This window comes from Centropristis striata, chromosome 6, assembly GCF_030273125.1.
Source record: "Centropristis striata isolate RG_2023a ecotype Rhode Island chromosome 6, C.striata_1.0, whole genome shotgun sequence".
Classification (NCBI taxonomy): domain Eukaryota; kingdom Metazoa; phylum Chordata; class Actinopteri; order Perciformes; family Serranidae; genus Centropristis; species Centropristis striata.
The window spans coordinates 14415290-14691327 of record NC_081522.1 but is presented as its reverse complement, the minus strand read 5'-3'; the positions used below and the strand labels follow the sequence as shown (position 1 = coordinate 14691327).

Here is a 276038-nt window from a genome sequence, read left to right as displayed (position 1 = left end):
TTTATATTACGGTATACAATGTATTAGTGTTTTCTTTGTCCTCATGTTCCTTGTTTTCTATACAACATAAGTACACTTTATCCTTTAAATTTTAAATTTGTTGCTGTCATTAAATTTCAGAGATTTTAATTTTTTTATTTATTTATTTGTTCTTTTCATGAAGGTGGACAACAAAATGTGTACAGAGACACACTCTACACCTTCATGATTGGAAAGGAGCAGCAAGAAGAAAACATTTCTTATATTTGTCTGCCCCCTACTTGAACAATAAAAATAAAAAAAGATGGTCTGACATCACATACAATTGATTTTCAGTAGCCTACACCAACAAAACTTTCACAACACTTAAAACAACAAAAACAAACAAGACAAAAAACAAACAAAAACCCATACAAGTACATGTTTACATCTCAAAATCAAAAGACCAAAAAACAACTGATCATAAACAATCAGTTTAGGCTTCCAGTACATATTGACATTTTTTTCTGCATTTGTACATTTTTTTGATCTATTAATATCTGTACAACCTTTTAAATCCTGTAGTTGGGCATTCCATATTTTTACACCGACAACCGAAACACACATTTGTTTTAAAGTAGTCCGAGCAACTTGGTGCTTAAAATCAAATCTTCTTCTATGATCATCATCTTCATCTTCTGAAGTAAACACAAATAGCTTTTGCAGGTTTTCTGGTAAAACTCTGTTTCTGGCTTTGAACATAATTAGCAGTGTCTGGAGTTCTATTATCTCTGTAAGAGATGATTGTTGATGATCGAAAAGGGATTCTATGATGTGGCCACATCATTCAGGTCTGATTGAGGCTAATATATTTATGAAGATGCAAAGAATATGCCATCTAATGCTCGTTTTTTAAATTTGATTTCTTACTATCCCTTCCACATTTTGTTATAACGAGAGAATGCACGCTCACGTTCATCATTCACAGTAAAACTAGAGCAGACTTCTTCAATCCCACAGTCCCTCAGGGTAGAGCAGAAGAACACAGGCTGTCAGCAAAGAGGAAACAACACATCCTGGGGCCCTTGGCATGTGTCGTTAGTCAGAATTGAAATAGATTCATTCTCTCTGCTGACGGTCTGCAAGATCAGATTTTTGGCTACACAGCAGTAATAAATCACATTAATATGGAATGTATTTCATTTGATTAGCTTCCTGCCTTAATGTGCACACACACATGCTGTCATCATGCACATACAGGGAAACACTGGCACATTTTTCAGGGAATGGCTCTGGAAATTATAATAAGCATTCATGTTTACTCATATGCAGCTTGATACGGCACACCTGTTTATCTGACACATTGGCTAAGTAAAAGAACAGGGCAGGTCTGTAAATGTGCACTCTCCTGCTGTTTATAACTTTCCTCTCAAGTACCCGAAAACCTCTGCCTGCCTTTCTGTTCCTCTCTCTGAGCCGTTTTTAGTCAGTCTCTTCTAATGGATATAGCTGGTAGCTATGGTTAATGTACCGTATCATCCTATGTGACACATCCTCCTTTCATCATACCTCTTTACCGTACTGCAAATGTGTGTACATTATACGTTTTAGCATGATACAATCCAAGTCATGGAGCGGATTGTTTTCACAGTCTCTCCATTACCGTCAGCTCTTGTACAGGTCTGAGGAATTGTAGAACATGCTGTCAATTTAACAGTCCAGAATGCAGTGTATGTGTAAAATGTTAGACACTTACCCTTTTCATACACTGATGAGATCCATGCCCTAAAAGCTATTTTGTCCAAACTTATGTAACCCTAATGTTGCCCTTGGCTTTCTTCAAGTTAGTAAAATATCAACAATGTCACATATACTGCACGAACATTTATTATTTCTGCTGTATAAATTTGTTCCAGCATATAAACTACATCTTAGAATAGTTACACAATTTGGAAAACAATTTTTTTTGGTCATGCCATTTAATGGATGGGCCAAATAAACACAGGAGTTTGGCCCAGGAGACCCTTGTTCATGACCCTTCTGAAACAAAATGTCAACGTTGTAATTTTAAGTTAACTTGTACATTAATTTCTGTATATAAATATGTCACATTCTATGGTACCTATGTTACTCATCCAGTAGTTATGTAGGGAAGTAGTGATTTTAACATTCATTCTGATCTTCTTCCTTACCTTAATCAAGTAGTTTTGTTGCCTAAACCTAACCAAGTAGTTCCCTTTCACTACATAAACCATGTTTAATGTTAAAGAGAAAGGTCTGATTTCATATGAGCCATTGTGCATGTGTGTTTTCATAAAATATTATACGAAGCGGTCATGAGAATATGTTGGTCAACATTTAGCCTGGTGTCAAAGTGAATAGCTGTGATATTAGATAGCAGCTATATATGCAGGGATATTTCTTAAACTTGTTTGATTGACTTCTTGATTTCAAAGTTCTGTGAACATGATGCAATGTGTAAATAAGTGAACTTTACAAGTGATGTTATGCAGATTGTGTTACCTTTGAACAAAGCCAGGCAAGAAAGTAAATTCCCAAAATACAGAACTATAAATATTGTAACCTTTTTGTGGCTGCACTAAATGAAAACAACATAGTTTTATACATTTTTTTTACATTCTTTGGAAATCTGGAGAGGTCATGCAATTTGGACCCCCATTTAGATTTTTTGTTGGTGTGACTTTGCAATATACATTTAAATGAGTGATTAACCTGTACAAAAGGATATTTAGGTTTGATACAATTAAGAAGTGAAATTGAGATTGAGTAAAACCATCTGAAACTCCTTACTAGATTATGGATTTGTAACTCCACCTTTGCAGCTGCAGCACAATTTGTTCTGGTGCATTGCACTTTTGTTAAAGCTTAAAGGATATCAAAAACAGCTGCTTGCTCTTTGTCCTGGCTACAGTATAAACCTTGAACCACCTGGCTATCCATATGGTCAGTATCTGTACATCTGTTTTGCTTTCTTAAGATTGAACCATAAAGGTAAAATATTGGCCATGATAACACAATTATAAAGAATATAGTTTGTAGCATCAACTCCCTGTTAAAAGCTGAGAACACAGCCATCGGCTGAAGCTCTTTTATGAGCCATCACTGGTTGTACAGTACAAAGAAAATGATGGTTGATGCTTTCAGGGGTGCCGTTGAAGGAAAAGCGCTTGAATGATTCAGGGGCCCCGAGCTGGACATGCCAAGGATTATAGATCTCTTTTGTGTTAGAACTGTCCTCGGGCTGTTGACAAAATCTCCAAGCTGCACCCCTGCTGACTTTATCCGCAGCAATTTTGTAGACTCTGTCAATGAATGTCAATGTTGTAAACCCATTTTCATGGACTCATTCTCCTCTTTAGACCAGTGATTTTTATTATAACCTTTAAAGGGAAATGGTCTGTTGACGGCCTATCCCAAAGAGCTGACACAGTCCCTCTGGTCCTGGGGAGTGACTGGAAGGAATGAAAGGACAGATGGAGCCAGACAGAACCGAGACCTTTTGATGTGTGGTTAGTGATAGAGCTCAGGTTGATGCGTTTGATGTCTGTGAGCTGGGTTGAACCTGTCAGGTCAAACAGTCAAACTCAGACCCAGCACCTGGAACACTGTAAAATAGATGTTTTTTTTCAAAGGATAGGCAATAAAGTCCACATATTCCAGTCAGTTTTCTGAAAGTTTGTCTGCAGAAGTAGATAAGATGAGGCAATGTTTGCTGTCCAAACACCACCTTTTGTAACATTCTTTATAAATGCAGATCAAGCATTTCAATACCCTCTCTCATCCTGAGATGAAAGAAAAGCTGAAGACACCTAGCTCTTTATAAACACTTACAAAAGAGTCAAAGAAAACAGAAGCAGCAGCACTAAAGTCAACTATATCTCCGTTTGTTTTCTCTCCCTCTGGAAGACAAAAAGAGGGTTCACATCCTTTGTACAATGTTTTTGATGCAGCAGTCTTCTTAACAGTGTTTTCTATCACATAGATTCCAAAGTGTAAACACTGCTCTTTTGTTAATATATTTATATATTAGTTGGATCGAAAAATCCATTTACCTATTATTTTTGATGACCCAGGACTCATAACCGTGCAGAAACCACAGTTGAAGTCATGCTGCTTTGTTGTTTTTACTTCCAGATGTTTACTTCATTTTAAGGTTTTCTGTTTTTGATACAGAAACACATTGATGTTTTTTAAGAGCATGCAAAGTGTGCTCACAAAGGGCAAAGAACTGTGAAAACCTGCTTTTGTGGTACTCATAAAGAGTCTTAGCAAAGCTTCTCCGGCAGTAAAACAGTGGGACTCTCTATATAGAAGACTTACGCACACACACACATACAACTGCTCTACCTATATATGCACACACACACACACAGACATACAGATTCAAAGACTCCCCTGATGATGCCCCAATTAAGCTCTACCACATGGAAGCCATTGAGTGTGAAATTGAAAACAGGGACAGGGACGCCATTATAATGACGGTGCTCTAACTTCATAATGGCAGTTCTTACAGACAGCAAGTCTCAAATCAAGATCTCTGACACTTGTGAAGAGATGAATCAGTGTTTTCTCAGGCTGAGATTTGATGTTGATAGAGGTTATGTAAAGAAATAATCATCATTTAGTGGCAGATGTACAGTAGAAATGTGAAAGTTTAGAATAGTTCTGTAATGCAGCTGCTGCAGAACTCATTTTTGGCAATACAATACGTGATGCTTGAACAAAGGGGCAATTGCCCTGAAAGTTCTCCAAACAGGGCAGCTTAAGTTCAAGTGGTTGATATATTTAACCAAAAGAAGCTGTCGCTAAGCCAGAGCCGCAGTATCATTTAAACACTATATCACAGTTTCCACTAAAAAGGGAGCCTGAAAATAATTGGACGAATAATTAAAGTCAAGAAAAAGACTGAAGTGGCTTTTCTAATGAGCTCTTTAACAAAATCAGTGAAGGGTTACAGGCCCCAGCACTGAGGGCAGAGAGAAACAGAAATAAACAAAGTGAAGGAGTGTGTCTCTAAGAGTTGTATCTAAACAGCCCAATCCAGGCCTAATAAGTGAAGACAATGCAGAAATGCTTTAAACCTGCATTATTTCTAATGGCCAGTTGGAGTTGACTCCCATAGTTGCAAAACAAAGTTTGATTGTATAGAAGTCTATGAGAACATTACTCTACTTTCACTTGATTTATTTCCTCGTTAAACATTCTAAAATCAGTTTAAAGGCTGCTTCAATATAAAGCATGATGTTTATTTTACAAATGATGGTCCCATTAGAGCAAAATAGATGACAAAGCGCAGTACGATTTAGGCTGGGGCTAGTTTGTGATTGCCAGGTCTCTACTGAAGTGCACTGAATTCCTTTCTTTGAATGGTGACTCTTTCACAGTGTGTATTGAGTTCATCAAAGTAAACTGTTACATTTTGGTCACTTAAAATGTCTTGTTCATTGTTTTTGTTGGACCAAAATACACTATAACGTGTTAATTGTTCAGTTTAAAATACAGATGCCCCTTGCAATCCAAGCTAGGTAGCACTAGTGTTAGCTGATAGCATTAGATCGCAAACCATTTTGCACATGCACTGGTTGCAAAAAAGGAAAATGGCAATAGCCAAAATGCTCCTGGCAAAACTGGCTTCAAAACCAGATTCTACAAACCAGTGTTTAACATCACTGTAACTATCTACATAATTTGAACATAGTCAGTGGTCATATTTCATAAAGATCAGTACCTTGTGGAAAAACACACAAAATATCCTGTTTCCCCAGTTTAATTTAATATAAAAACAAAGCCCAGGCATACAAGCTTAATGTCAAATAATAGTACTTTACTAATGATATTATGCTGTACCAAATCTACATAATAATCATATACAGTAGAGTAGATGATACATAATGAATGAAGTCTTTCATCCTTTATGGTTCCTTTCCCTACTGTTCTGTAGTTAATCTAAGGCTCTTGGCTTCTGAGATGTTAGTCTTCTCTGCAGCCTCAAGGCTCCAAAAACAGGGCAGCAGCCAATTTCCATCCACTCTCCAGTTCCCTCTCTCTTGTGTCCAGGTTACGAGCAGGGTTAGAGGGGTGGTTACAGCCACAGGGGTCAGACCATCTCCTGGGCTCCAGTCTTCAAAGAATACCCAGGAGAACCGTAACTTTTTGCCTCTTTTAACCCTCCTTCCCCTCGTTTGTCATTGGGCCACCCTGCTGACAGCAGACCCACTGCACTGCTCACACTGTCAGCCAGGTGATCCTCCACACAAAAGGTGCTGGGCTGTATGTTCACATCTCTGCACCTCGGATCCACCACTTCCCAGGTACTATCTTTTTCCTTTTGACCTGAGTTCACACTGTCATCACAAAGTTATTTAGGCGCAAAAACTGCTACCTCTCCTGTATGCTACCTCTTAAGATTAAACCGAAGGGAGGGACTGAGGGAGTCAGTGTTGTCTGCTGGGATTTATAAAACCTCTGAGGTTGAGGCACTGATATACAGATCTGTCATCTCTTTCTGTCTTCTTCTATTCCATCTGTAGGTCTGTTCCCTGTAGGGGTTGTGACGTCCCTCCTAATGTGTATTTAACGTCTCGTCTGCCCTGTCACCACGTAGTTAGGATGATGTCTGCCCTGCTGTCCCGCAGAACACGCTGTGGTTTTGATGCTGTATGCTCTGCTGGGGCTTGAAAAGCTCTGTATCTGTCTGCCTTTTTATCCCTCCATCCATCCTGTCCCTCCATCCCACCATCCCTCCTCTCCTGGGGTTTATGTCTCCCCGTTCCCCTCCTTTGTCACAGCTTGTCCTGTCATTACTCACACTGGCTATCTGATGACAGGAGAGCACAGAAGACAGAAAAATGTTTATGTGCATGTGTGTGCGTGTGTGTGTGTGTGTACACTCAGCATCTTATTACATCGTAATCAGTAGTGTAGCAGCCAACAGCAGGGAGCAAATCACATTAAGATAATTGGGAAACACTTCATGTTGGACAGCTGGGGTTGTGCTGGATTGATTAAATAAATTTGATGTCACAGAGGAAAAGGAGCCTTCCCATAGCTAGAGACACTGAGTGTGTATATGTGTGCGTGCGTGCATGTGCAGACATGCAGTGATAAAAGACACAAGAGAGAAAGATGCAGAGAAACGAGTCAAAGGTTCATTTGCTTGACAGTGAAAAAACACAAAGTAGAATCAAAGTTGAGATACTGGCGAGAAATTTCACACACCCAAGGGAGCAAAATTGTTAATTGAGGAATAAGCAGTGCAATTGTTTGTCATAAGCACAGGTTTCCACTTACACACTCAATGGCACAAGCCTCATAATTCTCCAGAGTGACCACTAGATGTCACTATTATCTGTCTGTTAAATCTCACTTTGACTGCCCTTGCTGGCTTAACTCACACTGATAACAGATTTGTTTAACAGCTTTACGCAGTTGTTTTCAACACACTCCCCTTAAGTAAACTTTTGTCAAAATGATAAGTTATTTTAATGACAAAGCAGCTGACGATGTCGGCACGTCTGCAAACAACCCTCATAAAGCCATAAGGAATTTATTTTAGGGATAAATGTTTGAAATGCGCCTGTGTTGTTAACGTCTCCTCTAAGGTCACCTCAACTCTACCAGTGTAAGGACATATTGGCTTGAACTGAGATTATGCAAATGAGCAGCAAGTAATCAAAGTTCAAGCTGAATTGTTTAAGAGTTCATTGAACTGGAATAAAAAGATGTGGAGGAAATTACTTCAGTTTGTCATCGCTGTGGCAAATTAGGCAAGGACTGAATAAATGGATTAGCAGAAAATGTGTGTGGTCGGTGGGTGTGTGTTGGAGGAAGAATGTGTGCATGTGTCATCACGCAGTTGTGAGTGTGTGTGTGTGTGTGTGTGTGTGCGTGCATTTGTGTGAGCACACTTTCATCCGTACACAATTACATAAATGTATGTTTTTGTGTACGGATCAGAGACGAGATACCAGAAATACACAACATTGCTTCCATTTTTTTTTAATGGCGTACATCCTACTCCTCCCTGTGTTGTCATGGTGATGTGTCCCTTCCCAACCTTTTTTTAGATAGGTATGCAGGGTTTGTTCCTCCTTTGCAATCTGACACACATACAGCAGAGCTTCCATTAACATATACCGTATCACAGACACATTAATGAAGTAGTTTTGCGGTGATGTGGACCAGAATTCTAAATGTATGCATCCTAAATTCATGGGGAAAGGCTAAACTTATACCCAGGCTTATGATAGACCTAATGTTAAACCTAAACAAGCCCCTAAGGGATTTGAATTATAAAATGACATTTCCCTTTGAGTTTTTTGGAGTAATGTAGGCTTTCCTCCCTCAAATTTACTTTAATTTGCACCGTCCGCTTTTATAAATCCACCTTGCTCCACCCCCTGAGGTGCAACTTAACAGCGCAGAACTCTTATTGCCAGGCATTAGTAATCGATTAGGAGCAGAAACGAGGACCCGGCTGCTGCCAAAACTTAAATACCCAACTGATCTTATTTAGATTTAGTCAAGGAGAGGAGAAGGGAGAAAAGAGGAGGTGTGGATAGACAGGCTTGACTGTCTTATCTGCAGCCTGTGGTCACATCCGCTTTTCACACCTTCTGTTCTATCTTCTGTCCACACTAACACGTAAGAACACACACACACACACACACACACACAGGTACATGAGCACACACATACACTTAAAGACACGGTGGCTAATAGAAACGTCGCTGGATGATTAATTATCACATGTATTGGAGATGATTTATTTAATACATTTACCGAACCAATGAGTTGTCACCCTCCTGTATAACCTGGCATGCATGATTGTGACACGGATTTTGTTCATTATTGGTGCAGACAAAAGAAAAATAATTATGCCAATGTTACTATGTGCAAAATTTAACACACCTGTAGCAACACTATTATCTCCATCTGTAGCCTCTTTCCTATTTTCCAGTTTCCCGTTGTCTGCACCTAAACAATGCCTTTGTTCCACACAAATACACATAGACACATTCAGCAAAAGCCCTTAACACATTATTATCAAGGCAGACAAAACAAACCATTTTCCTGTATGAGTGGTTTCCTATTACATTTGAACAGGAAGCAAATTAGGGTGAGGAGACTGTTGCTGATGAGAAGTGTGTCTGGATGCCAGGTGCAGTAGAGAGCTCGTTTTGCATATCAGAGAAGTGCTATTATGAGTAGAGCCATGCATACTCTGCATTAGTGGATGTAATGACTGAATGAGGGGCGACTAAATGAGGGGTTACAGTGCACACACACACACACACACACACACAGGTAGTGGTGCAGATAGACACGGGTACACACACATACAACTAGCAAAAAACTCAAAAACCCTCAGCCGTCTACTGTATATTCTGAGTGCAGGGTCATCAGTAATGGAGCAGACTATTGGAGCGAAGGCGACAGCGATGCATCCGCATCTCCATAAAACCTGTTCTCTCCTTGCGCTCCCCATACATATTCAGACGGGCCGACTGAAGCCGTGCCACGTCGTTAGCAAATGAAAAGTAGTTTAGCATGAGAATGAGCCCAGGGGTCACAGGAAGAGAGATGCACAGAGACAGAACAAATTCCACTCGGTCTGTAATTGGCCCAAGAGGAGAAAGGCGGCAAGGGAGGACGAAGCAACGAGGAACATTTATTTCATTTATTTCATAAGCATTAGATCTACAGTGCTGCCTGTATCTGGATCCATTTTTGTAAGGAACATCTGTTTGCATAATAGAGGTATTGTTATTAGACTGAGCCATCTGATATTGAAATCACAGTGGCACTGGTTAGTGGGGATCCATATTCAGCTGGGGCGATACATTTGCATCAGTGTGGGTTATGAGCTCTGATTTGACACAATGCCACACGGCAGCAGGAGTTTGCTGTTCAAAACATGTGAGTTGGTTTTGTTTTGGGTTTTTTTGCAAGGATTGAAATCTAGCTGTACTTTGGAAACTTTAGAGAAAACATTCTGACAACGGTAACTTTGAGAGCAGCTGGTATCCTGCTTTTTGCAGAAATTCATTAAAGCTGGTTTGACATATTCTGCTTTACACTGAGTCCTCCGTATCCGTCCCACAGTGCAGTGCATCCACAACATCTCCACATTACAATAAGACATTTGTTGACTATGACCTGCTTCCTGTCAACAAACTTTTGGTGTAATCTAGTCTTCTGCAGTTTACAGACTCTACAAATTACAATTGCTGACGGACTGGGAGCTTCTTAAAGTTTGATTCTGCAACAAAACCCCTGAGATAAGGTTTGCAGAAAGCTCTGTGTCATTCTAAATAATTTGATGCAAATACTAAAGAGACAGAACTTACCGGAGATGGAATCTAATTGTTGGACATATGATGGTCATAAGTAACTATTGTAAATAAAGCAAACTGGTGCTGAAAAGGAACAACACATTGTAATCTCTTATAACTTTTTCCGGAGCTGTGTATATAATATATATATATATATATATACACTATATATATATATATATATATATATATATATATATATATATATATATATATATATATAGGCTGAATCCTATTTTCCCACCCCTTACCCCTACCCCTCTATCTGAGTCTTCCCCTTGCCCCTCAATACAGAGTTGATGGTGGTAGGGGTAAGAACGTTCATATAAGAAATGAGACATCCCTCCATCATCATCTTTTGACACTCATGGACTGTTACGTCAACAGAAGCGGCAATTTTAGTTGTGTCAATGCAATCCAAAATGCCGTCCACACAAGTAAAAGGGAAAAGGAACACAGCTAATGCCAGCTTGACAAGTGGGTCAAGTAGCATAGCAGTATACTAGTTCTACCGATATCAAAGCAGTGCGTCATTATAATCAACCAAGGAAAAGTAATATTAAGCAAATTCACTGCATACTAATTTCACTCACAACTTGTCATGTCACTTACAACTTCTGTCATGTCAAGGGTTATTTGATATTATCTCAACAAACCGCGATAGCAGCTAGCTAGTCACCTACACGAAGGAGCACCGGAATATTAGCATTGGCTATGACTAGCTAGTGATTCAAAACAAACTTTACAATTAAAAACTGCTTGAACATAGTATCAATTCATGATTGCCGTGATCAAAATGATGAAAATACTTACATGTGTGTGTCTCCTTGGCTTGAGCCAATGTTGCTGCTTAAAAGTTTGCCTGCCAGCTTTAAACTTTGGTGATAGGTTACGCGGGGAATGCTGGGCAATTCCCCAAAGCCCTCCCTTTCAAGTGTGGTCCTTCGCAAGCTTCATTTCAAGGGCTACGTAGTCCTACGCCTTGGCCCTAGCCCTTAACCCAAATGAGAATTGAGACCGCCCAACCCCTCACATGAACATGTAAAAACAAGGTGGGGGAGGAAGGGGTAGGGGAAAGGGGTGGTGATGGGATTCAGCCATAATCACATGTAGATCGCTGACCACGCTCAGGACCCGTAACACCTACACTATTTTTCATTGTTGTTGCCAGGTTTCACTATAAATACTAGTGCACCCCCACTAATTTCAGATGTGTCCTGAGTTATTTCGTTCTGGAACAAAGCCTGGTTAGATGAGAAGATCGATAACACTCTTATGTGTGTCCATTAAATATGAATCTACCGGTTAGCTTATGTTAGCATAAAAATAGAAACGGGGCAACAAAAAAAATCTGCCTACTACGACCTATAAAGCTCACTAATTAACACATTGTATCTTGTTTGTTCAAACTTACCCTGAGGTTCTTCCCTTAATGCCACCACTGTTAGCTGTTTTAACCACAGTATTAATTTGTGCCTGATCTTATTGAATATTAAAGAGTGAAGTGTACATTGCTCATTGGGACGGTTCTGTGAAATTTTTGCAAACTGACATTTATGAGCCAGTGCCACTCGAGGCTAAGCTCTCCCCCGTCTTGCTTTTGAAAACTCACCAGAGCAAAATATTGATTTGCTGGCAATATTAGGTTTAGCCCAGATGTTCAGTTTACTGTTGGCTGAATAGTGCAGGGCAGAACAGGACCAGGACTGATCAGTAATCAAGATCAACACCAGTCTGAACCAATTTACACCACCTTAGAGAACCTGGCATGCTTCACTGCTCAAACCCCCACCTTTTTCTCTCTCTCCCCCTCGCTTTCTTTGTCTTTCTCTGTCCTTCTCTCTCCCTCAGTCTTTTTTATATGTAATCTCTCTGGCCCAAGTTGTCCACGGAGCAGAAAGTCATTAAGTGCTGGAGAGGCGACAGCGCAGTGATGGTTCAGCCTGAGAGAGCACAGTCTACCTGAGCAGGCCTGACCACGGCTGCACACGGATTAGCTCATTACAGGTCGTACACTTACTCTTTCTGTGCAAAAGCAGAGAGGGAGTCCAAAGGGCGGCCAGGTGATGTTCTCAATAGGACCTTTTTATTTGCAAATCAGTTTGATTAGTTTCTTTTCTTCGTTTCTTGTACTTCTTTGTTGAGGCATCAATGGAGTGATTACTTTTATAACACAGAAGTAAGCCTCAAAGTGGGCTGCTCTGTGTCCCCAGCACTTATGCCTCATGTACACACATACATACACACAAGCAGTAGTTTTTAATATTTATCGCAATCCAAGAATCAAACCCAGGGGTGAACATACAAAAACATGTCCCGAACCCCATCAAACTTTGCCCCGTCAGGTTTGATTGATTATACAGAAAACACTTTTGCATACTAAAGGCCATACAACCACCGCAGTTGATGTCTGAGATTTCATGCAATGTGTGTGTGTGTGTCTCTCTTTCTCTCTCTGTATACCTCATTAGGCCCACAGCGGAGGATAGTAGCTCGGCCAATTACACCAAATTCTTCGCTTCTTCCCTCTCCTTCCATCCCCTCTCTCCCTCTCTCTGCTTCCATCTTTCCCCGACCTCCCCAAACAAACACGGCCATTTGCATATTGCTTAATGGATTGCAAATCATCCGACCCCCCAAAATGAGCTTAATTGAGGTAATGCATCATATTGTCGGCTGATTTAAGAAGGATAATCATTTTTGATGTCATTTTCAAACATTTTGCCTTTCCTTTCCCATTTGTTTACACTGAGCATAGGGTCTTTGAAGGAGTAGAGTTAATGTAACAATGTAGTTTGCGCTGTATGTCAAAGGGAATGATTTGCTTCAGTCCAGATTTTGTGTATTTCCTATTCAGACATGTGTAATCCTGTTAACCAGGTTTCAGCGTTTTGATATGCAGCAGCATTATTCTGACACCTACATGTATGGACACGGATATGGAAAGACGTGCCTTATAGACACCTATGTAGCTCAAAGTGTGGGACCAGTGGCCCTCAGAGTCTTCAATGCACGTTAAGGCAAGTATAGCTGTAAACCAGTTGGCAAAAACAAGTGGTGCTAATCTGCTCTAGAGGGGAGTGTTGATACTGGGAGACAGAGCAACTGGGAGAAGCACCATGTCACACTACAACCTCCTGTGTGTGTGTGTGTGTGTGTGTGTGTGTGTGTGTGTGTGTGTGTGTGTATTGAGGGTGTGTGATGAGATGGCCAATGGAGACCCTGAGAGAGCAGGTTCCCATGACCCATATAGTCCAATAGGAGGTCTCTTCAACTTGTAAAGACACCACTCTGCCAATGAGAGCACACACATAATCACACAATCATTTACACACACACACACACATACACACACACACACACACAAACAGTGTGACCATACACAGACCAGTTTCAGTCAATCCAATCAGATCTCAAGCTAATTTGGCAAACATCATCCTCTCTATCTCTGCTCCCTTTTCATGAGGCTCCTGAAGATTTCATCTGTCCCCGAGAGAATTCCCAGGCCTACTCATCTGCACTGCTCAAACTTAAGCACTCACACTCAGAAAAAAATATATACACAGGCATTTATCAAGCATCGAACAACAAAGGACAGAAACCCACCAGGAGTGTAGCTTGACTCAAATGCAAACAAGTGTCTGACATAATCATCCACCAAATCTTCAATCCTCAATGAAATGAAGTTCAAAGAAACTTTTTAAGATACGTTACACGTCTGGACAGCAGAGTCTTTGACAGAGAAGCTGTCTCCTCAGAAATCTTCTGAGGTTATCATCTGAAATGATGTGAATATTTATGAGCTGAGAGGAATGAGACACAGTCATATCTAAAATATGAATTTCCTAATCAGAGCTAATAAATATTTGACTTGTGGAGTCTATCGTGCAGATTAATAGATATTCAGGGCTAAATACTTAATGTGAAGCAGGCCATACAGTATAGTTTCACATTAGGACCCAAGTCATCTTTGTCACTTACTGATGACGTCGATGTCTGACCATATCATTTCAGACCCATTTCTGTCAAAAAAAATGTTTTATACGTGTTATACTCTTCATATTAGAATTCACCATGGTTATGATAACTTAGTCACTTGTGAATTTTGTTTTTGAGTATTTTGCAATGCCCTTAAGATTATTGGAACATATTATTTATGTGTATTCTGGCCCAGTATTGTCTGGGATGCAGGGATGTTTCTGTGTATCTGTCCAGTGCATCCATTCCTCACCTTTCTCTCTATATCTCTTTGATGGGCGATGTTACATCCCCTCACCTTCATCTGACCATCGGTCACCTTGTTACTTCACCATGGTGAGAATTTTAACAGTCTCCTTAGCATCCTCTGGTCAGCAGAGGAATGGAGAGAAGAGATAACAGAAAACATGAGATAATGAAGATTTTATCCACCTTTCATTTTAAATTGTGAATCCTTTAGGGTGCTCTAATCAATATTTTGATACTACTCATAAGTGTTATTTGAAAGATGTGACCTAGCAACAAAGTCAGAAAATTATCACCTGACTCTGCAATTCCTCTCAGCTCTACAAAGTTTTTTGTGTATTTTTACTCATTGTTTCGGATCTATTCATCAGTGCAACGTATCCTCATAAAACAGTTCATATGACATTGAAAACAACTTTTGTTAAGTTCAGGCAGCAAAACTACTTGGTTAAGTTTAGAAAAAATATGATTTGGCTTAAGTAAGTGACATAGAATGTGACATAGTGACATACAGAAGCGATTTTTGGTCTCACAGGGGACATAAACAGCACTCTCCTGGGTCTATTGTTGTTGACCATCTACTCCTACCTCCTCCATATGCTGCCTTTGTTGTTCTTTATACTACATACCATACATTCTCCTTTACTTACTATGGCCATGAGAGGTCACCATATTTCCCTCTGAAATTGACGCAGACCAAAACAGAAACAATCAAACAACTAAAAGAAGAGTGAACATTGGGCCTACAGTCCCTAGGTGAAAATAAAAACAATGAATACTAATATTAAGATAAGATATATCCACTTTAGTATAGGCACTGGGTTGGGGGTTCACTAATATAAGCAGTTATCAAGAATGTGGAATGGAGAAATAAAAACAAAATATGATATTTGTTGTTTCTTGGGTTTTGGGAAGAGTAATCAGAAGTAGAACATCTATTTACTCTATTAGAAATTAACAACCAAACCCAGAACCTGCAGAAGGAAAAGGCCATGATGCCAAAATGCAAAATGACAGAGCAGTAGGAATGCATTTCAAATTCTTGTCAAAATCATGAAGGTCTCTTAAACGTTCTTATCTTTCGAATGCTATCAGTTTTTTACATGAGCACATTTGAGGCTGTTCTCTGGCTAAAAGAAGTGCACTCCAGCTACTTCATATTTTTAAAGCCGTATATTTTAACAGCCTTTTATGTGCAGACGGGAATAGAGAATAGGCGAGGGGAATCTAAGAAAATGTAGTCAGGAGTATGAAGGAGGGAAAAGAAAGGTACCCAATCTCTTCGGGTCTAACAATAGAAACCCAGAGTCAGAGCCAGAGTCGATTTGAATTCCCTCACAGGCTGCTTATAAACAGGACCACATGCTGAGAGCGATAAACCAGTGGATTTATTCACCCACCTCTTCTTCCCCACTGTAACCATCCAAGTTAGTATCCACCCCAGTGAAGGAACTCTGTAAAGTAACTCTATTACTTTGTAAAAAAAAAAAAAAAAAATCTGGTTTGTGTGTGTGTATGTTTTCCAGCAACACCAATCACAGTACAAGCTCAAGCTGAGGTAACACAGTATAAAAATAGTGCACACGTATATATACATGGTAGTCACAACAGGGAGCCAAACCTCATGGCAGTCATTTCAAAGAGTGCAGGAGAGAGTGTGTGTAAACCAGGATATTGCAGGTCACACAGGAACACTGGACAACAACGAGCCCCTGCTGTAGCACCTTACTTGGATATGGAGCTACAGATAGTTCATAGAGTGTTTTTAACATTCCTAACGCTTTTTTAGTTGAGATTCAACTGTTTCGCTTTGTCCGTACAGATGTGCGACAGACTATCAATAGAGTGGCTGTGACAGTTCATGAACATACCTACATATCGTCATTTGTTAGTCATAGTTTGACTTTAACTACTGACTCAGAGTTTTCACCAATATTCAGTGCTTAACAAATGAATTAGACCTTCGGTTTATGCCACAGCTGTCCTAAATTAACAGCATGAGTAATGACCAAGATCATATTTTATGTTTCTGAAATGGTTAAATACACCAGTATGTAGAAGCTCTTTAACCAAAATTATATTTTAAATGCTAAAATATAATTATTATTGTTATCCATGAATTTTCAAATTTACTGTTTTACAAAAAAACCCTGTAAAAATAGTAAAGCACATTTCTTGATTAAGATGTCAAATTATAGTTATTTACTTGCATATATTTAGGGATGGGTACCTTTCACATTTGAACCGATACGGTTCGATCCCCGGTACCTGGGAATCGTATCGGTACTCAACGATACCTATTTTCGGTACTTTCACGTTTGTTCATGTGGTAATAAATGTTAATAAGTTTAATAATAAAATCTCAATTTTTCAATTCAACATTTTTATTTCTCAAAATATAAACTTATATCAAAACAACTTATAACTTATTTATATCGAAACAATATAACATCCAGGATGAGCAGTGCTTTATTGTTGAGTGAACATGCATTTTGTAACATGAAGCTTGCAGTGCTATCAAAGGATGCCGGAGCAGAGGTTGGGAGGTGGATGATGCTGTCAACACAGAGGAGCGCTCTCAGGTTGCAAGTGCACGGAGAAGAAAAAAAAAAAAAAAAGTTGCAAGTGCACGTGTGATTTGTTGTGATGACGTCGTAGCTGTGCGGCGGAGCACCGGTCAGACAGTATTGTGGGCATGGCATGGTTGGAATAAACAAAGTTGAGTCGGACTGCTCTGTGCACATATCGAGGATGACGCAGGAGTCCGAGGGATTTAATTTCAGCGAGGCAGTTTGGAGTAAAGTGGCAGGTAATATTCCTGAGTTGAGGAGCAGAGTATTAGCGGAGGACCAGAGATGCAGCAGCTAGCTGCTAGCTGTTAATGACTGGTCTACAGAAGAATGGAGAGAGCAAACGGAGTAAGGAAGGTCCAATCTGGAGGCAGACGAAGGCCAAGCCCGGATAGAGACACTGGAGAGATAGCAGCTGGTGGCTAGCAGGCCTAGAGTTGGGCTGTTCGTCTCTGCACCGGGGTGGAAGAGGGAAGCAGCTAGTGGCTAGTGGCCGCGGTGAGCAGACAGGACCGGACGAGGAGGTAAATAAAAAAAAAAAAAATAGTGCGATCGTCAGCACGCTTGTAAATCAAAGACGTCAAATGAAAACAGGTTGAAATCAATGATCAGTTTAAAGTTAACGCTGTTTAGGTACCGAAACATGGTACCGTTTGATTTTACATGAATCGGTACTCGGTAGTACAGACGGAATTCAGTCGGTACCTATAAAAGTTCCAAATTCGGTACCCATCCCTACATATATTTACATACAAATATTTAACACACAATTACTAAACATTTGATCAATCTGTACACTTCTTTAACATACATTTAGTGAGAATAGAAATGTTTCAAATACTCTAGGAACTATCATAGATTGGAGATGAATGTTCAAGTAAAGTGTTAGTATTCAACACACACATCAAACATTGGATTTAAAATTATAGAAATGTGTTTACAGGATTAAACTTTATTATTATAAAATGTAATCCTGTAAACAAATTTCTATTATCTGGCTAGACCATTTTTGACAAGTAGACATCTTTTTTTAAAGGAATAGTTTGAGAAAAGCAACATCTGGTAAGAAGCTTCTGCCAGTGGATGATAAGCTCAGCACAAAGGCTGGAAACATGGTAATATCTACCAACTTCTTTAAGGCTCACTAATTAAAATGTTATATTTTGTTATATTGTTACATATCACCTACTAATTTGTGTTGCATCGTTTTAAACTTAATGCATTGTCGGATTCAAATTTAAGCAAAATATCTTATGATCTCCACTTCTGTTACAAATAATTGACCCATTAGTCTGTGTTAATATTGCTTACTTTTTAATCACAAGTAGGGTATTAAACCCACACAAGATTGAGAAGTATGGGATAAAACTAGTAAAAGAAAGCCCTTTTTTGCACCTTTAGCTCTGACACAGTGGGGTGAAGTCAGCCCTCAATCATGGATCAAGGTTACGCTGAAAGAGCCCCACTGTGCATAAAAGTGCATGCTGCCGTAGGGAAAGTAAATCAGATTAATATGAGAGTGTCTCCCCCTCACCAGAACCTTTTTCATGAACTCAAACTATAGAAAGTGCATGACTCATGTTTCCGAAACTGAAGCATAAAACAGTGTTGACATTTGTCTACAGCTGGAAACAAGATTGTGTAATATGTTTCTTCCTGTGCTTGAACATATTTGAACATGTTTCAGCAGATGATGAATTAATATTTTCAGTGTGCAGATGAAACACTGAGTTTCTGGGTGTGTGAAGATGGTGACCTTTATTTTCGCTGCATCATCACACTGGAAAAATCAAGACTGTTTGAGGCTTAATATGTACAAAGCCTATACACATGCATGCATCCATGCATTCATAAACACTCAGAAATACTGACACAGAAAGCAGCCTCTCTGAGAAAAAGGTGATATATTGTTCTTATCATTGAGACGCCACACTGTAAATGTGCCTTGCTCTATAACCACAATGTTTTAGCTTGGCATACTGACAGTGTTGTTTATCTGCAGCTGCAGAGTTCTTGTTACTTCTACCTTGACACAGCTCGAGTGTTCGGCAGAAGTTCAGGCAGTGACAATCAGAAAAGTTAAACTCTTCAGTTAAATTCTTGCTAAATTCAAAGTGTGAGGCACAGTAGGAGGGTTACTTAAGTTCAGCTCTGTTTCTCAGCTCCCTCTCTCTCTCTCTCTCTCTCTCGCTCTCTCTCTCTCTCTCTCTGTTTCATCTGGCAACAAAGCCATCCAACAGTATGCAACACTTGGCTTGGTGCTACTGTACTTCGAACACACATCACCTATTCCCCGAACATGTGCACAGGCATAAACACACAAATGCTAAAATACATACAGATGTGCAATAGACACGCGCATGCACACGCACAAGCCCCTTGAAATACACTGACTCCTGTCTAAAAGCTACACCTGTTTTGAAGTATGTCTTCAAGTGAGTCAGGAAACACATTGGTTATCTAATGCCTTCCCAAACTGTGTGGGTGGACAGCTTTAAGAAAAATGTTGTCATGTGTTTGACAGGATGAAATGCTGAGTGGTGGTCAAATGGTCAGGTCACGGTCCCCTGGAAAAAAATATATTTTACAGCAGATCTTAAGCTAGAAAGAGACATTAGAAACGCACTCCAAAGATACAAGAAATACACAAATGGATATGTGCACACATTTCAGTGAAGCCTTGACATTCCTGCAGTGTGCTCACAGAGAGGAGGGGGCTGAGAGATATATATTGTGGACAGCAAAAAGAAATGATTTTTCTGAAAAGACAAAATCAAGGCCAAACACTGGCTTTGATTTATCATGTTATCCACAGAATAGAAAAGCACAGAGATGTTTGTAGGACACTTGTATCATTTGATTTATTAAACGCTCCTGCTCATCAATAGAAGCACAGCATGAAAGGTCTTCTTTAAAGAGCAGCAAATCTTGCTTTCACTAGCACCATCCAAGGAAAATCAAGTGAAAATGAGAATCCATTTGGTTCTCTGTAAATGAAGTTGCATGCTAATTTGCAAGTTTGAAGTGAGATGTTCTATTTCTTTATCATTTGTGGGACAAAACCCTTTACTGAGTTTAACTGTGATGCAGCAAGAAGGAGGCTCTGTCTGTCAGTCTGTCTGACTGCCTGTCTGTCTGTCTGCCTGGCATCTATCTATGCTGAATAAGGTCAATTTTCAGTCAAAATATAACACAGATAGATGTCCATATATGTGTATGTAATGAGATGATGACATACTATAAATATGACACATGATTGCATTTTGTGAGCATTATGAAGGAAAAGCTGGGATTCTGCAGCTGAAATTGCGACCCATTCCTGTTGCTTTACTCAGAAAAAATGAGCAGTGTCGGGGGTTAGAGCTTTTATCTTCCTCTGGAATACACACACACATGTGGGCACACATGCACACTTACACGCACACACACACACACACACACACACACACACACACACACACACACAAAGATCCCTGAAGCACAGCAAGACATGCTATCTAGATTCCACTTTCTGAAGATCAAACTGCTCACGTCTCAAAGACGAGACAGTTCTGCTACCCTGCCCTGTACCCTGCGAGGAGGAGGAAGAAGGTGGGAGTGAAGAAACGAGAGCTGGGGCAGAGGCAGGAAGAGGTGAAGGAGAGGTGGGGAAGAGAGGAAGGGAAAGACAAGGTGCTGCTTTTCTGTGAGCACTCAAAATATGTATTCAAGGCCAAAAAGACTCTAGTCAGCCTAAAAATTCTGCCTATATAGTCAGAGCTGCAATAGCAAATGTATATTACTGTGTGGGTTTAAGCACATGGAGGGCTGAAGAGAAATCGGAGGATGGAAGGAGCTTCACATATTGATAACCTTAGTTTCTGATTCCTGATATTTTAAGATTTATCAGTGTGTCAAGCCCTGCAAGCTGCATCTTTGCCTCTGCACTGACAAATATTGATGCTTGATGTGTATTCTATCCAGCCTGCACTTGAACGTCAGTTTGCCTGTTTCCCCTCAAGCTATAAAGAAATACATGCGCAAACACGCACACACAAACACACACACACACTCACACACTCTCGCATGAAGGGTGGCCTGACAGCACAACGAGAAACTCAGTGTGTTACACTGTGATAGTGAACATTCTCCTGAGGGATTTACTACTGAATGTTACAAAAACAGATAACAGATAACAGCTTCTTGCGACCTATTGATTAGCAATACATGCCTGAATACACATGGAAGCACACACAAGTACACACAGACACAATTTTATTGTGGCAATATACATCACCTTCTTCCACCTGCATTGTTCAACAACAGGGAGTTGAATTTTCACCTTGCGCTGTTGCCAGTTTGACCACATCATCACATTTATGTTTATTTGCATTACTCAGGCAAGACTTGCTATTGTAAACAACACCACCATTTATTTCTGTCATCATCCAACACTGAAATAGCTACTATTGCTGCTTTGTACCTGTTGTGGAAGCCCCAGATATTTTAGAAAACCAAACACTATCATGCCTGGGTTCATAACATTATCTCATGGTGCACACAGTTTGGTGAATTTCACCAGTGTCTTTAGGACTGCCAGTGTGGTGCTAGTACAGGGGTATAAACCCAAAATAAACTGATTTTCTGATTTAATTGCATTAAATGGATCAAAAGTATGCAGAAATAACTGACGCTATGCAAAGTATGTCTGCAAGTCATAGAAAATTAAAATTATTTTAAATTGCCTGTTTTGTGAATGGAATTAGATCAGTCACGGATCTCAGTGCTGATAGGCTTTGGCAACACTGCTTCATGCAAATTTCCCACTTGAGTCAAAGAAGTAAATCTAAAGCAATTATTGCATATTTGGGTCATTCGTGTTGTGGGAGTCTAATCATACATGTTGCCTGGAACTAATGACATCTTTGCATTACCTTATTACACCGTGCAACAAAAAATTAACTCGATGTTTGGTGCAAACACACTATAAGAGTCTACAGCCCAGTGTTGTGCATTAAGTCGCTAAAAGAGCAAATTCATTGAATGTTTACTGCCAATGTGGTGTCGAAGTTTGTTCCCCCGAAATAAACTTTTTTTTCCTCCTGTTAAAATGATGACTGGTGTTACGGTTCAACAAGTGACCGTGTTATCTGGTGACTCAACTGAATGTGCGCTGGCTGCTTGTAGTGACGGTAGCAGTTCAAAACACAAACAGAACATAAATTAAGTGTCCTTGTAAAAGTAGGTATTATCTGCTTAAAGTTCCCGTGGTCACATGGTCAGTCAGTCTTACATTTTTATGTGAATTGTACATACCCGTACCTGCAATGTAAAGTATGACTAAAAAGCCTAAAAAAAAGTCAGAGAAAGACTTAGTAAGAGTTGTGTGCATGCTAGGCAAGGACAGATTGACAAACATTAAGAGACAGATTACAGACAAAGACAGCTCAACAGAAAGACAGAAAAACTCACAGTCAGATTCTTTTATACATTTGTCTCCTCTTTGCCCAGCTAAGCAGCATCCTTGTTGCTTGCCTTTTTTCCCATAAGAAGATTAGCTGTAAGAGGTGACGCAACACTCCCAGATTACAGTGCATATAGTTGTTGTGATGCTCTATTCATCATAGCCTTAGCAGCCTTATTAGATTGGCACTCATCCCTCGAACATTTCACAATAGCACTCTATTCATATATCAGCTCCTGGCCTTTGAATACAGACATGCTAAATCCAAAGATGGGAGAAACCCTCTCTTTTTTACCCTCACAAAAACATCAGAAGACGAGCATCCTCAGACACAAGCAATTAGAGTTGTCAGATTGACCCGTGCAAGACAAGGTGACTGCTGTGTTCTCTTATCATGCTTATTCTGGGTTACAATGCCTGCTCCTTGGATTGCCTGTCACCTGCAAGCTCATGCTCTTCATTTGTGGTACAATTCCTGTCTGATATCATCCATACTTTATGGTACATCATTTGGATTCATAGCCTGTTCCACTTGTTTATGTAAATGCTGATATGAGTATCTGTCACTCCACTCAATATCGTTATGATTAATGTATGCTGCCCCACATACTCAGCTAGCAGATCTCTAAGTCCTCATGGCAGATGCTGCCAGCGGTTTGATAAAAATGCAAAAACGAGCATGATTTTTTGTTTTTGTATTTAGCAGCATGCATGAGGATTTGAGGTGTTTTGCATGGAAGACTAAAAGAGAGAGATTTAGTATTCAGATGAGTCATGAGATGATTACTGCCGCATGCACAAGAAAGGATGTTCCACTTTTAACATGTTATCTTCTTTGATATCATATAACGGCATATGGCGTTTTAAAATGCATTGTCATTAACAAAAGTTTTGTTGAAAAGTGACACAGATGTTTGTCCCAAACAGGACACACAGATGGGTTTTAAATGTATGTGAGACACACACATGCACCGTCACATACTGCACTGCATGAAGACACATCGTTGAGGTATAATTCATGTGTTGTCCTTTGTTAACAGTTACCCTCAGAGAGAACAATTCCTCTCTGCCTTATGCTAGATTCGCTCTCCTTCAGGATCTCCTAGTCAAGGCAGCAAGCTGTCTCACAGACACACACTTACATGCAAATATATATATATATATATATATGCCTGGAGCATGCAATTACCTGTGTGTATGTGAATGACTGGTGGCAGTGTCATCATGGTGGTTGGAGGATATTAGCCCCAGCAGGAGTGGCTGACATCTCACTGCTGCCATAGGGCTGTCTAACAGTGCAGAAAATAAAAGGCTGGGAAAGTCATTAAGACTCATTTACATTGTGTTGCTACTGAGTGCTCTAATTTAGACATGAAACTGACTTCAGATCTGCTACTAGAAACTGTGCGCGAGCATGCAAATCAGATTCATGTCCTAGCCCGGCTTGAACCACAAATAGTCCACTTGACTGCAGAAGGTAGAAGTAAAGGACAAGTAAAAAGTAGTGCATGCACCATATTTAAAATATACAAAATAGACAGTCTATGGTTTACTCACCATTCTCTCTTAAAACTGAATTTTTAAAATGATTATATATATATATATATATATATATATATAATGCTAGTCACTGAAGAATCTCAAATATGTCAATAATACTCCACCTCTCCTTGCAGCAAGAAGCATAACAAATTGTGGGTGCATTGAGACATAGAAACTGAGGAAATTCAGTTCTTGCAAAACAAACTTACACATGTTGAATCTTGAAAGTAGTAAATACTGTAACAGTGTCCGTTTAATGTCATTTGTCCAAACTTTAACCATCTATTCACCGTTTCAGCCCAATATCCATGCCTGGCAGCCAATAAATCATGATATCATCTACAGCATTCGCATGGGCTCACCTGGTGCACCACAGTAACCGGCTTGTTTAACTTGATCAGTTAGGAGGCCACCTTAAGGCTACCATTTGAAATTGTATCCCCAGGGCTCTGTGACACAGTTCATACATATCCCCTCACCCCACACACAGATACAGACACACACACACACACCGGAAATGAAAAAAAAAGTCAAATGGTCGCGATCAAAATGTGTATCTCAGATGGGCGCACACTTTCATGAATAAAATACATTCTGAGCTATATGGAGTTCGACATCTGTAAGATTATGTGAGCAGGAAATGATGTATTACCCACATAACTTTGCTTTGCTCGTGGTGGCAATCTGCTGTGTGTGTGTGTGTGTGTGTGTGTGTGTTTGCAGTACAGGATGCAAATCCATGTGTCTTGAAAGGTTTTGTCTATGCATTGTGACTGAATGTCCATGTGTCTAATTTGTGCTTTTGTGTTTGTGATATCATAGATGTGGCTGTTGATGAGATGCATAAATGAATGCATTGGATGGTCACACACTTGGCTTCACTCAAATTTTAGACCACGACTAGGTGTTGAAGACATCAGGGTAGCATAAAATAGTTCGAAAGAAGCTGTGAGGCCCATTTGTAGTGTATTACCATACTACTATTACCATACTAGAATATGCCTATGCAACTGAAAAATGACATCCAGATGACATTTTCTCTTCCTCCCTAGTGAGATACTCGTTTCATCACAATATGAGGCCAAAGATCCCTCACTTTACTTGGTGGCATTAAAAGTTTTGTGTAGCACAAACCATAAAAAATAAAGGGCTTTTGAGCACCGGGGTGGCAGCCCTGTGGCCAGAACCAATTTGTGCGGACACGGGACATTCAGTATGCACAGGGGGTCCAGGCTTTAAACATAGTTGGAAACATGGTAAAAATGCCAATACCAGTTTATAACAGGAAAACCCAAAGTGCTGAAAAAACATCAGTATTTAGATTGTGCTTAACAATATGTGTTATGATACAAGAACATATTAGAAAATTGCTAATTACAATCGGCAGCCTTAACAGGAGACACCTCACCCACTCAATGTCTGCTTCAGTGTGCATTACATCACAACACAAACATTTTCCATTGCAAACTTAATGAGCAGAAGTAAGGATGTTGTGTAAGTAAAAGCTGATTAATTCCATCAAAATTAAACGGGATGTCTCATGTTATTGCATTCTGCCTGAAAAACAGCTTGTGATGTGTTGAGACCCAATACTTCCCATGACCTCAGAGGGACTGTATCGACTCTGAGCTCCTCTAAGGCTGAGAGGAAAAAAAGTGTCCAGTTGGATCTTACCTAGAGCCTGAGCTTCTCTTGTCACAGAGACAGACAGAGAGACACTGGAGGCAAAGAAAAACACAGCATTACCCTGTGAGGTAACGTCAGTCCACACCAGATCGGTCCTTTGAGACACTCGGAAAGAGAGCAGCAGTTCTTGGAATCAACATTTATTGCATTTTGGGAGCACCTCCGAGGACCTGTCAAGTGATGAGTTCACTTTTCACTACACCACATTGCCTCTCCACAGTGTCTTCGAATAGAACAGCACACATAATTAGACACACATAATTACACATACACACACACGGCGCATATGGTCTCATCTGTAGTCTGGCTATGTTCTTACTGATTAGAAGAGGGGAGGTGAAATTAACAGAGGATGGGAAGAGGAAACAAAAAGAGGTGGACTGAGAGAAGAGCTGAAGTCCATAGAGAAAAATAAACTGTTAAAGCACTTAAGTTTGTTTTTTTTCCACTGTGTTTGAAATGGTACCAAGGGAAAGTTTCATGCCAGAGCAATTGTCTTCCGCTTTTTTGTTTAGTCCAACTTGCTATTTTAATATGCGAAGGAACTGTGTGCATGTGTGTGTACCTGGAAGAGTGTGCACATATGCTTTGTGTATACAGTGCTTATGGGCATGCATAGAAAGCTCAAGACTGAGTTTTCGTGTATGCGTGTGTATGTGAGATATTTTAGTGTGGATTTGTGTATTATCCATAACACTGCAGGGCAATTTGAGTCCCTGAAGGGCACTCTGTGTTGTGAAAGAGCAGAAAAAGCTCTGCCATTGCCAAGCTCTCACCTGGACAGCTCTTCAAAGCTCCCCTCTCAGAGCAGCCATCCTGGAGCGACTGGCATGGGCAGAAATAGCAGCGTGACGGCCGGGAATACATAGCCAGCACCAACCGAGGCATCCACTTAAAAAAAGGCGGGGAGTGGTAATTTAATGGCAAAGCCGTAGACTCACCCAATGTCACTGTCCGCTCAAGACTGAAGATCTCCTCAATTTTGGACACGTTCCCAGACATTTTTAATCCATTTGTCATATCTTTACTTCCTGTTTAAGTATTTTGTATTAAGTATTTTTTGTTGCCATGATGCGAATGGCAACAAGAGCGGGAATGGAAACGAAAAATAAGGGAAGAAAGAGGCAGAGGGGGTCTACTTCTGTTGAGAGGTTTGTAATTAGCAACTGTGATAATTAACCAAATGGGAGATTAATGGACAGGGATGAAATGATTTCTATGCTATTTAAAGCATACATGCACAAGCAGATAACAAAATCTCACGCTAGATAGTACTGATTAAGAGATAAGCTAAAAATACATGCGGAAAAGAATAAAACAGCATCATCTCCGGGTAAACTGAAGCATATAAAGGATGAGGCGTGTAGAAGTTTCACAGTGCAGCGCTGGTTTGGGTGACTCCTGATATCCAGGGATGGATCACCTCATTAATGAAACATCATCTTTTATCAAATCGCAAAATTAAATATTAAAACGTGTGATAATGAACTGTTCTGCCTGCTTAACTGCTCTGAGTGTCAGGAGCGGAGACAGGCAAGACACACTTGTATGAGCACAGCCATACAAACACACACACGAACACACACACAGAGACATGCACACACGTACACACGCCATTAGTTGATTTAAAGGGGTGAGCCTGCCCCCTATTCATCATCAAGCACCTCTGTGACTGGCCCCTGCCAGGTCCTGGTGAGTTTCATCAGCGCTGACAGTGGACATATCTCACTCTATTCTCACTGATGAGCTTGTGCTCTCTCAGCTAGACTCCAGTACGGAGACATCCAGCTCTTATTTTCGCTGCTAGATGACTGTCATTATCCTAATTTTCACTCCTTGAGTGTCAGCATACAGCATAAGTACTCTGCGTGTGTGTGTGTGTGTGTGCCTGATCCAATTTTAAAATGAAATAGAAAAGAAAGTATTTGTTTTCAGTAGCTGACCACTGAATCACATGAAGCAGCAACATTTTGTCAAAATTACTTTCACACCAGTGTGGACGTCATAGTGTAAACAAATTACACAAAACCATATCTGCAGGCACTTTCCTACAGTGACTACTCAGCACTCCTTTTTAATCCATAGTCAGTAAAGTTAAAACTTCATTTGTATTATTCTCATACTTTAAGTGAGCCTTGTCTCTTTTGAACGTCCAATCAGCTTAATGACAGATAACTTTAATGAAACTCACTTCCAATGAGAAATTCCCATCACCAGGGATGCTTGAAGGCTTTTAAGGGCCAAAACAATCAACGTTTTAATGTCATTAGAATCGGCCAATTTGATCCCAAGCACAGATTGGTCTTGTTCTTAAACATGCAGAACATGCCTGTTGTATTGTGTCCTTGCTTTTGCATTGTGAAATTTAAATCGTTCCTGCCATTAAAAACTATTAATGGATCCAAACTTTTGCTATGACTAATTTAAAGTTAAGTTTAAATGTACATTCCTGGGAGCAGTGGAATTCATTACATTTTTCCATGTTCTATTAAATATATATATACACACTCCAAAATGATCTCTTGCGTCTTTCCTTAAAGGAAATTAAAATTACTATAAGGCATAATTTACTAGTTATGAAACCGTCTTAATTCAGTATGGATAAGCAAACAAGACGATATGTGAATATATTTGCTACTTCTATATAGCTATCCTTTGTAACTGTCCAATTCCAAACAGACATTTAACGGCATGCAGGTTCACCAGCAACTCCTTCAGCTCAGACTCCAGCAGGGCTTCCAGCAGCAACCAGCCTACCATGAAAAGCAACAAATTGCTGCCACCTTTGACCTGCAGTACAGGCTCCATTAGGAGACAGAAAGTTCTGTGCCCAGCAGCAGTGGCTCATCCTCCAGAGGAGCAGTGCTTTGCTTTGCTTTGCTGCTCTGTCGGTCCCTGCTAATCCAAATGTGACTGGCCAAGAGCATGGTGGTGGTCGGGTGTGTCTTCTATGCACTCCAGGATGATCTTTACATCAGGATGGGCTGGACGTTCCGCTGTGTGTGCGACAGCCAGCAGATGGAGAGAAGCTGCAGCAGGGCAGCAGGGTCCGTCTGCAGCTGCAGGCCCTTGAGCACACTTCCCCTTCCTGGGAGCCAACATCATGCCTCTGAAGGCTGAGGCTGTATTGCTAGGCACAGTGGAGGGAAGTAGAACACCGTAAAACCAGGACTTGGGCTGAATGGGGCAGACTGTCAGTCCCTGCTGCAGTAAAACGAAAGGTTTTCTAAATGGAGTCTGGCAGCTACAGATCTTTTCAACTCAAGATGGTAGTGCGTATGGAATTACGACTGTTTACATCCACATGGGCTGTCAATATCAGGACAAAATGAAAGTTCCTTGTTGTAGCTTTAATATAATCAACCAAAAAGCCTCATTTAGGAAGAGTGCTTCTTTTGTTGGCTTGTCGTGCTTACAGTCCGTTGCCTAGAGGTTAGGAATCGGGCTTGCAACTGGAGAGTCGCCGGTTCGAATCCCGGTACTGACAGGTCTAGGACTGAAGTGCCCTTGAGCAAGGCACCTAACCCCCCTGCACAGCTCCCCGGGTGCAGTAATGTGCTGCCCACTGCTCCTTGCATGGTGTGTTCACTTGTGTGTAAAAAAGGATGGGTTAAAAGCAGAGGTTAAATTTCCCCATTGTGGGATTAATAAAGTAATCTTCTTGTTCTTGTTCTTCTCTTTCTCATATTCTCAAGGTCCACATTGGCAGTCATGATACATCAGGAAGTAGACTTAGTGTACTGAAATATAACATGTTGATGAGCAGTTGATGAGGATACATAGAGCATATATTGAGTTTGACAGGTCAACAAAAAATTTGACTTTGATATAAGAGACCACTTCCGGTGTCTTTTGACCACATGCACGCTCATGCCCTTACTTAAATTAAGTAGTTATTATATCACAGCTATTTTTTTGTGCCTAATCCTAACCAAACCTTCAAACATAGCTATGCCACAGACAATTTAATTTTAGCAACAGAGTTTTGTAAAGGTTTTACAAGGCAATGACAAATGATATTGTCCTGGCAAAAGGGAACAGTGCAATTCTGGGTTGTGGGGGTTGTGTATTAACCCTCAATCATTTTTGCCGCAACCTTGTAACCGATCCACAATTTCTCACAAAAACACACAGAGAGGCAAAAGAAATGCTGCCAATGTGACTGCAATATTCAGGCCTCAATAATCACAAAAACACACCATGAGTACCTGTTGGGACTGACAAACTGCAGAGTGTTTGCTCAAAGAAATTGGGTTAGAGTCTGTCTAAAATGAGATACAGCATCAACCAACTGACACTGGCTCTAAAAGTGAGATTGATAGAAATATTTAAGAACACTAAGGTGGTAAAATTATTCTTTGACATCTAATTCCAAATGAGGTTGTACGTCAATACTTCTCTGGAAGCAAAATGGCATTTAAATAATTGTGTAGTAGCGCAGTGTGTTTACACTTGACCAGTGAGTTAATTAAATTAAGTCAGTGAGTGAGTGAGTGATCCTGTCAGTGTATTTGTGTGTGTGTGTGTGTGTGTGTGTGTGTGTGTGTGTCATGTGGGCATTTGCTTAGTGTCGCATTGATTGGGCCTTTCCTTACTCTTATCCATGCACTCTTATTGTCAGAATGCTGCTGCAGATCGCCTCATATCATTAATCAATTATTCACCAGTAGCCTGTTAATGTTTAATGAGTGAGGCTGCTGCGGTCAATTACTAATGAATTGTGGTCGTGGTGAGAAAGCTCAGAGGAGAGGCCAAATCAGATACTGTACACAGTCTGTTTGTGTGTGTGCACATGTGTGAATGTAAATATACATGAAGATGAAAACACACCTGGAGTGTTTTTGCATATTCATGTGGTAAGTATAATTTCATCATAGAGTAATTGTATAATGACTATAAATTCACCAAAACCGGGGTTTTTAAGCATACAGATTATCGGACAGATTTTACAGAATGTTATATTTGCAGTCACAAGTTGTTTCTTCTGTTAGCATGTGATACTTGTGCATTGAAAGCTCAAAAAACACTTCTTGTGAGGAGAGACAAAAATTTAACTGATTTTGCAAAGAGAAAGCTTTAGATGGTTAAACTATAAAATGTTGCTCCAGTTTCTTTACAGCATAAAACAACTTTTCATTCAGAATTTTGTGGAATTATACTGTTTTACAGTAGAAACAAACAACTTTCTTTCTTTAACTGATAATTATGAATTAAAGTTGATTCCACAATGTAATGGCTTTAGAATAATGACACCATTTGTGTAAAAAATGGTAAGTCTTAACACAAATGAAAAATAGAAAGATTGGAAAAGCCTCGCTGTCACTATGTAACGGTCTGCCAGCAGATATGATCTCCTATGAAAATAAATGTTTCTTTTATGGTACAAAGGAAGTGCATCATTCTGCATTACCAATAGAGAGTATAGAGCTTTTATTTTCCCTGGTGCCTATAGCCTATAGGCCCATTTACGAAGGTCATAAAATAATAACATGGAGGCTCTGCATGGCAGCAAATAAAGTTTAGGTATAAAGCACCCTGGACAGAAGGTTATGTGAGGTGAGTCACTGAATACTCAATAACAAGACATTATGTGTGTGGGACTGTGTGTGTGTGTGTGTGTGTGGGACTGTGTGTGTGTGTGTGTGTGTGTGTGTGTTGGACTGGCGAGCAGACGAACATGAGACAGGTCAGTGCACGTCCTGTGAAGAGTGTGTGGCCCGCAGTCTGTTGGCCATGCCTCTGTAACCAAGATAATTAGAGACCAACCCCCTGTTAGGAGCCATAAACAGCCCAAAACAACATTACCGACCATATGATATTCACACAGAAATACACACGTTTTCACTCAGCCATCTAAAACACATTTAGGACAAATTTGATATGCGTCATACTTAATTTCCAAATATAGCCATTTCCAGCTCCACACTGGCAGGCCTTTGTGGATCATTAAACCATGACGACATCTCTGCTATTCTCATAGACTGTTTATTCTATGGCTATTCTCAATTAACTGTTTGGATATTCTGAATCAAATCTACAGGACCAAAGAGAGGGACATAAATTATATTTTTTTAATCGGCTAAAAACACCACAACGTAAAGTCACTTTAACCTCATAAAGCTAAAGAGAAAAGTATACTATAAAGTTTTAATAGCCTAATGTAAATACACTGTATCTGTGTATCCTCTCCACATGGTTACCAAAACATTCAGCATAGTGTTTTGGTGAAATTCATTAATTTCTGTTTGATGCAGTTGCAGTGAAACCAAATTGGGCTTTCTTTCCCCCTTATGTCAAGTATATTGTTGTTTACGAAATCTGGTTACAGAAACACAAACACACACACACATATACGCACACTCCTTGCACAATACCCAAATATTTACCCCTTTAATTTGCACGAGTGGAAAGTAACTACACAAATACACAAGCATTGCCTTGTTATGCAACAACTTTATTTCTACTCCACTACATCTCAGAGGCAAATATTTTACTTTTTACTCCATTACATTTATCTAACAGTCACTTTTCATATGTAGGATTATACATTTAAGATAATATATACTTAAAACATACATTGTTGAGGAATATCCACTGTACAGTACATTTACAAGTTACAATTGCAAACTTGTGCAAGATACAACTTTACATTCTGTCTATATATTGATACATCAGAAATTATCAGAAAATATTCCATATATATTACAGTTCTAAGTCAATTTTTGTTGCAAATGTATCTATACTTTGATAGAAAAAATATTTTTAATGCAATGCTTTTACTCGTAATAGAATATTTATGCATGGTATTGTTACTTTTAGTTAAGTTAAGGATCGGAATACTTGCTTCCATACTATTAAATTGTCATAATCCAAATGGAAGAAAAAATCATATGTCAAACAGAAATCCCCTAAAACAGTACTATTGTCAAAATGAAGGAGTACTTTGTCCACTTGGCTACATCACAAGTGACCAAACTGACCAAAGCAAATGGCTGTAACTGGCCCTGTTGTCTGACCAACACTGGGCACACTTCTAAACACACTCACTCCTCTGTGTGAAGCTCCATCCATCACGAGGCCAAGACAGGACAGAAGACCATGGGAAATGAAGCATGGCTAATTCTATTAGCGCGGGGACACAAACAATCTGTGGGGAATCAAAGGAGTAGGAAGCATAATCCCGGAGGACCCACTTCCTGCTGCATGAGCTGGAGCAGTTCACCATGATAAGGCAAAACGTTACATTCCTGCACACTGGTTTCCAAACGCAACCACTCTCAGCCTAATGCTTGTAGATGGCTTCATATAGATAGGTTCAACTCCATATTTACTATCTGTCACATTGGTATCTCTCCTCTCATTCAATCATCATTTCTTTCTTTCTTTCTTTCTTTCTTTCTTTCTTTCTTTCTTTCTTTCTGTCTTTCTTTCATTCTTTCTTTCAGCTTTTCGGTGGTGCTGTGGCTCGGTCTATGGGGAAAGGCCGGGCACAAAGCAGTCTCGCTGAGGGACCCTTATGGGACAAAGCTGGCTTTCTGGGCCTTCTGCATATATGCATGCCACGCAGACAATGAGGCCTTTATTAGAGTAGCCAGCATCTCCGAGCTGGAACGGCAGGGATGAGGGATGAAGCTCGGGAAAGCTGCGACTGACACTGGGCACTAGTGTGTATGTGTGAGTGTACTTCCCACCTCATGCCTGTGCATGCATGTGTGTCACAGAGGTGTGAAGTGGATGCTCTTACCCCTACTTCTTCAGTCAACTAATCAATCTCTGCCCATCCGAAGCTTATCCTCAGAGACAGCTTTCTTATGCCATATGGTGTCACACTGTAGATACATGGAAAACACATGAGCCCGTCACAAACTTCAGCCTCCTGTCGTCATATATCTGCATATAAAACAGGCAAAACAACATGCTGTGGCCTGTAGCTGCAATCAAAAACTGCTTTAAGCAAGCCCTCAGACAGTGTATCTCTATGCACTTGACTAACTTTACAATACTGAAATCAGCCTCCATGTGTGTGTGTGCACATGCACAAGTGTAAGTAGCGTGCATTTGTGTGTGTGTTTGTGTTGTGTAGAGAGAGAGAGGACGCTCTGACTCAATCATGCGTGAAGAGGATTTTCTGTTCAATAGGAGCTGCACACTTGCATACTTGCATTCTAATGACTCCATGTGCATAATGATACAAACAAGTACAGATGCACAGATGTGTGTGTGCGTGCATGCACACACACTCACACAAACACACACACACACACACCACTGAGTGCCTCTGTTTCTGTTCTCATGATGGAAAAATAGGGGGCAACGAGGAGAGAGAGAAGTTGAAGTGAATAGAGAGTATGTGCGTGAAGTTGCCATATATCATGAGTCCCGTGAGTGTGATTTATGATAAAGGCTTCGGATGAAGACTTTTAGTCACAGCTCTTATGGTGTTTAGCTTTAGATGTGCTATATCTCACCACTGAATAATGCACCTAATGCCCGGTTTTTCATGTTTAGTGCTGCTCTCACTGTTTTTTTCCCACTGACATCACAGAGTGTAATATTGTGCTTAAACATTGATAGAGCTTGCATGAAACAAAAAAGGATGCATCTTATTTTCTCTGTATATGTTTTGAGTCAGGTTGCAAGGACGGATAGATTTAGATGATATCTGTACGTCATTCTGCACCTCAAACACACCTGTCATCTGGGATCATCTCTCTCTCTCTCTCTCTCTCTCTCTCCCCCCCCCCCCTCTCTCTCTCTTTCTTGTCATTCCCTCTCTTCTCCCTTTTCACTCAGGAAAGCTGGAGTTGTTGTTCAGAGTGGTAAACATGTGCTAAGGGGGGTGAATGGCTAAGTTTTCTTTTTATCCAATAAAAATGTCTCCTTGCCAGATCGATTGTTGTTGCTAGGAGACTGAAGCATCCTTTGGCAAGGGGCTACAGCTATCCACGCCTGTTGTTTCTCTCTCTCTCTCTCTCTCTCTCTCTCTCTCTCTCTCTCACATGCACGCGCGCTCACACTCACACACACATCCACGGAGCTGGCGCGCAGAGCAGTGGCGCCCATCCTCTCTCTCAGTGCGACTCCTCCGAGGGATCAGGAGTAGACTAAGTCAAACTTCCAGCGGCTCAAGATTTGTGCGCAACCTTTGAAGGATCCAAGTCGTCAAGGTAGGTCAAATGTAACATATTCCTTTCTGGTGGGCAAATGTGTTTCACTCTTAGATTTCGGGTTAGGCGACAGAGTGCAGAGAAAAATTGTCAGTCCGGGACCGTTCGAGCGCGCGTCAGCCAATCCTACGGTGGGGAACAATTTGCTTTGAACTTTGCGCAGGATTTGAACACCCAGTTGTACTGCATAAATGTGGCTCCTGTGCATTTATTTTAATCAGATGCATTTACCGATCGCAGTTTGTGATAAAGAAAAAAGAGCACTGGCTGCTTATCTCTGCAGCAGATACATGAAAAAGATACAGAAGGTGAAACAAAGAGTATCTGCAGTTGCGTATTTTACGCTGCGTGCCGTGGAGAAGTTATTTGGGTTCAGACAGACCGCACCAAGGCATGTCCCGCGGCTTTCCTGGGGAAAAGATGGGCGGGTAGTGCGTCTCTGGAAACAGGCATACAGGTGGATCTGATAACCGTATGTGGTCACTGTTTATCCGTGGAATGACTTTCCGTTCGCTTCTCAGCAACCACTCCACACCTTCCGCCAGAGGAGAGGCGCGTGGACCTGTACTAAAGGTGCAGCAGGACCAAAATGTCTATATTCACATCTGATGTTACGTACACAGACTTACAGACTGATGCACCAGCAGGTGCATGTTTTTCACTGGCGGCTGAGCTTTAAGGTGTGATAGAACTTCTCCCAAAATGGTTTTACCTTACACTCCAACTCTAAATCACACATTTAAATTGGGAAGACCAGCGAAAATCAAGGCCTGTGGGCTGTTTTCCTGCAGAGCAGGTCTCTCCATAACATTCAACGGAGAGCTTAGTGACCTTACATGTTGTACATAGTGTTATTATTTCCTGCAAAATAAATGTATACATTTAGTTGTGCTTATATACTATTTCTTGTCATGGTATATTTCTCCTCAGTGATCACATTGGCATGAATTCTATGAATATTTCAGATGGTGTTAAGACACCATATTTCCCACTAAACACCACCCACAATGAAGTACACAATTGATGTTCTGATCAGCCAATAGATAACTTTGGCTTGGTGTTTGTTATTGTTTTTTTTATAATCAAAAGGTAAAACTTTGCTGAAATGGCACGCAGCCGACAAGGATAACATTATATTCCTCTTTAATCTCAGTCAAATATTTGCATCTAAAACTATTAGTACAGTTATATGTGACAGGATTTAACAAAATCGTGGTGCAATTTTCCTCCGTGATAATTACTTACTGTGTCTATAACTGTATTGGAATTGCAATATCAACATCAGAAGATAGGCTTACTTCAGTAAGAATAATGAGAATTTTAAATTAACTCTTATTCTTTGTATGCTCTATTAGAGAGCAGTGAAAGAACAAACATTTACTCAGAGGAGGGGTGGGCAGTGCCTGTACCACTAGATATCTGAGAGACTTGGTCCCATAGCAGATATAAAAAAAAATCATGATAATAATAATAATAATAATAGTAATAATAATAATAATGCATTTATTGTGTGTTGGTAAGGATTTGAAGCATTTAGTGTATAAAGAATTTGCATGATCTTTAATTTATTTATGTTTTACATGTTTTACAATATAGAAATTTCCGTATATTATGTTGGTTTTCTCTGACTTTTTGCTTTACTGAAATGAATTGTCACGTGTTTTTGTGTATATGCAGTTTTCCTGTGATTGTGCCTTAACCTGTTGCAAAATTAAGTAATTTTATTCATTTATTTATTCACATGTGTACAGTTTGAGCCTTGGTTAGTGTTTGTGTGTGTGTCTGTGTGCATTGGAGGGTCAAACACGGTGTAGGAGGGGGTTGCAAATGTGGGTGGACATTTGGTGGCCTTGTTAAACCTTAAAGACATTGCACAGAAATGCTTAGATGCTTGTTTATGAATGTGAATGTGATTGTGATTGTGATTGTACGTGCATGTGTGTTAGGTGAATGTTCATCTCCGTGCGTGTCAGGGGACAATTGTGAATTCATTGAATAGATTTGGTCTTGAATTTCACCATTTTTGTGCTGGTGAATGTGTGCACATAAGCTTGTGTTTGAGTGTCTTTTGTGCATGTGTGTGTGTGTGATCAGATGGCCTTGTAGCTTCTACACAGCACCACTCACTGGACTGCATGCAGTACAGAACCTCATCATTAGCAGTGTACTAGCTCAGTGCATAGGAAAAAAAGCCCCTGCTACAGCAACAGTGGTGTCCTCTAGTTTTATTGGATGTGTGACTTGGCAGATGAGTTGTGTGTGGATGTAAGTGCGTGATGTGACATAGATTTTGGAAGCACAAGCAGTGCTGATTGTACAAAATCACCGGTTGGTGGTTTTCCTAATAGGCTCCTCTAATTGATTTTATTTTTATGTTTGATCAATGCAGAATCTAGTGACCTGTTTTGCCATAACACAATTAGCTCAATTATATTAAAATCTGAAAAGTACCTGTAAAAGTTTGTTGTTTTATCTTTCATGATGCACATTGAAGGGCAGCTGTGGCTGCAGTTGTCACATTTCCACTTCTCTGCTCCCCATCCATATTCTCAGTCATGCATTTGGACTAAGTATGTTTAACCATTTATTGGTGAAAATGTGAGTATCAGGAACATTCAGTAACTACTGAGCATATTGATAGACTGAGATTGTGTGTATTATGCTGCAAGAGTGCTTTCTATTGACATTTTGTCCCTATTGGAGATAATTTTAACCAATTCAAAGTCTAGCTAACGAGAGCCATCATGGTGCATAAAGGGAAAAAAAAACTTTTACAGCAGGTGATTTATATTTGCACTTCACATCTTGCCACTGTTAGCACTTCAGTTTACACATCTTAATCAAGGATTTGCTACAACTAGTGTATTGAGGTTTTGAGTGATAATACTGTAACCAAGCCTTTCAGAGCATATTGTACCTCTTGTAGAGAAGATCGGTGGCATTGTCACTGAAGGAATCCAGATAAAACAGAGCATTCATGGGTTCAAATAATATGGCCTTTTTAAAGCATATTTTCAGCAAATCAGTTTGTTGGAATCAATTATTTCAATATATCGCACATTAAGCTACAGTTTGAGTTTGTCAGTCCTTACTGTGCTGTCAGTGTAGTCTGAAGTGCATATATGAAAAGTATATTTACATATTTACCCAACTTTTATGTAGTCATTGAATGCATGCTACTTTTGAGTAAACTCATTTCCAAACTTGTAAACTATATGCTTGTATCTATGTAGTAGTTTAATAGTTATATTTTCTCCATCCAAACAATAATTAAAGACAGTTTGGTGACATTGTGAAGTAGTGTGGGACCATGGGAATTATTGTCTTTACCGTTATAGCATAGTCATTTTCCTTCAGTGTTCAGAAAGTTTTTATAAAGAGACAAAATTATCTGCAGAGGTCTAATCCTGTATAAAACAAATGGACTAGTTGATTAAAACCAGTAACAAAATCTGAATAAAGCAGTTAAACATTAAAAGTCAGTGTTTCTCTGATGCGGTATGTCAGACAAAGGACGTCCTGGAGGGGCTGCAAGCTTCTTTTTCTGATAACTTAAGATCCAGCTGACGGATGACTTAAATCCGTCATACAGTTATTAGTCAAAAACTACGAAAATTGTAAAAATGTGGCTTAATTTATGGCAACTTCTGACAATGACTGTGCAACCTGACGCATGTGCAGATGGGGTATGAAGACACCGACAGGCAATCATATGAAACAGACTTAATTCAAATGACAGATTTCTCTTGGTTTGAACATTTTTGGAATCAGTTTATATAATTTAAGTACACAACTCAACAAAAATATATAACGTAGATGGATTTGCTTTCATATGTTTTAATGCGGAAAAGTTACATAATATACCTTTAACCTGTGGGACAAGAAGTCCTGCTGTTTTTGAGGATATTTCAACTGTTACTTTAGTGTGCTTTATGGACTGTGTTGATGTTGTTTCTTTATATTACTTTCATAATATTAATTGCACTGTATTTCATGTGGCACTATACAGTAGCATATTGAAAAGTTTGAATGTTACTTTTAATGACCTTAAAGCCACTATATAGAGAAACTGCATCTTGAAAATATATATGCTTTTATTTGTAGAATATGTAGTTTGTGGTATTTTTAAGATGTTTTCTTCAGCCCAGTCATCACAGTTGTGCTGTGTCAGAAATTTTCTTATTCTATACATAGTGGCTTTAATCTGTACTTTTGAATATTGTCTATTATGCTAGTGAATATATGAAAAGTCATAATCCCTTAGTAAAAATAATAGTTCATAACTAATTTATAATCCATAATAGTTAATCCATTACTATATCTTTCTTATTATCTATCACTTAATAATTAATTATTTGTGAGATAACGGATTAAAATCTCTAAAGCATTGTAAATGTTTTGCAAGAACATTTCATTCAGTTTCATTCATTTGCATGAATGAAACTTTGAACCTCTACAGATGTCTCTGAGAACAGAACATAAGAGCGTCTGCTGTCCATGGTACTGAATTCAGTTTAAAGAAACAGGACTGATTTAACCCTTTGTTAATAATAAATATCACATTAAAGACAATGCTGAATGGTCACAATGAACTCTGTTCTCTTTTTGGTTTCATATGTTTATCAACGCTGAAGACCAGGGCATGGAAACATGGGATCTAATCTTAGTAGAGCAGCCAAGAGGAATCTAATACCCTAAAACAAAGGTAGGCAACTCACAATCAATGTCTGCTTTCAAAGTACCAAAAAAAAAAAAAAAACACCCTTAAAAATTTAATAATAGAGCAGGATCATTCTGGTGGCCTTTTTTCCTAAACTTTATTAAAGCTTCAATCACAAGATCATAATCAAACCTCACTATCACTTCCATGCCCTTAGTTAAGTCACTGTCATTAGGAAAGTTTTTTGGTCCTTCACACAATTTTAATATGTCATAATAAAACTTCCACATGATAAGGACTTTACTGTGTGACCTCTTTCCAAAATTCATTAGAACTAATAACTTCTTAACAAGTAATTAGGTGCCATACAGTGGGACTCTTCATGCATTAGTGAGTACGTCAGGAGTATGTACCTTAATCCCCCAACATAAAAGCCCTTTCCACTGCAGCATCGGCCATATGTTTATACCTGCCAGGTTAACACATTTGAAGGATGGTTTAGATTAAAAAAAGTATGTGTGGGATGGGTTTTTTGGTGAGGACGGTCTGGTCAAAGAGCTCAATTGCCACCATAACTCTTTCACACTGTGTCTTAAAGTTACAGCATAGTTTATTTTTAAGCGCATCTCCTCAATTTAATATTTCTAAAAGTTTCTATTCTGTTCTATACTAAAAAAGGGGTGTATTGTTTGTACTAGTGACCTAAATTGCATGCTTTTTTGAAGGATTAAAGAAACAAGTAGAAATGAAGTTAAGGAGAAAATATTATTTTTTAACGTTGATTAAAAAAAAAAGCTGCATAAAATTAAGACAGAAGAAGATTAAATGGTAACGCTTTATAATAAGGTCCTTTATAACCATTAATTAACAAGTAATAAGGCATTGTTCTCGCTTTATATCCGGTAGTTGCAAAAAGCATAGTTAACTAATAGTTAACTTATAATAGATGAGCAATAAAGTATATTTTAATATCAATAAGCAAACAAAATAAGATTAATAAAGACATGGCAAAGACATAATGGGTGGGTCATGGGTGTTTGTAATGCCATTATTAACATTTATATAAGCTTATAAACACACAATAATGTTAATAAGCATCTTGTAAGGACTTACAAGGGCCTTATTACTTGTTAATTAATGGTTATTAGAAGGACCTTAATATAAAGTGTTACCGAATAAACTAAGACATAAGGAACATCATCATTGCCTGCAAGTATTTTTGCTAATGCTCGATCATATAACAATAAGCTATTGATATATTAAATACAGCTGAAATTGCTGACAGGATCTCTAAATTTTCATTTATAGCAACAGGTATATGTGACCTGTTGTTATTCTGCAAAAAAAGATCTTGATAATGATGGCAACATGTGTTGATACACTGATCAAACCATGATGCTGCTGCAAGTGTTAATAATGCTTTTGTAAATCACAAATCTGAAATAACATCAATATTTTAAATTGAGATCTACCATAATAAAAGTAATACTGTAAACTCGGTCACTCACTCTGGTCCTGAAGGCTTCCTGAAGTTCCTGGCTTTTCAAGTTGTTGGGACTTGTTTTTTTTGTTTTTTTACTTCTCCGCTCCAAATATTTCTTACACTGTTATGCTCTAGTGGGGAAACAGGGAAGAATCTGGAAATCACTGCTGTTTCCCACAGCTCACCTCTCATCAGCAACAACAGTCACAACACACACTGAGCCACACACACACACACACACACACACACACACACACACACACACACACGTGCAGGCAGAGCGTGAGCACTGTCTGTTCACTGACATCCACCCTTCCCTACATGCACAGCCATTCACACACACCAGTAAGCCACCATTCACTTCCCATCTCACACACACACACACACACACACACACACATACACTCAGGGGATGAGGCAGTGAAAGGGCAGTGGGATGTACAGCTGTGATGGTGTGTCTCAGAGAGAGATCAGACTCTTTAATAAATGATGAGTTTGAGGAGGGGAGAAGTTGGTGTGTGTGTGTGTGTGTGTGTGTGATGGGAAGTGAAAGGTGGCTTACTGGTCATGCAGTGGCCAATATACATTGTGTCATTCTGAGGAGTGCAGGTAACGTAACACTCCAAGAACTTTAAATGTCTGTTAACATGATTGTTTGCCAACATGACAGCTGTTTCAACTGACGAGGTGCAACAGTTATCAAATTACTTTAAATGATGGCAAATAGCCACAGAGACTTTATAAAAGAGGTGGACATAAGCCGTGTTTCCTTTAGGGGAAAGAGTGGCCGCTGGGGAAGTCTCAGGCCACGCCCACTCAAATATCCATTCACTCAGCATGTCTACTTTACAAAAAAAGGCCCCAGAGGGATTTAGGAGACTCCAGAGGTGATGTATGGTTTTCGATCATCACGTAATCGCTTAGCGTTAGTTTCGACTGTGATCCGTGATCACATACGCGACGGATTAAACATGGGAGACGCAACTGTGGCCACCGTCACTAACTGTGTACAACGTCCACCGCTGATCATAAGCATTGTGATCGTGAATTAACCGCATCGCTAACTGTGCACAGAGTGTCCGGTGCTTGTTGTAAACAAACAGAGATCGCTCAGTTAACACCTCCTGCAGCAGCAGCACATACACACTGTACTGCTACAGAGCTAACTGTTAGCCTATTAGCACTGTGCTACCGTGCATGTCGTTCCACAACACCGGACTGCACTATGAAAGGGCAGAAAGTCACGCCTTCGCTGGATCACTATGAACGCCCTAAGGCGATGAGCTGGCACAGGCCTTTCCAGCAATATAGCAGGGATTTGCGGGACCAGACTATGAAAGGGGTTTATGTTTATTGTCGCTTGTGACTACTCGCTTCTTTGCCGGCTTTTACAAATGGCGCCTGTTGTTGTGGTGTCGAGTACAACGTCACATCCTGCTTAGCGTTCTATCCAATCAGCAACCAGGCTTTTTTCAGGGGAGAAAAACGGCCCTGCTCTTCGACAGGGCCAAAAAAAGTCCAGTCAAAAGACCGCTCAGGACGGCTCATATTCAAACACCCCTATAGCCTCCGGGTCTGAAAAGTAAATTAAATGCTGAAGTGCCTTAAACCTTCATTCTATCCAAAGACCAGCAGGGGGCAACTCCAGCGGTTGCAAAAACAAGTCTGATTGTATAGAAGTCTAAAATTACTTCTTACTTGGTTTATTACCTCATTAAAGATTTCCTAATGAGTTATTGGTCTAAATCACTAGTTAGGGCCACGGGGCAATCGCACCAATCACTGGTCCCATCGCCCCGAGCACTACTGTTATACTGTGGATTTTTTCTTCTTCCTCTTCCACACGCAATTTTGTCCCGCTACTAGTCCTACAACTTGAAGAGTTGCAGGACAAATTATATATGAAAACGGGATCGGTGTCCTATTACTTTTCTTTACAGAATACAAATTTTTCGCACTCACTTTTATGAGTGTATATGTGATATTACAAAAAACATATGAAGTGTTAGGCTGTTCAATTATAGCTCCCATTTGGTATATTTTTGATCTCCTGCTTCAAGCCCAAGGCACATAACTAACTACTAACTAAAACAGTGAATAGCTCATACACCAATAGTGTGTAGTTTTTCTTAGGTCAGCAATGTCACATGTTAAATTATTTTATCCATTTCAATTTAAATACTAAATGAGTTTTGTATGAATGAATCAATTAATTTGTTTATTTTTGTGGCATAACCGTTGAAATACCCCAACACACAAGGGACCACATGGAATACAAACAAAGCCTTCCCTTTCATGTTTAAAAGAAAAACATCAGTGCTGTATACCAAATTTGCCCTTTATCAAAAATAAATAAATAAAACATGTGAAACATATGAAAAATAGATATTTAATACAAAAATTAGTTTCCACGAATTTCCCAAGGAATCTGACAAAGCAAGGCTTTCTGTCACACAGTGTCTGCCAGACATTTAAATAACCTCTCCCTCAGGTTATGATTACATTACAGGCACAATAACCTTGTCAATCTTTCTCCCCTATTGCATCAGGTGTAGTAACTACCCAGGAAATTCACTCCTAACTCTCTCGTCGAACCCTCTCCATCCAGCCACAGCTTTTCTTTGCTCACTGCTGTGTGGGCATCTGCCACACACCTGGGAACTGCACGTCAGCTCTGAATGTCATGGTGAAATAATCAATAAACTTTAGTGTATACAGTATTCATTCTGGAAAAAACCTTTGTATTTTTAGTTTTATTATTTATTTTTATCTAGCATATTTCTCACATATTTGGATGACACTTTCCATTGCAAACATGATTGAAACATGATACTGTTGCTAATTTCCTGTAAATGTTTGTTTCTGCAAACAATAAACCAATAAATTAAATTGAAGAAGTTTGGTAAACATAAGTTTTGCCAAATAAGACGGTTTTGTCACTTTGACAGATGAAATACTTTAGGTTGAGCTTGTTGTGATGCATAGGGAACAATTAGCCCCCCAATTATGATGAGGAAAAATCCACAGCTGAATGTGGGAGGGTAAATCAAAAGTTAGTTCCTCACTTAAATTCTGATCATTAGTGAGGGAAGCCTGCAGTCAGTGTTTTTTTACATATCCTTACATAACCCTAAATCAACCAACATCATTTCTACTTAAGAGTCTTGTGTTTCTGTCCAAACCAATTATATTTATTCTTCAAACTGTCTGAGGTATACTGTGGTCAATACTCTCCATTACTCGCTGCCTGTCCATTGTAACGCTCTGTACACCACATGTATCGACCACAGTGACGACAGACTGGTGGGGTGTGAACATGAATTAAGTAGGATGCAGCAGCACGCATGTCATGAAGAGGTTGACTGATGCTCCATGATGACTCCCAGGGTCATTACATGACAGTTAAGTTGATAGATGCCATCCACAGAGAGGTAATTCTCCTTCTGACAGGCCCGCCGCCCTCCACAGTGATGGAATCTGATAAATGCCTTCACACATTTCCCAACTCTGGTCTGTTTTTAGGCTGAGCAGCCATTTTTAATCAGGCCATGTCAGATGAGATATGGACCACCAAAACTCAGGGAAAACACACTGTGGAGACAATGAAGACAACTGACTGAAACTCAATGGGAAACCAAAGAACATACATCTGGGGCTGCAATTTTTTATAAATTCTATTACACACAGTAGCCCATAAAGTTGGATAATTTTGTTTTCAGACACAATCCTCTGTTTACTGTGGTTTTATTTTCGTTTGGAAGAGATTGGTTAATAAAGCTTAGAGAAGATATATATAATTTCATGGAAAGAGGTGAAAAATATTTTATTCCAACTTTATGGGGGACCTTGTATATTCATATACTGGGGCTGTTTCTATTACTTTGACTGATATTGAAATTGCAGTATGATTCACAATATTGGAGGGAAAGCATGTCCTCATTTTTATTGAAAAATATATTAAAGTGATCATGGTGTAATTTTATTGTGAGGATCTCTACCAGACAGCAACACAATACTTAATTCAGAATGGTATTTTTAACACATATTTTGCCTTTAGCGTATTGCGCCGTCCTACGGAATGGATATTGCACTCAATTATGATTAATTGAGCAGCTCTTTAACACTGTTTATTAATCTCTCAATTGTTTTGGTCCATGCAGTGACAGGAAGAAAAATGATTGCAGTTAAGTAAGAGTCCTCATGTTCCAAACCATTTTTTGGAGGTCTCTGTGTCGTAAAATGTACTGTGTTAAATAGTCCACAATGCGGAGCACTCCCACTGTAGACTTTGTGTGGCGCTCAAAGGTTAAAAGCTCTTTTAGTGGAGAATCCCTTTGGAGTACCCACTGCACATGAGAGCACAGTTTAGTCTGTGTGCCCCTGAAGCACACCACTTGTTGTATAGGTTAATCCAATTTTCTTTGTAAATGTACCTCTTTATCTGTTACAGCACGTGGACTGCGTGCTACAAAACGTGCCTCTGCAGATCTTTTGTTAAACAAAGATCAATGGCTGTGCAGTTAAATCTTTTCAATTTCAGCTGTCTGTAAGATCCAGGAAATCCATTTCTATGTTTCTAACATAATACGGCCTTTACCCTTTGAACCTAATGCAGGTCACGAAATGGACTGATTAATCAATACAGGAAAGGTTTCTATTCTATCCGACTGTGTGAATGGAACATCAATAGTCATCTGGGATCAAATAATTGATTTTAATTGATAATTGACAATAAATGTGGTTTAACCCAAGTTAGCCATTGTCACAGATATTTTATTTAAAATGTCTACAGACTGAACCTACACAGCTGTTTTGTTGGTGTTTTTTATTATTTATTTTTTCATGCCATGTGGATTGGTGCACTTCAAAAGGATTGAGGGATGAGCATCATCCAGTTGGCTGTATGGCTGTTGTGTTTTGTGATATCTATCTGTCCTATTTATGGATCATCAGTCTTTCCTGCCTAAAACGCACTTCGTAAATAATTAATGGTCACAGCCCATTGCACCCGTTAGACTGTCAGAAGTCTGGGACACCATGCCTACACACACACATGCGTAATTGTTATGTGAGGGTTAAAATAAAGTAGTGCACTTTAAACACATTTTTAAAAGGAGTGCACACATGTTGTCTCTTGTGCCTTCAATTCACATTCCATGAGAAGAAATGAGTCTGTACTTGTTTGGTGTTAGAGATGGAGGTTTAGAAGGAGAGAGAGATGAAAAGAGGACAAAAGACCCTACATTTATTGAATGAAGTGATACACCTGATAGTGTGCATTTATAATATGGGATCTATTGTTTTGTGTGAACAAAGCTTCTGATGCTCCACCTCCCTTTCCCAAAGAAGAAATAAAAAAAATAAAAGAACACATGCACATACAGTCTCCCCATACTGTGAGGTTTGTGTCAGTGGTGCAGCTGTGAGTTCTGTGAGGTGCACTAAAGACAGATAAACAAGCGCACACACACACACACACACAGAAAACACACACACAGAAGGCCAGGTTGTGGGGCTATCTCTCCTCTCAGTGTACTGCGGTCCATCGACCCTGCATGGCTGCTCTCAGCTGGATACGTGTCATCCACAGCAGCCCTGCCTGTTAGGGGGAGAGCAAGGGCTGTGGAGGGTGTAAGGGAGGTGGAAATAAATGGGGAGAGTGGAGTTGATCACCAGCAAGGAGAGGGGAGAGAAGGAGAGGATGCAGGGATGATGCCATGGAGGAAACAGAATGAACCACGAAAAGCAAAAGAGGAGTGTGGCGATGCGTATGCAGCCTACTCACTGACTGTAGATTCGAACAGGGTCAGAGGTGAAATGGGGTTGTCTGTCAGATGTTACTCTTCATCATAGCTCCCAGGGAGAAGGGTCAGCAGTCAGCCTTCTCCTTTATCCGATCGTCCTCCCCCGTCTTGTATTGACTGTCAGGTTGTTTTCTGGCACTTGTTTACTCACCTCATGTGTGTCCCTCATCTCTCTTTAATAGGTGTCTGTGGTGATGTTGCCATGTGCCAGCTGCCATCTGCTGTCATCCTTCTTTACTCAGGTAAGACATCTAATGCTAATGTGGTTATGTATATGTAAAAAGTAAATGTGTTCTTCATTAATTAACTCTTTAAAGGCATAGTTCAACGTACTTGCTTTTATCCTATGACTAATACTCTTTTTCCACCAGAATTAGTGCACATAAGTGTGGGAAATAAACTTCTTCTTTTTTTTTTTCTGGTGTGTCACTTCAGCATCATAAATGCACTGGGAAACAAGCTTAGTTAACAGCAGAAGGCAGTATGGAGGCCAGTGAAAATCTTACAGTTGTTAAGTATTTTCTTCCAGTACTTATGCCCACTAATTTGGAATGATGAGCACTACTTGTACAGAACATGGCATTTCATCGAACTGGAAAAGGGGTCAAAATGTGTCTGTCCACCCAGATGTGATGTTGCAATCACTGCCAATTAGACCCCGAGTCGATAAATGACTACTGCAGAGTTATGTGTCCCAAAAATTAATATGAATTGTAACGTTTCCCTCTAAAGACGAAAGCCAGATGTTTGTGGGTTAGTGGGTGTTTGTGGGTTTTTGTCCAGTAGGAAAGGGGCTTTAGAGAGGATCAATACCGCTAGCACATCTATCCATTTAATGTAAGGCTACAGCCAAAAGCTAGCTAGCTTAGCTTAGCATAAAGACTGGAAACAGGGGGACACAGGCAAAAGGTAATAAAACCCATCTACCAGAATGTAAAGATCAAGCAAACACTGACCTTACTGTGGCAGACCAAGACAAACAGTATCATGACATTAGTTCACTACAGGCACCACATACTACAGATAATGGGCCTCATTCATGAAACGTGAGCAGAACGAATTTGTGTGTAAACCGTTCGCAGACGGAAATTTACGTGCATCTCCGCATTCATCAATATTTTAGTAGCTCCGATCTTTTCGTAGCTACTAACAAAATCTACACATGCTGCTGACCACACGTAGTGCTTGTGTAAATTTAAGAATGCATATAAATGATGCTCGTCACTGTTGGAAATTACAATTTTAATTCATAATGCGTTCTGTTATGTACACAATACGCAGATGCCTTTGAAACATGTGATATAAACATGACAAACGATTAAAAATATAACATATTTAGTTAAATTAGTTGGCAATTTAATTGCTGAGCCTCTTGCCAGTATTTTTAATCTAAGCCTCAGCACAAACAAACTTCCGAAAGTTTGGAAGTCTGCATTTGTCCTCCCACTTCTAAAAGGAGGGGAACCCTCAATTGTAAATAACTATAGGCCTATCTCTAAATTATGTATTCTGGCCAAAATTTTTGAAAAATTGGTCTGTGATCAATTGAAGGATTTCTTGGAACTGAAGAATATACTAAATCCTCTTCAGTCTGGTTTTAGAAAGCAGCATAGCACTGTAACTACTGCCCTGAAAGTTTTAAATGATGTGTTTGAGGCATTGGATTCCAAAAAGTTTTGTGTGGCTTTGTTCATTGACCTGTCTAAGGCATTTGATACTGTGGACCATGATCTCCTATTGCAAATTCTTTTCAAAAATGGTATCTCCAAGCAGGCTGCTTCTTGGTTTGCTGATTATCTGGGAAACAGAACACAATGTGTTCAGATGGCCGGAGTTAGTTCCTCCTTTCTTAAGGTCACAAAAGGTGTACCGCAAGGCTCAGTCTTAGGACCCATCCTTTTTACAATTTATATAAATAATCTGTGTGCCAACATATCAAATGCCTCATATCATCTCTATGCGGATGATACTGTTATTTACTGTTGTTCACATGCCATTGCTCAGGCTTTTGAATTTTTGCAATCTGCCTTTAATACAGTGCAGACTCGTCTGGAAAAATTGAAACTGGTTTTAAATGCTGATAAATCAAAACTAATGATTTTTGCAAAATCATCTACTCCGTTGGAAAATATTCCGTCAATCACAACTGTCCGGGGTGAAACTCTTGAGCTGGTCACCAATTATAAATATCTGGGCTTCACCATTGATGAAGAACTGTCCTTCAAATTGCACGTAAAAAAATTGATCTCAAAATTAAGGGTGAAGCTAGGTTTCTTTTACAGAAACAAATCATGTTTTTCCCTCAGGGCTCGGAAGCTTCTGGTCTCAGCCACCTTCTTGTCTGTACTTGACTATGGAGATGTTGTATACATGTCAGCTTCAGCCACCTGCCTACAATCTTTAACTCCTGTGTACCACTGTGCCCTGAGATTCATCACTGGCTGTAGCCGCCTCACCCACCATTGTGAACTCTACGCTAAAGCTGGCATGCCCTCCCTTACTGTAAGACGTCATACGCACTGGATGACCATGATCTATAAGGCTCTTCTTGGCCTGCTTCCCATTTACCTATGCACTTTCCTTAAGAGATCTGGCAGCCGTTATGACCTCAGATCAAATGATATTGTGCACCTTTCTGTCCCTCGTGTCCGGACCGAAAAAGGTAAAAAAGCATTCAGTTTCTCTGCCCCCTCTGCTTGGAATACCCTTCAATCTGAGCTGAAACTATCAGAACTGATTCCTTTGGGAGCATTTCGCACAACTCTCAAAAAACGTCAATGTAAATCTTTTGCACAGTGCTCATGTTCCTAATTTGCTACTGTATTTATCACTGCTGCACTTTATACTGCTTATTTATGCTACCTATTTATACCGCCTATTCACTTGCACTTTAGTACTTTTAATATGTTGGACTTTTCGCTGCCTGTTTATTGTTATTGTTCGTCTGTCTTGTAACTTTTGACGTGTGCTGCTGCCTTCTTGGCCAGGTCACCCTTGTAAAAGAGGTCTTGATCTCAATGGGTTTTTTATCTGGTTAAATAAAGGTTAAATGAAAAAAATGAAATGCAATTGGCGGGATTAAGATTCAGATTAAACTCATAATTGTGAATTATCTATGTAAATTGACTCAATAGATTACGCGTTATTTTCTACATGTTAAATGATGATAATAAAAATATAGGCTAATAATAAAATCACAAAAAGGATGTAAACCATTACCATATCTGGATCAATTCTAATTAAACCTCCCACAGTATAAAAGGCCCTCAGTCCTAGTTAATGGTAACCATGGCTGAACTTGCACTTCTACATGATTTGGCGCAAGGCGCTATTTGGAGAGAGCGGTACTTCAGGGATCGGGCAGATCTGTTGGCTGAGAATGATGAATGGTTGATTAGTCGTTTCAGACTACCGAGACCAATTCTGTTGCATTTATGCAACATTATGGAGCCTAATCTGACGAGGCCAACAAAACGCAGCCATGCCATCCCTGCACACCTACAAGTGCTATCTGTGCTTGGCTTCCTAGCCACAGGGACGTTCCAGCGGGAGATAGGTGACAGGTCCGGCATTTCGCAACCATCCATGAGCCGCATCCTGCCTGCAGTTCTCAGAGGTATCATTAAATTAATGCCAGAGTATATCCAATTTCCATATGGCGCACAACGGCAGACAGAAGTAATGCAGGGGTTCAGTGCAGTTGCAAACATGCCAGGTGTTATCGGTGCCATAGACTACACACACGTACGCATCAAGGCTCCATCCGGTGATGCATTTGCTTACATTAACCGGAAAAACTTTCATTCCATGAATGTGCAACTGATCTGTGACGCAAAGTGTGTGTTGTTAAACGTTGTGGCACGGTGGCCCGGTGGGACGCATGACGCATTCATCCTGCGTAATTGCGCAGTTGGCACGCGTTTGGAGGATGGAGCTGTGCGAGACGGCTGGCTCATTGGTAAGAATATAGCCTGCATAATCACATGAGTGTGTTATATATGGACTTACCCTTCTATATCCATAGGGGATAGGGGTTACCCACTGACCCCGTGGCTTATGACCCCACTGGCCAGCCCGCAGACACCACAGGAGCTGTCACACCACTACTAACAGATGAAAATAAAAAAAAAATTTTGACTCCACTTCTCCCAAAATAATTTCAATCTCCGCTTCGGAAAAATTCTTTTTTCTTTCTCGTTCTTTTTTTCTTTGTGCCATGACTGACAGGTCGACAGGATGCCTCTACACACCTCCTTATATGGTGGTCATTAGCAATTCATGGGCGGGGTTCATGCTAATTGCTGATTACCGGGAGCGCGCTGCCACCTTACGATGGATTGGCATTCATGATCATACACACGTGTTTACGATCAGATCTGAGTTTCCCGCGGCGTTCATGAATCCGGAGTAGGTTTTTAGTAGCGTAGGCTTTTATGTGCAAATCTACGCACAAATCTACTAACGTTTCATGAATGAGGCCCAATGACTTTAACTAAAAATTGATGGTAGATGGTGTTTGTAAGTCAAACCTCGACCTCTTCTCAACTATTTGAATGCAAAAGGCTGAAGCTTCAAGCTTCAAGTCTGATTTCCATCTTCATGATCTAACATGATCTGTCACATTTTTTTCTGTGGCTGCCTGGAAAGAGACAAAAAAATGCATTCATCAATCTGATGTAAGCTGTTTCATAGACACACAAAAGGCTTCACTGTTCAACAGAACCACTTCATTTTAAAAAAAAAAATCTATAGGAGTTCATATATTCTGTTAATAGCGAACACATATATAACTTTTAGAATCTGCAAATATGTTTAATAGATGCCTAATATATTTCTAAAACATTTCTATTGTGTTGTTCTTTCACATGAGACTACAGAAGTGTAAAAAATAGGCTACGTCCAATTATTCCAAAGGACATACATGAGGGGGTCTTTGGCTGCAAAAAGAATTGAGAGCTTCTGGTTTACTTGCTTTCTAATAAAGTGACTCAAGCATACAAAATACTGTGATCCTTAAATTGCCTGCAATATATTGTGTTGTACTTTGGCCTGCTTGGCCTGGCAATGTTTTGGATAATAAAGAAAGAAGGGGCAAGAAGTGAAACATTTTCTGTTTCACAGTGTGTGCTTTGCCTGCACAGTTGCTCTTGAGACAGGAAGCTGGGTTTGGGCATTTTCCAAGAGGTTATAATGAAGCAAACATTCAATTTCAGCGGACACCATGACAGCGGTGTAAAAAATGCTTGGAGATATTATTTGGCACATTTCTGGGAAATTGACTTCAAGAGCTGCCAATTACATTAAAGGATACTGTCAAAGGAAGGCATCGAGCGAAACTGTTGTTAGAGTCTCAGCTCCATAAATATACAGCTTTATATGCCACAACACACACACTTATCTGTGTGTATGCACTTGTACACAAATGCACAGCAACTGAAAACAAACACAGCCACATCTGCAGCCTTGTTGCAGTGTTGTCCTCAAAACTGAGCTCATTACAAAGTTCCTCTTTGTGTTAGTTTGAAAAGTGGCCTCTAATTATGATGTAAGTTTGTTTGAATAGTTTATTTCCAGGAAAAGATTTTTCACTGGAATACTGGAAATCATTCAAAGGGCCTTTTTCCCCCCAAATGCACAAACACACATACTATGGACACACACACACACACACACACACACACACACACACACACACACACACATCTATTGTACGTGACAGCTTGGAGAATGGATATAAATTTTTCATAGACACCATCAATTTCCTTTCCAAAAAGAACAGGCATTAAGTTGAATTATATATTTATCAAATACATGTCAGGTAGTGTCCTGTGGGAGTTTAACAGGAATTAACTTTTTGAAGTAAACTCATCGGGTACAAAAGTGACTTTTAAAGACCACATCAAAGTACATCTTACAAATTGTACTTGTGTTTCAAATGGGGTAGTAGCACTCTAACCCCTTTTGTAATAATCATTAATCATACATTCATCAAATATCCTGATTCTGTGTGTCTCCTACATGTTCAGATCTCTGCTGGTTGATGGAGAAAGGATAAGACATAGAAATAGTCTGCTTTTAGGTCAGCCCCTCAGAGAAGCAGAGGTGTGTGTTTGTGCATGTGTGAGTGTGTATGTCTGCATGTGCGTGTGTGGGTGGGTGTTTGTCTGGGTTTGTGTGTTTGTCTGTACGTGTGTGTCATATTACAGAGCAGAGTGGTAAAGGTATGGCAGCCGCCTGCAGAAAAATCTGATCTGCCTGCATCTAAGAGAAGCTTTCATCCTCCTACCTGCCCACCAAAGAGGGGAGGCATACACTTTCTCTCTTTAAAGCACACACACACACACACACACACACACACATACACAAACCAGGGTATAGGCCAGAGATGCCAGCAATCAACAGAAATTTCACTACAAGCTTGCTCCTTGGTCTAGATTGATTTTCATAGTCAAAACGTCAACCTCCAGCTTCTGTCTTATCTCTCCTGAGGACTGGGGAGACTGCAAGGGAGACATGAGAGACATAATTTAAAAGAAAGCTATTTCCTACTCAGGGTTTTACTGACTTTGCGTTTGCTAAATAGTTTAAAAGATATAAACACATAGAGAAAGAAACAGAGAGAGAGAGAGAGAGAGAGAGAGAGAGAGAGAGAGAGACTAGAGAAAGGATGAGTATTTATTAGATTTTCCAGCAGAATCCTGGAATCCTTGGACATCTAGTTATGCATTTGCATAAAGCTGTAGAACTTGCTAGAAAAGAAAGGTCAAAATCAATGTAGCAGGGGCTGGGATATGCTGACTTTAATACCCCCATTTCCACCTGGTATTAACGTACAATATATCTAGATGTCTTATCTGAATAAGTAAAATGCAGGGTGTATAATACACGCAGAACACAGTGCAGTCAGAATGCTATCAGATCAGCCAGACCACATCTGAAGGTGTTACGGCTTGCATTGTAACCGGATTTCTTGCACATGTAAATGCAATCTGTATTTTGTCATGTCCTTAGGAAAACAAGACGAAGAATCTGCAGCCATGCTGATGCCTCTGTGAGGCTGTACTAAATTCTAATGTTACCAACATGTTGATGTTTTGCCGGTATAATATTTAATGCATAAAACATGGACATAGTCCCTGTGACATAACTTATAGGTTTCTGAAGATTATGTGTAAAGCTCAAGGATGGTGGTTCTGGCTCCTCCTAACTCCTGGCTAACCCACATATGGGTTAAGAGGTAGTTTGGCTGAGCTGATGCGAGTCAAAAGAAGCATGTTTGCTGAAATACACCACCTGTAGCGATACCCACCTGTCACCCAAAGGGGCTATGCCCTAAATTAAGTATAACTTTAAGCCTTGATATAATTTAAACGTCAGAGTTATATATGAAAATCCCCACACAGTTGTCATAAATGGGGAAATCAGCTATGGAGACCAAAACTATTTTTTGTACCAGTCTGTAAATGTGTTTATTTCTGATTTAAAGTTGTGCATCTATGTCTATGAGAACTGGCTCACTTTTTCGAGCCAGCCTCAAGTGGCCCTATGAGGAACTTCAGTTTTTGGCACTTGTGCGTTATCTTAATTTTTCAGGCACGGAGGTTGCCCCTTAAGTTTAACACATTAGCATGCTAAAACTTGCAAATACATAGTCTGATATGAATTTCATTAGTTTTGTAGGTCCTAAACCAAAGCTTTGGATGAATTAAAAATGTGGCTGGATTATGTCGCTACATGAAGGTTGATCAACAGTATTTCAGTTAATTCCCAGGGGACAATGAATTTCTGTATGCAATTTCATGACTAACTGTAGTTTATCCGACTGATAAATTGACTTTGACATGTAAAATCTGAGGAATACCCCTTTGAAAATTAGACCAAATGCTTCATAGTGTTTCTTAAAATATTTCCAGGCTATCTCAGAGGAAAGTGTACGTGGAGGATATGAACAAGAATGTCAAAACACACAGTTGTAATTGAGTTGTAAGCTATGATAAGTAGCATCAGCTGTTGTTGGCCTCATTGTTGTCAGTTAGCTTCTTTCATGGTGAAATGCATTCAGTCCTCCCACTGTAATTATGTAGAGGAGAAGGGGAGCAATATATCTGATAACACACACAGGCACAGACATTCAACACACACACATATACTAAGGGGTATACACTCATGGACGAGCGGAGAATTGTTGGAACAGAGATCAGATTAGAGAAGCTTTTCTGATCTGTGGCATGAGAAGGCTGGGCTCATGTATCAACCAGCCATCTAAGCTGGCTTATCCTGATACGACCAGGGGCAAACACACACACTTACAAGAAGAAAGTTTACTGGGTGCTGTAAGGGAGGGAGGAGGGGTTGGGGTACAATCTCCAAACAATTCCATATCCCTTTTAGTCATGGCTTGGCTTTGGCTGTGAAGCAGAAACGACTTTGAGCCCTTGTTAACAGTGTCCCCAAACTTCACTAAAGGTTTACTTTGCTGTTTTTATACTTTATAGTAACACTTACAAAAGTGTTTTAGCTCTTGACAGCTTTGTGATTTGTCCTGTGGATTTACTTGTGTTATATCTCCTCTTCCTCTCCTCTCCAAGCAGGACTGATGTCCAGATGGTGTGCCCCTCCATGTGTGGTCCAGTTCAGCTCTCCCTGACTGTTTCATGGGCCACAAACCGACCCAAACATCCACGGCCACTGCTTGACTCAACCCCACCACGCACCACCCTTAACCCCTCACCCCTAACCTTCACCCTCAGCCCCCCACCTCCCTCCGCCTCACTCTCTGTCAAGCATCTCCTCACATTTTGACAATCCTAGCCCTCCTTGAGCCAATCATGGTGGCCTGCTATCCCGCCCTAATCTTGGTCATGATGTGTCGGGGCGTCTTGCTCTCTATCGGAGACCCACCTCTGTCCCGCCGGGAGATCCGCATCGAGGGAGATCTGGTGCTCGGTGGTCTGTTCCCAGTGCATGAGAAAGGCGCCGGGATGGAGGAGTGTGGGCGTGTGAACGAGGACAGAGGGATCCAGAGGCTGGAGGCCATGCTGTTTGCCATTGACAGAATCAATCAGGACAGCACTTTGTTGCCTGGGGTCTCTCTTGGGGTCCACATCCTGGACACCTGCTCTAGAGATACCTATGCACTGGAGCAGGTGGGTTAGCGTGGTCACTGTACATACAGTCGTGATTCCAAAAAAAAAGTTGGGACTTTGTGAAAAACATAAATAAAACAGAATGGGATCATTTGTTAATCCTTTTTAACATATCCTTAATTGAAAACTGTACAAAAATAATATATTTATACTGTTTTTGTAAATATACACTCTGAATTCTGACTTGGATGCAGTCTGTTTTTATTTACATCTTACACATCGTCCCAACTTTTTTGGAATCAGGGTTTTATAAAATGTGCATGTTTCTCAAGATTCATTCGGACAGTATTTGAATACACTTTCCTGTCAAAGAAATACTTTATTCATCTTGAAGGGGCACTTCACCCATAAATAACCATTGTATACCAGTTACTCGAATTGTGTTGAATTATTTAATTATTAAAGAAAACACTGTTTTTCTTGCACACCTCCACAAAGAAAGGAGAATCTAAAGAAGAAGAAAAATCTTTGACTAATTGAAGTAAATGGGGGCCACATATAACAACACCAAAACTATATCAAAACATTTATTTGCAAAATCCAAATCTTATTTATTCGGTCGTAAGCTCACTACTTTATGAGAATTGGTCATTTTAAGGGTCAAGTACCCTTTAAGTTTATGCTGCCTGCCAACCACAACACTGTTCACAGTATGTAGAATGTAATCCTAATTAATCAAAATCACTTAGGCACACCAAGCAGCCGCAAAGTGCAGCTCGCATCACACCTTTCTGTGGCCAGGAGGCAAGTTCATGTGTTTCAGTTAGGAAGAAATTCTCTGTAACATAACTCAACATGTCACAGGAGTCATATGAGCCTGTATACTGGTTGGCTGTGGTCACAATTGAACACTGAAAGATATCTTTCTGCTGCTTTAGTTTGGCTTGCTGTGCTCAGAGGGCTGCCTTATTTTCCCATAGACATTGCATGGCAGCTCACCGCAGCTTACACTTTGCTGCTGTTTGATGTGTTTTCAGTGTTTAATTTTAAATTAAATTGCACAAGATTATGTTTACTTTAAAACTCAAATGTGGCTTTTGCAAACATATTTGCTCAATATATATTATTGTTAATTATGAAATTGCAAGACACCACTTTAAAAGCTAGATAGATGCATTTGTTTTACTCCTGGCAAAAATACAACTTTGCCTACTATCTGCTGCATTACTGTGTGTGTGTGTGTGTGTGTGTGTGTTTGACCAGACCACATCAGACTAACACATCACAGAAATAATAGCTCAGTTATAGCAATTACTCTCCTATTTTTGTCGGAGAGTGTATGAGTTGTATCTGCATTTACCTGTGAATGCTGATACAACTTTTTTAGATGCAGCACAGTTCAGATACAGTTTGTTTAATTAGCTGTCTGTTCTCTTTCGCTGCCGGGCTACTTGAACTTTTGCTAAAAAAAATTTTTTTCAAGTTACTCTGCAAAGTAAGTTGTGGTGTTGGAAGTAAAAAGTGCAATGTTTCCATTTTAAATGGAGAAAAACTATAAGGTCTCATTAAAAGGTAATATACAGGTAAAGTAAATGTACCTCGAAATTCTATTTTATCCACGACGGGTAAAGGATCTTGCCTCAAATGATGAAAGCAAATCTTTGATGAGAAATAGAGATTGAAGCTATTTGCAAAGAGGGAAATGAGCCGGATATAAAAATTAAAAAAGGCACTTTCCCTCAGGGATTGTTATCTTCAAAAAATATATTGTGTCTTATTGCTGAGCTATTTAGGGATGATGCATCCAGTGATCCTATACAATGAGCTTTTTGACTGATTGCATAAACCCTGGATTGTTGACGTTTGGTTTTCCTCAGAGGGTTGCAGTTCATTCATCCATTTCTCCACATACCAGCAATATGTTATTATGTGCCTTGCTCTCTGGGGACTTCATTTGCAATTTGGACCCTGTTCTGAAAGCAGTTAAGAGCCTCTAGTGTAAAGAAATCAGCCTTTATACTCCCTTCAAAAAGATAGAAATATTACATTATAGAAAAGTATCAATCAGTCTTTATGTTGTACATCTCTCATAAAGAATGTAATTTAAAGTGTGTTGCAGGCTGATTACAATAAATAGATAATATAGACCATATGGTGTTCCGTATGTTGCAAAGAATTTGATATAAAACATCCATGTGGGTGTGTTTCCTAGGCTTTGGAGTTTGTAAGAGCCTCCCTCACAAAGGTGGACGACACAGAGTTCATCTGTCCAGACGGATCTTACGCTCTGCAGGACGACAGCCCGCTCGCAATCGCCGGAGTCATAGGTGGATCCTTCAGCAGTGTCTCCATACAGGTAATGCACAGCATACAGGTGCAGAAGTGTTGATACAAACACATTTCACCATCATCATCTAACTTCCTTGGTGGCTCCTTCTCTTGAACTCATGACGAAGTGTGCAGAAGCTGACTTCCAGTGATATGGCAGTGCAAGTCCGTGTGTGTGTGTATGTGTGTGTGTACTTTATTTCTTCGAGTCAAGTTTTCCATTGGTGTGTTCTTGTGTGACTCCCCGGCTCTTGTAGCTCTTGTAGCTCTTGTCACAGAGCTGGGTAATTTGCATAGTTTAGCATAAAACCTCCTTCTCTCTTACTCCTCTGTGACTGCACAAAAGCATCCTCCTATCAGTCCTTAAATCCCTAATCTCTGCAACTGTCTCTCTGTCTTCTCTTTCTCTCTCTCTCTCTCTCTCTCTCTCTCTCTCTCTCTCTCTTTCTCTCTCTCTATTTTATGTATTTCTCCTTTTTTTCTGTCCCTTAAATCTTTGCTCTATATCTTTCCTCTTCCTCATCACTGCCTACTTCTCTTTTTTCTCCTTCTTTATATGCATTCAGAGGCATCCCTTGCGGCTATTTGGGGAGAGCTCAGTGCATGCTGACCTCAGCCCCCTTCTTCTTCTCCTCCTCCTCCTTCCTGGGGCAGCCATTGTTAACACATCTGCTCTGTCTCTTGTCCTTCATCACACATAATTATCCCTTGTTTTCTCGCAGCTCATTCTTGTTGCCCTTTGTTGCCGTTGCTGTTGTTTTTACCTGTCTTTTCTGAGGGCAGCACTGTTTACGAGACCCGAACTGTGCTCTGCTTTCTGATCTCTTGCCAGTGAAGCTAATCCAGCTACTCCTTCATGCCTCTCTATTTGGCTGGTCTGTCTGTTACTTCTAAATTAAGTAATAGGGAATTATTTTATGTTTAACCATGCACAACTAAACTCCAATATTTTGAGGGCATTTACATAGCAGGCATCATTCCTCCCATCCATTCGCACATGTGTGTGTATGTGTCTCTGTGTGTCTGTGTGCGTGTGTGTGACTTGCATTCCAAGCAGAAAACACACAGCAGCCCTCCACTGCACCAATTTTTTCCTCCTTCCCTTTCATTTTTTTTCACCCGTCTCTCATATTCAACCCATTCCTACAGTACATCTCCCTTCCCTCTCTCTCTCGCAGGAAGGGAGCAGTTTTTACTAACAGAGTAAACTCTCCTTGTCCCTACAGACAGGCCTCTTAGCAAGCTGTAGTCATTGTTCAGTGGCAGGTAATGGAGCAATGCGGTTACATCTTGCAGCGTGACCTTCCTTGACATTTAAGTCAACTGCCGTCTTAAAACCATAAAACCTGCCCGGAGTACTATAAGCAGCCATCCATGTGTGTGCGTGTGAGCGTGTGCGTCAGAACAGGTTTTTGTGTATGTGTCGACCTGTTCTTGTGCACATCAGCGTTTGTATACGAGTGTGTTTTCTAATCTTCTACATTATTAGTCTAATGAGATTCTGACATGTTGTCAAAACAGCTCATCAACTGAGCTGTGAATGAAATATAGAAAAGCCCAGAGTGATGCGCTCTAAAAGGATTAAACTGAGGCGAGAACAGAATGGCTGTGTAGTTTCTTTTTATTTGCGCGTCAGTGCATGTTTGAGTGTATATGTTTACATGTCTTTTGTGCACATGAGTATGTGTAGCAATTATAATTCTACTGTTTGTGTTGGCGTCTGTGACTAAAATTGTAATCAAGAGAACATGACCAAACCCCAATCAACAGTAAAAGGGAATATTATATGGACATCAGTAGACCCCAGATGATGTCCATCACTAATGCATGAGTCAGTGATTTATTTAACTTCTATGTGTGTGCGCGTGTGTGTGTGTGCGAGTGTGTGTGCGCGTGTGTATGCGCGTGTGTGTGCGCGCGTATGTGTGTGCGCACATGTGTGTGTGTGTGTGTGTGTGTGTGTGTGCTATTTTGTGTTTCTCCTGGTGCATATATTCCTCCACTTGCTGCATTGTCTTTTATCTGCAAATAATCACTTTATGCATGAAGCAATTCCAATCAAGCTACCTTATAAATATGTTCTAATTTATCCTTTGATTAAAAAATGATTCCAATATATCCTTTTTTCATCCTTTGATTCGTTTTTGATCTTTTTTTTAAATATGCGATTTTAGACTGTAGAGCTTGATGCCACAGGCTTTGTCTCAGCATTAGACAAGGCATGGCAATATGACGTCAAGGACCTACTTTATCCTTTTGAAAATGGTTTTAACAGACATTCAGCTCTCACATTAATTTCCCTAATGTTTACATGGAATGTGCGACATAGAACAAGTAGTGAAAGCACATTTTCCAACACCATGGACAGAGAACAGAGGTCTACTTGTGATTGTGATTTGTTTAAACTTCTTGGAAAATAAAGAACTTTACTGAATTAGAATTAGATTCCTAGTAGTTAACCAAGAGGTGTTCAAAACACAGCAAAACCAAATACACAACATGTTTTTTATTGCTGTTTCAAAGTAATAGTTCCAATCACAAACACACACTAACCCTAACCCAGTATGAATAGGCTTATTATCTTTATTTCAACATTGAGGATTTGTTGAGCACAAATTATTATTTTCAGGCACTACAATTCAAGTAATTTCTTATCATTACTTTTTTACCTGATTCCAAGGTATAGCAAGTGTAATGCACATGTATATCTGCTCTCCGACACAGACCAGTCGGTCAAAGGAAAAATCCAACAAGAGTCTTGACTCCCCTCCTGTTGCTGCGTGTCTTTGAATAGCTGTGAATGAGCCGTTTTATTGCAGTTAATAACATTCTACTTGATATGTTTTGACATTATTCACACGCATGTTTTGTCTGCTGGCTGACAGTCCTTAGCCAGACATCTTGCAAGTTGCCAGCTAACAAGAAGGAAATGTCTTTAACAAAGACACTGACTGATTTCTTTAGTCTTCCTTTGTCCCATTAGACCACATTCGAGACAAGAACTCCTAACAAACTACAACACTAGTTTATTGTGTGGAATATCCAGTATTGATGAGGTATTTTTGTTGTTAACACATACAGTCATGGAAAAATTATTAGACCACCATTGTTTTCTTCAATTCATTGTCCATTTCAATGCTTGGTACAACTAAAGGTACATTTGTTTAAAGCCACTTTCCATGTTTTTTTTTTATAATAACCAAAATCATTATCAAGAAAACCATGGAAAATGGCTAGATATCAGCTCTTGAATTAAACTCTTATGAGCTATTTTTGTTGTTATCATTATATATGTGCAAACAAATGTACCTTTAGTTGTACCAGGCATTAAAACAACAAGAAATGATCTGATCTGTAGATACTAGAAAAAGGGATAATTCTATAGATTTTTGTGTGGCCCCACATGTTTGTCATCTTGTGTAATACACATAGGTTCTGAGATGCTTCGCCACTTGTTCTGCATATCCTCAAGTTTCCAGCTCTGTGTGTACTGACTCTTTCAAGTCCCCCATTAAATTAATTGTGCAATAATTGGCTCTGTTGCTGCCTCCTCTCAAAACATTTGCATTGTAAACACTACAAGTAGCTCCTTGATCGCATTCAGTCTTGAGTTTAATGTAGTTCCACACGGCAGCTTATAGAAAAGACTTTTATATCGCTTTGCAGAAATCAGTCAGGTTAATGTGACAAAATAGAACAAGATTCAGATTTGATTCAAATCTGAGTCAAACTGCATGTCAAATTAGCGTTTGCACAAGTTAATAGAACAAACAAAAGTGAGATCAAAACCAGTCAGTCACTTCAAATCTAACCCAAGCTACATGAAATGACTAATTAGCGTTCTTATGCAGATACTGCTGGTGCTTGTGTATTTTCTGAAACAAAAATATGAGTAACATATTACTTTTTCATTTCATATCTCTAAGTGCTGCAGAATCCTGACTAAAAAAAGAGTTATCAATCACTCAATGTTATGTTCCTATGATTCATTAAAAAGTTGTGACAGTTTAATTTTACAAGAGTAGGTGTTGAATTATTTCAGCTGATTTATTTTTCATTTTACTGTATCTCTCTCCACAGGTTGCCAATCTTCTCAGGCTCTTTCAGATTCCTCAGATAAGCTATGCTTCGACCAGTGCCAAGCTTAGTGATAAGACCCGCTATGATTACTTTGCCCGCACGGTGCCACCTGACTTCTACCAGGCCAAAGCCATGGCTGAGATCCTCCGCTTCTTCAACTGGACCTACGTGTCCACTGTGGCATCGGAGGGTGATTATGGTGAAACTGGTATAGAGGCCTTTGAACAAGAGGCACGCATGAGGAACATCTGTATCGCCACTTCTGAGAAGGTAAGGCATGGAATAGAATATTTATTTAGTTTATTTCTGCATGAATATAAGCAACTATTGCTCGAAGCAAGACACCAAAAACCCAAAACTTTAATCAGCAGTGTCACACTGATGTATGGCCTGAAGCTGCACCACTAACAATGAACAGGGCCTGAAATTTGTAAGCATATAAAAGTTTGTCTTCATGTCTTATCTTGTCTTACACACAAATGGAGTTTATATTACACTGGTGTTATCAGTTGTGGACCAGAAAATGAAAGCTTATCTCCAAGAACTCATTCTGGGTACTTTCACAGTCACATTTTTCATCTCATTTGCTACGGAGAAGCATGATGGTGTGAGACGGAAGTACAGACAGCATTTTTTGCTTGTTTCTTCCTATGTATCATTGTGAGAAATGATCACAAATAGGGACCACAAACCTAGTTGGAAGCATTTAAAGTACATCTGTCATTATATGTCCTCTTTCTGTCCAGGTGGGCCGTACTAACGCTAAGAAGTCCTATGAAGCTGTGATCCGTCAGCTACTTCAGAAGCCCAATGCCCGCGTGGCCGTCCTCTTCCTACGTAGCGACGATGCCAGAGAGCTGTTGGCAGCCGCTGCCAGGCTTAACACCTCCTTCATCTGGGTGGCCAGCGATGGCTGGGGTGCACAGGAAAGCATTGTTAAGGGAAATGAGGTCACTGCTGAAGGAGCCATCACACTTGAGCTGGCGGCCAATCCCGTGCCAGAATTTAACCGCTACTTTCTCAGCCTAAACCCAGTCAAAAACCATCGTAATCCCTGGTACAGGGAATTCTGGGAGCAGCGGTTCCAATGCTCCTTGGGTGGTGGAGGTGGTGGAGGAGCAGCAGGAGCTGGAGGCGTTGGACTGGGAGACACGTCTCTCCCACCGTGTGACTTGGACTTGTCAATGGACAAGAGTAACTTTGAACCAGAGTCCAAGATCATGTTTGTGGTGAACGCCGTGTACGCCATGGCTCATGCGCTCCATTATATGCAACGGAGCCTGTGCTTCAACACCACCAAGCTGTGCGACAGCATGAAGGCACTGGATGGGCGCAGACTCTACAGGGATTACATCCTTAATGTCAGCTTCACAGGTAAGAGAGCTGGAGTGAGTGAAGAGTCCTAGATAAGGTGTTCAAGGTGGATGAAGAGCGAAAAAGAAGTTTGAGAAAAAGTTGGGGAGGAAAGGGGAAAGATAGCAAGAAATAGACAGGAATGTGTGCGCTGTGCCTCGTTAACAGTCATCTCATGAACAACACAGGAATGTTGTCCTTCTCCTGAGCCAAAACAGCTAAACCACAAAACATAAAAAGTACTGAGACAAATCCACTTAATTGCTATGTATTGTCAGAGGCAGCCATGCCATTGACACCTATTACCCATGCGTAATTGATACGACACTACAAAGTTGCTTTGAGAAATGAGAGCTGCAGTTAATCCGTCAGCCATATTCTTCTCTCTTGAACTAATGAGATTGTGTGTGTTATAATAGCTCCTATAGCAAACTGCCTGTCTGTCTGTCAGTCTCTGTAGAGTAGGGAGAGAAGAGACAGAGGATTGGCTTGACTGACAGATGGCGTACAAAGGAAGCAGTATAAATAAACTGCTGTGTCTCGGGGACTGACACAGGTTTAGAGGTGCTTATTCCTCCACCAACCGTGACCAGGAGCAAACATCAAAACAGCCTAACAAACAGCGCTAACACGGCAGCTTTGCCACGAGACGCTGGGGAGAGAGCAAGAGGGATGCATGGAGGACGAAAGAATGGCATCACATATAGAGGGAGGGGGGAAGGAGGCTTACAGATAAGAGTGACAGGCAGACTAAAATGAGAAAACAGAGTTTTGGGGTAAGGTAAAAGGGGGTAAGACAGAAAAAGAGATAAGGAGTGAAGGAGGGAAGGAACAAGGGAGCACTGAGGCAATGCCGGAGTGGGACAGCGTGCGTCAGCAGAAGAAGAGGATTTTCTTTGAAATTCCCCATCTTCATTTCTGCTACAAATCAAAGGAGTTGGAGGAGGGAGACAGAAAGAAGGAAAGAGTGTGAGTGTGAAAGGCGATTGCAGTCGCAGCCTTCAGTTGGCACAGATGCTAACCACTCCCTTATAGGATATATACAGAGAAGGATGGATCAGATATGCAGATTCACACATAAAAAGTTTAAAAATGTGTTGAGTAAGTTGGAGAGGAGATGTGTGAATCCCGCTGTGACTTCCCTACATCTCTATGTCTGATCATCTTTCTCCCTTACATTCCCCTCTCCCGCTCCCCCTCCCTTTCTTTCACTACTGATGTATGTCCACGAGGCGCATGTCTTTACTGCGAAAGGAGAAACAGCATGTACAAGGATCTTGAGTTCTTTACAGCTCAGTGTCAGTGACGACGGTGACAGCATGGCAAATAGCTTTATCGGTTTAAAAAAAATTGCATTCAAAGAATCTGTCTCAATAAGACGATGAGGATGTTGAAGGTGGCGGCACAGTTAAACTCGGCAGCTTTGAGTTGTTGGTTTAGCCCCCAGATTGATGCGCTCACACTGCTGCACATATACATCTTTCCATCTCCAGTATGTAAGGAAAGGAGCTGAGGTGAGTTGAGGTTGAATGTGGGGTATAAATACTGCAGCATCACCATCCGCAGTGCTCTCAGTCTGAACTGTAGCAGACGGAAAACCAACACTGTTCAGCTCTCTCTATCTCTCTGCCATCTCCTTCTCTCACACACACACACACACACACACATGCATGTTCATTAGGCACTCTTTACATCAAAGTTTGATCACACTTGAAATCTAATTCCTCCCAATACACACTGAATTACTATCCCGTCGTTAACTTTCCAATCACATCACAGCGGACTGTCTCTTACTGTGATAAGGCTGTTTTTGTTGTGTCTTACTGACAGCGTATGTGGTGCACTAAGGCAGTATGTTGTGTGGTTGGAGTGTGTTTTCATATGCCGCTCTCTTCATCTAGTCTCATCTCGCTAGTTGCTATGGTAATGAAGCCGACACCATTGCCAATTGTTGGAGTGATCTGGTAGATCATGGGAACTGCTCCCTACCATCTAGTAAATGACACAGGGGCACATTTGTGCATTTTTATGAGGCCTCGCTACATACTTCGAACACACACTGCGTGCACGCAAGAGACACATAGCTTCTTCTTTTTTTTTTTACAAAGAGGCAGCTTGAAATGCTTGTTTTTTTACCAGCATGAAATTGCAGACACCCCCAACCCACACACTTCTCAAAGCCATCATTCAACTCCCACCCACCTCCCTGATCTGCAGCAAACATATCAGTATATACACACATGCACGCAGTCTTCTGTTCAAATAGTGGTGATAGATGTGATATTCCCCCTTCCCTGCGCACTCGTGTGTGTGTGTGTGTGTGTGTGTGTGTGTGTGTGTGTGTGTGTGTGTGTGTGTGTCTGTGTGTGTGTCTGTGTGTGTGATATGTCTGTGTTAGCAGAGGCGGTGTGCCTTCAGGGCCATATTGAGCAGTGAGCTTACTGCAACGTTTAGATGCTAGAGAACAACCTTCACTCCTTCTCTCCCTCATTTTCTCTTCACACTCTTTCCGCTGTCTCTCATCCCATGTCACTCTCCGTCTCTCTCTGTCTTTCTGTCTTTCTTTCTCTCACTCTTCATCACTCTATTTCCCTATATCTCTCTCTGTCTCCACATTTTTCTCACCCAGAAAGTGTCCCACTCTCTCTACATTCAAAAACAGCACATCCCACTCAGACTTCACAAGGTTGCTCTCCTGCCTCCACCGCCTCTCTGCGCCAGTCTGTTCCTCCACTCCTTCACTTTGCTCATCCCTCCATCCATCCTTCACCTTTTCTCTATTGATTCCTCTGTCTAACGGCTTTCCTCCGTCTACCTATATCTCCGATGCCGTCAGACCAGTTTCTTGCTTTTCTCTCTCGCTATCTCCTCTCTTTTTTTCTCGTATTCTTCTCCCTCTTCTCCCTTGTCACTTCCCTCCTTTCTTTGCCCTTATCTTGTCTCTTAGCTCATCCTCCCTCCCAGCACCTCCTGCTTTTGGCCTGCTGTTTCTTTCATTTGTCTCCTCTATCTCACCACCTTTCTTTCAGTCAAGCCTCGGCTCTCTGCTGCTATATCTTCCCTCCTATACATTTCTCCTCCTTGTTCTCGACTTTCTTCTCTCCACTATATCTCTCCTGTGCTCCCCTGAGGCCTGTTGGTCCGTGGCCCAGGCAGCGCCTCCCTCCCTGGTGACCAAATCTGCAGGGAGAACAAATATAGCTAATGTGATCCGTCTGTGTGTGCCTTTGTGACATGTGAGTGCATCCCTTTGTCCATATCTGTATATGCTCAGGGATGTGTGTCTGCATCTCTGTGGGACACAGATGTGTAAGGTCATCAAACCTCTGGAGGAAAAAAAAAAGAGGGACACAAAAGGTTGGTCACACCATTAGCATGCAGAGCCAACGTATCTTTATATTTTACCTGAAACAGGTGCGCCTTTGTGCACAAACCTATACGCAGTGTTTACTCTGTCAAGCTTAAATCAGGATTAAATCATGGGATTCAGGTGAATTGAGACTTGGAAATATAATTCTCTATTCCCTAGCCAACAACTAATCAACAGCCAGCTTTTGAATTTTTAGTCACACACTCACACAAAGAAAAGATTTGCCCTCTCTCTATGAGACTGTATACCTCTCTCTCTCTGTCTCTCTCTCTCTCTCTCTACTTTCGGATTACTTATTCCTACTTATTCCTCCCAAGCCCCTTTGCCTCTTCTCTCTCTCCCTGCCTTTAATACCCACAATCCCCCTTTGGCTTCGCTTTAGCCCGACATGGCCGAGAACATAATTAATTTCACAGCTTCTGAATGAAAAGCCTGTTTTCACCATGCTTCTAATTAAGCTAGAATAATAAGGTGTTTCTCGAGTTAGCAGGAATGCTAAAAAGTGTCTCACAAAAATTAGGGATGTTGTTAGGCTGCATTATAACCGCAGTCTGTCTCACCTAACTTTATTTGCTTTTTTTCTACTGTTATTTGTTTTACGTTCTGTGGCCGCAGCTGTTTGATGAAGTACATTCACGAAACTTAAGAGCGGAATTTGGTCACAGTCGGTCTGCGCAAAGGGCACTTGATTTTGTTGTGTCCAAAAACTTCATGAAAAACTGTATCCAGTGCATTTCAGATAAAGAACAAGGATTTGGGTGAGAAAGTCGCTGAGAAGGCATTGTCCACCTTTGGGTGACACCTAACAGGCACTGAAGTCACTCAAAGCTGCAAGTCGTGCTAAGGGCTGAGCCTGCTATGGGTCTCAGCTGGACTTTACTGGGAAGTGCAGCATGGATGAGGTCACCCAGAATCATCAATCATCACTGTTTAAGGGCTGAAGTCGAGTTATAGTATGTGTTAAGAAAGCCCACAAGCAGCTGTTAGGAAGCAGTCACCACATTCAGTTCTTCAAATGATGAAATTGGTTCAGTTCACGGTTCATCAAAGTTACATCACTCAGAAACACGCTGTGGAAAGGTAGCTAGGGACAAACTTTCCATCTGCTGCTCTACCCACCACTTGTCCATTGTGTATCTGATGAAATTCGGATGCTTTTTAGTCATGCTAGTGGCAGTGGCATGGCTATAAAGATGGCAATGTCAGTCTGTCAGTCCATCAATTTGGGCCAGACTGAAATATCTCGACATCCATACTCATTTTTTAACTGCAGACATTTCCACATAGTAGGAGAGGCACTGGTGCATTCAGTAAGATTAACGAAAGCTGCATTCCACTTAACTCCTGGTACTGTGCTCACTGGAAAAGAGAAACTTGGAACTGAGCCATTGTTAATGTTATCACTTTTACCTGTGCTTTCCTTTCTATGAGAAGTCAAAATGCCTGCTGTGAAAAAGATCCTCTGGATGGACTGTCGTGCCTTTTTTTTTTGCAGACATTCATGGATCCCAGTGAATACATCCCACTTGAATATTGAGATCCTCTGTCTTATTCTGCATATCTTTTTCACTTTCCTTTTCCATCTTAACATCCACCTGATGGATTGGCACCAAATTTTACACATCCATACATAGCAACCAGAAGATGAAGCCTTATGACTTTGATGATCTCCTGTCTTTTTGCTCTTTTGCCAACCATTGGATGAATTTGCAGAAGGTCTTCACATAAACAAAAGCCATGTAGGTCATCCGTGCAAGCAGCTAATTTGTAACCCATATTTACAGATGTTGTTAGTTTGGGTGCCTAACATAACCATTTAGTTCCTAAATGTGTCTTTTTAAGTATGAGCATGTTTTGGGGAAATTTGGAACAGAGATTCATGCTCCCCTCAGGTTGCGTAGTGACAAATTTGCTGATGCCTTGTCATTGACCAGCACAATCATAATTTCTTATTTTCAATTTGCACAATACTTTGGTTTATGTTATTTATTACCCAAAACTATAAACATTCCCATCAGCTTCAGCTGTACGTTGGATTAGTTTAGTGCTAATTAGTGGATGTAAGCATGCTAACAAACTAAGAAAGGTGTACATAGAAAACACCACACCTGTTAAACATCAGCATGTTAGAACTATCATTGTGCAGCCTCACATTGCCGAATGGCTCTATACTTTTCGTCTTTTTTAGTCAGGAGAACCAAAGATCTTTCTGCCACTGGAACTCTCAGCTCACTGGATTTTTTAATTTAGCCCAGGACAGCACTAAGGGGAGAGAGTGGTGTCCATCAGTCAAGGCCTTGGGCTGCCTGTCTCAGCTCTCTGCAGTCGCCAGAGGAGTCTTGGTGGCCTTCGCCAACTTGCACCCTCATACACTTTTCCTGATAAGCTGCTCTGTCACGTCAGCAAGGTCGCTGGTGTTGGTCATGGAGGAATCACCAGCGCTCTGAGTCTATTGCTCTTTGAATGTGATCTGTAGGAGTGAAGTCAAGGACAATACGGCACCCTCAAATGGGTCTGTAGGCTAATGCTGTTATCTCTTTAGTCTGTATTACACGTAATTACCACATACAGCTAATTAGGCTTCAGCACACATCTAAGGTCCTAATAAGGTGCAGTTATGATAATTAGCTCGTGGCAAAGTGTTTCTGTGAGTGTGTATGGGTGTCTAAGACGAGGAGGCCCGGCTTGTCTTATTGCTCAGTGTTATTAGGAGACTTTATTATCTGCCAGCTTGCAATATAATAGATTCATATCTCTTCTTTGTCTGAAGATATTATCACCATCTTATTGAAATCATTTTTATTTAGCTGTCACCTAAACATTTAGCCCCCAAATTCAAAGAAGACTTGACACTTAGAATTTCCTGTGACAGAGAGAGAGGAGAAAGATAGAGGGTTGTGCTGTCTCTGTGATTTATGGATTTCATAAACCCTAACCCCCTCTGCTGCCATCTGACACGCCATTCTTCTCCGAACACACTGAGCTTTCACAACAATAGCACAGCTTTAGCCCTTGTCAGTGTTGCATGCACGCACACACACGCCACTAACAGCAGGGTCAGAGCTTTGGTTCTGTCAGCACAGCCTCCCACAGCGCTCAGAGCAATACCTTAACCATCACACTGTAAAGTAAAACCTAATGGAGCTTCCACTGGCGTGTGCGCACAAATCCTTACACACACAGACCCAATCTGTGTTTTGTATCATTCCACTGATCCCAAGCTGTACGTTTGGCCCGTGATTTCTTCAGTTACCCAATGACACAGAGATATGAGGAAGGCAGTACAGTATCATCAATGCAGCTGTGCACTGAAGACCGAAAGCCTTGTTAAACATTGAGGGGTGATGCTTTATAAACCCAGTGCATGCTGCACCATCCCCAGCCACATCATCATTTGACAGGGGAGGCAGCAGCATATAACACTCAACCCTGTACGGTGTGTCAGCAGCACAGAGTTGATTGCTCTGCTGTAAGGATAGAAGTGGCACTGTAGGAGTGACATACACTTTATCTGTGTCAGAACGCCTAAGTGTCAGCACTGTCAGGTCCAACATTGCCTGCAACACATCAAGAAGTTACTTTTTTCCCAGTCCATTGCTGCTTTTCTCCTTGTTTTTTTTAATGGTTTCAGCATCCTGCCAATTTTACAATCTCTTCTGTTCCCACATCCTCAGGGTAGATGGTAATCCTTTCAAAACAACTTGTATACAAACCAATTTGGCAGTTTCAGCAGTGTACCTCCCTCACATAAGAGACCCAGAGGCTAATTCTATCAATGTGTGGGTTGCTATAGCACTGCCCAGGGATTCAGTCCTCTGCCTTCGTGCATATATGACTTTATGGGCAGTTTGTTAATGATGCATTTGGTAATAAACTTTGTCAGATCGGAATGGAGCAGTGTTTTTGTCCCTATGTGACCTCAGGGAAAGATGGGAGGCCATTGATACACACAGACATCACCAAGCATACCAGGCATTTATAGCCTCTTAGCAAATACTTTAGTAGTTCACTGGTCTTCAGTAATGAAAACACCATTGTAATGCCCTTCACTGCCAGTCCTAAACTCCTGAGGCTTAACTGACCATGGCTTATTGTCTCTGTCCTCACTGTAGCTTTTAAGAGGCATCAATGAATCATCAATGGGATGATTGTTTGTGATTGTTTAGCTTTAATCTCCATTTTCCACACCATTATCTTATCACTTTCTTTCCCCCTTTTTGTCTCCTCTTACCCCCTACAGCCCCTTTCGCTCCTCCAGGCAGTGAGACGGTTGTGAAGTTTGATTCTCAGGGTGACGGCGTGGGCCGATACAACATCTTCAGCTACCAGCGATCTGCTGATCGTTACGGTTACGTGCCAGTAGGTGAATGGGCAGAGAGTCTGAGCCTGAGTAGCGATTTGATCCACTGGCCCAGAGACGTGGCACCCACCTCGCAGTGCAGCGACCCCTGCGAACGCAATGAGATGAAGAAAATGCAGGCAGGTAGGAGACTGAATAACAACAATTATTTTTTTGTCACAATGACATACCATACCAACAGCTGTGCCTTTTGAAAAATCTCAGACTGTCAGACTCTGATGTTCACAATCCCGTTTCCCAGGTGAGTACTGCTGCTGGATCTGTACAGCCTGCGAGCCACATGAATACCTTGCTGATGAGTTCACCTGCTCACCCTGTGCTCCTGGCCAGTGGCCCACTGAGGACCTGACGTCCTGTTACGACCTTCCTGAGGACTATATTATGTGGGAAGATGCCTGGGCCATTGGTCCAATTACCATCGCCTGTGTAGGGTGAGTGATAAAGGGCTGTCAACATGATGTCAGTCTCTGACTGGTCCTTAGAGGTGTAAGGGTGTATATATGTCTGTTTGTATGGATATTGCAGGGGGGGAGGGATTTGACTGTTCACTAAACCCCTCGCCTGAACAGAGAAAATGTCAATTTACTTGTGCTTTTCCATGCCTTTAATGGCCTATACTGATAAGATTTGTGATATATTTTGTATTATACAGTATATAGTTCAGCTCCACTTAAGCACCCATCTAAGTGTGACTTAAAAAAACTTCTCATCTGTTTGGCTGCATACCTTCCCCTCTGTCCACAGGTTCATGTGCACCGGTCTGGTGTTCTGGGTGTTTATCCGACACAATCACACACCGCTGGTGAAAGCTTCGGGCAGGGAGCTTTGTTACATCCTCCTCTCTGGAGTCTTCATGTCCTACGCCATGACTTTCCTATTCTTGGCCAAACCCTCTCCTGCCATCTGTGCCCTACGGCGCCTCGGCCTCGGCACGTCGTTCGCTGTCTGCTACTCCGCCCTCCTCACCAAAACTAACAGAATCGCCAGGATTTTCAATGGTGTGAAAGACGGAGCGGGTGCAGTGAGGCCACGCTTCATTAGCCCATCCTCTCAGGTGAGTGATTGCAGCATCAAGTTCATCCATCTGCATCAGTCAGATGGATGGATGGACAGATAGTGGGTCTTGATGACCTTACCTTCCTCTCCTCCATTCTTTTTCAGGTGTTCATCTGTCTGAGCTTAATCTCCGTCCAGTTGGTGATGGTGTCAGTGTGGTTGCTGCTGGAGGTTCCTGGGACACGGCGCTTCACGTTGCCAGAGCGAAGACAGACTGTCATCCTCAAGTGTAACGTACGCGATTCCAGCATGTTGCTGTCACTGGGATATGACGTGCTCCTGGTCATCCTGTGTACTGTGTAAGTGTTACATTTTGCTTATGTAAACTACAAATTTCTCCAATAAATTTTAAAAATCACAAATCAAGTTGTTCTTTCAATTACAGTAGGTATTCAGATATTTTCCAGATGCTGTCTATCTAACTATAACATATCTCTATATGATCTCCATATGATCCCATTTCTCTCCAGGTATGCCTTCAAGACCAGGAAGTGTCCTGAGAACTTCAACGAGGCCAAGTTTATTGGATTCACCATGTACACCACCTGTATAATTTGGCTGGCATTTCTTCCCATCTTCTATGTTACATCCAGTGACTACAGGGTATCTTTTTGAACACTCACACACAAACTTACTTGGCTCTATCTTTTATGAGTACATTGCATTTACCTGTTGCGTAACCTCGATCAAAATCTGTATGAACATATCTTGCATATGAATGCAGAATTCGAAGTCCTGAAGCACTGTGTACACCAAGCAAACAATATTTAGTAAAAAAATTGGTCACAACTACTGAGCCAATCATTGACTAAAATACAAAAGTTGGGAAAGACACCTGAAACCTCCAGCGCAGAGCAGACTTGTCAGTATAGAGAGTGAAAACACACTGTTACATCACATAGGGTATTATTGTACGTTTTACATTCACCACTGCTGTGTAAGCCACTGCAAGTTACGAGCTAACGAGTAAATGTTGCTAACAACACTTATCATTCTAATATTTGCCAGACGGCGATTTTGTTGCACAACAGACTCCTCATCAGAGTCTGGAGGCTAAAATATGTATGGCTGAATCTCTCGGATGTTTCCTCTAATGGAGAAACTGCTCCAGAAGCCAAAACTATCTCTGCAGATGGCGAGCTGGCTGCGAAGCTCCGGTTTACTCTGCTCTTTCACTGGTCAACCTAGCACAAGTAGCGAGGGCAGGCGGGGCATGAGGCCAGATCCAGAATTCTCAACATTTGAGAAAGAGTAGATGTGCATTCAGCCCTTCCTCAAAGTCTTTTTTTTAAATTTATTTTTTCTGTACGGAATCATGTTAAACTAAATATTAATCACAGCTCAGTATTTTTACATACTTTAAAACATATCTTGAAGGGGACTTAAAACAATTTCTAATCCTGCTGGCACATGTCCCAGCTCTGCAGTATTGGCATGACAAACAGACAGCCTCTGTCAAACTGCTGACACATGTCCAGATTTAACAGCAAAGGGGAGTGAGTGTTCACCTGATCCATACAAATCTCAAGCAAACACACACACACACACACACACACACCTTAAGCACACGCTTACACAAACACACACACTGTGCACTGTATCAAAGGGCATAAGAGAGGAGTGCTGATGCCAGAGCTGCTCATTTGATCCCTATAAAAAAAAACAGCCCACTTTCTCACTACCTCTGTGTGAGTGTGTGTGTGTGTGTGTGTGTGTGTGTGCGCGTGTGTGTGTGTGTGTGTGTGTGTGTGTGTGTGTGTCGTCCCCCCCCCCTCTCTCTGGAAATAGGCATCTCTTTGGCCTTGTAATCTGACTTTAAGATTAGTCAGGTAGAGGCACAACATCACCAACATGCACAACCACCCACCCACACACACACACACACACACACACAGAGGAGATGTTGAAGGGTTGATTACTAATGTGCTTCTCTTTACAGTACAGTGAATCTACTGTGAGTTGCTGCTATTGAACCCTGTTACATTTTTTCCTGCCACACAAAGTTAGACGCAGCAATGGTATGGCAGCCTAAATAGGACATACATCCTACAAGATTTCAAACCTACCTTAGATTTCATTTCATACAATAAATCACAGAGAATGAAGTTAAAGCTAACATTGAGATAGTGTTTAGTTTGGCCTCTGTGGTCTCTGTTGATTAAGTCTTTTATTGATCCATGCTGTAATTGTTATCCTCTGAACTGTTGCAAGGTAACAGAGTCTGCCAATAAATACTTATTCTCTCACTTTGCAGGCCTCATTGGCTCTGTGTACGTATAAAGATCGGTTAATTACTTGAGGCATTTTAGTGCTTTAAATTTACAATCGAATGTATTGTTGTTTTATTTTATGTTAAGCACGTTGTAATACTCATTCAAAAAGTGCCTTTGAAAAATGTTCCTTATTACAGATTATTATCGTCAAATTAGGTCTTAACAGCAATTATTTGAACCGCATTAGCATAAAATGTATCCATCAAAGTCTGGCTACTAATTACTGTCTCCACCTCTTTTCTCTGCAGGTTCAGACCACCACCATGTGTATCTCAGTCAGCCTGAGTGGCTTTGTGGTGCTGGGCTGTATGTTTGCTCCCAAGGTCCATATTATCATGTTTCAGCCCCAGAAGAATGTGACCAGCCACAGGCTTAACCTCAATCGCTTCAGTGTCAGTGGGGCTGCCACCACATACGCATCTCACGGTAGGTTACATGCAGTTACCTCATTTTTAAAGAGACAGGGGCTTAGAGCAGCACTCTTTTATTATCATACCTCTGTCAAGTGGGTGTTTTCAGCATCCTATATTCAGAAAAAAGAACAGGCCTGTATTCCACTTTTGCAATAGGTGGATACAAAACTTGAATTCGAAACAATCTAGGTGTTTGTTTTCTGTATTCTTCTGTATTTTGTACCTATAGTACAGCTTGGTTATAATGCAATGTCCCAAGAAAAAAAAAAGGTCTCCTGATATGTTACTTTAACAGAAATATATCATTAACAGTTTCAATTGTAAGCTCGTTTGGCCGCAAAGAATGGCATCCTGTTGACTGAGCTATAGTGTTGAGCAGTAAAAGATGATCAGGACCCAAACAGGTCCCAAAGTGAATTTTCACCCCCACGTTACTTGCCCAAGTTTAACCACGCAATCATTTGTGTTTATTTGTGGCCAAAATAACCACTATTGCTGCACTGTAGCTGTTGTGGAGGTCTAAGGTATGTCAGAAAACCAAGCGTGGTCATATCTGGGTTCATAACATCACCCAGAGGTGCATAAGGCTCAGTTCATTTTAACTACTCATACTCATATTTAACTACAAAGGTATAGGCCCAAAATAAGCAGATTTTGATGCAATTTAATTGCAATAAAATAAATAGTCATTGTTTTTGAATGGAGTTCGAATCAATCAGGTCTATGCTGTGCAGGAGAATCTCAATGCTGATAGGCTTTCGCAACATAAATACACGAATGAAGTGCATGTTCACATCATTCACATCACAGGATTTCAATTCCACATATTCTGGCGTCTTTGCAGTGACTTTAGATGTAATCGTGCCATGTGAGAAATTTGCCTCCGTATGGTGAGAACACACAGGACTACTTCAAAGTTAAAATCATAAATGGCTTCACAAAAAGAGATCATTAACAGGCTGGGTGCAAGTTTTTACAAATTACTTGTAAATTGCCAGTGATAGTATGTTTATTACCATTATATAAAATCTGCATTTACACCACCACTGATGTCTTTTGCATCATTTAGGTGACATTTCATTTGCCTACAAGGCCAATGAAATACTTTTTCAGGTCGAATGTAATGACATAGTGTGATAAATATTTTTGCTTGATTGCTAGTTTTAAGAAATTGTTCTTCATCTATTTGTCAGCAAAAAGAATGCTAAATTGTTGTCTTTCTATGCATTTATTTTCTCTTTTCTTATTTTCTTTATTCTATCTCTTTTTCTAGCTTCTGTCAGCGCCCACCACGTCCCAACCGTGTGCAACGGGAGAGAAATTGTTGATTCCACTACTTCCTCTCTGTGACCACATCCTGTCCACTCTCTGAATCTGTCCCTGCGACTGTTAGCCAATCCATGAACATTATTCCTCTCAACCATCATTCCCCACTTACACATACACATACACTGTATACACTAACACAACACACACATACATATGTGCACATGCAGCCAAATACACGCACAAACAAACAACAAACAGACAGACAAACAACCTTCCTTGTTGACTAGAACTGTATTGTCTCAAAAATGTAGAAAGTGTGTAACTATAATTAAATTATTTTCTAGGGATGTACATACATGGAATCGACATTGTTGTAAGTAGAGAAACAAAAGAACAAAAAAAGTTTTTAGGAGGAATTTTTGGAGCCTTTGTTTTTGATAGCTTTGTTATGATGCGGTGTAAATAGACATGCGCTTAATCATGGTAGGAGGGTGTGTGTCCCTCGGTCTGGATGCACATTTGTGGCTCTGCTTGCCTCACCTGCAATACCCCACAGACTTTTTATTCTCATGCTTTTTTGTAGGTCTCATTGTAATAACCAATTATGTATGCATTTCTATTGTGTACCTGTACATTTGTATATTATACTTCTGATGGTTCAAACAGCACAATGTTGACAGTCTTGTAACCCTAGAATGAATGTGGAAAAAGCATAACTGGATGGAAAAGGATGGCTGGAACAAACATGTACAAAAATCCTCTAAACTCATCAAGTTACAGTTACACTGTGCCAGAACACAATTTTCTGTTTGAGAATTCATCTATTCACATCTTGATAGATTTTTCTTTGCATCCTAGATCCGGATAAAAAGCAAAAAAAAAAAACATTGTAGCTGTTTTTGCAGGAAAAATATGTTTTGCTTTTGATACAATGTTCATTTTTTTCTATTTCTAATCATAAAATCCCTTTATCTAAATGGCCATAGTTCCAGACATGTGTTCACCAAGGCAACAGTATGCTCACTCCCACTCTCAAACTGCCTGTTTCTTTGTTGTAATGGATTGCTAATAACAACTAATAACAGGGCTGAATAGATGTAGTACATCAAATGTATTTCTTTTGCCTCAAAACTGTCAACAGTTGCAGTGCTGTGATAGTTCTGTCAACAAACACAAATTGGTGTCTTACCCGGTAATTATGAATTTGTGCTCAAATGACTCAAACACTAATGGAGGGAAACTACCGCTTTGCTGAACACATGTTGAGTTTTTCCAACTACAGGGGAGTGGTAGCTCATGTTTTTCGTGCCCCATAGATACAGTATGTGGTGATGTTTTGAATATGGCTATGTGCCTTAATGTATGTTTGATAGTGCTCCAGGTAGAGGTTGAAAAGAGATCACTTTTACATCACCTGCTGCAAATTCTTGTTCGGTAAATGTAAAAGTGACCCTACATGTTTCAGGGCAACACAATGCCAGTTCGTCTTATTCCTTAGCAAGCCTTCTGCCATTGATTGTTTACCTGAAATGTTGAAAGAGTGAGGAATCCTTAGGCTGAAATGACTTTCTCTACCCCCCTTCTTTCTCCAGTCTGTGATTAAAAAAAACATGAAATGGATCTATCTGACAGACACCCGTCACACTGATTTTTACTTTACATTTTTTACAGCTTAGCGGCTCCAATAAAAGAAGGAAGGGGAAGAGAAAAGCTCATATACCATTAAGATGAAGTCATTGACTCGTCGAGTTATTGAAGTGTGCAGTTTACATGTCTGTGTTAAATGTGTTGACGTTGAGAGGCACAGTGGAGCAGCTGGCTTCGGCGGTCCCAGAGAGGCTCACGAGAGGAAGCAGAGCACACAATGTCAGCTGCTGGCAGATCCCATCAACTAACAAAAGAATGTTAGAGCAGAACTCATATGCAGAACATACATTGCATTTATCAAAACATCCCATCAAACTCTCTGTTTGTAGCTGGAAATATGACAAACCCTCTGCTGGGCGACAGTTATGAGGCGGGGTGGAATAAATGACAAGAACATGAATAAAGTTTTTTATGAGAAAATTTAAATAGCCTAAATTAGTGGACTAATTTAGTGCTACTTCATATTTTATTTTAAAGAGTGGCCTCATGCAAGAATGTATTGCATTTAGGATGATAGTAAATTATTAATAAACTGATGGTTACATGCTATAATATGCTGTCAAAATTAAAGTGTGACTCTTATACTTGGTATTTCTAACAAATTATGTGATCAGGATCACTTATTTGCTTTTTAAATGTAGTTTCTCTATTTGCATAGTAGGTGAAGGCAGAACTGTTGAACAGTCATCTCTTCGGACCGCTGTAAACCTTGGCACAGCCGGTCTCCAACAGCAACCTGCGATTATCACACTGAATGATAGATTGAAAGAATTTTAGAGGATGCGCCAAGATGATCCGACCTACATTGGGGCGTGTGTGTGCTAGGTGCAGAGAGCAGGAGGAGAGAGAGCGATGTGGCAGAGCAGAGGGGAGTTGCTGCTGGATTATGTAAAGCACTCCTACAGCCCAGAAGTCACAGCGCTTCTATGGAAGCTCAAAGCATCTCAGAGATTCACAGTCTTTGTTAGCAGAAGGCTTAGCCATTCACTCAGTGGTCCTGCTCCCACAAGATACACCCCGCATGGCAGGTTGCTATGGACAACCACCGCCACATCCGCTGCCGGAATGTCTATTTGTCTGCATGGAGAGGAGGGTGGGAGGAGGGGTGAGGAGAGGGCGAAGGAAGAGGAATAGAAAGAGGAAAAACTGGTTGCTGGTTGTGATTCAAATTGGCAGTGACTGATGAGATTTGGCTCAGCAAGGCCCAGTACTTTACTCCCAGCTTTTAATGGCAGCACAAATAGAGCACTTAACCCTGATTCTCCTGTCATTTAGTCCAGGGGACTAGTCTCGGACAAGTCTCACACTCTCCCTCTGACCCTCTCTCTCTCAAGTCACCTAGCCCCTTCAACCTTTCCCTGCCACCTTGTGTCCGCCTCATCCACCACTCTGTGTGTGAAACTTGCTGCTGAGTCGGTCTCAGCCAAGACCACCTAAAGCCGGACCAACAGATTGGAAGCCCACACTTAAACTGAAGCACTCAGATGTGGGTGCCCACAGCAGCGCATGCCAACCATGGCGGCCTTGAGGAGGCTGGAGAAGGGATAAGGGGAAGGTAGATAAAGGAGTTGGAGAGTGCATGGGAACATGAAATTGGGACTCGCATGTAAAGAGAATGCATCACTTTGAAATGCATTGCCCTTCTCACTCCACTGTTTTCAGTTTATCATCTCATGTAACTGTGGAAGCTTCTTTAATTGGCATTACCCGTGAATATCCTTTTCAAACAGCCAGCCATCCACTACAGACATTGGTCCTCTATTCAGTCTCTGCCAACTGCCATGTGCTCTACAAAGGTCTCTGCTGTAGCCCCCCTGCTATACAGCAGAATGTGTCCTCGGCCTCTAGGCTTGAAATAAGACAAGACCTCTGCGTCCGAATGAAGCCGAGGTCAAGTTGAACTCTGGAACTGGTCAATCAAAGCAATAGTTCCATGTTTGTGAAACGCGCAATAAAGAGGCTGTGATGACGTCATAATAAATAACAACAAGCAAACAGCTGCTGTCGTCTGCTCGTCCTTCTGTATCCAGTCTGTCCTGCTGGAGGAAGAAGTGGTTCAGTGTGTCTGTAAATCCCCGCTGAAATATAAATGTTAAATGCAAGTAGATAGATTTGTCTCTACAGCGACATTAACAGCCCACCACTTTCACACACACACATACACACACACACGCTCTATTCATAGCGTGTGTTGGCAAATGTTGAAAGACATCTTTAACACTCCTGCCTAATCTGTTTCCTACGTGATGGCACTCCAATTAAACCATCTACTGGAGTGCTCTCTGCCTTAGGACAATGCACTCCAGTGTGTAGGTTCACTCGCCTCACAAAAGACTGAAAGACATAAACAAACAAATAAAAGAAACAAAAGGTCTAAAAAAGAAATAAAGACGCAGTTTGGTTGACGTCTGTCAGTCATTTTCTATCCTCAGGTTGTTTATTTGGTTCATGAAAATGCTGCAAACTCCATCACACTGCCTACAGTTCCTACTTTTGCAGAACTACATGTTGACTCTTTTCTTGCAGCCAGGCTATGGTTGCCCTCTGGTGGCAGGCTTGGGTCATTGCACAAATAACATTCATACGTGCTGTATGCAGCCAGGAATTTTCATCCCTGTCCAACTATGAGGTAACATGCATGTTTAATTGATGGATGAGGTGTCAGATCCCTTACCTCAATAGAAAAAATACCCCATTACAAGTAAAAGGTCTGAATTTAAAATCCTACCTAAAGGAATACTCCACCCCCAATATGACCATTCGTATATCAATTACTCACCCTGTGTTACACTGAATTTGTAGAGAAAAAATCTTTTTTCTCATATGCATCCACGGTGAACAAAGGATTTAAAAACTGTGTAAATTATTGGTGAATTAAAGTAAATGGAGGCCGAATTTAACAACAACAAAAATACATACAGGTGGAGTAAAACAGTAATAGTAGTAAAAAGTATAAAAAATCTGCTAAAACTATTTACTTGCTCTGAAGAAAAATATGAAATATTTTATTTATTATATATGATATTATACTATTGTACTTTATTGAGAAATTTTATTATTTTATGGACTTCTCTAATAGTAGCTTTTTAGTAGAATATTGTATACTTTTATCTCTTTGGACCTCAAACAGTTATATAAATGAAACCACCTGAAAGTTTACAAAGGAAATCACTCTTTAGTAGAAACATGTGCAAGAAAGGTTGTGAAACACTGGTTTTAATGTTTAATAATGTAATTTATAAGATTTTCTCTTATTTTAGTATAATTGCATTCTATTCTGAAAAGTTAGCAGTAACTTTAGCCATCAGATAATTGTAGTGGGGATGAAGTATAAAGTATCAATGAATGTATTCAAGTAAAAAATGGTTTGTAAGTACATAACCTGAGTAAATGTACTTTATATTCAGCTGCTATTGGCCAGTAGCAGCTCAGTTAACACTGAAAAGGGCCTTTTTTCCCCCTCTGTTTTGCTCTGCCCTCTACAGGAGAACCCACTGGAGACCAGCAGAGAACTGAGAAATGTGAGGTGTTGTTTTAAGACTATTTCAAACCACCACTGTGGCTCCAAGACCTCACATTTGTCAGTTATCTCTCTCATATATATATATATATATATATATATATATATATATATGAAATAAAAAAGGCATATCCAATTTCCTCAGTCAGATTTAAGATAAGCTGGAGCCATGGTGTGACAAGATAATTACAGATACTCAAAAATGCTTAGATGTTGAGTTTTTTTTCCCATAGGCTCATCTTCTAAACTTAAAGTGCAGGTGGGTTAGACACATCTCATCGCAAATAGTTAAAATGCTGATTATACAATGGTAACAACTGTGTCAAAATGATAACATTTTTTCTACTTAAATTATATAACTATATGTAATGACAAGAAGTTCTGCAGTCTTTGTAATATAATGCATTAATTGTGTATCTGCTTTGTGATTTGTATAGTGATCTCCATTACAAATCCCCATTGTTGTCAAGATGATCTGATATGTGAATACTTATAAGTAAAGGACTAAAAGGAAACCCTGTCTGTTTATGAATAAATGTAGTATACAGTACAATAGTGGCTATATGACTCTGTAGCTCAAATTGCCATTAGTTGCCTGCATTTTCAGGACTGAGTGAATTTCTTTAGTTCCAGCCAAAAGCCCAAATTATGAGCTAAGGTTTCAAGTCTTACATTCAAAATTATTCAGCAATTTATTGATTTTTTAAAAATACATTTTTCACCCACAAAGCCACTTCAGACCTGTCTGCTCTAAGACCTTCAGAGGATTTCACAAAAAAAAAGTAGTTGACAAGGGAATCAATCAAAATGGGTCAGCTTATACATAAATACATCATAATTTATTTGACATACATAAACAGTCAACACAACAACCTCTTCTGCGTAATATGACATCAGTTGTTCCGCAGAACGCTTCTCCTCATTGCAACAACTTCAACTAATCAAAAGAACAAACAGATGAGAAGATAGAGGCTTTATATGGCCAGAATACAGCAGTCTGTGGGAGATGGACACACACTCACCATTGGTGATACTGATGACAAATTACACCATGGCTGTCTAAAGAAACATCACACAGACTGAAATGAATATGAACGAAACAGAACATCAATCGAATAGGTCCTTGTCTTACCCTGAGCTCTTCTAACAGCCTTTCTGACATCAGTTTGAATCAGAATATAAACAGGAAGTGTCTATCTCACTCCCCTGCTTCACAGTACTATACTTCGAGTTGGACGGCTCTGTCGTACCGAGCTTTAAGGCCACCATTATCATTTTACTTCTCTGAACCTGGCTCTAGGCGCATGAAGAGTGTGTGTGTGTATATATGTGTGTATGTACACACAGTTCCAGGTACCAGAGCTCCTAAACGGGGTGGTTGGTTAAAGGGGTCATTCAGTGCAAAGTCTCTTGAGGATCATCTGCCCCCCTCACTTTACCACCTCTCTAGCTCCATACCAATGCTTTGGAGTGAGAGGAGTTTAGCTGCACATGTTCGTAGTGCTCTCCGTTTCCCTGAAATCAAAAAACAAACACATTTCTCAATAACTTCAAAAGACTTTTACCCTAGTGAGATTTTCTTCCTGTTAAAGTACAAGGATGCTGTGACTCTCACCTTGGATGCTATGGCTTTAAGTTTTCCAAGTAGAGAAGGTTTTGTATACACAATTTCATCCTCCATGTCCCCCTCGTTCTCTCCTTCCATCACAGCACAGCTGTCAGCTCCTGGCATCTCACACTCCTTATTGGCAGACATCACCAGCCGGGAGTACTTGTACTCCAGCCTAGCAAAGACACAAGCGACAGAATCAATACTGCGGGAAAAAAAACCTAATGTTGTCCTCATGAATATTGACTAAAACTGTGATGTGACAAGGAAACAGTGGCAGGAGGGATGGGATCAAACAAGGAGAGTTTGGAGGACGGGGTAGGATAAGAAAAAAAGCTTGGGGGGGGAAAGGGATAGAGAAAGAAAGGAGAAGTTATGTGAGAGAGGAAGAAAGAAAAGACAAAAGGAAAGAAGGAAAAAATGGGACAGGAAGAAAGGAACGAAGCAGAAAGAGTCAAGTGAATCTTATTTATATAGCTCAATATGATAAGCCTCAGAGGACTTGACAATCTGTACACTAAACAACCCTCACTTCAGATAAAGAAAAACTTCCTGAAAAATGCCTTTAAAAGAGAAAAAAGAGAGGAGTGAGGAAGAGAGAGAATATAGAAAGAAAATACATGAAACAAATACACAAAGAGACAGAAAGAAAAAAGTGTGCAGGATGAAAAAGGGGAATCGTACCTTTTGTTCTTTTTCCAGAAGTAGCAAGTGAGGGAGACAAGCAGAACTGCAGAAAAGGCCCCTAGCCCTGCACCGAGCCGTATCCAGAACTCCATACCCTCACATGGCAACGTTTTCTTCTCAGGCAAGGTCACACCTCCCATACACAGCTTTGGTTCAGTCCACACATACAGCAGGTCCTGAGAGACAACATGCACACATATAGCTTTAAATAAGCCATTGAATATTGTAAATACACATTCCCCTGACATACAGTGCAGCCTGTTAGTATTTGGAGACTTGAAATGGAGTGGCTTTACATTTAAAGTGAAACAAAGACTGTTGAAATGCTGACTTTCAGCTTTAAGGGTGTTTGCATCCATTTTGCCTGGGGGTATAATCCTTAAAATAGGCTCTAAATTCTACAGTCAATGGGATGTGGGTGTAAACAGCCTCAAATTAAAGATGTCAGCAGTATGTTTCATTCCAAATCCAATGTGCTTTTCTACAAATCTGTACCAGTACTTATGCAATCCACACACACCTGGTGTCCTCCTTTGCACGCTCCCTCTATTTGATGGTAGTCTCTCTCTGTGCATGTAGGACAAGCTCCGGAGCTCTCCCACAAGAAATGAAAGGTGCAGCCGTCGCATGTTCCTGCAGGGCACTGACTGTAAGAGCAAAACACAAGGTGTCACTTCCACATCACAGATAAGGGTTACATGTGATGATATTGGACAGGGAATGGGAGAAACAGTGACAGAGATGTAGTACCTGGGAACTGAGAGCTCTCCTTTAGTGCTCTTCTCTGGGTTGCAGCGAAGTGTCACCACTGCGCTCCGACCAGACTCACAAGACGAGGTCGCCTCCAAGGACCTTATCGACGGAAAACACAGAGAGAAAGACAGAACCTTAGAGCACTGCTTTTTTTTTGACATAGAAAATATATCTGAAATAACAGAGGTACCTGTAGTAGAAGTTGACATCAGGGACTTTCTTGGAGGTTTGGGGGTACAGCTCTGGTCTCGCCCTTATTCCATCAAGTGAAATATCAACGGTTGCTCCTGATAATATCAACAGAGGAAGATTAATTTAATTTGCGGGTGTATAATAGTGTTTTATTCTCTCTCTAAACATGAAATTGAAAGACCCACATGGTCATACATTTTCTTGACATTATATCTTTATCTTTTAGAGCACTTACAGTAGGGCTGCTCCATTATGGCAAAAATCATCATTTTGATCAATATTGAAATCACAATTATTTAATACGATTAATCAACGACTTTTGAACCATCATGCATTTTTCTAAACTTGGAAAAAAGTGGAGTTACTTGAACTTTAAATAGAATTAAATGAAAAACAGAAGAAAAAAAATAATGTAAAAAAAAAAAAAAAAAGTAAAATTAATAATATATATATGTATTCACATTTCAATAAACTATATAAAGATACAAATGCATTCAAGGACAATACATTAGATACGTTGTAGTGCATCTACAAAACCTACTGAAAATACATGAAAACAATAAAAATAAAAAAAATAGTTTAGACCAAAATAAATTAGATCAGCCATGTTTTTGTGCACTGGCACAGCCTACTGGAAAAAAAAAAACATACTCAGCATTTTGGTAAACTAGATTTAACATACTTTAGTCACTAGCTCAGCAAAAATGGTCAAAAGTGCACCACTGTTGGGAGAGGTATGCTGCATTTATAAGATAAGACAGAAGCAGGGTATCATTGCAAAACAGAACATTAATCTTTTTATTTTGATTATCGTGTTTTCATAATTGTTGTCAGCTAAAATTGTAATTGAAAATATCATTTCCTAAATGAAAACAGTATAAAACGTGCCTAAAGCACCTCCCTGCAACACCACTGTCTGCATCTCATGCTCACTAACCAAGGAATGTGTCAGCCAGGTTAATGGACTGGGAGGCGAGCGCTGTGTGGAAGCCCCGTCCGGTAGCTGGGATTATTGTTGATTGACAGATGAAAGTCTTGACAGCGTTGGCTCCTTCACCCTTCTCTCTCTGGGAGTCGGTGATGGAAAGGTCTGTTACATTGTCCGTGCATACTGCTAGGTGATCCTTAAATAAAGGAGAGCAAATATCAAGGGCAATGCATTCGTATGCGCAAACTTTTGATTGTATTTTCTCTGTATGTGTGTTTTCATCTCTATGAACCTTTCCTCCACACAGGCTGATATTGAAGTGATGGAAGTACTTGGTTCCTTTGGATGTAAAGCTTGGCCCATTCATCAGTGATCCTACAGACCCAAGGAGGCTAAAGTCATATGTCAGGGTGACATTGCCCTCTGTGTGGGTGAAGTGACAGTCACTGTAACATAAACTGTGGTCCTGTAGAAAAAATAAATAAATACAGCTTTGCAGTTTAAACAATTTAATAATAAACAAATGGGTAACGCTTTATAATAAGGTCCTTAATAACCATTAATTAACAAGTAATAAGGCATTGTTCTCGCTTTAGATCTGGTAGTTGCAAAAAGCATAGTTAACTTATAGTTAACTTATCATAGATGAGCAATAAAGTATATTTTAATATCAATAAGCAAACAAAATAAGATTAATAAAGGCATGGCAAAGACATAATGGGTGGGTCATGGGTGTTTGTAATGCCATTATTAACACTTATATAAGCTTATAAACACACAATAATGTTAATAAGCATCTTGTAAGGACTTACAAGGGCCTTATTACTTGTTAATTAATGGTTATTACAAGGACCTTAATATAAAGCGTTACCAACAAATGATAATTGATTCCTTTCCCCATCACTAACAAACCTTGTCGCTCTTGCTGGCTGGTCCACAGGGTTTGCAGGCGTCTGGGCCCGGCGTGGCATGAGGGACGAGGTACGTGTTACGTGGACACTCTGTGCACTGGCTAGTGTGCTCATCGATGTAGTGTCCAGGTGGGCACGGCACACAGGTAGAGCTGGAGGGTTGGGTGCTGAGGGCACAAGCCCGACACCCAGAGGACACCCCGTCGACAGCGTTACTTACTGAGATGGAGAAGATTCGTGCTACGTCGTTGCCATACCGGCGTGCCTGAGAGAGAGAAAGGTGCAGAATTAACAATCAGATTCAGTAGGCTCTTCTTATTGCTCCAATCTATGCCTCCTCTCCTCCTGCTTGTGACTCAGAAAAATTGATCTCAGTGTGCCATCTTAAAGGTGTGTCAGATGGCCCTTGTAATTTCTCTATTGCCAGCATGCCTTCTTGAAGTGTGTGTGAATTCCTAAAATGCATCTCAAGGACAGAGGAGCAAGGAAGGAGGAGGCTTGCTTGGGGTGATAATGCACAGGTGTTTCCTTTGGGGAAATCTTTCAACCCCCATAATGTAAAAAAAGGCTTATGCACACATAGGGCCCTAGGGGTGCCCTCTGAGTGTTGTTTTTTAAATAACATGAATAAATAGGGATGTAAAAAAACGGCGCTACAAAAACTCCACGATATTTTACCGTACCCGTTGTTGTCTTACTTTCTTCTGTAGAGGAAGGTCTGGTGGCGAGACTATTTTCCTACTACTCTTCTGGATTAAAATGAGGTGTTTTTGGTTTTGTGGTTCTTACAACCCCTATAGTGTGGGCTGTTTGTCATGCCACAGTTCTGAAACCTGCTATTCTAGTCTAGATATAAAGTTTATTGTGACTTTGCTACTACTGTGTGGGCTAACAAAATAATAATGATAATAATAATAATAAAGTAATTTCAGCATTCCGGGGATATAAACTGTAGGTTATCTGTGTTTGAAATATTACCATCTGTATTTAACCCATTTAAGCCGGGAAAGCATTGCCGCATTTCTACCATTAAGGCCGGGACAGCGGATATGTCGTTTTGTAGTATTCGCATATATATATATATATATATATATATATACACACACTACTGGTCAAAAGTTTTAGAACACCCCAATTTTTCCAGTTTTTTATTGAAATTCAAGCAGTTCTGCCAGAGGTAAATAAAAAAAGGTAAGCTTAACCAAAACTGAAAAATAATGTACATTTCAGAATTATACAAGTAGGCCTTTTTCAGGGAACAAGAAATGGGTTAACAACTTAACTCTATGGAGTCTTGGGCTATTTTGTCCATTTTTTAATTCTTTTCATGTCTTTGTAAGTCATTTTGTGTCTTTTTTGGTCATTTTGTGTCTTTTTTTGGTCATTTTGTGTCTTTTTGTAGTCCTTTAGTCCAACGTAAAATGTGATTTTGAATCTTTTTTTACTTTCAAAACATTATCATGCTCAATGAAGAATTTTAAATGTTGCAAATGTGCATTCATTTCAGAGTACACTGAGACATTAAACTGCATAATTTTCAATTAAATTCTGGAAAAGTTGGTGTGTTCTAAAACTTTTGACCGGTAGTGTGTGTATATATATAACTATATATATATGAGCGGAGGGAGCTCAGAAGTAAGTGAAGGAAGCGATCTTGATGAAAACAGCGCCGATGATTTTATTGCTGATCCGTACTTTGAACTCTCGGAACCAATCGACCGGGATTTATGGATCATAAATCTGGTCATCTGGAGATAATAATAATATTATTAATAATATATTAATATTAATAATAATAATAATTGATTGTGATGATGATATAAAAAATCATGACTGTTTATGTCTTACATTACTTTATGCATCGTTGATTGATAATTATTATTAATTATCATAATAATTATTATTATTACAGTAGGTTAATGAGAACTATGTCTATTTCTTCCAATGGTCATATCATGTGTGCATCTTGCTCATGGGCATCTATTAGTATTATTCATAGGGTTTTTATTCAGTCAAATGTAACATTTGCTGAGTTTGTTGATTTTTTTTAAAAACTTTATTGAAGGTTTGGACAAATAAACTCAACTTCAGATGAAAGCCATGGATATAAGCTCTCAAATACTTTTTGAATTTCATTTCTATCTGCTACAGAGGCTGAAAAATCTTCTGTTGAATTTCCAGAAAAACTTCAGGTTTTAGGGGGTTATTTCAAAATCGGCCATAGGTTTTCCAGGCATTCTTTCCAGGCGTTTTAGGCCTTAATGGCTTAAACTTGATTCATGTTGATTATGCCTGCAGCACAATGCCAAAAAAAGAAAAGATACAGAAAAGGAAGGAGAAGGAGCGCCAGGAAGCAGCTAAGACCTCTTAAGCATGGCTAAAACCAAGTACTAGCACCAAAATTCAAGAAAGAACACAGGCCCCCAGAAGGTTACTTCTTTAAGGCCCCCAGAAGGTTAGGCTACTGTTTTAAGGAAGGAAGGACTGATTTTCACATTAAGTTTTTTCCATTAGGCTATTTATTTTTATATTTTTTTTCAAAGTTCATGTTTCACTGTTGAATGTTCAATATTAAAGTGCTTATTGTCAAATATAAATAGCCTAATAATAAACCAGTGTTTTATTGCTTTGCATGTCTTCCAAGCCTATGATAATGTGAATGAACTCATGTTGACAATAACTTGTTGACACAAAATAAATGGCAATTGCATATCACTTTCACCTACACAGGATACATAGCTAAGTAGTTAGCTTTCTATCAGTACTTTTTAAATTTTACATTAATTTCCATATTGTGTAAAGGACCGGGAAAAAAATTTGGGGCGCACATACTGCCCTTTTCTGACTTTGAGCCCCTGCCCCTCTATAATCATGTGCACGTCCCTGCTACCCATCATATTAATTGATTCTGGTTCCGGATCACGGATGTCTGTTTCCTTGTGTGCCTTCCTAGCCTCCTTCCCTCGCATCTCAGGTGAGAGGGACTAAGGTATCAAGGATGTACAAACCAAGGAATTATAATAGGGGAGTGTGTTATCTTCCAAAGAGGTTTATACAAAAACAAAACTTTTTCCCCCCAGTGACTCTAAAACAAACCCCTACACGAGTTGATCGCATCATACAATATTAGTACTATACACAAGTTGTAGTTCTGCCCTCACTTGAAATGCTCACATTCCTGCAATACGGGTGTGTTAAAAAAGCAAGTTAATGATTCAAGCTTTACCTAAGTTAGCACAGAGATAACGTAGACTGTTTGATTTGTGGTTTGGTTTAAACACTAACACCACGATAGACACCCAACAGAAGGGAGTGTTAGGTGTACCAAGTGTGGAGTGCATCTACAAGACTAAAGGCTGTCCTAGTTGTGGTCTGAACACACTGAATTTAATGTGAAAAATAGTCAGGAAGTTTTTTCAGAAGTGTCTTGTTTCTGGATATAAGAGAATGAATATGAAGATATTATTATAAATATTATTGTCAATATTTAAAAAAAAATATTTTGAGGGATAAAGTCATTATTTTAGTTTTTATTTTATTTTCAGATACAGATATTTTTTTCATCTCAAGGTTTTTTTTCTTTTTTTTTTTTTTTTTCCATTTTTCATTTTTGGCAGAAACTGGCTTCCACAGTGGTCTTACCTCCACAGTTAGATATGCAGATATATACAGTATGTAGATATGTAGATATGCACAATGAACCATTGTTATTTTTATTATTATCAACATCATTATGAACTCATACTTACATCTGATGGTTGGTTAGTCCTCTGGAAAGCCCATGTGTAGGAAACTGAGGCATTCTTTGTCATGACATGTGTGTAGGTCTGTCTTGTTTTAGTTTTCTCCCATGACTCCACCACCGTAGTGCTCTTCCTGTTTACATCCTAAGAAACACACACTTTATTGACATCACATATATAACAATGTGCATGTAGCAGCAAACATTTGTCGAGAGCTTTCCTCACCATCATAAAGTAGAGCTCACAGTCAGCTGTGCACACAGTTTCAAATTCAAATGTGATGCGACCAAATTCCGTCCCTGAATGGCTTGACATGGATGTAGGGAGCCTGGTGGCAGATACACACGAAAACAAGGGGAATTAGTCACAGCAGAAACAGACAGCAGAGTGACGGAGACTGAAAACCACATCACTGTACTTACTTGAAGCCAGGAACATGGATGTTGAGGATGAGGTAATCATTATCTGAGCTTCCTGCTCCACTCTGGATATGATCACCTGCCACCTCCCAGCCTAAAGGACAGAACAAATCCACACCGCTCAACCATTTAAAGATATTTATACATTTAGATAACATTGACTTGTTCAACTTTTGACAATCAACATTAAAGCAATTCAGTTAGACAACTCACGTGATGCAAAATGTGTTTATTGGACAATAAACATAGATTAGATTTGGCGTCTAGGCTCCGACTTAATCACTCCTCAGCAGTTACATGAGGTATTGAGGAGTGATGCAATAAATCCCCCAGTCGGAACCTACAGGTGGATGCTGGGGTGGTGGTGGGACTGAGAAAGCAAGCGGCAGTACAGATGCAGCAGCAGCATAGGCAGGCAGAGGAGAGCTGAGGATTACTTGGATCTTAAATAGAGCGCCAGATTGGATAGAGGGTGTGTTTTAGTGGAGGATGTATGAGGAGTGGGGCATGTCATGTGTATGGCAGCACAGCTCGAGTTGCCTGCCTGAACTAGCTCGCAGGCGTCGCTCCATTTCAGTCAGACAACTCACGTGATGCAAAATGTGTTTATTGGACAATAAACATAGATTAGATTTGGCGTCTAGGCTCCGACTTAATCACTCCTCAGCAGTTACATGAGGTATTGAGGAGTGATGCAATAAATCCCCCAAAAACCAAAAGATTCAGAGCCTAGCGCTGATGTTCTATGTGACGACCCGGAACCGCCGCCGTGAGGCCATTCCTGAAGAGCACAGTGGCTGCAAGAGGAATATGCTATCTAGTGCAACTGCTATGTGTGACCTGGCACCGCGCCGTGAGGCCATTCCTCAAGAGCACAGCGGCTGCAAGGGGAATATGCTATCTATTGGGACTGCTATGTGTGGGCCCGGCACCAGCCACCGTGAGGCCATTCCTCAAGAGCACAGCGGCTGCAAGGGGAATATGCTATCTAGTGCAACTGCTATGTGTGACCTGGCCGTGAGGCCATTCCTCAAGAGCACAGCAGCTGCCAGGGGAATATGCTATCTATTGGGACTGCTAGGTGTGGGCCCGGCACCAGCCACCGTGAGACCATTCCCAAAGAGCACAGCGGCTGCAAGGGGAATATGCTATCTAGTGCAACTGCTATGTGTGGCCTGGCAACTGCCGCCGTGAGGCCATTCCCCAAGAGCTCAGCGGCTACGAGGGGAATATGCTACCTACTGGAATCATTAGGCCATCTGGCAAAATATTAACGGTGAAAGCAGAGTCCTGAAATTCAAAACAGCACATGCACAAACTATGAGATCAATGATCCAGCAAACCACCTGATGCGGTAATGAAATTAGGCGGGTATTAGCTGCAAATATCTATTCTTTGAATATGACCAGGTTGAAGGAACTCAAGAGCTTTTGAGCACGCAGGCTCTCATTCTTGTTAAACCTGAAATGTCGTTAGTACACTGAGGATCAACATCTGCCCATGATTTTTAATTTGGAGATGGGCAGATGATGCTGCAGATGTAGCTGCCATTCTTAAAGAATGAGGAATGTATCGTTCTGGAGGTATGCCACAGATCAGGCATAGATTGTGCAGCTTCGAAGAGAACCAGGATCTTGTCGGAGGTTTGGTCCATCAGTGATGAACAGAGGTGCTGAAGGATCCGTCGAGAAGTGAAGACTCAGGTATTCATCATGTAATAATAATGTGAGTTGAAAGAATTTGATCTAGTAGTATAGTTGCCACGCCTTAGAAACCCATAGAGCCATTAGAAAAATGTATTCTAGCATTGAATATTATATAGTAAAACGACATTCCTTTGACCTTGACATCAACCTATGCACCATTGAAATAGATAACAGCAGTCTTGGTCATTGCCTGAGGATGCACCTTTGAAGGCCTTTGAGAAGCAGCTGAAGTACCTGGAAGTACCTCGTAGTCAACCGGCGATCGATAGCGTGCTTGCGTTAGCCGGCTAACAAGAACAAGACCAACTTGCCGCTGCATATGGCTCCCACCACAGAGTTCATGGTCCTAAAGGGGGAACTCCAGTCCATAGAACGCCTCATCAATGAGCTTCTCCAGCGGCAATCCGAGCTGTGCTCCCGCCTGGCAATCCTCGAAACTTCGGACACTCAGCGGTCCTCGGCGGCGTCGGCGCCCTGATGTTCCCCGCATATCGGACGCTCACTCTTCCTCATGGTCGTCTGTTGATAAGACGCGGAAACGGATCTCTCTCCCCCTGTTTACGTCTGATATAGAAGATGATGATGGCCTCATTCCGCTGTCAAACTTCTTCGCCCCGCTAGCTGAGCTAAAGCTACCGGCTACATGCTCAAACAACACGCCGGAGCTTCCAGCTGCGCTTCACCCCCGGGGAAGAAAGCACCGTACTCCTCCAACTACTCCACCGATGTCCCATGGTAAACGGGCTAGATGTTCACCACCTCCACCAGTAACCGACGTTGAATCCTGGCCCCCTCTCCCTGCCCCACAGTCCTCGCTCCCTCCGGCATTCGTGGAGACGGTCACCGGGACGGTGAGTGATGACGTCATCTGTGCAGGTGACTCAAACTCTTCTTCTACTACTCCGGATGTCACAGTCGTCACCGATGTACTCCTGTCGCCTAGACTGTCTGTGTATGATAAAGGCTGTAAAAACCAACTTCCGGAAATTCTTGTAATTGGTGACTCCATTATTAGAAACGTGCATCTCCCAGGCTCTATTACTTACTGTCTCTCCGGTGGGAAAACAACTGACTTCATAGAGCTAATTCCTACCATTATTGATCTCCATCCTTCTGTTCATCATGTCCTGTTACACACAGGTACAAATGATGTTATGTCTAGACAATCTGTGAAACTCCATCACGATCTGGAATCACTAGTAAACACAGTTGAAAGTCTTGGGAAGATTTGTGTTTTGTCTGGTCCAATACCCACATTGTCAAAAAACTCAGAGCGTTTCAGTCGCCTTTACAGTCTACATCATTGGATGCGTAACTTTGCTACTGCCACTGGACTTGGCTTCATAAGCAATTTTGATTATTTTTGGACAGAGCGTGACTTGTACAAACTGGATGGTCTACATTTGAACAAGATGGGGGCTGAAAAGTTGATTTGCAACTTCATAAATTTCATTGCTTTTAGCTCACATTGATGCTGTCTGCAGCAAGACCCTGCCCAGTCTACAACCTGCTCTCCTCACAGCCCTGTCCCTGACAGTGCAGGTCTTGTTGCTGCTGTAAAAAATTGTGGGGCTCTCCCCATGTATGACTCTCTCATTCCTGTGAGGATTTCTGAAAGGCCTGAGCTTGTTCTTACCCCACTGTCTACTTATGCTATTCCAAATTCTAGTGCTAAATGGTTTGGTTATCAAATGATGCAGATTCCGTTCAGAAACCCTTCTAATTTAATTGAGATTAAAACAATAACTATCCAGTGCTGCGATTCACAGCAGCTATCTTCTAAATCTGTCATTAAGTCTCAGGCGGATTTTAAGGTGCTAAAAGGACTGAGTTTTATTCATATGAATGTGCGCAGTCTGATTTCGAAAATGGATTACATTAATATCTGGGCTTTACAAACAAAGGCAGATATTTTTGTACTTTCTGAAACTTGGCTAACTGATCAAGTGGGTGATAATGATATTGCTGTTGATGGTTATAATGTTTTCAGAACAGATAGATGTAAGCCTACAAGAGGTGGTGGTGTGGCCATTTATGTTAAGAAGAGTTTTTCTGTAGCTGTTGTTGACTCTGTGGCCATGCCAAAATGCTTTGAATACTTGGCCTTAAGTGTCTCCTTAAGTAACAGTGCTAACGGTGGAAAAATCACTGTCTTGGGTGTCTATCGTCCCCCGTCTGCACCATCAACTGCCATTTCTGATTTGGCTAAACTGATCTCATCTTACCTTTCCTCCGAGATCATTTTAATGGGTGACCTAAACCTTGATTGGCTTAGTAATGCATCTGATGGTCTAAAAGATCTGTGCACTGGCTTAAATCTCTCTCAACTAATATCTGCTCCTACAAGACCAGACCCATCAAATCTTGGGAATTCTACATTATTGGATCTTATACTAACAAATAGGCCACATAATTTTAAATCATCTGGGGTTCTTCCGCTTGATTTTAGTGACCATTGTCCAATTGCTTGTATTAGAGATGTTAAACAAGTAAAATTAAAGCCTCATTTAATTGTTAAGAGGAATTTTAAAAAGTTTGTGGACCAGGATTTTTTAAATGAAATTGCTTCTCTTGATACATCTTCCGTAATTAACATCTCTGATCCTACCCTAGCTTTAAATAATTTTATCGTAGCTTTTAATTCAGTAGCAAATAGACATGCCCCTTTTAAGAAATTGAGAATTAAGAACAGATGCAACCCCTGGTTCTCACAAGAAATTGCTGAATTATTACATGCTAGGGATACTGCTTGGAACAAGGCTCGAGCCTCAGGTTTTAATAGTGACTGGAAATATTTTCGTCATCTTCGGAATAAATGTCTTGTATCTATACGTAATGCTAAATCTCTTTACTATGTCACATCCTTATCAGATTGTTCCGGTAACCCATCTAGGTTCTGGAAAACAATCAAAACGCTCTCAAATAGAACGACCTCATCTTTACCCACTCAGATTTTGCAGGGCTCCATCTCCATTTCTGATAAAAAAGAACAATGTGTACTTTTTAATAGACATTTTATTGCTGCAGGTGATATCTTTCATTCTACCAGTTTGGTCAGTAATTTTAATCCTACTCTTGCAAATACTAGTCCCAATAGCTTTTCTTTTAGGCCCTTTACTAGATCTGAAGTTCTCAGTGCTCTGTGTAGTCTTGATCCTAGGAAGCCAACTGGGGCTGACCAGTTGAATATTCGACTTCTTATACTAGCTGCACCTGTTATTGTTGACATCCTTTTGCACATTTTTAATCTAACCCTTTTAACTGGTTCTATTCCTAATATATGGAAAACAGCATTTGTAACTCCCCTGCACAAAGGTGGCCCTACAAATGAATTGAATAATTACCGTCCAATCTCAAAATTACCCTGCTTGGCGAAAATTTTAGAACGCTTGATTAGCAATCAAATTAGATCTTTTTTATCAGAATTTTCAGTTTTAAATGTTTTTCAGTCTGGTTTTAGGCCTGGGCATAGCACTGTTACAGCCACTTCCAAGGTTGTGAATGATATTGCTCAAGCACTAGACAAAAATCTTGATTGTGTTGCCCTTTTTATAGACCTCTCTAAGGCTTTTGATACAGTTGATCATACCATCCTTCTTGAGCGATTGCATAATATTGGTTTTGACTATAACTCTTGTAAATGGGTAGAGAATTATTTATCTGATCGATCCCAAGCTGTGACTGGCAATGGTTTTATATCAGAATTTTTGAACATATACAAAGGTGTACCGCAGGGTTCAGTTTTAGGACCTCTGCTTTTTCTATTTATATCAATGATTTTAATTGTGGTGTCACTAACAGCTTAATTCATCTTTATGCTGATGATTCAATAATTTATTCTTTTGCTTCATCTGTTGAACAAGCTCTAAATAATCTGCAAGATGATTTCTGCATTATCCAGAGAAATCTGTCTAACCTTAAATTGGTTTTAAATCCAGAAAAATCAAAGTACTTGATTTTCACAAAAAAACGTACTGTTGACTTAGATAAGTTCTCCCTCAACACAGAAGATGGGACTCCCCTGGAAAGGGTTTCTTATTATAAGTACTTGGGTATTTGGTTGGACGATAAATTGTCTTTTAAATTACATGTAGCAGAACTCTTAAAGAAGCTGAAGCCTATATTGGCATTTTATAGAAATAAATCCTGTCTTCCTCAGCACTGTAGAAGGCAGATAGTGCATGCCACATTTCTATCCGTTTTAGATTACGGTGATATTATTTATATGCATGCTTGTCCCTCGGTCCTAAACCCACTTGATACAATTTATCATTCTGTTATTAGATTTATTACTGGTGATGGGTTCATGACCCATCACTGCCACCTCTATCATAATGTTGGTTGGACTTCCCTGGCTCTAAGAAGGGAGCAACACTGTATATTGTTTATTTATAAGGCACTACTAAATAAACTACCATTCTACTTATCGAGCCTAGTGAACTTCAGATCTTTTAACTTTCCAACTCGTTCATATAACCCACTGGCTCTAAATATCTCTGCTATTAAAACGGAGGTTGGGAAATTCGCTTTTGTTTATTTTGCTCCTTTTAAATGGAATAATTTACTGTCACAGCTTCAGTTGGATACACTGATTCCTTTTAATCATTTTAGAGACATTCTTATTAATCTTATGATTTCTGAATGTGTATGTTCTCATTGAATTTATTGTGCTTCTGTTAATTATATATTATTATGGATATGTAGTGTAATGTGTTAAAATTGTATTTGTACTGTAATCAGGGCGCCATTGGAAATGAGAGCTTGCTCTCAATTGGCCTTCCCTGAATAAATAAAGATGAAATGAAATGAAATGAAGTGAGGGATTCCCAAGAATGCTCTGGGAGGCTGGGTTTTGGCATCTTATATGGCACTGAAACCCTGCTAGCATGCTATGCTACTTGCAGATGGCTCGATCCTAGTAAAAATACAATGAATGCCAAGCTACAGAGATCTTTATAGGTACAGGACTAAGGAGGAGGCTGGCGCAGAAAGAAGAAAGGAATACAAGGCTGAATCATGAGCTCTAATGGTGCTTTTGGTTAAACCAAGTCTCATATGTTTGGTGCAGAACATGAAATCCTTCAGAGGTTGGATTTGCTTAATCGAGAGTCAGCTGATAGAATGGAGGGCATGGCATGATGGAGGGCTTGGCCTTGAGGCATTTAGTTTTGAACTTAATAGCATCGACTACATAATTCCCATGACCAGAGATGAAGGTAGCTCACAATATGAAGATATTAAAAGTGCATGACTATGTTAAACATCGCATGAGACTGTGTAATGGGTATTTAAGAGCAAACCTTATTATTTCCAATGTAGGAGTATTGTTGCAGAATGCTATGATTGCTTTCTTGTACCTATACTACCCCACAGTAAATGTGCGATGGAGATATGGTATGCTCATAAAGAGCCTTGGATTTAAGTGGTTACTGAGGGACTGATTTTAGTTGACCAGGCATCTGCAAACCACTCATATTTAAGGATTCCCCCAAAACCAATTGAAGGAGCTGCATCGGCCTGAGAGAATTTGAAGACTCAACAGACATTGTAAAAGAACTAAATGCTGTTCCATTTTCACATAGCAGGGACCAGAACTGCAAATCTGAGCACAACCTTCACCTGAGATTACAGTGTCTTTAAGATTTGAACAGAATTAGCCAATGCTAGCAAGCATGAAACAAAGGAAAGGCTGTGAGGGATTACATTTACATTTAGTCATTTAGCAGACGCTTTTATCCAAAGAGACTTACAGGAAGAGTAAAAGCAAACAATCAAGGTATAGTGCAATAATAATTAGTGCATCAATAAGTGCTAGTGACAATTCTTTGGGGAGTAGAATTATCGTGTGGTGCTAGGAGAGAAGATGCTCTTGAAGAGCTGGGTCTTCAGGAGTTTTTTTTTTTTTGTTTTGTTTTTTTTAAAAAGGTAGAGAGAGACGCCCCTGCTCTGGTTGGAACTGGTAGTGTGCTCCATCAGCGGGGAACAAGAAATGCAAAGAGTCTGGATTGCCTTGGACCAACGGGGGGCAGAGCCAGGCGCCGTTCATTGGAAGAGTGCAACAGTCGTGAGGTAGCATATGTCTGAATCAGGGCGTTCAGGTAGGTAGGAGCAGTACCGGAGACAACTTTGTAGGCCAGTGTTAGAGATTTGAATTTGATGTGGGCAGCAACAGGTAGCCAGTGGAGCTCAATGAGCAGTGGTGTGACATGTGACCTTTCTGGCTGGTTGTAGACCAGGTGCGCCGCCGCGTTCTGGATCATCTGAAGCGGTTTTATTGTGCAGGCTGGCAGGCCTGTCAGGAGGGCGTTACAGTAGTCAAGTTTTGAGATGACAACAGCTTGTGTCAAGGGATGATGCGCATGGCAAAGTTAAGGTGATCAATACAGAACATAAATCAACAGCTGTGCTCTCCTCTCATTGGAGGAGCTGTACAGGTCCCGCTGCCACGGAAACCTGCAGTATTCTGAAGGACTCATCCCACCCAGCTCATCACCTGTTCCACTGCTACCCTCAAGGAGGAGATACAGATACTAAAACCACAACAAACAGGCTGAAAGCTGCACATATCTCAGGGCTACTGCGATACTAAATGAACACTGGAGACTCTTTTATACATCAACATAAAAATCATTAAACTCAGCAATATCACATGAAAAGTCACTACTAAATAAATATATATATTGTTTGCGTAATACACACACGCGCACATATATATATATATATATATATATATATATATATATATATATATATATATATATATATATATATATACATACACACACACACACAGATTATTCTTGGTCAATTTATTCAGAATTTCCTTCTTTATTCCTGCTTAAATACTTTTCTTTGCAATGAATGGGATTGCGCACAAATTATGTTGCACTTTTAATAATGACAATTTAATTTATTCATTATATTTATTTATTTATTTAATTTTCTGTTCTGAAAAAGGGGCACCTAGCTCATTGAGTAGGCTTAAAACTACAGACATGCTGCAAGAGGTGGAGGGAAAGGAAAATCTATGACTAGAAATTATTCTAAAAGATGCAGGATGAAAGGGAGTGTACAGGAGTTGTGAAGGATCCAGCATGCTTCACATACAGATACGAAAGCATGGCTACTGCGCCAACCAAATGGCATTAAACCAGAAATTCAATTTGGAACACCATTACATGCTGAAAGGTGCCATTGAGAGGGGTGACGTGGCATGACTTAGGTGGCATCTGATATCTGCTCCCTCACCATGCACTGACACCTATAGACTTAATAATTTGGACATTATTAACAGAAGCATGGAACAAGCAAAAGGCTCTTGAGGAGCTAAGCTACACCAGATTTATGTCCTGGCCTGCTGAGATGAGCGCAGTTTTTTTTTTTCTTTTCCCCAAAGAAAGGTATATTATTAAAATTATATAATTATTCTTATATTATATTCAAATTAATTATGCATTTATTAAATGATTGATACTCTTTTATACCATGGCAGACATATGCATCCAAAGCTCTTACTATAATTATTGATTTATACCTGTTGTTAAAACTATCCATCATTTGCTTATAAAATTCATTGTGCATATTTATTCATTTTAACGAAAGAATAAAATACCTTAGTATATGATTCCTGAGGGAATCATGAATTGCTGCTGCAGGTGGCAGGGGTCGGGAGCCCATGGGTGGAGCTGAGACTGCATTTCCCAGGGTCGTGTGGGGTGTGACGTCAGCAGGTAGCGCGGGAGCACTGGCCGTGTCAAATCACGTCACGGTTGTTTACATTGGAGGCAGAGGAATCGGCGTTTTCTTCCAGGGATTAATTCTGCGTTGATTACATTGATTGCGGACTTCATCACACCAAGAGAACAGGATGAATGCTTCTGCTGTACTGGGCACGGATTGCTTGATTCTTTTTGGAGGAACGTTGGCCGCAGGTTGACAAAAGCCGGTGGGGAGCGGCGCGCGCTCTTGCTGCCGCTTCACCTGTTGCTCGTCTAACAATGAAGGTAGAAGAAGAGCTCTTTGTGGTTGAGACCACCAGTGAAAGAACTGAATGTTTCATGCATGGAGTGTTTCCAGAATGCGTTGCACGGCCATCCGACGAGCCGCTTGCATTAAATGTGTGAGCTGTGGCGCGGCAGAGGCGCTTCCGCTTCAAGCCCGAAGGAGGGAAAGAAGTCTGAGCTGGTTCGGGGATAAAGCTGCATACTCTCCGGAGGTCTGAGACTTACTATGAATCGGAGATGTCGAAATTGCAGGAAAAAATGAACGCACACAAGGCTTACAGAGCTGAGAAAGCAAGCAGCAGTACAGATGCAGCAGCAACATAGGCAGGCAGAGGAGAGCTGAGGATTACTTGGATCTTAAACAGAGCGCCAGATTGGATAGAGGGTGTGTTTTAGTGGAGGATGTATGAGGAGTGGGGCATGTCATGTGTATGGCAGCACAGCTCGAGTTGCCTGCCTGAACTAGCTTGCAGGCGTCGCTCCATTAGTTTAACAGTGTGCACTTATTTCCTTCCTTGCAGATAATCAGATAATAGGATTAATACCATTCTTATGTCTGTATGTTAAAATATAATTACATTCAGCCGCGGGTTAGCTTAGTTAAGACAAATACTGGAAACAGAGGCACACAGCATGTTGTGGTTTTTACAGGGGGGTATGCAGGCATGCAAACATGTCACCTTTCAGCGTCTTGAACAGAAAATTGGTCACCGAGAGCTTCAAAGCGAGTCTTATGGAAAGCAATGGATCACAAACATTGAAACTTTTGATGCGCATTTAGCAGCAAGCGCATATCTAGAAATGGAGCCTATTAAGTCACAGCACAGCACAATACCAAACCATCAGTCTGTGACATGCTTTTTGGAAAAAGCTAAAATTAAGTTGCTGCAGTGCCACAGAGAAGGTATTAACGTGGTTTCTGGCACAAAGTGGATATGCAGAGTAATAATTGTGAAGGTAATTGTACCTGGTAATTTTTTCATTTCTAAATGGAAGCATATCATTTGTAAACTTACATGTGCATTTAATGACCTTATATTTGATTTTGCTCAATCTTGTAAATCTGTAAGCTTTTAAGCACCAGAGTTAGCCTAAAAGTCTTCAGAAAATCGCATTTAGTAGCTTAATTTTTTCTTCTTCTTTTTTTTTTTTTTTTTTTTTAAATCACCAGGGAGCATACCCCCATTTCTAGTGTTTTTCTCTGCTTATGCATCCTTCCCAACTTTACAACCCTTACCAGTTTGTCTGTCTGGGCCGGGCGCAGTAACTTCCTGAAACATTGTCATCACTGTGAGGTTGCAAGGCCACAAAGAAAATGTTCAGGATATAACGTGTTATTAAGAGAGCTTTAGAGGTACTGGTAGGTGGACTTTGTTATCGTTGGAGAGAGTCAGAGTCACTCTTCACTCTTATTTCCAATCTTTGTACTGAACTATCTCTTGGCTTCAGCTTCATATTTACTATACAAACACAACGGTAGTATCAATCTCCACATCTTATTTTCGGAAAGAAAGCAGTCAGCGTATATCGCACAATGCTGACATGTTCCTCTGAGAGAGGCACACAGGGAGAGAAAGACCAAAGTGATGTAAGAGACAGAACTGGACGTACTCACCATTCATGTTGTCACATTTGGAGTTGCCCACGTTGAAACAGGACGTCTTCATGTTTGCAGGAAGAATATTCCACCATTTAAACTCATAGCCCAAGGTAGGCTCAGTGCCTGCTGGACACTGCTCACATGCTGGAGGACACATTCAAAAACACAATAAGAAAAACACACAGTGCAAAAGTAACTGAAGGAAAATGGCAGGTAGGAATAAAATACAAATCAACAGCATTGTCAGTACATTTCATCCCATCAGAATAGGTCCCAGGTGGGCATGGTGAGCAGGTGGCCGTGTCATTGTTATAGAAACCGGGGTTACAGGGGGGGCAGGGCTCCCTTTCTCCACTCGGAGGTAACGACTCGGCTCCAGTCACACCCTCCAGACAGATCTTAGGTTCGATCCACCTATATATGACCTGCGTCTGAAAATACACAAAGATGGAGGGTGACGGATTAGAACAGAAGTGTGTGTGTGTGTGTGATTACAGAAGGGGACTTCTCGGGGTATTTGATCTAGAGGTGGCCTCTTTTCTCTCACCTTGCCCTCGTAGTCGCATGTTGTGTGGATCTGGAAATAGTCCTTCCTGGAACATGGGGGTCTGTCCTTACACACAGCAGATCCCTCAGCTTGGAAGAGAGAAATAAAACTTAATTAGCAAAAGAAATGAAAGTTGAAAAGAACAACAGCAAATGGGATTCAAGTTGTGAATGCAGATGAGGAATAAAAAATGTACTCTCTTAAAGAAGAACAATCTCGCAAGAAACTCCTCTAAAGACAAAGCAGTGAAGCAAAGGGGTCATACAATATGCATAAAGAGGTGTACTGAATTAAATATGGAATATGCTCTGAATACTCCAGCCTTCTTACAGTCACTTCTCAGTGACCTTACTAAACAGGCCTTGCATTCATAGCATCATTTTATAGGAATCCTAACTTTCAAATGAAAATACTTATTTTTAAGGTAAATTTGGGGACAAAAAAACCCTTTTTATTAGACTTTCATTTAATTTCATTACACCATGTTTAATACCACAAATGGATTGAAAAAAATTCTGCTATTACCTCTGTCAAAGAGCTTATCGTTTCTGTTTGGTTTGTTTATTTGTTTGTTTGTTAGTTTGTCTGTCAGCAAGTTTACAGAAAAACTACTGGCCGATCTTCATGAAACTTTGAGGGGTGTTGTATGAGCCAAGGAACAACCAATTCATTTTGGAGTGAATATCCACCACAGGATGAATATTACAAATATTTTTTTTTACTTTTCGGTTGATTTGGAATAATTGGCTTTGCCTCTCAAACAGTCTAGTACAATGACGAGGTGACATGTATTCAAGTAAAATCCCTTTTAAGAAATATACTGAAATAGATCAGGGAGAATATCACTTTTATCCTCAGAAATAACAAATTAGAAAAAAAAAATTTGTCAAATGCAAGTATTATAGTAGCTTTATGAAAAATACAAAAACAAACTCACATCATCATCTGCCAAAACCTGCTACTCCCTTGCGATCACACAAGCCCTCCGCGCTGAACTAACAAGCATGTTTCTTCTTCTGAAGTTTGACTAATATGGCTGAAAATAGGACAAGCTCTCTTTCTATCCTTTGGCTGTGTTATGTGCTTCTGTGAGCAGCACTGATATCAATTAGGCTACACTGAATACTGCACTGCAGTTTCACTGTGTTCTTGCACTGATTCAACATAAGTGTGGATTTGAAATGCTGAACATGTGCAGCGCACCTTTTTCTGCATGTCAGAGTGTGTTTCTACCTGCATACTGAGTGGTGGTGTTACAGAGGGTGCAGGAGCTGGCACCGTGGCCTGCGTAGGTGTCCCGAGGACAGGGATCACACGTGGTCGAGCCTGGGACTCTGCTGAACGTCCCCGGCTTACATGGGAAACACTCTGATGTGTAGGCAACTCCTGGTAGAAGGAAATGACAGAATGAAAATGAAAATAAATGAAATACATGTGTTGATTTGTCAATATTACAGTCAGATGTTGGGAAAAGAGATGGACATTTGTTACTGACCTTCTATCTGAACATTTTTCAGCAGAACAGGCTTCACCCCTTTGGGGCTCATCAGGACCCCACCTGTCCTCCAGTACAGGATGTTGGTGCCAGATTTGAGGTTCACCTAGAATACACATGATTTCATGAATTATCAGTCAGGCTGTGGTACAACAGTGCAGCAGTTAAGAGAGCGTATAAAGTCTGGCTTTACTTTGTGGAGCTCAAATTTATTTGATGTTAAAATTACTGTCAGAGATCATATCACATTCTAGAGCTGAGCCTTCACTGTATATGATCTTTTATTTTAAATAAAATAAACCATAAAGCTGCACAGTTAATATTCTGAAAATAAAATCCAATAAGGGTTGTTTGTTCAGCAATTACTCCATGCATGCAAAATTAACAAGAGTGTTAATTTTCAGAAATTGCACAAAAATAATGCTAATCATTGACATAAATAAAAATCCCCCGAGCATTTAGTAAAAATAAATAATTTTTTTACACATAAAAACAGCATTGTGTAGATAAATTTTAACTCTGTGAAAGAAATAGATATGTTACAATTATTGATTTTTTTTTATAGCAGTTTTAGGAAGGTGAATCCATGTTTTGTAAAAAAAAAAAAAAGAGTTTGAAAAATGACTTTACATATTTGTATTGAAGAAAGTGGGAAGAAAATATGAATACATAATTTTATGAAGGTTTGTTGACATGTACAGTTTTGCCCTGTAATGTTTATAAAGTTTTTTTAAAGGGATGCACAAGAGTTAAATCAAGATGCAAGCATTGGTGCAACCACACTGTTATTTGATTGCTGTGTTAAGCAGCTAAGTTGAACTGACAAAATACTTTGCTGCTATTACACAAGCTTCCTATGCAGATCGAAAAACTAAAATTCTTTTAATTAAACATATTTGGAACCATTACATATATACAATTGCCTGTTTTTAACCACAGTGCAAAAACTGAACTATATGCACATAGCAACTGATTTTACAGTTTGACTGGAAAAGTACCAGAGACAACAATAAGAGGTGCCAGCCTTCTTCAGTGAACTAAACTGGCTTCCTGCTTGTATCCGCCCATTTCTTGCTGCTCCCCCTGAGGCCAGCTGCCAAAGATGTGTCCTCTGTGCCTATTGTTCATCTGCATGCGTCACTTACCGTATGAGTTGTCCATTCCCCACGATTGGTGAGCTTGAGCCATTTAGTATCAGCTGACTGATCCATCTCCTGACACTGGTCATTCTGGATCTAAACACACACAATGTCCATCAGCTGACACTCTCACCTCTTTTATGGTAGTATTTTAGAACCACTTTATTCATTACATGCACTGATACAAATATTGAAGTATTGATGTGAGTTTTTGTCTCTAGGCAGATTGTTGTTTTTTTGGGGCAATTTTATTGAACAATAAAACATCTGTCTTTCATTAGGGAAAATAATTGCTAGCGGAAAAAAAGAAATGTCCTCAGTTTATTGCAGCCAACATTTGATTATTTTCAAACAAATCTTTCCAACACACCTGCATTCAATTAAGTGCTAATTAAGAGACTCATCATTTGTCTTGCCATAGCAGACAAAAGCACAGGTGCAACTAATAAAGTTCATTACGGCTCTGTTCTATTTAAGTGTCCCAGCAGTAAGCCAGGTCAGTGAGGCAGCATGCACAATACCAGGGCCCTGGAACTGGTGCACCTAAATGGAATGCAGCCATTACTAATGTTATTGATTTTCTTGCTGTGATATGTCAGCATGACTACTGTGAAAAAGGCTCTTAACAGACTCTTAAAAACAAAGATTTAAGTATAGTGTAGGGTGTTGTCTGAATCATGCATCTAATGAATGAATAAATAAATATAATCTTGGACTATTTCTCATTAGATCTATCATTTTTGCATTAACATTGTGCCAATTGCATTTTTGAGATTGCATGCTTGAGATTTAACAAAAGAAATATTGAAGTACCCTGTAGGGTTTCCATACACAGACAGTGTATACACAAACAACATCCACTTAGATGGATCAATAAACAGATATAATTTCCCCAGAAGTAAAAAGATAAAAGCTAATGAATGTTTTAAACTCACAAAGAACTCAAACATCAGGTTGTTGTCTGGATACTGGTACTCAAAGCTGACAGAGCCTTGTTTCTTCAGATGAACAGCATAGATGAGCGAGACCGTGCATTCATCCCTGTTGGACTCCAGATAGTTTCCTTGAGGCACCCAGGAAGAACTGCAGGGGAAATACATAATGTTAATATTTAATATGCTTTAACTTACAGCCCCGGCATTGTTTTTTCTTGATCCTTCTCACACACCTGTTGCAGGTGAGCCGGCCGTCTCCGTGGGGGCCATTTTCCAGTGAAGTTGCCAGGCTACTGAATCCAGCAGGCATGGAATCCCATTGGTCGAATCGGATACCACTGCCGAGGGAGTAGCTTCCTGCTGCACACTGGGTACACTGCTGAGCCGACATCTCAAGGAACTCCCCAGCCTCGCAGGAGAAGGCTGGAGGACACAGAGAGGCAATGTACAGAGGGGTGGAAAGATGAAGAAGAAGAATATCACATTGAATAAGTAATTTTTCAAACCGTCTTTGCTTTCTGCTGCAAAAATCACACACACGATATAGAATTGCACAGACTGAAGATGGCAGAGAAATTGTCACACAAATAACTGCATTCAGTACAATGTAGCCCCAGTGATCAGGGAATTTAATCCTTACATCCTGTTACACACTGTGCTTTTTACCCACTGAGCCATCATGTCTTCTGCTTTTGCCAGTGTTTAGACAGCCTCAGCTTTTCCTCATACCTGAGCTGGTCAAATGCCATTGTGATGCCTCTTTGTGCTTCAAAGCAACCAACGCAAAAAAAAAATGCTTAATGTGTGTGGGTAAGCAATTTGTGTAGTGTACTTTATCTTAATCATAAGAAGTGGGTGTTAATGTGTGCAGCTGAAAGTGCTTGTAGGAGGATTTGATTTAAGGATAGTTTGCTGTAGCACTCACTTTCATGGTGACTTTAATTACTTTGTGACAGGTAACTTTTTAAATAGGCCTCTTGCAAAGCATTATGATGTAATATAATTATCTTATCTTATGCATGACAGCTATGAGGAAACAAGTGTATAGTGTTCTTCCAGTGAAATGTGTAGGAGTTTGAACAGGAAGAAGGAAAGTTTGGCTTTAAAATAGGTTTGCAACATGAGGACGGTGTCAAGCAATGTGGAAGGAGCACTTCTCAGGAGAAGTCAATTCACCTGTCTAATCCATTATTATCATTAGAATAGTTCCATTTTATGTAGTTTATGCATATGCAAATTATCTTAGACTTCCATCTACACAACGATTTCACCAATGAATCCATTAGTGAAGTGGTGTTGTGACAGCACAGAGCAAACCTGTTCTCCAGGGTCTGACAAAGAACAAACTTGTATTACCACCTTGTGGAACATTAGAGTCCTTTTTACACTATTAATGGATGTCTTTTGGCTCCATCATAAGATACATTTCACCACAACTGAGATGTTTGTGTCTGTACCTTCCTCTCAACAAAAATAATTTAACACTCCCTGTGAGACTAACCTTTTACTTAGCAGACCTGCAAACATTAGCACTGACATATACTGACAAAAAAATGAATTACTTACATTGCAAGCTTCTTAATATGAGGAGTGGGAGAAAATATTGAAACAGGAATATATTGTATTATTTCCTCTTGGAGCACATTATCAATAAACAGGCACCACTATATTTTTATTAAAAACATGCAAGCATTTTTAATGGTTTCCCCCTGCCAATTTGGCTTAACAGAATCACTACTTAATGACTCCTTGTGCTGCTGCTTATCAAATGAGCCGTATCCTTCCGTTAAACATGTAATCACCAGAAGTGTTCTGTTTTCTGGCAGTTCGGCCTTTGGCAGGTTTATGCCTATTTTACATTGGAATAATGGCACATATTGACAGGGACAAGTTGCAGTCAGCTTGGGTGTTTTAAAGAGACACTAAGCTAAGATTTTATACACTTTGTTGAAATTATTTAATCTCAGTTGTCAAATTATGTGAAACTGACACTGCAATTAATAAATAGAATACATAGAATAAATAAATAATTCCTGCTTCTTTCCTTTTGAGATGATTTTTTTTTCTTTTACAGTTACAGAGATATCATGATATATTGTAGATTATTGTCTTGTAATGTATCAAATATTGCAGAATCACTGCACTGTGAAACCACCAATAATGTGGGCAGTGTATAGTGATAGTATCTAGGGCTGGGTAAAACAGAGAAAATCAAATATTATGATATTTTACCTCAGTGCTGATAATGTGACAGTATTGTAAGGTTCACTATTTGCTATATATCTCTATATATCTCTATATATCTCTATATATTTATATATATATATATGTATATATATATTGTGCAGCAATCCGTATATAAATAATGGATGTAGTCACCATGACGTCACCATAGACGGTATATAAATATATATATATATATTCACAAAATCAAATTTTGATAAATAGGCTACTCTAAGTGGGTAAAGATAAATAATAGAACAGCCAGAAAAGTCTGGTAAGATCAGAAAATGATACCACTTTACTTTGATGCAGCCTTTAGAACCAATCATATCACAATGTCAATATTGTGCACAGCCATAATAGTACGCCTACTTTAGATAACGAGAAGTTCCATATGGACACATTTTCTCATTGTGACAGGAACACCAACATCTGTCCCCAGTTACTGCACCTCATATTAGACACAAACAATCTTGTGAGTGACAACATGGCGCTGTAATAACCGAGCAAAAAGCAATTATGTGACAGTGTTTTGTTATTGGCCTGTGGCTTTGCTCTGTGGTTTGCTGGCGGATATCCAAACAGGGTAAGTCATGTTGTAGTGGTAGAAATTCCAGGCTACTGATAAGAAGGTGGGACACATCTACTTTCAGTTTCTCACACACAGACACATATACTTACTACACTCTGTGCCGCGTACTGGCTCTGGTAGTCCTGTGCAGGCCCCGGGGCTCTGTGGGATGGCCACTCTCCACCGAGATCCCGTGCTGTCACACTCTGTGTACTCATAGTAGTAGTCCGTCTGCCAATTACACACACACACACACACACACACAAAACATCTGCTTAAGAAATCAGTCGCCCCGACAGTCTAGGAACCAAACAATGAGCCAATGTGGGACACAGGCAGGTCAGTAAACATCACACCACAAGAGGCCTCCACCCACACCAGAGTCCTGAGTCATCTCATCCTGGGTGAGAATGCATCAGAGCAGACTAAATGGCTGGTACTATACTGCATTAGCAACGAGCACTGAAATTAACTTCCGTATCCAGCTGCTCAGGGCTTACAAAACATGACCGCCTGTTATGCTGCGTTATCTCTCAAACCACAACCACTCTTCTGCCCTGGATACACAACATACCATCTCCATGGCGATGGGAACAGAGGGGGATGGCAGTAGGCCGGGGGGGGGGGAAGTTGTACTCGCAGCTTTCCACATTTTTTAGAATGCACCTTAAGACATTTGATAATCAAATGGTATTTTTATGTGGAGTGAATGTCATTAACATGATGTTCTCGCCTCCACAGAGCTTCTCTCCATCTTTGTGTCTACAGAGGAGGGTGGCCTCATTTCTGACAGTTTACATAATGTTGCTCCTTGAGCCAAACCAGATTTTGACACCACAGCACATGCAGGCTGTTGTGTGTGTGTGGAATGATTTTACTGGTGTCTGTGGGTCTGGAGATAGAGCTAAGCAGCGCTGATGATGAAGAGGCAGAATGGAGAATAATTGTCAACCAAAGTAAATGTTTTCTCATCATAGCTGCAGTGATTGAAGACATGAAAGAAGTATGGCGAATGGGATTGTATTTTGAACTCTGTTTCATTAATATTATTTATTGTGACTCCAACAAGAGCTGTGGTCATGGCAGACTTTCAGTAATAATCTGACACCAGAATTCAGTATTTCATGAGAGTTTAACCAAGGTATCAGCTCTGATGTCATCCCAGGAAATTTACCTCTACACAGCTCTTCACTGGAAAGCTGCAGTAATCTCTCAGCTAGTGTGAAAACAGAGATTGAGCCAATAACTTAAAGGAATGTTGCTCCTCTATCTTGGGACAGTGTGCTGTGAGACTGAGCTGCCAGCTTGGACTGAGGAGGTGTTGAGCTGAGCCAGACCAGAGGGAAGGAAAGGCCAGTCCATGCAGGAAACTGATAACAGCACTGAAGAGCACTGATTGGTGAAGTTCAACACACACCAGACCTCATGAGAGTCATACTGACCCCATGTTGTTCAAATTTCTTGTTTTTGCAACGAGATGAATGATCAAAGGTGCGTTTTTCTTCCTACCTGCTGCAAATAGTGATGGTTCCCTAGCATACATTGTCCCGGAAACATGTCATCAAATTTTAATCGTATTTTGATTATCAACTCACTGTCAGTGTGCACAGCCTAATCTGTGCGTTTTTTTTTTATAATGGCCATCTCTGCTAGTGAGCTCAATAAACAATAAAAGCCAAGGCAGTGAAAACGAATGACGACTTATTGATCGACTGTGGCATCTCTCACCTCGCTACACTGCCGCTGTCCTTTGGCCCCGTCAATCAACCGGAGCGTGCAGAGGATGAGAGCGCAATTGGCGAAGAACCAAGCCGAGGACCGCATTGTGGATCATCGAGGGGAAGAAAAAACACAACAGCCTAGATCCGGGATGGATAATTGTATCATAAATCTAAGTCAGATCAATGCTGGGTCAGGTACTAGTCGACACCTGCTTCTGTTGCCTCTTGTCGGCAGATTGTAACCCTTACCACCTGCGATTATCCTCAGACTGTGCGCTCCAGGGCTGCCTCATCACAGTCGAGCTCGGTATAATAAAAGAGCGCTTCCGCTGGATGTTTTCAAAGTAAAGGTTGAGAGGAATGGGTGGTCAGTTAATTTTGTCTGATGCTGCCCCCTCGGGTGTTGTTTGGCTTTTTAAATATTTTAAGCTATATGGAATCATCCTCCATGCACCTGAAAGCAAAAAGCAATACTGTATGGAGCTGATTGTCAATATTAATTAACATTCTATATCTGAACGTCCAAAAACAAACCACTGTGTGCTTTACAAGAACTCTACAAGAACTAACATTTTAACATTTAATATTTAATTGTATTACTACCTTTGAGTATTTGTAATACTAGATGTGTAGGTTGTACATATTATTTCTTAAACATGTTATATATTTGTTGTTTCAATAAAGCAGATTTTAGAAAGTTTATTTTATCATGCCTGTTTTTTCTAATGATTGTAATGTTATTTTGTAAATACAACTGGCTGTGTTGAACTGTCCACATACTTGCCTGTGTACAACACGTGTTACTAGAGGTTTTCGCCAGGGTACACCAGAAAAATCAAAGTAGAAATACCAAATTTACAGGTTGTAAATAACAAACATGGCAACCCTCCAGCAGGTTACTCTATTCAAAGATACTAATCACGAGCTTCTAAATTGTCTCTGTATTGTATATCTCTGTGTTGTTAATTTCTGAGATCACAGCAGAAAAAGTTACGTTGGAGGCATCCTGGACGATATGTAGGTTAAATCAAGCACATTTTGAAAATGGAGTATTACTCCTATACTGTCCCAACCGTTTATGTGTTTTAAATCTTGCAGACGATTGGGGTTAATTTGTGGTAACATGCACAACCAATAAACAGACGCAGGATATGCAAGGCAGCCATTATGAGCACGCAAACACATAGTTTACAGCGAGTATATATGCAGATTGAGATGAAAACTCTTGTCACTTTATCTTGAAGGCTAACAAGTAAAACGTCCGGTATTTTTCTAGTTATGTCTGCTGACTTGACGCAGCTGTGTGTGCGCCTTTAACCACCGGCTCTGACGCGCTTATGACGTCACTCAGGAAAAAATAACGTTTTCTTATCTTGTAGCTATAAGAAAAAACAATAGATACATGGTGCTCAATGTGATTTAAATGATTTGGCTTATATATTTAGTTGTAATATTAAATTAAGTATTATAAATGTATGTGCTAAAGGCAAGCTAACAGTCTCTATCGATGTCATTGATGCAGATTTGTTTATGCTAATGTCGCTGTGAGAAAAGACATTTAAAGGGCCAGCTGCATTTTGCCTTTATCTTGAAAACAGCTTCGGTTAGATGCAGTGTGTCCGAACTGTTGTAGTTCATATTAATGACCACCAGAGGGAAGCCAAGCTCTGCTTCCGAATTTATTAGTGGAAGATGGATCACATACCTGCCTATCATTAAGTGTATTTTTGTGCCTGAATGCAATGCGTTTCACTGATAGTAAAGCATTATTTGAATTATGGAGATGTAGTATGGTGAGTAGAATTCAGTGCAAAGTGAAGGACCTGGTGCTGTGGCAAAATGGCAAACTGTAGTTCAAGAAAGGTCAATTGTATTGCCTCATGGAAGGGTGTGAAGCTAACAATAACATTCTACCAGCTGTGCCAGTAGGCTCTTAATGCATCATACAGTATTATAAAGTGGTGACACAAGAATTGTGTTATTGTAATATAGTGTGCACCTGTAAAGTCCTTGTTTGATGAGACTGTGTTAGTGCAACTGCCATCGTTTCAAACAATATTGCTGCACCAATGTTTTGTTTGAGTCAAGTAAAATTAAATATGGGTAAACTGTATATTCAAGCTGTCCCATCATTCCCTTTAGGGTACTGTCCTAAAAGTAAAATATTTTCCAGCTGTATCTTTCCAACAAAGTCTTCACACTGTTAGTTACCTTTAAGTATCTTATCAATCAGAATTATAATTTTGCTGATTATTTATATAGATGATTTATATAACATACCATACCATTACAGATAAGTATAGATAGATAGATTTGTTTTTATTAAATACTCTTGCAACTATATCCCCTGTAGGTTTCTAAAGTGTTCGTGCAAACTATATCTCTGTTTACGTCCCGCGACAAAACAGCTCATGCATGTTTCATGATCACACCCTGGTTCAATTTGTCAGGGTGTGTTACACTCACAACACAGAGCTGCCTAAATGAGACAGAGACGGTGTTCATAACAGATTTAGTTCCTTATAACGAGAGAGAGGAAAAACACAAATTATGAATATGTTTACATGAAAAACCTCTTTAGAGGAGATTATGATTGATTTGATTGATTACCTAAGCAATGTTTACTCATGAATATATAAATAAATGCAAGAATATGTTTTATTAATATTATTAATATCCCAGAGCCTGCGGACACCCTGCAGTTAAATCTGCCAGCATATCAATTAACGTCTTTTTTTAATGCAAACAGACGTTAACCAGCCTTTGCTTCACATGGGTAACATAATCTGATGTGATTGATGTTGTGTCTGGTGTGTCTCCAAACATCTCATCAACAGCTACAAGACGGAGTCCTGCAACTATCAGACTACAATCTTCTCAGACGTCAGGAACAGATCACTGTTCTGGAGATGATGCTTTTGTGTGCAAGGAGGTCACATCTCCATTATAAAACAGAAGAACAAAACATCTTGGGATATAGATTTGGCGAGGAAATATAAACAAACTATATGCTGTGAATATCAATCTATCTGCAGTTTGTTGTATTTACTAATGTATTTAATGTTAGTTAAACACAAATCAATTCTATTTTGCCATCATTGTGCATGTTACTACAAAGTTTCTGGTTTGCATGTGGGAGATGGAGTCTTTTTTTGCTTATGATTCTGCACTCAGCTGCCAGGTACACATAGATAAAGCATGCAAAATATATTCAATAAATCTTACATTCATGTTGGTTTAAAATGCTCTGATTTATTAGAATTGTAACTTTATATTGTGTAGCATTAAACTGAGGTGTTTCTAACATTTCGTAATTATGATCTACGGTATCTGGTTCAAGAGAAAAACATCATACTGCCAATACCATCTCACTGCTTTCCTGCAGAGCTCACCTGGATAATTTATGACATTCTGCATTAAAGTGGGACACCACCGCTGTCCAAGGTGCTGATCCTGACTACCAGTGCTGCAGAAGATGTCCACGTGACATCCATTTTTTTCAATGTAAAATGTTAAAAAGAAAACAGCCCAAAAAAAGCTAGACAATTGAACTTAAATGAATCCTCTCCATTGTTGTACAACATTATGTGTGATATTTAATTTTCCTTTCAATTCAAAGGCTTTCACAAGTGTGGTCTCCCCATATACATTATGGCCAAGATATACTGTTGTGTTATATACTGGCCATCCTGGACAGATTTAATGATAAGCTATTTAACCCCTGATGAAGCTTAGATGATGGATTGGGTTTTTGCAATGGAGAAAATGTTTTTTTCAAGGTTATGTTTTTGCCCCACCCGCTACCATACAGACTCTCAGCTGTTTTTTATTGCCATATATAGTGTCATTGTGTTTTCAAACATTTAGCCTATAACGGCCATAATTCAAATCCTGGGAACCAATCCAAAGCAGCACATATAACGTAAGAACCATTTTTTGACATAATTCTCCATTTGATGTTGTTTTATGAAAAATACATATTCGCTAGGAGATTAGGCTGGATAAAGAATTGATGCAAGTCTGCTTTATGTCATTGTATGAATATTTAAGTAGCCATCACCCAAAGACATGCTGGGTCTCTCTTTCTCCCTCTCCCCTCCTTTCTCTTTCTCATCCGAGGCCTATCAATTACAGTGTTTGCCTGTAACTTGAACTCTCATATTCATCCATCTGTAACACTCCAATAACCTTTACACTCTAGGCCACTGCTCTGTGATCAGATGAGTTCATTAATTAATAGTATGGAAGTGTAGGGGCAAGTGTATTAGTAACTGACCTTGGATCAGATGGTAACCAGAGTCTGTGTTCCAACCCCTGACTCCAACCTTACAACAGACCAGGGACTACCTGGTCAAGTAATTAGACACCCAACACTGACACACAGCAACTCACACACAAAAACCCTGAGACGCTCTCTCTCTCTCACACACACACACACACAGGTTGTCAGGGAGGCAGACAAGAGACTATGCAGGGCTGAAGAGAGAGTGCCTCTTGTCTCTAAAGAGTGGTTGAAGCCACTTGGGATCTATTTTTCTGTGGGAGAAAGAGAGAATGATGTGGTGACAGATTGGCCAACTGACCGAGCGATGACCGTCACAGTCTGGACTTTTAGGGTCAGCTCTGGGATAAACTGCTGAGCCACTGACACAGCTGGTGCTGGACAAGCGGACAATGCTGCCATGACATAACAAAAAGTCATGATGGAATGGAGGAAAGCTAGAGAGGATATTTGTTGGCATGGATCAAACTGAATATCTTCCCTGGATAAAAAAGATGTTTTCATTTCATGCGTCACTTCAGAAGTGTGGAAATGGTTGGCACCTTCTTAAGAAGTGGATTTTTCTTCATCCTACTTAAAAGGAATGATGTATATTCCTCATTGGTTATTCAGACTCTGCTCGAGTGTTTGATGATGTACAAGACACAACCCCAGATCTGCCTGCTGTTGCCCCACACACTGAAAAACCCCAGATCCACCTGATGTCAGTGCAGTTAGGATTTATTTTACCATCTCTTTTGTTCATTTCAGAATTCCCCAGCATGCATGGACTACCTTGTTCCTCTCTGGGCCACTGTTTTGGTAATCCATCTGATGTTAACACTGATCCAGCACCTGTTCAGGAGCCAAGCGACTCCAGACGAAGCAGAACTAACCATGGACTTCCAGCAGCAGACCCAGTTATATCGCAGCCAGAAGCCCTGCCATGCAACCAACAGGAGCAGCAGCACCAACAGCCTGAGAGGACTGTCAGCTGCATCTCCGACCACTCTATTAGATCCATAAAAGTAAATGGTACAAACTCAATCTGCCACCTGCAGGGCACAGACGATGACCAATGCTTTGAGTCACAGCCGGCCTGTCGGAGCCTCTCCCAGAGCTCAGAGGATGATGAGCTGGAGGTGGAGTTTAGTCCTAAACTGGAGTTCAAATATCCTCAAATTCCCAGACCCTCCATTATCATCAGACAACCTAAGGTGAGAAGGCTTTGGCCAATAAGTTCTGTTTTCACTCGTGTATTAAATAATAATGCATTTAATAAGTCAGCATGACAGTAATCATTTTGACAGGAAGCAAATAAATTATGCAAAATCGACCAGACAACTGCAGTTGATTGAGATTTGATGTAATACACCAAATCACCACAAGGTGGGTACAGAGCCGAGATTAAGTTATTCCTACACTGTAAGTAGACACTGATCTCCTTCTGTTGGGATTTAATTAATTCACTTCTCATCAGAATACTACAAAATCTTCTTATCAATGAGATGTTAAGCTCTGAAACACACTCACACACCCACTTTGCGGTCAGAGTATTCAGTGACTGTAGATTGGATGTCAGTGAAATGAGTCTTGAGCTCCTGTTTAACAGGATCCTTGTCTCCTGAGCTCTCTAAACACACACAAGTGCATTTGTCTGTTTGTTGATTGTTTTTTTTTTTGTTCGTATATGCCTATATGTTTGAGCGTCTTTCTGCATAAGATTTTCCTTCCTATTCCAAGAAGAGCGTGATACATTATGTAAACCATGGCTCCTCAGGCTCTGATCAATAATGCTGATCAGCCGTGGAAACTGCAGAAGAATGAGGGGGAGGAGGGGCGGGTTTTAATAGGAATCCTGGAATTTACACTGTTGATTACTTCATCCAAAGGGAGACATCTCATCCGCAGATGTTTAGACATCTGCTGGCTTGATCGTTTTAGGCCAGAGGATTGTCACTTTCGATACGGTTTAGGTTAAGAAATATGCCACGAAAGTATTAAACACATGGTTGATTTAGTGTGGCAGTTGGATACAAGCTTTGAGAATTTCTTGAGCCAACTGTAACATGACTTAACAATATGTAAAGGCACACTTTAACTACCTTGTAGCAGCCTCACAATAAAACAGCAGCACAACAGTACAATACATGTTTGCAGTGCACACCTCCCAGGATTATAAGACTGTGACTGGACACAACAGTGTCCTCCCCCAACATAGCAATTTTTGTGCTGTATCAGGCTGAGTTGCAAAAGGTTGTTTGTAAGCATATATATGTTCTCCATTTCTGTGGTAACAGGAAAGGGATTTCACAATGTTTACTTTAGAAAAGCAAATATTAAACATGCGCAACAGCAAGGGTTGCCTCCTCGCTGAACTGTGTTCTTGACAGCAGGATCAAAAAACAGATTCAGTGGAGGACAGGCATGATCTGAGCATGTGCAGTAACCCTTGTAGCACTCCACCCCCCTCACAAATCACAGCCAAAAGTCTTAGTGATTCCTGCCCTTGAGGCGCTAATTATTGTCCTCTCTGTTGAAAAAGCTCATGGGACTGAATGGGGAAAAAACCTGGCAATTAATGACAGGCATATTGTGAAACGACCATACAGTATGTCCAGAAAGAGAAATGAGCAGGAGTGTGTGAGCATGACTAACAGAAGGTGACTTTTGGGTTATTATGTGCCAGTTCAACGTGCAATTCCTCTGACTTAATCATTAGTGTCTTTGTTAAGATATCCAGCACAGCAGCAGATGTAGCTTTGATCTCCTGGGCCCTGAGGCTTTATCAGTGTGTGTGTGTGTACGTCCATGCATGTCTGTGTGTGTGTGTGTGTCCATATCAGTGTGTGATGATACGGTTGTTTGCATTTATCTCTAACCCTTCCCTGAAAGCCGGACGTGTTTATGGGACACTTCTAATGACCAGAGCCAAAACTACAATCATATCTGAGCATTCGCCATACACACACACACGCAGAGGAACAATGGTTATATGGTTGATAAAGGAATGTCCTCCTATAAACAATCATACAGGTTCGTCAGTATCACTCTCTTTCACACACGCACACAGCTAGGCATGGATGTTAAAGATTACTGTTATTATGCAAATGTAGGGGTTGAACAGGACAGAACGGCAGAGAGCAAAGAACATGAACATTCTTGTATAGTACAATCACTGTCTATCCTCGCTCTGGTATCAAACTGTATCTGACAGTCATTGTTGGGGAGTAATGTATTATATGGAATTGAAATTATAGTTTAAAAGTACATTTGTCAGTAGCCTCAATTACATTTGTATTTGCATAGTGCTTCAAATAGTTAAATTACATTTTTGTCATTGAACTTTTGAATCTACAAACAATTTTGTGTCATAAAATAAAGAAGAAAAGATTTTTATTTATTCTGCCATTGATTCTCTGATTCCCCTTTGTCCAGACCCATCCCTTCTTAGGGGTATTCCAGAAACCTAGATTGTCAGCTCACCTTAAAAATATCTGGCTGTTGTTTTTAATGTTTGAAATCTGAATTGATCTATTTCTCAATGAAGTTACCGGGCTAAATATAAATATGAATAAATATTTTATATATTTATTTATTTATTTATTTATTTATTTTTGGTTTATGTATGACCTGTGAAAAAGTTGGCCATTTTTGTGTCACAGTTGAGTTGCTTTTTTTCTGTCATGTGACTTTGTTTAAAAAAAATAAATAAATTGTGTAACATTTACATAGTCAATTTAATCTTTTTTTAAATTAGTTTGATCTACTTTTTGATATCTATAGTTAACCAAGCTTGTTTCCTCCCTCGAGTAGCTTGTCTGCAGTTTAACTTCCTCCAGTGTGAAGTACCTAGAAGCTTGCAAAACTATGCTTATGAAGTATTTTCCCCAATGATGTTGTCAGTAATTCTTGCTGTGTTGCACACAGTCATAAAAGGGTGACAAGTTAATAATTTCTGTCCCTTGCTGGTTAGAGGTTTTGCCCATCTATGGCAATATTAAGACACTGTTTGCATGTTAAAATACCTCCTCTAGACAGTATGCATTGCAATAGTGTGTGACGTAATATGTGTGCCCAAAATTAGCCACTGTGCTAAGATCCTTGGCCTTACCCTTTTATTGCCCATAATTACACCTTTCTTTTTTCAGCCTCGTGCAGGCATGTATTGATGTGTGGCTGGTAATGCCCATTAGATTGATGTGTTTGTTATTCAGTGATGACCTTACGGTGACTGACAGTATCCCTTTGTGTTCCCCTTCCCCACACACTCCCCCCAGGAGTCAGAATTCCAGGAAACGGTGTCTGACAGGTCGGACGGCATAGAGACAGAGGATGGAGGGTTATCAGGTACGGAAAACAACACAAGCTTCCTCTTCTTCTCTCTCTCACCGCTCCCTTCTCCACATCCAGCTCTTGCACGCTGGAGTTGCTGGGATTTGACAATGGAAAAAAAGTTCTGGCGAGAGCTGTTCTGCTGCTGATGGAAAAACAACTTTGATTTTTATGTGGAGGGGAACATATTTGTTAAAGAATGCGTGTGAGGAAATGATCGGGCTCACACAGTTGTGCCCCCAATGTGTCAACCTGTCTTTATGAAAGAATTTCTGTTCCATAACTTGTCTGTTAATGGGTGATTAGGGAGACTTCCCTTTGTCTGTCTGTAGAAAATAGTGATCCAGAGGAAAGGACATTCTGTGTCCATGACTTTCTGTGTCTGCAGTGTGTTCACTCACCTTGCCAGGATGTCTGGGAGGGGCTGAGTGCTGGCGGTTACCTTGGCGATGAGTCTTGGGGCACAGCACTGGGAGGGGTGGAGGGCAACAAATGGGTAAAAGGATGGAGTTGAGTGGTTGATTAATAATGTGATTGAGTGTGTACATTGTGTGTTAGCAGACCTACAGGAGAGGGTGTGTCAAAGTCTTGGCATGCACAAAACAAGGCTTCACCATCTGCAGTCAATCTCTGTCTTTTGTTTTCTAAGCCCATATGATAGCATTTCAGAGAATGGATTTTGGGGGCGGGGGTGGGAGATGAAAACATCCCACAAAATGATGCAGTCCAGTGCAAAATCACACTAAACTATGGCCTCAAAATGACAATATAAGTGAATCTGAAAATCTAAATTTGAAAGTGATACAAAGGTATACTGTACATATAAAAGTATATACTGTATATAGACTATATTCTCCAAAATAAGTCACAACTAAATAGAGATAACAACAAGTAGACATATGGAATTATAGAATGAATTTGAAGCAAATAGAGATATGTACAAATATGTATATATGTAACAACAGAGTGAAGTGACACATTTAATTATTGCACATGATAAGGTCAATCAAAGGTAATGAAAGCAGGCACTTCTCTACTGAATGAAGGGCAGAACAACAGGCAGAATAAGTTAACCAAACTACACTGTCATTAATGCTCTACTAACCCAGCACAGTGCTTTAGGTGCTTTTAAAGGATTAACATGTTTAACTATGCCTCTGTGCTACCAGCACATGTACACACATTAAACTAGAAAACAAGAGAACATCTGCTACATTATGTTCTCTAAGAGTTGTAATATCCACACAAAGAGCACAGTAAGCCTGACCACTGAGGTCTCTTTATTTCAATGAGAGATGTTTAAACAATACAAGCACACTTTTGTCCCCCCCTACACCGAGGATAAAATGGGAGAGATTATGATGCACCAGGGGGTAATGTAAGTACAGAACCTCCTCTGTGTCTCTCTCTGACACACACAATTGTCACACTGACCTTGATTTCCTGCAGCCATGGTGTGTGTGTGTGCGTGTGTTTGTGTGTTATTGGAAGGGCCTTCCTGCTCTCTGTGTTGGAAATCCTGCTTATTCAGCTTATTCGCACAAACAAGCAGACCGGCAGACAGACAGAAAGACAGAAAGACGGACGGACAGAGAGAGGAATACTTGGTTCTCATGTGTCTCCTGTAGGAGTTTATCCAGGCCAGCTCACCTCCCACATTCAAACTTTATTCTTTGTGTTGGTTTTATTTCTACACAGTTTATGATTAACCTGTATGAATGGCATACAGAGATCCACATAATCAGTCAGTGCTGTGAGGGAGTACTTGAGTTTGTTTGTACTGTAAGTTTTTTATATGCCTGTATTTACAAAATGTGCAGAGAATAATGAATGACTTCATTTGTGTATTCATGAAAAACCGAAGTGCTCCTGATCGTTTGAACATATGTGTGTCCGGCAACGATTTATATCCCAGACACATTCAAACTTAGTGTGTCTGTGGTCAGAGTGATAAAAAAGGCAAGGTACGTATTGGACGTTTTGTCCAACTGTGGATATTTCACCCTTACTGTAACAGAGCCATCTGCTCTCATTCCTGCTGGCAGTCATTAGGCTAAGTGGAAATGCTCTGTACTGTAAAGCTCAATAAATCTGGGTGGCTTGACCAGTAATAACAGTCTTTGCGACAAACATCCAAGGACTGCAGTAAAAATGACTGTATCCTGATCTTTTTGCATGTGCTCAGTGCTCACAGGCCTGACATTCAAACACATGCAAACACAGACACACACGCAGGCATGTAAATGCGGGAAATGGCATGCAGTCTGTCATCCATGCTTCAGTGAATCGTTTTTAATTTGAATAGAAAGGAATTTGTTGAAGAAAATGTCCATATAAGACTAGTAGGAATGTGTGGTAACAGACAAATGAAAGGAAACGCCAGTCTAGTCTAGTGTTTGTATGGAAAAGAGGCTTCAATAAAATCAGAAATGGGGGCAAGAAAATAGTGAATGACAAAGAATATCAATAAAAGAGAGAATGAAAAAGCATGACAGTGCATCGGCTGATAGAAAACAGAGAGCGGGAGAGTGGGTAATGAAGCTAGGGAACAAGAGATTATTTCACAAGTGTGCTGAGAGGCTGACGCAGCACTGACCTCACAAACCTCATCCAGCCAGGCAACATGGTGCATGTGTGTGTGTGTGTGTGTGTGTGTGTGTGTGTGTGTGTGTGTGTCCATGCATCTGTGCAGAAAAGGACACTGTGGTGTGAGTCATCCAACAGTGATTGAATTAGCTGAACTTTGGCTGAACACTCACAGGGAAAAAGAGGGACAGGCAGGAAAAGCAGAATGCATTACGTTACCCCAAGAACTGGTGAGCACATCTCAGAGACAGACAGGCTGACAGTGGGAGTGTCACGAAGATTTTATTAAATGCTTTATTAAAGCTACACAAACAGACTGCACACACCCTCTTTGTAATGCGCACACAGCTCACAGACTCGCTTACAGTGACCTAATTGGCGATTTCTTCCAAAACATGTCATAAATGTGGAATATTACTTTTTTTCTTGTGGTTTTTCTTGAGGTTATATCCCCAAACGGTTGCTGGGTCAGACATGAGGGAGAAAACAGAGTGGAAAGAATGCATTAAGTCTGTTTGGGACGAGTGAGAAAGAGAAGAAAATGGTTGCTTGTTGTTTAAAAGAACGACTGACGATTTCAACAAGTATCTCAAATTTAACCAAAGGGCTCTTGAATATAAACTGCTTCGGCATATGGTGAGTGTACAGCTGGTGTAAACCCCCAGTTATTCAGAAGTAGGTCACACACGAGGGTGGTGTTTATGTACACTACAATTACATACAATTATTTACCATCTACTCTTTTCCTGTGCTGGTGTGATGTTGAGTGTGGCTTTACATTCTTCAGAACAGCAATAAATATATTTATTTATTTTTGTGCATTTTCAAATCATAATTTATCTGATCTCGTGTCTGTTTGAGCAAAAACAGAAACAAATTTTGTGTCTTTTTGAGCAAAAACAGACACAAAAATGATACCTTATAGGTCTCTAATGTTAACTTCTCGACCAGAAAAATAATCAGATATTTGTTAAAAGAGATTCACTATTATCAGCTTTAAGACCTCACTCACAGGAAAGCCTCTCTGTCACCATGGTTTTCAGATAACTGCTATATCCTGTTTAAAGTGGTGGCCCTTGGAGACCTGACAAAGAAAAAACAAGGGGCCTCACTTCTAAACCTACATACACACGTGCATACACAAGAACTGTGGGAAACCCTGGGACGATAACAGGAACATCTGTCCCAGAAATTAGACTTCAGATAGCAGCAGTGTGAGATAGAGGAGGGGGCAGTGAAGCTGTCCACTTCCAGGCAGTGACACTGAGGGAGGAAACCCCCCATTTACTGTACACACAGGAAGAGGCAACAACGTGACCTTCGGGGTCCGCGTCTGCTTCACCCGATCAGACTTTATTTACGGTAAAAGGTTGTAATCAGCACTACGGACTACATGCTGACATGTGTCCAAACAGGTCAGTTGAGAGATATATTGATGTTTTCAGCCAACCTTGTGCACATGCATAACAGAAAGTGTGTATTCAGGGTAAAGAGCTCTGTGGTTTTAAGCGGAATTTTGTGTCTTTTCTAGAGCGGTAAAGAGGGTTTTTTTAACCACTATTTGGGAGTGTCTCAGCAATGTAACTGTCCCGTTCAATCGCTCCATTTCAGTTGTGGTTTATAGGAAGTAAAGGTATGAAACTTCAACGGAAACCACTGACAGATGCAATGGCTCCACTCATCAGTTGCTTCACTAACAGGCCTGTTGCCATAGCAAAGAGGAAGTACTGTCTTCCTATAATGATAAAGGTTATAAATTTAACATTAGTTTAAATATTAGTGAAAGAGTGAAGTGTTTGGTTTTAGTTAGACAAACAGTATTTAAACAAATAGTCTATGATAACAGGTGAGGTAATGTCTGTTATATTATTTAAGATTAAGGTAATGTTTTAATTTTAACAAATACTTCCATGTGTTGGGAAATTCACTTTCTTGCCATGACTTAGATGACTAAATTGTTGTTTTTATACTTACTAAAGAAACAAGATGAAATGTGTTCATTAGTGAGCTTCAGAGAGACAGGCTAGGTGTTTCCCCGTTTTTAGTCTTTATGCTAAGCTAAGCTAAGCTAACCGGCTGGGGGCTCTATGTTTCCAAAGCACAGTTTCCAAATTATCAGACTACTCCTTTAAGAAATAGAAACAGACATGAACCAGCATTGTGAGGAAGTTTTGTAAGGCTAATGATAGATTTTTGGGTTTCTCCTAAAGTTTTTACTCTCTACACACACTCACATACACTGCGTACACATCTGTTTCCTGCGTGGTGGGAGCATTTGATTCTGGCGGTCTCTGGAGGGAGTGTCCTCTCTGTCAGAGGCGACCCTCTCATGACTCATCCTATTGTTCGGCGCAACACTCTTAGTCACCCTTCTCTTACATTATGAGAAGGTCTTGAGGAATGTTTTACTTCTCTGACTCCCCCACCTCCCACATGTTTAGATTTCAAAACCCAAACCTTGGGTCGTTTTCTGTTATTTTTGTCATTTCCAGTAAGCCTGCTCTGGCAATTATAAGCAGCAACTTAGACCTTTATGTAACAGAGACTGAACCCCTGAAATAAGCAGGGCAGTGTAAACGACCATGAAACCAGGGGGCTCAGTGAGACGGTTTAACAGAAGGGTGGTGGATAAGCAGATCTTCAGACCCTTCATCAGTAAGCAGATTACTCTCTATCACAAAGAATGCTAGGGATATCCAGTCTGCAACAATAACAGGCAGCAGACTGATCCGTTGTAATCAAAGTGAAGAATGATCAAAAGATCTTCCTGAGAGAGCTGCAAACTTCACCCTCAAGTTCCTAAAGAAAAAAACAAACATCATTTTTGAGAGACAATATATTCACAAGTCAATACAAATGTTGTGTTTGAACCCACAGAATATATTTAAATAGTGACTTACTCAAGATACCAAATATTCAGGCTGAATTTTGAAGAAATGCGTATAAAATAAAGCAAAGCACATCTGGAATATTGATAGAATGATGTATCCATATAATTCAAAGTCTTTGTTCTGCATATTTTATAAACAAGATGATGCCAAAATATCTTTATTAGAGTCTTTATTGCTTTATTAATTTTATTTATTTATTTCACCTGGGGTCAACGTGATAAAACCAAAAATAAAACACTGATAAAAAGATCTTATCATGTCCAGCAGACATAGAGCAGCATTAGCTTTCATTAGGAGTATAGACACCTTCTTGGTCTTCATATGCTCAGAGAAAACACTTTTTCAGCTGTTCATTGTTGCATTATGTTCACAGGTTTGCTAACTCTGACTTGCTGTTTGGGGCTGGATGTACTGCAGGTTTTTCAAAGCTGTGTGTGTGACTGACAGCAACAACAACTGTAGGTATGAATGTGGGTCATGAGGGCAATGAGAGTGAGCCTAAAGGTTGTGGGCCATAAAACACTTTGCTAAAGCACTTGGTAGAGCTGAAGAGAATGGCAGCTGGGTGATACCTGGCATCTGTGGGGTTTTTCTTCTTACAATTAACACTTGAAATGATGAAGGCATTTGCAAATGACAAGGTAGTACAAAATGTAAACCATACTTTGGTGTTTCATTTTTACCTCTTAATCCTAAGATTTCATTAAACTTATTTTTTTCTTTTTACAAAATAAACGAAAAGAAAAACAATGAGGAAAATCTTTAGTAAATAATAATGAGAATACATATGAAAGATTTAAATCTAAACTTGAAAAAAAAATCAGGTATATATAGATATATAGATATAAAGTACAGATGTCCCTCTAACAATTCATTTTTAATATATCATATTAAATATATTTAACTTCAAATACAACTCTGAGTCCTGCCACATCCAGAAGTACTCGGACGACACTGCCAGTGAATACCTGTGGGGTGGACATCGAGGTGGTGCCAAGTTATAAGTATCTAGGTGTATACCTGGATAATAAGTTGGACTGGTCCCTAAACACACACACTCTCTCGAGAAAAGGGGCAGAGCCGCCTCTTTTTCTTAAGGTAGCTCAGATCTCTGGACATCTGCAGTAAGATGCTGCAGATGTTTTATCAGTCTGAGGTGGTAGTGTGTTGTTTTATGCTGCAGTCTGCTGGGGAGGCAGCATCAGACACAGAGATGCAAGGCGGTTGGACAGACTGGTCTAAAGAGCTAGTTCTGTGGTTGGAGCCAGGTTGGACACACTGGAGGAGGTGGTGGAGAGATGCTCTGTCAAGATGTTCGAGGCCATCCTGAAATACCCAGATTATCTGCTACACAAAACCTTTATGGACCAAAAAAACAGCAGTGGACGGCTCCTCTCTCTCCGTTGCAGGATGGAGAGATTCAAAAGATCCTTCGCTCCTACAGCCATCAGGCTGTCTTATTCTTCAAGAGATTCTATCAGACTAACTGAATTTCCCTTCGGGGATAAATAAAGTAATTTTGATTTTGATTGATTTTGATTTGATATGTATTTTTAAGAAACAACAGACATAACGCAAATGTTTTCACAGAAAAAAAACAATTAACTTAGCACAGGCTTTAACACTTTTCAGTTAGGCTGAAATGGATAGGCTACTTGATAAAAAAAAAAAAATCAAGTAGTGTTTGAGTGCTGCTCCATCCACGCCCCGCCCTGCGCTCGAGGAGTCCCCACTCTTCAGAGAGCAGATGAAGACAGAGGAGGAGGAGCCCTTGTGTGACGTCACTCCACCCCTCCCACCCAGCTTAAATTTACATTTTCAATGGGCTCTGACTGAGTGAATGTGTGTGTGCTACAGCTATTGAGCAGTTTACAAAAGCAGAGTCTCGCAGACACACCTCAAGCCTCAAGAAGTGATCCGGAGACGCACTGATGTGGCCTGAACCACTTTGCCTTTTTAAATATTAAACAATTCGAGTTGGAGAAGTCGCGTCGGGGTTGACTTTGAGGTAGGAGTGTATGTGTGTGTCTGCTGTTTTTTTTTTCTCTTTTTTTCGTGGTTGTTTCACGAGCGCACTAACAAAAGATGCACGTTTTAACTGCCGTGTCTGCTCCCGTCGGCTGAAGCAGCAGGTTTTAGGTTTTTAAAAAAACTAGAAAGTAACGAGGAAACGACAAGACCGAGGAGAGAGAGGATGAGATTGCAAAACACAAACTCTTGTTTCATTGTCTCCTTTTGTTGCGGCGCATGACTGTAGCCGACGGGACAGTGAAGAACAAACACGTTGAGGTTGTTGTACAGCATGTACAGACTACAGTTACGTTTACTTTGTAGCACACTGATAGTATTCATGGCAGTTGATACTTTGTACCCTGGGAGAAAAATAGTAGAAGAAGAAAATCAGTGTTAATTATTTCCAGTGTGTCTGAGGTCCTGTGAGGAGATGTTATGGTTGCGTATGTTCAGGTGTGATAGTACAGTTGGCAATGTCTGGATACAGTTCGTAAAGGATACAGAATTACTCTCGGTTTTAAGACAAAATAAAATTATTAATCTATTCCAAAATCACATGTTTGTCACAGGGGCTTTATAGTCTGAACAACACAATGTTTTTTTGCTATGTTTTGTCACTATAGGTAGTAATGTAATATCAACTGTTGAAATAAGGCTTATTTGTAAGACAAACAGCATCCAAAGATACCATATTTAATTTGGATGAGCTGTATCTGAGTTAATCTTGTGAGTAAGACTGTGTGTGTAATAGCACAGCAATGACTACAGCCTTCTGTGTCAAAGCACATGGCCTCACTCAGAGCTGACACACTGGCCTGCTGTCATCAGCCACAAACAACAACTGTCATGTGAAGAGGTGCATGTGTTATATTTTTTTCGATACGGCAAGAAGTCTCTAACTGATGGGGCTTATTTGTCACAGTGTCTTATGCTTGGTTATAAAGCTTTAGAGCTGCTCTCAAACTTTAACAGGACGTTAAACAAACCGTGCTGATCCCAACTCTAGCCCATGTGTATGTTTGCTGGGTGGAGGCGGAATAGCTGCCTTGAAAATACCACTGTGCAGCTTTAACCTGTGAAGTAGTTTAACTCGGATTCATCAGATGTGCTCTAGATGAAGTGACAAAAGCAGGTGGTATGAATGAGTACCCTAAACCGTCTAGGTGCAGAGCTTTCAAGAGTGTTGGTGAGCGTGTGTGTGTTCAGGGAGGGGAAAGTTTCTTGCACATGTGTTAGTCATTTAGAGGAGAGTTTGCTAAACGATTTACATCTGTTTTCTGATCTTTGAACCCCCTTCTTCCCTCCTCTCTCTCCTGTTTCTCTTATGCTTGCTGTCTTGTGTTTCCCGTAAGGGCTGATGCTGTCACTGTGTGTGTGTGTGTGTGTGTGTGTGTGTGTGTGGTTGGTGTTACAACTGGAATGCTCTCTGGTCCATTGTTATTGCGCTCTAAGGAATTTAAATATGTGAATGAAGTGTCTAAGTTTCCATTCTATAATAGCATGTGTCCATTAGTGGTTCTTGTGCCTTTCTCAGATGTATCATTATAGAATCTGAGACCGTGTCAAGGACTCAACCTGACCTCAAGAAAAGCAAGGTATTTGGGTCAGGAATGGGTGTGTGTCCAGGAGGGGTAACTGGCAACCACATGTGTGTTGACAGTTTTATCTCCCACAGTACTGCTGGTCTGTCTGTGGGCACAAAATCTTCATTACTCAGCAGAACGTGCTGATCCTTTAGATCCACACTGCACGAGACACAGTGTTACTGTGTGTCTGTGTGAGCTTGTGTGTTTCATGACCAGGCTCAGTTACAAGACATTTTGTTTGCTATTGGTGAAAGACTACCTTGTAGCAAATGTTTTTATGTCCTCTCCCCTGTAATGAGCCATGTAAACATGGAGTGAGGTTTCAGAGGGTCTCTGTTGTAACAGTGGAGTTCTCGTGGTTTTAGCAAACATGTCTCCACTCTGTCCAGTTTCAGCCTGCAGGGATACTTTGTGCAGTGTTTTGTTCCCTTTTCCATGATTTAATATGTGACTCTTGGGCTGGATATTGCTTTTAGTCTTAAAAATGTGTCAATGCAATACTTTTCCAAGACGTTATGATGTTGAATATAATGTTTTCTTCTTAATTTAAGAACAAGACAAATACAACAGCATACAATGTTGTCTTAATACAAACGGCTTTACAAGCCAAGCCAGCACTGTACTGAATTCAAACTGTGTACAATTGGAAAAGTTATGACTCAAATCAGTTAATATCTAATCGAAGAATATGTAGACAACACCCAAGGTTTCAGTGTTTAAAAGGGTAGGTGGACCCCATCATTACTAATATATTAACTAATATACTTTTATAAAATAAAATATTAACCTTAAGAAAAATAGGGCCCTAATTAAAGAAGCTATGGCGCTTGGTCGAAAGTGGATGGTGCACTTTAGGGTGTGTCCAATTCCACTTTTTCTCATTTATTTGCGCATTTCTTAGATGTGTTTTGGTCATAATATGACTTAAACTAAGCAGTGTCATCTCCCTTTTTCACACCACAATAAGGTCAGCGGATTTGGCAGATTGGAGGAGCATGTCGTTTTTTGCCTCCTCCATCTCTTAATCATCTGTCCCATCAACAACTCCATTTGACTGCATATGAGCAAATGCACTGATAACTTAATTAATTGAGGAGGAACACTGTTGCACTTCCCTGTGTGTGTAAAAAAAACTATGAAAATGCTTTGTGGACTTATCTATGTCAGCGCATTTTACCATCTAAAAAAGTTGCAGGGAGATATCTTGGTCAATGCTGCAGTCGCTTTCTTTTGCCTCAAAATGCACCTCAACAACTCATCTGACCACCTGTTTTAAGACCAACACTGCCATGGTCGCACAAATAGGCACAAGTACATTTGCTACTTTCAACAACTGTGTTGGTCTGAAACTAGCAAGTTTTAGGTGCCATTTTACACAGCAAGTGTCATACAGCTGAGTGCTTTAAGGCTGATATCTACTAACTAAAGCAGAAGTTAAGATGTGTAGAATAAGGGTGAAACCATCTCTGCTTAACAATATCATGTGTGAAATAGGATCTGGGTGGTGTGCCACCTCGACTAAACATTTCCTGAAAGGAAAGCCTGAAGACCTGAAGAAGCATTAGATGCTAACTTTCGGCACTTGACTTAATACCCCATGCTATCAAGACTTTTCAGTTAGTACTACAGTCCTATATGAGCACAGAAATCATTAGGGGGCATATATATAATATATATATATAATATATATATATATATATATATATATATATATATATATATAATAGGCAGCAAATCTCAGATTCTTGGTGCTAGTTTCATAATCTGTTTTGACAGTTTTGACAGACCCTAGATGCTTTACAGCCCCCCTCCATGCAGGCTGAATGAATTATAATGATGCAATGAAAACACAAGTGATGCAATCACAGAATCCTACAACAGGACAAAGGATCTGTTTACACTGTGCTGTGGTTTTGTTGCCATGGTTTTAGATTATGATGTCACGATTCAGGTATTGAGTTTCCTGAGAGAGCTGGTGTGGGATGGGTGGTTGGGTTTGTGTGTATGTGTGTGTGCCTAAATTTTGTGTGTGGTTGGTAATGGTGGGTGTCACTTTCCTATGCAAGTCAGACAGTTACAGACTTGACTTGAGCAGGCTCAGGAATTAATGTTGATTTAAGATAAGACGTATAGGCGTATCAAAGGCTAAATCAGAGACGCACATACACACCTACAGAGACTCAGCTTCTCAAAGAATCCCATTGATTTTCCTTCTGTTGTGCTGGAGCTTCCATCACAATAAAGCATCATTACTGTGCTGACCACTTTGCGTAGTCTTGGAGAATGGATGACACACACAAATGCATGCACACAGACTCTAAATGCCTTCCTTGTTGCAGCTTGTTAGGTTGAAGTATAGAGAGATTTGGAGGTCTGAGCAGCATGAATTGGATTAAGCTCTTTGTAAGTCAGTATCAAGATATATGATCCTGTCTTATTAAAAACACAAACAGGAACATACGCCCACGGAAGAACAAAGCCACTTCTTTCTGATATAGCCTGAAGCCAACAGAGCTTTCTGAATGCATACAGGCTTTGGAAAGTTTCACGAGACAATGAAACCACATGATTGCCTACTATCCCAACTAAGAATATGCATGCACAGTACACACTGTGTATTTTGAGTCATGCCAAGCATAAAGCAAAAAATCAGAGAGAACAAAGAATCTTCATTTGGCCTGCCTTTGAACACCTGGTTACCTCCTTAAACATGTGTGTGCATGCACGATCAGCTTGCACCCCTGTGTGTGTGTGTCTGTCTGGCTAACTGAAGATTGTCTGGTTGCCCAAGGTAACAGTTGTTATTGGGGTTTTCTCTACTAGCATGTAAACAAAGGAGATCCTCCCAAATCCTCCCCGGTGTGCCCCCCAGCCAATGAGATTTGAGCTCCCAGCTGGGCTCAGCCAATAGATGGCGAGGAGGGGTGTGACTCTGCTCCATAAGGAAAAAGCAGCAGTAAAGCACAAAGCTTTGAATCTGGAACTGGAACAGACAGCAGAGCAATAACAAAGACTCCTCCTTTATGACTGAACGGCACTTCACACTGCTGAGCCAGACGGGAACAGGCTGTGGTTTTTTAACTATATGACTTTTACACCGCTAAGGAGACAGATATTGGATCTGCATTTATAAGGCTGTGAGGGAAGTGTATTATGGGGCACATGTTTACATCTCAGTGAGGAGGAGCCACATGAAACACGCATGTGCTCCGTCTGTAATTTGTCTTCTTAGGGTGTGTCTATGTAGCAAAACTGTCTGTGCATATGTCTCAGCCCACCTGTTCTGCCTATACATATACATACAGGACCATGTGTCAGTGTCAGCTGTGAGAGAGTATAGAGCAGCCTTTTGTATTTGACTGACAGGTGTGACCCCAAACAGTATCCCCTCAACAATCACCCTGGACATGTGTTCAGAAATTGGTTTGAGTAAGCACTTTGATTTGAACCTTTTTTAAAGAAAAGTGCACATGGCGTGCATCCATATGTTTCTGTCACTCAGAGATGTCTGTGTATGAATATCGGTCTCTGGCTATGTGTGTGCATGCACCTACATGTATATGCTGTTGTGGGCCAGGAGCAATAATCACTTTGCAAGTTCATCACATTCCCACAGCGTGACTCAAAAGTGGTGTCTGTGCCCTTTCAGTCCATCCTATTCATCCTGTAATCTACCTCAGCCCAGGGCTCACAACGTGTGGCTGCAGGACCGTGCATGAGCCACTGCAATAAATAACTTCAGTCAGTGTTGGACACAAAATGTCAGCACAGGCATGTTTCAGAGGGAGAGATCACAGATTAACATCTTCAATTTGTACTTATTTGAGTAACATGGTTTTAACAAAAGCAGAAGACAGTTACTCTTTATCCACACACATTGAGGCATTTAAACAGGCAGATCTTGATACTTGCTCGTATTGCAATCCACTCAGCCAGACATGGAAGCAGTCAATCTCGCATTAAATTCAGACAAGACCAAATGCAGCCGATGTGGTTGTTCCGCAGATGCAAGACATGAGGGATTGAAAGTAACACAGACACAGATTTGAAGAACTACAGCCACGAGACGGTCAAGCCAAAATCACAACACTGAGATTCCGATCAGACCCCAGAATCACATTAACATAGTACATATTGCTGCCAAAGTAAAAATGAATGTGCTTGGGGTTCACATTTTTAGAGAAATGGAAACAAGAACTTGCTTGTGCAAATCATGGACATGAGAAGTAGATGTGTAAAAGTTCCTCTTTGTTAGCCTTTTATCCAAAATAACAATGACTTTGGCCTTTGCGTGATGGGAGAGTTAAAACTTCCATTTTACTGCCTTAACATCATGACAAGTTAGACAAGCTGATTGTAATAGAAAATATAACTGTACAATAACAACATATCACCTGACAGTCTTTTTTTTTTTGATGGCTTAAATTGCTTGAACTTCTTATATTAAAATAAAACTATAAAATGGTGACAGCGTTTCTAGATAATCGCAAAAAAAAAAGCAAAGTTATTTATGCTGTATAAACGCCAACGCCATCTGCAATGAGCTAATATCTGGCCGGAGGTTTTACCAGTCTAGGTCTACTAGAAAAAAAGTTAATGAAATTACTCAAACTGCAAGTGAAGAAAAAAAAAAGGTTTTCACAGTAAACACTGGGTGACCAGAGAGATGAGAGCTAAAGAAGTTAGGAGGAGTGTTGCAGTAATTCAAGTTTTTGTATGAATATTACTCTTGGCTGCTGGGCGTAGTAATGTCTTTGGGTGTTTACTTTTCATCATGACAGTCTATACAGCTGCCCAACACTCCCTTAATGACACCAGGGCTTTAAGAATCCACACGCACACATACAGTACTGCCTATCTAAAGCCTAGCAGCTCACGCCTCCCTCACATGATGCGCTGCATGTTTTATTATCCTTTCATTGTGTGGGTGTTTGTGCATGGGTGCGCATCTGTGCTTTATGAACCCTAAAACCCTGATTGTAAATTCCCATACCCCGCGTCTCCCTAGTGACATCATCGTATTGTGGGAGCAGGGTGGGTGCTTCTTGGAGGTCAGTACACGATGAGGCCCCAGAATTCCCCAGCTCCTCTTCTCTTCTGCTCGAGACCTCCACTCCAAGGCAGGAAATACAAAACAGATCTCAACCCCCAAAACTCCCAAGCATACTTTTGAGGAACCGTTTCCCTCTTGCATCAGTCTTTCTCCCTCTTTGACCAATTTCTGTAAATGTTATCTGTATTTGTAGTCTAAATATATCAGAATAAAGATCACATCACTTTTCATTTCACCCTGTCACCTTCTATAGTCTTGTAGAAACTAAAAAAAATCTATTTCCTCAAACTATTAACAGTAATAGCAAGACTTGAACTTTGCGCTTGCGTTCTGCACGGGCAGAAACATGTTCTTGGTGTTCATGTCCTGTCTTATCTTACTGGCTGCTTTTGTCTTTGGCATGCACTGCCAGTTCAGTTTTTCCTGAGGGAAACCCACACATCATTTTGCTTACACATACAGCACTAGACTGAAAACAAATGCTGTGGGTATGTGGGCTTTTCTTTTAGTTGATACTGACTTAGAATGCGTTTGTAGGTGCCTGTGAAATGTATTTTTGTACTGTTTGATAAGGTGCTCTGGAAATGTGTGCACATGTACGTCACCGCGCTGCCCACCATGATTTATGTGTCGTCACAGGGGAGGCTTGTAAATGAGCACGTACGTATAAGGGGCCTGTCCGGGAAATGAGCTCATTGTCACAACTATAGGGCCCCCAACTCTCCGCTTCTCTTTCACTTTCTCTGTCACTTTCCCTCTCTACACACCCCTGCTCTCCCTCCCCATCCCCCCACAGCTGTCAGTTAAAAGCTCATCTATCTGTGTGTTTTAATTAGGGCCTCCCCTATTTGTGGCTGAATGGCTGCTTCATTAACAGACAGGCTAGGAGATGCACACTCAGATCTGTCCAGCTTGTAACATGCAGTGAGGGGGGAAAAGGATGTGTGTGTTTGTGAGAGAGAGAGAGAGAAAGAACGGGGTGTGGGGGGTTGCTTTAGGGGTATTGATGACGCAATTTCCCCTGAGGGGTGGACCTCCCATCTGTGAGTGGAATAGACAGGATCTGGCCAAAACAAGAGTGAACAAGAGGAACTATATGGGACAAGAGGGAGACATAGAAACAAGATAGCGGATGGTAAATTACGTTTCTAGAAAATGTTGCATATTATTTTTGATCTGATTCAAAGTCGGCTGATCTTGTTTTTCCTTCACATAGCATGATTTAGAATATATGCAGATTATTTTTGACATTTCAGCTCTCCAAAACTGAAGCTAATATTAAGAAAATGGGCCGTAACTGGGGGTTACATAAGTCTAGTTTTGTGTTTATTCTCAGGGCATTGCACTTTAAGCATCTTAAAAAATGACTAGACTTTGTCTCTGTTCCCTTTTTCATGTTAGATGTTAGTGTCTATGATCAGCGTTTATCAAACCGGATGCTTAAATGCTGATCAATCCTTTTGCATAAGCATGACCCCTGTGTACCTTTGTGCAGGATACTGTGGAAAACAAATCCTGGCTGGCTGATGATGGAGTGGGTGTGGTCAGCCATGTGTTCACAACCAATGACAGTTTATGGCCCAACCCCAGTCTGTGCAGAGCTGTGGATGGTTTGTGCCTGTATCCTGGAGGAGGACAGGAGGGGTCAGATGGTGAAGCAGGCCACCAGCTGCTCTCCTTGCCTTCTTTTTCTCTGTCTTTCAAGCAGAAAGAAGACCACTGGTGACTTTTGAGATGTTATTTCTTTATTTTTGTTATAGACCTTCTACTTCTCTTCCATGTCAGTAACAATCTACGTCTTGTAACTGTTCCACTTCCCTGCAATGTTCACAGTATTACTTATCTGCTTTTCCAGCAGTTAAACGACAAAGAAGCGCTGGTAATAGCCAATTTAGGTTCTCCGACCCAATCCCCCATCATTAGTCTTTCTGCCCATCTGTGCTCTTTACTGTTGGGTTAGACAAGGAAGAATGCTTTTCATGCATAGATTTTTTTAGGAAATTATTTATTTGTGCAAATGTAAAGGACGTCCAGTATCCACTATCTTTTGGCTCTGTTTTTGGGTCTCCAAAACTTCTGAGAAATACTACATATCTAGCTGCTAATTGTAGCTACTAAATGCTCCACTATCTTTAGCAGCATGGTGGTGACTGTGTCTGTCTTTTGCTTTTTGGAGGGTTGGAAGCATAAAGTTTATCTAGGATTTTTCCACTGAAAATAGTCATAACAACTCAGAAACTTGGCGAAGTTAAGCTCACCTGTTTCGTTTCCTTTTTGTTGTCATGCAGATACTGGAAACAGCTATCAACCTACTGTTTAAACACTCAGCAATAAAAGAGCAATAAAAATACAACACATTGTAGCATCCACGTTGTTTTCACATGACAACTTAAAGCTCATCAACACACTAAAGTCGGAACAATAACTTCCAGTCTTGAAAATGGGACAATCCGAGGAGCATGTAAATGCACCATTGATCTCGGCGGAGGTTTGCAATCTCTGAGTGCCATTCTAGTTTTCATCACTAGGAACAACACCTTTCACATTACACATCGTCATTTATCTATTTTTGTTACTTTGAGTCAGTTTTTTTGTTTGTCGAAGTTTCTTCAGCAATGCCCTTTAGAAGGTTTAAGTATTAGTTGGCAGCAGCTCCTTCCTGCTCTTGAATGCTGTGTCACCGAATGCAACGTGGGTGATGGCAGGTCTCCATGGCGACTTGGAGAAGATGACAGTTGAGGGGGGAAATTGAGAAATGAGTGTATTATGAATGCAAGTCTTTGTGCGTGCTCATATAGCAGAGCAGGCTGCGGTGATGCAATCAATTGGCACAGTGCAGGCACTCTTATCCTTCACTTATCATTCTATCAGCTCTAATGCAACCTGCCACTGCGGGGTACACTTTCACAGTCCAATGCTACTGCAAACACCTTTATCAAACCCATTTATCCAATTACTGCCTCTCTAAGAAAAAGATACCAAACACACTTTTTCTTTTCAGATTTATACAAAAGTCTGTTAAATTATATGTGTATGGTTTCAGCCTCTATGTGCTAGTTTTCTTTGCTCCTTTTAGCATTTTTCTTCCGTGATTGATCAGATATTTCCTGTAGCTGGCTGATTTTCAAAAATGTGACATTTCACTATGAGATCACAGTCATACGATCATGAGGATGACAGGAAGAAACTGAAGTAAACAGAGGAAAGCTGTCTTTGATTCGCCAACTCCCTCTTCTCCTATCCTAGAATCTCCTCTGACCCAGATTTTCTCTTTTTTTTCCATTATTTCACCAACTTCTTCTCATTTTATCCCTTAATGCTTGGGCATTTTGAATCATCAAAATGCTGAACCCTGTCTTATGGACATCTTAGTAATTCAGGTCTTTTGGCCTATTATCTAAGAGTGTGTGTGTTTGGCTGTTGTCTGAGCTGTAAGGGTGTGTTTCCAAAACCAATAAACAAACTGTTTTAATGGGATTCCTGGAATGGCAGGAAGTGTTGTCCCGAGTACAGAGTACCGTTAATCCTAACACTGGCTTGCTTGGAGGGGTTGCTTCTATAGTACACGTTTGTTTTACGATTTTACAGATGCCAAGCATAGACTGCACCAAGGAAGTCCTCTTTTATAGCGTAGCTTCCCGGTCTGAAAAGTGAAGCCAATGTGGATGTGCCTTAAGCCCGCATTCTTTCTAATGGCCAGCAGGGGGCAACTCAATTGTCTGCAAAAAAGTGTATGAGAAAAATAACCATAGTTCTCACTTGATGTATTACGTCACTAGTTTGAAGGCTTCTTCAATGCAGCATGATATTCATTTTGTAAATTATGGTCTGATTTTGAGTCTCCAAAAAAACAACAAGATGGCAACAGCCAAAAACCGAGATGGTGAAGGCCAAAATGCCACAAATCAGTGGGTGACATAGGCCTACAGTCTACAGTATGTCACAGGATATGCAGTCTACTGTATGTGTTGCTGTAGCAAAATACTGTTCTAAAACCACAAACGCATAGCAACACCCATAGAAGGACAGATCTTGAGCACAACTATGCATGAAATGTGGGTCTTTATCTCACCAATACTCAAACCTGTTGACTCAGTTATCTCTCTAGGTGTTGGACTTTTAACTGATAGTGAAACCTGTTGTCTTTATAGCTTTTGAGTAAGAACAGAAGGGACATTAAACATAGTATTCAGAACTACCAGTGATAAAGCAGAATTTAAGAGGCTCCAGGGCTCCAATTTGGGGTTACAGGCTCCTTTTGAACTCCCTATGTCACTTCCCCTCTCCCTTGGGGCACAGAGGAAGTAGGAGCAGATGTGTTAAGCTAACGGACACTTTGACAACACTGCCAGTCTGTAAGTTCCTCTACCCCCTACTACAGGCATTAACACAAACCTCCTTTGATGTACACAGCACGTGTGTGCTCACATGCAGCCCCTGATTACAGCCACAAGCTGTTCTGCCCACCTCTGCCATCTCACATGCACAAACAGTGTCACCATGTTCTGTCTGTGTCACAAAATGCATGTACATGAAAACATTATAGCCAGTGATGGAGTTAATTGATGAGAATACAATAAAATCTGGTAAAATCTCCTTATTTTAATACATAAATTCATGATTTTTTCTTTACAAACTTGTGTTCATTAAGATGATGATTTTATGAATTTACTGTTGACATATTACGTTTTTTCTTGACCACATTAGTTTAGTAAATGCAAGTTTTAATCTGGGATTAGAAGGGATTACCCATATCTACAACTGGAGATCACAACCAACTGGAAAAAGCAGTATTTGCATTTGTCAACATACTCCACTATGTCCATCAAGCATATTTATTATGTGGTATTCCTCCTTCTTTGTTCTGCGGTGTGCAGCCACAAACCATGTTTATCTTAGGCTTCTTTGTTATGTAACTGACATGGTTTAGTTTGTGGATTGCAAGAAGAATACCGACCTCAAGTGGTGTCTTTAAGTCATTGCACCAACCTCCTGTTTGTATGTTTTGATTCTGAGGACACACTCCCCCACCTCTGTGTCTACCACGTGCAGGAAAATGCATCTTTGGTACCACTGATGAATGTGATTGGCCCGCTCAGGCTCTAAAAACATCACACCATGTTTCTGTCTCTTAGTTGCAGAGCAAGAGAGAGAGTCACGCACAGGCTTTTGAGAACTGAACGTGATTGTTTATAAATCTGAGTCATTCCTCAGACTGTGTGAGAAGAAATGCGAGTGACTTTGTCATCTAATATCAACACATTTTGTCTAATATTAAACATATTTACTGCCATTTTATAAGACTTCTTGATGCCAAGTCTATATGGGACAATTTTACCAACAGGATAGAAATACCACAAAGCTCCATACAGTGACAAGTGAGAATATGTATTAATCATCAGTGACAAATGTTTAAGAATTGGTTATAAACACTTCTTCGCTTAAAGATGTACATTGAAAGTGAGTGGGAGGGAGTAGGTGAGGGAGGGAGCAGAGAGAGAGAGCGAGAGAGATAGTGTGTGTGTGAGCGTGGCTATAAAACAGACTTTGAAATCCAACCAGCTCAGTTGCAGACAGCTGTGGTAGGACAAAGCATCTCTCCCGTGTGAGGCTCTGCAACATACTGATAAACAGGACAGCGAGTTTCAATAGCTTTTACTGGGAAATACATTAAAGTAGCAGAGATGGCAACAATGTTCAGATACCCCGTCTTTCCTCATCTGCAGGGTGAGTTAAGCCAAGATTTAATTTTGCGTGTGTGTTTTTTAACGGGAGATAAAAGTGATGTACATGGTGTTTTGTTCTTTCATGTGCTAAAATGTCTTTTTAGTCAAATATTATTCTGTTCTTAATTCATCTGATTAGTTCCGAACTTTTATCTCATGATGCGTTCATTCCCGATTGTTCAGTATTTGTACATGGAGCATGTGAGCCATCAGTCAAATGCAAGTACAATTGTTTGACCTACCGAAGCAGACTGGGGAAGAGTGGCACTTAGCTGCCATAGAAGTAACTTACTGTGGTGTTATTGGATCTACTCTCTGATTAACAATGATCAAACTTGCATCTGCATCCCTGTTATTTATTTGCTTTTTAATGGACTGATAGCCCTTTGGTCAGGAGATAGATTTCCATGAGCATGAGCTGGTTTAATTTCTAAAAACAGAAAAAATACTGTGTGTACAATACTTGTGAAGTATACAAATGGAAAAGGTTTTTTATGTTTCAAGACAGTGTACCCACATTTAGGGGTCATGTATAGGAATCACATTGATTTTTTTGATGTCATGGAAAATAGAGGACCGAACCCTTGGGTTAATAATCTATGAGCAACTTCTGAAATCTTTACATAACTGTGCCTGAAAGCTATTGTCAGTACTGATCTGACTCCTGTCTTCATTATATAGCATATGGCTTCAGACAGGAATAAAATGTTCCTCTTCACTCATCGTGAACAATTATGTAATTCCAGCACGGACACATTCTATCACTATAGAGATGATTCAAAACCTCTTAGCTTGTGCCAGAGGATTGGGCAGACGCTCATATCACAGTTTGAAAGGAGAAATAATAGATCCCTGGGAAAATGTTCAAGTCTGTGCTGTCTTTGCAGACCAGATTTGAACATTTCTGTTACCACTGCATTGTTATAAGTCATACAGTCGGAAGTATGAAAACTTTGATACTTTTCTGTTTACTTAATAAGTTAATTATATATTGGATATTATGGAAAGTACCTACGATTACATTTCAACCCAAGGCTATAATATATTTAGTTAATACTATTAACATTATACAAATGTGTTGGTGTGTGTTCAGCACTGTGTGCAAGTTGTTGATAAAAATGACTTCATTGGATAAGAAATCCTACTTTGTAGGAGCATATATTTGTACTTTGTATGACTTTTTTTCTTTTAATGAAGTAGTTTTTTTTTTTAAATTGTAGGGGTTTTTTTTAATCAAAGTTTAAAATCCTGGTATCATGACAACCTTATATTGTTGCGTCTGAACCAATGTAATAGTGACAAATTGGTTAAATGAAAGTCTGTTTCATTTGCTTATGTCGATTCAGATCCGTGTGACCCTGGTCTGTCGCTGTCACCAGGGAGGAGTGTCATGGCGGAGCCCGACTATCTGGATGGAGACTGTGATGAGCTCATCAAACCCAAGAAGCTGATCAACCCGGTCAAGAACTCCCGTAACCACCAAGACCTGCACCGAGAGCTGCTCATGAACCAGAAGAGGTCAGGAGATAGAAAAATACACCTTCAATGCCTTTTGCCTTTTCTTTATGTGATTTCTCATAAACACACGGGGAACATCCCTAGGTTACTAAGGAAGGTATTCATATTTATACAATTAGCAGACCAGAGAAGTGTTAAATGTTAAGCCTATGAATGGAGATAATGGTTTATTAATTTACTGAGTGATGTTGATGTCCAATAGTTTCTGGATCGTCATCATCTCCTTATTTGTTTATGACAACAGTATCAAGTTTGCCATCATCCAAAACTGGTTTGGCAGGGGAAAACAATGCACTGTCCAGAGTCAGGCTAATTTGGTTTTCTAATGCAGGCTGAGTTAATACAGTAACCCTGCTACTTTCATGTTATTGGTCTGATAGTATCCATGCACACTGTTCTGACGCTTCTCCAGTGTAGATAGATAGATAGATAGATATACTTTATTTATCCCAAGCTGGGAAATTACAGTGTAGCAGCAGCATTACACACAGAGACAATGACAACAAAATTAAGTAAAAAGAACAACCTAGGCATACTTCAAGCAATAGAATATAAAAATACAATAAAAATACAATAAAATATAAAGTGTCTAAAGAAGGAGTAGAATAGAATTCCAGTGCAGAATAAATATGAATATACAGTATAAAAACTGTCACTGGACTTAACTTCGCTGGCCCCCCCAACCTCCAGCAGCAATATTATGTAAAGCTCAGGGTATAAAACTTTCATAGCAAGCTATTATATAAAACCCCAAGTGCATTAGTGTGTCAAAAATTGATTATGTAAAGGTCACACAGATATACTGCACAGGATTAACCTGGCTGCTGATATTAACACTGGATCATACATCAGAGGATTTAATGCAGTCTGTTTAAGAGCATCCGTGCCTCAGTGTGAATATGCATGCAAGCCGGGGCCTGTGATCATCCTTTTGACACTAAATGTGTGTATTTTCTCTCACCAAACAGTAGCGGCAGCTTTGTGCCTGAGCTATAAATAGCTACATAAACACACATGCTGTTGACAGCTGTTACATCACAGTAGCAATGCTCTGTCCTGAACAGGTCAAAGAGTGAGGTGCTTTTGTAGCGATGGGGCCAGGGGCATTAATGAATAATGGGGGCCAGGAGGGGGCAGGATGTAGAAGAAATGTAATAAAAAATATGAGGAAAAAAAAATGCAAATGCTGCAGAACATTGTTTGTATTCGTCTAGACGGAGAATGTCCTGGAGTATCAGTAGAAGTCTGTGAGATAATTCTAGTGGGCTTTTGGGGGGATATACTTGTTATGATTGGGCTTTCTATCGTGTACTGAAAGTATAGAAAGCTTGGCTGCATAGTGGATTAGTCACGGTGATGAGAGTGGGGAGGGTGGGGTGGGTGGATGGATGCATGGATGGATGGATTGGCTGCATGAAGAGGAGGAAAAAAAATGTGTTATGTAATCAAGATTACAAAACAGTCTCTAGCTGTGGGCCTTTTTCTGCCGTTGCTACCTTCGCTGTGGTGACTCTTCCCACACACACACACACACACACATAGGCACATGCATATGCACATGCACAAACACACAGGCACATGCATGTGCACACATACACTTACATGCATACAAAGGAATTTCAGAACTTCAGCCACCAAGACTAGTGAAGCGTTTTAGCAGATGGAGGTATTGATGTGTGAACACACATTCTTCCTAGTCTGCTAGAGGGTGTGCCCTCATGGAAGGGGGTCATGGATAGGAGGGTCAGTGATTATGTAAACACTGCCAACAGTGAAAGGAGAGAGCAGTAAGCATCTTTATAGCCAGTCTTATTGCTTACAGAGACCTTGACCCTACTCCCTTTCCGCACGTGGTGTTCAAAAGCAGCCCGACCCGACCTCGTCTTTTACCCTCTGCCCTGTTACAGTAAAGTGCTGTCATAAGACCCTCACTGTGACAAAATCACGGTATTTAACTGCAGCAGAGACTTGAGATAAAGTAATGCCTTGTTGTAAATCAACTCCCACTCCTTCTTGGAACACCGTGGGCTCGGTTATGCAATCTTCAGGATTTAATAATGCATTTAATTAAGACCCTGTTGTTGCTGAGCTGCAGTCAGGTGTTTTCTTTGAGGAGTAGATGCAGCCTGTGCTGAGTCATACTTTTAATGGCGAAGGAGAAATTAGCAACCACGAGAAGAGTAAAGTAATCAGTATAATATGTTTTTTGTAATTGAATTAATCAATTAATCAAGGGCAGGGAGGATTTACTTTTTTACCAATGGATAACCTCTGTCCCATATTGCTCTGTATTTTTTTTTCTGTTGTATGGCACTTTATCGTGTCTCCCTAATCCTTTTTAGGCTTTGTTGTTTATTGGCTTCTGCCTTTCTTAGATGATTCCAACTCATCTCTTTTCCCCTCTGTCTTAAGTAACCCTTCTCCCAAACCTCATCCTCAGCCCCCACCGTTCTCTTTCGTAATTTGGAAGAGTTTGGAGTATTACATAACATTTAGTATTTTTGTTCTTCTTCACCCGACACACTCACACTTTACCAAGATGTCCCTTTTTGAATGTTACTGCACAAACCCAGGCAGTTGTCTAACAATGTGCCTTGTGCAGAAAAATTCTCTTTAATTTCTTTCATATTTTCTCTTCATTTTCTGTTTGAAAAAAAAAAGAGAAGTCAATACTGGATCTACCAAATAGAGCTTTAATGTGAGGGATATGTCCGCTCGTTTAAGATATGGGTTGATATATTAGGGTTGTTTTTGGTACTTAAGAAGAGAAAGAAAATGAGAGAAGGCCCTTGGTTTCAAGCCTCTTTTCCAATATCAGTTTGATTGCCAGCTACCAGCACATGCACAGAAATGTGGAACAATCTGTGATTGGGCTCAAAATCAAAACTTTCCTGAAACACGGCTGACATGTTTAATCCAGAACATCTAATACAGATCTGCACGTCAAACTAGAATGAGGTCACGGTCATCATCTGTTATGTATGAATTTGAAAGCTTATCTCCCTCAGAGTGGTGCTCTGTAGTGTCATCAGAGGTTGGCCATTAAGCTTTAACATGCTGTTTCACTGATTCCGCACACAGGGGTCTGGCACCTCAGAACAAACCAGAGCTCCAGAAGGTTCTGGAGAAGAGAAAGAGGGAGCAAGTTCTCAAGGCTCAGAAGGAGGAGCAGGAAGCCCACAAGAAGAGGAGCGACCTGGAAGTAGAGCTCATGAAAAGACAACAGAAACTAGAGCAGGTAAATGATTCAAAGCATAAACTGTCACTTTAGCACTTAGATGGACCTTAGTAGCTGAAACAAGGCTGTGCTTAGATGCTATCAGCAGATAATCACCTGTATAACCTTGCCAACATTTGTGTCCCTGCAGTTGGAACTGGAGCAACAGAAAATTGATGAGGAACAGGAAAACACCCCCGAGTTTGTGAAGATGAAGAGCAACCTGCGCAGGACCAAGCAGGAGACCGATGGGGAGGAAAGGACCACCTAAAAACCAGCAGGGGTGTCTATGTCTGGCTGATTGTGCGCGTGTTTGTGGGCACGGAGACGTCAGGAGTGTGTGTACAAAAGAGAGAGAGTGTTGTCTTTGGTGCATGGTGGTGAACTTCCTGGCTTTCCCAACATAGCTGTTCCTTTACCGCAGTGAGGAGAGAGACTTTACAGACTAAAGACCCCCCTCTGTCTGCCTGCCACGGACCGCCAGTACTCACCTCTGCTCACCTCTGCTCCTCGCACCCATGCAGCAGCACACAGCACCCCCTGCAGGAGGGACCTAACACAGACATGTTACATGTTCAACGCCTTTCAAAGAGGGCGAGCAAGCTTCCAATGAGCTCTGATGGAGAAAACAACCAAACACACACACACACAGGAGTTTTCATCCCCTCCGTTTTCACTCCTCTCTCCACAGCAAGCTGTCGTTTCTCTTTACTGTTATCAATGTTGTTATCGTTGTTGTTGTTTTTTTGTTCTCATCTTCAGAATCAAATAAGGAAAAGTGGACACTGGATGGACTCTTGAAGCTGTGTAATGTAAAAGCCAAACAAATGTGCTTTTGTTATTTATGTTTGTAGCTTTTAGCCCAGGTATAGGGGAGGACACTTTTTAGTCGTTCTTGTATTTTAGTTTGTTTTACAGCATAGTTTTTGAAGCCAGAACAGGACAAAGGGAGTGTATGGTTGTGTGAAACACTCAACGTTTGCTTTTTTTTTCATTTTTTTTTTAATTCCAAACATGCCATTTCCTCAGCTAATGCAATTTTGAGCAATAGTAGAACTCCCAGGCATGAGAGTGACCTTTTCTTTATATATTCTGTTGTTTTGTATGAATAAAAGTGTTACTTAATAAATAAATAATTTAAGTTTTTGTTAGGGTGGTCAATAACGATAAGCCTTGAGCCCTGTCTGATCAGTCTTTGTGTGTTTTTATGAACAAAGGAAAGTATACACGTCAGCCACCTGTCACAAAACGATACAACTGATCACTGCAGTATTTTGTCTTTATTTACAAAGGAGCCATCCATGTGCAGACAGATAATTTATATAAGTGAATCTGAATTAAAATGGCTGTTATCTGCAGTTTATCCAGCCAAAGTACCCGTTAACATAACTTTCCAAAATGGTTACACAATTTGAGAAACTATGCTAACTTTGGCTGTTAAAGTGCACATGTACTGGTTATTTATATGCCACATAACATTTTGGGTCTAAAAGTTTGATCTATGGGTCTCCAAGAGATGATAGCTATTATTGTGATGGGAAGAAACACATTTCTAACAGAATAACCCTGTGTTCTCCAGAATCTTCTTTTAAATAAACATAATTTTAACACGTTCCATTTATTTTTCTTTATTTTTTGTGTGCTACTGGAGTCTGCGGATCTGTTATCTGTAATAGTCCTTATTTTTCTAGATTAGAACATGATGCAAAAGTTACAGTGAAGCAGTACGACTGACTAAAGCACACAGTTCTAATAATTAATCTGAAGAGGCAGAAAAAAGTGTGGGAGAGTTAAAAAAGGGTGCCTGCTAAAACTGGAGTGATGCCCAGAAAGGATGGAGTATCCTTGTGTTAAAACATTGATAGGGCTTTGTGAGAGAGACATGTGGGTCTTGTAGTAAAAACATAAAGGGAAAAAATCAAGTTTAAATCTGTGGGAGAAATGAGGATTTAAGTATTTAGTAGGGGAAAAAAATATGCAAGCGTTATATACACTTTACATTACCAGACACTGTTCATGAACACCAGAAGATGGCACTAATTCAAGGATGACATCTGTCATTAAACCTCAAATAAAAGGATCACTGGAGGTTTTGCCCAAAGGTTCTTCAATTTGAAAACTTCGTCAAAGGGATATTGTTTACAGACTTAACATAGACAGTAGCAAAGAGGACTTTTTTTTTTACAAAATCCAATTGTATGAGGGTAAGGCCTAGGATTAGTGTATGAACATAATGAGTTTATTTCTTATATGAAAGCTCTTAAAGTCATAAGAAGAACAATGTAGCCTTCAGCATAGTAAAATAATATGTCTTGCCAAAAAGCCCTAGCTCTTACGTTTAAGAAATCAGTGGAGGGCAGTAAAGCGTTACTGATGCCTCTAATATCCACGAAGAAGAATTCGACCCATGCTCTCATCAGTAAGCGACAAAGATGGCCGCCTGTGGGCTTTTCCGCTCCTTGTCTTCCAACTTTTTTACAGTTTTGCCTTCACTTACCCGCTCGGCAACGCTTTCTCCGTTGCGGCTGGCATCTAATCCTTACTTTGCAAGAAGACTCGCCACTTCTAGTCGATTAACAGCAGGTATTCCCCCGCGGGTGTGTTTTATTGTAGCGTGTTAGCTAACATTTTCGATAGCTAGAGGGTAACATTAGCTAAAGAAAAGGACACTTAAGCCGACGACGCTGTTGCATGTTTGTCTGTTTTTATTCTGGTTGTCATGGTTTACAAAATACTCAACTCTTTTGGTAGGAGGCTCTTTGTGTTCTGAGTGTGTTGTATTATCTTGCAGCACTTAAATTCACAGACAAGCACGAATGGATCCGAGTAGAAGAGGACGGAATTGGGACTGTCGGTATCAGCAAGTTTGCGCAAGTAAGTTCTCTGGTCGTTCGCGCACACACACAGACAGACACTAAGGTAAATATTTTGCTACAGCCTTTTGACCTTGCTTTCTGCCTTCTGCAGGAGGCTCTGGGAGATGTAGTTTACTGTGGACTGCCAGAGGTGGGAACACAGCTCGCTCAGCAAGGTATGAAGCTCAGGAGAGTGTAGTTCAGGCTAATAGTACTAAAAACGTTTACGAAGTGCTAATGTGGAAGAGTAATGCTTGATCACATGCATCTTACTCCATGGCTTTGTGGAGAAAATGATACCTGCTGTTGCTATATAGTTAGTGATACTGTTATAGTAAACATTTTGTGATGTGGTACTTGAAATATTTGATATACATAATATTGAGTTAGTTTTACTCTAATTTTCCTGTGATCTTGGAGGCTAGAATATGAAAAATATCATGTAGAACCATTTTTTAAGGTACCTGACTAGTGAGCAAGAAAAACTGATGCCTCTAGTTTCTAGATAAACATGCTAATGATTGATTATCTGATTTTATAGTATTTGAATGTGCAATTTTGAATTTATATAGATTTTTTTAAAATGACACACTCTGTAAAGCGTGGATATCCAGATAGTTATTTCAATAAATGATGTAAAGTAAGGGCAACCTTATTTTTACTCAGGTACAGTTTTGTTGAAAGTTTGTCTAGTGCTACCTGTGTTTGGGCAAACATGTTTATAAACATCATACTGTAATTAGGTCAACACATTGCCAGTGCCTTTTGTGTTGTTACCATACTTCTGATATACTTTTTAATTGCCCTTGTTTCTAACATCTGCTATTGCAGATGAGTTTGGAGCTCTGGAAAGCGTAAAGGCTGCCAGTGAGCTCTATTCCCCTTTAACTGGAGAAGTTGTAGAGGTCAATTCACTTCTGGCAGACAACCCTGGACTGGTCAACAAGTCTTGCTACAAAGATGGTAAGCGCATTCATCAAGTATGTTGTCCAGTCCATGTGGAGCTTTCTGTTATTTGATGAAGTCGAATAAAGTGGAAGAAGTAAAATATACTTTAGGCTAATGTGAGGGCTTAAACAGGAGCGAAGTTGTGGGATTTTTTTCAACCATATTAAGAATCAGTCCAGAACAATTCGACAGGCATTGTCTACTTTATAATAACTATAACTGTGGTGAACTTACAGATATGTAATGGAATATATCTTGCAAAAAATAAATTGGTTAATTGTTTGGTGTAAGTACACTGGGGAGAAGTTTTATACCCAACTCAAATGTTTACAGATAAATGCTTTGCCTTTACTTGTTCCAAGAACTTTAATATGGCATTGATTTGATACATCTATACATATGTAGTGATGCAACATTTTTACTGTTTTCAGGTGTATAGACCCTAATAATTTACATAACTGGCTGTATGGTTTAAGGAAACTGATCACTTGTTTTGTAAAGTTTTGGACAGTAGATGGCAGTAATGTAACATAATATAACATAAAAGCAGCCACTGTGGGAGTGTGAAGATGAAGCCGTTTAGAGAATTGGTAACTTGTACCATGCACAATCTGTACCTAAACTTACCTTTATAGCATATTACTGCAAACTATTTTCAGTGGTATACCAGTGCTTTACATTTATTCATGGATTTTTTTCCTTTACTCCAAACAACAACAGTTTCCTTTCATTTACGAAAAAAACCCAAAATATAATAATATAAAAACCTGAATCAGACAGTATGTTTAAATTCACTCATAACTGCTTTACTGTGCATTGATAATGTAACTTTGACAGCAATAAAGCCTAACATTGCACACTATGATGGATTGCCTGACTCAAGCAGACTCAAACAAATAGATTTTCATCCTGTAATGAACAAAGGAAGCTAATGGCTGCCTGGAAGAGAGTGTTTTGGAAAACAGTAGCAGTGAAATCAGAGATATGTGACTCATGCTAAAGAGTTTAACCATACTTTTTAACTGTTCAACATAGGTTGGCTGATGAAGATGACTATTGGCAACCCTAAGGAGCTTGAAGCTCTAATGGACGAAGCAGCATATGAGAGATACATCCGCTCCATTGAGGACTAACCTAACACACCTCGTAATAAGTGCTAAGCTCACTTTCTTCTTTTCAAACACCACTGGCAGGGAGATCCATAAGTTGTGCCTGTGTGAGCCACAACGCTTTGCTAAGCATTCCACCAGTGGAGCTCAAGAGCCCCAGATTGCTGACCTGCCAGTGTTGTAGAGCTGTGAACATTAGGAATCCTTTATCTACTGTTAAAGACTGACTTTAGGGGACCTGTCAGTCTGCACTGACTTCACATCCAATGTTGAGTTGTTGCGGCCTCAAATCCCCAAACAAACAGAAGAGACTGAGACTCAGTCAATAGAACAGTGTACAAACATTTCAGTAAAAGGAAAACTTGAGTTTCTGTTGTAGGACATTGTTAGAAGCACTTTGGTCTTTATGGTAATAATAATAATGTTGGTCTACACTGCATGTATAAAAGCTTAACTGTAGACATGGGACCTGTATATTAGAAAATAAACAATTCCTGAGACATTGTGGTTTCATTTTTATTTACTAAAGTTTAGACTATACATTATAAAACTTGCCAGGGTTTTCTTTTTAAAATACCTCTTGTCATTTCAGTCATGTGACTACACAGGTTCTTTGGTGTTACACAGACATTTGCATCAATTAAACAGTTTAACACACAAACACATATTTCCAGCCGTACTGTAGTCCCTCAATCAAAATTCAAAACAAAATTGGAGTCTGGTGCCACCTCCAACTCCCTAAATCTGTTTTGTTTGTTTGTAAACTCTTAAAAACGAGCCTCTATTTTGAAAATGACCTGGGATGCACCAAAAGTCTTTTTGCCCACTTAAAAAAAAAAAAAGTACATACAACCCACAAAATATGAAATAAAGACAACCCAGTCAGTTTTACAGGCTGCCATTGTCAGAGAACATGGGATTCAACAAGCAAGGGTAAAAAGATAAGTCACAGTATCAAATAATCATGTCATTCAGATACAACACGTACACACATAAAATCTGGTCAGGTGGTGCATGGTGGTGAAGGAGCATATAACACTTTGGTTCTGTCAGGTTTGGCATCCATCCCTTTAATTCTAGCACCGTCTACTGTAACCCCGCAAAATTCCAGTTCCAGTTACACTGCACACACGTGTTTTACCCCAATTATATGACACCATTTCACCCTATAACTTCAACCGTTTTTAGCCTCGTTGGCAAAGGTGCAATATATTTATTCTTGCAAGCTAATCAGAGCAAATTGGGCTTTTTCGAGAGCATGGCTTAAATCCAGCATAGATTTTTTTCTTCATTTTAAAGATAATTGTTCCGTAACATTTTGTAATAGTGCATTTTACAGCCAGTAACTGTCTGGTCACTTAGAACCTGCAAACTCTTAGTCTTGATCTCTGGGTCACCTGTGTGAAAAGACTGCCCCACCTGGTACTATGGAAAACCTGTCCTTGGCTGTTGGAGTTCGCCTGGCCCTGCCCTGAGGTGCAGGAGGCCGAGGGAGTCCCTCTATTCTGCGATAATTGCTCTCCAGCCTCTCCTTCCTCTGAACTCCCTCATTCATCACACTGGCAGTAAAGTCTTTCTCATTAAGGAAGGCAATGGTCTCATCCCTCTTGCGGCTCACATATCCTTTAAGAACAGCATTGTAGGGATTCGAGGCAGCATCTGCATCTGGATCTTCAAGCTGGTGTTTGAATTCCATGCGGGTGATAACTGGGAACAGGAACTGCTTCCCTTCTGTCACCACACCGCCATCCATGTGTGATAAGCCCAGAGCCTCAGAGACCAGACGTGGAGGCAGAGGCACCAAGTCACAGCCTGAGCGCTTGTCCACATATTGTCTATACTCTTTCCGCACCAGAGCTACATCTTGCAGAGAATGATTCCTTCGCTCTTCCAGGTCTGTAACTATTCGCTCAGGATACGTCTGGCCAAACACCACACCTAAACAGGATAGCAAGGAAATATTTGTATGTTACAATGTGGAACTGTACTGTCGGTGGCATGTGTCAGAACAAACAAGTTTCAGACTTGTTTCTTTGACTGAGCACGAAAACGTCCTTACCAGCACGTCGAAGCATGGATGGGGGACATTTCCAGGGTTTGTGAATAAGCTCATCAGGTAGATTTGCAAGTTCAGGACACCATTTCCTAACATAGCTGCCATAGGGGTCGCAGGTCATTGCAGCGTCAACGGGGTGCATGACAAAGTTCCAGTGATCCAAACCACACATGCCCCCATTCTGCCACATCATAGCATCTATGGCAACATCTGCATCCACTAGGGTGTCCTTAAGACATAGCAAATGTTAGATACAGTCAGTAATAGCACTTATTATACTGTGTGTTGCTGCTATATGATATATGTGTGAGTGCCTGAATGCATGTACGTCTCACCTGGAACCAGCGATAGCCTTCTTGCCAGGGCAGGTAGAGATATGCTATAAGAAAAGACGCCACCACGTGTCTCATGTAGTTGTTCATCCAGCCTGTCAGCCACAGCTGCCTCATGGCTGCATCCACCAGAGGGTACCCTGTTTGCCCTCGCTGCCAGGCCTTCAGGTGGCTGCGATCACTGCTCCACCGCAGAGCCTACAAATGTCAGTGGAGGAATAATACATAATGAATAACGATATATTTCTTTCTTTGCATGTATGAGTAACACTAATAGTATATGTTCAGGTGGCAACAAGTAGCCAATTTCTACCTTGTAAGGAGGTCTGAGGGATTCCCAGGGGAGGTCAGGAAACAACGTTAGCTGCCAGTAAGCCAGATCTCTCCACCCCAGTTTGCGTTGGAACTTTGGGGGTCGACAGCGTGCCCCTTTGGCATCCCACAACAGCCAGCGTGGGCTGAGCTGACCAAAATGAAGGTAGGGAGACAGACAGCTGGTATTCGGTTCATCCGCCCTGCCCGACTCTTTTTCATATCTATAAACACCTATCACACATGGAGGAAACATAAGATACTGTTAAATTACATTCTTCTTCAAACACAGTGTATGATTTTTACAATGTGCGTGCAAGGTGTCTCACCATCATTCAGAAAAGCCTCTAGCCGGGCACATGCTCCGTCTTCACTGAAATCCCAGGATTTACGGATGTTAGTAGCCCAGTCGATCTGAATGCCAAAATAAACACAAGAAAATATTGAGGACTTCATGATGTAATCTTAATTGTATTTTGGGCTATAGCTCTAACCTACAGGGATTCTCTGCTGTGTTTACGGACCACTGTGCCATCCCTCCTGCGGGGCATGCGTGCTAGGCCTAACGAGTCCAAAGAGACGCCCTGAGGCCAGTGGGCAGGTGTGGGGAGAGATGCAGGACGGTCCAGTGGGACCCCTAACCCAGACCCTGGGTTCTGTCTACAGCAGCTCATGAAGTGAGACACTGAACCGATTCCTAAAACAAGAGAAATCAAAAGATAGGTGTATATATATATATTAAGCATTGATATTTACCCCAAATATTCAAGTATCATATTGTGACTCACCTCTGAGTCCCACACCCTCCGTGCTGATGGAGTAAGGGTCTCTGACACAGTATGAGTGGAACATCCTGCATTCAACACCATCTTTCTGAAGGGCTGACACCACCATATCATCCCTTTCCTTCAGCCAGGGCTCATAGAGGGCATTTGCCAAGACTGTTCTTGCCCCTGTCTGCTCTACTAGCTCCTTAATAGTATGCAGAGAAGATCCATTTGCCTGGAGGTAAACTAAATGGCTGCCAATACGCTCGAGAGATGAAGAGAAACAAGACAATGCTTGATGAAGCCAGTATTTACCTGTTAAAAGAAAAGAAAGATGTGATTTTATTACGAGGAGACTTGCAGATAAACAGTAATAAGCTTTACTTCTGGTAAAACAGCACACTTAGTAACACTCATAAAACATAGCTATACCAATGCACTTAGTATCATTAGTACTACTAAATATGTACTAAAATATAATAAAGTGTACTTGACTGGACTATTGTAGGACTCCATTCATTCATTCATTCATTAACCTTAACCGCTTATCCGCAATTGGATCGCGGGGGGCTGGAGCCTATCCCAGCTGACATTGGGCAAGAGGCGGGGTAAACCCTGGACAGGTCGGACTCCATTAAGATGTACTTAATTAAATGTAAATACTGTCTTTTACTTTTTAAATTGTAGTTTTTTTTAGTGCACGTGGTAGTAAATAAGTACCCAGGTAAAAAGTACACTTAACCCTTTATCAGGCAAAGAACTATATTTTGTAACTTCAGGTAATATTTCAAGAAAAAAGTTGCAAATTTACTAGGTTAAAGTGGTAAATCTACAAAAAAAAAAGTCGCAGATTTAAGATGGTGGATTTAAGAAGATTTAAGATTTAAGTGGCAAATCTGTGTGAAAAAAGTGGGGAAAAGGCAACTTTTTTCTCCCAGATTCACCACTTTAACCCTTAATAGGGACTCATTGAAATACTTGCAAATTCCAAATTTTAACCCTAGAGAACATTGGGGGGGTATTACATACAGGCAGAATGTGTAAAAATAACATACGAAAATAATATTTTGAGAAAAAAGTTTACGAGATTAAAGGGGCAAATCTACGAGAAAAAAATGTGCAGATTTATGAGATTTAAAGTGGTGAATCTGTGAGAAAAATAATCTTTTTTCCCCACTTTTTTCTCATAAATCTGGGACTTTTTTCGTTCAGATTTGCCACTTAAATCTCTTAAATCTGCGACTTTTTTCCTTGTAGATTTGCCACTTTAATCTAGTAAATTTGCAACTTTTTTCTCGAAATATTACCCGAAGTTACCAAATATAGTTCTTTGCCCGATAAAGTGTTAAGTCTGCTTCATTTATATATTAAGTGAACTGAAGTGTACTTTTTTAACTGGAAAGTTAATAGGAAGTACAGGGATGTACTGTTTTCTGACAAATATTGCCAATTATCGCTTTTTCCTCTGTCAACATACAAGCTCCCCCAACAGCCACTGTGATCCCGGGTCCCTCCTCTTCTTCAGGGCTCCAGATGAAGACGGGGATGACAGGTGCACCAACCTCCAATGACCCAATAAGAGCAGGGTTGTCCCCAAGTCGCAAGTCCCTCCTGAACCACAGCAGCACCGGTGGTTGTGCTGATGGAGAACAGGTCAAACCTACAACCTGCTGGCCAGCACCTTTACGCCGATGTCGCCTGTTCTTAGAGCGTTTTGGTTTCTCTGACTGATCGTTGTCATCGATCTTTTGGTCACCTTCTTTAACTCGGTCTTGCTTGGAAGATGAGCCAGACAGTCTGGAGACACACACAGTCAGACTTGTCCCTGGAGTCTCCTTTTTACATTTCTCAACATGTGTGATTTTCTGAAGCTCAGTTTCTTTGGTTGTCTGAGGTGTTGTTGATGAGTTTTCTGATGAGTTTTTTCTCCTATTTCCCGAGGTCAGTTGAAGGGAGCTACTCTGATTCAGTCTGTCTCCAGGTTGCTGTATTCGGAAATCTTGGCTGGTGGTTGACAGCTGGTGATCTTTCATTTCCAGTAGAGAGAGAGCCAATGCAAGTTCCAGTTCATCATCCTCAGTCTACAATATAAATAAGACAATCCATTATTATTACTGTTATAACAATTGTGTTTGGTCATTGGGGTAAAGATAACAAATCTGATGTACAATATTTTTAACATTTGCAGGTAGTAGCAAGCTTTCGCTACAATTAAAACTATCAATAAGTCTGCACTGTATGTTATGTGATAAAACAACGAGGTTTGTGTTTTCTAAGAACTGTGAAAAAGATCTACTAGTAAGTATCTCTCTGGAAAGTTTTACACTACACATACTGTGTATGACAGTGTATGTGACAAATACATTGATTTTATTTATCATTTTATATGGACTCAATGCTGCTGTCAACAGTGTCGATCTGAAATGTGTTAATGCTTGTTTTTATGTTTAAAGCCATACACAGCAACATAGGTGTTTTCACTTATTTAAGCTGATTAGACCCTCTCAGGAGGGTGTGTATGGACAGTTTGACGGACTGTCAATTTGTCCCACCTGTAAGAGAATATTTTTTTATTTGTATAATGGTTAGTACTTACAATTAACATACTAATATGTATTAATTTGCTTGTTTGTTTTACTAATACTACCAATTATTTATGACAAGTAAGTCTTACCAGAAAAGGTCTAATCAACCAGAGTAAGTGAAAACACCTGGGTATGCAACTGATTAGATATATCAATGTATTTCTTTTCCTTTATTTGTACCTTACATTGTAACCTTACACTGTATGATTATTTTTGTTGTTTATTATTATAAGTGGTGGTGTGGCTCAATTATGTATGTATGTATATATTACATATATCTGTAAAATATTTTTACTTGTTAACTTATTGCATGTGGATTTGAAAGCCAAAACACTGTCCCTAAGCGCGCAGCTGCTCCCAGCATAGTGTCTACATAAGAGTCACACAAGCTTGTCATAAACATGACATGACAAGTATCATGAGCTGTTACTTCACAGTGTCATTAATGTTCATCACACATGTCATCTTTATGACACGCTCATGTCACTCTTATGTAGACACCTTCAAAATAAAGTGTTACCATATCTTGCTGAAGTCACAAAGGCATGGTCAAAAAATTCCCTAAGTCACATTTTATTTTGACTTAGGCATAATAAATCCGCTTAAGTCACACACTTGACATAGGTCATTATCTTAAAGGGGTAAAATCACATGATCTGATCAACTGAGGATGTAGGCGATTTTACCATAGGTGGCCGGCGTCATGAGGAGATGATTTAGGCAAAAAAAAAACAACAATTTTGACAAAAAATGACTTAGGCGATTATTTTAACAGTGTGACGAAATGCAATTAAAAAGACATAGCAGACCTACTTCTTTACAACACTAATTTTTAATCACCTGTTTGCCTCTGAGTGGTTAAATAGAGCTAGGCCTATTCCCCATGTATTTTAGTTTATTTGTAACTTTAATCTCTTCCTAACACAGGTATTGTCGAACATCAAACACCTACTGACCTCAGAGAAATACTTTTTGTAGATGGAGGTGAGGGTGGAGTGCAGGGAGCGGTTGGCCGTGGACAGGGGCTGGATGAGGGACATGAATTGTGACCGAGTCTCCTGGTTCCCCAGAGCCGACACACACATCGCAAAGAACCCCTCCGGATCCTCTCGACCCACCAGCACTTCCCTTAACGTCTTTCTCACCAAGGCTTTACTTTCGTCGTCTGCAGCCGCAGAAGGAGGCATCTTCCAGTGTCAGGTAATGATAGATTAAAGCTATAAAATGCTATAGTAGGCTAACTATAGGTCTAGTTTAAACTCCAGCATATAGCAAATAACGCGCTCCACGTCCTGAACCTACCTCCCAGTACCAGTTACCAAACAGCTGATTTTGAGTTACACAAGCCATGTGTTTGTGTTTTGTAACCACAGAAGTTAAGGTTTGTAATGTCTTTATAACACCAGTAGAGGGTGGACAAGTCTAATAAATAGGAGCTATGTGGGGAGGATGGTGAGTGGAACCCATTGGTGCCTAACTGTTTCACTGCATCTGAGTAAACAGTTGGGATCCCTTGTTTACTTTTCACTAATTTCAAATCAGGGTAGAGGGACACAGTTATGATAAAAGCTACAGGAATGCCTCTTTTTGTCATAGGTTTCTCTTCTTTTCTATCCCTCTCTGTTTCATCTTCTCATCTACAGTGTTAATCACTCTTCTACCAAATGGTACATCTCAACAAAAATTTGTCATGACAAGGGCCCACACAAGCTAAATCAAATCAAATAGAGATCTCTGGTTCAATTTGAACTGACGGAAAAATGAATGGGGGGTTATCTCCCTCAAGAAAATCATTCTACAATTTTTGCATAGCCTTCATCTTGACAGGAATGTGGTCCTTTTCAAGTGCACCCTGTGATGTGAGACTGAAAAAACAAAGCCAGGAGACAGTGTACCCAGCGGTGAATTTTTAATCATGGTCTGTATTCAAGCTGTAGAAGGGTTGCTAAGTAATTGATTTTTTTAATGAGACCGTGCATAAGCTTTTGAATATGCACAGCAGGGAGCAATAATATGTGACACTTGTGGACCAAACTCTAAAATGCTTTGTGTAGTTGATAAGCTCCATTTATAATGCTGTATTAATGAAATTACTCAGTCTTATTTTGTTCTTGTGTGTTTTTGTTCAAGTATTCACCTAAAATGTGACTCAGGGTCTCATGTACAAGGACATACAGTGTCAATTATTCAAGCCTTTATCTGAGACAAAGTCATTGTGTATAAAGGCAAGATGTGTTGAGAGCTGTGGTATGTGGCGAGAGCAAGACAGAAAGAGAGGGTGAGAGAGAAAGAGATTGAGAGAGAGAGAGAATCAATAGTGTTTAGACAGAGAAGTGGAGTCTAAGTGTGTGATCAATAGAGAGCAGAGAGGAGAGATTAGCTGCTTTTCTCTCTCAAACTAACACTGACAAATTGGTGAATTGGTGTATCGGCCCTTGGGCTAAACGGATTGACCTGCTGTTTCCATGTTCTACCGTGTACTGTCAATAAAGATCTGTGTTCATTGTGGCTCTCAATGAAGAGAGTGAATGAAGCACCGGATAAGAGGAAAGTAAGGGATGGAAATGGAGGAGTCTAAAGAGGGAAAAGCAAAGTACAGCTCAGGTGCCCAACCAGCCTCAATCCCCACAAAATGTCCACACCTTTGTCTTATTAACACATACGTGCACTCACATGTGCATCCTCGTGCACACTGTTATAAAACCATAATAACGTCTCCAGGAAAATTAATGGAAAGACAGATTAAAAACTAAGTGAGGAGAAACGGGCCACTGGTGTAGCTATTTGCAACTCATAAATCATTCTGACACACCCACGCGCATGTAGACACATGCATAGACACACACACACACACACACACACACACACACACACACACACATACTGTAATTAACCACAGGCTATTTACTCTCTCCTGCTGTAAATTAGACATGCAGACACAGTTATTACATTAGGGGGATCTGCCATGCAGAATACTAACAGGAGGAGGAGGGGACACTGGTACACACAACAAACAGCTCATACAAACATAAACACACACACATACACGTACACAAGAAAGAGGGTATGGAAGAATCATAGACTGACGGGAGTGAAAATGAAGCTGCAGCACAGAGAATAGGGGCCCCCAGCTCTTTGTTCCCTGCTGCATTTCATTATCTGAAACGCCAGCCAACACACACGACACACACACACACACACACACATCGCACCTCCCCCTTCCCTAAAGCTGTCTGCCTCCAATCCATGCACACAGCACAAAAAGAGAGGAAAATAGAGATACTGCGTCAGTGCCATTCACTGGCATCTGGACTCGGTCATGACAAGCATGTCTGCATGGTCATCCTGAGCAGATCAGTCCGTCCAGAAGCTGCTCTGAGTCGAACACTTCCCTTCGACCTGCATTGGCAGAAAGCACTTCCCCATATATTCTATTTTAAGCGGAACAATAGGAGATAAGGACTTGATTAAAGCAACTATTGATACCCTGTCTAGGGTAGCTTGTCTCCATTTAGTTCATTTGAAGGTTTTTTTTTTTCTGGCAGTCCACCTCCTTCTGTTTGTGTGTGTGTCCTCTGGTTCCCCCTACCTCCCTCACCCCTCTCTGTCCCTCGGTTTTCCCACGGTGATCGATAGCTCATTACAATCATTGACTGCGGCTCATCAGCACCTGTTAAGGTCTGGAGAGACGGAGAGAAGGTGCATGAGCGTCTGAGAGTGTGTGTTGTGCAATGCAAGCCTATTGATAAATAGAAAAGATTGGTCTGGAATGAGTCAGAGGTGCAGTTTGACATTTGAATGGTTATTTTCTGATTCACATTCATTGCTGCGGGTGTCTAGTTTGTCGCCGCTTTATGGTCTGTGGTCTTGGAGAACATCTTATTATGCAACTCACGTGGGTACCATGGTTTGTTGCTATGGTGATTGCCAAGGGAGCCAGAGTATTATAGGTGTTTATCCTAGACAGGAGCAAGGCTACTCACCGTCTATCAGGACACGCTTCAATTTACCACACGGTTTGGACCACACAAGATCAACACAGTCACAGAGGGACAAGGAAAAAACACAGCATACAACACAGTCTAGTGTGAATGTGATTTAGTGGTTAGATTATTCAGTATTCATATTCCTGGAAGAAAGACCTTGTTCAAACACTCAGTTGTTGGTTTAATGCGTCACTGCGGGGTTTGTTTTTGGAGAGGACAGGCTGTGAGCAGAAAGAAGCAAACAGAGAAAAACAGAAAGACTCTGAGAGACTATTAGAAACTACAGACCGCGGTTAGAGGGAAGGAGAAATGTGTAAAAAAAAAAAAAAAGAAGAAGAAAAAAAAACACACACACAAAATAAAAAACACAATAGTGAGACCTCCAGAAGTCCCCAATGGGTTCATTCATAGGATGTGGTCTAAGAAAAGAGGAAAACTGGCGTAAGAGTGTGAAGTTTTAAGGAAAGGGGATATAAATAAAGTGAATACAATGGAGGACTGAAAAGAGAACAAGTCTCGCAGCCCTTGCATAAATTACACACATCATTTACATATTCATTATGTTTTGTGTACTAATGAGAGTATTTGCTTAATAGCTCCACCACCACTGGCAGCTTTTGTTTGACACAAGAGATTTTAAAGAGGAGAGAAAATAACAAAAAACAAGGGAGCAAGGGTCATCTTCTTAAAGTGGGTGAGGTCAATGGTGCGCAATCGATTTTAGTCATAAACGGATCAATCGTATTGCTGTTCAGTGCATGTGTGAACAAGCACAACCTGCACAAGGCTCTTCGAGATGTGAAGCGAAGCACACATGATGGGGGTTGGTAAAAGTTAATTAAAACAACACAAGCTTTATCCAAACTCCGGCTGTCTTCGTCTTTCTCCTCTTGTCTCAGTGGAATAAGTAACGGCAGCGGTAATTATCTACAGGGCAGTCACTCAGAGCATTCCTTCAGGTGCCAAAAAGTCTCCCAAATGACAACAAACACCGCCGATTTGCGACGTTCATTTGAGAAATGAAAACTTGTATGTGTGTCAATTACCTAATGTTGTGTGGATGTACAAACACATAATTTCATACACACAGAGAGGGTAAATGATTCAGAAAGTGGATGAATGAAATGAGGGGAAGAGAGAGGGATGGAAATGTAGAGACAGGGGGAAGGGCAACGGAGGGATGAGCTACAAATGAGAGCGATGGCGGTGGCAGGTTGGCACAGTGCCATCCAGTCAGGACTTGAGCGGGGGCGGGCATGGGCATGGGTAAAGGGGCGAGGAGAATAAGAATGGAAGAGGAAGAGAAACAGACCTCCATACTGCTACCATGGTGCCACCTTGGCACAGGCACAATGGGGCGAAACGAACAGCGGAGCGGGCAGAGAAAAGGAAGATATAGGAAATATCAGAGGACTTCTGAGCATAGAAATGAGCAAGATGCCAGCAGACTCAGGATGTCTCAGATGTAGATGGATGGAGAGAAACATAGAAGGATGTTGAGGAGAGAAATGGATGATACTACGAAAATGTAAGGTGTAAGTCGGGGATGACTGTTGATCATACGAAGAAAAATGTCAGCGGAAAATCCTGCATTCCATTCATTTTCCAATTTTTCTTCCTCTCCATGCCAGCCAGCCAGTGCGTGCCAGCCAGCGGGCACCATGCCAGCCTGCAGTCGTGGCATACCCGAAGCGATCAAAGCGGTCGACGGAAGACTGTCTTAGTCAAAGACCAGAGGACTCACCTCTAAGGATTTGCTGCTAATCGCCGTTTGTTTGCTTGAACAAAGCCAAGAAGAGGTGCCCAGGCAACGGTTGCCAGCGATTCTGTGATGGCATCTTTTCAGGGGCGGCAAGGGCACGGGGAGAACGATGGCACGCTGCCAAGCCAACATAACACACACATTTGCAAACAGAAACCTCCATACGGTGAGCAGAAGATTTCGGATGCCTAAAATGTTTTGGCGATGGCATCCCCTCAAGGGAGAGACCAGAAACAGAGATGGCACCATGCCAAACGCAAACAGAGAGGCAATCACGGGCGCCACCAGAAGCTGTACAAAAGTGTCGTAAATGCGGGCATGAAATAGTAACAGGTCTGAAGCAGAGCCAAATACAACTATGGTAGGAGTATGGGACAAAAACCCTTTCCCCAATGCCAACCCTGCTCAGTGCCAACTGCTGCACTGGAAGGAAGCTGCTGCCCATTACAAAAGAACTACAAGGGATCGTACCATTCCATTATGAAGAGGAAGAGCATGTGGAAGAAGAGGAATAATGAGCAAAATGAATAAAGGATATAGAAGAAGAAAAGATGTGGAATTTTGTGCTTAACGAAGAACAGGGGGAGTGGGTGGACAAGGATGATGAAGAGCCTCTTTCCTGCACATGCACACCTGGGACATTCTTAAAGGGATATCCCCTCAGACTGCTGTGTGTGTTAAAGGGAGGGATGTGTTGGCATCATCTCCGGGGTGTCAAGCTGTGTTTCTGTATTGCCAGTCAGGGAGGGTGCTGCAGTCGTCAGGGGCGGGCAACTGTCTGGGCATCTCATCTGCAGCTAATTAACAGCCACACACTAATTCTAACAGCCGATCATAATTAGCGATTTAATCGCTCGTCAACGCTTTACTCCCCCCTTAAATGTGCCTCCTATTTGGACACGTGCGGATAAGCTAAGGAACGCCGGATCCCCCCTCCCCTCCTTCTCGTCCTTCTTTCCTTCATCCTTGGCTCCAGACTCCATTGGGATCTTAATTAAGCCTGGGCTTCATTATGCAAATGGAGTACAATAAACGACAGCAGAGGTGGAGCTGGATCCAGACTGAAATGGAGCGGTGGGAGGGGAGCACTGGAAGTGGAAAATGAAGAAATGTGGAAGGCTACCAAAATCGTCCATATGATATTGCTGTGTTACAATAATTGCATATTGTTGTAACATGTTTGTCTTCGATGCACTACTACCACATGCGGTGTGAGAACCAACATTTCTCGCTCTGATGCTCCATCTCTGTTGCCACTGGAAAAACTTCTCTGAAATAACACTGGATACGCAGAATGTCATCTTTCACAAAGCAAATTCATAAGGGAATGGTGACAATGAACCCCTTAATATCACCAGTTGGCCGTTGTCGTGGATACGAAGATGGTAGAGATAGGAAGAGAGAAAGGAAGCAGACAGAAACACTGACAGTGGCAGCAGCATGGCAGCTAATGTCATCTCAGTTTAATCATCGCAGGGGATCATGGGGTTCATGAAAATTCATTTGCATATCATTAAATGGAGAGAGGTTATTTGGTGCAGGCAGCCAAAATGGGATTGGATGAAGCAAGAAAAAAAAAGGCAAATGGAGGGGCTCGTTATTAAACAGCAATGTTTTATAGTCCGCCAGCCGATTCATTTAATTTGGGCGTAATTAAAATGTGTCAGACTCAATCAATCATTCCAACAGGGATACTATCAATGTTTCAGTCTGAAAAAAAGACTAATCAGTGGATATGCGGTCGGACATTTTCCAATAACAGTTTAAGTGCTTTAGTCTACTGTGAGCTTGACCCATCCACTCTTTCCTTTAAGTTATCTGAAGCAGTGTATCAAAACATCCATTGTGACTTCTCTGTATTGTGTCAAGACATGTCTATCTCTGACAGGTGGTGATGCCACCCGGTGTTAGTCAATAAGAGGATAGCTCACACTGTCTTTTTGACCTTAGTAGTAAGCTGTCAGTGGTGTGTATGTATGTGCATGCATATGTGCATTTCACATTTGCATAAGTGATGTAATTAGACCGCCCTTTCACATGTAGATCAGTTTGGCAACATGGCAATCACTCCAACACACACATACAGCCATACACACACATACACACACAAACACACGCGACAGCACACGCTTACTGCCGTGACCACCCCCATATCATGGGGAGTCTGTTGTCTGTGAGCAGAGAGTGTAAAGATTAACATAATCCAGCTAATAAGTGTGAGTAATATTCACACAGTGACGCGTGGCGTAGACACTGTCCTGCTGATGCGTATTTGTATCTCATTATAGATGTAAAGTACTAAAGGGGGGCCGACGGGGGGTGCCACTGTGGATGGGGGATGGTGAGGGGTCACAAAAAAAGTGTGGGTCTGAATGTAGAGACACCCAAGAATGACAATAAGCAGCAATATTTTATAAAGCTATTCTATCCAACCATGCTACAGCGGTCTAGAGAGCTCAGATTTAATATAAAGACAGATTACACAAGGTACCTCACGACTAAGATGCTGGAAAGCGGTGTAGGAAGTCCTTCTAGTGTTTCCACAAAATCAGAAATACAATTTCACTCATTTTTCTGTTCCGTTACAGTACTAAGAAGGCACAGAGTGTCAGTTTTTGCAGCAGAATGTAGGAATTATAAATAGAGTGTATTTGCGCTTGCAGGCTAGCTCTGCCACATGATTGATTAGGATGGTGTGACGACCATTAAAAAGTCATTTAAAAGATGGATAGGGACCACATTTCCAAATAAAAACCACTTTATACCTGATGAAGTGCTGAACAAACTCTCCTTCAAAGACATTTACTGATTACTCTGTGTGTGAGTGAGTGTAATGTGGGAAGCACCCATGTACAATGTGTAGCTCTGCATCAGCAGTTGGAGATACCAAAGTAATCTTCTGGACACAGTTGGGCAGTGGGTGGTGATGTTTACATTTTAAAACTAAAATTAGATCTCAATTTTTTAGATTAAAAGAAGCAGTATGATATTCATGTGGACATAGATGTTATCTATCTGCATATACAGACCGTCACAAACAGGCACACACACACACACACACACACACGCACACACACACACACACACACACACACACTGATTGAAATGTATCTGATAGCACAGCGTTGCTTTGACTGAAGCCTTATCCAAAGAAGCAGAGCTGTGTCTAAATGTGCGAATGTATTTCAGCTCTGTCTCTTTAACTCGGGGCTCCACCACAGCAGCATGCTTTGGGATTCATGCATAAACATGAGCTGGCCTTTCAGCTCTCTCCTCACATAACCAATCTAAATCTAAATGAGCCCCCACTACAGATACACCAGCAGGCAATGACATTACACCCCCCCACCAGCCCTAGCCCAACCCCCTACTCTAGCCTACTACCCCCAGCGACACATATACACCAGCAGGCAATAATTTCACGCCATCCCTCAAAGCCCCCCCTCCATCTCCTCTGCACACACACTCGTACCCCTTTTTGCCGCAACCCCACCAGCTGCACAGTACTCATTTGATTAAGAGGGGGAGGACAGGGAGAAGGAGAAATGGTGGGGGATCACTTTATCAGGATGACTTTCTAAGATGGCTATCATAAGCTACGAAGCTTTCCCAAGCCCTCTGCTGTGTTTACTTTGCTATTGTTCTCCCCATGTATCGGTTTGTCTGTTCCCTGCAACCCCGAAAATAACTATTTCACAGATATGTTTCCTCTGTTGTTCATGTGTAATGGTTAAATGAATGGCTTTCTGCTAGAGAACAAGGAGCAGATACCAGTTTGTGCTTGAGACTGGTAACAACATATTTTCTTGAATTGCACTTTTTCATTTCTAGCAAGTTCTCTCATCAACCACTGGAAAGTTTTACACAAAAGAACAAAATAATAAAATGTGCTCTACTAAACTACACTGTGGTCTTTGAAATGTTGCATATGAAAATCTGCATGTCCTAAATGTGCTGTAGTGTGCAATTTTTACTCCCCTCTCTCCTAGAGTCGTAAAACACATTATCATCATCAGCAGCAGCAGCAGAAGCAGCAGTGTAATTCATCCGAGGTCGTTAATATTCATCATATCATTTAGTCACAAAGGAAACTCATCTGGCTGAATGTCACAGATGTAATTAATGAAGTGACCCCAGAGGTCATGGCTCCATTCACCAAACACCTTCCACACACTGCTGTGTTGAACACACACACACAGTTGCACATCAAAAGCCTTGAAGCTATAGACACACACCAACACACCGCACATACAACCTGGAATATGAAACACGCATTACAGGCAGACACGCTCACATACCACAACATTCACAAAATGGCTTCTCTTGGTTAGACCAAAGGGATGAGACCAGAACATGCACCAAAGCAGACTTTATTTAGCTCAGTGGAGTATGGGAAGGGAAAGGAAGAATAACACACACCAGTAGGGGAGAACTTGGGGAGGGAGAGTATAGAGACACACTAAACCACTGGAGCAGGACATAAGGACAGGTGCACATCACAGGTATCTTTTTGGTCATCACTATGGCAACAACATATCCAGAAAAAAATGAAAAGAATAGTTTTACCTACAGTAAGGATAACAGAGTCCCTTCACCGTAGAGGACCCCAATATGTACAGTCACTAAGCTCAAGAGAATACGACAGAAATGAAAATGAAAATAATCTGTATACAAAAAACTGCTTTTGTGGTATTTGGAATGCACATTTCTGTACAGAAGAAAGCTCATTGGTATTGTCGTAAACATCGGTTAGTTTAAGAACAAAACATGACAGAGGTGGTCAGTCCACATCCTTTGGAAAGTTGGCTTTGATGTCAGTCTGAGTTCAGCAAAGCTGTTCTAGCTGGACAAATGTACTAGAGACATTACAACACAGAAAGACCGACACCATACCAGTGGAAGGTTTGGGGCTGAACTCCTTCAAATAGCCATGCAGTATCTCCATAAGTATTGAGAAGTTAATGCCCCAAGCAGGTTTTCTCTAAAACTGGAAGCTTGAAAAAATATTTCTGGTACTACGAAAGCCATTTTTATCTTCTGAGTAGGGGTATTAATTAATAGGATACTGAAAAACAAACCTGATGGAATTGAGCCCCACATATCCATTTGTTTTCAACAGAATAACAGAGGAGCAGTTTACCAACAGCATCACAGGTATCATTACAGTTTGTAGTCATTAAAGCCTAGTGGTAAAGCGATCAGAGCATGCATCTTTCTACAGTATCGTTAGAAACTACAGTACATTAGCAGCAAACTGGACATCCTTAAGGGCTGAAGTTCAACACTATGGTAAAAAAAGAAAGAAAAATAAACTGCAACATTTCTCAAGAGAAGTAAAACTCTTTAACCGCTATATTACAGACTGCCATGGCTCTAGTTTGGGGTTTTGGTTACAGTCTCCAGTGTGCTTATGAGAGGCAGAAAACAGTAGCTTAGATATAGGGACTCCTTCCTTCTTTAAAAACAGCAATACATCGTCAAGTAAACAGTAGCGCTTATTTTTGTAGGTCATATGGTTAAAGTATTATCACGTCTTTGGATTTTTGTTTTAAAGCATTAATTATTGTTTAGCTATTATTGTTATATTATCATTATTACAGTTAGAATAAGGACTGGTTGCAAATGAACACAAGAAGAAAGGTAGAGAGCAAAAGAGGAAAGTAGGTAGGGAGGGAGAAAGAGGGAAAATAAATTAAGTGTACAAAAATAACATCAATAACATCCGAAGTTCTTCTCAGCTTTGCGCAGTAGCTCCCTATCTGTAAGTGGAATAGGGAGCTATGTCTCAATCATCCAATGAAGTATTGAGTCAACCATACAAAAGCTAAATACTGTACATTTACCCCTCACACTATTAAACACTTTAGTTTCAATAAGGTTTTTGTAACAATCTATTACTCAGTGGTGAAAAGCTCAGATCTTTGAAATACAGATGTTTTTGTAGATATCTTTTAATACTTAGTCCAAGGTTAAACCATGCCCCTTCTGTTTTAAAAACAGAAAAGTATAGTATTAAGATCACATTTGAAGCAGAGGCATGTTGAGCTGTTGACCTGAGCATAGAAAGCTTTACATTAATCACATAACATTGGTCAGCCATTGGTATATTCAAATAGAACGGAAAGGCAGTAAGTCACCTTGCCGGAACATATCAAAGCTGTCATAATCTTTTCATAATCATGACACTATTATATCGAAGCAAGACAGTTTATCTCAATCCATAAGATTTATATTAAGAAACTATTACTAAACACACACAATGTAAATTTGAGTTTGGTTAAAGTTTTCATTTACAGTATAATGGTTGAGTGCTATAAAAAATAGTTTGCCCAATTCAGGACAAACTGGCCTTTACGTTCTGTGCTATTTGGGCTGTTATCCACTAAAGGAACATAGAAGGTGTACATGTACAACAGAAGACTCATCATTGGCTTGTGGAGGGTGAAGCTGCATCTGGCACCGTATCAGTCTATTGGTACTCGGCTTACTTTCGCCAGCTGCAGATTTCACCCATTCACTGTACAGACGTCAGCTCTGCAGTTTGTTATTGAAAACAAACATGTTGAAACTAAATCCACAGACATGTAAAATTTTGGTTACGAGCTTTGGAATCTGAGTCAGTCTTTACAAAAGCTCTATGCGAATACCTCCATCTATTTCAAGGATATTTTTCAGTGTTTTTTTTTTGTTTGTTTTTTTCCATTAACTTCTTCATCCACTGTTAACTGCTTTGTTTTTCTTCAAGTTTATCTTTTGGAGTTCTCTATTTACACTAAAATCTCTTTGACAATTTCTTTTCCAGCCTCTTACAGACTGGTACTACATGCTACACAGCTAGTCATCTAGCACTGTCTGGTGGAGGGCCCACTGTGAGTCTGTCATGCAGACTGAGAGGTAGACTGCAGGTCTAGCTGGGCAGTGAGGTCACATACTTGGAGAATGCTCTTTGGCCTCTGTGGCATCTGGTTGGTTTTATCAAGGTGGTGTTTGGTTGTAGTAAGGTGTCTGACGGAATAGGGAGTGGAGCTCTTTTCATCAAGAAAGGACGGAGCAGGAAAGAGTTTAAGAACTTTATGAAAAGAGGAAAGCTGTGGTAGAGAGGACTTGGTTTGGGCTCTCTTCTTCTTTCAGTTGAGAGTTTCTCTTTGGGCCACTGTGGCTCAGCATCTTTGGGGTGTTCAGGTTACAGGTTTGGCAGCAAAGTGAACAGGATATATGTTTGGGGGTCGACAGCAGGTGCAGGAGGGGTTTGGGGGAGAATGTAGTAGAAAGAAGCGAAGGGATCGTAGCGTGCCTCTCTAAGCTCTGTCTCTCTCCCCTGCCCCAGCGGACAGCTCGGCCTGCTCCCTCTCTGCAGAGTCAGAGCTGAGGCTCCTGGCCCTCTTCTCCTTGGCTCTGGCATTTTGGAACCACACCTGCAGAAAGAAGATTTGTATGAATAAATTAGCTATTACCACTAAAAGACTTAAATGTTCTGAAAATATAATTTTAAATATTTTATAAATACCAATCAAGCTGCATTTAGTAATTTATGATTATATAAAACATTTACCTGCACCACTCTGTGAGGCAGTCCCAACTCGTGGCCCAGTGTCTCACACTCCTGTCGGTTGGGGGTACGGTGGCTCCTGTAGAAGTCTCGAAGCTGAAGTACCTGGAAGTGGCTCATCTGCGTCCTTTGGCGCTGCTGCTGATGTTGGTGCTGTTGCAGACTTTGCATTTCACCCCAATCTGAGCTTGGACCTCCAGATCCCTCAGGACTAGGAGACCCTTGGTCAGCCATACTGGAACCTTCATCACATGGGTACTCCTCATCATCTTCCTCGTAGTCTTCATCCTCTTCTGGGTTGTTCAGATCAGTGGTTGAAGACAAAGAGGTCATAGGTGGCTTCATAGTTAACTCTTTGTTTATCATGAGATAGCCATGGTTTGGGATGAGGCTGGAGGAGACAGATGGGCCTGGTCTGTCCATGACAGATGACAGAGCCATCCCAATCTGCACATTGGACCCATTACTCATTGATAAGCTGTACCCTGCTTTTTCAGCCTCTGCCCAGTGCCGTGACCTCATATGAGCATCAAGAGCACTCTTCACTTTGAAGAGAGCCCTACAGAATGGGCAGCGCAGGTGGTTCAAACCCAAGGTGAAACTGGACCCTGGCCCCATTGACCGGAACTGTCCTTTTCTCTCTCTGGCTCTTGTATTCTGAAACCAGACCTGTGAAGGAAAGACCAGCATATTTTTAAAATTGAGATCCAATAATTTTCTTATAATGACTCACCTTCCGTGGCTCTATCGCAAAAACATTTACACATATTGAAACCCAACAAATATAAATTAAATACCTGAACCACACGTCTTGTGAGGCCTACATCACGTGCAATGCCTTCAAGGACTCCTCTGGTGGGGTTCGAGTCCATGCTGTACCGCTGATACAACACTTCAAGTTGTTCTGGGGTGATGGTGGTTCTCTGGCGCTTATCCCTTCGGTGCTCTTCCTCAATTTCTCTACCGCTCCTTTGGCTTTCATAACTGCTTTCTGACATAAGCTTTGAACTCTGTTTCACAGGGGAAAGGGAACTTTGAGAGAGGCTAGTGAGGGTGTTACTCGAATGATCAGAGAGTGTGTTCTTAATTTGTATGCTGTTTAAGTGTGAAATCATAGGATGTGTGGGATTAGGGTGCATCTGCGAGATAGCGCCCGAAAGCATTTGGCTGGCCATCAGGGTATGGTTGGGGTGGAGCATCATGTAAGGCATGGTTCGGTCTGTGAAGCCAGAGTGGAGAAATTGGACCTGGGATTGCGCTGCCAGGAGGTGCCTGGTCTGATGCTCCTGCCACAGCTGGAATGAGTGCAAGGACATTGGGCAGAGGCTGCACTGGAACTGAGCCTGGGCTTGGGGTTGGAGCTGGTGTTTTGGCTGGGTTTCAACAGACAGGCCAGAGGTGGCATCAGGAGGCCGAATGTGGCTTTTCTCAGACTCTGAAACAGCGGGGAGGCTGGGGGAAATATCAGCAGGCTTTTCAACAACTTGATCAGAAGGAGGGCTGTTTGTACGCCCCTGAGTGGAATGAGCTGTGGATGCGATGTTTGGTACATTTTTTTGTGAAAAGGAGGAAGAGTGAGGCTGGGGTCTTTCTGGAGTACTTTCTGGCTGTAGATTGGGCTCAGGTTGTGGAGAGGCCCCTGTTTCTATGGCCTGAACAATTTCTTTACGCTGGATGTCTGCATCTAAAATTCCATTGTGAGTTTGAACAAGAGCTGGGCTCTTGTTAGCCTGAGGAGAGATTGTTTTATCTTCTTGTTTCCTAGTAACAGCTGTTGGTTCACCTTTGGCTGTTAGATGCTCACTTTCTGTGCAGTAAGAGGAAGAATCAGGAATAGGTGATTCAGGGTTGTTGTAATACTCATAAGTCAGATCCATGGAGTTTTCATTCTGAGATTCACCTTGTCCATCCCCACAGCTGTTGTCATCATCATCATCATCATCATTTTTGGAACAGCCACTTTTCTGTCTTTGAATGTTATCAAGCAGGTTCTTTCCCTCTAATCCATTGTCTGTCCCACGGTCTTGACTTTTGCGGGCTCTCTGCCTAGCATTTTGAAACCATACAACAATGATTCTGTTAGGGAGAGACAACATAGCAGACAACCTGTCATATTCTTCCTCTCTGGGGTAGGGAGTAGCCTCGAACACCCCCTGAAGGGTCTCCAACTGTTGCTCCGTGAAGCGTGTTCGGGAAGATCGTCTTCCTCTATGGGGCTCTCCTCTCTTGAGGTCTGTTGTCTGGGGCTGTGGAGAGTTGTTGGCTGGAAGGCCTGGGGACAGTGAACATGGGGAAAGTGTCAGCGGTTGGTTTTGTGCCACTTCCTCTCTGGATTCCTCCAGGGCTGTGGTTGGGGGGTTATTAAAGTTGTAAGGGGAATCCTTGTCACGCTGGCGCTCTTTAAATAGGGTGTTGCGAAACCAGTGTTTGATGACTTTATGAGGCAAACCAGACAGAGCAGACATCTTGTTGATCTCTTCATCACTGGGGAGGCTGTTTATATCAAAATGTTTCCTCAGAACAGTCAATTGCTCCTCAGAGATTCGGGTTCGGGTTCTCTTACCCTGTTGTTCAAGTAATGTTGGGCTGACTTGGGGTTGCTGTCCTGTTTGGACAGGGCTGGATTGCGATGGTTGACCCAGCAGTGCAGGATTGAGTTGTGGAGGCTGACCTTGCAAAGCTGGGCTTATCTGGGGTTGCTGGACTAGCAAAGCTGGGCTGAGCTGTGGCTGTTGCCCTAGCAGTGCTGGGTTGAGTTGTGAATGGAGTTTTGCCAATTCAGGGTTGACACTTGAGTCCAACCAAGATTGGGACTGGAGACCCACAGACTGCATTACAACTGAAGGGAGGAGAGGAAGGTCCATGGGGAAAGGAATGTGGGGTAGGGAGAGGTTGGGTAAAGACAGTGGGGCCATGGGAAGCTGGGGCAAGGAAAGAGGAAGCATAGGCATTTTAGGTAAGGAAAGAGGTATGGAGTTAGCTAGGGATGTTGTTTGAGAAGTAGCTGTCGAACATGTGCTTGCAATGGGTGTGTCTTGCTGAGGAAATTCTTGAGTTTGAGAAGGAATCGGAGGAGAGGAAGATGCTGGGGCAGTTGGTGTTGGGTCTGTAGCTGGAGGACATGGTTTGCTTACAGGATCTGAAAATGAGTATCCAGGTGAGGGTGCAAGGCTTTTAGCTTGAGGCATAACTGGTTCCGGGGCTGGCTCTGATTCTGAGGATGGCACTGAGGCTGCAGCTGAAGCACTTGAATTCTCCCCAGGTTTAGGCTGTGTGATGGGGTACATCTGGTCATACTGCAGCCTGTATTCTCTGGAAAATCTCTCCAGTGCAGGAGTGGGAAACAGCCTCCTATGAATGTATTCCCGGTGGGTTTTTAAAATCAAGGCATCTGAAAAAAACTTGCCACAGTCTCTACACTTTTCTCCTCTTTTACAACATCCTTTCTCTTTGTTTGCTGCTTCGTCATCTTTCTGATTTTTCTCTTGTGACAAACTGTCTATCCCTCCATTACCCTCTACTACTTTGTTGTCCTTGTTACAGCCTTCTATCTTTACATCCTGAAGTCCACTAAATTCAACTCTTTCTTCTGAGTATACCCCCATCTTGTTAATATCAGAGCACTCCTGTTTATCTGGTATCACGAGAGTAGATATCTGCTGCTGGTGTCTGTGTCTACTTTGTATATATTGCAGTGCCAACTCGTAACCATAACTCTGCAGCAGGGCCCGAAGAGGCTCCCCATTCACAGCTGCATAGGGCACTCTGGGAGGAGGACACTGCAATCCAAGAAGATTAAGTGAGGAGGAATTTGTTTCTTCCTTCTGACTCTCATTTTTAACAGTGGGAACAGGCATGTCTTCTTTTTCTTCCTCAGGACTAGAATTGCTGTATTCTCTTTCTGACTGGTTGCTGGAGGATCCACTGCAGCCAGCTTCAACCTTGGCTTCACACCGCACATGATCCTTTGGTTGACCCACAGTTGAGTATGAACTTGGTCTCTGGGTTTGTTTTTCATCCATGTGAGTTTGGGACTCCTTTTTAACTTCTGTATTAGCCAGTTCTCTTGGGATAGAGTTGGCAGATAATAACTGACTAAGTTCTAGGCTCTTTACAGCTAATTCTGGGTTCGGATTCATGTCTCCTGGCAAGTAAAAGGGCAGAAGAAATTGCTGCTGCAGAGAGAGCAAGTTGTCTGGTGCCAGGGGGAAGTGTTTAAGGAGATTCTCTGTTCCCAAAGGAAGATGCTGCATCAATTGGGACTGGAGTAGAGCTGTGTGTTGTTGTAACTGAGCTTGGGCCTGTGCCTGAGCCTGGGCTAGCTGCTGCTGTTGTATTAGCATTAGCTGGTTTCTTGATGCTATAAGTTCTGCCACTCTCTTTTTAGCCTGGTGGCTGTCGGTTGGGTTAGAGAGGGTTGGCTGGGCCTCTGCTGCTAAGCCAGGGCCTAACAGTAAAGATGTTGATGAACTCGCTACATCTGGCCTTTTAGTGAAAGGCAAACTCTTGGATGTTTCTTCTCTAGTGGCAGCAGCTGGAGTTGCAGTAGTAGACACTGGCGCAGCTACACTAGATGCTGGGGCTTGTGGAGCTGAGTTCTGGGCAGCACGAGCTCTGGTCTGATGAAGGACCGAGCGAAGATGTATGTCCAGTGTAGAGCTCTGGCTGTAGCCTACTCCACACAAACGGCAGCGGTAAGGCCTAGGATCTGGGCCACGGGGTGCCTCGGGGGCAGCAACAGTTGTTCCAGAGTCCTGCAGGGCTCGTCTCGCCCGGTGGAGATGGGACACAGAGTTATAGTGGACCAGAAGAATGGTTTTCTGGGTGAAAGATTCAGAGCATATTGTGCATTTATAGGGCCTGGTTGGATCCAGATAGCGGTCCATTGTGGGGTTAGAGCTCTTTTTGACAAGATAGCTGGAAGTAGGTTCTGATACGATCTCCTCATGTGGCCCTTTCTCTGGCTCAGTTAAATCCTCCTCACCTCCATCAACTTCATCGACCATGTCCTTCTCTTTAAATTTGACTTCTTCTTTTTGTTCCTCCTTTCCCTCCGTGCCTAGTGCTTCCTCCTCTATCTCTTCATCCTCACCCTCTCCTGCTTCTTGACCCACTTGAGGTGATAAACTAAAATCTTGTTGAACAGAATTCTTATTATGCTCCATGTATTGAGGAGTGTGTGGCGCTAAGAGTGTATTCTGCCCCTGTGTGTTGTCCAGCTGTGAGTGTGTGTTCTGCATATGTCTCTGCAAGGCCTCCTGACTGCGACATTGTCTAGAACAGAGAGGACACTCTGTCGCCGCCCTCATGGCATGGTACTGCCAGTGCAGCTGGAGCTTCTCCTGAGTGGGGAAAGCCAGGCTGCACCTGCTGCAACGGAACCGGTAACCATGGCGATCAGAAAGGGGAGGGAGGTCGCCAGGCGGGGAGGTGGGCGGGGAGGAGGGGGGTGTCTGAGTTGGGGACTGAGAAGCCAGTCTGCCATTGGAAGGGTGAGTGGTGTTGTCTTCCAGGGGTGGGGTGAGTAGAGCTGTGACATCTTTGGGTGCGGCTACATCTCCCTCAGTGTTCTCCACTGAAATGCCTGGAAAATGCAAAAAGTAGTAATAATACATTTTCAATAACATAAAGCAAAGAATGCAAAGTGTTTTGATTGAATTACTATGACTCTTATGATTCTTCAATTAATGTCTGAATTATGGTCAGTTTTACCATGCATCTTATACCAACCTTTGTTTTTCTGTGAATCAACTGAGGCACTGGTATCAGCAGTATTGGAACAATTTGCATTGTTACTCTTGGTGTTTTTATTTTTCTGAGTATCATCCATCTGTGGTTCTGTCTGCAGCTGGGGCTGTTGTTCCATGGATAGTGTGACCTGAAAGAAAGAAATGTGACACTCTGTCAATTTTGTTGAGGAGGTTTATTGCCACTTAAACTCAGGCACAGTCCTGTTTTTACCAATTCAGATTAAAAAAATAGATATTACCATAGTTTCTTAATCCAACATTATGAATAAAACATTTAATTGTACAGCATAATAGCAAGCAAATATCAAGATGTATAAACATGAGTGCCTGCACACCCTGTCCTAATATCATAAAACATTAAAGTGTGAATTTGTAAGTGTATCGTTACATCTTGCACCTGCCTGCACAGCGGTATAGACAGCAAGGCACATCAATTTGGTAATAAGTGTATATGGTTGAGATATGTGGGTCTGCCCTTCAGCTCCTCTGACACCCTCCAACATGCCCCAAGGGTTTAATAAAACTTTACTGAGCTGAATAATGAATTTATTTAAAATCATTCTTCATATAGAAAACCTCCATCTCCACAGCTTCGAGCACTGAGAGCAAATACTATATCTACGCGAACAGCTAGCTACCCTTAGGAAAGGACGGAAAGCTAAAGATGAGATTTACATGACAAGAGTTTTCTCTGCGTAACAGCTTCATAAGAGAGAAAGAGAAGAACAACCACACACACACACACACACACACACACACTGCAGAGAAAACTGAAGGTCAGGCTTAATCTAGAGAGCGTAATTGGAAAGCAAGGTACATAATGGCCATCATCACCTCAGTCTGAATTAATGAACCTCAATTACTATCAGAGAGAGTGAGGGAGGGGTAGGAGGGAGGACGTTGGTGGGTGGGTGGGTTGGGGGGGGGGGTAGAATATGAAAAAGAGAGAGAGCAGGGAGAGGGAGGGAGAAAGTATGGGGCAATGAACAAAAAAAACTGCTTCAGAGAGAGAGAGAGTGAGTAAGGGAGGGGTAACGCATAAGAAATTGAGAGAGAGCTTGGGAGAGACAGAAAGGGAGGGGCAGGGACAGAGATTGCTGAATAGGAATGATAGGAGTAGCTGGAGGGGGGAGGGAGGGACAGCAGAGGGGAGAAAGGGTGAAAAGCAGTCAGTCAAGTGGAGGCGAAGAGCGCAAGAGACAAAGGCCACTTAGCATACGGGCCAGGGAGATGGAGGATGGTGATGTGGATAGATGACCAGTCTTTGTTAGTTGGAGAGACACAGTAAAAAGCATGGGGGCCCCTTTTTAGCTTGACTGCACTTCTGGTAATAGAGGGCTACTTAAACATGCATTATAGAAAGACTGGCTTTTCCCTCACTCACTCAGTCAAACCCTCTCTCTTCCACTCTAAAAGACGCGCATACACATACACACAGAATGCACGGCTGCATCAAAGATGATAGCGGGGAGCTACTTAAACATGCATTAAAAAAAGCGCTGCCTTTCTCTCTGGTGCCTTCTTAATGGAATTGTCTCCCTACATTTCACTCTCCCCCATCCCCCATCGCTTTGCCTTCTCGTTTTCTTTTGCTTCCTGACAAACGCAAATACAACAAATACACACTTGCATACACTTACTGTGCTGATGAGCTTGTCTACACAGTCCTGTGCCACACTGTGCACATGTGTGAGATGCTGTCGAAGGTGTGTATGTGGGAATGTAACCTGGCACAAAGGGCACTGGACAGTCTAAAGAGTCAAGAGAGTAGAAGAGAGAGAAATGAGAAAAATGGTTAATGAAGTGTTGACATAGGCAGCTGAAAGAGTACTGATGAGTGCATGCATTTGTGAGATTACACTTGAACTGCATTTATTGTGTCGGTTGTTACACTTTATATTCACGTGGACATACTTGAATTATTAAAATGTGTGTCAACTGCTCACCTGCTGGTTCTCATTTTGCTGGTGTATTCTGGGGCGTTTGGTTGAGATGGAGTTTTCCATTTCCTCACATCCAGAGGACGGGCGCTTTACTGAGGGCAATGACTCCCTCTTTTCTTTCTCCTCCTCCCTAGTTTCTTCTTCTAGTAAAAATATAAACGTGTCAAATAGATATATATTTTTTTATGTATGCAATTTATTATCATGCTATCATTTGAGTTAATTATAATATGTTGTAGATTGTGTTTTGAACATTGAAGCAGTCATACCTGTCTCCTCAGAAATCTGTTTCGCCTCCAAGTTACAAGTGTCTTTGGTTGTGTCCAAAGGACCAGTGATGGTCTCACTGGAAGTTTCCATATCCTCACAAAGCTCTCCTGGGAGGGACATGACAAATAATTATGGCACACAAACATTGTGCTTCATACTGTATACTCTAACAAACTATCAGGTTAATTGTAGTTTATATTATCCTCTTGAAAGTATCCTTCAAAAAGACCAATGTCTTTGGACCACACTTCATTCTTCTTGCTTGCCTCCATACGCTATTGATCAAGTATTGATTCTCCATTAGATTCTCCTCAGAGGTGGAGTAGAGGTAATATGGACTTACAACACATCAGTTCACCTCGATAAGTCTTAATCCGCACATAGACAAATCACATGATTCACTAAATTTACAAATTAAGTGTTAAACTACTAATTTTAGATGTTATTCCAGCAGTTCACACACTCCAGACGATGTGTTTTGTCTTAAACAGGCTGCAGACTGGGGACTGGCCTCCACCTCCCCCATTCTTATCCAGGGGATTTGTATTGGTCCATTGATTAGCAGGTTCTAGTTAGCTGTTGTCAGGGGTTACTCTGGATATAACAAGGATGTGTATTGACAGATCAATTTACTTGATCAATATCTCAGCAACATCCATTACTCATTTTCTCACTCTTTTCATCTTAATCCCCTGTCTGCTTGCTGATGTCAGTAACCACAAGCAACATGAAACCGCACAGGGCCACATGGTTCATATTCTCACCTGTGACATCATCAGGGCTTTTCCTGATGGTAAAAATGGCTGCCAGCTCCTCTCCGCCCATTGGCTGTAGCTGTAGTAGCCCTTCCCTCTGCTGATGGGTTGGGGTTTGACTGTGTTTCAGTACTTGGAGTTTAGAAGAGGAGGAGTGGTTGCATAAAAGACAATGGAACAGCCACGAACCTCCATCAACTTCACCATCATACTGTTGCAGGAACTAAACATAATGAGGTAGAAAAGAGAGAAAGAAAGTTAATAAATCTAGTCTGATTATCATTAATTGCTGAATGCAATTTTGTTTCAATTGTTGCTTGCACTGACTCGGTAAACCCGGACGCTGGCCTCATGGTGTGAACTGAGGGAATGTCCTCGTAGCTTGTCCAAACTGCTGGTCATGTAGTCGCACAGGTTGCACCTCAGCTGGACAGGGTTGCCCTTAGCAATAAGGGCAGCCCCCTCCTGACCCCTGTCTCCACCTTCCTGGAGGTGAGCAGCAAGCTGGTACCGGGTGCGATGCCTGTCAGTCTGGCAGTGCAAAGAGAAGTTAGCCCTCAGCGGGGTGGTGTAGCCGCACAGCCTGCAGTGGCAACCACCAGCGACAAGGGAGCACCACTCAGACTGGGGCAGAGAGCGAGGGGCGTTTAGGTGCTGCTCCACAGACTCTAAGCTGTCAGACGAAAAGCAGGAGCAGACAAGGCATTGAAACACTCCCTGGGAGAGGGGTTCAGTGGGGGACAGGGATGGGGCTGGAGGGGGAGAGGGAGAGGGGGAGGGAGAAGGAGTCAGTGTAGACCCAAGCGTGACTGGCTGATCTGCGACTTGTTGACTGGTCAGTCGCATGTTCAAGGAGAGCTCGGCACCTAAAACACAGAGAGACACCCAGTAAGAATGTGCTATTTTTACAATTTTTTATGTTGGATTACAGAGAGAGAGGCATTACTCACCTGCGTTTTGTAGGTGTTTCAGCTGCGGGGCGAGACTCCTGCAGTGAGACAGATAGTAACCTCTCTGGAGCCGTAGCATATTATGTGTGTGTTTCTCGCTGGTGGTGTGTATGCGCAGGTTGCGGGCAATGCTGGTCTCATAGTCACACACATCACACCGCCACCGCTTACCATGAGAGTGAGAGTGTGCAGGTGGTGTGAGCTTGGTGGGCTGGGTAGTAGGCTTAGGAATAGAGAGTGGGGGCTTGTATGTGGACTCATCCACTGCGTGACCATCAGAGGAGCTGCTATTGTTGGTAATGTGAGAAGTGTGCATGTGACCATTCGAGTGTCCCCCACTTTGAACGTTATTAAGGTGTTTATCTGACTGCATGTGTATGCTGAGGTTGCCTTTCGATGAGGTAGCATAGTCACACACCTCACAGCGGTAGGGCTTGTAGCCACAGGCATAGGTTTCACCACGGGCCAAGCGAGGATGGGGTTTCCCCGAACTGCAATATCCACACACACCTCGTGTTGCACCACCGCACACACACTTTCCCCCGGAGGCTCCACACACACACTGGCCTCCTGTCTCTGGATGTTTCTCTTTCATGTGGACTTGCAATGTATGCTGAGACTTATAGTGCCAGTTGCACTTGGGACATTTCAGCGTCTTGCAGGAGTTGCGTGAGTGCATTATGGTCATGTGACTGGTTAGTGAATTAGGAGAGAGGTCTTGGTTGAGGTTTTTAAGGACAGCTTCTTTCTGTTCTTCTTCTTTGTCTCTCTCGTCATCCACATCTGTGTCTAGCTGGCTGTCATTTGGTTCTGGAGCTTTGGCACCATCTCCATTGGTAATGGAAGAGTGAGGAACCCCTGCCGGCCCATCATCCTCAGCAGGTGCACTGGCAGGCTCCCTACCTGTCAGTGGAAAAGCCAGAGTAGACTGCTGGGATTTAAAGCTCTGAGGAAACCCAGAAATCCAGCCCTGATCTCCCTTAATGTCTTTTACCTCTGTCTCGCTCAGCAGGGCAGAAGAGGAGGACGGAGAAGTGAAGTGCTTTGGAGAGGTGGAAAGAAAAGGGGAGGGCTTTGGAGAGGTGGAAGGAGTGGGGGAGGGCTTTGGAGAGGCGGCTATTTTGCTGTCGAGTGTGCCACTGGCCTTTGCAGTGCTGGAAGAAGAGCTGTGCTGGCTCTGTTGAGGTAATAAAGAACATTTGGATTTGGTTTGGCTTTGGTTTGAGTTGGCCTCCTCCTCTTCCTTCTCCTCCTCTCCGCCTCTGCTGCTAAGGGCTGTTGGGAGGCCCCCTGTAACTGACGCCTCTCCTACACCTACATGCACCTCCCCTTCTTCCTTCCTTTGCCCTGACAAATACCCCTCCACGAAGTCTTCCTTCATCCCCTGCTTTTGACACAATCCATTCTCCTGCGAATGTCGGCCTCCTTTCTGCTCACCTCCCTGGGTCTCTTCTCTAGCCTGGGACCCCTCTGCGCCCTCCTCCTCCTGCTGAGGCAGGGTCAGGGGCTCTTTGGCAGGGGCCATGGCTGAGGTATGAGAGGATGACCCCTGCTCCGGAATGACCGCTAGGGTCAGGAGAGGAAGAGATAAAGCCTGGGGACTGAGGTCAGCATCTCTCTCCTCTCCTCCCCCTCCATCCCCTCCTCCTCCCTCACCGCTGTCCATACCAGAGGCTACAGCTGCCACGCATTACTACCCCACCTGTGTTTCAGATAAAGAGACAGAGGAGAAGAGAGCAAGACAGACAGAGACAGAAGAAAAGTGAAGGAAAAAAGGGGAGAAAATGAAATACATGAGTCATGTAAATAATATTGCATAACAGTGGAGGCCATTGATTACAGTCCCTGGATAGCATCTGTTCAATACTGCCCTCACAGTGTGCAATACAGAGGCTGGTTACTCAGGGGTTAGCGTTAGCCCTTAATGGGAAAATCAATAGCATGAGCGCTAAACTAGGTAGAGGAATGCGGGTAAAGGCTACGCAGGAGGTCTATAATATTCCTCAGGGGATGGGATTAAATAAAGAACTGAATGCTTCTGAGCTAAAGGGCTTCCACTAAATTGCCACACTTAGATAAAAGCGGATAAAAGAACAGTTTCTAAAGCCAGAGTATCAGTCTCTACATCTTTTGCTGTGCATTGGTACAGAGATATTATGAGAGGAAACAGGATTTCTGTTTAGCACAAGCCATTTTATAACACAGTGCAAATACAGGGGGTGGTCACAATAATAAACCCCTGCATAATCTAATTTAGTCCAAAATACAACAAGTATTTGTATAAAACTCATACAATGTCTGTCTGTTGAGATTTCAGACGGGTGTTGATTACACTGTGTGCACCGCCTATAAGTCCCATTGCCTGCACAATATAAACACACCCATACACACAAACACTGAAGCAATGATGTACCTCAAAATAATGAATCCCTTTTTGTAATAAACTGACATTTTAGGTATAAAGCATTAATAGTTAATAATGGTGGAAGGCAAACAATTTAAGAATAAATTAATCTAAATTTCAAGACTACATTTCCTTGGATATTGAAATAATCTCGTTTTAATAAACCTAGTAAAAAGCTATGGCATTTTATTATACATAAATGGCCCTACACGTTCAAGTTAATAATTAAAATTTCCAAATGTTGACCATTGAGGTTTCACAAAGAATAACCAGCACTATGATACATCACTACAGAGTCGTTCTAAAAATAATAATAATAAAATGGTGCCTGTTCTTTTTCTGACTGACAGATGGATGCCAGATGAGACAGATACATCTCTCTTAGTCTGTGTGCGTCCCCCAATCTCATTACTGACCTTTTTTAATCAAGGAGAGACCTTAATGTACCCTTTCACCTTCTCCTTCAACCAACCGACCCCCTCCTCCTGCTTAAACACCCTCTCTCTCCCTCTCTCCTAGCCACCCCCTCTCCCCTCTCTGCACCTTAAAGATATATGGCTCATATCGGCACTCTGATAGTGCTTTAATGTACTGTGTTTATGTCACAGGCCACAGACCCTTGCCCACTGCAGCTGTCCACTGTCCCGCTGGATAGTGCTGAGGGGCTGAGCCTGCCTGCCAGCAGCTGAGAACAGTCTCTAATCTGATAAAGATTTTCATTTACACTGCAATCAATAACCTGGGTCTATCGGCAATGTAACTATTTATACAAACATTCCTGGCTCTGTATCGATCACAAGTCCGGGAAACCATCATTTAACAACGCGTGTGTACATCTCTGTGTGCGTTAATGTGAATGAATGCTGTTGTGCACTGCAAACTGATTCTGATCATGTCAATTAAACACACACACAAAACACCTGGATTTTTTTTTACATGTAGGCTAATTAATGAAAATATGAATGCACACGACATCATTGTTATTAGGTGTTATTTAGGTACCCTAAAACAGATTTCTAAACATAAAATGATGTCAAAATATTTAACAAAGTGTTTGCCCTGAATGTCTATCTTAGGCGTGTGTGTGTGTGTGTGTGTGTGTGTGTGTGTGTGTGTGTGTGTGTGTGTGTTTGTGAAGAATAGAGAGAAAGGAGAGACGGGTGTGAAGGGGAGCGAGAAAGACAGAGAGAAGAGTTGTGTGGCTATACTTTAGGAAAATGCATTATTGTTTGTCTTTACAGGACCAGGACAAATACAGTTGGACGTGGACAGCTAATGTTTTGAACGCTTAACGTGAGGACCCTGCATACAGCCTACACCAGTTTCCAGGTAATAGCACTAAGCTGCATTTTGCATTATTCTGGGTAAAATACTAACGGGACTGTTGGGGAATACCGGACGGCAGCAACTTGAAGTTCACTCCCTGCCCCTGTCTGTGTTGTCAAGCCACTGACCAACACTCAGCATCCAGACTACTTCAGCCTTTGTTTACAGTGGACCGCACCGTACCACACTCCGATTCAGCGAAACCAAGAGTGATCGCGTCCAGTGTCCAGTAACAGGTGACTCAATGCACAAGCAGATCAACAAAAGCTCGATTTGTGCGATTTACAGGCAGCACTAACCTAACACCCCTTCCTCCCCACCGCCGATTGCTTCCTCCCTTCCCTTTAATATCGTAAACAAATGGCAGACTTACATTTCTGCAGCGGCTCTGGTACAAAGCTCCGTACGCTGAATGTGTAGTAGTCCAGAAAACAATCGTATAGAGAGCCCACTCATTCCTTATGAATGATCCTCTGCGTTTTTACGGAGCCAGGAGGAAAAAATGAGGGAGAGGGAGAGAGAGCAGCGGGGTCCAAGTTGTTACCAAACAACAGTGTAATTAAAGCTACATTTAGGCTGTAGTAAACAGAAGATGGGGGACGGAGGGGTTTGTGCGAGCTCCAGAGGTAGAATGAGTTCTGATCACTGTGGGGGAAAAACACTTGGCTCTTTATTCCTGCTAATTAGTTTCCTTCAAAAAATGGCTGAGATTACGCCCAGTGCGCATGTGCGTAATTGCGCAGACACCGCTAATTAGCCCGTTTGGATCAATAGGATTCCGCGAGAGAGAGAAAGAGAGGGAGGGAGAGAGAGGGAGGGGGAGAGGCTACAGGGGACACATAGAGAGGACAAGGAGGAGACGAAAATATTTTTAAAACTACGAGAAATTACACCTGAAACGATTATTTTTTTTTATAAATAGAATATTGTCGAGGAGAAATCCAGTAACGCATTTTAGATAGACGCTAAGCCAAATCCTAATTGATTAAAAAAAAATTAAAGAGAAAACAATATTGCAAAAAATATTTACTTGCACAAAAAGACATGATAAAATACCACGAAGTATAATCATGTTAAAATAAAGTCATTATTGACAAAAAACAGAGACAATGGGCTCTTTGGAGGAATATTATGATGCCAGAAAATCTGCCACAGAATGCGACACTATCACCGTGATTCACAATTGAGAATCACAAGCACATTGCAGGGCCCTGGAGGATTATTTAAGGAATATTATATAAACATTTTGTTTGAGATAAAGCAGACGTTTGACGCTCAAATTAAAGCATTTATGTCCCAGACTTAAATAATAGTATTTTCATTAAATATTTAAATTTATCTGTGATGTAGTCTACTTGCTTTGGAAAAGTTGTAGTCTGTAATCGCAAAATTTAAGGCAGACACATACTCCCGTCTAACAAAGAGATTAAATAATAATGATAATAATGCTTAAAACAAAAGGGGGAAAAGTCTCGTCTAGAATATGAAATTGCAGCTTTGATTGTTTCTGGACTGAGGCAGCAGGGCTGGGTTTCAGTCTTTGCTTTGCTGGTTATTTTTTTCAGCTTGGAAGACAAACAAACAAATATTTAAGTCTAAATTGCTGTGTCCACTTTTGTGTTTGTAATCACAGAAGACCTTTGGGGGTCTTTTTTCTGCTCCGGCCGTCCCATCCTCGGGTCCATTGTTATGATAATACTATTGTGAATTTCACGCTGAATGTGCAATCTGTCGATCGTCCATATTTTAGAAGGTGAAAACTGCATTTATTTGTAAGGTCAAACAGTAAGCTGTTATTTGCTTTGTTTTGTTTTGTTTTGTTTTGTTTTGACTTTATTTGGTCTTGACTGTCAAAGCTGACCTTGTCCTTATTTAAGAATTGAATAAATATAGATGTACAAAGGTATGAAAGGCTACAGTGTTACAGAGAAAGACCCCATGAAAAAAATATCGGGATATAATAGTATCGCCATTGAATATAAAAAAGGCTATTGCATTAACTGCATTAACGTTACTATCAGCTCACTGTTGCGTGAAACAACCGCACTACAAGGCCATATCGGAAAACGTACATGAATATTAATGATATTCCGTGGTGTTGGTTTTGAATGCACTGACATTTTGATTTGGGATTATCTTGGTTTGGTCTGCATATTTTCTTGCTTTTGTGCAACTGTAAATATGTAAAGAATCGATGCATTGGTCAATTACTTAAGTGGCAAATGATGTGGCCTACGTTTGTAGAACATCCAATAATTATTTTACGATTTGAAAGCGTTTAAAGTGATCGTCTGTCTGGCACATGCCAGCAAGCAAAGATTTCAGGTTATCACAAACATAAATCAGTGACTGTTGTGTTCTCTTCATGCCTGCATGGATATTTTCTGTTGTTGTTATGGCTGCAGTTAGAACGGTGACAATTTTATGTCATTTTATGAGCTAAAGACAATGACAGTGAATGGTCATATAATTTTAACGTTAGTCCGTACCGCAAAGTGTGTGTGTGTGTATGTGTGTGTGTGTGTGTGTGTGTGTGACAAGAATTCATCTGTAAGGTGCGTATTTGAGTCTGAATAAAATGTAAAAATGATCATTTTAGCTAAAGCAATACAGGAATCTGCAGTTTATCTATTTATCCTTATGTGCATGTATTTAATACTGTAGTGTATTTGTAACTGTTTAAATGTGTGCTTGTTTTTTGTAGAAGAACAACATATAAACATAGATGTGATATCAGGGGGAAAAACAATTGGTTCTGAAAATATGAATTTATTTGAATTTCATTATAAAATTATACCTTACATTTTATACTGCAGTGGTGGAACGTAACAATAAAATCATGCTTTCAGATGATCCTTCATATTCATTGCATCGCTGGTTCTTGGTGTAAATTTCCATTTGTATTTGCAATTGTATTTTCTGGCCCTATTATAACAATGAAAAGGTAGATGAACACATGTGAGGAATGTGTCATATACTGTCTTTGTGTTTCACTATTAATACACACAAAAATACACAGTCCTCTCCAAAGCAGTCCTCACATAAAGTCAATTTTTTTTCCCGAACAGAATAGAATAATTTTCCTGATTGGTTTAAATGTACGCCTTGAGAAAGTCCAGCACAGATATGAGAGGAGACGCTATGACACTGCGAGTTCATTTCCGCAGTGATAAATATAGAATTCTAATATTTTACAGATATTAAAGCTCTCATCTGAGTGTGCATGTACAGTTCACACACACACACACACACACACACACACACACACACACACACACACACACACACACTCACTGCTTTGCATAAACACTCAAACATGCACAGGCTGTACTGTAAAATGCACTATGCCCTCAGGTGTATGCCAGGGGTTGTTGTTTTCACTGTAATATATAGTTAGCCCTTCCACCAATTTACCCTGTCAGTGCTAATGGGGCAATTAACCACCATGATGCCCCCCCAGGCAGAAGGAGAGCCAAAAGCTCCCCAACTCCAAACTTGTCTTTATGACATTTATATGACAAAATGTGGGGGAAGCTGGGGACCCATCTGACACCTTGGAGGGTCCTTAATGTCACTCCCTCCCTTGCCCCCGCCCCACTCTGCCCCAGGGTATGGCACTGAGCAGGAAGTGTAATACATCATGTACAGGAGAGGCCTCGTCCAGGAGGGAGAAAACTTTCTGCATCCAAAGCTTCAATGGGGCAACTCTGATTTACACACTGTGTCCACTTCTGCAGCAATCTGAATGTAAACTGGCCTTTATAGTCAGCCACACACACACACCTCCTGCTAACATACTCCAGCTTGACCTCTCCCTTCATTTAAGCCTTTTTGGTGTCTATAAGTCTCTCTATCTTTGTCTCTGCTCACATTCCCCCTGTCCTTCTTACATCCCCAAGGAGGCAATAACCTCCCTAGCAAGTGCTTCCCCTTGAGCCGTTGTCATAGTAACTTGTGGACTGGTCGACATGACAACCCCACCATGGTCCAGAGATAGATGATAGGCCAGAAATGGGGAGGGAGAAGGCACATGGGGGATTTGCACCCCCTTTAATTTGGTTTGCCTCATTCTGATTCAAAATGTTTTTTTCCTCTCCCTCTCAGGGTGAGGTTCACTCAGCGTCGACCTGCTTTACATTTATACAGGTATTTACAAATCGTAACGGCCTCCGAGCAACTCTAAGACTGTTACCTGCGTTGCTCTGCGGCACCAAATGGAAATATGTATATATTTGAATTAATAGTAAAAATATTAATGGATTAAATATTTATTTATTTTTACCTTCCTTTACCCTTGCAACATACCTACTGAACAGTAGGTAACAGTCATTTTTCTCATCATAAATTAATGTAAATTGTAAGTGCAGAATTTTTACACTTTGCTCTAAACCCAGAACCTGCTTACAGTTACCACCAAATTGATTTGGAGGAAATGCAGATATACTGAAAAACAACGAGCATAAAGATATCTACATATTAAACCCAGAGGTCTTACATTTCCCAAATGTAAGGGTAGTGCTGTTACTGTCCCAGCACCAATTTATTGACTTTGTTGTACCATAAGTTAAACAGGTTCGGTACTTCAACGATTCACTCTATCAGTCTATTAAACATGCTGTCCGTGGAAGAGGGTCCCTATCGAACAAAATTATAAATTGCCATAACATTTACTGAATAATATTCATTTAATACTTGAACCAGTAGATCTGCACAAATACATTTCACTTATTTAGTACATCTTCCTTTTATCATAATTGCACTGTTTTTCATAATTGGCCAGTAAGATGGTTATTTAAGCGGAGCGCTGGGTGAGAAAAAACCATCCCCACTCAGATGTCCTGAGAGAGATGATGAATCCCAGCCAGCTCCAGGAAAGCTGCCCCTCAGCTGACCCTGATCTCTGACCCCTGTGTAGAGGGTAGCAAACGAAAAGAGATACGTCCTTACAGGATCGATATGCTCCATCATTCATCAGGACTATTAAATACATATTATGAAAAATGGAAAAGATTCCTGTTTTTATACATATCAATATGTAGAAATAGTATCTTAATATAACAATGGTTATTAAGTCTGGTCAAGCATTGTGAGGCCAACAATTTAAAAATTAAATCAAGACAACTTAATGATAAATTAAAACATTTCACCACTCATTTTAGAGGCTTAATTATTCTGTTGGTGATAAATTCCCTGGCTTATAACCTTGTTCACCACAAACTGCATCATGACATTTATTTGATTTGAAATAGATATATTGTTGTTTGTCAAAATTCAATGCAGTAAACAAATTAAATACGCCCCTTAGGCCTAATGATGAAACCATGTTGATGAATCACAAAGCATCTTTAGCTCCTAAATTAAATTATATGTACATTTGATTATTTGTTTAATTTATATATTTTACTTACTACCATAATGATAGAAATACATTTGTAATTACAGATTTTTCTATTTTTGCCTTGAATGTGAGTTTTAGAATAAGGTTTACTCAGGCACTGGCTTCGCTCTATATCATGTTAGAAAGACCTCCTAATTTACTTCTGTACGACAATACAGTCTACAGTTCCAGCAAAATAAAAGTGAAAAACACAGGTGCCCCTACACATACGTTCATATCACGAAGCTAAATGGTTTGGTTTTTTGCTTAATATTTTTTCCCTCTTATCATGCACTTTGATTATGATTCAGTGGTGTTTGTCATCTGGCCTCCTGTTTCATTTTTGTTTTGGATATGTTTGATGTGTGTGCTTGTTTTCGTTTTTGTTGCCTCTGCCTTTGACAGATGAATTTCTCCTTGGGGATCAATAAAGTGTATCGTCTCATTTCATCTCATCTCATCTCATCTCATCACCTCCGCTATGGCCTCCTGCAGGAGAACATTAATAACATTAATGTTAGATGTGGATGAGGGTGCCTACAGGTAGCCAATATTTAGATCCAATCATACTCAACCATAAGTAGAATGAGCAGATAGATAGACGGATAGACAGATAGATAAATGGGTGCGTTGGTGGAGGGAGGGAGATTTAATTGTTATTCATTCTATTTCCAGTTTACATTAAATTGCTTTGCAACAAAACATGACACAAAAAACTGAGCAACAGCGCCCCTCGTTGTTCCGGGCCCGGAACTGAAAATATGCCAAGCAGAAAAAAAATACAGTGGGCGTCTCTTCTCGGCCACCGTATATTCGCGGAAGTTGTCAATATATTATTTAGTTATTATTTTTCAAAAGGATAGGCCATTTCTGGAGATAAACTCCAGTACTCGAGAAATAATTAATTTAAGTCATTCCTGTTTATTCCAGGACTTTCAACATGGAAGATGAATGGGAAGAAGAGGTACGAAAAACCAGCAGCTCATTAGCGTTTACGGCACAATGTGGTAACGTTACCAACATTAGCTCCATGTGGCTATCCTGGCAGATGGTTTAAACGGGGGTTCCGAGAGGTTTGGAAGGACCACCGGTTTATTTTTACTATTGAACCATTCAAGTCAGACTTTCGGGAACTTACTAAATGTCGCTTTAGTCTGTAGAGTGTACTAATAGTGTCTCCTTGATGTGAACGTATGTGGGAATGCCTCATAGGTAATATCATTCATTTTCTGACCAAAATATTGTGCAAGATCCATAAAAATGCATGAAGTCACTGAACTCAAATTACATTTGACTCTTTGTAAATAGTTGCACAATCCATTGGATTACAAAAAAATGTAATTTTATTGAATATTTTTGGATTACTTCAAAATCTGACAGTGATTATATGCAATATATATTTCTAAATTCGACGTAGCCACATACAATTTAGTTTTTTTCTCTTTAACCTCTCAAAACATTTTCAGTGCAAATCAAATGCATTTTGCCGCAAAATTTTTGCGTATAACTGGATTTCCAGTTATTCATATCAAATTACCCCTAAAAAAAACCTAAACTACAGATGTACCGTTGGTATACTATTACGTGCGGGATGCTGTTTCTTTTGTGATATTTTTTAAAATAAAGGACACATTGATTAGAGCCACACTTATTCCAGATTCGGTTTAAAGAAAGGGGAAAAAACGTTCACTAGCCATTTTTTTCACCAAAATAGTTCATAAAAGAATGAGAATTAGTGAAACCAAGTCACCCTTTCAAAAACAGATATGTCTACACATGTACTGTGTTGTTTCTTTGTTTAAGTTTTTGTTGCAACTGCTTTTTAATCAAAGGCCACAGGGAGGAGTTTGCTACTGTAATGCAAGAGGAACAAAAATGTTCATATTTTACGTTGCTCATATCATGAAAAAAGTTTAACTCATGAATGAAATCAAGTAGTCCTTGATAATATAACTATGTAACCCCATGTAATCTGGACTGATTAGTAAATTATTTGTTTGTAATCTGATTACATCATTACAATAACATGTAATCCCTTATAATCCACCCCTGTAAATAGTTGTGTACATTTCTAAAATTTATAATCACTGCTTTTGTCTGTTTGCATGTTTAGGAGCAGGTTGTGGTGGTGGAGCTATCCGGTATAATCAACAATGACATCCTGTCCAAATGTCGGGGCACATGCAAGATACTGGTGAGTATCACATGAATGCCTTGTGGTAAAGAAAGAGAAGAATATGACATCAGTATTACTGTAGGTTTCTCCCTGCAGCAGTCACTAAATACGCTCTGTCCATGTGTTCCAGGATATTGACAGCGAGAAGCCCATGATGCAGGTTGGACAGTATGTGTTTGCCGGGGAATATGAAAGTAAGGACACACCTCAAATTTGTGTCTACTGTTAAAATAAATTGCACTCCTTTCCTCTTATTAAAGCAAATTTTCCTGTTGGAAACATGTATTTTTTTCACAACCTGCTAACAGTTATTTTCTGACCTGAAATGCTGTCACTACTGTCAGTGATTGACAGTTGTTTTTTCAGTAATGACACATGACCCAAACTACACCTTCAAAAGTCTGATAATCATAGAGTCGAGACTCAAGTAATATCTTGTTTTGCAATAGAAGATATGAAAATTGCGGCATCGTTTTTATAACCATGGTTAGATATACGGCTGCTGACTATTTTTCTTAGTAGCACAAAAGAGCCTCGAGGATCTCTGTAATGAAAATTATAAAAGTAATGATACACATAAACTTTATTGTCCTTACCTCTTCAAAGATGCTTTGGGAACTTGTGTGCTGTTCGAGGAGAAACCGCAGAAAGGTAAGGTTCTCTGTATATTTTCAGTGTTAATTCTTATGTTTCAGTTATATTTGAGGGTTTTTTTTATTTTGCTAATTGTCCATTTTAACACGTCTGCAGGAAAAGCTGACAGTGCTCCAGAGCTCAAGTATATGTGCCACACTGTAAAGAAACTTATGATGCAACGAATATTCCTCGTTGAGAAGAAAGAGGGTGAAACCAGCACAGGTTAGCCAGAACAGTTTTGCCAGAACAAACACATTTTTATACAGTGTTGCTGTTCAGGAGTGGCTTGATGCAAATCATTTTTTTTACATTGTGCAGCTTTACAAAGAATTCATTTTACATAACATTGTCAAAAACCTGAATGTGTTTTTTTGTGTTTACTCAGCAGGAAGTGGTGATGGTGGTGAACAAATGGACACAACCTGTCAGTCCAATCAAGAAGAAAATGCCAACAAACAGGGCCAGACGGAAAAGGATGTGAACACTGTAGATTTAGAAGACTCAGCAGTGAGCTGAGATATGGAGGCTTTCCTTTACTATGATCTCACTATAAAAGTAAAGAGCCAGCCTTTGTGAAGCTGTAAGGGGACTCCATGTCTGATACAGACAAGTCAAAGACAATTGGATTTAGACATTTCAGCAATAATAAGGACATACTATAACTGTGTAAAACATGTACTGCAGCTTCTTTTCTGAGCCTCAAAATGAGTGAATTTTACATTTGATGTGCTGATGATCAGAAATATGGCTAAATAAAAGCTAAATGGAAACTGAGTTTTACAAATCATCATGTAAATACATTCCTTTTTTTTTTGCACATAGCAAGGGTCATTGGAAGGGCAGTCACAGAAATGTGGCTGAAGACCAGCAGGAAGTCCTGTCATTGTACTTCTCCTGAAATAATCCATTTTTTTCCCACTGATCAGGATGAATGTTCAACCAGCAGAGGGAGAAAAATCTACTTGAGCTGAAAGGTTATACTAGAGTCAGCTCAGTGCTCAGTGGAGAATGAGTCATTAATACATTTAAAGAAATGAGAAGAGTCCTTATTTTTCTGATTTGTAATAAATGTTTTTATCAGTATTTATGTGACTATTGATTTACAGTGTAAAGGCAGACAGAAATAAAAGCTATTTAATTTTTCGAAGTTGGTCTTATATTTTTTGGCACTTTGTGATAAACAAAAGTCTGTCAGGCAAAAACCCTTTCTGTTTTAATTTTAAATAACAATTAATTATTGACATACTGTATATAAACTGATTTCTGCTGCAGTTTATAGTTTTGCTTTTGGTTCTTTTTTAAAAATAATAATAATAAGCCGGGAAAAATACTGTTTTGGGCTGCTTTAGTGGCGCTTCCCTGTCCCATACGCCGTGGAGTTTGTTTTATGAATGAACGGAGTTTTGTTGACTTTGAGGACGTGGCGGTTCTCGGCCAATCCAATCACCGATGCTCCCTGAGGGTGGACCAATGAGCGAGCGACATCGCACTCGGCTTCTCAGCTTCCGATTGGTCGGCTGGCGTTTTAGCACAGGAAGTGCATGGGTGTGTTTCCGACGGGAGGGTCTTCAACTGCATCGGCGAACTTCCCTGAAGACACCGGTGAGTCCTCTTGCTTATTTGCGATTTAAAATACATAAAAGTAACTCAAATGTGTATCACATATACCTGGTGTTTAGAAAGGCTCAACACGGACATTACATAGTTGCTTATTAACCTTCATTAGATTGGTGAAATTGGAGGTTAGCAGGTAAAACTAACGGTACGCTAGGTTAGCCATTCCTATGTTAAACCCTGAGCTTTGATTTTGGATGGTAACGGTAACTAATGGGAAATAACGGTGACAAACTGTTGCTGCTGACTCGTTATAACAACGACTATGGTAGGATTTAAGATGTCGAGACGTGCAAAAGTAAAATTACAGATACTGATACGTAAGCTTTTTAGTTAGCAGTCGACGTATTTTAGTTAGAGGACAGTTAATATAATACATTTACAATTTCTTTCATAACCAACATTCGTTCAACATTCAGAATTAACCAAGTTAATTCTGAATGTTGAACATTTCTGATCCGATCATTTCAATTCTGAATGAAACATCTCTCTAAAACAACTTTTTTGAAGGTATGATTTACCTGCAGGGTTTATGTCTTAGACGGCATTTGCTTTAGCTCTGTTAGAGTCTACATTGTCACGTGTCAGTTGAATAATTCATAAATTAAAATTATTCCAAAAGAAAGATAATGATAATATTTTTGAGAATTGATGAGCTGGGGGCAATACAGAATAAGGTGTCGCAACGTCTACAGCATACCAAAAGTGGAGCAATTAAGGTATTGCATCAGCTTGAACAGTTTAGCCCAGTAATTCACCTCATTGTCTGAATATTTGCTTGAACTGAGTCATACACTTCTAAACATGCTCAGAGTTGAGTAGCCCTAAGTTTAAAGCTCTGATCAGATTACAAAAAAATGTCATGATAAACTAAGAAAGGTATGCAATACAAAGTTGTTGTTGTTTTTTTTTTTTTACCAGAATGCACTGTTTTAGCAATAACCACAGCTTTTCGGTGTCTTACTTTTACCCCTTGTTCAGACAGCGTTTGCACAAATCGCAGGATGGAGCTGCGACCACTTGTCATGTGTTTTGCTCTCTGTGTGGTTTACGCCACCAGCAAACCCACAGAGAAGAAGGAGCGTGTTCACCACGATGAACCCCTCAGCAACCGAGAGCACGATGATATGGAGAACTTTGACTATGACCATGAAGCCTTTCTGGGACAAGAGGAAGCAAAGACCTTTGACCAGCTCACACCAGAGGAGAGCAAGGAAAGGCTTGGGTAAGAATACATGTCAGGAAGATTGTGTGAATCAGTTTCTGAAATACTAGGAGTATATTAAGTTGCTGTGGTCATGACCTAGTTTCTCCTCAAGGAGCAGTAAAGTTCATCTGAGGTGACAAACCGCTGATATGAGCAAACAAGCTGATTTTTCTTTCATTTGTCTGCAGTATGTTGGTTGAACGTATAGATGAGGATAAGGACGGCTTTGTGACAGTGGAGGAGATGAAGAGGTGGATCAAGCATGCTCAGAAGAGGTGGATCTACGATGATGTGGATCGGCAGTGGAAGAGTCATGACCTCAATGGGGATGAAGTGGTGTCCTGGGAGGAGTACAAGAACGCCACATATGGATACATTCTTGGTACTGCTGCAGACGATGTTCTTTACACTTGATGTATCCATGAAGTATTACTTGTGTACTGCATAGACACAGACAAAAGTTTACTTTGTCACACTTGCACACACTATACAAAGTTGTGACCTCTGACTTGCAGATGATCCCGACCCCGATGATGGCTTCAGCTACAGGCAGATGATGGATCGCGATGAGAGGAGGTTCAAAATGGCCGACCTAGACAAGGACATGAGTGCCAACAAGGAGGAGTTCACAGCCTTCCTTCACCCTGAGGAGTACGACCACATGAAAGACATTGTCGTGCTGGTGAGTGGTAAACACACATGGGTGTTAAATGATGTCACACTAATACTAATTTACATCCCTTCTCAGTGCCCTTTGGTCTCTTTTCCTCTGATAGGAAACTATGGAAGATATTGACAAGAATGGAGATGGTTTAATTGATTTAGACGAGTACATAGGTGAGTTTTGTAAGCTGCAACAGTTTGTATCACACAATTTGGGGCTATTGTAAGAAAAAGTGAGTATTGGTAAATGTTTGAGGAACCCTTATACAATGGGCATAATCTGTAAAATGTCTGACAACAGAAAATATGTGCAACATCATCCTCCTTTTCTCTAGGTGACATGTACAACCAGGAAGGAGACAACTCAGAACCTGAGTGGGTGAAGACAGAGAGGGAACAGTTTACTGAATTCAGAGACAAAAACAAAGATGGAAAGATGGACAAGGATGAGACCAGAGACTGGATCCTGCCCAGTGACTACGACCATGCTGATGCCGAGGCCAAGCATCTCGTCTATGAGTCAGATGCAGACAAAGTATGTTCTTTGGAATTTTAAATTATTTCAAAATTCATCAGAATTGCATTGTTCTCATAAATTTTACTTCCTGTCTCATTACTCAACACTGAGGGGAAGTTGAACTGGGTGTGAAATCCCAAATGTATATGTAAGCCTGCTGCAGGGCTACAAAATGCTGAGAACATTTTTAATATATCGCATATTTGTTGATATTGCAATGATGTAGTCAAATATTAAAGTCACATAGACAAATAGGAAATAATTGGATGAAAACCTCTTTACCTTCCATCATCTGTAGGTTTCTGTTCTGCATGGTACTGTTGCTTCATTTTGCATTTTTTACCTGTTATGCACTACTTTTTTTGCCTTTTGTGCATCAATTTATGGGGGAAATGTCTTTTATTTACGTAAAGGGAAACAAGTATAACGCCATGTCTCAATTCAATGTGTAAAGTATTAATGGAATATAATGCAGTAAGGTTCTCTGGCATTCTGTATGCCTTTTTAAAATGTATTCTCCCGTATACATGGATGCACCATGAAGTCTGTCAGTGCCCACCATGCCCGTAGTTCTGTATGGTGGAGAGAAATACATTTTGTCCAAAAGAAAAGAACTTGACTGAGAAAATCCTGCACTCGCACTGTTGACATCCTGTAATTGTTTCAGCTGCTCATTCTCAAAGTGGAGAGATGATATAGAGAGGGAAGAAAAGAATTCAAGGAAATGTTAATTGTGTACTTAAGAAGACAAAAAGATTTCTTATATATTGTCTGCACCCAGTGACCCAACTGCATATCATACGAAACCTACCAAATACCTACAGTAACACAAAATAACATGAAGTACATCTATGTTTTGAAAACAGTTAGGAGAAATAGTAATTACACATATACAAGCCTAACCGTGTTATTTTTCATCCATCAGGATGGCCGCCTGACCAAGTCAGAGATCGTGGATAAGTACGACCTGTTCGTCGGCAGCCAGGCGACTGACTTTGGAGAGGCTCTGACTCGACACGACGAGTTCTAGCATCCATCTGTCTCCAAAGACTCTATGTTGATTTTGTGTACCACCTTACTTCTCCGACAGTGGATGGAGTTTTTCAAACAAGATGAGCTCGCCTAATCGAACGCCACGGACAGTAATTTATTTGATTTGTTGAATGTGTCTCATTGTACACACACTAACGTTACACACTAACAGTGTGTCCTCAAGCTCAGTTGTGTTTAAGATTGGGATATATTGCCAGCCTTTACTCTGCTTCCACACGCCACTCTTCCTTTTTCAGGTCAGGCGAAGGACAAACAGTGTTAGATGAAAATTAGATTTATGAAATAGCCATGATTTGCTATGAAACCCTAAAGAACAAGTTTGCAGTAAACAGAATTGTACCTTTTTTTTTGCAATGCACTGGAGTGTGAAGAGGAAAGCTGATTTCTAGCCGGTAGAATATGTTCTACTCTTCTGTCTAATCATAAAATTGGGCCCAAACTAAAAATTCCAGTTGCTGATTCACTTGTACTTTGTTTTCATGATATCTGATCATAATGTGGTAATGCTGGAGTGTACTGTGTTTGGAATGAGGAGTGGATATTAAATTTCAGTGACGATGAAGACTATTTGGACTAGTGCAATACAGTGTCATCAGTGGGACCAGGCTGTGTTTGCTATACTGGTCCCCAAAGCATCCATGTTAACACAGGCTGTGGGTCCTACATGAGGGCTGGCTGTGTGTTAGTTGAAGGAATCAAGAATTTATGATTACAGGACTGATGGATGCTTTGTCCTCTAAGCTGCCTCCTTTCTTTTTTCTCATCACCTCAATAGTGTGTGTGTGTGTGTGCGCGCGTGCGTGTGAATCTGTGTGTACATATATTATTTGTATTCTTGAAAAACCCTTTTTTGATGTTACGTTTTGTTGGATTCAGCTGAACTAATTGATTTGTGTGCCAAGCAAAAAACTTTTTTCCTGTTTTGTAATCAGTTTGGGAAAAAATGCTTTCTCCCTTCAAACACGTCCCCTTCCTAAATATGTGTGTTATGCTTGTATTATCACTACCACCATTTATAACCACTGTTGAGAATTTTTATGGTATACTATAATGTATATGATAATGTTTTTTTACAGGCTCACTGCAGAGGCCACCCTTTCACTAGTGACTTTACTGTAAATAAGTTGTTGGTCTGCAAACCGAGCACTCTAACAATCAGGTCCAGTTTTTGTGATTGAGAAGAATGTCTCAATAAAAACAAAAAAAACATGTACATGGGATTCTTTTTTGTCAACTTAAAAAAAGCTTCACATTTTTAATTACTACTTTGAAAGTGATATAATTTAGAATAATGTGGTAGTTGAATTTTCTCTGCGTTTCCCCAGCTTTTTTGTTTCTTTTCTCTTTTTTTTTTTAAGGAATTGCTTCATTTCCTGCTATGCTTCAGTGTGATGACCCACTGATCTCTGGCTTGTTGTTTTAGACCCTTTTTCTCTCGCTTTATCCTTTATTCAATTGAATGTAGGTTGCTAAGAATTTGAAAGCCAGTGCATTGTTTTTATTACATTTTTCAAAGCATCCCAGATCAGGGTTGTAATGCTTTTTTTATTTTTTAGGTATTTCACTGTTGTCCTCTACATATAGAGTAACTGAAGCTTAGAGTAGCTTTTCTTACCAACCTATCAACAATTCAGCATATATGTCAGGGTTTATTTTTTATATATCCATTTATTTATTTTGAACTGTATCCAAATCAGGTTTTGTTAATATGAATGCTTTTTTTCCAGCAGCCCCTGCTTTTCAATTAGCCATTCAAGATCTTCAGTGAAGCAGCTAATCTCATCCTTACCCCTTCCAAAACTGATCCGCAAATGTAATTTTTTAATCATCTGAGTGCAAGCCTTCTTATTTTTATTTCAGTTGCCCTAATACTATTCCTAAAGAATCTAACAGCCACAAATGATTTATGGACACATTTCTCGGTGTGTAAATATGGTGTGTACATGTGCAAAAGTGTTAAAATAAGTGTTAATTTGCACGAGGTGAGAGGTGATGTTTGATTAATTTAGCAGCTCTACTGGAATGAGACAAGTGCATTACCATGCTGTCACATGGTGTGTACACTTTCTATACTGAGTGCAGCATTCTTTTATTTTTTCCCCCCTTTTCCTGAGTCAAAAGCTTCTATTCAAAGTTTGTTCAGTACTTTGGTTTCTGTCTAAATTCTTGCTACAACTAGGACAGTCTATTAGCATGCTAATATAATATGCTAACATGTTAAACATTATACCTGCCAAAAATAAGCATGATATCATTGTTAGCATGTTAGCATTTCTACATTAGCATTTAGTTCAAAGAAAGCTTGTAAGAATAGGCATGTGCATTTCAATGATAAGTTTGATGACAGTGGTCAGAAATTCTGCATGCATGGAACTTTGATCCGAAAGAGAGAAAAGTGCAGCAGTTGTCATTTAAAAAAACACACACACACAGTCTCATTATAATTTGTAAACATTCACAGACAATATATGTGATTAATGGTTATTAATTCAGGCTGTTCTACTTGTACTAGCATTGCAATGAATTAGTATGTTGAATGCTAATTTACACTGTGAAGTTTGATTTCAAAGGGTATTTTTAAGCTGTGCATTGTGCATTCAAAGTAACAATTCCTGTGATCGAGATTAACTATATGATATAAATGGAACAACATTATGTAGAATAATTGTGCATTGTTAAATATTGATAATATACAGTCTCTGAACATATGCATGTCCCACATGCTGTATATCTTGTGTATGCATTCTGTTTTCTTTCTTGTCTCATTACAGCAGAGTAGAACCACACTGGTGATTTTTTTTGCTTGATCAAATGTCCATTTTCTGTGTCACCCATCTTCACCTTTCCTCCTCCATTCTCTGCTGTCTGCTCTGCCACTCTCAGTTCTTACTAAATGTGATAAAAGTTGGATTACAACGAGCCAACACTCTCAGCAGCTCTTCGTCTTCTGCCGATAATTCGTCACTATCCTCATCGTTCTTGTCTGCATTTTCATCTCCTAGAAAACGCTCAACAGCCACAACCCCCGCCCCCCGGCTGTCCTGTGTGTTTCCAGTGTTCGTCAAGGGCCTTCTGTCCTGAGATGGACTGCCGGCGTCTGCAGCCCCATCTGGATGCTCTGACTTCTCTGTGTGGTCCAGTGATGTGGAAGGTGGCTCTAACTCTGTGGTTGTAATCATAGTTGTACGCTCTGGTGTTACTGGAGGTGTATCAAGGGGAGACGTATCTAGAAGTACAACCTTGGCTTTTAAAGGTGCATTCTCTGGGGTGGGTGGGGGTGTGTCTGTCTTGTTGAGGGGTGAGGATAGTAGAGGCGAATATGGGGGTGTCTTCACACGAGCTTTCCGAAAGGGTTTGTCTATTTCTGCTGAAGCAATTCGGGTATGACTGCAGGGAATACTGGACTGAGATGAAGGGCTGGTGACAGGATCGGCAGGGTCTGCAGGGTCATCGTTGGGGGTTGTTTGTGTAGTTTGTGAATCAGGGCGAATGGCAAACGGGGAAGTGCTGGTGGCATCAGGGGTTGCAGGGATAGGACTGGTGGGAGATAGTGCCTCAGCACGGTCAAGGGATATATCAGTTAGTGAGCCAGGGTTTTTTTTAAATGGAGCTGCATCTTGAGCTTTATGTGTGGTGCTTCCATCCTCAGTGGCCAGTTGAGGGGAACTAGAGGAGCTTTTGGTCGGTGTAGTAGCATTATTGTTGAAGATCACAGGGCTGTGTGCAGTTTCAATGGGGATGAAGCTGGTGTCTTGTGCAGCGGCCGTACTGGGTGGAACAGGTCCTCGGCAGGAGGGGAGGTCTTGGTGGGTGTAGGTGCTAGGGTTGTCTGTGAAGCTGAAGGAAGGATTGTAGGTTCCATATTCTTCATTGTTGTGTGGTACTTCCTCTGTATGAGGCATGCCGCTACGGTGACTAGCCTGGAGGGAACAGTGAGGAAAAAAGGAAACAACTTTTGAATTGACAGGAGGTAAACAAATGATCCAAGTTCAAGTGTAAATAAGCTGGAGTGATATAATCAATTGCAATTGGAGTCATTTTCATATGAGGTGCCTCAAATAGTACTGTTTAAACTACAACTTGAAGGTATTCCAGACCTTAAAAACTCCGGATAGACAAAACAATTTTCAGAACAAGGTCCAACTTACTTGTTGCTTATGAAGATTTTGACCACATCTTGTGGCTTTCATCAACATGATGTTGCTCAGTTTTCATGAAGATAGTTTAGTTTTTCTCATGTGATAGTCCCAACATTGGTCAAGTATTATTGACCAATGTTGGGACTTTATTTAAAAATATTTAAAAATTCTGCTGACGCAGACCAGCAGAAGATGAGGTCAAAAGCTTAAAAATAGTGAATAAGTCAGAATGTTTTTGTCAAACTGTTTGAACTGTTCATTCACTTTTATCAGGATATGGACAGTTGGACATGGACAGACATGAACTAATAAGATGATTAAAAGAGCACTTAGAGAGTGCAGACCCCTGCCAAGGAAATGCCAAATTTCACAATGTTAACAAAAGTGAAGAATAATTAGTGTTCCCAAGTGTTATTAAAGTCAGGCCAGTAGTTTATCTGTAATTCTACTATTTTAAAAAATGTATTTGTATGTTAAATGTAGGACAATGATGAATATAATCTTCAGTAGTAAATAAAAATAACTCACCAGTTGGAACCACCGTAAGCTCTGTGGAAATATATGCAGTAAAGAACATTTCAAGAACTGAATATACTGACCAGCAAATCTTGGTAAATATGAGTCTAGTTTATTGAGATTGAGGATCTCACCACATTGGGGTGTTTGCCCTGGGCCACACAGCCTCTCTCCAAGGGGTCCCTCTTTCCCTTATGTTTCTTCTTCAGCCACATCACCACAGACAGGATACATCCAAATACAGTCATGAACACCATGCTCAGGAAAAATGCTTTGCCCACAGTGCAGCCTATCTGGCGGCCATTTTCCAGTGGGCTAAGAGGGACTGCAGTGACAGACATACAGATACTCTGTTTCAGTCTGCAGGTTCATAAGAATCGAGCAGTGAATGCCAGTGTTTAAGAGTGTGTACTTACTTGACTGTCCTTCAGATAACACCTCCACCACTACAGTAGCAAAGGTGGCATCACCAGACTCTTGGTCTGTAGCAATTACCTGCAAAGTATTAAGAGTTTTTATCACACCATAGCCATATTTATGTCTTTATTTATTAATATTAGATTTTGATGGAAAAACAAAGGGGTTGTGCAATGTCATGAACGGTCGGTTGGTCAGTCAGTGCATAAATATTCCCCCTCCCTTTGGCAGCCACAGTGTCATTTTGTCGTAACAATTTGTTGTGGCCCTAAAATATAGAAAGTCACTGCAATGGTCTTTTCAATCAAATCAAAAATCAAATGAGAACCTCTAGAATGTGTTTCTGCTTTGGTTGGAGTTGATTGGTCCTGGCAATCAAAAGACCCTCCTTTGTGATCTGGTAGATATCAGTGTGATTGGATGATGGAATAATGCTGAAGTGGATCTTGGGATTGGAACCCTGTCAATTTGTAGGGAAAAAAGAGGTGGTGGGTGACATTATAAATAAAATACAGTTCTGCATTGTGGATGTATATGTTGTGTGTGGAGTAAAGTGTACCACATACATGGTCGAAGTCTTGATCTTGTACATGTAACATCAGGGCTTTGCTGCCATAGGTATTGACCAGAGAAACATGGCTCTTTCCGGCAGTTACAAAGCCGTGATATTCAGTCGTGTCAAACTCTGGATGAAACTGGTTTACTGCCAGAACTCGGACCAACACTGTAGCAACAGAATACTTCCTGGGATCGTCGTCCTGATACACCTGGTTGCAAGTAAGAGACAGAAAACACATCAGATCGATAGTGGGTGGAAGAAAGTGTGTCTTTAAAGCCTACCCCTAAAAACCGAGTATGAGAGTCTCACCATGACCTGCAGATGCACCTCTGGAGTTTTGAGTTTGTCCCCAATCCCCCGAATCAATTTCATCTCTCCTGTTACTCTGTCCATCAGGAAACGCCCTTCATCATCTCCTAACATGAACATGGACACATTACAGTTTTCCACATATAAGCATTGTGCTTTTAAAAGGAGCAGTGTTTAGGTTTGGCAGATATGGACACAACTAATCTCACTCCTCATGCCTCAATGAGTAGCCAATCAGAGGCAAAGTAGGGCAGCTCATACCTTTGCCATAGTATAAATACAAGTTTGGTGAGCGGGCCCTATGCACAGAATGCACCATGATACATATTTCTGCAGTAGCCCAGTATGGCCAAACACTGGTTCTAGAGAGGGCCCTTTGGATTTTATGAGTTACCCGAGGGCCACAACACATTTGGAAAGGGAGGGGTGAGTGGAGGGGTATTAAATTATTCAGCTGTAAATGTTACTAAATCCTTCACACTGCTCTTTTGAATCTGAGCTTGCGCTGGTGTGTATGGTACCTGAGAGAATGGCATAACTGAGCGGAGAGCTGATTCCTCTGTCTCCGTCCACTGCATGAATGGGACCAGGAGAGAAGTCCAGCACAATGTCCTGCAACATGACAAAATCCTAATGATGGTCCTAATCCTTGATTTTTGAATCTGCGTGATATGCAAAACAGAAGCATGTCGCCTTCACAGCTAACTGTAGCGTCTGTGTGATCTGTGTGTTGTGTGAAGTTTAACCCCTCCCGGGTTAAGCCACTGACCTCGTCCCCCTCTGTGATGTTGACTGTGTACACAGGGCTGGTACAGATGCAACTGCTCTCATCCTGGAAAAGCAGCGTGCAGGGCAGGAACTGTGGGTACTGGTCATCTCCATCCAGGACAGTGATGGTGATGTTGGTGCTGGTATTGTAGCGCTCAACAGTGCTCATTTCCTGAGACACAATAAGTCAATATATGTTTTGAGGATATTACATCTTTCAAGCAAGTATGATTGTTGAAGAGATGAAGTATGCTTCATCTTCTCCAGTAGTAATCAGGCACATCAGGGAATTAAATCTTTACTTTTATTTCTAGGGAAGGATGACAGAAACATGCATTTACTCTACAGTACAGTATAAAGCTTACTGAGGCATGGATGGTGATGGTGAGCAGGGTTTTGGTCTCATAATCAAGAGGCTTGGACAGGATCACTTCTCCGCTGTTGGGGAGATCAACCTTGAAGTACTCTGCATCAGGCTGTTGAACATGGAAACATATTACCAACAGTGCTTCTTGTGGTGGTGTTTTCTTTTCTTTGTTTAGTTTGTGAGAATAATAGAGCAGAACTCACTGATGCCTGGTCAATTGAGTAAATTATCTTGTCATTATCAGCATCTGTAGCCTGGACAGTAAACACCAAAGTATTCACTGGAGTCAACTAGAAAACACACAGACAGGCAGAGAAACACTTTATATCTTTACTCCTGTATATGCTGTGTATGCATGCATAGATTTGTGTGCATGTGTTTGTTAAGGTGTCATACTTCACTGATAATAAGAGACTGGATAGTGTCTTCTGCAAACACAGGGGAATTATCATTCTCATTGAGGATTTCCACCATGATCCTGTACACACTCTACAACAGAAAAAGACACATAGAGCTTGAATGTCTGATGTCTCACTGGAGAGTTATGCGTAATATGAAGAGGCCAAAGTGTACCTGAAGTGTGTCATCCTCATAGCATGACAACTCAGCCATTAGAATGGGCCCCTGAGCCTGAGAGATGGGAGAACAGAGACACAAGAGATATGAAGGTAGAACAAAGAACAAATACTAAATCATGATAACCAAACTTTGTGAATAGACTACTGCCCATAAAAACTCTCTATTTCTGCTTAATTCAATAGTAAATGCACATGAAGTGCAAATATTTTCAAGCTGTTTTCACATACAATTAACCCTTGGTTTCATAACCTTTTGTATTTGTTGTGCATGCGCACATTTGCCTACTCTAGAATTGTTTTATTTTTGAACTACATTGGCATTGATCTTAATGTCACATAAATGTAGAAAAATATACTATTGCCACATGCAGTTTATCCTGATGTTAATCATCAACCAATCATGGATGTGCACCAAAAAGTTTATACATAATAGGGCATATAACACACTTTAAATATTCCTTATTCTTTATTGAAAGTGTCTTATTTGCACATCCTAATACTTTATCAAATGAGTTGGGAAGATGGCAGTTCTAGAGGAAGGAATTTTATGAAGCCCCATCAGTAAACCTCTGGTTTGTAACTAGTCAAGAACATCTATAAGACATTTGAACTTCATTATAAGTCACATCTATAATATTTTGTGCACCAGAAAGCATTGTAGAGTGACAGAAATAGGGACAGAGACAGAGCGAGAAATAGCTAATCTGGTTTAACAGCTGCCATGATGTAAGTCAGCTGGCTGAGAAGAGGATGACCGTAAGAGAGATTGTGTCCGATCCAAGGACAAGGCTGTAAGATTCAACCTCTGATAGTTTGTTCTAAACTTAGACCCAAATTCCTCATTGCGGCCCACACTATCACTAGCACTCCTCTAGACTCTGTGAAATGGGATTGCACACATAAAGAGGTCACATCCCGACTCAGTTACCTCTTGGTCAAGGACCTTGTCAGCTGATGTGTTCAGCCGGATGCTTCGTTCGTCCAAGAAGAACCAATCCGCATCTTTTCCATCCAGGCTCCAGTGAACCCCTTCCATTGTGGTCTCAGCCATGAGCTCAGCAACAACTTCTCCTGATTGGCTGTTTTCTCTGATTGTTGCAAATACATCCTGACCATCAAAACATCCACCCCACCCTGACATTCCTGTGTCAATGCAAACACATATGCAGAGTGTAAGAAGGCCATTCATTCTGGCCAAAAACTGAACTCTGATAAGAGCGAATGTGACGTGGCTGTACCTGTGGTTGTGTGCAGACACAGGAGGACCAGCAAAGAGCTGACTAGTGCCTTGGCCTGAAACAAGCCCCATTTCAGTTCAATGAAGGCCATTCCTTGGCTCAGTCAGTCCTCAGGGACCAGGTCTTTCTGAGTAAAGATAGAGAGAAATAGCAAACATGGTTAGCTAAACATCTTTTCTAATTCTACTGTATGAATGAGTGGGTTGGATTAAGCTTTACTCTGAGACTTGATCACAACAAGTCTTAAGAAGCATCATTAGATTAAGACCCACCGCTAATGTATAAACACAAGCACACACACACACGCACACACACGCACACACACACACTGCTCTTTCATATAATTCCTTCAAATCCTCTAAAGTGGGTTTGTGCCTGGCTTTCCCCCGTCTGAGCCAGGAAACTTTTTCCTCTTCATGTTTCTCTGAACTGACAACACTTATTGTGACTCATTTTCTTCTTGGACTTGTGGCAATGAGTCCCTCTAGCAGAATATCAGGCATGTTGATGTCTGTTTGGAAACTTGCCCACTATTTTTCACCACAAAAATCAACTTCACTTGTATTTTAAGTAAATTAACATGTGTGACTAAATATCTGTCATGCTCATATGAGTCCCCAGGTGCACTGCCATGCTTGGTGTGGGGTTTAGGGGGTCAGGGAGCTTAGCAGGATCTGGGGTTAAAATCCTACTGAAACAACAACTCTGCTGCAAATGCGAGATAAATAAACAAGTTTGACTGAGTTATTATGGATATGAACACCGACTGCCAATGCTGTTGTTCAGCTGACTGACCTGTTGTTGTCAAATCCTCTGCAGCTTTTCTGTCAGTCCCCATATCCTCCTGACTTGTGATGGAAGCAGCATGTCTGATTCCTAAAAGCCCTGAAAAGCCACCTAACGCAGAAAAAAAAGGCAGGCTGTGGCTTTTTTTTAGAAATAAACAACAATAGATGGCACTGATGCACACACTAACACACACACTGACCCCGCCACATATATTAAAAAGCAGACAGAACCTTATGCTGTGTTTCCTGAGATCAACGTCAGCTCAGAGGCTAAACCCAGAGGGCGGGGCTTACCTGGTCAGGGCAAAGACTAAACCAATCAGATTAGAGACGGCAAGAACCTGACGGTGAGGTCAGAGACCGGGGTCACAAGTGAATTTAAGAGATTTGTCTGGTGCAAGGAATCTTGACCTCCACAAACAGTTTGTCATGCAATTAAAGTTGAATAGTCAGATTGCCCAGTCAGCTTGAGTTCAAGCTGTAGTTAATGTATTACAGATCATAACAGGAAATATATTTTCATTTAGTGAATGATGTCTTGGAAGCTTGTATTTTTTATTATAATTAAACATCCAGCTATATGTCAGTGTATTGTATGGGTTAGAACCCTCCCAGTGATGGAAAACAGTATGTACTTGGGTCACACCGCTTGCGCCTGTTGGATTTGTTCAATTAGTGACATGTGACAACTAATGGGGCCTGACAAGGGATTAGCTATCAAACATCGGCTGTCCGCCTTCTGAAGATTAACCCACATCCTTTTTCACACATGTCCCAGCATGCATAGACATACACAGACACACACCCACATAAAAACCCTTAAATGCGTGTCTGTACATAACTTTAAGGTTCCTGTGATGAAAGCTATCGTCTGGCTACATCAGAGATGTTTTGGTTGGTGCAGGCTTGAGAGAGGTTTCCATTGTCAGAGAAAAGCAGGGGGGGTGGCAGAAGTGTAAGGTTGCCTCAGGGAACAGCTGAACACTGAACAGTCTGTGTCTCTGACTGAGAGCTCAGAAGAAAAGCACCTCTCAGGTCATGTTTTTGTGTTTTAAAGATGGTAATTCAAGCAGCATTTAGAAAAGTCAATTGAGAAAAATGAGACAATCACTGCAAATCGTTTTTTTCATGTGATTGTGTTAAACAATTAAAATTGCTGAATACGTGATAGATGAACAGACTTGTTGAGTTTGTATTAAACTGCTGTGATTGTAAATCGCCACTGGATGTCAGCAGAGATGTGGTTTAAAATGCGATGGGAGGTGTTTGACAGATAATAGCTGGCTCTGACAACGACATCATCTGAACATCTGTTTTTCCAGAATGTGTGCGTTTTTTTTCTTGTAATGATTTTACCAGAAGTGGCGATAATTAAAACCTGAGCTGACCTATGCTAGAGGACAAATCCATTGAGCAGTAGTTGTTTGAAGTTGCTGTTTAGACTCACATGCTTTGGTTCACACACTTATGTCTCCTTCAGGATGAAATGATATAACTTGAGTGATTCTTGTCGCGCCATCATAAGGTCAAAATCTTACATTTTCAGAGAGCTACCCTGGTTTATGACCAAATATCTGCAAGATGTTTTTAGTGATAATTAGCTCATGTTAGCACGCTGACATGGTAAACATTATGAGCATGTTAGCTTCGCATTCAGGTCAAAGCACCAATATACCTGCAGTCTTGCAGAGCCTCTTGCATGACTGTAGACTTATTTGACTTGTTCTTAGTTGCTCTAATATGTCTTGCACATCAGCCCAACATAATCTTTGTGTGACACTAATCTACTTGTCCACACAAGAGGAAGAAAGCCCACTGGCCACATAATGGCTGTGAGAACAACATATTGTTCCTGTCAGAGTTCCCTTTGAGAGGCTTTTCTGAATTTTAAAAAATTTACAGTGAAGTGTCTTCTTCGTAAAGCATGATTCTAAATTGAAAATGAATTCCCGCAACAAACTTATGCAGCATTCTTCAATTATCTACTGCTTTATCTGTCTTCAATCAGCCCTCTTGGCCTGGAAGCGCCATACCATCCGGAGAGATTGAGTGTATGTTGAAAACCCTTTGAAGCAAAGAGAGCAAGTCCTGTGAGAAAACGTTTTAATTGCGATTATTACAGACAAACTGACATGAGTCACGGATGAGGTTCTGTTTGGTATGTGTATAGGGGGTGGGAAGATTTTAGTTAAAATCATGTGTGTGAATATGTGTGTCCTTTAAGCCTCCTTCAACAGATATAATCTAAATCTGTACAGAAAACAATCTGGAGTGATGAGGGACTCTCCCGCCTGCTGTATCCATTATGAAACACCTGGATGTCCTTTCATCACACCAAAATGCTTCAACAAGACGGAGGGACGTGAATCTGTGACTGCCTGTCTGTGTAGCAGCGTCTGTCTCTGGACTATTGCTTATGAGGGTGCACTCGAAGAAAGGCTCTGAAATAATAAACACTGCAGAGAAGAAAAGGACAACAACATGAGGGAAAAGCCAAGAGTTGTGGAGACAGCGGTGGGGGGGTTGAGCCGTGGGATGCACATTGGGACTTTTTCCAAAGCAGTGAAACATGACTACTTGTGTTTACCCCCGCCCTCTCCCCTTCTCTATACACACACACACACACATGCATTTCTGCTTCAGCATGGCTCCCCTCCAGTCTCCAGACCAGGTTTTAGCTGATTACCAAAACGGGGGTCTTTGGGAATCAACACCACTGAGAGCAGTGCTGGGTGGAGAGATGGGCCTTTTTTTTCCCTGACAAAATGAGGGAAAACAGAGGAAGAAAAGACCTCACCCACGGCTATTCTTCTGGGACTGGAAACTGAGCGAGACAGAAACAAGAGCCGGTGACCTCATGCGCACTGCACACCTGAACTTTTTCTGCATGCTTGTCCTTTTCTCTCTACCTCTCTCATAAAAATAACACGCACCTTGAGCAAAGATAGTAATAATTATCAAACCCTTCGCCTTTGTGATCATGGAGTGAAAGTGTGTTTTAGATATGGCCCCAGGGGGAATGTAAGTGTGTGACTGCAGAGAAGTGACGCCCTGCCTGCATCCAGATGTTTCATGTTTCCCCTGCGCGCTCTTCGGGAAAGGTCTGCTCGCAGAGGACACATCCATTGTCCGTGTCACCAGATCAAGAATAAAACGACGATGAACACCATGCCTTGTGCATAAACTGTTTGGATTTGAATCCAGGCTTTCTTCTTCTTTTTTCCACCCGGAGAATGGAGAGCGGCAAACTGAGGACGCTCGTCCTGCTGGGGATACATTTGCTCTGGGTCTTTGCGCTGTCTGTGCAGGGGCACTCCGGTCCCAACCACGAGAATGGTGAGTTTACAAAAGTGTGCTCACTAGTATGTGGTTGTTTAATTTACATTTCTATAGTTATGTTTATTGCGCTTTTTGATTTTGATTGGATTTGTACCTTAATTACATTGTAAAGCACTTTGTAATTTTGATTTTGAAAGGTGCTACATAAATCATTATATTCGTTATCATTATTCTTGTTAACAACAGACCCTTTTCCTTGGTTAAAGTAACAATAAATATAGTAGAAATAAAAAATTAAAAAATGTTTCCAGAAAAGTAAAATGTAGGCTGTAAATGCTCATCTCACAACAGAGTGTTATGTATAATATTTTAGTATTGAATTATTGTTACTGATTAATTAGGTGCCAGCAAAATTGTATGACTGTTGTTGCGATGGAGATCATCTTGATTATTATTATTAATCTACAGTCATGGAAAAAAATATTAGACCATTGTTTTCTTCAATTTCTTGTTCATTTTAATGCCTGGTACAACTAAAGGTACATTTGTTTGGCCAAATATAATTATGAACAACAATGAAAGAACAACAAAAATAGCTCATAGGAGTTTAATTTAAGAGCTGATATCTAGCCAATTTCTTGATAATAACCAAAACTCTTAAGTTAAACTCTTATACGCTATTTTTGTTGTTATCATTATATTTGATAGTTGCAAATGTACCTTTAGTTGTACCAGGCATCAAATGAACAAGATATTAAAGAAAACAAGGGTGGTCTAATATTTTTTTTTCACGACTGTATAACAATACATCACATTTCCTCAGATGAGCTTTATCCTGGAAAGTTACTATAATGGGCAGATAAATGTAGTAAAAAGTTTAAGATTTCCCTCTGAGATTTAGTGGTGTAAATTGTAGACACTCATATACATGTACTTAGCATTAATTGTTTTTAATTAGTCACCTTGTGTACATGTACTTAGCTATTTTCCATCACTGGGGGGCACTTATTTATCCCATAAACCAAATTGGACTGTCTCCCAACTTTCAGTGTAAGCTTTTAGCAGTGAAGAGCTATCTCCAGATTTAAAGAGGCAGACAGATCAGACTGTACCATGCTGGTCTGTTGGTGTTGCGTTTGAGGTCAGTAAGGCAGCCATGTGTGACTGGCTGATGAATGGCTTCATTCTGATTCGCTTTCACACAGACTTACACTCATCACAACCCTGAAACCACTGTGTCATCCTCCATTAGACAGAGCATGACCTCATGCAGTATGTGTATGATATGGATGTGCATGCATGAATGTCATGTCTGTTTCATCTCTCGTAGTGATCGACCTTCTGGCAGCTCTAAACATGTCCACCCAAATGAGCGGTGTGGCCCGACTGCAGAGTCCCAGCAGTGTGACATACAAAATACGTCCCAGAGCGCCGTACCTGACTCTTCCTCAGGAATATTCCCACTTCTTGCACTCCAACCTTCAGGGCAGCCTGGGGGTGCACTTGGTAGGGCGTCAGGTGTCTGGCTCCAGTGCCACTCTTTTTTCTCTCTCCTCTGCGTCCTCGCCCGTTCTCCAAATCATCTCCTCCACCCTCAATAACACCCTGCATTTGGACTACCAAGCTGGAGGAGGAGCTCAGGGCCATGCCAGCTTTCACTTCCCTGGAAGAAACCCTTTCTCTGGGGAGGACTGGGTCCAGCTGGCTGTGAGCCTGGAGCCTGACAGACTGGTATTTTTTGTGGACTGTCAAGAAGCTGTGGTTCTATGGATAAAAAGTGAAGAGAGAATCAACCTGGAGCTGCCTCAAGATGCTGTTGTCACTCTTGCCAGCACACCAGGGAAGAAAGACAGCAAATTTAGTGTGAGTTTCTTGCACTTACTGCAGACTTGTACACAGTCGCATACTGACAACATGAGACATCACTTTTACTGATTTACCTACTATTCACTGTAATCTTTTAGGACGTAACTTAGCAGTATAACAAAAAGATAAAACATTTCAGGGATACTATGCGGGATTTCGTAAAAGAAAAACTCACTAAACACTGAGTTTATAGTACTATATATCTGAAATACAGTATATTTATTTTACATAACTTATAGCTACATTCCATATTTTTTGTTAACAAAAACATACAGTAATGAAAACAAAATGTGCGCACAAAACACATTTTATTGATCATACAAACATTACAACTATATCTACTTTTGCAGCCCCCTGTATATTAAAATATTGTATGTGAGCATTTCTGTGTTTCTTTATAAATGCAGGGATATTTGAAGACTGCTGAGATTTCAATTAAAGCTTATCTAAGGAGGCCGTGGCTCTGTGACAATGTAACAGGTAAAGAAAGTCTATCTACTGTATATTGAAACTGAGTGTAAATTATTTTTTCTTTCTTTGGAGGGTGAAATCAAAGGATATAATGTTTCTGAATCCATCTAAGCACAGAACTAGGATTTATGTGTATGGAGATTGCCAAAACATACCCAGAGGCCCTAGAAAAATGTCTTTTATAGTAAACATTTCAAAGCTCACTGGAGAGCTGTGATTGATTTCACTTTTTCTGAATATGTCTATGCATGCTTGTGTGCACTGTGTAGCGCTTAACTTACACCCATATATCAGTTAGTAACGACATGCTGAGAAACAGACACTGCTGAACTGACAGTATATCAGGGGCTGCATGTCATTCCCTCCTTGTTTTCCTTTTTCCTCCATTCTCTTTATCACTGACCATGGTGATTTATTATATTTTGAGTACTCTTGTAGTGGGATATGAGATCATTTTTGTCAGTGAAGTTCTCTTGTCACAAACAGTTTTTAAAACTTTTAATAACTTTATTTTGCAACTCCACCTACAACCCTAAACAGTGAGATACTCCTTAAACTCAGCAGTGGGACCACCATGGTTTATGTGCAGTAGATCATGTCTTTTGGCCCCTGAGGCAGATAGTCCCCCAGACAGTTTGTTTATTATTCCTACCCATGGGTCTTCATTTTGACAGCATTTTTCCAGGATGTGTGTTTAGGCTCCAAACTTGTTGTTTTATTCATTCAAGAATTATCAAGGAATCTATTCTTCCATCAACTTCCTCTTTCTCCTTGCAGATGCTCTATCTCCGTCTCAGTACAAAGACGCCCATAGCTCAGATTCTCAGAGTGACAGCAGTCAAATGTTCCAGCAACATGGTTCCCCCAGTAAACTTCAAACAAGCCGCAGGCCAGTGGACCAAACTAGCTCTTATCCCCGGGATGTCCAGAGTGATCAGCTGCAGAGAGGTGTGGTGCTGGGGCCCCCGGGGTCTCCTCATGGAGTCAACGCTGCTTCTCAGGCACAGAGAGATGACAGGCTGAAGCAGCTGGAGAAGAGGCTGGAGGAGCTGGCTCTTATGCTGGATATGGTCAAAACCCAGGTACGTATAGCATTTAGATTATATGACTTTACATAAAAGAATAATGTCAAGTGGCGTGACATGGTATTTTTGTTTTCCTGCAGAATGCAGACCTACAGTCACGGGTACAGTACCTGGAGGGATGTGAGTGTGTGAGGCAGCGATGTGTATGGGAGGGCCGTGAAGTAGAGGATGGCCAGCACTGGCAGACTGACATCAACACTGTGTGTATGTGCACATCTGGAAAGGTCAAATGCCAAGCTAACATAAGAGGTAAAACTGACTCAGCTTCTGACAGCTGTCTTTCTCTCCCTCATTTCCTCCCTCACTTTATCTTTGTCACACACATACAAAAACAGACAACAACAATAAAACCTACCTTTTTCTTGACAACCTCACATTAACACGCATTCAACTGGTGTTAAGTAGCTAGTTTGCAGATGGCCATTCCTCTCTCAGACCCATGTCTATCTAACCCCTGTCAAAATGGAGGCGTATGTTTCATCTTGACCTCTGACCCTGCTGGGTTTCACTGCTCCTGTCCCCCCAACACCAAGGGACCAGTGTGTCAAAGACAGCTGAGACAGGTATTTTTGTGCCAGGATTAGTGGAGTAGATTAGAAGTGCTTTAAAATAACAAAATGTCTATGTGGGTCTCAAACTTTTCTGTCCAAGCTGTGAAAATGTAAAGACCTATCAGTTTGAGGCTTTTTTAACCATTCTGCTAGTAAGAAGGCAGTAGATGCTTATTGTAATGTTGAGTATACATTCTTGTGTGCGTTTCTCATTTTTGTCTACTGTATTGTACATGTTTTATTGTTTTAGTTTCCAAGATTTCCTTATTGTTTGTTTGATTACCTGGCAGGTCTCCAGAACTTTTGAAATGCTTGAGGTGGGTCACAATCATAAATGAAAATGGAGGTTTGAACCCCCTTCTGTTAAGTGTTGTGTTACTGTAGTTTTCTTGTACTTTCTTGTAGTTTTAGCATATCTTTGCAATTGCCTCTGCTTCATTTTACACCACAGTAGTGAGGTAAACATTTTGGAAATACTGGCTACTTTTTCACGAGTTAGATAAGAAGATCAATACCAATCTTTGTACTTTCTGGTCGGCAGATTTTTTAACTTTTGGAATGAGGTAACATGTTCCCCCATTTCCAGTCAAGTTTTTCATCTCCTGGCTGTGGCTTCACATTTGACAGCCAGATGTGAGATGGTTAGAAACCTTTTCATCTAACTCTGAGCAAAAAGGTAAACAACTGTGTTTCTCAAAATGTCATCTAATTCCTTTAGTGTATCTGATCTACTTTTTAGATCACTCTTGTGATTGTTTGTTATGTGTTTATGGTTTAGCTGTAGAGCTTTGCTTGGCCTGCTGGATTGGGTGAACCCAATAGCAGTGCAGTGCTTTACTTTTTTACTTTGTCAGTTCTGGCTATGGGCATTGCAGTGGGGTTTAAGGCTGGGTAAGAGGCCCTGTGTCCCCCCCTCCCCACTTCTAGGCATGTTGGGTTCCCAAACCAGAGAACAACTGTGAAGGGATGCGGCCATTGCAACGCCGCTGGGCCTTTAATCCTACCTCTGGCCTCTGTGAGGACTTCCTCTACTGCACTGGAATCAGCAGCAACAACTTCCCTTCCTTTAATGCCTGTAGGAACCAGTGCATATTGGGTGCATGCTGTCTCCGCAAACCAAGGGAAAAACTTCTCACCGGCAACCATAATTACACCCAACAGGGATACAACATCTCATCTGTAAACAGGACTTTTTCAGGATATGACCAGGATAATTTGGAGGATGAAGTGTGGTACGGCAATATAGACTTCAACCCTCCTGAGCTGGACGACATGAAAGGAAACCTTAAAAGTGTAGACTGTCATGAGGATCCAGACTTCACCTATACCTGTGATTACCTAACTCTAACACAGTGCCAAGCTTTGGTGGAAAATAAACCTGAGGAAACAGAAGTAACAAGCTTTTCTCCTGGAGTGAAGTGCTCTGACGTGAGATGTGGTGGAGACTGTGGTTGTTTCTCTCAACAAAAGCTGTGGAGATATGGGGAATGGTCCAGGCAAGGCTGTGAAGAGTGCACATGCACACGTAGTGGCAGAGTTGACTGTGTGTGCAGACGCCTGACTCAGCGTAAAGAGATTAGAGACCTCACACTGAAAGAGAGGAGGTTGTACCAACGGGCTATCAGGAAAGCCTATGCCCGGCCAGGTAAGACTGTAACTTTAAATATTTGTGTTCCTTATTTTTTTTTCAAATTCAAAGTGTACATTTGTATCATCATAATGGGTTTACTTGTGTCTGACTAATGTGTGTGTTTAATGTGTGTGTTTGCATGTGGATAAAGCTGTGTGGAAGGGCTTTGCACTACTGAGAGCCAAGTTCTCTCCTCTGGCTGGTGATCACACCTTCTTCCTCCCTTGGAATCGCTACTTTCTGCGATTGGTAGAGCGTGAGCTGCAGTCAGTGTCATCATGCAAACTGGCACTTCCATATTTTGAGTGGGCAGTGGACTCTGGTTCGATGAAGTCCTCAGCTGCGTGGCAGGCTGGATTGTTTGGAGGAGACGGTGATAGCTGCGTCCCACATCACCCTTTCCAAGGCTTGACTTCCCGCTTCCACTGGTCCCCTTGTCTCAGGCGGAGTTTCAACTCTTCGGTTTGTCAAACAGCTTTTATCCATTTGACAGCTCAACTCAACATACTCTCTCTATATTGCAGTGTTTTGAGCTGTTTGTCTAACTGATTACATTGATCCCTTTAGGTATGGCTGCCGGATGCAGTGACCCTACAGAGAACTGTAAACCAGGCAGACTTCCAATTGTTCTCCCAGTCTCTGCAGACTTTTTCTGGCCTCTTTAGGATTTGGGTAGGGGGTCACATGGCTTCGTCATTGGCTGCTTATGACCCTTTGTACCTGTCACACATGGCATACATGGACAAGCTGTGGGCACAATGGCAGGACAAACATCAGCATGGATCCAAAAGACAAACTTCCGGAGACGATCATGCTCAGAGGGACATCCCTTACCCTGCTACACGGAGGCATGTGAAAATGAAGCCTTTTGATGTTACCCCTGATGATGTGATGTCTTCTCAGAGGCAGATGTGTATTGTATATGTGCCCATAACCATTGGGGCACCTTGTAACATGACATCATTACAAACACACTCACTAAGAGGTCTGAAACATCGAAAGCGTAGTTTTGAACAACACAACTCCAACCACAAAAGTTCTGTCAGTGGCAGCTTTGACAGCAGTGGGTTCAACCAACACGGATATGATCATAAAGGCTATGACCGGAGCGGTTGGGACAGGTGGGGCTATGGTAAAGATGGATTTAACCGGGACTTCATTGATAGAGATGGATATGACGCGTCTGGCTTCAACCGTTATGGGTTCAACCGTTCTAATGTCTCCTGGTTTGGCATGCGTAAGGCTGTGGTTTTTGAGAATGAAAAGAAAAAAGAAAAAAATGAAAAGCAGGAGACTGATAATAAGATTCACACGGACAAAATAATGTCCAAGCTCTTCAGTGACAAAGGCTACAGTATCCATGGGTTTGATCCATTTGGTTTGGATCACGGCGGGTTTGATGCATTCGGCTTTCGAACGGATGGTTACGACAAAGACAGTTGCAACTGGTTCTTCAATGGGCCGTACTACCTGCGGTTCTACTTCCACACGCAGCAACAGCTGATGTCTTCCAGTGACCGAGCTTTAAACCGCATCACCCGTACCTGCCCTCCGATCACCGCCCTGCCCCAACAATGGGTCAGACAGGACTGGATGACTTTTAATCCGGACAATAGCAGTGCTCTAAATGGTCAACTAGAGAAGGAATGGATGGGACAAATTAAGCCAGAAAGTGATGATGCTGGTACAGCAGCCACTCAAAATAGGAGCAACATATGGCTTCCAATCACACCAGATCACAGGTATCAGCCTTACAAGAAAATAGTGACTATTGCCTTGCAAAGCCAGCCCACAATCTGTTGTGGCTTTGAAGCTTTTTGTGGTATGACACAGCTAAGTGTTTATTTGTTTCGTAGAGGCATCATTTGAAGTGAGTTGCACGGTTAATTATTGCCAAGTGCCTTCCTTACAATAAACATTAACTTGAACCCTCCCTCGTGATTGGACATAGAGCCACTTTAAGGTGGCCAGTTTTCCATTTCTATTAATTAGTAACATTTTTTCAATAACTTTGTAATGAAAACAGAGCTTTGCCTTTGCAGAACCATGCATTATTTTGCATTTTTAACTGTCAGTTAAACAGCTGTTTGTAAGTTTCCTGATTCAGTGAATCACATGAACCTCTCCTCAGAGCTTTTGCATCCCACAACTAACCTCAGGTAAATTTCAGTAGAGGTATTCGAAACAGAAAACAAAAATTGAGATCTACAAGCTGGCTTTAAAGGGGTAATACGGCAATAGGCATATCATAAATAGTAAGTAACATTTAAAAAATGTTTTTAACATTTCAACCAATGTTGTGATCCCCTTTCTATCAAAACACTGTCCATAGGTTTTGTTTCAAGCTCCACTGGTTCAGCGGCTGTCCCCTTGGCTCGGCACCCATCAGCTGCCCTGACCTCTGCTATCAGGCCCTTTGTCATGAGTACCCCAAGGCTGTCTGCCATGTGCGAAATTGTGGTTCCTGTTTCACAGAGTGGCATGATCTGACTACTGGAAACCATGTAATGTGCCATGGTTGGTAGAGACTGGATTATTTTCAAGAAAAATGGAGGAAAAAGTATTTTTCACAGCAGCAAGAAAGCACTTCATGATGACGATGACTGTTGAAAGGACTGACGCTGGAATAAATAGGACAAATACTTTATTAGCGATGTTAAAACATGTTTTGAAATATTTTCTCTGGACCACCACAATTACATTCTGACTTTTACTCTTATTAGCTCTATATATACAAACAAACAACATTCTGCTGACTTACCTGTTGTGGTAAGAATATTGATTCTGGAGAGAGATATTGCAATTGGATTTTTTTTTATAGTGTTAACAATTTTTTTTTTGACACATTAACGCAGGTTGTGTTATATTAGGTTATTGCCTAAAGTTTGATGGTAAACTATGAATGGATTAAAAAAATATATTTTGAAAGCCTAGTTCAGCTTTGAAGCCCCGCCCGATGAAACTGTCTTATGAGAATTAAGTTATTTACACTTACTGATGATGTGAATAGAGTTTTAAAAAATTGCATTGCTACCATTTGCCAAAGCGTAGGTACTGCAAGTTTTCTAGGACCTTGTCATTTGAGTTAACTGTGTACAACCGCCTGCCATAATGGAGTGAAAGAATCATGGGACATAAGTTAATGCTGGACTGGCCTCATTAATTCTCTCTGTCACTCTCCCTTTGTTCACTCCCACAGAGTTATGTAAACTTTGTTCTGTGCTGCTTACTGTGAACATTTTTGCCATCAATGTAAATGTACCCCAACAGCCCAGTGTCCCCTCTGTCATCCCCCTTGACTACTCTCTCTGTCACAGTCTCTGCTTTTTCATCCATTCTCCTCTTAATTGTTTCTGCATGTAGGCCAGAAGACTCCAATGGCACCCAGTTGATACACACTCACAGACTCCCACTCCCGCACACACTTTGATCTCATGCATGCTTGACTTGCTAGAGGAAATGCCTGTTGGCTGCTGGCACAGTAGGCAGCCTCACTAGCCTCGCTCGCACTCTGTGATTATTGCCCTCTCTCACACAAACACATTGTCTCTGTCCTTTGGAGAGTTGTCATTAAAATAATTATCTGCTGAAATGTCCAAGCTAAGAGAAAATGAAGAGCTCCTTGAAAGCCTTTGATGAAACAAAATTGAGCGACGGTGCTCTTCAGTGTTCGGTATGGGTTTTACTGTAAACAACGTTCTTTTTCATCGCAATAACAGCCACAGAATGGGTGAAGTTGTAAAGGTCAAGATCTGATCTGCTTCTCCAACGGTAAACCTCTTCCAGTGTTAATAGACTTGCCAGTGGTAGTCTTTAACGGCTGGAAGGCTGCAGGCGTTTGTGGTTATGGTTATGGCCCATAAAATAAAATGTGTGTGAGAGCCAGCACATGTATATTACATCAGAACCACACTGTTCTGTCATCACTTGAGAGAGAGCAGAACCAGATGTTCCCCAGTGACCTAGAGTACAGAATAGGTGAAGAAAATCTGCATCGGTAGACAAAGCTGGACCAGCTGTAATGCTCAAAGTTATTTCCACATTCTTCTTTTCTTACTATCAGTATACTCTCCAACTTTATCACTTGGCGACATGCAGACATACATGCTCAAAAATGTGTATAAACTTCTGTCTCATCTTCAGGGTGTGAGCCCGACGGTACAGTTCATAATGTGTCCTACAACATAGATGACTGTCAGACATGTACATGTAAGGTGAGTATCTTCTACACTAACACAAACATATTCACCATGTCTGAGCAATTTCTCTTGTTTTCCCGTACCCATCATTTTCTCTCACTTCTGTGTCCCTTTATTGGCAACAGGGTGGTAACAGGGAATGCTATCCCAAAAGCTGCCCTTCACTGGACTGCACACACACAGAAACTGTACCTGGAGACTGCTGCCAGCGATGCAGAGGTAAAGACACATCTGTGTACAACAATCTTTGTAAGAGAAAGAAATCTAAAACAAAACATTAAATGTGCCTTAGTAAACTTCATGAAAATCCTTATTTAGATCCATTAATATTACCAAAATTACCATTGCACATAAAACATATATGAGCTCATATTAGTATCCAACAAACAAATAGATAAATCTTCATTTGACAGCCCTCTGAATAAAAAAAATGTGCCCAAAACATAGATTATTTTTTATATTACAAAAGAAAGGGGAAAAGCCCCTTTGAAATATATCCAAATACTGAACTGGAGTCTACATTTATCGGCCCTGTTCCAAAATGTGTCTAACTGACCCACAAAGGTTTTAGGAAAATTTTCCCAAAACTTGGGACTGGAAGATCTTAACAAATCCTTAGGAAGACAATACATCTGCTAAGCATTAAAGGAAACTGCAATTCTTTTTTGGGGGTCTGTGAGAAACAAGAGTTTTTGTAACTCGAAACTCTTGTGATTTAGACTTGTCAATATAAACCTTTTCCATTCTGCAGCTGCTTCGAGTATTATGATGAAAGTATTTGATGGCCATTCCCATGCTCATTAATTGGGGCAGAATGTAACCATTTTGACCACTTGAGAATTGATAAAAAATGGTCAAAAACCCCTTCTAAAAATCACATTATCAGATTATTACAATGTGCAATGTCACTTCATTGCCAGTAACACCATTACAGTGAAGCAATATGTAAAAAATGTGTTTGCAGGTTGTATCCATTCTGGTGTCCAGTATGATCACAGAGCCAAGTGGAGGCTGGTGGAGAATCCCTGTGATGTCTGCTACTGTCTGGTGGGTCTGATACTGACTGACAATAAAACCCTCCATCTTTTCTGTCACTTTCATCTGTGTTGTTATGGCTCTCCCCTTTCTCCAGGAGGGTCACGTTCGCTGTGAGAGGGAGCAGTGTAACACCCAGTGTAAAAACCCAGCAGCTCCTCCACCCAATACCTGCTGTCCAGTTTGTCATGGTGGGATCCTTCACTTCACAGCAGCAGTGTGTGTGTATGTTTGACTTTACTGAACCACTGAGACATAGTGTGTGTTTTTGTGTGTCTTTTAGGCTGTGGTGTGAACGGGCATGACTTCCCTAATGGAGGCGTGATCCCTACTGGAGACCGTTGTCAAGAGTGCACCTGTGTGGTACGTCATTTATTTATCATCATGTTGATAATTTTATTTTGTGTGTGCATTAATAAAGTTTATCTTTATTTTAACTTTCTCCTCCAGAATGGAAACGTGGCTTGTTCAACTCTTCCCTGTCCTGCCTTGTCTTGTCGAAACCCTGTGCATCGTGCTGGGGACTGTTGCCCAAGGTAATCACTTTCAATCTCCTACTTTCAAGACAACTCAAACATTTCCTGGAAGTTTTCAATGCTTATGGTGTGTGTTTGGCATGTAGGTGTGAGCAGTGTGAATATGAGTCCAAGGTGTATGTGGACGGACAGAAGTTCCCCTCCAGGAGAGACCCCTGCCTCCACTGCCGCTGCTCTGTGAGTTCAGTCTGGCAAAGTTTTGAGGGTTTATTTATGTTCAGGTGACTAGGCTCGTGATGTGTTGGCAAGGTTTCATGACTCAGGGGTTCAAAGAAAACCTGTCCAAACCTATCTTACTTTTCTAAATAAATGTGATTACATTTGGAAATGGGATTAAGTCCTGAAAATGTCACACATGCTGGTATATTTGCAATGAGCTAATGGCTAATATACTGACCAAGCGTAGTTATTGCTCCAACTCAAGCTAAACCCTCTGAACCCCATGAAAAAGTATATTTTCTTTTTTTTATAACTGTCAAAAATACACCATTGTTGTTGAAAGAAACTGTAGAAACAGGTATTATCGACGAGTTTGAACTTTCTGACACCCTGTGATACTCCTTTAATGGATCATCATGTTTCTATAAAAATCAGTAACCAAAATTGAGATATTTCTTCAAAAATTACTTTATTCTACATGTCTTATATAAAACATTGCCAAAAATAAACCGTTTTGAAATAACTAGATCCTGTTAAATACATTAAACTCTGCGCTCCTCAGCGACACTGTGAAGCCAATGGTCACGTGACAAATATTCACAGAAAACAAATCAGACAGAACTGCAAGCTGTTTCACAGAGCAGAGAGGAGACAACATGAAAGGTCATAAGAAGAGGTTTTAAAAATGCAAATAGTTCAATATGTATAGGATGTGGAGAATCTTTTTTCAATATTCGTGCACTTGGAAAAGTGTTGTATACATAAATACCAGTTTATTCACATTTTTAAAAATAATTTAAATTTGTGCTGTTTTTTTCCTAGCCATGATTGTGCTGATTCCACAGAGATGTTGAACTTTTGTATCTGACAGCAACTGAATGTTAAACTCTATCAGAGTGACACATTTAATCTCCTCTTGTTTCCACCTGTTAGGCAGGTGAAGTGTCTTGTGAGCATATGGATTCTTTATGTCCCGCAACGCACTGCAGTCATCCAGCCAAGCGCAAAGGAGAGTGTTGTCCCACATGCAATGGTCAGAATTTCCTCACGTCTTTGTCAAGTTTGTTTTGTCTATTGCATGCCATCTTTCAGTTGGACTTTTACTGTTCAAACTCAAGCAAACGTAATGGGAGTTTGTATTTGTTCCCCACAGAATGTGAGTACGACAGGAGGGTGTATGCTGATGGAAAAGTGTTCACCCCTGCTGGAAGTGGACCCTGCCTGCAGTGCAGGTGTAAGGCAAGTCTGTGCATGGCTCTGTATGCTGCTTTAAAGTGAAACACACTGTAGTCACAGTGTTTTCATACCATGGATCTATTATAGGGAGGGAATGTAATTTGCCGTGAAGAGAAGTGCCCTCCTGTCCAGTGCTCCAACCCCATTCGAGACCCACATCTCTGTTGTCCAATCTGCAAAGGTAATAATGCATTCATAAACACACACACACACACACACACACACACACACACACACACACAGCTGCAGCTCATGAATTAATATATGACAACTCCATTGTTTCCCATTGCAGCATGTGTGTTGGAGGGAGTAGAATATGAGGAAGGCTCCAACTGGCACCCTGAGGGTCCCTGCTCGAGCTGCACCTGTGTGAACGGAGAGACGGTGTGTACACACACTCAGTGCCCCCCCACCGAGTGCCTGCATCCCAGCAAGATTACCGGTAAGAGTGTGTCTGATCTTTGTTTATACCCAGGTGACTGTGTAACATCATTAACTCTTTCCCTTCCCTAGGCTCCTGTTGTGCAGCGTGTGAAAGCTGCACCTATAACCATCGTATCTATAGCAACGGCCAGAGGTTTACAACCCCTGACCACGCCTGCCACATCTGCACATGCAAGGTGAGCACACTTCCATGTACATACACACACACACACACACACACACACACACACACACACACACACAGATACACACACACACACACACACACACACACTGCACAGTTGTGTTTACCTTCAGACATGCTTATACAGTCTTCCTGTCTCCTCAGTATGGCAGTGTAGAGTGTGAGAGAAGACCTTGTCCCCCACTCAACTGTTCCAACCCTTACACTCCACCCGGAGAGTGCTGCCCTAAATGTCCAGGTACTCAAACTCTGAGACTGGTCATATATGGTCATAAATTAAGTAATGCATGGGGTTTGAATTTTCTTTTAGTTTTTTGTCAGCTCACTAACATTGATGTGTTTCGCAGACTGCTCCTTCGAAAACCGCATATTTGTAGATGGAGAAGCCTTTCCAAACCCTGTAAGTGTGTGTGAGGAGTGTAAGTGTGTGAGCGGTCAGATTGACTGCCACCAAGCACAATGCCCTCATCCTCGCTGTAACGCGCCTCGACCTGGAACATGCTGTCAAAACAACTGTAATGGTGAGGAAACATGAATTTTCCTAAAGCAGTACAAATACATCTAACTAATTAAAATTGACACAAAATTCTGCATTAGGCTGCAGTTATGCTGGGAAAGAGTATCCCAATGGACAGGAGTTTCCCCATCCTACTGACACATGCAGGTCATGCAGCTGCATAGTAAGTATAATGCAGGACTAATGGTGCTGTGTTGATCACCTGTGGTCTTCTTTAAGCAGGTTTTTATTTCAATCTGTGCTGTGTTTGTTGTAGAATGGGAATGTCCAGTGTCTGATGAGGAGGTGTCCACCGCTGCCATGCTCCAACCCAAATGTGCTGCCTGGAGACTGCTGCCCCCAGTGTCCTGGTAAGCATGTGCAAGAGAAAAAGGTTCAGAAGGGTGAGAAATGACAGTGGAAGGAGGAGAACAGTGAGATATATGTGAGGTAAAGATTCAGCATGGGGTGAAAGGAAAGATTGCCTAAAAGTGCTCAAAGATCTACAGGAGGTTAGTTCTTGTTAAGTTAATTTGGTTCTCAAGAAAGACAGCAGTTGAGGCTCATGTAGGCAAATTATTTTAACCATTATGCCTGAATTTGCATCAAACGAATATTTCTATATTCAGTGTGACTTACACTTTTTTGTACACGTTTTAAAAAATAATTGTCTATAAATCTGCACATGCAAAGAGGAACTACAAATGGCTTATTCTGCATACTCAAAATGATTGCAATTTGCCAAAATGTAAACAAAAATAGGCTAAAGCAAACTGGGCTTAAGTTGCAGCCCACAGCTACCTTACTGATTCCATGGGAACATTTTACTTCCTGTTTATATCTCCCAAAGCCCCCAGCATTATGGTTTTATACTTGACTGTTTCTTATTGTTTGTGAGCTCTTTTAAATGCAGCTATTATACCCGTTGGTATTTTGTCTTTATATAGGACATGCTGACTTCATATGGTCTTCATTTGCTCCTTATCTGTAAAACAGAAAGCGTAGCAGAGACCATTGTAAAAATCCTTGAAGCATCTGTTTTAAATTATTTGCCATTAAGGATTTAGACTTTAAAGATTTTCCTTCCAGACAAATTCTATACCTCTAAATTTCCATGGTCGGTCCATGCCACATCTTCTGTGGTTGGTGTTATGTTAATATGTGTGATCATCTGCTATTGAGTTTGTTTCTTGGCTCATGATGGTTGAACACAGCAAAGAATATGAAGTTGCATAGTGAAGGCATGCAGTTGATTCTTTTCACTGATATTCCCTCAGCACCTCCGGTGGACTGTATGTACGAACAACGACCATACAAACACACTGAGCGTTTCTACCACCCAACTGACAACTGTCGATCATGTGTCTGCACCAATGGGACAGTTCACTGTCAGCGCAAGAACTGCCCATTTGCTCCATGTTCTCACCCCATCACACAACAGTGCTGCCGGACCTGCGAAGGTACAGTTACTAAAGTTCTGCCAAGACATTGTAACCTAAGAATAAAGCAGTTTATGTATTTTGATCAAGCACTTTATGTAATCTGTTGCAACAAAAGACCTCAGTAAGATTGACGCAGTTGTTTGGTTTTTTTTCTACTTTTTCTTTTATGTATTTGTCTTGCAGGCTGCCTATATGAGGGTCGAGAGCGAGCTAGTGGGGAGTCGTGGGATGATCCATCAGATCCATGTGCAGCATGTGTTTGCCGTGAGGGCTCCGTCCGGTGTGAGAGGAAGCGCTGTCCACCAGCCAACTGTAACCACCCAGTCCAGAGACAGTGCTGCATGTCCTGTGATGGTGAGTAACAGTTGCTATCCTAGTTACTAAGGAACATCCAGAGACATTTCTGTCAACAGTTTTTTTATTGGCAACTTACTTTTTCCAAAGTTTTTCCCAAATGATATCTTAATCTCTCATTTTCTACTTGCAGGCTGCATGTTTCATGGTAGAGAATATCCTGATGGTACTGAGTTTAGTGATGACAAAGACCCCTGTGGTGTTTGTTACTGTTACGGAGGCGATGTCATCTGCACCAAGACACCCTGTTATGGAGAATGCAGCCACCCTTACAAACCACCCGGACAATGCTGTGGAGAATGTGAAAGTATGTAAACTCAAACTCAAACTCTGCCCACCTTCCTAGTTAAATATCATTTTAAATGTCTTTGTTCATCATTCCCATGATTACAAAATGACAAAATGAACCTGTCTTTATGTGACAGGCTGTTTCTATAATAGCATAGTCCTCGCAAATGGGCAGTCCGTCCCTGACCCAGGAGACCTCTGCTCTGAATGTACCTGCCAGGTAGCATCAACACATCAACACAATCATTCACACACACATTCCTGCTGGTTAGATACATTCCTGTCTCTTTAGACAACATGTCATGCTTATTTTCTTACAGAGTGGTTCAGTGCGATGTACAAAGAAATCTTGTCCTGCAGCACGCTGTCCTCATCCAGTCACCAACCCATGTGGCTGCCCTGTCTGTGAAGGTAACCAGCTTACAACATAGTTTATATGTGTGAGTTGATATAGTCAGTAATTGAAGTTTCACTCTGTGTGTAGGCTGTCACTTCCAAGGGGTGAAATACATTGACGGACAGACCTTCCCAGGAAGAGAGGACAGATGCCAGGACTGCACATGCTCAGTGAGAGGGAGAAGAGGTGCATTTAGTTTGAGGACTTGCTTCACCCTCACAGCTCCTGTTCATCTTATGTTTTTTTTTGTTTCCATAGAAAGGTGAAGTGGTGTGTGCACAGCGAAGATGCACTGCTGTGACCTGCACACACCCAGCTCTGGATGGTTGTGCATGTGGAGTTTGTGATGGATGCAACTTTAATGGACGAGGCTGTTTCAACGGAGAGAGATTCCCGCACCCTTCAGACCACTGCCAGCTCTGCTCCTGTCTGGTACCAACACACACATATTGTAATTTGTATCAACTGTATATTTGTATGGCTCTGTGCCGGCGACAGCCATGGCTGGAGAAATCCCAGCTTTGTGAACATATCTCAGGAATGCCTTGAGGGATTTGCTTAAAATTTCTTCCAAACACAAGAACATGTCAATTTGTAGTCTAATCCACTTTTCCACCATTAAACCAAGTATGTTGCAAACAATCATTGCTTCTCCGTGTGTGTGTGTGTGTGTGTGTGTGTGTGTTTCTGTGCACAGAATGGTGGTGTTGTGTGTACGCATGTGTCTTGTCCAAGTGTTTCCTGTGCGCGTCCAGTGACCCCTCCTGGGGAGTGCTGCCCTGTATGCACAGGGATTTGTCTTCATCAGGGGAAAGAGTATCAGTCCGGCTCGTCCTTCACTCTGCACTCTGATCGCTGCTCATCATGCTCATGCCTGGTTAGTCCAACAATTCTTACAGAATGAAAAAGAAACTATCCGATCATGCAAATTCTCTGATTGCCCATCTTTGTCTGTCTTCCCTACTTGTCCCTTCATCCCGTCCTCTGATCAGAATGAGGTGGTGAACTGTCAGAGGAGACCTTGTCCAGTCCAGTGTTCCCACCCGGTCCCTTCAGATACCTGCTGCCCAGTCTGTGACTCCTGTCTGTATGAAGGTGTCGTCCACTCTCACAGTCACACCTTTACATCCTCCTCCAACCCCTGCCAGCGCTGCACTTGTGTCAGAGGCACAGTCACCTGTGTGCCCCTGGTCTGCCCAGCAACACCCTGTGTCCGACCAGTTATCAAGCCAGGACAGTGCTGTCCTGAGTGCACAGGTACTTTCTGAACTGTTTGAGTAAATACTATGAGAAGGCGTACATGTTTCTACCGGATCCTGTAATATGTTTAACTGCAGGATTTAGTGGCATCTAGCGGTGAGGTTGCAGATTAAAAACCCCAGGCTTCACCCTCAACTTTCTGTAAATATATATTTTTTAAAGTAGTTCCTACATAAAATTGCTCACAACAAGGTCTGTAGATTATCTTGTTTTCTAGAAAGAGATATTGCTCTTGAGTTTTTCATATGTATTTTTTGACCAGTTGAGTGCAATCTAGTGCGATTATATTTGAGAGAAGGCAGACATCCATAACACTCTGTAACTCATACCAGAACAATCCAGATTGATAATCATTGATGATCATTGAAATTGTTAAGAGTCATTTCAAATTCAAACACATGGTTACAAAAAAATCACATATGCACAAAATTATTCACATCTTCATCTCTTGTCTGTCTCTGGTCTCAGTGTGTATGCTCGGTGGACAGCAGTTTAATGACGGGCAGACGTGGACCCTGAGTTCAAACCATTGCTCCACCTGCACTTGCCAGGTCTGACTCCTCCATCTCGGTCTTTTCCCTTCATATTTGCACTTTCCTTGTGCTTAAGTACTAATCTATCCGAGTCTTGCAGGCAGGTGAGGTGAAGTGTGTACCTCCCGAGTGTCCCAAGCTGCCTTGTATGCATCAGGTGACTGATTCTGGAGCCTGCTGTCCTCGCTGTAGAGGTAAACAGATTAAAAAAAAAAAAAAAAAAATTATAATCCCAGATAGAAATAGTTTTACCAGTTACTTTAAATGGCCTTCTCAGGTTGTATGTATGGAGGAGAGGAGCATACTGAGGGCAGCAGCTGGTTTGCAGACTCCACTCCCTGTATGACATGTATGTGTGTGGACGGGGTGACCACCTGCTCTGAAGTACGCTGTCTATCTCCCTGCATCAACTTCATCAACGTACCCGGAGAGTGCTGCCCTGTTTGTGCTGGTGAGGTGCATTAGCTTTGTGTTTCATATTCGGATTGTCTTTTCTTTTGGTGCTTGATAATCTGATATGATTATTTTCTGAGCAGACTGTGTATTTGAGGGCAGAGTGTATGGTCCAGGTGACAGTTTCCATCCAGCCGACGACCCCTGTCAGATCTGCACTTGTGAGGTACGAAACATACACACCTGACAGTTGGAAACTGGGTTGTGACAATTTCATGTTTAACCTGTTAACTTCAGAAGTAAATCATCACATTGGAGAAGCTGTAACCACAGAATATTTTATTATATATTCTTTTTTAGATAGATGGGGAAACACTACAGCCAAAATCAGCATTATTTAATTTCTTACACTGGTTAATTTTTAACATATTTTGCTTCCATAACATATCTTCTTCAGACTAGTGGAAATAAAACATGTACACATTAATGGTTTCATTTTACAACACTTTGTCTATTTGCACTTTTGGATTTATTCAAAATTTTACCAAGGGTTGTTATTAGATAATGGCTCATTTAGATATTGTAATTATCTTAATATCTTAATATAAGTAATTAACTGGGGACATGTTAAGGCTGTTACTTAAACATAACCCCATTCACCTGTACTGTAATCCCTTAAATGATTAATACATAAATGATCACAATAACTTGTAAAAATAAAAAAAAAACATTGTTGCTGATTCATCTTCTGTCAAACAATTTATAGATGCATCAACAAATTATTTCAGCTCTAGTTGATAATAGAGGTAAATGCAGCAGTAACAGAAAGAGAAGCTCCAAGGGTGGTATTGGAATAGAAATAGTTATAGTTGTAATATAACCTGTGTGTGTCTCAGGTGATGCCAGATGGAGAGCAGCACCTGAAATGTTACAGAAAGCAGTGTCCCAGTCTGGTCGACTGTCCTAAGAGCAACATCTTGTTCTCTGGTCCAGACTCCTGCTGTCCTGTCTGTGCACGTCAGTACACTGTATATGTGGTGTGTATGGTACACTGTATATTGTCTCTGCATCGTCACTGAACTCTCTTACATTTGTATGCATATTTTTGTATTTTTTTTAGAGCCTCTCAGTAACTGCACCTCTTCTCTGATTGGGAACGAGGTCTTGGCGACAGATGACCCTTGTTTTACCTGCCAGTGCAAGGTACCGTAGCAGGCAATGACACTTTTCTTGTGATCAGTTATAGTTACGTTATGCCAGTAATAAAGTGCATAAAGTGATCTATGACTCAATCTGCAGTTGAGGAGGAGAGCCGACACACGTACAACATTCACGTTACTAATTAGAATATAATCAGTCAGAAAACATGTTAAATTTTGATATTTCATTGGCTTGAAGATGAAGTGAAGTGAGTATTAGTTCAACATCTTGGCACCTTTAGATCTAATTTGCTGGTACTGATCAAACTCAACACACCATGGTGACTCTGTGCAGTACAGTGACAGTGTGTCTGTGATTTAGGACCTGACGTGGACCTGCTTACACCGAAACTGCCCCCAACTTACTTGCCCTCTTCATGAACAGGTCAATTCCCCGGATTCATGCTGCCCTGTGTGTAAAGGTGAGATAACATCACCTTTCTTCCTGTTTTACATTTTAAGAAAGTCTTATCAACATTAAAACATCAATTACTTCCTGTGTTTAATGCAGATTGTGTGATTGAGGGTCAGAACAGACGTGTGGCCAACGGCAGCAGCTGGACAGACAGCGATGATGACTGCGTCATGTGTACCTGTAACGTGAGTCTTACAGAAATACTCGCACTCCTCGTGCAATGCTTCAACTAAATATATCACTTCACAACACAATGTTTAAATACAAGATGATATGGCAGAGCAAATATTAACACAGATAAAAGTTAAAACAGAAAAGACTAGAGACAAAAGGCCTTCAATAACAGGTTTTGAGGACAGATTTAAATGAGGACAGTCAAACATGGAGAATATTTTTCTCATACTGTTTATTGGAACCTGTATTCACCCTATGTCTGAAACACTGCATTTTAGCACCTTTCTTTTTCATCATTTCCATATAGAACCTAAACCTGATTTAGAATCAGGTCAGTACTTGTTTACTTTACGTGTTGTATTATTTGATCATTATAATTGCTGCAAGTGGCACTAAATTATGTAATTGTTCGAGGTGGCCCTAAATTGAACTATTTTATTTACAGTTGGGTACTTTAATCTGTAATGAGGCATCATATTTCATAAACTAAGTACGTTTTACATGTCAAATTTTAAAATAAGAAGTAACTTGGAACTAAAAGGTGTCCCATAAAGTTGTATAATAATTCTGTTTTCAGACACAAAAACTAAAGTTTTGAGAAGATAAAGACATCTGTTCATAATAAATCACATTGTCAAAATAATTTCATGGAAAGTGGTAAAAAATATTTTATTCCAACTTTATGGGCGACTGTGTATATCTGCCAGTGCAAATTTCTCTCTGGAGTCAAAGTATTAAGCAGTATAACATTTAATGACAATATTGAAGAAAAGTACCTCACAATTGTACCTAAGTACGGTACATGAGTAAATGTGTTTCCCACTACTGGACCCAAGACTATTGATAGGTCTTATATCCGTTCACACCATCTGTAATCTGTTCTTTCTGTGTGTCATCCTTAGTCGGGCTTCATTGAGTGCAGCATTGAAGAGTGTTTACCTGCAGTTTGTCTGAACGGCCAAACACAAGTGAAGATTCCAGGGAAATGCTGCTATGAATGCCAAGGTATTACAGCCAGCCAATACTGTAAGCATCCATAACGGTTGTTTTCTGCCTAACAAGTTAAATGTATGTCTGTGTGTGTGTGTGTGTGTGTGTGTTGTAGACTCTCGGGCGTCTTGTTTACACCAGGGAACTGTGTATCACTCTAACGAACAGTGGGAAGTGGATGAGTGCACCAGCTGTACGTGTGTGTCTGGAGACGTGCACTGTCACAGTGAGCGCTGCCCTCCCCTCACCTGTGCAACGGTCAGTATAACAAACAAGCACACACACACACACACACGGACACACACACACACACACACACACACACACACACACACACACACACACACACAGTGTTTCTCAGTGTTTCATCATATCCTGAAAGGAACTTCCAGTCTGTAGAGACACATTAAATATCTGACATTTCTAATCAGTGTTTACTGATGAGCTCATTTTGACACTGCAGTCAGTCTAGCTGAGAGTGTGTGTGTGTGTACATGTGTGTGTCTCAGGATGAGATGCCAGCCATTGTCCCAGGTTTGTGTTGTCCTCACTGCCTGCCTCGTCCAGCCACTTGCATTGTGTTCGGCGATCCTCATTATCGCACCTTCGATGGCCGCATGCTGCACTTCCAGGGAGCGTGCACGTACATCCTGGCACAGGACTGTGAGGGTGGAGACTTCAGGTAAGTGCATCAAAATGATTATCTGAGCGAGTGCTCTGCGATGCTAGACATCACATACTTACATGCACCAAACAGGATTTAGAAATATCTGAATCACGATGACAGCTGAGGAGCTGTTTGCAGAAAAGTACTTTGGATTTAGCTGCTATCCTACACATTATTTGCACGTGAAGGAGCAAGAATTTGCAGCAGTAAAATAGATTGTGTGTGTCAGTTTGCAAAAACATTCACTTTTCAAGATGCTTTGGTTTATAAACTCCTTGAGAAAAGATTAGAAGTTAAATATTTAGAACAGGAAACAACAACTTCAAGTCCTTAATCCCACTGAAAAAGTGCCAATAAAAGAAAACAACAAACAAAATGCTATTTAATGTGAGCTTATTAAAAAAATAATAATTAAATGTTACATAATACTCTTTATTTCCTGATCAATGATTCCTGTCTGTTTGTTCAGTATTCATGCCACCAACGATGATCGTGGGCGTAAAGGAGTGTCCTGGACCAAAGAGGTGACTGTGTTTATAGGAGACATCACAGTGCAGTTACTTCAGGACTGGGTTGTAAAGGTTTGTGTGAAATACTGCAAATCATTTTTTATATAGTCATGTTTGTGTTGTGCATCCACTCAGACATTTCTGTGCTCTTCAGGTGAACGATGAGGTTGTGACTTTACCGTTCCTCAGAGAACCGTACATCTACGTAGAACGACAAACCAACACCATTTTACTCAACACTAACATTGGGCTGAAGGTACAGTCTAGTTATCTCTCAGCTAAGTTATACTTAGTTATGTCTCTGTGAATGACATAAGACTGGAAAACTTTTTTGTATCAACAGACTATAATTGACCCATTTAAATTTTTAACAAAATGTTTTACAAAAATCGACATACTATAGTATGAATTTTTTTTGAGGGGGTCACTTTTGGACATCCCAAAATATGGTGTGTGTGTGTGTGTGCATGACATGTAGTAGTACATGATACTACTACATGTATCAGCAGAGTAAAACTGGGCCATTTCTAGCAAATTTAGGCATTTTAAATTTTGACAATTTTTACCAAAAATCGAAATACTGTAATATGACAGTTGAAAAAAAGTCAGTATAGTATGTCATCAAAACTTCATGAAAAAGAGTGCCATAGTATAGAATGTCATTATAATTTCTTGAAAAGTCATAGTATAGTATGTCGTAAAAAAAGAAAGAAAACAAGAACAGACACAATTCTGTCACACACTTTAGGTACTATGGAGTGGGCGTTCACATCTGGAAGTGAGTGTGCCAGGCTCTTATAAGGGCCACACCTGCGGCCTCTGCGGAAACTTCAACAACTACTACCAGGATGACCTTCGAATGCCCAGCGGACGACTCAGCCCATCAGAGTCTGACTTTGGCAACAGCTGGAGGGTAAAAGAAACACATAAAAAATCTGTAATAAAAAAAAATAAATGAAACTGTCATACAAAAACAAGTCTTTTAACATCTGTATCTCATTTTAGGTCACAAACGGTAGCCACTCCCTCTCATCCTGTCGCCCCGGTGAGGATGTTGACCCCTGTAAAGAGGCAGGCTACCAGGCTAAGAAGGGGGCTAATGCTCGCTGTAAGGTCCTGAAGTCTTTTGTCTTTAAGCCCTGCCATCGTGTGGTGCCTCCTGAGCCGTGGTACGGAGCCTGTGTGTACGACCTCTGTGCCTGCGGGGCCAACACTGATGAGTGTCTGTGTGACACACTGGAGGCCTACGCCAGTCAGTGCAGAGAGGCCGGAGTCGTCCTGCAATGGAGGAGCCCATCACTGTGTGGTGAGTAAAACATGCACTCAAAGGTCTTGATAACATGTCCTATTAGTCAGCTCCTTTAGTTGAGCAGTGGGGTGCTACATGCAAAAATAATCTGCATCGCTCAAAAGTTAACTTTATTGTAAACTGAGTAATTATGTTTTTCTTTTAAAAATAACTTTTGATGGCATGTTGAAAAATGGATGATGGGTTGCATGTTGAACTATAAATAAAAAATGTCTCAGGTGCTCTTGGAAAACAGGGGGAAAAAGCCAACATGTTTGGACCACTGGGTTGCTGGATTGAAACATGTTGCCTTTTTTTAATGAATTAGCCACTAGAATAAAGGGCTTTTTAAGATGTCCTTCCTCGTCTGTGAATTTTCTAATATTTTGGACTATGTGTCTGGACTACCTAACTGTTTATACTTGCTTTTGATTGTTGCTTATATTGTAATAAACATAGAGTATTGTTAGAAAAACAATAAAATGTGAAACCAAGAGGTGCCCTGCTAACTCACAGGGGTGAGCACATGCTATTAATGCTGAGTCCTCACTGCAGTGGCCTGGGTTCTAGTCTTTCCCCCTCTCCCCTTCCATCTATGATTCTGTCACTATCTAAATAAAGCATAAAAATGGCTAAAAATATATCTTTAACTAAAGATTTGAAATTGATTGTGAAACAATAAGAAAGATCAGGGTTGATATGTGAGAATTCCACAAAACTACATTGCAAGATAATCATATTATACCTTTCAATAAAATAATGATCACATGTCAAATAACATTTTTATGTTATTTTTATTCCTAGGTTTCAAAACTCACTTTATGACTCACACACTGGAATTAAAAACTCAGTATGGTTAACAAGCCATGCACAACAGTCTTAATGTTATTGTTGACACCTGCTAATTCCCACTGGTCCCCCTTGAAGCCACAGTGGTCACAGTGTTCTCAGTCACTCATTGTTTTCTCTCCCTTGCTGTCTTCCACAGCTGTGGGCTGTCCAGTGGAGAGGGGCTTTGTGTTTGACGAGTGCGGACCCCCATGTCCCGTAACCTGCTTCAACGTTGACGTACCACTGGGGGTAATAGAGAGCCACTGCTTCAAGCCCTGTGTCCCAGGCTGCCAGTGTCCTGCTGGTCTGGTTCTACACAACAACTACTGCATACAGCCAGAAAAGTGTCCCAAGATCATTCATGGGAAACCCCTATAATTCTTTGGACTGCTAACTTTCTAGTGGACACTTAATTGTATACACACACACACACACACACACACACACACACACACACACACACACACACACACACACATACACACACATGCACTGCCACCTCTAAAAATCCTCAATCCATCCACTCAAGGACTGTATAAACCTTCTGTTACTGTATACCAAAGTTTGAAAAGGAAAAACAGATGAACCTCCATGACCTGTGGATTTTAGTGTTTTTATTAACATTGTCATATGTAGCACCGAATATTTATACTACACAAGAGTTTTGTCGTCTTGATTTCACATGTTCATTGATATTGTCGCTACCTGTTTTGTTTGACACATCTATGATTATATTGTCCACAGCCTTTTTATTATTATTTAACAGTATTATTTACAACCAAAAGAACATTTGTTTACTGTACAGGTTTATTTCAGCACTGTGCGAATGTCTGACTGTAGAGACAGTAAGCCACATAATCTCAGGTAATCTTTTTTTTCAGCTCTCCACCGTACAAATAAACAAAGGCTTCACTAATATTTGTGGTATTTTGTTTTTTGTCATCAATACGTGTGGTTTAATCTTGGTAACACTTTATTTTTGTAACAATTTCCTTGTAAGTTTCCTGTAATTCAACATGTAATTTGTTTCCAAATATAGGTAAAATAATATAGTGTTTGTTTGTTTATAAAAACAACAGTTAAAAATGTACAGACTTTGTATGTCCGAAAAGGAGTAGGGAGAAGCAACATGCTTGTCTAGACAAGATATCAATTCATCAATAATCAATTATCAATTACATCATTGTGTATGTCCCAGACTTCATTACTCCATATGTACAGCGTGAGAGAGAGAAACATTTAAAATAAAATTGAAATAAAACTTAGTAACAATAGTATCACCCATATGGTGCTTTACATTCCCTTTCCTCATTTCTGTACCTTGCAAAAATATATTTTTTAATACATTTTTTTTAACTGATATTTTTACAGATTTCTTCAACCAGTATGTTACACAAACCCAAACAACATATTTAAATTGAAAAGCACATGCTTTTTTAGAGTGGTGTGAAAATCTTTCAAATGTAGTTTTTAGTCTTAAGTTGTAGCCCCGCCCTCTCTCTGTCCATAAACTGGACAGGAAACAAATTGTTTCTTGCTTCGGATATGATTTGAGCAGTTTTAAATTCCACCGGATCCCTGAATTTCATTGCATTTGAATTTAAAAACAATATGTTAGTGCGCTCCCAATATCCAACATTATTGACAATCCTAATTACTCTTTTTTTCTTTTTTGCAGTATGCATATTAGTTGTAGGGTGCTTTTGTAGGTGTTTCCCCAGACCTACACAATGATTAAAGTAAGGTATAACAGTACAGCCTATACATGGTTTTATGATCCAGTATGTGCCTATGTGGTTTCCAGCAGATTTTGTGGTTTATTATCACACCAAGGATTTTTTTTTAATTTACTTTTTCAATGATTAAATTTGTGATTTGTGATTTTGTTTTGCGATTTTCAAACATCATAAGTTTGGTTTTGTTCAGATTTAATGATCATTTGTTTGAGTCAAGCCAAGTCTTTAATTTAGTGTTAGTCTTCTTCAGGGTGATGAGCAGGAACATGGGCCTGTTGTTGATGACTTAGTAGCCTGGTGTGATGTGTCCTCTCTTGAGCTGAATGTGTCAAAAACCAAAGAAATGATAATTGATTTTAGGAAGTCATCCTCTCCTCCACCTCCAACAGTTGTTAAAGGTGCTGTGGTTGAGATGGTGGACAGCTATAAATATCTAGGTGTGGTCCTTGATAACAAGCTGTGCTTCGAACCACATGTTGAGGTTACCTCCAAAAAAGTCCAGCAGAGACTGTTCTTTTTAAGGAAAATGAGGACCTTCCATGTCTCCTCTGAGATGATGACTCTCTTTTACAGAAGTTTTATTGAATCTGTTTTAACCTTTTGTATTGTTGCATGGTTTGGAAACCTGAACTTGTCCAACAAGAATCGCCTTGGTAGGCTGGTCAATACTGCTGAAGGATTTCAGGAAGTGGGCAAGAAGGTGTTATGTCTCTGTATAACAGACAGGTCCTGAGGAAGGCTAACACCATTATGGATTGTCCTGATCACCCTCTTCGGAATGAATTTGAGCTCTTGCCCTCAGGTCGTCGTCTTAGGGCCCCTAGGTGGAGGACTAAAAGACTCCAGGTCTCATTTATACCAACTGCCATTTATTTAACTAATAGAAAGTAGCCCTCAAATGCTCATCTTCACAAGTCTGCTTCTTGCACATCTGCACATTGCACCTTTTACCTATACTAGGTATTAACTCTCCATTTAGGGGTATTAGCTCTGCAACGAACATGTGTCAGTGATTTTATATATGCGTATGACGTTTCTTTGACTGTTTTATTAGATATTTATTGGGTCTTATTATGTTATCGTTGTGTACCTTGTCTTGTGTGTCCTGCTGCAAAACAAATCTCCCTTCAAGGGACTAATAAAGTGATTCTGATTCTGATTCTGATTAATTTGTGCATTTCTTATGCGACCACTTCCAGAAGCTGCTATACATTTCCTCCAGTTTATAGTAATACATTTATAGTAATAGATAATTAATAATAATTTTAATAATTATTTCCAACTGCTTTTAGTGAGTGCACAGCCGAAATCATTGGGAAATTTGCAGAAAATGACAGACCCATAGAATAAAATGTTAAGATTTATGAAGACACATAGTGTATGAGACAAGAAATATAGTATACAATACTAGGACTGCAAGCAGTACTGAACGGGCCATCGCAGTACACGCATGTCGGGGCATGCTGCCGTCGGGGTGTGTGCGTTACAGGGCCCAGTCTATACCACCCCTGTGAATTTCATTGCCTTAAGTGTTATAGTGTGGCCACGGTACCAAATATGAAATTAGACTGCCACAACAGTGCCACAACAGTGCCACCTAGGTGCCGATCAATAAAACCTTAAAGGGTTATCCTCAGGAGGGCATTGACAATAATTGTACCAAGTTTTGTATAATAATGCACAAACCATCCCTTTAATCCTCATACAGTGTCAGAAGGAGGACTCTTAACTGATATGTATAAGTTAGAAGAGGCAGGTAGCAATGGTGGAAAGTAACTATGTACATTTACTCAAGTACTGGACACTAAGTACAATTTTGAGGTACTTTAATGTACATTTTATGTAACTTCCTACTTCTACTCCACTACATTTTGAGGCAAATATTGTACTTTTTACTCCTCTACATTTAGCTGACCGCTTTAATTACTTTTCAAGTCATTTTTACTGCCTTTTTTTTTTTAAAATAATTTTAAAAATATTTTTTGTATTATTTTCTGTCAGTTCCTGCGCTTCTGCGCATGCGCGTGATTTCTGCTATTCTGCGCATGCGCCCCTCCCACTGCGCTTCTGCGCATACGCGGGTTTTGCGCATGCGCAGAAGCGCACAGAGGCTGCGCGTGCGCAGAAGCGCGGTAGGCCGCGCATGCGCAGAAGCTCAGGAAAGCCGCGCATGCGCAGAAACGCAGGAAAAAATAAAATTATTTAAAAAATTATTTTAAAAAAAAGTTAAAAAAAAAAAATGTTTTTAAAAAAAAAAGTTTTAAAAAAAGGCAAAAAAAAGTTTTTAAAAAAGTAAAGAAGTAAAAACGACTTGAAAAGTAATTAAAGCGGTCAGCTAAATGTAGAGGAGTAAAAAGTACAATATTTGCCTCAAAATGTAGTGGAGTAGAAGTAGAAAGTTACATAAAATGTACATTAAAGTACCTCAAAATTGTACTTGAAGTCCAGTACTTGAGTAAATGTACATAGTTACTTTCCACCATTGCTAATAAAAAAAATTGCCAGGTGTGACTTTAAAGTTTGATGAGTTTTGGGGCATGTTCAGGCAGTGAAAAATGCGATCATTTGGGACAAAGAATAAAAATAAAGAATCATTCGAAATACAATAGGGACCTCGCAGGTCGTTGCCTGCTCGGGCCCTAATAACATACAATATACTTTCACTAGTAGTTCAGTGTGACAGATCACTTTTCATACAAGTGTAACGTGTCACATAGTCGTGTATCATATTTCTCCCTCTGACAGATATACTGTCACTTTTGTTGCTTGGTAACCTGATCCAGCTGTTGTCCAGAGGACTGCTGTAGCCATAGTAACAGTCTGTATAATTTATCAGTCCACGGTGGTGAAAACATGGAGGTGGTAAGATGTTTTGATGTTGGGTGAGATCTGCATTTGTTTTCTATGTGTATGTGTAAACTACAACTGATGTCCTCTCATCTTCCTTCAGGACTGTGTCGCCGGTCTGTACCGATCACTGGGTATGTCTGTCGGAGCGGAGTTTTCCACTGAAGATGTGAGTTTCCTCTACCACAAAGTCTTTCATATTCCCTCCAACACTGATGAAGCACATGTGGCCATGAAGAAGGTAAAAAGTCAGACGAGTGTTAAACACAAAACCAGATATCGTTTGGTTAATCAAATTTTAATTTTGTCATTATAAATATTCCTCCGTACCTGTGTCTGTTTCAGATTGCAGCAGGAGACATTAGTTGGTCCTGTGTTGGTGAAAATGTGTTGGACGTTCTTCTAGAAATGGAAAGGGAGAGGGAAAAGAAGGAAAAGGTAGTCAATTAATTAGTTTCCTTTTTTTCTTCTTCTTTTTTTAAATATGAAAGTGTCTGAGAAACCCAGTGGCTTGGCCCTTTGGAGTCTTGGGCTATTTTAAAATTGAAATATTTAAAAAAATATATTCATGTTTACCATGCCAGGTTGGTATCATTTTTTTAACACAACCTCACCTATATATATTTCTCATATATATTTTCATATATATACTCATATATATTATTTTTCTTTCTTTTTTTTATCTACTGGAAACAACCAAGTTAAAATCTGATTTTATATAAGATGTAAAATGAGGATAACATTTAGTTCTATAGTTTTATACTAAATACACGGTTGCCCATGAAGCTGGAATAATTTTGATTTCAGACACAATCCTCCACACAATTGTGGTTTCAATTTTTGATATGTTTGGAAGAGATTGATTAATAAAGTTTTGAGAAGATATAACACTTTATCTGTCAGTAAGAAATCACATTGTCACAATCATTCCATGGAAAGAGGGGAAAAAAATTGTATTCCAACTTCATGGGCGACCGTGTACATTTGACCATATCTCCGGTTTTGCTTGGTTTATCATCATCAAACAAAAACTGGCATGAAGTTTTAAGGCAGTACTTTAGAGGGAAATTGATGGCAGGGCTCAATGTTTTTTCATTTTTTTATGGCGTGACATCATGAACAAGTAGTGGTAAATATTATCACTACTAAGATTCGATATTGTCATCTGCAGCTTTTCTGGGACCTCCAGCTGATAAATGTTGGAAATCTCCACACTCTCTATGAGACTGACAAACCAGCTACCATCAATCCTCCTGTGCTGAGCTGCGTGAGAGGGGTGACGAGGCTCAAGAGGGCCACGAGGCAGTGCTGGGCCAGGTGAGAATCTGAATATTATAAGTAATTGATTTATATTATCCTGTGAGATGTAGTGAAGTAGTGTAAGTGTAAGTAAGTGTATTGATTTGAGAAACAGTATTGATCATTTTATATTACATAAAGGTTTTGACTTTTTGTAACCACTAGAAACAATTAACACCTTTATTTAATGTTTTAAACTGATTATGCATTATGTTTACTCAATGATATTAATTTGTGTTTGTGTTTATCTTCTTAGATTGGCATCTGAGGGTGCGCAAAGCATTTTGCCCTCTCCCTGGCAGGATCAAAGCCTAGAGGTCAGAGGTCAGGCCTGGGGCTGTGTCTCCCTGTCAGACGTCCTCCTCTTGGTGGAAGTGAAGTATGATGTGGTGACACACTTGCTTTATACAGAAATGCTCCAGGAGCACCACAGTAAGGAAACTGTTTTCTTCAGAGCTGTCATCACAATATTACACAGAGGACAATCTGCTAATTCAAAGAATAGCTTACTCAGCATCACAGAGCCTGGTCTAGGTGCCTCACGTTCCTGTTTTTCTGTCTTCATCTTGTTTATTGGTGACACCCCAGCTCCGATTATCTGGGAGACCCTGCTGCCATGGCAACAACATGAGGAAGAGGAGGGGCTGGGGGATCTCGCAGATGAGGCTTTGGAGTCAGGTGACATGCTTCATTTGGCTGAGCTGCCAGGAGCATTCAGGATATACAGGTAGCACATAATAACAAGTTATTAATAGACATAAATGAAAAGTAAATGTAGAGAAATGTTTGAAAATATAAAGAAAACAACCATCAAACTCCTGCAGGGCCTGCCTCAGAAGCCACCCAGAGTCAAGGGAACCGTCTTGGTCTGCAGTTTCCTTCCTGTATGAGTTACACACATTTCGTCAACGTGAAAAAGACACACTGACAGTCCTGGGTGAGAGGTAAATACTTCTGAAACACATCAGGTGCAGATCACACACATTTTAACATGTTGGAAGTAACTCTACACAACAAGAAAATCTAAATAATGTCAGATGAGATGTCAATCCCAACATACTGCATATCACTTTCCTGACTTTAGAATACTGATTGTACCCAAAGCACATGAACACTAAGCAATTGTTTCTAAATTACAGATTTGCAAATCATTTTGAACATTGACATATTAATGGCTCTAATCGGGTACAGATTGAGTTGATTCATGAATCTTTTCCCTTCCAGGCTGGACAGGAACAGCCTGAGACTGTTGTGTCTATACATCAATTTGGCAACTCTCAAAGCTCAGAGAGAAAAGATGTCCTACAGCGCTCTTCTGGCAGCTCGGCAGTCCTGGGAGACATGGTGAGCAACACTAACAGTGAAAATAACAGTTCAACACTATAAATCAAAAACACTAACTATCATCACTATCATCCTGTTATTTGCCCTTTGCACACTTGGTTTAAGCTACATGCTGTCTGTCTGTCATGTATCAGGCCACATGTTACGAGTCCTTGCAGAGCGGAGCAGGCGGCCCTGTGGCTACATGGTGAAGAGGAAGAGCAAAAGAGAGACTTTATCTCAGTATCACCACAGCAGGTAAATCTGTTCATAGGCTGGTGATTCTTACACATAGTTAGCAGATCATGTTGTAAAATTGGGCTTCATTCACCAAAATCTTCTTCAGTTTTAAGCTTAAGCTCAAAAAATGAATGACATCACTTTCTTTCTTTACATTTTAACAGCAAAGAGACTCACATCAGCCTTGTAGTCGCTGTACAGGGCCCTGTTGACAGATGCACATAGACTATATGTTCATAGACAGCATCTATAAATGCACCTCTGCACAATGACACATATAGTATAGTCAATGTGCAGTAAGTTTTTCTTAAATTTGTTCGGTTTTCTTAAATTGCAGAATTCTTCGTACGTGTGTAAAGGTACTTCTGCAGGAATTTAATGCCAACAAATACGTGAAAAACAGCAGTTTAACAAGATGATGATGCTCACCTGGTAGTGTTTGCCTTGTGTATTGAAGTTTCCTTCTTACTGCAGAGGCCTGGGTTCAATTCTGTCCTGCTCCACACAGTTGTATTTCATCAATTATTAGGACAAAAACATTTTTGTCATTTAAATGTCATTATATTATATCACTATAACTGAAGAAAATGCAAATACCATTTATTTTGTACAAACGTGTCAGCAGTCAAATGTGTGTAAGATTTTGTAGATTGTGTCCCAAATAAGAAAAAAAATTTATGAAAAAATTTCTTCTTAGAAGTACACTATTTTGTGAGTGAGCTGTTACTTGAGTTATGATTATATAGAAAACACTACAGTACGTTTTATCAGCAACAGAAAAAAAAAACCTTTGGCCCTGTTCCTGCAGGCGGTGCTGCAGTTGCTGGTGCTGACTCAGGAGCAGGAGAGGAAGCACCTGGTCAAATTGGCACACGGGGTCTCCATAGAGGATTTGCAAGAGCCAGGTTGCACACTTTCTCCAAAAGAAGGTAAATCAATATTTTGCTCTTTTTCTGCTGCATGCCTGTCAGAATAAATATCTATAGTATATAATTTCTATATTGCAGATACTGTAAGAAATGGCTGTATAAAAAGGCTGAGACAAATCTACGCCAGCCTGGAGACAAACAAAGAGGCACAAAGTCCCTTAAAACAAATAAACCCCCAGTCCCATGTAAGCAGTAAACCAGCAATGTGGTACCAACACCAGCTGGAGGAGTGCTCCCTGCTCCTGTTGAATCATGTGATGGCGCTCCAGGAGATCCAAGCTTCTGCATTACTGCCAGCACTGATGGACAAGGTGAGTCAAGACAACATAAAAAGATTCCACAATAGAATATTTTAATCAAGGACAGACTGTTGAAACAATGATGTGTGTCTGTCAGAGTGCACAGTGTGTCCAGGCTCTGCGAGATGACTTTGAATCTGAACTCCGAGCACATCGCTACACCAACCTACTCCAACTGAACTCAGATGCCCCTCTTACTTCAGGCTCTATTCTCGCTCCTTATCCAAACTTAACCAAAAATAGCATTATTGAGCAAATCACAGCTGAGTCCTGCTGCAGCGGACCAGACGATGCTCAAAACAGCAGCGGTGGGCCAGCTGAAGCTCCTACGGTGGATTCAATCAGAAGAGAACTGAATTTGGTGCAAGCTGCAGATTGGATTGACAAACAGGACGTCTGTTCAGGTACTATACAATACATAGGCAAATGATAGTTCACCGTTAACTCACGGCTGCAGTTACAATAAGTTTCTTCACCCCAGGTTGTGGAGCAGTCATGGAGGACCTGCCATACTTGGAGATCATGTGTGTGTCGGATGCAACACGTAGTACTCATCAGAGTCTTGATGCAGACAGAGGAGCCCAGGAAAAAGAAGTGGGAAGTGCAACAAACAGCCCCCAAAGTTATGAGAAACAGGGCTCACTCATCACCCTCGCTTGGAGCAAACCACCAGAGGACGACACTGACTGTGAGGCAAAGGCTGCAGTTGGAGACACAGGACTGATCCAGGTTGTGCAGTCAAGTGACACAAGCAGTGCAGCTGAACACACACTGTGTGAGGACACTTCTGGGGAGAGTGACAGAGAACAGATGAAACCCACTCATTTCCACTCTGATTTGACTGGCCAGCCTGCAGACCAGCAGTGTAGCAGAGAAGGACAGGTACTCTGTCAGTGTAAAGCAGACCATAAAGCATTGTATTACTGTGTCCATGCATATCATTTTTTTACCCATTGTATATTCTCTTTAGTTCACGTTGGAGGAGAGAGGAATACCTGTTCAGCCAGAGAAGGGACAAGCTGAACGTGCTCAGCAAACTCATGCTTTGGTGGCAGAGAACTTGCATGTTGACCGTCATGAGATAAAGCATCATGCTGGTGACTTCTGCCCTGATCTGATGAATGAGACAGCCAATGTGGACAGAGACGCTCTTGAGGTGGAAATGTGGGACCTGAGAGAGCCTGAATCTGCTCACGATGAGGACCAGAAATATAATTCACAAGTGATTTTGCTGTTACATCTTTGTGCAACCCTTGCTCATGTTTGTGCTGATTATTTCCACTATATTGACTTATTTTAAACTTCCACCTAACTGCTTTCCTGCTTCAAAAGGTTGACTGTAACCCTGCACAGAGGAGTGAATCCACACTGACAGAGAGAGAGCATGCAAGAGAACCAGTCTCAGCGATGGAGAGGGAACAAACAATGCGCAACCTGGTGGACATGCAAAGAAAAGTCGAACAGAGGCAGCAGAGAGATAAAGAGAGACAACTGCTGAGGGTGAGATAAAGGTGTACAGTAGTGTTCAAAATAATAGCAGTCCAATGTGACCAACTAGTGTCTGCCGTTGACTTTACAAACTCAAAACTATTTTGCACAAACTTTTTTGTGTCTAGAATTTAGCAATCCTGTGAATCATTAAACTAATGTTTAGTTATATGACCACAGTTTTTTATAACTGCTTCACATCTGTGTGGCATGGAGTCAACCAACCACCTTTCAGCTGTTATTCCACTCCAAGATTCTCTAACAACATTCCACAATTCATTTACATTTCTTGGTTTTGCTTCAGAAACAGCATTTTAGATGTCACCCCACAAGGACTCAATTGGATTAAGGTCCGGGGATTGGGCTGGCCACTCCATAACATCAATGTTGTTGGTTTGGAACCAAGATTTTGCTGGTTTACTAGTGTGTTTGGGGTCATTGTCTTGTTGAAACAACCATTTCAAGGGCATGTCCTCTTCAGGATAAGGCAACATGACCTCTTCAAGTATTTTGACATATGCAAACTGATCCATGATCCCTGGTATGCGATAAATAGGCCCAACACCATAGCAGGAGAAATATGCCCATATCATGATGCTTCACTGTCTTCACTGTGTACTGTGGCTTGAATTCAGAGTTTGGGGCTCGTCTCACAAACTGTCTGCGGCCCTTGGACCCAAAAATAACAATTTTACTCTCATCAGTCTACAAAAGGTTCCTCCATTTCTCTTTAGGCCAGTTGATGTGTTCTTTGGCAAATTGTAAACTCTTCTGCACATGCCTGTTTTTAACAGAGGGACTTTGCGGGGGATTCTTGTAAATATATTAGCTTCACACAGACGTCTTCTAACTGTCACAGCACTTACAGGTAACTCCAGACTGTCTTTGATCATCCTGGAGCTGATCATTGGCTGATTCTGCCAATCTGGTTATTCTTCCATCCATTTTGATGGTTGTCTTACGTTTTTTGCCACGTGTCTCTGGTTTTGCTCTCCATTTTAAAGCATTGGAGATCATTTTAGCTGAACAGCCTATAATTGTTTGCACCTCTTTATAAGTTTTCCCTTCTCCAATCAACTTTTTAATCAAAGTACACTGTTCTTCTGAACAATGTCTTGAGCGACCCATTTTCCTCAGGCTTTCAAAGAGAAATGCATGTTCAACAAGTGCTGGCTTCATCCTTAAATAGGGGCCACCTGATTCACACCTGTTTTTTCACAAAATTGATGACCTCACTGATTGAATGCCACACCCCTTTCAACTAATTACCCAATTGCACAGCCCTGCCTGGTCTTGTTGGTTTTCTGAGAATCTACTGCACCTACTGGTACCTTGTTTGCCATGTAGCAATAAAAACTATACTAAAAACCTGGATTATCTGGTTAGTCACATTGGACTGCTATTATTTTCAACACTACTGTATAAGCAGAGAAGGGATTTCACCCTCTAGAGGAAGGTGGAGAGGGGAACTGAAAGAGTATTCAGATCATTGTTTGTGAAAGCAGAGGTGACATGTCACTCTGACACTGTTTGTCTTTCAGATTCAGGAACGTCTGTCGATCATCCAGAACAGGAAGGCAGAAGAAGACTTGCTTGGCCTGAAACATACAGAGCGGCTAAGGCACCTCACACAGGATCTACCACAGGTAAAACACTATTTATTGAGGGTTTAGTTTTATATGCATTTTATATTTTCATCATAACTTATGTGTTTTAGGAGGATAAGAACCAGCAGAAGACAGTTGTCAGAGAGCGACTGGAACAGCTGAGAAGAGAGCGCTCTTATGTGATGCAGTCCAAACGAGACCGGTAAGGGACACCTCTTAAAATTAAACAGGAAACACTGAATTAAGGCTTATCACCACCCCTTCCATTTCCTTTTTTCATCCTCTAGGAACACTGCAGGATTTAAGGAACTCCTGGGTCCAGTGGCTCTCGACAGCACAGAAACAGATGTAGCAGACTGAGAAACTACAGCTGCCCAAATTTATGTCTCACTGGAACTTTTAGTTCACAATTGTTATCTGACAAATTTAAGTCCCCCCCCCCCCCCCCCTTTTTTTTTTAAAAACAAATGACAGTATCATTTAATTAAAAAATATTAGACCCTTGGCTTACATTAGGGATTATGTAGATCAAACACTAAATTATGTCAAAATTTAAGCATTTTTCAAGGAACATATTCAAATGCAAACATATTCCTGAAATATGAACATGACTGCTGAAATTAAGGATGTTACAAACTTTCAAGACTGTATGAACCCAATGTAATAAATGTTGTGAATGCAGGTTGTGCATATTGAATATAACAGATCTCAAACTTGAAGTGACTGTTTATTATACAGTTAATTATCATCTTGACAAACATAAGCATCAACAGTAATGTCATTTATCAATGACCCCCTTTAGTTGTGTACACATTATCCCCCTGTGGCCTAAATTACATACACAATGAGTCACAGAGGTGCATGTTAACAGTCTACAGAGCTTCCATCAACTCTCCTTCATGTGAACTTAACATTTATATTGGCACTGTTGGCCATTACTCACTTGTGAAAGAAATAGTGTGACGAGACGAAGGACACTGCTGTAGACTTTGAGTGCACCTATGGACTGGGGCTGTCTCTATTTACAGGTTTATGGGGATGGGAATATTGGAACATGTCAAAGGATGTCAGATTGGCTAACAATTCTACGATGGGGAGATATGTATAATACAGATGTCTGGTGCGGGCCCAGTGGTTTTCCTGCAAAAGAGGAGGATCTCTCGGTCATGGTGAGTAGAGGGGAAATGTCTACATGGGAGAGATTCTCAGCAAATAAACATTCTGTTGTTTTTCTCCTCTTAAATTGACCCTATATAGTTTCCACTCACACTGCAGTCCAACACAAAGCCGGAATACCTATCACTCTAACAAGCCAGAACATTCCACAGCAGCTCACACACACTGAGCCACTGCATTAAACACATACATACAAAGTACGCAAGTGTGTCCTCAAATCAAATGAAGAGTACACAACTTAGGTTCAAGTTCTGTGGTCTCGAACACGCTAACATTCAAACCAGCAAAGACAAACAAGTTTGAATTCCAAACTAAATAAACATGGTGCCTGGCTGACAGGTGCTTTACTTAGGGCTTTAATATTTTAGCAATGTCACAGCTGGGGACTAAACGGAAATAGTCCCATTTTAAAAATATGAGGGCTCACCTTGGAAGATGAGGCGTATTAAACGTGCGGTTCTCAGCAGGCTGTGCAGAGGACACACTTTTAGGGCTGTAACCAGGTCAGCTCTTATGAAAGCAGGGCACTTTGATAGCAGTGACACACTGAAATTTAAACATGTGTGGTGTCAGATTTCTCTGTAGTGTCCTGTCTGGACCCTGGATCTACATGTGCAAGATCTTCAGCAAGAAAGCAGCATGCGCTTGTGTGTGATAGACTAAACTACACCTTATACAAGATAGTCAACAATATTTGCATTTATACACTAGACTGGTGTTTCCCACAGTGAGAGGTAAAAGCCTAGGATGAAAACAGGGCGGTCCAAGTCAAGTTCATTCAGTGAACCTTCTTGCTGGAGGCTTTGATGAGTACAACTGTCCATAAACACAAAATGGTCATCACACGTCCAGCATATCTCTGACTTATGGGCACCATGGAACTGAGGAGGGTATATGTGTAAATGTATTTGTGTACATCTCTTTTTCATGGGAATCATGAAAGGAGAGAAATCTGCATGTATGCGCGTCAAGTCTTGAATGGTGTTAGCAATGGGACTCAAGGGATGTTCATGTATTTATGCTTTTATGTGTGTGCGTCTTAATGTATGAGTCTTTCTATTGGTGTGCGCACTGCACCCCCGGGCCATGATGGCCCCCTTCTTCATCAGAACTATCATTATATGCCTCTCTCCTAGCTCCACCTCCTGACCCTTGACTCTTGTCAAATTCTGTCAGGTCAACTTCCTCTGCATCTGCCGCAATAACAGGGGTCTCAGCACGAGCAGGCAGCAAGCACTCGAGTTCCTGAAAGATAAAAATTTTAATTAAAAAAACAAACATCATGACATCATAATCACTCAACCTTAGTGGAGTTACGATCGTGCGAATTGGAATGTTTAACGATTGCAACTCACATTCAGTTTTTCGGGACTTATCCAGTTGTTTTCAGGGAACTGGACATCAAATTTGACGTAAAGGTCTCCCTTCTCAAATGGATTTCTGTACTGAGGCATTCCCTCTCCCTTCACCATTCGAATACAACCTGCCACACAAACACACGCCAACAAATGGGTGTAAAAGCATGCAGGTGCAATACCAATCTTTGACCTTGCAATTGACAAGCATATTGTGATATGCTACAATAACCATTTACATGATTTGGGCTAAGAATACTCCGATTAGGGTTTTAGAGCTTATCATTCATCGCTTCTGATTATCATGTAGCAATATGTATAAATGTAACTATAGTGTGTACAAATTAAGTTATGAAAATTAAGAGATAAGATTAAAAATTATTACGAATTGCAATATGTGCCAAATATTCCATTCAAACCACCTAGATTACAAAATGTTGATAACTATATTTATTCAGTGCCTTTTTATTGGACATCATCTTGGCATTTACATTTGTATTGTCGAAAAAAAAAAAGACTTGAATCATAAATAAAAGCCATTATGCCCAACAACACAGCCGAGGCACATGCTTACATGGATCCGGTGCAGACAGCTGCATAGATTAAAATGAGAATGCATCTGTTGCATGAGACCCGCAAGGAAAAAGGCATCGGATATATTTCCAGTCTAGACACGGGGAAAGAGACGTTGACGCATAGACGAATTGTCTCATGTTTTGCATCATCCTTTATAGAAGGCGCACACCTTTAAATATTAGTTGTACTTTTTGTGACATTGAACAATAATGACATAACTACGTGTCAAAATCAAATCACCACTACTTGCTAACTTTGTGAACTTGGCTGGTCAATGTTTTAAATGTAAACATCTGAGTTAGCACAGAAGAAAAGGTGGAGAAGATGGAACCAGCTACATCTGTCTTTACAAAGACCACTGATAAAACTATTAGGAACGAATATCTTCCAATAATGATCTGTGGCCTGATTGCACACTTTACTTTGGGATTTGTTTTATATTTGCACACTTAAATAATAAAATGTAATCCTAAAAACTTGTTTTACATTCTACTTTTTCAAGTTTTAACTGTCGTGAATATGTATGTGTATGCCTCAGTTCTTTGTGCGCTAAGCTATAGGTAATGGTGTATTACTGACACCTTTAGTATTTACCAGGAATTATATTTTTTATAAATCATAATATGGCTTGTTGGCTGCAAAAATGACTGATAGAGTTAAACTAGCTGCAAAAAGAAATTACTAGAAGCAATAAACAGCAAATGTAAGAACAATCATCTTTTGCACATTAGCACATGTTCAACAGAACAAAAATAGCAGAGATCATGAAATACATAAAATCCACTGATGTGGTTTGAAGACATGTTTACCTGGCTCAATGACCTTGCCGGGTGGATATTTAACAAGCAACTGGCGTCCATCAAGGTGTGCGACAGTCATCTGGAAGCCACACAGAGCCTCAACAAGGCCGATACGTTGGACCATGTGGAGGTCACTGCCTTCACGGCGGAATTCCTAATTTAGATTGAAATCCAAATTATGATGCTTAAGTGTCATTATAACATAATGATGATTCTACAAAATGAATGTAGAACCTTCTTTCAATAAAAATGATCTTCTTAGTCATGATAATAACACAGCTTAACAATATCAGAAGCCAATTGCTTTGTTTTTTACCTCATGTTCTTTCTCTTGCAGCACCAGGACTATATCTCCTGGTTCGACTCCTGGTGCTTGGTCAGCTTCACCAGAGAATGTGATCTTCTGTCCATGTCTCATGCCTTTGTCCACATGCACCTCCAGAAGCTTAGTCTCCTTACACACCTTATGACCCTCACACTTTCTGCAGCGGTCCTTCTCATTAATCACCTCACCTGCAAAACCACACACACCATGTGGAACATTTCAGAATGCCATTGTGCTTTGTCATTGTACAATATCAGTGTCTTCTTAAAAGCATACTTTGTGTGTGGGTGTTAAGACATATTACCCTCTCCATTGCAGTCTGTACAGACTGACTGCATCTGTTGGACCATCCCAGGGGCCAGCTGTCTAATCATGATTCTCATACCTCGTCCTCTGCATGCCACACATTTCTGCACTGCTCCTGCCTTACCCCCTTGACTATAGACAAACAGTAAAGTATTGTTAACAGAAATTTCTATCAAATAAAATTGCTGCAATTACATACAATCTTCTGGGAAGGCTTTGAAACTGTAGATTTTTTTCCCAATGATTAAAATGAAGCATTCAAAGCAAACTCACCCATTACAGGCACCACACAGCACATTCTTACTGAGCTGCATTTTGGTGGTTTTGCCATTGTAGAGGTCTTCAAGAGAAACTCTGCATGAAAAGAGAGTTATAAGATGTGTGCAACAACACATTTTGTTAAACCCACTCCACAAAGCACCCAAACTGCATTCATGTAACACACTTACTTCAGAGGGTGTACCATGTCATCCCCTCTCCTCCTGCCACCATTGCGTCCTCTGCCCTGTCCCCCCATGAACCCAAACAGTCCTCCACCAAATATGTGGGAGAAGATATCATCCATGCCAGGCCCTCCGCCTCCTCCCTCCCGAAGCCCCTGTTCTCCATAGCGATCATAAAGCTCCTTCTTTTCTGGGTTTGTCAGTACCTCATACGCAAAACTGATCTCTTTAAACTGTAGAAAAAAGAAAAGAAAAAGACCAATCAGACAGCTTGACACTTGACAGTGTGGGGGACAGACACATCAGTACATCACAGCAAAAAGACCAACTACTTTTGTTTTTGATGAGCCCCTCGTAGGTAGCAAAAAAAAGAAGAAAAGAAATGAAAGTCTAGTCTCTTGTGTCATATTCTAGCAGAATCTGAGAATCTGAGTCACAACAGTACAAATCAAACACTGATGCACATTTCGCTAGGGAAAACCCATTTCATATTTTCTTCTCTGATCTAAACCTTAATCTACAAAGAGTAAGGCTGTGTGATCATGTTAAACTAAATTTACATCATTTTGGTCCCAATTGTTGAATAATTAAGTTGCTGCCAATACTGTTGCTAACTATGGTGTGACTGCCGTTACCATGACATGTTTTGGTGCATCATACCTTATCTCCAGCATTAGGGTGATCATGTTAAACTAAACTACCACGGGGTTTTTTTGGTAACAATTGTTGAATAATTAAGCTGCTGATGATATTGTTGCTAACTATGATGTGACTGCTGTTACCATGGCATGCTTTGGTGCATCATACCTTATCTCCAGCATCGGGGTTCTTGTCAGGATGGTACTCTTTGGCCAATTTGCGGTAGGCCTGTAACAAACCAAAAATCAGGGTGAACCAAGTTGTTTTTTCCCCGTCCTGAGCTCAGGTGCCAACTGTGTCAAATAACTCTGCTAGCAAATCACTAAGTGTCTTGTCCTTAATAGCCAAGGGCTTGACTTGTGGGCCTGCTGTCAAAAACATCAGGACACTGGCAAGAGCATCGCTGCCTTTGACATCTCAGACACTCTAAATACTCGAGCACGAAGAAGGCGTCAACTAGATTGTACCCGAAAATCTGAATCCTTTGGGTTTACCTGCTATACTGGGCGTAAATAACTGGCATGGTCGCCTGGTACATTCGGGATCCACTAACATAAATCAAAAAGCAATACATTTTGGCAAAAAGAACATCAACAAAAACGTTTTGAATTTGAATCATACTGTCGCTTGTCACCACCACCTAATATGCTGGTTTTTGTTAGAAAACAGCTAGGATGACGAGTGATTGTCTTGTGTATTAGTTGTAGCGTTCACAAATATACGGTACACTGTCTAAATCCATCTTAAAAAAGGGCCGTAGGTTTGTCGATCATAAACAACCTTTAACTGACTGATGTTTCAATGGAGTTTGGGGTAAACAGAGACGTACATGTTGGCTAACTATGCTACGAAACGTTACACGACGGGGGACATTAACGTTATCTAGTAGCCACCACACAAGTTTATCTATAAACGTTGACTCAAGATTTGTTTTTACGCCAAATGTAGCTGCATCAGATGCTCCACCAACGCAGTGGGCACACAGGTAGTTTTGTTTTCGTTATTTTTATTTCTAGGCGAGCCGTTTGATCGTTACTTGCTTCGTTACTGCTGATTTGGGGAAGGCTATTTGCTGGAATGTATCATCTAACGTCAATAGCCGGTATGCTATCACACTCGTGGTCTCTGGTATATTTTGAGGTTTTCGGCCAGGCTACTCCATCCTTCTGGTTAATATAATGATAAAACGATTAAAATCACAATCATTGCCGACATTTCCCAAACACCAGTTAGTAGATTTAACGGACTTCAAAAACGCCGCGCCATAGAGTACCGAGTTGTTATCTAGCTAGATTAGCTTACTGGCTAGCTGCTAGCGATAGCGTTCAGTAACCTAGCTCATATCGATTAGCTTAGCTTTCTGGCTAGCTGCTAGCGTTAGCGTTCAGTAACCTAGCTCATATTGATTAGCTTGTTTCTAGGCCAAATTTCACTGGTGACCTCTTATTTTCTTCTGTTCTAACTAAACAGATTTCCTTTTCGTTTGAATGGGTACATTACGTACCTTTTTCAGTTCATTTTCAGAGGCAGATGGTGAAACTCCGAGGATGTCATATAGCTTAGTATCCACAACATTCGCCATGATGCTAGCCGGCTACACTGAAAGACCTTCTGCGGAGGTTCAGCTGAGCGAGGACCGGCTGGGACTGTACAGGGTTGCCAGATACTACGACATATACACAAACAGCCACTCGGAAAGACAAGCAACCTCCACAGCAACCACACTATTCACAACATACACTGAAAAAAGAGATTTTTTGGCCCTGTAATTATTATTTCAATCATCTATATAAATTCTACAAAATAATACGGATTCAGTGCTTTTACTTTAAAATAGCAGTTTTTCATCTAGTTTATTACTTAATGATTGTTTGTGATTATGTGTCCTCAGTTTTGTATGTAAATTGAATCATTCTTTCCAAGTAATATTCACTAAACCAGTTCATTGGCTTAATTAGTTGATATTTCCAAGTAAAATGTAATTGAGGGACATCAGTGAATCTGCAATCTACTTGTGTATTTTTTTTATTTTTTTTTAAAGTGGTTCTATTAAATAAATATTACTGAGAAACAGCCTGAGTAAAGATTATAAACACTTTCTGTGTGGAAAAACTTGCCTAGCTTTTTTAAAGTAAATGTCACTCCAATTTTTTCCAGTGTAGTTACGGGACAATGTATTTATGTCGACTTTGCTGACATATGGGTCAATGACATGATCTAATCCAAAGATCATTTTTATTTATCTGAGATTCATGTCAGATATTCACTAAAAATACAACAAAACGGAGTATATCCAAAAATTAAAACTGGAAATTTTAAACAGTTTAAGCTTAATATTCACCAGAAAGCAACAGTACATTATTCATGAGTAAAAGTGAGAAATCTGTGAGAGATATCTTGAAATTTTATCCAAAGTCTGAGTCTATAATTCATAAGAAAGAACTCCTGAGTTTACCCGAGACTGAAGAACATTTACTGGAGAAAAACACTGCAATACTAAAATAAAAAACTGCTTATAAAAAAGGTATAATTTCTGTGATGAAGCAGCAAATTTACAAGATAACTAGTTTAAACATGTTATAACAATGACATGATCAAATCCATTGTCCAGGGTGTAAAAAAAAAATACTGGCTGGTGTAACCAGTATTTTTTCCCCATCTGATATCTATATACAGGAAAACAAAAGTGAACTAAAATGAGAAAAAAATACAATCCACATTTACATTGCAACATTATGGTATATAACAAATTTTACATAATTTGTCAAAACTTTAGAAATACTTTTTTAAGAATATGTTCTGCTCAATATTGACGAAATGTGTAAATGTAGAAATACTCAGAAATATGTTTTTTAAAATGAAGTGATTGAAGTTGAAGTTGAAGTTATTTGTCACTGACCCATGTGTTTATTTATGTTCATAAGTATTGCACAGAATGGCATTTTCCAGTTTAACACGTTTTATTATTTCTGATAATAACACTGTTTAAATATCAGAAACCATGAGAATGTCCACATGAGGTTGAAATGGCTGTAAATGGGTTTGTTTCTTTATGAATACAAGCACCACTGGATATTTTCCTTTTAAAAAAATGGTGGCCTTATTTTGGTGCTGTCTGGTGTCAGTCAGACTCTTATGGTCATTCACAACCATAAAGCCCTTGTGTTCCGCTTGTTCCACAGCAGCTCAAAGCTCTGCAATTTCTTTTTCAGCTACTAGTTAATGTCGCCATACAGCAATCAACCCTGAACTGAATAGGAGTAACTAGATGTTATTTAAAATATTTAATGATGTCAAGACAGTTCCTTTTGTTGGTTATTCTATAGCAGCACCATTGTTGTTTAAGGAATAATAATTTCATGCTGAAATTGAAGGGCTAAGGAAATACATAAGTTAATCCTACACCTGTGGTAGAAAGTAACAAGCACTGTTCTTAAGTACAGCTTTGAAGTAGACCTACTAACATTTAATGCAGCTTTATAGTACTACTTTGCTAAATTTCAAAGGGAAATATTGCATTTCTTTAAATTAACTGTTGCACAGCTATTATCAGTAGTTATTTTTCATAAAACGATTTTACATAGAATGCATATATGCAGTTTATAAAAAATAGTATGCATTGTTTTAGAATAAACTACCCCAAAGCAGGTGAAATTAGATCACCTTTAGCCAACATTATAAAAGTACTGCTTAAATGTGCATTAATAGGTGGCCTAAACATGATCTAATATTATAATATAATTTACACAGGGGGGCATTCTACATAAAGAATACTTTAGGTGCATTGTGTTGCTAATACTTTTGTACTTGCAGTGGAGTATTTCTACATTATCATTGCTTCATGATCCTTTTACACCACTGGCCTATAAGAAGACAGGCAGGTATTATTGCCACTCCAGCTTAATATATCCTGTATTTTTCAACAAAAGGTGATTCACACAGCTCCACAGTGCAGCTGCAGATGCACATATGGTAAAATAATAATTGTGCAGACCTGTAACCTGACACAGTGGCAAAGTCCAGTTGCTTTTTGTTGTTGTTTTTGTTTTTTATAGTTATGCTTTGTCAAGAGGTTCAAGTAAAGAATTGTTTTTTTAATAGCTAATTTCTATTATCTGCGTGCTTCATGTCCATGTTGCTAAGAAATGTGTATATATGTGAGTATGTATGGTTCGGTTTACATATATGCAAGTAGATGAGTAGGTGTGTATATTTATATTTATGTGCATATGTCTGTGTATGTGTATATATGTTTGTATGTATGTGAGTGTATATGTATATTTTTTTAAATATATTTTTTATTTTAAAATTATGCACACTATTATGCCCAAGTGTTGCATATGGGTACATGTGTGCACAATTGTGTTGTGAAAGTATATGGTTCTCTTAGTGTGTCAGACATGAATGAAGAGGATTGGGGTGGGAGAAAATGTTATATATGTATACATGTTTATATATTTTTCTTTTAAATTTGTACTTTTGTAACACATCTGTTTTTTCTGAAAATAAAAAAATAAATAAATGCAAATATGTATATATGCAATATTCAGATGGTCCCTGGACAAAAATCCGAGGTCAGAAAATGAGGGACAGTCCCTAAACACTTGTCAGTTGTCCATACTCAGAAACCAAAGCAAATTCTTGTAATAGTAAAATATTTTTCTTTATTTATTTTTGTATCTTATTGCAAATGATTTAGCAACATTTGAAAATTAAATTTTTCATTTTTTCTAATGTTATTTTTTCTTCCTCGGAGAGTTTGAATCTGACTATTTTACTGCAGTACTTGATGCTGTATCAACCAGCTTCTGACAGCAAATGTTCAGGGTGACCGCAAATAGATACGGAGTTGGTCTTATGTTTACACAGTTGATGGACAGCTGAACTTTTGATTACGTTTTAGGTATCCGCCATTTTGATTTCTAAATCTGACAGATTTTTTGTTGCCTGCCTGCTGAAGTATAATTTCGGACAGTGTCAACACAGCCGCTCGACAGGCCGACCACAGTGTAAATGACATTGCAGCCGGGAAAGGGTAGTATCAGTATCTACAAGCTAACAACGCAGTCATGAATATCCAGCTATGGGCCTCCGTGTGACCTGACAACCACAGTCGCCGAGTTCTCGTTCAGCTTGTACATGACGACTGATTAAATGATGGATAAAAGGTAAGAGTCGCTTGTCTTTTGGGATAAAACATGTAGCCTGGCGTAGCTAAACCCTGTGCGAGCTGCCTCGCTGTCAAGTGGTCTGAAGATGGTAACGCTAGCTGTGAATCAGGAGGACATCGTCCCACCGAGCCACGCAGCCGTGATAAATAATGTTAGCTTTTGGTCTAATATAAACATCGTCCGCCACTGTATTGAGATAGTTTGGTAACGATAGCAACATGATAAAGACATTGCACGCGGGCTGGTTTACCACCAGCAATCAGGGTAAGTGAAATGCACCATCGTTAAACACTGTAAACGCACTGATAGAGATTGGTAACAGGAGATAAGCTAATATAACTATCCGGATAAAATTAGCAACCTTACTTCACGCTGATAGGCTAACTGTTAACGTGTTATAACTAATATCCGTTGCTAGCGAACAGCAAATGTTACCAGCTGATGTTAGGATGCCAGGAAGGCCTGTCTTAAAGCTGGCCATTGTGCTGCTGTATAACATTTAAAATCCATATCTAGCAATGGGGAAGTATGAATTCCTGAAGTTCAAAGTCTGAGCTAAAAAAAACACCTGTTTGTTTAGCTTCAATGTGCCTATTGAAGGGATGGGTACACTAGGGCATCATATGCAGAGACCGTTATTGTTATGCAATCAATTTAACGGTGCTTGGGAATGAGAAAATAATGTTTAACCCTCATTTTACAGCCTATTTATATTGTGTAGTATAGTGTATGAAAGCTCACATTTCTGAATCCTAGGTCATATCCATTTTAATGCGAGGCTTTACCCACAATTTTGACCAACACATGCTGGGTAAGCAGCATGTTTATCGTGATAATCTGTTTAATCCAATGCATGATGACCTGAATCATAGGCCAATTTTATTTAAAATTGATTCTTTATTGTATATGCAGTCTGTTTTGGTTCAGGATGATATAAAGGTGAAGATTCCTCCCTGGCCACTGGCCAGTGACAGCTCTTATCGACTTTAAACAGGGTTCAACTGTCATTATCACCACTTCTAGTCTCATTTTTGCACTGTGTAGTAACAGATATGTAAGTGAATGTAAGACTCAGTAGTCTTCACTCAATTCAATGACAGACACATTTATTTTCTGTAAACACAAGTATTCATATCATACACTGAAGTTAAGTGTCTTCCTGCGGGGTATTTGTTTTGTTCAGTTACCCTGATCATTGTTTGCTGTTGTAACTGAATGTGTGAGGCCATTCTCAAAGCAAGCTGGGTAATGTCAATACACAGATGTGCAGCACTAACTCAATTACAGATGCATTGCTTCCTGCTCTCTCCAGAGAGGAGTGCTAGCCTAGTCTCTGCACTTATGCTGACTTTAACTCTTCTTCTGGCTCAGAGGAAGGCAGAGCATGTCTTCCTGGAAATTATTCTGTAACATTTTTTGTTTGTTATTTTCTCATGTCTCATTACTAGGTTGAAGGCAGTCTCTCCTGGGTTTGTGTGTCTGGTGTATGAATGAATGAATGAAAGTGGGTTGTGTTAGTGTCCTTACTGTGTGAATTTGCTGATGCTGATTGATGTCCAGGCCATGCAATGTCAATAAGGCAAATGGCTGTTTAGCAAGATCTGACTGAGGATACTACTCCTTGTCTGAATGTAAGAACATACATACATGAATTATATTGTACCACAAAATGTTTTTTATCCCACAGTTAAAAATTGAGTTATTAACTTATATGTGCTACATGATCAGAATATTGAGCTCCATCCTCTTTTGGTCAGCAGCTAAGAATACACGCCGGTGACGTCACGTCAGCCATGTTTTGGAAGTTTGACCTACACACATCCTCTCACCTGGAGGCTCTACTGGACAAGGAGGATGTCACACTCATGGAGCTCATGGAGGAGGAAGATGTGTTGCAGGAGTGCAAGGCCCAGAACAGAAGGTGTGTTTATTGTTAGCTTTAGCATATTAGTAGCACATTATGATATTGTTACATTTCAGTTTCCAGCAACTAATGCTGGTGCTTACGGGTGTTTATTTTCTCATCGTTATGGATTTGTAGGCTTCTCCTGTTCTTGTGCCAGGACCAGTGCATGCAGGACCTGGTCCGTATGATTACTACAGAGCCCCCTGCTGGTGTAGAGGAGACAAAGCGCTTTAAGTAGGTGGTTGTGCAGAATGTGCTGATGTAGTATACTGTATCCAGGAAAAGATGTGTTTTGCTGCTGCTGCACTACATCATATCTCTTACCTGCCATTTTGCAGTAAAGATGAACACTAAAGTGTGCTAAAACAATGGCTCTCAATTCAACTATTTAACCAAGCTGTTGATAATGCATTTTACATTTAAAACTACTTAATTTCCTGTGAAAATCAGGATAATCCTGTTCTTGTTTTTCCCCAGTTACTTTAGCACTACTGAGGCAGAAAATAAGAACGTTTTTTGTTTCTGCTTGGTTTTACCGCCAGGTGTTTTCTCTTCATTTATTACAGGTATCCAAATATAGCATGTGAGCTGTTGACATGTGATGTGGGAGTGATCAATGATAAGCTTGGTAATGAGGAGCCTCTGCTGGAAACTCTCTATGCCTTCCTGGAGCAACCGTCCCCGCTTAACCCCCTCCTGGCATCTTTCTTTAGCAAGACAATTGGGAACCTCATCACACGGAAGACTGAGCAGGTAACACGCACACACTCGCACACACGCTCACACAGTTAAATCAAAGAGCATACTCACAGAAGATGACAGCTATGTTCTTGTGTTGTCCTGATTTAATTCACAAAGTCTGAGGGGTGCTTACAGCAAGATAATGGAAACTGCTCACACTGGGAATTACTTTCAACCAGGATAGCAGTAAAGTTTTATTTCTCTTGAAATGCCAAGAGACAGATGTTCCAACACATAAAACGGTGCACATAGTTAAGGTTTTAGCTGTAAGTGGTGAGGCCTGAGGATGTCAAGGTTAGTTGGCTTGTCTGTTAGGATTGGGTGATGTCTACCGAATTGGCATGTGATCCTCAGTGACTCTTCATGAAGGATGATATTATCATTGCTGGGGGGAGGGGTGTCATCTTATGGACTTCTCCTATAAATGTACTATGATTTTAACTGATCGAACTGTGATGATGTGTTTGAATCACTGGACTTGAGACTTGAGACAATGAGAATTGATGTGGATATTGTTACCACTTGTCAAAAAATACTTTCCACTACTATTAGTGATGCTTACATTGTTATGTGCAAATGTATTGGATGAATTGTCTATCACACAGCTCACAATAATATATATTTATGTGTGTAAATATGTTTGCTTGAATGTGGATAGGAGTTGTATCGAAATGTAATATTAGCATAATCTATAGTTTTAAATGTCAGATTTGTTGGTTTGTAGCAGATAGCTCCGGTCAGGTTCGGTTTGTTGGGAAAGCTTGATAATATTTAATTGTACTAAAAGTATATCTGTCCTGTCATTATGTATGTAAAAGGCTCAACTCTAAAGCTAAATGAGCATTTCACACTGAATAAGGCAAAGCTCAAATCTATGTGCTGTACATAGAAACTGCAAGCCTTTGCCTTTGTCTATCTGCCACCACAATATTTTGGCAAACAAAATGTAATTTTTACTGCTCAAATCACTGAAAAATGCATTAAAAAACTGAACAGCAGCATGTTTTTGCAGAAACAATAATCCAGTAATCTTTTTTCTTTTGACAACAAGGTCACATGTCCTTTTCTTATTGAGCGGGGGCACCTATTTTCAGTTTTGTGTCATGGTGTTTCCTCTGCTCTCGACTGTGTTTAGGTGATTAGTTTCCTGCGACGGAAAGAGGGTTTCCTTTCCCTGGTATTGAAGCATATTGATACATCAGCCATGATGGACGTGCTCCTAAGACTTATTAGTTGTGTGGAGCCACCCCCTCTGCGGCTCGAGACACTTATTGTAAGAGAAAAATTGACCCACTAATTTTACACTTTCGCGCTGATATTGTTTGCAGTTATAATGTGATACTTCTCTCAACAGTGGCTGAATGAAGAGAAGCTGGCCCAGAGACTCATCGAGCTCATTCACCCTGAGAGAGATGAAGAGGTAGTAACTTAATTCTATGCTAAAACACACTTTCACTAGCACTCAGACTCTTGAATAGAGAATTTACCAGGCTGAATGTTAATGGGAGTGTTTTCTCTCACAGAGGCAGTCCAATGCATCTCAGACTTTGTGTGACATAATTCGTCTGAGCAGAGACCAGGCCAATCAGCTCCAAGAGATTTCACAGCCTGACCCTTTGCTTACTGTGCTAGAGTCGTAAGTCAAATGGATATCTGTATGCACACACACACACACACACACACACTCGCACAAACGTGTTTAAACAATCTTTACAGGATGTTGAGGTGATGACATACTCCATTGTGTTTCCACAGGCAGGAGTGTGTGGAGCAGTTGCTGCAGAATATGTTCTCAGCAGAGAGTACTGAGAGCTGCATCGTCAATGGAATTCAAGTTCTGCTCACATTATTGGAAATCAGGAGGCCTGTGTGAGTGTGAGACTTTAAAGCAAATTTAAACTGTGTATAAATCATACTATCTAGTTCTACTTTGTAAGGATGACAAATATCACACATTAAATTTGATTTGGCTTAGTGAAGTTAGTCATTTTTGTCTTGTATGACCATTATTTAATTTTCTATCCATTTTTTTTTTTATATGTGTGTGGTCTGTTTTTCTGGCAGGGTGGATGGTGTAATGGATGCTCAGGGATTTGAGAGAAGTTACACTGTTAACAGCAGCATTTTGTTGGCCATCCAACCACACCTGAAACACTTCCATCAGCTACTTCTGGAGCCACCCAAAGTATGCACACAAATATATAATCATCTATAGGTCCTTAATATTAGCTGTTGTATCATGAGATAATATGCTACACATGATTGGTTGTGTGTTCCTCACAGTCCTTTTATCTGGGTAAGTTTTGACTCACTAGCACTTATTGATGCACTAATAGCTCTTATTGCACTATACCTTGATTGTTTGCTTTTACTCTTCCTGTAAGTCGCTTTGGATAAAAGCGTCTGCTAAATGACTAAATGTAAATGTAAATGTAAATGATGAATACGTGACACAGCGGTATAATCCAGGTACTAGTCGCAGGCAAAATGAAAAGCATTAAAAAATGAATCAAGGGAGAACTCACAAAGGAGAGCTCTCTCCCTTTCAGAGTAAGAACAGGCTATAAATATCAAGCATGTTCTCATTTTTGCTGTGCAGCAACCCCTTTCTTCAGTAGTTATGTTTGATTCTCTACTATTTATATATATATACACAACAAAACACTGCAAAACTTTTAGACTGTTGTTTCACAAATTCCTCTATGCTCTCCATCTGTTTCACTTGAAGCGAAATCCCATGCTGACTACTCTGGGTGTGCTGGAGGAACCACTAGGGAACACACGTCTGCACGTAGCCAGGCTGGTGGCCTCTCTGCTGTATACCAGCTCTGCTAGCCATGCGGTCGTAGCACAGGAACTCTGTCGACTCAATACAATGGACCTGCTTCTGGTGATAAGTGCAAAAAAGTTGCATTTTCAGAATTCAATGCTAAGAAAATGATAAAACTCACCAAATATATGCCCTTTTTCAGGACTTGTTCTTCAAGTATACATGGAACAACTTTCTGCACCTCCAAGTGGAGCTCTGTGTCGCTGCCATCCTTCGGCCCTGTGCCCATGAAATGAGGCTTCAGCCTGGCCTGGGATTGCAGGAAAAATTCAAGCCTCATCAGGATGTTTCACAAGAGCAGGCTTTGACTGATTCCCCCTCTGAACCAGCCACCTCTGAAAACTCTGCACATAATCTAATGGTGACTCATGTAGGTGTCTCTGCTTGTGTTTAAAGCAGGAGGCTTAAATTAAATTTAGACTACATCCACACTGATATGTTTTAAAACGAAATCTCCGCCCACACAAGTTTTAGCACAGTTTCAGAAGTTATGTCCGTCGATACTAATAAGCCTGAAAACACATAATACATGACCATTTAAAACCAGAGCTTCATGTAGGGCTGATAACGCCTCCGGACACAACAATTGTTGAAAATCGCTTGAATATCAGTTTGCGTCCTGCACAGATAAGCATTAGTTGCATTCTAATACTGAATTTAATTCGTTTGCTTTCTTTGGAAAAGGGTCATGTGACAAATCAGGGAAGGACCCATTCTGACTGATAAAACATAATCAGGAAGCAAATATGGGTGTCTGCATCATCATTTTCAAAAGTTTCTGTAGTTGAACTAAAACGCTTGCTTTTTAAACTAGAATGGATTCAGAAGTTTGTTTATATTTTAAGTAATGCTTTTTAAAACAAAATCGTATTAGTGTGGGTGCAACCTAAATCCACTGGAATTACCACTGTGTTGGCTCTTTCTAAATTGAAACAATTGATTGACTCTATCTTTGTCCCTCACAAGTTGTTTCAGCACTGCCACCTTGTCCAGAGGATTCTGGAGGCTTGGGAAGAAAATGATAAAATACAGTAAGAAACTTAAAGGCATGATGTTGTTTTTGCTAACAGGCCGTAGCCTATGGGGTTCCCTAAGTGTGGTACTACTGTGTTCAGGTCAGAGGGCGGTATGAGAAGAGGGTACATGGGACATCTTACCAGGATTGCCAACACAGTAGTCCACAACCTGGAGAAGGGCCCGGTTCATACACAGATTAGTAGCCTCATCACAGGTGTGTCTGAACATGTGCGCTCCCATTCATATGTGAAAGAAAAAAGGAATTCAGAGAATTGTCAATGAACTGGAATATTGTTTTCTTAACACTGCTGTCCTTGGGTTTCTGCATGTAGATCTGCCTGAGGACTACAGAGGGCGCTGGGAAACCTTTGTTGACCAGACCTTGTCAGAGACTAATAGGAAGAACACCATAGACCTGGTAAATACACACACATGCTCATATACAAAGTATATAAAGCTGTTTGTAATTGTGCACACACTCAAACTTTTGAGTGGTCTTTCCATGTCCAGATTGGCACTGGGAACCCTCGTCCTTCCTCAGAGGATGACATGGAGAGCCCCTTCCCTAAGGAGCTGACACTACAGCAGGTACACATACAGTAAAGAAGCACACAAAAATATCAAGGGCTTCTGTTATCAGAGATATTAATCTAATTAAAATTATGATATGTGTTTTAGGCCTTCTCAGACTACCAGATCCAGCAGATGACTGCTAATTTTGTGGATCAGTTTGGCTTCAATGATGAAGAGTTTACTGATCATGATGACAGCATTGGGTAAATGAACTGACATTTCTTCTGCATGACACTGAACTATTGTTACTGGGTGTTGATTGAGTGATTTTTACTGTTATGGCAGAGCAACATTTGACCGAATTGCAGAGATCAATATCAACATTGATGCAGGCCAGGACACTGTGAGTTTAGTTCGATTATTTCCACAAATTTCTGTAATGCTTTGGGACTGTAAAGGTCTCTTATTTCTTAAAAACTGATAATAATAATGAAGGACACTGATAAGAATTAATCATTCGACATATTCACCTGCCCTTTACAGGCTAACACAGCTGTGTTTGAGGCCTGTTCCAAGGAGAGGATTCATCCCTTTGATGATGATGAAGAGGACATTTGGGAAGAGAAAGAGATCAACTTTGCAACACAAACCAAGTCCCGTAACAGGTAGACACACAACAGTAACTATAGATTCTATCAGTGCTCTATGTTTTACTTAAGCATTGTTATGACTGAAGTTGTGAAGAAATATGTGAATTAATTGTCCTTGCTCAGTCAAACACGCTAAAACGTCTTGTTTTGTTTAATTCAAGGTTTGGTGGGTCACGATCGTCCCCGAGCCCGTCAGCTAGTAAAGATTGTGATAGTACAGCAGCTTCTGGCCCAGATCCCACTGAGACCGCAGCAGACTCAGACTCTGAAGAGGGAGAGGATCCTAAAGATGACCTGGATCCTTTCTCAAGTCTGGCCCAGACCGAGGCAACAAAGAGTGAGAAATGCTATTTTCTCTAATAATGTATCATTGTTTTTGCCCTATATATTTGGGCTAAAGCAAGGATTTGAGCATATGTCACGTGTTGAGGGTGTGATGCTTTTCAGCTACTGACTGGATCGCAGACTTTGGGGAGGTGAACTCAAAAGCCCCTGCAGCAGGAGTGGGCTTTTCTGCCTGGGACACTCCAGACTCCCAACCTGCTGCCACAGAGGCAGAGGAGAAAGGATGGGCCAAGTTCACTGACTTCCAGCCTTTCTGTTGGTGAGTCTGTGTGTTGTCTAAACATGAGGAGCTTATTTGGGAAATTGCATCTTAACAATTTGATGAAGATATTGTGGTAATTAAGATTAAGATAAAACTACATATTGAGACATAGTAAAGAAATTGTGGTGATGATTAAATGCGAATATATTTGAAGAAAAAATCCCCAGCATGATAGTTTGGCTAAATTGAAAAGACTTTTCAAATAAAAAAGTCAAGAATGCCTTTAAAGTATTCAGTGGGAGCAATATTTATGCTTGAAAAACAATAAAGCATATGAAAATATTTTCATTAAGTGTAATGTTAAATGTGCAGACATGGGCATTGTGCAAGTTGATATCTGCTGTATAACTGACATTTATTTACAGCTTGAAGTTAAACAAATGCAAGTGCAAACCTTGGTTGTATCAGTAATCCCCTAATTTATTAATAGGGTTTTTTTTGTTGCAGAGGCAAACATAGACACATACTAAAATGGGTACAAATTCACCCTTAACGTTCAATTTCTGTATGTCTGTAGTTTATTGGCTGTTTGTTTTTTTGCAGATTTCTTATCTGTGTGACTTATGTCCCCAGCTCTGAAACAGGACCCAGATGCAGCTCTCCTGTGGACTCGGAGCTCAGCGGATCGGGCAACACCAAACCAAACACGAACCGTAAGTTGCTGCAGCATGGCACATTCAACTACATAGGTTATTTTAAAATCCAGTGCAATGCAATGAAGTAAGCGTACATCCAGGTACAAGTATTTTTATGTATATAAGGTGTAGATTTTGTATGTATATGTCTTATTTTTTATTCTCTATTCTGTTTTTATATATTTGTAAACTCTCCTGTCTGTACCATAACCTGCTGGGATGACTAAATTTCCCCACTGCGGAATAAAAAAAGTTTTATCTTATCTTATCCGTGATAAAGTCAGATGATTTCTCCTCCTTTGTCCTGCAGCGTGTGTGTGGAGTGCATGTGTGGCGAGAAAAGCTCCATTGGTGGCATCAGACAGCTCTTCCTCCAGCAGCTCAGAGAGCGATGAGGAAGAGGGGAAGACAGAGTCTGCAACCAGCGAGACGGTCACCACAGAGACCATCACTACAGGAGCTGGCAAGGAGACAATTCGACTCACCATGGACGCCAAAAATGAAAGGGCAGTCTTCAGCAGGTAGACTCGCTCACACACAAATAATGTGCAGCTGCTCTGTCTTGATAGGTGTCCCCCTTTTCCTGTTGTGCTTTCATAGAGCCCTTCTTCCCCCCAAAACTTTTCCCGCACAATCTTACTTCCACCTTCTCTGTTTTTCTTCTGATATCGCCCTCCTCCTGTCTGTTCCCTCCTTTCTCATCTCCACTTGACTCCAGAGTATTCAGACCAGCAGTCAGACGGTATGTTGTGCTTGAGGTCATTTGCTCTGGAGTGTGGAATGTGTTCCTGAAGTTGTATGAAGGATTTAAAAGGCATCATAGGCACAGATGTGCCGCATTATTTTGTTTGTTTGTTATGTAACAATTCCTCGCCATAATTCAGGACGAGCATAATTCATCACAAAAATATACTAACTCACGACTGGTGGCTTGTAGAGAACCTACAGGATCTCAGTTTCTATGCAAGGCTTATCGCATATTCTCAACATGAACCTTTAAATCCAGATGAAGACCCATGGCATGACACAGTCCACTCAGCATTTTAGAAATCAAATGGTGGCCAGTTATCTTATTAAAAAAAGCACTAATGGATGAAATCAGTGTATAACTACTCACAGTGGTTTTATGACACAGATAATTCATAATCTAAGTCATAACTAATAAAACTCAAGTTGATATGATTTGTTTCCTTTCAGAGTACCCACACTACTAACAGTATGTCAGACAGCATGCTTTCAACAGAAGTTGCTCCCAGCATATCAGCATTCTAACAAATCAGTACATTAGCAAATGACTAACAAACACAAGCATGCTAAAATTGCTCCAACCTGAGAATACCTTACCACAAAACTTCGCAAATGTGAGCCCAACTCACTCTGATTTCCGCTGGTCACAGCCAGCTAGTAGTCAGTAACTGAAGAGCTCTGGGCATGGTAATGGCCAGTGTGGACAGCTGAAAGCAGACAACTGTTGTGAAATTTTGCAAATAGCAGAAAGTAGCATCTGCAGATTGTTCCTAACGTCATGAGTTCAGGCCACCATACCTGGATTTCCCCCCAGTTAGTTACAGCTTCATTTGTTTTTGTTGTTGTTTTTTGCAGCGAAGCAGATAAGGTGCCAGTAGAGGGACTCTCCATTAAGGACAAGGTGAAAGGCAAGGAGAAAGAAGGCGAAAAAGGAAAGAAACACGGAGACTGTCCAAACACAACACCTGCTAGTCCAACTAACCAGTCAGCTGCTGTCACACAGTAAGTGTGTGTACACGTGTGTGAATTTGAAGTAAAGGTGAGATCACCAAACAATAGTCAAAATCCCTGGTAAAACAAGTGTTCCCACCACTACACCAATACTAACACCAGGTTCACAATGAAAGCGGAGTGCCACCCCCAAGAAAACACACTGATAATGTCTCATAAATGTTATATATTTGTTATACATTATATAAATGATAACACATGCATCCCTGCTGTTCTCCAGGAGTTTAATTCCACTGATTTTTTTTTTCAAGGACATGATGACATTTTCAAAATCAGCCTCTCCACTATATTTATTAGAAATAGTGATTTGAGTTTGTGTTTGTGTTTTTACATGTTAGTCAGTTGAGAACCACTTGTTGACCAGCCTGCAGGAATGTGCATCTGGTGTTAACAGCCAGGTTACTACTCCTGTGAGAACTGACATATCCCAGCGCCTCTGCTTCCTGTGTGAACCCGATAACTGTTTTTATGGAGAAGTTTCTATAGAAGCTAAGAAAAAGTTCCTTTTTTTTTTTTTTAAAGTTCTTGAAATTTCCCTCCTTCTGTAAAAGAGAAGTTGCTGATTTCTTGAACTGCAATTTTTCTTTTCTAAAGGTTTTACTGTTCACCTACATTGTATTTGGATGGTGCCAGAAGTCTTAGTGGCAAATATCTCAAAAACATATCAAAATTTTCCTTTCTGTCTTCTGTTTTAAAAAAAATAATGTTTAGAATTTCGTAATATTTTTTTTTGTTTTGTTTTTCTACCTTACAGAGAAACAAAGCCCTCTACTAATGGACCGGCCTAATGGTGCAGGACACGCACACACGCACACACGCACACACACACACACACACACATAAACACATGCTTCATACCTGTCCATTCAACACACTGCAATGCCACCTTTGCTTCCTGTTAGCAGCCCTCCAATGCTCTTTTTGTGTCTGAAGAATTGGAGATGTGTTGAGGTCAAACAGCCCTTAACAGTATGTATGCTGGATAACGCATATCTACACATACAGTAGGTACATTGACCTCTTCTGCACCTTCATGACATGATAACAACTGAACCGCTTCAATGAGGAATGTGTGTTTTAAAGAACATTTCATCGTACCACACTCCCAAAGCCAAATTCCATTAGATTTAAACTACTTTAAAATGTGATTTCCCCATTGAACTTGTGAGAGTGACAACACTGCGGTGATGAGCAGAGGTTACACTGAGTGATTGATTGCCAGCTGTGGCATGAAGTCTGAAATTTGACATTTATTAAATACAGCATCAAATTTCAGATTGTTTGAGCATGTCTGCTCTCTGGGCATTAAATCACAGTCCAGAGATTTTTTTCTATTAGAGCATTTGACTGTTTACACTTTAGTAAAGAAAACTGTATTCAAATAATCAGCCAAGATTACAAAAGCCAAGATGCTTGCACAGCTAGCTGCCATTTTCTCCTTAGCATTTCAATGTACATACCAGGCATTTTAATAGTGCAAATGTATGAGTGATAATGATTTGGCTTTTTTTCATACATGCTATCTAAATCATTTCTCAATCCAAGTAAGCTTTCTTTGCTTTGATCATGCGGTACATAAACGCTCTCTTTCTCCTCATTTGGAGCATCAGATTTAGGAGCATCATGTGTTACTTTCTCCTCAAACCTCTGACAGATTCATGTAGATTCAAATGTGCTGTTGTATTCATGTGTGTAGACATGTGTGTATGTGTGTTTGAGCTCTGTCTGAGGTACAGAGTGCATTCTCAGGTCAAAGGAGAGGTATGCAGATACAAAGAAAGCACACCTGTGTAACACACACACACACACACACATATCGCCGTACACACATGTATACACAACCAAATCTATACACACGTGCAAAAAAATACAGTGATGTGCACATACCAATTCATATCACCCTCAGAGCTGTTTAAATGTAATATTGTGAAATTTGAACCTGTATTAGGTTGTGGCTATTCTTGGTAATATGTAAACGTAATATAAATGTATACAGTATATATAAACATTATATCTATTTTTGGAATAAATCCAATGTATGGAAAGGCGGTTGTTTTGCAGGTTGCAACGTGTGTATTGTATGTGTGTGTTGTACTGTTGAAATGAGGCAATAATGATGTCTGTGTTTCGGTTAATACCCCAGCATCAGTTCCTGTTCCTCTGCTACATGCTTCCTACATGGAGGTTTGGGAGTGTGTGTGTGAATGTGAGTTGGTAGTCTGCGCTGTGTCCTCCCTATTATTTACTTAAAAGATCATTCTGGTTTATTAAAACTTTGGCCTCGGTTTCATTCATCCAACTATATCAAATAAATTGAATAAACTTTATTTTAGTATCTTAACCGGCAGCCTCCTTTGATCGGACAGAACAATTAACTTGATGGCATCACTTTGGTCTATAAACTTTCAGGAAATAGTGAAAAAACCCAAACGAAAAAATCCTATTATCAATAAATTGATGATGATAATTATTATACTATTACACTTTGGATGAACACTTAAATTATTATTAATTTCCGAAAGTACTTTTTTTAGATAACCTGACAATCTGTCGGCTTGTTTATTTATTTTTTTCCAAATATAATAATATAATATTTCCAAATATGCAAGAACAACTTATTCCCACTAAAAAATCATTAAAAAAAAAAGTAATAACATTAAAAAGAAAACTGTTTAAAAACAAATTTAATTACCCCTTTTCTTTCTTCATGTTACTAACATATAACTTGAGTACAATCTAATCATAACTGATAGAAATTGTGGCCAAAACTACAAAACGAAAACTGAAACTGATAAATCAGAATTATCCTTTAATGTTTCCAGACAGTCATGCTTTACTTTATCTTTCTCCTCGTCTCTCTCTTTCTCAGGGCAGGAGTTGACTTTAATTGGCATATATGCCTATGGAACGATTTACATAGATTGTTGTATTTATTTTAAAAGCACTTTTTCAAGAAGCACTTTTGGTTTGTATTTGGTGGTGCCCGTTGCCACCACATTATTCCCCACTCAAAGAGGTGGGAATGTTTGACTTGAACGCGTGAATTATGTAGATACTTTTTCTTCAATGCTTTCTGCCAAAGTGTGTCTTCCCACCAGTGTTACAACTGGCTTTCATATCTGTGAAGTAGCCTCCTTTCTTGCAAAGGTGTCACAGGTCTAGATTTATCTAAAGCAGTCTTTGTTTGATCCCTCTCTTGGTTTTTTTCAAGTCATGTGATAGAGTTATCAGCAGTGGGAGAGGATGCCACATGTCAAAGAAAGACTTTGAAGATTCATCTTAGATCACAGATATTTTTGCTTTTATCCGTTCAGCACTTTGAGCTGTTTGAAGTGGAGCTGAGTAGAGAGTAAGCATTTGTTTAAGTCAGGGTTAGAGGAGAAAAACAGGGCTGTTTTTTGTCAGGGTGTGTACAGGGTCAGAATATGTCATCCTGTCTTTCGCCAAACCTAAGCACTGCATCTGACCCTCACCTTTGTGTGTTGGTGTGTGTGTCTCCTTCACCTTGAGAGTGCGGTGTGTGTGCAGTGTAGCTACGGGTATGGTGTGATGTTATGCATAATGGCATGAGGTACAATACAGTCATCTTTAAGTGCCATTAAGTTTGCACATTAGCCTCATTCACCTCATTGGATATATGCTGTATTGTACAGTGCGTAACCAGAACTTTAATTAAAGAGACAGTGGGTGTTCAATTGTTACTTCATCCCATTGTCTGTTATTTACACTGAGGCCATTACAAAGTTTCAATCTTTCTCACATTATAGCTGACATTAGTGTGTGCGTGTGTGTGTGTGTGTGTGTGTGTGTGTCTGTGTGTGTGTGTGTATGTGAAGGGAGTGGAGTGAAAGACGGCCGTGTTGTAAAATGCCTTTTTTGTAAAGTGGACTGATGCTGGTGTTTTGTTTCTTTTTCTTTCTTTTTTCATTTAGGGAGTAATGTGTCTGTTTCCTGTTGTCGATTTAGCTTGTACATTCAGATATGAACCTAATAAATATGTCAGACCAAGAAGAAGCCTGAGCCTGTGTTTGTCTCACATTTACAGCCTGCTGTAACACACACACACACACACACATACACACACACACACACACATGCAGTACAAACACAGAGAGAGCAGGACTTTGTCTATGGAAGTACAAAAATGTTTACCTTAGGGGCAGGTGAGCAAGTGGATTATGTTGCCTCCTGTTCCTTATAGTATGTCTTCCACACATGTGAGCCACACCAGTTGCAGGATGGGAAATCTTATACAGTCTCACCAGAGGCTTAAAATGATCATATTTTTGAACAAATAGATTGTACATGAGTCATTACCACAAGCATAGGTTGTCATAAATTTACAAAACATTTATATACCAGCTGCAACATCAACACTGGTATTTTTTTCACCTTGGGACTGTGTGTGTGTGTGTGTGTGTGTGTGTGTGTGTGTGGGTGTGTGTGTGTGTGTGTGTGTGTGATCCTGGAGACACCTACTGTAGCAGGAACTACCACGGAAGCGGATTAAGGTTCTTTGCCAGGTGTTTATGTGTCTGTCTGTGGACTGATCTTGTCAGTGCGATAGAAAGCACAACGACGCAAGATGCAGTCAGGAAACTTAACAGGCGTGTAAAATTCATCCTACAAATCTACCTATTTTATTTGTTTTATTGTTATTGGGGGGTTTTAAGCAAGCTGATGTAGCTATAATGCTTGGATGTATCAATAAGCTGATCAGTCTGGCAATTCTTGTAATAGCCTACTATTATAAATTAAATTACAAGACAGAACAGCTGGAAGTTTGTTCATACTTTGCATTAAAACAGTTAAGGCCATAAGCTAAGCTAATTATGAAAACAGACCCATAAGCTATTTAGATAAACAAATTAACTTACTGATGCATTCAAAACATCTTGACTTGAACACAGCATACCTTAGTGAGGAAGTTCATGCTCCGCCTCCTGGCTACCCCATCCTCCGCAGGTGTGCCGGATGCTGATGGTGTAATAATAATAATAATAATACATTTTATTTCGAGGCGCCTTTCTTGGCACTCAAGGATACCGTACAAAATGATAGAAAAGAAACAGCAATAAAATACAATATAAAATATAATAAAATACACAGAATGAATAACAATACAATACAATACAATAGACATTGGACAGGGTATAAGTCATCAAAGGGAATAAGCAGTTTTAAACAGATGTGTTTTGAGTAGTGATTTGAAATGAGGGAGTGAGTCAATGTTCCTGAGTTGGGGTGGTAGTGAATTCCAGAGACGGGGAGCAGAGCGGCTGAATGCTCTGCCCCCCATGGTGTAGTCCTTTTACTGTGGAGGTTTGATGCTGCAGCGTAGTGGATGATGATTTAAATGCGGTACATCCACTGCATTCTTTACACACTGTGATGTGTGCCAGAGCCCAAGTGCTTTTGATATTATCAGTTGAACAGAGGGCAAAATGATCACACAAGTTCAATAATGTTCATACACCTGGCAATGCTGGGCCACAGTGAAAATCAATGCCCCCTCCATCACCCTGCAATGCAAACGTAAACCTACCTGTCACATAGACCTTACTGTGCTGGGAGCTGAAATGTGTTCATGAACAGAAGGGGAGGAGCTGAAGACCCTTTGTGCTCATACACTTCTCATATTCACTTTTCAGCCTGGAGTCCTATCTATATATCATTGGGCTTTTGCTGAGGGTGTGTGTTGTCATTCCTTGGCTCGGATACATCATGTATGTCATCACATTCCTCTATAGTTTACAAGTGGGGCGCAGACACTGAACACACCTGCTGCTGCTCCAGCTCGAGCTCCAGCTACTCCTTCTACTCCTCTCCCTTCTTTCCATTTCCAAAAAGGAAAACCCACCTTTAGTTTGTCACCTGCACCTGCCTGCTCTGTCTGTACAGAGAGCATACATGTTAAAAAGAGAGTGTGTATGCAGTGGGTGGAAAGGGGAAGAAGGCGGAGTTGTGTTTTGTACTTTAATGGGTTGTGGAGAAACCTGCCTGTCTGCTCGGAGCTGGGAGAGGAGGAGCCTGTGGGGTGTGGGACTCCAGACAAAGGAGACATATACTCACTGACACTGGATCACTGGAGCGAAAGCAGAGGCACAGGAGACAAACCTCAACTCCTTCACTACTTTTTTGTGTGTTTGGAAAACTTTGTGTTGTGTTTGTCAGCTGTATGGATTCATTTGTGAGCTGAGAGATGTTTGTGCTGGATCAGCTGTTCCCATATGCTGCCTGTGGTGTGTAGAAGTGTGTGGGTTAGTATGTTTGGGATGGAAAAGTGGGGCTGGCACGACCAACAGCTCTGCTCTTAGCTTTACGCCATGGGGGGTTGCCATAGTTACCCCTCGGCTACGAAGGCAGACAGCAAGACTCTTCAGCCTTCTGACATCAGCAGTGAAAAACTGTAAGTTGTATTTGTATTCTCTTAACTCTTTATCAGCCTGACTCATGTTTTTCCAACTGGAACTTCTGCATTTGCTATATACACTCTGAAAGAACATAAACTAACATGCATAAAAGAAAGATGTTGATATAGTAATGGCTAGTGGGCAGGAAACATGTCTAGAATGCTGGTCGCACATGGTTTACTCAGGAATGTTCCCCAGATAAATTAGTGTGTGTGTGTGTGTGTGTGCGTGTGTTACATATTTGTCTGATGGCATCAGTGAAGGTGGATTCCTCTAACAGCGGGAACACATGTTGAGAAGTAGTTTCAACCAAAAGGAAGAAGACTGTATGTGTTTTTAGTAAAGTTTCTATGCAAATATTTGCTCTAGGTTGACTCTTTTAGAGCCAGCTGGCTGCGTTGAAGAGACTGCCTATTTCACCCTCACGGCAGAGGTAAAGGTAAACAGATAGCCAAGAGCGGGAGAGCAGGGTCACAGAGGAGCATGTTTACACACAAACACAACATTACAAGTAGCTCCAGGTTCATTGTGTTTGTGTGCTGACAACTGGTAGCCAAGAGGCGGTAATTGAGTTAATACCATGAAGCTGGAACAGAACAGGATGTTAGCAAAAGAAGTTCCTGTAGACATTAGAGAAGTTAAGCGAGGATTTGCACTACTGTACCTTTGTACAGCTAATGTTTACATTCTTCTCTGTCACTATTCCTCCCTCGCTACCTCCTCTGACCGTTAGTTTTGGACAAAGAGCTGCTGTTTAGACCATTAAACTAATTCTCTCTGCCCACACACATTTACACCAAGGGGGGAGTGAAACCCCATAGAGAGCACTGTGTTTCCCTTATCACAGTAGGCAAGGTCACACTGAGTAAACTCTCAGCTGCTGCGTGTGTGTAGTCATGTAAAAAGTGTGGCAGCTGCCTGATTCCACTACACTTTGAAATATTCACTTTAATCCAAAGCGACATCTTGAAAACAAGCTCTCAAACCGACAACATAGAGCACCCACATCATCACAGCACACTACCTGCGTCATCTCCTTGTTTGCATAAAGGCAAATCATGCTGCCAAGTTTGACTTTCCAGCACACAATGGTATTTGCAAACAACATAATTTATTTCCTGCACTCACACTATAGTTATCGCAAATTCCCAAGCTGCCAGTCCTGGGTGACTGATTATGTAGCATTACTTGTAGCTTATCAGTATGTACTATATGCACTGATGTAGGAAAGCCAGCAGGCCTCAACACTCTGTACATTATCATGCACAATGTTACTCTTTCATTTGCTTTGTAGCACTGACCACTGCAGCAGAGAGCTTCATTAACAGTAATTACTCTGGCTCTGAATTGACTGCCTTCATTAAATTAACTGCTGGTTTATTGGACTTTTAGCTCTGCAGTTCCAGCACTGTTTATATGTGTTTGCATGTGTGTGTGCCAGCCACAGAGGGCAGGACAGATGAGAAAGTGTAAAACTTGTTATCTTCTGACTGCAGCAGGAGTAATTAATCCACTGACCTATCGATTGTTTTACACAGCCATATTTTCTGTCTCTCTGTCTTTCTCTTTCTGTCTGTGCTTCATTAACTCTGCACTGTCTTCCCTCAAGGGGGATTAATAACAATAATCTGGAGGAGCGTCCGTATCTGCAGCAGCAGTATGTGTGCCAGCAGATCTCACACACAGACGTGTGTGCCCTAACGGCGCTGCCTCCTGGCGTCGACAAGGCAGAGTGGCTTGCCAGTAACAGTGAGTAGACCTCATTAAACAAAGCAGTTTTCAGACTGTGTGGACCTCTTTTCTCCTGCTCTTTATCCTCCTGTGCCTTCCAAAAACAGACATAGGAATACAAACAATGTGTAATTTTCTCCTTATTGATTTCTTTCAGCGGTGGCATTTTTCAAGCATATAAACCTGTTCTCTAGTGCGCTTTCTGAGTTCTGCACTCCCAGTACCTGCCCAACTGCCTGTGGACCAGGCAACACGTACGTTACTGAGCATATTTTCTCACTTTGTCTGGTATCTTGTCATGAAGATAATTTAAGTAGAGGTTCTGCAATATCCACTGTGAACCCTTGTTATACTTTCTACTGAAGTAACCATTCCCAAAAACCACTACAACTGTTGACAGTGCAATTTGTTGATTATCCTGAGTCACTGGGAGGTTGTTTCTCGAAAGACAAAATGCTGCTAAATGTAGTTTTCAAAGTTTCGGGGGGCTCAAAAAAATTCTGCGGCATTCACTTACATTGTTAAAAGAGGAACTTCTACAATTTTACATATCAAAGTCTGGTTAGTAGCACTGCATGTGTGGAAAAAGTTGAATAAAGCCTCCAGAGGAAGTTGTGTGATATCTGATACATTTCCTCAAGTGTTGTCAAACAATTATAAATAATTGTATTTATTATAAGATATTTATATAGAGGTATCACCTGTGCAATGTCTGTCCAAATAATTGTTTAACTTGATAGTTAAAGTTCATTTTTTACTATGGTAACACTTATGAAAGTCCTTGTGTACAGCAGAACACACAGCATGTGGTGTTTTAATGACAATGTATGTTGCTGTTTTCAGGGTTTATGTGTGGACAGATGACCACGGCAGGAAGCTGAAGTGCTCGGCCCCACTTTACTTTGACTATGCCATGTCATACATTCAGGAGCTACTGACTGATGAAGATGTGTTCCCCACCAAAGCAGGTAAGAAGCATGTTATTTATGTTGCATTGTAATGCATCATATCCCACATTCCAAAAGCCATTATCTCCTCCTTTTTCTTTCCAGGTTCAGTGTTTCCGACAGGCTTCATCTTTCTGGTCCAGAAAGTGTTCTTGCTGTTTTTTAGGGCTCTAGCTCACATTTACTGGTCACATTACAGAGAGACACTGGCGCTAGGCCTGCACCCACACCTCAACACACTCTTCACACACCTCACACTCTTCTGTCGACAGCACGCCCTGTTGGAGCCGGAGGACACTGAGCCACTGCAGGACCTCATCACAGCTCTGGGACAGCAAGACTGAACCTGAAGACCAAACACACACACATTGTAAACTCACATTTTCATCACACTTATATACTTTTTATTTGTTACCACCACTTAGGCCAAACTTACACTTACTTCGAAGTATGTTTTATGTTGTAAAATAGAAAAAAATACTGTTAAGGAACAGTATTTGGGAGAAAGAATGAGTCTATTGTGCTTTAAAAAGCAGCACATCAGACCAGGAAAGGAGTATCTTGCTCCTAATGTATATAGCTGACATCAGTTATTGTGATACTGTGTGAAACTGTAATATTGCATGTTAGTGTATTTTAACATAATGATGCATTATTGTATTTTGTTAAGGTCAAGATCTTCAAGGTCACTCACATCTTCCTCATGAACACAGTAATAAGAACACAGAGTTATCCAGTTCTCAGTCACTATACACAAAATCATTATATTTTGAACATTTGCAAAACCCATAAGGGGCGATGTGTTGTTACAAATGTGATTTAAATGTCATGACTGCATGTGTATAGAGCAACACAACCTTTTTACACACTCGCACCTGCATTATGTATGAATCTGTACTCTGTAATAAACATTTATGACAGACCATTTTCTGTGTATGGTACTACCATGCTTTCTCATTTATCTTGAAGTGATCAAGTAACAACATTTAATGGATAGTTGAATTTTATTTAAATCATCATTTACCAGTCTCCCGTCTTTATTTTTAGTTCAGTACCTGCAGCTATATTTAGTTTTTATCCTGATCCCGTAGTAACTGCTGGTGCTGTAATAACAGCAGGTCTTTCATTTGAGAGCAGCACCACCTGCTGCCAGCAAAGGAACCCAGCATGTAGCTTTTTTTTTTTACATTCACTGTCAGCTACAGTGCACTGCAGTCTGCAGAT

General features: G+C 40.6%; 14 protein-coding genes across 24 annotated transcripts; 9 read left to right on the top strand and 5 right to left on the bottom strand.

Annotated features, from left to right (window-relative positions):
* The first annotated feature begins 34823 nt into the window (after nt 1-34823).
* Nucleotides 34824-80121, top strand: grm3 (glutamate receptor, metabotropic 3). Of its 4 annotated transcripts, none has more exons than XM_059335118.1 (14): nt 34825-34945; nt 39580-39650; nt 47075-47134; nt 55484-56038; nt 58191-58334; nt 62387-62656; nt 63133-63760; nt 71350-71592; nt 71711-71900; nt 72214-72523; nt 72631-72824; nt 72996-73128; nt 75047-75224; nt 76485-80121. In XM_059335118.1, exons 4-14 carry the CDS (start codon nt 55721-55723, stop codon nt 76559-76561), a joined length of 2685 nt encoding a protein of 894 aa, XP_059191101.1. In that variant the 5' UTR covers nt 34825-34945; nt 39580-39650; nt 47075-47134; nt 55484-55720; the 3' UTR covers nt 76562-80121. The 4 variants fall into 4 exon arrangements, with proteins under 4 accessions (XP_059191100.1, XP_059191102.1, XP_059191101.1 ...); XM_059335120.1 differs by having other exon boundaries at nt 55481-56038; XM_059335117.1 differs by lacking the exon at nt 39580-39650 and having other exon boundaries at nt 34824-34945.
* Nucleotides 80122-82464: 2343 nt separating this feature from the next.
* elapor2a (endosome-lysosome associated apoptosis and autophagy regulator family member 2a) lies at nt 82465-111098 on the bottom strand. Its single transcript, XM_059335116.1, has 22 exons — nt 110837-111098; nt 109219-109339; nt 106548-106737; nt 106315-106462; nt 105386-105475; nt 104241-104346; nt 103979-104131; nt 102746-102834; nt 102449-102629; nt 102214-102342; nt 90893-90983; nt 90696-90798; nt 90477-90614; nt 86729-86992; nt 86109-86282; nt 85826-86012; nt 84887-84983; nt 84694-84795; nt 84464-84590; nt 83941-84119; nt 83263-83431; nt 82465-83162 (listed from the first exon to the last, which is right to left on the bottom strand). Exons 1-22 carry the CDS (start codon nt 110930-110932, stop codon nt 83094-83096), a joined length of 3003 nt encoding a protein of 1000 aa, XP_059191099.1. The 5' UTR covers nt 110933-111098; the 3' UTR covers nt 82465-83093.
* Nucleotides 111099-126755: 15657 nt separating this feature from the next.
* On the top strand, nt 126756-145630 carry fam107b (family with sequence similarity 107 member B). 2 transcript variants are annotated; one of them, XM_059335125.1, is made up of 4 exons: nt 126756-126910; nt 140627-140798; nt 143880-144036; nt 144167-145630. In XM_059335125.1, the coding sequence occupies exons 2-4, from the start codon at nt 140671-140673 to the stop codon at nt 144284-144286; spliced, it is 405 nt and encodes a 134-aa protein (XP_059191108.1). In that variant the 5' UTR covers nt 126756-126910; nt 140627-140670; the 3' UTR covers nt 144287-145630. The 2 variants fall into 2 exon arrangements, with proteins under 2 accessions (XP_059191108.1, XP_059191107.1); XM_059335124.1 differs by lacking the exon at nt 126756-126910 and adding an exon at nt 139109-139281.
* A 770-nt stretch (nt 145631-146400) lies between these two features.
* On the top strand, nt 146401-149429 carry gcsha (glycine cleavage system protein H (aminomethyl carrier), a). The gene is made up of 5 exons (XM_059335123.1): nt 146401-146598; nt 146807-146889; nt 146983-147046; nt 147702-147833; nt 148854-149429. The coding sequence occupies exons 1-5, from the start codon at nt 146448-146450 to the stop codon at nt 148949-148951; spliced, it is 528 nt and encodes a 175-aa protein (XP_059191106.1). The 5' UTR covers nt 146401-146447; the 3' UTR covers nt 148952-149429.
* On the bottom strand, nt 149426-156461 carry si:ch1073-390k14.1 (deoxyribodipyrimidine photo-lyase). The gene is made up of 9 exons (XM_059335121.1): nt 155936-156461; nt 153872-154475; nt 152416-152709; nt 152152-152324; nt 151957-152041; nt 151629-151861; nt 151319-151513; nt 150987-151212; nt 149426-150865 (listed from the first exon to the last, which is right to left on the bottom strand). The coding sequence occupies exons 1-9, from the start codon at nt 156164-156166 to the stop codon at nt 150321-150323; spliced, it is 2586 nt and encodes an 861-aa protein (XP_059191104.1). The 5' UTR covers nt 156167-156461; the 3' UTR covers nt 149426-150320.
* On the top strand, nt 156137-190592 carry gtf3c6 (general transcription factor IIIC, polypeptide 6, alpha). 3 transcript variants are annotated; one of them, XM_059335127.1, is made up of 8 exons: nt 156137-156179; nt 181590-181677; nt 187982-188015; nt 189165-189245; nt 189358-189421; nt 189834-189878; nt 189978-190085; nt 190249-190592. In XM_059335127.1, exons 3-8 carry the CDS (start codon nt 187992-187994, stop codon nt 190377-190379), a joined length of 453 nt encoding a protein of 150 aa, XP_059191110.1. In that variant the 5' UTR covers nt 156137-156179; nt 181590-181677; nt 187982-187991; the 3' UTR covers nt 190380-190592. The 3 variants fall into 3 exon arrangements, with proteins under 3 accessions (XP_059191110.1, XP_059191111.1, XP_059191109.1); XM_059335128.1 differs by lacking the exons at nt 156137-156179; nt 181590-181677 and having other exon boundaries at nt 187802-188015; nt 190252-190592; XM_059335126.1 differs by lacking the exons at nt 156137-156179; nt 181590-181677 and having other exon boundaries at nt 187818-188015.
* Nucleotides 165085-182361, bottom strand: LOC131973199 (zinc finger homeobox protein 3-like). Its single transcript, XM_059335115.1, has 11 exons — nt 182048-182361; nt 177945-179646; nt 177322-177860; nt 177004-177217; nt 176239-176346; nt 175973-176109; nt 175667-175777; nt 174007-174154; nt 169074-173860; nt 168280-168945; nt 165085-168142 (listed from the first exon to the last, which is right to left on the bottom strand). The coding sequence occupies exons 2-11, from the start codon at nt 179608-179610 to the stop codon at nt 168026-168028; spliced, it is 8493 nt and encodes a 2830-aa protein (XP_059191098.1). The 5' UTR covers nt 179611-179646; nt 182048-182361; the 3' UTR covers nt 165085-168025.
* A 775-nt stretch (nt 190593-191367) lies between the features above and the next one.
* On the top strand, nt 191368-196130 carry calub (calumenin b). Of its 2 annotated transcripts, none has more exons than XM_059336058.1 (7): nt 191368-191465; nt 192459-192702; nt 192873-193066; nt 193200-193366; nt 193461-193521; nt 193683-193882; nt 194790-196130. In XM_059336058.1, exons 1-7 carry the CDS (start codon nt 191405-191407, stop codon nt 194892-194894), a joined length of 1032 nt encoding a protein of 343 aa, XP_059192041.1. In that variant the 5' UTR covers nt 191368-191404; the 3' UTR covers nt 194895-196130. The 2 variants fall into 2 exon arrangements, with proteins under 2 accessions (XP_059192041.1, XP_059192042.1); XM_059336059.1 differs by having other exon boundaries at nt 191417-191465; nt 192463-192702.
* A 1666-nt stretch (nt 196131-197796) lies between these two features.
* Nucleotides 197797-203899, bottom strand: LOC131973012 (cadherin-related family member 5). Its single transcript, XM_059334849.1, has 15 exons — nt 203809-203899; nt 203499-203713; nt 202566-202622; nt 202389-202481; nt 202196-202282; nt 201991-202101; nt 201627-201797; nt 201379-201469; nt 200858-200964; nt 200556-200756; nt 200318-200449; nt 199989-200067; nt 199707-199897; nt 199585-199605; nt 197797-198837 (listed from the first exon to the last, which is right to left on the bottom strand). Exons 1-15 carry the CDS (start codon nt 203897-203899, stop codon nt 197797-197799), a joined length of 2688 nt encoding a protein of 895 aa, XP_059190832.1.
* A 3478-nt stretch (nt 203900-207377) lies between these two features.
* Nucleotides 207378-233472, top strand: kcp (kielin cysteine rich BMP regulator). Its single transcript, XM_059335683.1, has 46 exons — nt 207378-207932; nt 209206-209738; nt 210149-210221; nt 210990-211294; nt 211378-211546; nt 217622-217692; nt 217803-217896; nt 218642-218724; nt 218810-218903; nt 218996-219075; nt 219163-219248; nt 219335-219425; nt 220341-220440; nt 220561-220646; nt 220731-220824; nt 220936-221085; nt 221157-221263; nt 221416-221509; nt 221619-221792; nt 221869-221951; nt 222045-222138; nt 223045-223227; nt 223393-223563; nt 223697-223870; nt 223989-224071; nt 224172-224262; nt 224336-224418; nt 224507-224680; nt 224946-225125; nt 225241-225505; nt 225977-226059; nt 226142-226235; nt 226319-226492; nt 226578-226660; nt 227331-227451; nt 227555-227637; nt 227956-228055; nt 228145-228233; nt 229125-229227; nt 229328-229470; nt 229722-229894; nt 230349-230460; nt 230543-230644; nt 231137-231301; nt 231394-231694; nt 232665-233472. The coding sequence occupies exons 1-46, from the start codon at nt 207830-207832 to the stop codon at nt 232883-232885; spliced, it is 6315 nt and encodes a 2104-aa protein (XP_059191666.1). The 5' UTR covers nt 207378-207829; the 3' UTR covers nt 232886-233472.
* A 5219-nt stretch (nt 233473-238691) lies between these two features.
* LOC131973504 (uncharacterized) lies at nt 238692-244956 on the top strand. The gene is made up of 14 exons (XM_059335514.1): nt 238692-238821; nt 238978-239116; nt 239214-239333; nt 239614-239733; nt 239868-239970; nt 240761-240881; nt 240960-241192; nt 241278-241584; nt 241662-242062; nt 242151-242402; nt 242513-242680; nt 244210-244314; nt 244386-244477; nt 244563-244956. The coding sequence occupies exons 1-14, from the start codon at nt 238803-238805 to the stop codon at nt 244633-244635; spliced, it is 2253 nt and encodes a 750-aa protein (XP_059191497.1). The 5' UTR covers nt 238692-238802; the 3' UTR covers nt 244636-244956.
* Nucleotides 244957-245493: 537 nt separating this feature from the next.
* Nucleotides 245494-251555, bottom strand: dnaja2b (DnaJ heat shock protein family (Hsp40) member A2b). Its single transcript, XM_059335515.1, has 9 exons — nt 251400-251555; nt 250064-250123; nt 249263-249489; nt 249087-249167; nt 248812-248945; nt 248499-248695; nt 248192-248336; nt 246807-246934; nt 245494-246696 (listed from the first exon to the last, which is right to left on the bottom strand). The coding sequence occupies exons 1-9, from the start codon at nt 251475-251477 to the stop codon at nt 246508-246510; spliced, it is 1239 nt and encodes a 412-aa protein (XP_059191498.1). The 5' UTR covers nt 251478-251555; the 3' UTR covers nt 245494-246507.
* A 3051-nt stretch (nt 251556-254606) lies between these two features.
* Nucleotides 254607-269497, top strand: ppp6r2b (protein phosphatase 6, regulatory subunit 2b). Of its 4 annotated transcripts, none has more exons than XM_059334819.1 (25): nt 254607-255063; nt 256515-256697; nt 256827-256987; nt 257108-257206; nt 257515-257725; nt 258849-258986; nt 259068-259133; nt 259237-259349; nt 259469-259582; nt 259778-259898; nt 260442-260603; nt 260686-260904; nt 261510-261574; nt 261659-261774; nt 261893-261978; nt 262071-262148; nt 262239-262336; nt 262419-262476; nt 262617-262738; nt 262885-263060; nt 263171-263327; nt 263904-263983; nt 264276-264486; nt 265568-265714; nt 266478-269497. In XM_059334819.1, the coding sequence occupies exons 3-25, from the start codon at nt 256860-256862 to the stop codon at nt 266509-266511; spliced, it is 2799 nt and encodes a 932-aa protein (XP_059190802.1). In that variant the 5' UTR covers nt 254607-255063; nt 256515-256697; nt 256827-256859; the 3' UTR covers nt 266512-269497. The 4 variants fall into 4 exon arrangements, with proteins under 4 accessions (XP_059190802.1, XP_059190803.1, XP_059190801.1 ...); XM_059334820.1 differs by having other exon boundaries at nt 254608-255063; nt 257539-257725; nt 260686-260913; XM_059334818.1 differs by having other exon boundaries at nt 254608-255063; nt 260686-260913.
* A 2290-nt stretch (nt 269498-271787) lies between these two features.
* Nucleotides 271788-275739, top strand: LOC131972637 (MOB kinase activator 2). Its single transcript, XM_059334284.1, has 5 exons — nt 271788-272132; nt 273746-273885; nt 274025-274121; nt 274711-274835; nt 274920-275739. Exons 1-5 carry the CDS (start codon nt 272050-272052, stop codon nt 275156-275158), a joined length of 684 nt encoding a protein of 227 aa, XP_059190267.1. The 5' UTR covers nt 271788-272049; the 3' UTR covers nt 275159-275739.
* Nucleotides 275740-276038: the final 299 nt, after the last annotated feature.

What these genes read in the sequence shown, in the direction of transcription:
- grm3 (XM_059335117.1), top strand. Translation starts at nt 55,721, where the DNA reads ATGGTGGCCTGCTATCCCGCCCTAATCTTGGTCATGATGTGTCGGGGC. An exon ending in TCATTAGCCCATCCTCTCAG is followed by an intron (nt 72,524 to 72,630) that starts GTGAGTGATTGC and finishes ATTCTTTTTCAG; the next exon opens with GTGTTCATCTGTCTGAGCTT. An exon ending in TTACATCCAGTGACTACAGG is followed by an intron (nt 73,129 to 75,046) that starts GTATCTTTTTGA and finishes TTTTCTCTGCAG; the next exon opens with GTTCAGACCACCACCATGTG.
- elapor2a (XM_059335116.1), bottom strand. Translation starts at nt 110,932, where the DNA reads ATGCGGTCCTCGGCTTGGTTCTTCGCCAATTGCGCTCTCATCCTCTGC. An exon ending in AGTACGCGGCACAGAGTGTA is followed by an intron (nt 106,738 to 109,218) that starts GTAAGTATATGT and finishes TGTGTCCTCCAG; the next exon opens with CCTTCTCCTGCGAGGCTGGG. An exon ending in CCTGGCTGACACATTCCTTG is followed by an intron (nt 84,984 to 85,825) that starts GTTAGTGAGCAT and finishes TGATATTATCAG; the next exon opens with GAGCAACCGTTGATATTTCA.
- fam107b (XM_059335124.1), top strand. Translation starts at nt 139,239, where the DNA reads ATGGCAACAATGTTCAGATACCCCGTCTTTCCTCATCTGCAGG. An exon ending in CTGCTCATGAACCAGAAGAG is followed by an intron (nt 140,799 to 143,879) that starts GTCAGGAGATAG and finishes TTCCGCACACAG; the next exon opens with GGGTCTGGCACCTCAGAACA. An exon ending in GACAACAGAAACTAGAGCAG is followed by an intron (nt 144,037 to 144,166) that starts GTAAATGATTCA and finishes GTGTCCCTGCAG; the next exon opens with TTGGAACTGGAGCAACAGAA.
- gcsha (XM_059335123.1), top strand. Translation starts at nt 146,448, where the DNA reads ATGGCCGCCTGTGGGCTTTTCCGCTCCTTGTCTTCCAACTTTTTTACA. An exon ending in GTATCAGCAAGTTTGCGCAA is followed by an intron (nt 146,890 to 146,982) that starts GTAAGTTCTCTG and finishes TGCCTTCTGCAG; the next exon opens with GAGGCTCTGGGAGATGTAGT. An exon ending in CAAGTCTTGCTACAAAGATG is followed by an intron (nt 147,834 to 148,853) that starts GTAAGCGCATTC and finishes TGTTCAACATAG; the next exon opens with GTTGGCTGATGAAGATGACT.
- si:ch1073-390k14.1 (XM_059335121.1), bottom strand. Translation starts at nt 156,166, where the DNA reads ATGCCTCCTTCTGCGGCTGCAGACGACGAAAGTAAAGCCTTGGTGAGA. An exon ending in AGTGGCTGTTGGGGGAGCTT is followed by an intron (nt 152,710 to 153,871) that starts GTATGTTGACAG and finishes TTCTTTTAACAG; the next exon opens with GTAAATACTGGCTTCATCAA. An exon ending in GCAGGAGGGATGGCACAGTG is followed by an intron (nt 152,042 to 152,151) that starts GTCCGTAAACAC and finishes TTTGGCATTCAG; the next exon opens with ATCGACTGGGCTACTAACAT.
- LOC131973199 (XM_059335115.1), bottom strand. Translation starts at nt 179,610, where the DNA reads ATGGACAGCGGTGAGGGAGGAGGAGGGGATGGAGGGGGAGGAGAGGAG. An exon ending in ACAGATTTCTGAGGAGACAG is followed by an intron (nt 176,110 to 176,238) that starts GTATGACTGCTT and finishes TTTTACTAGAAG; the next exon opens with AAGAAACTAGGGAGGAGGAG. An exon ending in TAGACAAGCTCATCAGCACA is followed by an intron (nt 174,155 to 175,666) that starts GTAAGTGTATGC and finishes TCTTTCTTTCAG; the next exon opens with GTCACACTATCCATGGAACA.
- gtf3c6 (XM_059335127.1), top strand. Translation starts at nt 187,992, where the DNA reads ATGGAAGATGAATGGGAAGAAGAG. An exon ending in AAGATGAATGGGAAGAAGAG is followed by an intron (nt 188,016 to 189,164) that starts GTACGAAAAACC and finishes TTGCATGTTTAG; the next exon opens with GAGCAGGTTGTGGTGGTGGA. An exon ending in GGGGCACATGCAAGATACTG is followed by an intron (nt 189,246 to 189,357) that starts GTGAGTATCACA and finishes CATGTGTTCCAG; the next exon opens with GATATTGACAGCGAGAAGCC.
- calub (XM_059336058.1), top strand. Translation starts at nt 191,405, where the DNA reads ATGGGTGTGTTTCCGACGGGAGGGTCTTCAACTGCATCGGCGAACTTC. An exon ending in TGAAAGACATTGTCGTGCTG is followed by an intron (nt 193,367 to 193,460) that starts GTGAGTGGTAAA and finishes TTCCTCTGATAG; the next exon opens with GAAACTATGGAAGATATTGA. An exon ending in TGATTTAGACGAGTACATAG is followed by an intron (nt 193,522 to 193,682) that starts GTGAGTTTTGTA and finishes CCTTTTCTCTAG; the next exon opens with GTGACATGTACAACCAGGAA.
- LOC131973012 (XM_059334849.1), bottom strand. Translation starts at nt 203,899, where the DNA reads ATGGCCTTCATTGAACTGAAATGGGGCTTGTTTCAGGCCAAGGCACTA. An exon ending in GTGTCTGCACACAACCACAG is followed by an intron (nt 203,714 to 203,808) that starts GTACAGCCACGT and finishes GCATTGACACAG; the next exon opens with GAATGTCAGGGTGGGGTGGA. An exon ending in ACTCAATTGACCAGGCATCA is followed by an intron (nt 202,102 to 202,195) that starts GTGAGTTCTGCT and finishes CATGTTCAACAG; the next exon opens with CCTGATGCAGAGTACTTCAA.
- kcp (XM_059335683.1), top strand. Translation starts at nt 207,830, where the DNA reads ATGGAGAGCGGCAAACTGAGGACGCTCGTCCTGCTGGGGATACATTTG. An exon ending in GCTCTGAATGTACCTGCCAG is followed by an intron (nt 224,072 to 224,171) that starts GTAGCATCAACA and finishes ATTTTCTTACAG; the next exon opens with AGTGGTTCAGTGCGATGTAC. An exon ending in CTCCCCTCACCTGTGCAACG is followed by an intron (nt 229,471 to 229,721) that starts GTCAGTATAACA and finishes TGTGTGTCTCAG; the next exon opens with GATGAGATGCCAGCCATTGT.
- LOC131973504 (XM_059335514.1), top strand. An exon ending in CTGACAGTCCTGGGTGAGAG is followed by an intron (nt 239,334 to 239,613) that starts GTAAATACTTCT and finishes TTTCCCTTCCAG; the next exon opens with GCTGGACAGGAACAGCCTGA. An exon ending in ACCAGAAATATAATTCACAA is followed by an intron (nt 242,403 to 242,512) that starts GTGATTTTGCTG and finishes CTGCTTCAAAAG; the next exon opens with GTTGACTGTAACCCTGCACA.
- dnaja2b (XM_059335515.1), bottom strand. Translation starts at nt 251,477, where the DNA reads ATGGCGAATGTTGTGGATACTAAGCTATATGACATCCTCGGAGTTTCA. An exon ending in GACATGGTACACCCTCTGAA is followed by an intron (nt 249,168 to 249,262) that starts GTAAGTGTGTTA and finishes CTTTTCATGCAG; the next exon opens with AGTTTCTCTTGAAGACCTCT. An exon ending in CGGCAAGGTCATTGAGCCAG is followed by an intron (nt 246,935 to 248,191) that starts GTAAACATGTCT and finishes TTTGTGTGGCAG; the next exon opens with GTTGTATTCGAATGGTGAAG.
- ppp6r2b (XM_059334818.1), top strand. Translation starts at nt 256,860, where the DNA reads ATGTTTTGGAAGTTTGACCTACACACATCCTCTCACCTGGAGGCTCTA. An exon ending in TGCGGCTCGAGACACTTATT is followed by an intron (nt 258,987 to 259,067) that starts GTAAGAGAAAAA and finishes TTCTCTCAACAG; the next exon opens with TGGCTGAATGAAGAGAAGCT. An exon ending in AGGAGCTGACACTACAGCAG is followed by an intron (nt 262,149 to 262,238) that starts GTACACATACAG and finishes TATGTGTTTTAG; the next exon opens with GCCTTCTCAGACTACCAGAT.
- LOC131972637 (XM_059334284.1), top strand. Translation starts at nt 272,050, where the DNA reads ATGGGGGGTTGCCATAGTTACCCCTCGGCTACGAAGGCAGACAGCAAG. An exon ending in GACATCAGCAGTGAAAAACT is followed by an intron (nt 272,133 to 273,745) that starts GTAAGTTGTATT and finishes TCTTCCCTCAAG; the next exon opens with GGGGATTAATAACAATAATC. An exon ending in TGTGTTCCCCACCAAAGCAG is followed by an intron (nt 274,836 to 274,919) that starts GTAAGAAGCATG and finishes TTTTCTTTCCAG; the next exon opens with GTTCAGTGTTTCCGACAGGC.